Source organism: Schistocerca cancellata, chromosome 1, assembly GCF_023864275.1.
Source record: "Schistocerca cancellata isolate TAMUIC-IGC-003103 chromosome 1, iqSchCanc2.1, whole genome shotgun sequence".
NCBI classification, from domain to species: domain Eukaryota; kingdom Metazoa; phylum Arthropoda; class Insecta; order Orthoptera; family Acrididae; genus Schistocerca; species Schistocerca cancellata.
This window is the reverse complement of record NC_064626.1, coordinates 854824269-855112626: the sequence shown is the minus strand read 5'-3', so window position 1 is coordinate 855112626 and position 288358 is coordinate 854824269. Positions and strand designations below refer to the sequence as shown.

Sequence of the window (288358 nt, the reverse complement as noted above, 5' to 3'; positions counted from 1 at the left end):
AGCAAGTATATTTGCATATCGCTTTTAAATACATCAAGAAGTGCGGACTTACAATGCGTTTGTTCATGTATTTGTGGCGAAACGATCCATCAAATCGTATACAAAAGATCATTAATAGGATCATACAACTGTCCTACACAGAATGACCAAATTATGAAATCAATCGCAGAGAACCGTCCAAATTGTAACATTACTTTTCTTTATTACTTGATGACTGGTTTCGAGCCTGAGCTCGTTATCAAATCATCCTTCAAAAAGAAGAAATAAAATACACTACTGGCCATTAAAATTGCTACACCACGAAGATGACGCGAAATTTAACCGACAGGAAGAATATGCTGTCATACGCAAATGATTAACTTTTCAGAGCATTCACTCAAGGTTGGCGCCGGTGGCGACACCTACAACGTGCTCACATGAGGAAAGTTTCCAACCGATATCTCATACACAAACAGCAGTTGACCGACGTTTCCTCGTGAAACGTGGTTGTGATGCCTCGTGTAAGGAGGATAAATGCGTATCATCACGTTTCCGACTTTGATAAAGGTCGGATTGTAGCCTATCGCGATTGCTGTTTATCGTATCGCGACATTGCTGCTCGCGTTGGTCGAGATCCAATGACTATTAGCAGAATGTGGAATCGGTGGGTTCAGGTGGGTAATACAGAACGCCGTGCTGGATCCCAACGGTCTCGTATCACTAGCAGTCGAGATGACAGGCATCTTATCCACATGGCTGTAACGGATCGTGCAGCCACATCTCGATCCCTCAGTCAACAGATGGGGACGTTTGCAAGACAACAACCATCTGCACAAACAGTTCGACGACGCTTGCAGCAGCATGGACTATCAGCTCGGGGACCATGGCTGCGGTTACCCTTGACGCTGCATCACTGACAGGAGCGCCTGCGATGGTGTACTCAACGACGAACCTGGGTGCACGAATGGCAAAACGTGATTTTTTCGGATGAATCCTGGTTGTGTTTACAGCATCATGATGGTCGCATCCGTGTTTGGCGACATCGCGGTGAACGCACATTGGAAGAGTGTATTCGTCATCGCCATACTGGCGCATCACCCGTCGTGATGGTATGGCGTGCCATTGGTTACACGTCTCGGTCACCTCTTGTTCGCACTGAAGGTACTTTGAACATTGGATTTTACATTTCAGATGTGTTGCGACCCGTAGCTCTACCCTTCATTCGATCCCTGCGAAACCCTACATTTCAGCAGGTTAATGCACGACCGCATGTTGCAGGTCCTGTACGGGCCTTTCTGGATAGAGAAAATGTTCCACTGCTGCCCTGGACAGCTCATTATCCAGATCTCTCACCAATTGAAAACGTCTGGTCAATGGTGACCGAGCAACTGGCTCGTCACAATACGCCAGTCACTACTCTTGATAAACTGTGGTATCGCGTTGAAGCTGCATGGGCAGCTGTATCTGTACACGCCATCCAAGCTCTGTTTGACTCAATGCCCTGGCGTATCAAGGCCGTTAATACGGCCAGAGGTGGTTGTTCTGGGTACTGATTTCTCAGTATCTATGCACCCAAATGGCGTGAAAATGTAATCACATGTCAGTTCTAGGATAATAAATTTGTCCAATGAATACCCGTTTATCATCTGCATTTCTTCTTGGTGTAGCAATTTTAATGGCCAGTAGTGTAGTAAGTACTTTGTATAAGCACTTTGTACATTACAAAAACGGTGCCACAACACAAATTTAAATGATAACGATTGGCACGTAACACTAAGCTACGGAACAATACCAATCACGACAGCCACGTGCCTATACATTCCAGTTAAACACATCTTGTAAATTAGAGACACCGCAGTGTGGAAGGTACCAGGGAGGCCGGAATAGGGGTGCTTATCGGAAATGCGTCGTCTAGCTGCAACTTTATTTTACATTTTTTTTCTTCCCCTTTTTCGGTTTCTTATAAAGTAACCGCACATGCGATAACAACCATTACAGAAAACTTATTTCAAATAAAACAGTCTTTATAAGAAGATATTTAAGTAACAATATGTAACGGTAAAAAAGGTGTCTATACGTCATCATGCTAGCGCCACACTCAACAAGAAGAAGAAACAAATTTTGAAATCATCAACGAAGATAAGTTTTCAAAATACCAACTAATAGAGCGCAATTTATAAGTGAAATCTTGAGCCGAAATATGACCGAGGCTGTTTGTAGTTGTAATTTCGTTGTGTTTCAGATGGCTATTTATAGCTGAAACCTTTAGCTGAAATATTCCCAAGGCTGTTTGTAGTTGTAATTTCATTGTATTTGAGACTTCTGTTTAAGGCTCAAATTTGCACATGTAAGAGTAATAAATAACCAATGGGACTGTGACTGACTGCTGTGCACCTAAAAAAATGGTTCAAATGGCTCTGAGCACTATGGGACTTAACATCTTAGATCATCAGTCCCCTAGAACTTAGAACTACTTAAACCTAACTAACCTAAGGACATCACACACATCCATGCCCGAGGCAGGATTCGAACCTGCGACCGTAGAAGCCACGCGGTTCCGGACTGCAGTGCCTAGAACCGCTCGTCCACCGCGGCCGGCCTGTGCTCCTATCCTTCTTTATAACAGTCTAAGAGTCGCTGTGCACAGCAGTTCCTAATATAATCAAAGTCTGCTCGAAAGGGATTGTATGGCATTTTCTTCCCTGTTTCCTTTATTTTCCCAATTATTTTGGTGTGTGCCATTTAGTAATATCTGCCTAGATGATAAATTCTTCGAATAACTGCGCACAGATAAGGATTTATCTCCACAAGCCATGTCCTAACATTAGGGAAAACTGCAACAGTCTGAAAGAATAACCTGCATGAATATCATTTAAGTATTTCTTTCAGTGTGGTGAGGCTGGCGTATGTCCATCGCTTCCCAGCTGAAGAGTCATCACTGAATTTTCGAAGCGAGTTTCCACTTGTTTTTCGTGTTTCATATTTGTGTATATTGTGTATTAGTTAGGAAATTTAGACATTTCCAGTGTTAAGAGTAAGCCGGCCGGAGTGGCCGTGCGGTTCTAGGCGCTACAGTCTGGAACCGAACGACCGCTACGGTCGCAGTTTCGAATCCTGCCTCGGGCATGGATGTGTGTGATGTCCTTAGGTTAGTTAGGTTTAATTAGTTCTAAGTTGTAGGCGACTGATGATCGCAGAAGTTGAGTCGCATAGTGCTCAGAGCCATTTGTTAAGAGTAACTATGAAAACAGAGCACACAGATTCAACAGAGTTCAGGGGAAATACATGTGAAGCAGTAGTTGGTTTGTAGCATGTTCGCAGTACACAGTGCAATTTAGTGGGACGTAGTATACCATGCAACCTACAGTGTGTTCTATTTGCAAACGGTATGGACACTTAGCACTCTACCGTACAGCGTGTGTATGGTTAGCTCGTGAGTGGAGCTAATAAGCGACACTTTCAGCTGAAGAAACACTCATACGGATACAATCGGTAAATTTGAAAGAAGCATTAGGTCCAAAAAGTCACAAGATACAAGTAATAGTCATCACACAAGTACAAGATGGCAAAACTAACGAGTAATTTGGGAAACAGCAGAAGAAACATTTCGTTGTCCACATATTTAAATAGTTTTGCGACGTTAAATGGAGTTTTGGCCATCACGACAGAATGTTTTGTAGCTCTTGTTTTCAGTTACCCAGTTTACGACTATTATAATTACCTCATTCATTGTCGACTACTGAGCGAATCTCGAAACTTAGCTGATTTAGTTGTACTTCATGACTGAGAACGGGATCTTGTTATATTTGAGGAACAACGGAAGCGCATTTTTCAGACATCAGATTTTCTCAAGTTTAGATTATGCGACTGGGGAAACTGAAAAAACTATTAGGATGGTGCCCTTTAAGCAGCACTGCTTCAGATTACAAAAAATAAATTATCTAAATGTGCTGTAGTCGACGACACTTAGGAAGTTGAACAAAAAGAGGTCGTTCAACTGGATGAAATAAATGAAGAGAGAGAAGAAATCATAACGTTAAGCGGGCATAAAAGAGGTGCAAAATGAGGAGCAAAGTAACGAAAAAATTTTAGAACTTTGGAATCTGACAAAGTTAAATTGGAAACTATAGATGATGCAGTAGGATCTGAAGTGAAAAACAGTGGAGTTGAAGCGGAATTTGTATAAACATCGTAACTCTAATGAGCCACAGGATGTCATGTTACGGAAGGACAGGAAGATGAAAAGTGGACGGGATGAGATGCTAAATGAAAAAGATATTGTAGAAGCATGACCGTCGGATAAGGAAATATCGGAGCCTTACCGATAGCAGAAACAGCAGAGAGTTTAATCCATAAAGAACCGTTGCAGAATCACGCGAATTGTGAAACGAAACCACACGAACTTATGACAGTTGATCTGTCTGCACTTCCAGAGAAGAAAAGCGAGAAGATAGACGCAGAAGACCGTGCAGAGACTGCACAAGTAGGAGAGGGTTCTTAAACTATCGTACAAGGAAACGAAGCAAGAGATGACTAATATTCTTATACAGCGCCACAGCTTATGATAGTACGCGATTTACAAAGTGTTGGGGGTTGGGTTGTTTGGGGGAGGAGACCAGACAGCGATGTCATCGGCCTCATCGGATTAGGGAAGGACAGGGAAGAAAGTTGGCCGTGGCTTTTCAAAGGAACCATCCCCTCATTTGCCTGGAGCGATTTAGGGAAATAACGGAAAATCTGAATCAGGATGGCCGAACGCGGGATTGCACCTTCGTCCTCCCGAATGCGAGTCCAGTGTGCTAGCCACTGCGCCACCTCGCTCAGTTTACAAAGTGTCTTGATTGAAGAAGAAAAAATACTGAAGAAAAATGAGGAAATGTTAAGGAAGAGCGAAGAGAAAAATGATGCGCAGTTCGAAAACATGGGAGAACGATCTAGCGAAAAGGAAGACAAAATTGACTCACTGTTCGAGAAAAGGGAAAATTTATTCACGTAGGGGGAGAGAAAAAAATGATATTCAGTTCGAATAGCAGAAGGAATAATTCAAAAACTGTGGGAAAATTTTCAAGTAAACGTTAAGCAATGTATAGAAAGAATGGATGCACAATTGTGAAAAATCGAAGAGCAAATGGAGCCAATCAGTTAGGAAATCGAGGGAAAATTCAGATCACTTCAGGAAACAGATGATCAGGCTTAAGACTTTGAAGAAAGAATAGATGTGCTGGTGCAGGATATCAGAGTGGACACAGAATCATTGGAAGGAGAGATAAAAGCACAGGAAGAAGAGATAAGAGTGCAGAAAAAGAGATGAAAGTAGAGGAATGAATATAAAAGCACAGGAAGAAGAGACAAAGAAGTTGACAGAAAAAGTGATGCAGAAATCTGTGTAGGAAAGACTTGCCATTTCTATAACAAGAGAATAATGCCAGTAGAGAGACGAAGTATCTGAAATCGAAGGAGTATCACAAGAAATTAATCGTAAAAGTAGGGAGGCGTCGAAACAACCGCAACAGAAAAAATATAGGAATGATTTGAGCCACACTGAGGAGGCTAAACCAAGAAAACACTTAGTATCAGTCAAAGACTAGATACCTCTGCCTGATTCACTACACATGCTACATCCTAGGGATTGGGTTAGTCAGTCTGAGGATACATTTTTCTTATCATGGCCTAAAGAGTCTGTAATCCACTTCACGTACGGCAATTAGCGTGAAAAAACAGTGAGCGCCATGTACAGTGGTGCGAACGAATGTCGAGCCTTTGACGAATTTAAACAAGTATGTTTAGATTAGTATTGGTCGACGATGATGCAAGAGGAAGCAAAAACGGACATACGTACGTTGGAGCCCTACATTATATCGATATATCCGGACCCTGCATAGTACTTCTGAAAGTTTACACAGCGCAACCAACACCTAATTAACCCATACAAAGGGGTGCAAGGATTCAATTTTACATTGAAGAATTTGCATGCTCACCGGAAGCCACGCTACTGTCATCTACGATACGAGGAACATGGGAACTTCGAGATGAGAAGACGAATGTCGGACCACAAATGATGGTAAAGAATGTATACTTTGAGGAAAAGAAACAATAATTTTCAAGGGACGTATGAACACTGGTAGGATGAGAGATAGCAAAATAAAGCGATAAGGCTGTTCGTTGCGAATGTACAATAAATATAGTTTAGGTTATGTATAAGGAATAGACAAACTGACGTGTTAATGTTTCAAAGTGAAAAATGCAAAAAACTGAGCAGTGGATCTCTAAGCTTTTACAAAGAGATGATGTGTAAACGAGATTTTAACATTTTCAGTTAAGAAGTGACGAGAAAAGATTAGTGTCGCAGAAACGTCAGACTTGTAAATATTTTAGTGATAACGTTTGAGATCAGTTTTGTTAGGATTAACTAGGGTTGCATAAATAGTATAATATCAGGACCATGATTTATGTTTTCTATGTATAGCTATGTCTCCACATTTTGTACCTGAGAACAACTTCTTCTTGTTCTTTGTTAAGTAATTTTTTGTCATAAGGATCATGAGAAGCATATTAAATGTTGGGAAGTTAGGAAACGTTTGTTAAACACAGAGGAATAGATATGAGGCCATTTTATCAGACTGAAAGAATCTGGGAAGTTTAGACAGTTCGGTTAATGAGGAGCTGTCATAGAAATTCAGCGAATAAGGGTTTGAGATGTTTAAGAGAAAGAGGTGATCAGTACCATGAAGAGTCCGTGATAATTAAATGAAGATGTTCAAAGGAAAAACATAAGAGTCATGAGGTCGTAAGTGAGAGTTTTCACATGGAACAAGTCCAGTGTTCAGGTGTCAGGAAGGTGGTGTAGGAGGTACTGCGAAGAGAAGCACTAGGCAGATCGTTGGCTGTAATTGCCCTGATGAAGATGTGCGTATTGGTTGAGGTTTATTTATATTTTGTATAGGTTCGCCATGTGCGATGGAGCAGTGTGCAAGAAGCCATCTAGCTTGATAATGATTTATTGGCAGACTGGCACTGAAGGAACGTTGCACTGTTAGGTTTAGGCAAAGTGAAGGACTACTGCAATATATGGATGATTAATGAGAATACAATATGCCGATTTATATGACTATTCTGCGAGCTCATAAGAGTGTGATGTGATAATTTTACTTATCTGCATCTGCTGTTGACAGGATAGCTAGCTGAACTTTTGATAATAACCATGATGAAAGCGAAAGTAAAAGAAAAGATAAAAAAGAAGATGAAATTAAACACGATCTATGCTGAAGGACTGGATGAGTTATATTTCTGTACTACGCTAAAACTGAGACAGACAATGGTCCATGGTAAAAGTGGACAACGGTAAGAAGTAAGAGAAATGGTAAGGTAAGGAACCATTGAATCAAGTGAATTGTGTTGGTGTAAATTTCATGTATGAGTGGAGAGCCGAAGCGTGCTTGTAATTTACGATCATCAGTGTTAGAATACCCACAGTATAAGTAATAAAAAAACTTATGAGATGAAATGAAGATGGAAACATGGAATATTTAACTTCATAGGAGAAAAAAGTCTTAACTCTAAAGATCAGATTGCAAGGGAAAATTAAAACTGGTAAAGCACATAGTGTGACCACAGTAGTCTTGGGTGACTGGTAATGAACGGCAAATGCAGGGATCATTAAGCGACTGGTACTGAGTATTGGTAGACCTGTCGGAGATAATTTGCAGTGTATGCAATCAATGAATAACCACAAGGGAAGCTAAGGACTAAGGCAAACTTCACTTGAACTTCCAACCAAAAGAAATTTACAAAGACAGTGCTTTAGGAACTTCCTGTGAGAGAATTAATTCTTATGAAGTAAAGAAAATGTAAGGATGTTCACTGTACTGATTTTAGAGCTAATAAAAAGTGAAAGTCGATGCGAATCAAATATATAAAGATTAAGCGTCAAAGAGATATGAATCCATTAACTGCGATACTGATTTGCAAGTGAGTAACTCCATTGCAACTGACACTAATGGGCAATGTTTTAATAAAACAGAGTAATAATAAAAGTAGTTAAAAAAGAAAATTGTAATAGCAGAATGTAATTTATGTGACTTGTATTATTGATATATGTTTTGTAAATTATTCGAGGTCACACTGGCCACATGTTGGAAGGAGGTATGAGAGTGACACCAATGGCAGATGGCATGAGAGGGCTGAAACAAGTTCAAGGCACGATGGCCGAGCCACCACCAGACTCGCACAGGGCGTGTGAAACTTGGTCAGCCAGTTGTGCAGCTGAGGCATGTACCTGAGGCTGCTGCCCGCCCTCTGGGAGGGTCCTTCTGCAGGCATAATACGAATGAGCAAGAAACGTCATTCAGTGTGAATGTGTATCTGACTAAGAGCTGAATTGTAGTGTCAGTTTTGAAGCAGAGTGAATTGTTCTTAGATGATACATTAAATAAACCCATAATGATCGATAAATAAATTAATTTTATGCCCACAACGTAAAAGAGTGAATAGGTGATGGTTCTTTAGGTTAGTATATACACTCCTGGAAATGGAAAAAAGAACACATTGACACCGGTGTGTCAGACCCACCATACTTGCTCCGGACACTGCGAGAGGGCTGTACAAGCAATGATCACACGCACGGCACAGCGGACACACCAGGAACCGCGGTGTTGGCCGTCGAATGGCGCTAGCTGCGCAGCATTTGTGCACCGCCGCCGTCAGTGTCAGCCAGTTTGCCGTGGCATACGGAGCTCCATCGCAGTCTTTAACATTGGTAGCATGCCGCGACAGCGTGGACGTGAATCGTATGTGCAGTTGACGGACTTTGAGCGAGGGCGTATAGTGGGCATGCGGGAGGCCGGGTGGACGTACCGCCGAATTGCTCAACACGTGGGGCGTGAGGTCTCCACAGTACATCGATGTTGTCGCCAGTGGTCGGCGGAAGGTGCACGTGCCCGTCGACCTGGGACCGGACCGCAGCGACGCACGGATGCACGCCAAGACCGTAGGATCCTACGCAGTGCCGTAGGGGACCGCACCGCCACTTCCCAGCAAATTAGGAACACTGTTGCTCCTGGGGTATCGGCGAGGACCATTCGCAACCGTCTCCATGAAGCTGGGCTACGGTCCCGCACACCGTTAGGCCGTCTTCCGCTCACGCCCCAACATCGTGCAGCCCGCCTCCAGTGGTGTCGCGACAGGCGTGAATGGAGGGACGAATGGAGACGTGTCGTCTTCAGCGATGAGAGTCGCTTCGGCCTTGGTGCCAATGATGGTCGTATGCGTGTTTGGCACCGTGCAGGTGAGCGCCACAATCAGGACTGCATACGACCGAGGCAACAGGGCCAACACCCGGCATCATGGTGTGGGGAGCGATCTCCTACACTGGCCGTACACCACTGGTGATCGTCGAGGGGACACTGAATAGTGCACGGTACATCCAAACCGTCATCGAACCCATCGTTCTACCATTCCTAGACCGGCAAGGGAACTTGCTGTTCCAACAGGACAATGCACGTCCGCATGTATTCCGTGCCACCCAACGTGCTCTAGAAGGTGTAAGTCAACTACCCTGGCCAGCAAGATCTCCGGATCTGTCCTCCATTGAGCATGTTTGGGACTGGATGAAGCGTCGTCTCACGCGGTCTGCACGTCCAGCACGAACGCTGGTCCAACTGAGGCGCCAGGTGGAAATGGCATGGCAAGCCGTTCCACAGGACTACATCCAGCATCTCTACGATCGTCTCCATGGGAGAATAGCAGCCTGCATTGCTGCGAAAGGTGGATATACACTGTACTAGTGCCGACATTGTGCATGCTCTGTTGCCTGTGTCTATGTGCCTGTGGTTCTGTCAGTGTGATCATGTGATGTATCTGACCCCAGGAATGTGTCAATAAAGTTTCCCCTTCCTGGGACAATGAATTCACTGTGTTCTTATTTCAATTTCCAGGAGTGTAATACAATGAAATACTGATGTCTACCCTTGGCAAAATCCAAATCCCAGACAGTGTCTCAAATAAACACGTAATCACATTGCCAAGTAGGACAAATTTCTTTGATACAGTTACGCTTAAACAAGTTATGAGCACAACTGCATCCGCGTAAATTTAAAAACGATAGGAAGGGGTGGTCTTACACGACCATTTTCCCAAAAACTGTCTCGTAACTGATTGAAAACCAAAAAATGATCAATCAAATCAGAATTATTAATCCCAATTAATAAATTAAAATTGTATCAGTACCAGTGACAGTCAATATTTAATGTAGATTACTTTTTCGTACTGAATAAGAGGCTACTTTGAAGGCACATTGAGCTGAGCTGAGTTGAGATGCAACTTCACAGGCATGCAGCTGGTCTTGTATGCAAGCAGGGGAGGCTGCCCCTGGTGGAATCCGTGGAAAGACTCGCTGGCAGCGGTGAAAGTCAATGCCAGTTGGACAGCCACTCTTTGCTTCAAGGAGCAGCCCCAGGAACAGTTCGCCAGAAAGTCACAAATCAGATGCAATTTCCAGTAGTGTGGGGCCATCGATAGCGTCTGTTTTAACAACCTGAATGTTAAAGGAGGAGGAGAAGTGTTGTTTTTGGTTGGGCGAAGACGAACATTACTGTGAAGAGTGCATAGAAAACAGAGCTTCTTCGAAATACACTGCTCACAACAGGTAACATCAGAAAGTGGAGGGAGAACCAAGGAGTTAGGCTACATTTGAAGGCATGGATCGCCACCAAGCTTAGGCACCATTAAACCCAAATCTTTAATACAACACAGTGTAAGAGCAGCGAGGATTGGCTAACATAAATTATTTAGAAGTTTGAGATAGAAATGAGACTGTGCTGCCGAGGTCGCGCTTCATTGCTCATAGAAGAGAGCAGATCACCGTTTTTCAGCACCAAGTTTCAGGGAGCGTACTACAGGTTAACCACATGAAAAACGGCTCAGGGAAGAGAACCAGCTTGTTTTAAAGTATCTTTTTAGTGGATGGCACTTGGAATATCCATAGTTCAGCCAGTTTAATTATGTAACAAACGTAACATGCGATAACACAAGTCTCACTTTTAGGAAGCAGATGGTACACAATCGTTTCAGGACCAGGACCCTTCTCCATCAGTCTTCTCCAGCAGACATTTCTCCATACATCATCAGCTGAGCAGCCAGGTTCCTCTTAGAGCAGATGAGAAGGGGACTTAGAAAATTTTCCAGTTCAGCAGAACCTAGTCACAGATGGAACCAATGATTGATTTTGCAGTCACTTCAGCTTCCACCTGGAGACTAACATAGTCAGGTCTAGTCGTGACAGCGAGATGAGTTGTTGGGACAATCAAATCATTTTCACTGTGTTTCAATAATTTCAGGCTTAATATGGAAGGCTTGCTTGCAGATTTCTTGATTAATATGTTTTCAACTTCGGCCACAAATGCGTACGTATAACCTTCTCTAGCGCTACCTACTTATTAATACGAACATTATGGAAATTACGCTATGACTTCACGAATATAACTGTTTCATGCTCATACGCAATTCTCAGAATCAGATCCCAGGTCTTTTAATCAGACTTGCCAAGGTATTAATTTAACATAGTACATATATTGTCAAATGATGTATCATGCATTTCAGGCTAATAAACTGAATTACTTGTGATTGTTAAGTAATTCAATAGTCAATGATTTCCTTATTGATTATTTTTGAGGGCAATGACTAATTATATCAAATCAACAGGGTGACTTTGCATACATCTGGTCAACGTGATGGATAACAGAAATGACGAAAGTAATAGAAGAATTCGGCTGGTCCCGGCGGAGGTTCGAGTCCTACCGCGGGCATGCTTAGGATCATTTAGGTTAGGTAGTGTGTAAGCTTAGGGACTGATGACCTTAGCAGTTAAGTCCCATACGATTTTAAAAAAAATAGAGGAATTGAATGTGAAGAGATATCTGTACTGTCGAGATATTGCTGACCATTTGATAATACTAAAAAGTTAAAACAAATCTGACCATAAGAAAAAAATTATTACTAATATTATTTGGAAGAGAATGAAATAGCATTTTGAGAAAGTAATTTTTTCAAGAAGATAACCTAAAGTATGATTTCGTTTAATATGATCACAACAGCACTAATTTTTTAATCTATAGTTTTAATAATGTCTTGCCATTCATTTAAATGGTGGTAGAATTATTTAATTTATATAATCATATTTTAAAGATTTTTATAAATACTGGTCTTTATTACAGTTTTAATTGATCTGTTCATCTGCCAGTATGTCTTTGTCAGAAACAGCTCATATTAGTCTATTTCTCCCAGACATTAAGTCAGTTCTAGGTTTTTTGTAGGTGATATTACGCTCAAGTAAAATGTGTTCTAATAATCCATGATGTAGAAAGAAATTAGACTCATACAAAACATGCTCCCCAGATGTGTAAAGAACTGATACACTACAGTAGTAGTATAATCTGCTACTAAGAACATGGAAATGTATAAGTGAAGAGAAGACAGGATATGCTAATGTTTCTTCCTTTTTTCCAAAGTGACAACTATTCTTTTTCTTCAAGTCCCCCAATGACCATAAGCTGTGCATTCTTATCTGGTGTTAGAATCACTGATGAATTATGTAAATGTGTAATGAACCATACAAAGAACATTAAAAATTGAACAATTTGTATGAAACGTTCTTTATTTAATGTATCTGTATCCAGCAGAATTTACTTAGTTAACTGATCGTTTTCTTATGTCATTTACAAACATCTCTTTGTTTCATGTTGTTGTGTTCATAATAATACTTCGTCACAACAAAGTCTAAACTTGTCAGACACATTTGCTCTCAGAAAGTCAAATGTCTTTTATTTTTCACTTGTTAAAAACAACCTAGAGCATTTCCATTATGTTGCTCTCAGAAATTTGCTCGCATGTTCATGCTCACAAAATTCTTTGTGGGCTTTTGTAGTGAAACTGTTCAACACATCTAGTCTTTCGTAAAATATCAAAGTATCTGAGAACAATAATTTAAATCATGGGCCACAGGGATTGAAACCACATACTGTATAATTTACTATAACTGTGGGTTAATGTATGCTAGTTAATCATAATAGTAATGTATAATTGTAATAAACATAATCATTTTTGAATTTCTAATATACTTCATAGTTCTCTTCATTTATTCGTTAAGATTATTCAGATTCAGTACTATAATTATACTTATTGTTTTTCGTAAATTTTCAGAACGATAAAATTAAAATAAAAAAGATTTCGTCTTTGAAGTATTAACTAACTGTTTAAAAACATCGATTATATTGGCTTTACTATATATCTTTGCATGAAAAATTCGATATCTTTATATTTCTCAACAACACAGTGGTGTAGTAATAAATTGTAAGTTGTCAGGCTACAGAGTGAGCTGCTGTACTGTGAAATCGTTTATGTTTGGCTGCAAAAGATTTGTTTAATGTTTGTATTTCAATGGAAATTTAATTTGTGCAGTTTTGAGAAAAAATGTATGAAATGAAAAAAATAAATAAGTGACGATGAAACAAAATGAAGCAGTGTCCAAATTACATTATTCAGTCAGATCATGCCTGTTACACATAAGCATTGTAGTTTTCAGTGAGCCGCAATACTTTACAAGCTAGACAGTCATCAAAGAGCAGCTAGAAAAAAAGTAAAGAGTTCCTTTCCTTCTCACCTAATTATTATTTGCACAATCTTAGCGATGTAAGCTAAAAAAGTACACTTACTTTGAATTTCATCATTTTTATTATTTATTCGACGTAAGAGAGGAGAGTGGTCTTAGTAGCAACCGAAAAAATTTTCCCGTGAAGGTATTGTTCGTCATGTCTCACAATGGGATGAATGTAATTACAGTAATGGCGACTACTTTTGAAATACTAAACAGTTTAGTTACTTTTTTCCAGCTGCCACGTTGTCAAGTTTTCATTTGACTGTCCCTTATACTTTCTTTTTTTGGGGGGGTGGATGGGGAGGGGGGGAAATCATATAGCTGGACTCTACGGCCATTGTCTGTATTGAAAATATATTCCTTGTTAGATATCTCAGTTGCTTCCCTTCTATAACCTTTCTTTGAAAGCAAAGCAGCACTCCGTCTTCAGGCCACGAGTGGCCCACCGGGACCATCCGATCGCCGTGTCATCCTCAGTTGAGGATGCGGATAGGGGGGGCGTGTGGTCAGCACACCGCTCTCCCGGTCGTTATGATCGTTTTCTTTGACCGGAGCCGCTACTATTCGGTCGAGTAGCTCCTCAGTTGGCATCACGAGGCTGAGTGCACCCCAACCTTTCTTTGAACCCCACTAAAATGTATAACCTGTCTACAGTCTTCCTGGTATTCCGCCAGCATCATCTCACACTTTGTTTTAAATGTGTGTGACGTTCTTCTTATTTAATATTTGCTTCTGTTGCCCTGTCTGTTTCGGTAGTATACTCTATACCAGGACCACACTTCACATCATAGATTCCTGTAGCTTTGATAGCATCAACCTTAATTTTACAAAAAAAAATTGCGCATACTGGAAATTTTCGTTCTACCGATATAGGGATTGTGTCGCAGGTCCAGTGCTAGCTAGCCTTTCACAGATCTTGCTATTTTCGCAAGTATCCCATTACCTCTACCTAACTCCATCGCATACCAGATGTCGGATTCGACATCCCATTTCCATGTTGTATTACGCTAATATTTTTGAATGAATTGTTTTGTAAATAAAATGTGAAATCTCTCGCACCAATGCAGGTATGACATTTCCTTTACACGACGCAAAGCGTTTGACTGCTGTTGAGAATTTCGTTGACTACCGTTGCCGGAAAACTGCACCGTTCTTTTCAGCTTTGTGGCTGACTGGGTATTATAAGCGTTGCGCACACTTTTAGGGAGGGTTATTTTGAAATTGACGAGGTGAAATATGTTGAGTGTTTCTTCAAAAGTTAGTTAATCTCGTCCACCACGTAGTGCGGTAGCCATCCACTCGTATTGGGTCATTATCAGGATGTGTGTACTTAAATGCGTATTTTTTTAACTCCCTGAGTTTTCTCAGTACGATACATAGCAGCGCTGGGGTCAAAGCGTAAGAGCATGCGGAAGTAATTTATTACGATTTCTTAGAACCATATAGTGATCCCTATAATTTACTACAGCGTCAAAAAGACTGAACTACTTAAACAGAGCACACACATTAGCAGGAGAGAGAACGAAGTGTTCATGGGAGGTTCCCCTAAATAGAGGCAATAGTTGTGAGCGTTTCTATGCCTGGAAGAACGACTGTACATCCTGATACTGCTTAAATGGGAGTAATAGAAGGCATCTTCCATTTCTTATTCAACAGAATTCCAACTCCGAATATACGAGTCATAGTACAGTGCTGACCATTAAATTTCCTTCGATATGCATTCCCGAGCAGGTCGGTAGGAGTAAACATTACACAGTGCGTTCCCCATTCAGAAATTGCATTTGAATGTTGACTGGTTGCGACAATCCCGCGTTATGCTTCGTGTGAGAAGAAGAAGAATGTCTGGCAATACCTGTCGGAATTGGACAGCAGCAGGATAGTGGGCTGTCAAGATTGCGATTCATCGTTCCCCGATACTGTTGCTCATGCTGATTGGGATCTCGCGACTGTCATGCAAACATGGAATCTATAGGTTCAGGAGGGCCATACTTAACGCCACTCGGGATCTCAGCGGCTGTGCGACTGGTGCCCAAGAGGACAGACATTTTGTTTGCTCATCGCTGCTGGATTACCTTCAGTCAGGAAATGTGACTTTCTGCAGCAAGATAGGTACGCATACCAATAGAGCAACTACGTCTGGAGCTCTACGCGCTGCAACAATTCTATGGTTTCCCTTGATGTGGCAGCGGAGATAGATGGCGAACAATGGTGCGTCCAACGAAAGTACTACAAACAGGGTTGGTATAATGTTGTCTTTTCGGACGTATCTCGAGTACATGTTAAGAATTATGAAGGATGTATTCGTCTGTGGAGGATCGGAGGAAAACTTTTTTCAGATTATATTTTTAACTGTCGTAGGAGCTCAGCATCTAATGTTTTTGTATGGCGTATTGAAACACATGATCATCACTGTTCACATAGTAGGTAATTTAGACAGCAACCATTACGTTCCTGACTATTAAGACCAGTGGCTTTTCCCCACCTTTGAGGTCTTCGTGCCGGCCGCGGTGGCCGAGCGGTTCTAGGCGCTTTAGTACGGAACTGTGCGACTGCTACGGTCGCAGGTTCGAATCTTGCCTTGGGCATGGATGTGTATGATGTCCTTAGGTTAGTTAGGTTTGAGTAAGTTGTAGGGGACTGATGACCTCAGATGTTCAGCCCCATAGTGCTCAGAGCCATTTGAACCATTTTTTGAGGTCTTCGTGAGATTACCTTTCAGCAAGATAACGCAAGAACGCATGTTGCCTTGCTGTCATCACCTACATCGAGATAGATGGTGTTGGAGTGTTGCTGTGGTCTGCGCCTTCTCCGAATCTCTCACCCACTGACATGTGGTCACGGGTTGTTGAGGAACTCTATAATTAATGAACGCCATCTTGCAGTCCAAAGACCATGGAATGACGTACACCCATACTCAGTTCCATTTGATGCCCAGTTGGGTTAGAGCCTTCGCTGTTGCCGGAGTTGGCAGCTCTCTGTACTAAAATTCACACCCTGTACACCCTCAAACCACCTACAAATTTACTCGTGTGTTCTTCGTGCTATACTGCACACACACACAATGACTAAAGTTTCATCACTCCCTATTTTTCCCGGTGAGAGAATTTTAATGTCCAGCTGTGTAGTTCTAATGTATGAACCTCTGCCATGATTGCTGGGGGAAGAGGAACGACCGATAATCGCGGTCAGAGTCCCAGTTCAGCCGCACAGTAGGCGTTATTCAACCGTCGTCCCCCCCCCCTCCTCCCCCCGCAGCAGCGCAGTGCACAGCGGCTGCAGGTGTCGGAGCGGCGACGCGGCTCCGGCGTCCCTGGGGCCCGGCGCCAACTGATTACCGCGGGCGGAGATTGAGTGTTGCAGGCTGGCCCCGCTACTGTAGCAGCAGCGGCGGCGGCGACGGCGGATCGGGTTCAGACACTGCGGCCCGTGGCAGCACCAGATTTCCCAGAGGAGACAGCCGGCCACCTCGCCGCGCTGCGCCGCGCCACGCTGCGATCCAGTTGCGATTGTCCCCGCTGCTTGTTTGCTTCGTTCGCTTCTTACGCCGGCTGACATCTGGGACAACTGTCGCCGTCGCTGCTCCAGACGCGGAGAGCTGGTCGCGGAAAGATAAGCAGCCCGCGCCCTACCCGACGGTGGCAGAGTAGGGCACCCAAAACTGTGTCGTGACAGGGGACTCGTCGAATGTAATGTGGGGACTTAACAATTGTCTTCTTAGGTCGTACCGCAGTAATACGTCACTGGAATCCGTCACAACAGTAAAATATCCGATGATGATAATGACGTTTGGTTTGTGGGGCGCTCAACTGCGCTCATCAGCGCCCGTACAAATTCCCAACCCGTCCTCAGTCCAAGCTCGCCACTTTCATGAATTATGATGATGACCACACAAACACCCAGTCATCTCGGGGCGGGTCAAAATCCCTGACCCCGCCGGGAATCGAACCCGGGATCCCGTGCTCGAGAAGCACGACCGCAAGACCACGAGTTGCAGACCAAAATATCCGAACTAGTGTATTTCAAACTGAATGGTCACTCTAATAGACGCTAGTGCTTAAAGATTAGCCGGCCGGGGTGGCCGAGCGGTGCTAGGCGCTTCAGTCTGGAACCGCGCGACCGCTGCAGTCGCAGGTTCGAATCCTGCCTCGGGCATGGGTGTGTGTGATGTCCTTAGGTTAGTTAGGTTTAAGTAGTTCTAAGTTCTAGAGGACTGATGACCTCAGAAGTTAAGTCCCATAGTGCTCAGAGCCATTTGAACAATGTTTGTAAAGAAAAAAATGGTTCAAATGGCTCTGAGCACTATGGGACTCAACATCTGAGGTCATCAGTCCCTTAGACTTAGAACTACTTAAACCTAAGAACATCACACACATCCATGCCCGAGCAGGATTCGAACCTGCGACCGTAGCACCAGCGCGGTTCCGGACTAGAGCGCCTAGAACCGCTCGGCCACCGCGGCTGGCCGTTTGTAAACAAAATTGGGAAGGGTGTTACTCGTCTGGACTGACCCACAAATACATACTATATGACATCTGTGATAGTGCGGTGGTAATGCAATTTACCAGGTAAAAATTTTAACAATAAATAAATATAAAAGGAGAAAACCAGGGAAAACGTTAACACTAAATTCCAAAAACAGCGCTTTCATAACAGTTTACATTAAATAAGAAACCAGTAAAAGAAAATAAAACTGCTACTACTTTAAGAGGCATTACACATGGAAAACGATGCAGAAACCAAGTAAAAGAAAGAATTAAAAATTCTAACGTACTTCATTTATCAATCACTCTCCATGTGTAATACCTCTTGATGTAATCTTGATAATTACTAATTTTATTTTATATTATTGTGTTCGTTTATTTAACGTAAACTGTTATGTATAGGCACCGTTTTTAGTGTTTGGTGTTAACGTTTTTTTCTGGTTTGCTCTCTGTATATTTATTTATTGTTCAACTTTTTACGTTTCAAATTGCATTATCAATGCACGGAATTGATGGTGTCTTGAAGGGAGGATATAAGATGAACATCAACAAAAGCAAAACGAGGATAATGGAATGTAGTCGAATTAAGTCGGGTGATGCTGAGGGTATTAGATTAGGAAATGAGACACTTAAAGTAGTAAAGGAGTTTCGCTATTTGAGGAGCAAAATAACTGATGATGGTCGAAGTAGAGAGGATATAAAATGTAGACTGGCAATGGCAAGGAAAGCGTTTCAGAAGAAGAGAAATTTGTTAACATCGAGTATAGATTTAAGTGTCAGGAAGTCATTTCTGAAAGTATTTGTATGGAGCGTAGCCATGTATGGAAGTGAAACATGGACGGTAAATAGTTTGGACAAGAAGAGAATAGAAGCTTTTGAAATGTGGTGCTACAGAAGAATGCTGAGGATTAGATGGCTAGATCACATTACTAATGAGGAAGTATTGAATAGGATTGGGGAGAAGAGAAGTTTGTGGCACAACTTGACCAGAAGAAGGGATCGGTTGGTAGGACATGTTCTGAGGCATCAAGGGATCACCTAGTATTGGAAGGCAGCGTGGAGGGTAAAAATCGTAGGGGGAGACCAAGAGATGAATACACTAAGCAGATTCAGAGGGATGTAGGTTGCAGTAGGTACTGGGAGATGAAGAAGCTTGCACAGGATAGAGTAGCATGGAGAGCTGCATCAAACCAGTCTCAGGACTGAAGACAACAACAACAAACAACTGCACTGTCAAAGATCACATAAAGTGTGTGTTTGTTCCTCCGTCTAGACGAGTAACATCTTTTCCAACGCTGTTTACAGACACTGGAACTTATTTCGCGACGGTAGGCACTTACTGTCTGTTGATGGCATTGTCAGCTGTGATGTTACTTAAGATGTGATAAAAATTTTGCAAATTGAAAAAGAGCCATTCTACAAATTCGTAAAAAGAAGTACAAGTTTATCAGGGAAACATAAATGCAATTCCGTATAGCAAACTTGTAAGGTGTCAGGCAATCGGTTGCGAACCAACACTGGGGCGAAAACACAGAGCGTAGGACGTCGGAAGAAAACGCAATAGGACCCACCAATCTGGCAGAATTATTACAACAAATTACGGAAACCATGACAAGGCAAAATAAAGACATAGCGAACCAAATTCAAATTCAGAATGCAGAAACCACGAGACAAATGCGTGAGATTCAAGAACAAAACAAAAAAAATTCAGTTACACCTAAGTCGTATTGAAGACGAGGCAAAAGAATCTCGAGAAGTGATAGGAAACTTAATAACAGGTCACAATCAATTGAGAACAGACACTGACAAGGTACAAGCGGACGTACAAACATTGCATAATGACATTCAGGACGAGATCAAAACATTACGTAACAACACCCAGGGAGAAGTCAAGAAACTAGAGAAACAGATAAACGTAATTACTAGACAAGCAGCAGGTACAGCACGTGAAATTGTTGAAAACAGTGTGTTACACAAATGTATCACAAAAGCAGCACTGGAAAGATATGATAACCGCATAGTCAAAATAGAAGCGCAAACGAAGCGACAATTTCAGAAATTGCGAACAGTTGTTGCAAACCATTGAAGAGCGTACTGAACAGGATCGAACAAGCACTGAGTCTGCAACCACATCCGTATCTGTAACAGCACCGAAAAAACAAGCAATTAACGAAGATATTACGCATTTTCGATTCCAATCACAGGCGGAAAGTAACATACGTGAAATCAGACAGCCTGCACCGCGGGTACGCGAAAGTTACAGTGGACAATATCCAATGGATCTACCACAACCGGAAAGAACAACGGGAGAAATTATCAGAAACAAAAGTGGCGAAGAATCGCGAATTTCATATGGAACTATGACGAAGTACGACAACGATCATTTCCTCACAGTCAGAAAATTTCAACTCTTTCGAGAAGGAAACTCATTACATCCACGAAGTTTTATTGATCAATTCCGAGTACGATTACCAGAACACTGGACGCTAGCACACAAATTAGACTTTATATGTGCACACATGTCAGGAACAGTCGCAGAAACCATGCAGAATGTAGCAGCGACATGCCGATCGTACGAAGATTTCAGAGAGAAGTTTCTCTCACGATATTAGTTCAGCGAAGCACAGAATAGAGTGAAGTACGAATTATTACAGAACCCATATTTTGAAAATTCAGGAGAGAAGAGTCCCGTGAAATTTTTCGAATTAATGGCAAAGAAAAATCAATGCTTTGATGTACCATACAGTGACGGAGAGTTGATTAAATTATGCGCGATGAAGCTACCATTGAAATACCAGCAATCATTAGTAGGTCGCGGAGGCAATGACGTCGAAGCATTTAAAGGTATTCTAAGCGAACTAGAGTTCATATTTTCGGAAGATGACGCAAGAAAAAGACGAAGCGCACGTGAAAACGAAAGCAAAAAGCAGTGGAATCCACAAGACACAGTACGAAGAAACTACAATTACAAACCATGTGATAACTTCGCACCAAGAAACGACAATAGATTTCAACAAAGAACCGGTTATGAATTTAGAAGAGAATATGGCAAGGAACGGCAACAACTATTTCAGAGGGAATAACGACAACCGGAACGGGTACTGGAGAACCAATAGACCGACAAATTATCAACAAAGAAATCACTATCAACAAGCTGAACAAGAAAAGAGAATACAGATAGAAGAGGTGGAGGTAAGACCACCAAACCCCGATAAACGTTCGAATTGATAGCTAAGCGCTCATGCCAAAGAGAACGACGCACCGACCCAGGACAATTGCAGCACCTTGAAGAGAGAAGTAAAAATCTTATCACGAGAAGAGAAGAAGGAAGAAACAAATCCACAGGGACCAGATGGAAACGAAGACAAGAAAATAACAATATCGTGTTGGGACGAAATTAATTGGGAGAATACTGACGAGGAAGATGAATTACCAGAGGCATGCACAACGAATGTAGGAGGAAAGGACGAAGCAATGAGTATTGCAGAGCTATTTGAGATGGAAACCAGGGAAAGCGAATTCAATGAGAATAATGCGCAGTCGACAGAAGTTGAAAATAAGTTACGAGTGGGCACATAACCCAACGTACATATATAATGAAGGAAGTTATGAAGCGATAATTAGAGCATTTAGATGCGACTATGTGGAAGTAGCGACGAAGAAGGAGAAGGTAGACGAGGATGAGGAAAAAGTAGAGGATGTTGAAGAAAGTATAAATGAAGGAAGAAATAGAGAAGAGGAAATAAAAGAGAGAGAAGTAGCAGTCGAAGCTTATCCTACAGAAAGTTCGAACTCACAAGGGAAATTCCTAAAAAGACTCATGTATGATTCAGTGGAGGATTCGTTGATGCAAGAAGAAGAACAGAACCAACCCTTTCAAATTCAACCAATTGTGAAGGCCATGGTAAAGCATATCCCAGTCAATATTGTAATTGATAGCGGAAGTGAACTGACTGCGATCTCAGAAAATTTATTCATGCAGTGTAATGCCAATGAGGAATTGCCAGTTCTGAAAACACGTAACAATAAAGTAAGAGGTCCTATTAGAAACGCGGAAGTTACGAGACAAACAAGGTTAACTCTTTCGTGGCAAGGTCAAAACATCGAAACCAACTTCGTGATTATACCTAAACTAACTGTAGATATGATTATAGGTGCATATTTTTTAAATGAGAGACGAGCGATAATAGATATGGGGAAAGGTAGCGCAACATTCGGGAATGTCACACTTCTCTTTGAGCAAAAGCTAAAATTAAAAGAAATGCCAGTTATAAACAAACAATTAAGAATGACGCGAAATGAAGAGGATGAAGAATTAGAATGGTATGCACAAAAGGGGGAATCGCCTCAACTCATGTTAGAAGTCCATAAAGAAAACGACGAAAAACTGCAAGAAGTTCAAGGTATTTCAGAACACAGTAAAAGAGAATTAGAGGGTATTTTACGAGATAAAGCAGAGGTATTTTTAGCTAAGACTTGCAGTATTAAACACTTTCAGTACAAGTTTGAAGATTAATTTTATTACTGGTAAATAATCAGCACAATATTTCAAGATTATGTTGCAGATAAGATCGCCAGGAGAAAGAAGAATCGAGAGAGAGGAAGGTGGGAAAAAGAAGGTAGTTTCAATAAAAACAAAAACAAAAATAACACCAATAGTACCATAGATTAAGGTGAAGAGATAAAACGTAGATAGTCTAACAGCATGAAATACTAAAATGCTATACACCACGACACTACACAAAAATAAAAAACGAATTTGAGGATTCTTCTAGAAGTTAATACTCAAAATATCTTAGAATTGTAACATGGGAAGGGCGCCGAAATTTGTGAAGCTTTTAAGAAGGAGTAAAACAATGTAGATACTAGACATATGTTGGATGATTATAAGTAAAACTTTTTGTAAGAACCATTGTAAAAACTCCAGCAAGGACAAGATGCAACGACCCACTAGTTGCAACGAGAGAAGTATCAAGAAGGAAAAGGACGTAATTAGCAAGACACGATTCTTACAAGGCAGAAGCGTCGAGAGAAAGGAAAGGACAGCAAGATCAACAGAAGGCCCTTGTATCAGAAGTGGGCCATAAATCTGCCTGCTAGGTGGAACCCTGCAGAGACACGACAGGACACCGAACGCCAGAAGGGACCGGTGCAGGGACTGACAAGCAAACACAGGACTTTCACCGCTCATAAACCTCGGAATGTCCCAACTCAGCAGAGCGAGCAAAAAATGGCCCAACGAGAAGACTGCTTGGGCAAGCCACCACTGGCAAAAAAAAAAAAAAAAAAAAAAAAAAAACATGTGTAACAGGCACACTTCTGCTACTAAGCAGCACGCTGATGCACGAAACTGAAGAAAACTTCCACAAAGTAAAAATGACATGCCCAAACAATCTATCAAACTGTTACTAAGACGAGAACTTCAAAGCGACTAGTTATCAATAAAAATTTCCATATCCTGCCCAAAGAAGAACCAAGAAGCAAGTAAGAGACAGAGAAATAGCAGGAATAACAGAAGTTGAAGATTTGCAAGATTGAGACTAAGAAAGAAGATGGGTGAAGAATAGACGACATACATTCCCAAATCCCTATCCTATTGTAAACTAGTCTTCTGTGAAGTATTACAACGAAAAACGACCACTTTAACGATGACTTTCACGCATACAAAGCCAGTAAACCATGAGATTCTGCACTCACAGCTCCATTCTATTATGGGACCTCCACAACAGCAACACACACTTGCAAAGCCAACAAGGAACGACGAACGAAGCTGTACATCAAATACTTGTCCACATCCATCTCGCTCAAGTCCATCACCTTCGTGCATAAACATTCGCCAACCTCATGCTTAAACATTTATAGGATTGTGTGAATGTGTGAAATCAAATTATGTGATGTAGAAATTGTGCAAAAGAAACGTGTGAAAAACTAAATATGTTAAGCACACTAGACAGCTAATAAACTACAAAATAACAGTCATTGACTATGGACTCGAGTAAAAAAATAGACTATCGATAAAAATACGTCATTAGTTCTGAAATGGACAGTATATAAAGAACAAAAGTAAGGCATAATAAACACTAAAACTATATTCCACTTATTTTCTCCTCATAAAAATAAAAGAATAACTATATTTTACTTATTTTCTCCTTATAAAAACAAAGAATAAAAAATTATCTTGTTGGATGTTTTCCCTTTTTTTAACATTTGTACCATTTGTTAGGATAATATCTCAATACTTGTGTACGTATATCTCTTTGTCAAAGAAATTCTTGGAAATAATTCTTATTTGTTAGTGTAACTATGTTGAAATGAGTGTCTAGAAACAAAAACATTTTGCTTGTACATGATATTTAGAAAATGTGTTAGGAATAGATTTTACTTAATTACTACATTTATAAAAAAAATATATTTGTAAGAAAATCGATGTGAAAGACTCCTCACTTTCGATAACAAACTTCTTAAAAAACGAACTTCACACTTAAATAAAGAAGGAAAATAATTAAAAACTAATAATAGCATAAAAATATTCTTCTCTTGTCATTTTTGAGAATAATGAGGAAGAATATAAAAATATAAATTAGTAATACAAACTAGCATACAACCAGAATAATTTGGCTGAATAGTAGGCACCAAAATTTAGATAATGGAATAATTTTTTACTGACTTAGACAATGATTCAATCATTGCCTAAATTCAGTGCAAAAATTAAGTTCAAAGGGTGGTAATATGTAAGGTGTCAGGCAAATCCAACACCTTCCATGAAAACCCTGACATGATAAGCAAATCCAGTAGTATGTCACATAGCTCCGAATAAATCGTGACACAAGAATACCTAAATGCATGTCATACCTTCCCACCGTGAGACAGACACAGTTCCGAGGGGAGAAACGAGAACAGAAGCCGAGAGCAGAACCGTGTTAAGCTGGAAGGCCCTACGATAAGGGACGGACACCCACATCACCAGCTAACTGCTAGGACCACACCCCAACCGCAAGTTTTAGCGTGAGATTTTTTCGCGTCTCTGTTACGTCAGGACCACCCCCCAGCCCATGTTAAAAGCTGGAGCCCTCCAGAAGATCAGTGTACATCTTCCGATAACACAAAAAGGGCCACCCCAACCGCAAGTTTTAGCGTGAGACTTTTTCGCGTCTCTATTACGTTGCAAACTTTAAAAACATTGCCCTACCACGAAAAGTATAAAGTTTCTCATTGGATAGACAGAATTTTTGTAGGCGGAGCTTAAGGTTAACATTGAGACCCTGATTGGTCAGATTTAAACACAGCCAGATAGTTTTTTTTAAACCAACTTCAGTAAATTGTAGTAAGGAGAAGTTAAGAGTAGAGTTGCTTCCGAGATGGCGAGGTGAGTGGAGCTGTGCTGCCCGCCGCCCTCTGACGAACACCGACAAGGTAATGAACGCACGCGATGCCGCATAACAGCGCATAAAGCTTCACTCAGAACTGCAGAAGTCTCATCTGTTACACCCCCTTTTTGCGTAATACTAGTGTCGATCGTCAATTAAAGCTCATGGTGTTCACATTTGCCACTTGAAGTAAAAATCTGAAACGCGATGATTTTTCTGTTATATAGTTATTGAGAAGCCACATCAGCCACTGTAATTTACGACAAGTTAGATAAGTAATTAAAGATAATTGAGGGTCTCTGTAGACCATTTTGATAGTTTTCTCTCTTGTGAAACTTAATTTAAACCTAGATTATAGATGTGATACGGCATAGGTCATCCTTCGATCCATTGTAGAACTTGGAAACCCACTCAGGGAATATTCGTTCACATTTTTGTTGAACGCAGTTGGTTTTTATCGTCCTGTATTAAAACATTTCCTTTTATCAATAGTGCAATTTATAAACAATGTTTTGTGAGTAGAATAAAATTTCCAATGGTAAACTTAACTGCTTTTTCGACGTTATTTTACCAGATAACTAAAAATAGGAAAGCCTTGAACCCCTTCCACTAAATTTAGTTAGTATTAAGATTCTTTTACAGGGAGTGCAGTGGAGCTGGCACTGAAATCATTAAGTATTTGGTTATATCATTGCTAGTCTCACTAAACTCTTCTGAACTCTACATGTCATGTGTGGTCTGGCGTCTCCTTACCAGCAACAGGTCCCAGGTTCAAACAAGTCAATTCCCTAAAAAACACGCTTAGAGCGTCGTTGCGCGAAAGTGGTAGGGAGACACGATATAGAACAAACACACACCACGCAGAATGTTAGAAACTCATTATTATCATTAAAATTGTCAGAGCATCTTGACTGAAAAAAAAAGTGAAGTTTTACGAGCCTTTTTTGTCACCCTTTTTGAGGTGGGTTCTTGTCTTGTCCTAACTAAAAGAATGGGAGTGCCGCAAGCCTGTTGATTTCCACTCGTGTGAGGAGATGAAACTGTATTTTATCTAATCCCTACGTTAAACACACAACGCAAAACATACGTGTGTTTATGAATTAATTCATTATCAATTACTGCAATCAATGCTGGCTCTAAAGAAAGAAGGCCCAGCAACAGTAACGTCCGAACCGCCGCCATTAAGGCTAATTTTGCTTCTCTTGTAAGGAATATTGAATAATAAGACTTACAAGGAATAACCACAAGAATAAAAGGTAAAAATATGAGCTTTACAGTATTTACGGACATTGGACTTTGTGATTGCGTCAACGAACTAATACACGATCCAAAATAGCGCCTCATACTATTACATTGTTTATATATATAATATGTGTGTAACTTTTCTTCTTATAAAGTCGTCCACAAAATGCTGAAGCTCGGCTAACCTGAATAAATTGATCCTGTAGGGCATATGCAATATAGTGCTTTCCTTTTATTATTGTAATGATAATGGTGAGCAGTCAGTAAATTACCACGATTCTTTCCCTGTTACCAGGAAATAGGATGCATGTGCAGGACATAGCTTCGAAAGAGGTCTACTATTTTCGTTCAGAAACGCTACCTGGCTGTGAATATTTTTAATGAAACCCACTTACCTTGTCTCTTCATTGCTAGGGCGCCACCTACTTTGGCCGATGCCTATGAAGATGATCATGTGGATCTGACTGCACTGATACGCATGCAAATGAACGAGCAGAGGGAAGTGTAGGCAAAGGAAATATTAAGGAAGTATGCCAGAAATCGGACATTTCTGTACAAAGTGAATTTACTCAAGCCATTGCGTAATACATTATGTCAATAGCCACATGGTATAACACGCATCAGTGCATTCGATCATTATTTTTTTCCTACAGTTTACCATTAATAATCCGAATGAAACTGACACATTGTCCTGTAAAAATTAAAAGTTAGCTTGAGAAGAAAGTTCAAAACAACAGAAAACAAAGAGAAAGGGAAAGATTTGCCAGCCCTAACATTCGTCAGTGACGTTGCTGTGAAGACTGGAAGTAAGAAACACTACTTAACGGAGTGAAGGTGATATTTAGAACAAATATACGGTCTAAACAAAACAGAAAAAATTCCGAGTAGATAAACACGCCAAGAAAATAGGTAATTGTGGGGTGGCGGGTGGAATTTATTTGGTTTTTATCCTGTTATTTAAATGTAGAGTGTAATGTAGAAAAGATGCATTTCCCGGCCGATTCACCATATGTGGGGCGGCGGGTGGAATTATTGTTGTTAAATGTTCCTATTATTTATGCTGTGGTTTGCCGTTCTCAACACTGGCTCTCTAACTACAATATTGGCAACCAGAAAGTGATTAGCAAAACGTGAAGCCTGTAATTAGAATTCCTAGTGCCCACTTCATCTGAGAAATACACTTATAGCTACAGCTTATAGCTCTGAGGAATTAGGAGATTGTCTGGGATTCATAATCAAAAACGATTCTCTCTAAAATGTTCACTATAATCTGAAAGTCACAGACCAAAAAGAATCCACACAATCCAACTAACAGAGCTGTTCAGAGTCTAATGCGCTGATGCAACTATAACTGTTCAAATTAACTGTTTACGTGAATGCTCGCCATAATTTGATGATAATGTCCATCAAACGCCACGCTAAATAATGGTAGAATGTCTGTCCCGCGACGGCACGTGAAAATACGACATACGAAAACTGAAGATAGATCATTAAAGTCATCCCAGAATTAACACTTCTCTCGAAAACGATTTCATGGTTACGCGTATCCCGAGTAACTTATTACGGCATCCGAGGCTGTTTATAGCAATGATACCGACGCGACGCGACTCCCGGCACAGGTGGTGTGCTATTCAGCGTCTGGAGAGAACTGGGGCCTTTTTCTCTCGCACAACGTTCTTATATATAAAGCCGCGGTGCGGACGACTGAGGGAACGCCTGATCAAAATTACTGCATCAGGGCATCCTTCAGTGTCTGAAAGCAGACTGTCTGAAACCTGAGAAAGATAATGACGGAACAATTATATAACATTTCTTAGAGAAGAGTATCGAGAAGGAAAGTTAATAAAGAGACTAGGAAAACAACAAAGTCCGCGTGAATCTGGTAATAGGAGTGAGAAGCTGGAAGAAATTTCTAAGATAAAGATATGTGTTCACGTGGACAATGATGACGCAGCGTGAATTGATACCCTTTCTTAATATGTTGCACGAGGAGATTCAAATCACAACACAACTAAAAAGGAATTACCTACTTTTCCTCGATAATTTTGTTCAGTACAGACAGATCGGCATTCGTTAAAACACAAGATGTGGGAACCCAATGTACAAATATTCAGGTATAGAGCTGTCAGTGATAAGTGCAGTCCAACATCTGTGTACAAAGATCCTACTACATGTGATCGCAAAACATTCCGACAGATTCCCTATCCGCGGAAGTCGGTTACTAAAGAAAAATTTATTTTCGCAGTAATTTGTTTCAAATAAATTGTATGTGTAGTAAGTTGTAGCAAGCTAGAGGTATTTTTAGAAACTGCACTGCAAAGTATAGAAACGTCTCAGAACTGCCTCAGTTTAAATTGCGGACCTTGATTTATGAACAGGCATACATACGCTGGCCGTCCAAAATATTCCTAGACTCATTTTGTTCCTGGTATATAAGCGACATCAGCGCAGTAACAATGGTTGCTGCTTAACTAACAACTGTAAACAACAGAGGCGCATTTGACTGGTCAGTTGTGAGCAAGCCACATTACGTGATGGCCGTTCATCCTTAGGGTGCCAACGTTGTTGTTGTCGCATGGCGCAGCGGTGCGAAGTTTAAATCAAGGGTTCAAGATGTCTCCAGAATTCTGTAAAGAAAAGAAAAGAAAAGAAAAGAAAAGAAAAGCGTATACGAAGTTTGTCCCGCACATCTTGACTGCCGAACAAAAACAAAGGCGCTTGGACACCTGCCTCGACATGATCGAAATGCAAACTGCAGACAATTATTTTTCTGGCAAAAAATCTTCGCGGGTGACTAAACTTGTTGTTATAATACGAAGCTACCACAAAAGGACAAAATGCAGAAATCCACATGAAGGACCAAGCCATTGTGACGCTTGGATCGAACAACATCCCAAACAACGAGTTTTCTGACAGTTTTACATGGTTGTGCGAACGTTCTGTGTTCTTGTACACAAGTTGTGGCAGATTACGACGAACACCTGAAGTATTAAAACCATCGTATTGACTTTTCTCTATATTTTATTAATCCAGTCTCGAAATATTTGGACTGACGGAGTAAGTGATGTCGCGAGACCATTCGTTCTATCGAATATCATGCCACATACAGAAAAGTGTGGTTTTGATGTTGAAAAGTTCACGTTCTAACTAAAGATATCGCAGTAACCTGAAATATGTATAATGTCCGCTATCAGGTATTTCTATTGTAATTTTTACTTCGCATGAACTGGGGAAGACTAACGAAGCAAGAGGATATCATGGAGAAAGGCCGGCTCCGAGGAACTTTATGACACTTTCTCTTTGCGTTTACTCACTTACGATATGAATTATCATCTCATCTGTCGGCTTACTGACCGTCGGAAAATAAGTTCTTGCTACTCGAAGACTATAATAATATATATATAATTCAATAAATGTCTTGGAGTTCAAGTTTACCCATGCAGCTTTCACAACGCCAGTGGCGGTCTAGGCAAATACTACTTGTCTTTTTTCACTTCATTATGTACACATCCGCTGATTACTTTTGAAAATTTTCTTCTCAGTCAACCTCGGCATCTTCGAATCTCTGTGACATGTTAAGCAAGGAAATACTTTGTTAAGAAAGTGCTCTTGAGTAAAGTTCACGTCTGTCATTCCGAATAAAAGGACAGACATCGCTGTGGAAGCTCACTCGTTTCACAAAACTTCCGATCTGTCCGATGGAAGGAAATTCCCTCTTGCGTACATCCCGGTTGTGTGGCAAGATGCAGGATTGCTCGTCAGGTAGCCTACCGCGCGGAAAACATCACCTTCTTCAAGAAAGTGGGAAAACATATGAGTACACAGAAAAGAGCTCATTCCTTGAGAAACACGTATGTTGACGCACGTCCCCTTTCCGGAATTACTGTTTCACTTGGAATAACTGAAAACGTACAGTACAGACATAACAAATCTTTAACTTTTTAGCCAGTTACACATGGTGCCTCAAACTGAATGTTTCAGTGTTTTAGATTGTGTTGAGGTTGATTTTAAAGATGGCCATAGAGTGAAGCCATGACAATATAAATTGTAAAAGAGCATAAGACGTCCCTCACAAAATCTTGGAAACATCTGTTTCCTCTAACGTTACTTATTGCAACAGATATGCAGTTAACTGCTCATTTTCGTAAGAGGTCTTTCATTACCAAGATACTAGCAAACCGTATTTTATCTGCTTCAATGCCGAATTAGTGTAGATAAAAATATGATAATATGTGACTATACCATTAAAACCAGACTGATAAATTCTAACTGGCAGCTAAAGCAGAAATTGCGTTTGAGATGCATTCTGCAAACCGTTTTCAACATTTTCCACTCATAGATAGAGCGTAAACAGTTTCAAAATTTACATGCTAGTGATCAGCGTAAGTTTGAGCTGAAGTGTTTCTTCTTGAGAGATCACTGGCACGAGTAGACTCCTTTTATGTTCAGTTTTGACTAACGATCTATTACACGGATTTATCTCAGTTGAATCGATTCAAATTTCACGTTTTAGGATGCGTTTGCTCTACTTTTCTAGACTACAGGGACTACCAGGTGAATCATGCAGTTAAGGTTGGAAAGATAGTCACGTTGTCTTAATTTTAGACTATTGTAGACGACTCTTTTTGAGATTTAAAACTCGTACATCTCATTCTATTAATCGCCGCTTAAATTAGACCCATATTGCGTCTCCCGTGAAGACAGTTCGAAGAAAAGATGGATCTAACTGTTGCCGACCACGACTTCCGCTCCCATGCCAACCTCTCTCTTCATCCCAGAGAAATAGCTACATTTCTCGATTATTTCTCACATACATACTAATCTCTGACTTCCCCTACAGTATTTTGATGTCTATGGCTCAATGTAGTAAGATGGAACTTATTTCCTGAAGTCTTAACATATGCTCTGTCATCTTGTTCCTTCTTCTAGTTTTTTCCACAACTTTCTTTCCCCACCGATTCTGCGGACAATTTCGCATTTAATATCTTATCACACCACTAAGTTTTAGCAGCGTTTGGTAACAACACATCTCAAGCACTTCTGTAGTCTTCTTTACCCGATTCTACTGCTGTTCATAGTATATTTCCAGGACATATGTTTAGTACAAGTAGAATTCTTTTAGCGAGGAATGCTCGCTGGGCCCACACTAGTTTTCATCTAATATCCCCCTTGCTTCGTCCGTCATGTGTTACTTTGCTTCAAAAGTAGCAGTATGTCTGCATTTCATTTACCACTCGGTCAACAATTTTTAAGTTACGTTTATTTCATTTTCGGTACTCCTCAGAACTATCGTCTTTCTTATGTTTATCTTCCTTTGATATTCTGCTCATTCCATTAAAAACGTCCTATATCACTTCCTCACTTTCATTTTCACATCGTTTTTGGTTTTTCATTCTTATAGCTTGCTCTTGGTTTTCGTACATATTGTATATTATCCGTCTTTCTCTATAGCTTATATCTGTTTTTCCGAAAATTTTGAACACATTGAACTAGTTTACGTTTTCGTACCCTTTTTCTGTGTCGACGAAACCTGTGAACGTGTAACGGTTTTTCTTAAGTCTTGCCTTCATTATCAAGCGTGTCAGAACTGTCTCTCCAGTGTCTTTACCTCTCCCAAACCAAAACTAATCTCCATCTAAAGTATCCCCAATTTCGTTTTCTATTCATCTCTGTATTATTCTTGAAGTAACTTGGATGCACAAGTTGTTGAGATGTTTGTGCGATAGTTTTCGCATTCATCTGCCTTTTTTCTGTCTTTGGGTTTGTGTGGGAGATATTCTTTCGATGGCCTGATGGTACACCTCCAGTCTCATACGTACAACATACTAATACGAATAATGCCACATCTACCCATGATTTTAGAAATTCTGAGGTAATGTTATGTATTCCCTTTGCCTTGTTTGATCATTAGTCAGTCAAAATTCCTTCAAAATCTAATGTTAATACTGGATACTCTACGTCTTACAAATGAACACCAGCTTCTTCTTCTGTCACGTCAGCAGGCAGTTCCTTTCGCTTGCAGAAACCCTCAACGGATTCCTTTCACACAGCCAGTATGTCCTCGGCGTTATACACTGGAATTCATTTTGCTTGTAAATCGTCCAAACGTTATTTTGACTTATTTATGTGCTGAATCAGTTCTTCCAGTAATTACAACCTCTGACATTAAAGTTCGGTGAATGAAGTCAGAAAGGTCTATCGGGCAACACTGACGACTCACAACGCTGCACCTACGTAGCAGCCGGTGTTGACAACCTGCCCCCACCGTAGTTCAGTTGAGCATCGTGTGTGTTCCGTGTTAGACCTGTTGGACAAAGTGCTTGTTCAGTGCGTTGGTTCTGAACTGAGAACAGGACAGTGAACGACCAAAGGATCAATTTAAAGTTTTGTTTTAAGCTTGGCAAGACACCGAAAGAAACGCTTGCAATACTGGTACGTGTTTATAGGGATCAAGCACTGTCCATGAAGTGTGTGTAAGAGTGGTTCGCTAGTTTCGAAAACGGTCGGGAAAGTGTTTCTGACAATCCCCGTAGCGGAGGACCGGCGACATTGAGAATGTGAGGACATTAATCACGAACGACCGTCGATTAACTATGCGCGTGATAGTGGATGAACTGCGGATGAACCATGAATCCCTGCGACAAATCCTTACCAAGGAGTTAGGGAAGAGGAAAACGTGTTGCAGTCTTGTGCCACATCACTTGACTGACGATCAGAAGCAGGCATGTTTAGAGGCTTCACAGGATTTTGTCGAAACGGTGGATACGACACCCAATTTCTAGAACCGTATTGCCACTAAGGATGAAACCTGGTGTCTCCGGGCCGTCCGAAGTGGCCGAGCGGTTCTAGGCGCTACAGGCTGAAACCCCGCGACCGCTGCGGTCGCAGGTTCGAATCCTGCCTCGGGCATGGATGTGTGTGATGTCCTTAGGTTAGTTAGGTTTAAATAGTTCTAAGTTCTAGGGGACTGATGACCTCAGAAGTTAAGTTCCATAGTGCTCAGAGCCATTTTTTTTTGTGTGTCTCCGGTACGACCCTGAAACAAAACGGCACATCACCATCCCAAAGGAAGACTTCGTGCAAAGTTTCCAGGACTTTTATCGCAGAGCTCAGTGGTGCATCGTTATGGGAGGTGACTATTTCGAAGGACAAAAATGGCTCTGAGCACTATGGGACTCAACTGCTGTGGTCATAAGTCCCCCAGAACTTAGAACTACTTAAACCTAACTAACCTAAGGACAGCACACAACACCCAGCCATCACGAGGCAGAGAAAATCCCTGACCCCGCCGGGAATCGAACCCGGGAACCCGGGCATGGGAAGCGAGAACGCTACCGCACGACCACGAGATGCGGGCTTTCGAAGGCCAGTAAGGCAACTGTAGTTCATAGTTCATCTACGTTAATGTTACAGGACTATTCACCGAAGTTTATTGTCAGAGGTTGTATTTCCTTTTCGATTTTCACAGTTTTTTGCAGGCATTTTGCTATAGCTTCGCTGATACTGATTCCTTCCTAGGTGACTTACATTGCTAAATTCCGATCTTTTTCCTGAATGTTTCTGAACTTCTATCTTTCATCGATCAGTTAATCTCTTACCCATAAATTCTTTGTAGTTGCAAGTCTTACACCTATATTTGTCTCTTCAACTTCTGCGATTGCCCTTTTTAGATTTGTCAATAACTTCTCAACTGGACTACGTACTGTACTTTTCAGTATCACAGTATCTACAGCCTCTGAGAATTTCGAACCCACATAATCTTCCTCAGTACTTCATTATCGCACTTCGTTGTACATTGAGTCTTTCTGGTGATTCTCTTAAAAGTCAGTCTATTCCACAGTACTACATTGTGATCTGAGACTATAATGGCTCATCTGCTCCTCGGTATGTCTCATATCTAACTTTAGAATTTGTGTCTCACGACTATGTAATCCAGCTAACAATCTTCGTGTGTCTCCAGGTATTTTCCAAGCATAATTTCTACTCTTGCGATTCTTGAACAGTGTATTTCCTATTACTAGCTGAAAGTTTCTGCAGAACTCGAGAATCTCTTCTCTTTCGTCATTCCTATTGCCGAGCCCGTTTCTTCCGTAAATCTGCCTTCTTATTTATTGGCCTTTGGGTACAACAAAACAGTCAATCCAAGTTTGCCGAGCAGCTCAAAAAAATGGCTCTGAGCACTATGGGACATAACATCTGCGGTCATCAGTCCCCTAGTATTTAGAACTACTTAAACCTAACTAACCTAAGGACACCACACACATCCATGCCCGAGGCAGGATTCGAACCTGCGACCGTAACGGTTGCGCGTGTCCAGACTGAAGCACCTAGAACCGCTCGGCCACTCCGGTCGGCCATTGCCTAGCAGCCTATTATTTGAAGGCGTCAATGTATCGTTGCTACAACTCCTGAGAAATTTAAAACAAATGTCAGTGATATCGTGAATAACACATAAATAAATACAGTGGTCTATTACGTTAACAAACATATTTGTAGTCAACCTAAATAAATTTGTAGTCAACCTAAATAAATACATATATGTGTACGCTCACACACACACACACACACACACACACACACACACACACACACACACACAAGCTCAACGGTTACCATTTCATCCCAACTATTAAGACTAACTCCACAAGCCATTTCCAAATGTCTGCATTCATTGTAGTCAAGATTCTTAACGCATTCGAAGGAAGTTTTTGATTCATGTGGGCAAACTCCGTAAGTAGCCACTCTGACTCGTTTCTGTATCGAGAGCAGCCAAAGGAGATGTGGTTGACGTTCTAGATTTCCCCACAGGAGGTGCCAATAGCATGAAGTGGAGTCTGTACCGGGTGTCCGACGAGAAACAGTCAATATTAGGGAACTATTATTCGAGGCAAAAAGGTCTAGTAAACTTCGGGTCTAGAATGCATACTTTAAGAGCTATGAGCACTTCGTCATATTCTATGCTGTGAAACTTTGCAGCCCGTGTTTACAGTATATTTCTTTCCTTGTTTTTACTCATATTACCTCTCAAAATATGGGAAGCGAAGAGCTTGCAGTAGAAGAGATTTCTTTCACTGTATCGAAGATGAAGAAGTGCTCATAGTTCTTAATGTATGCATTTTACTGTTCACCAGACTATTTTGCTTCGAATGATCGATTGCTGTCATATAACTTAATATTGATCATTCCTCCTGGAAAAACCTGTGGAGGTGTTGACGGTTGTAGCCGTCATTGAATTTCAACCTGGCAGTGATCCTTACAGATTGTCTCTCGTTCTTTGTGCCAGATGAGTTTCATTTCGGAGCTCACTTTCAGCATACCATTGCGTCTCCGGTAAATGTGGAGGGATTTGTTTCTACCAGGTTCCCTTGTGCTGAACTTTGGTGCCCCACGCCTTGCTTCACTCACTTTTTGCTATGCGTATAACTACAACAAGAAGATCATCCGCTGGTTTGGTGATCCACATAAATGAGGCATCCGGTTCTGTGCAGCTCAGATACAGCACCAGCTGTTCGGTTTAGCAGATAACAACTCGCTTTGTCGTTACGAACGATGTCAGCGTTCGCACCGAGGAGAGGGAGTCTGTTATATTGCGATAGGTGTTGCTGCCGTAGTCATGACGTATCTTAATGCCTCTTCAATGTCTAGGAGTCCAGCGTTTTCAGGAGGCGAAATAATTCACTCTTTTTACTTTTAACATCCGCATAGGCGCTGCCGACAGATTGCTTGTATTTAGATCCGGCGTTGTACCCACACGCTGCACCTGGCCATTGTTCTAGCCTCCTGGGTTTTTGATCAGCAGTTATTGATTACTGTGTTCTCGGGTTAATACGTACGCCCACTACCTGGATGATATTGTTGTACGCTTTCTCAAAATGCGGTTGCAGTCATGTTCTTCGAATGATGTTCTGGTACTTCCTTAGTGCTGAAAATACATCCACAAGCAATGGCGGTGACTTATGGGATCAGTAACTATCAGTGTAGCGTAGCACTGTAAGGTCACAAATTTTCTCAGCCCGTTCACAGAACTTTGTAGGTGTTCCAGAATAAGCTTTCTTCTGAAGTGTTTTGTACATAGTGATAAGAGTGCTTTCGCTGGGTTAAGTAAAGCACAAGTAATTTTTTAATATTTATGATACATGACGTTCAAAACAAAGATATCAATTTCCTAAAGCAGTTGAGTAGTACTCTCAAAAATTCTCGAGAGAACAGACTATGAAGTTTCCCAAGTGTCTATAATAAATGACAAACCGAAAGTTCGACGAGCAATGCAGCTCTGTGGAACGATGCTAGCCTTCCATGTTGAGAGCAAGGGTTCGATCTCCTGGTGGATTGTATTTTTAAACATAGGTGCATAGTTGTACAAATTTTTAAAAATAGTCTCTCATGCTCTTTAAGCATTTCCGTGAAGCGTGAAATACATGAAGATTGAAAAAAAAGACAAAAGCTGCGCTCGAGACTGGTAATTGTTCCATAGCTGGTTCGAGTCTAGTTCCGGTCATTACTTTTCCAGTTTTTTTTTCGTTCAGTTCGAATACCTACATCATATAAATATATGCTAATTATCACATATTTAATTGTCATTTTTATGAAAAATGCACGTCTTCTTAATTCTAATTACGTATCACACAAAAAATCCAGTTTTCACTGCAGATATAAATACGTAAGGACCGATATAATGTTGTATAAAAAAATCTTTCAAATTAATTTTTTTCTATCTTCATATACCCTACGCTTCACGAAAATGCCCTTCGGATATGAACCATCTCTGTTTAACAAATTACCACAAATGGAAATTAAAGGCCACCCATGTGGCAGTTGGGTATCCTACCACAGAGCCACGTAGCCCATCAAAACACTCAACTTACTTTACGGAGTGAGTTAAACAACTTTGGGGAATTTTAATTTAGATTTTGCAGGAAATTTTTGAGAGTTGCATCAAACGACTTTAAGTAACTGATATTTAATTCTGAACTTTACGTACCATATATATAAAAAATTACAAAACTACGATTACCGTGTGGTCTCTTTCTCTGTTGGAGACTTATGGTAAAAAAAAGTCTGTTTCAATTCAAGACGTAAACTTGGTACGCCGTCAACTAAGAAACAAATAGGGTCTAAGAAGAGGAAAGTTACATAGGAGTTGAGAACATTTCAAGATAAGTGGACTGTAAACTATCTTTTTACGGAATATAAAACAAAACCCATACGCCTGACATGCAATGAATCCGTCTCCGTTCCAAAAGAATGTAACATCTGAAACGTCCCCTTTGAACAATTATACATGACTGTGCTTAAACTGACACACAATATTTTTAGCGCAACGGAATCTGACTTTCAATAATCCCTACAAAAGAATGGTCCTGACTAACATTAACCTATACCTTTCACAAATCACTTACCGCACAAAGATCTTCGTTACTCGAACTACTGCAATACAGCGAACGCCACTACTGCCAGCTAAATAAAAGATTCAAACTACTGAAGCCACTAACTACTGATAGGCATAGTTAGCAAATGAAAGATTTTGATAGAGAACAAACAATGTATTTACCTTAATAGTGTTCAAAAGTCATAATATATATAGCAGTTCATGACATCCATTCTTAGAAATGTATTGTCTCTGATGGACACACGTGCAGATAATCGGCTTTCAAATTTCCGCCATCTCTCTCCCCACATCCACCACTGCTGGCGGCTCACCTCCAACTACGCAACACTACGCGCTGTTAACATCCAGCTGCCCAACACTACAATGGCAGACAACAATGCAAACTAGCCTCAGACTGCACACAGCACAGCCAGTGATTTTCACACAGAGCGCTACGTGGCGTTACCAATAAGAAAACCTAAACAGCCTACTTACATAGCCCCCATGCTCCCCACAAAAAATTTTACGAATTGTTTTGGCACTGGCCAATACATATTTGTTAAAATTTTTTTCACAATTACAATAAGAAAGAAGTCATATGCACACACTTATTGATACAATGTTGGTCAATGGCTAAAATTTTCTCACAGTCCCATAAAGACAGTCCTGATCATTCAAAACAGTAAAATTACAGTGTTTTTCTCAAAGTCTGAGCAGTAAAAGAAAATGCACACGGAAGTAGTGGATTGCCATGCAGTCTTGAAGAAGTAGTGTTGTACTTCCAACGGAAAGACAGTGCTGACTCTTGACATGCAGACAGGTAATGGGCCACAACAGAGCAAACCCACAGCAGAGTCAGTCGAAGTTTTGAAGAACATTAGTAGGTAGGTCATCACAGAACAGACCACTGTAGTCTTGTTAGAGATTACGGTATTGGCGGGCCACCAGAGATGCAGACCCACTGCAGTCCTTGTAGAAATAATGGTGTTGGTGAGTCATCAAAGGTGTAGACCCACTGTAGTCTTTGTAGAGATGGCTAGCAGCCATCCGTTGCGACTGTGCAGGTGCACAATCACCATAGAAGAGTCTTGTGTACAATATAGCAAGTCCATGAACCACCACTTGTGCACTCACTAATTTTTTTTTGAAATGTCCTTAGAACCAGCAATGCTGTTATCCAGTCCCTTGCTGAATTATTAACACACGTGCAAACACTATCAATCCCTACCTCTCACATATTGTCCATATACTATGACCAACAGAAACGTGTGCAGTGAAATGTAACTTACAAGTTACTTAATTTGATGAACTGGTGTCAATTACAATTTTATAACATAAGAATACAATAACAAAGGTACAAAATACATCATTAAAGAACATAACAATACAGATAACATTTGTAGTAAAACAGGCTTTACAAAAGAATAGAAATAAACATGCACATCAGTGTTACAGGAATTATGACATAAGGAAATACACTCCTGGAAATTGAAATAAGAACACCGTGAATTCATTGTCCCAGGAAGGGGAAACTTTATTGACACATTCCTGGGGTCAGATACATCACATGATCACACTGACAGAACCACAGGCACATAAACACAGGCAACAGAGCATGCACAATGTCGGCACTAGTACAGTGTATATCCACCTTTCGCAGCAATGCAGGCTGCTATTCTCCCATGGAGACGATCGTAGAGATGCTGGATGTAGTCCTGTGGAACGGCATGCCATGCCATTTCCACCTGGCGCCTCAGTTGGACCAGCGTTCGTGCTGGACGTGCAGACCGCGTGAGACGACGCTTCATCCAGTCCCAAACATGCTCAATGGGGGACAGATTCGGAGATCTTGCTGGCCAGGGTAGGTGACTTACACCTTCTAGAGCACGTTGGGTGGCACGGGATACATGCGGACGTGCATTGTCCTGTTGGAACAGCAAGTTCCCTTGCCGGTCTAGGAATGGTAGAACGATGGGTTCGATGACGGTTTGGATGTACCGTGCACTATTCAGTGTCCCCTCGACGATCACCAGTGGTGTACGGCCAGTATAGGAGATCGCTCCCCACACCATGATGCCGGGTGTTGGCCCTGTGTGCCTCGGTCATATGCAGTCCTGATTGTGGCGCTCACCTGCACGGCGCCAAACACGCATACGACCATCTTTGGCACCAAGGCAGAAGCGACTCTCATCGCTGAAGACGACACGTCTCCATTCGGCCCTCCATTCACGCCTGTCGCGACACCACTGGAGGCGGGCTGCACGATGTTGGGGCGTGAGCGGAAGACGGCCTAACGGTGTGCGGGACCGTAGCCCAGCTTCATGGAGACGGTTGCGAATGGTCCTCGCCGATACCCCAGGAGCAACAGTGTCCCTAATTTGCTGGGAAGTGGCGGTGCGGTCCCCTACGGCACTGCGTAGGATCCTACGGTCTTGGCGTGCATCCGTGTGTCGCTGCGGTCCGGTCCCAGGTCGACGGGCACTTGCACCTTCCGCCGACCACTGGGACAACATCGATGTACTGTGGAGACCTCACGCCCCACGTGTTGAGCAATTCGGCGGTACGTCTATGAAACGTCCCCTTAGAACAATTTTGCATGTGAAACGTCCACTTAGAACAATTGTACACGACTGTGCTTAACCTGGCACACAATAATTTTAGCGCAACGCAATCTGACTACCAAAAGTCCTGCAAAAGAATGGCCCTGACAAACATTAAACTATACCTTTCACAAATCACTTACCTCACAAAAATCTTCGCTGCTCGAACTACTGCAATACAGCGAGTGCCACTACTGCCAGCTAAATAAAAGATTCAAACTACTGAAGGCACTAACTACTGATAGGGATAGTTAGCAAATGAAAGATTTTAATAGAGAACAAACACTGTATTTACCTTAATAGTCATCAATAGTCATAATATATACAGCAGCTCATGACATCAATTTTTACAAATTTCAAACTCCGCCATCTCTGTCCTCACATCCACCACTGCTGGCGGCTCACCTCCAACTGCGCAACGCTACGCGCTGTTAACATCCAGCTGCCCCTCTACAATGGCAGACAACAATGCAAACTAGCCACAGACTGAACACAGCACAGCCAGTGATTTTCATATAGAGCGCTACGTGGCATTACCCATATAAAAATCTAAACAGCCTACTTACATAGCCCCCATGCTCCCCACAAAAAATTTTACAAAATATTTTTGGGCAGTGGCCAATAAAGATTTGATAAAATTTTTCATAATTACAATAACAAAGATATCAAATGCACACACTTATTGATATAATGTTGGTCAACAGCTAAAATTTTTTCACAGTCAATAAAGACAGTCCTGATCATTCATCATAAGAGTAAACCTGCAGTTTGTTTGCTCAAAGTCTGAGCAGTAGAATACAATGCACACGGAAGTAGTGGATTTCCATGCAGTCTTGAAGATGTAGTATTGTCCTTCCAACGGTAAGACAGTGCTGACTCTTGACATGCTGACAGGTAATGGGCCACAACAGAGCAAACCCACAGCAGAGTCAGTCGACGTTTCGAAGAATATTGGTAGGTAGGTCATCACAGAGTAGACCCACTGTAGTCCTGGTAGAGATTGTGGTATTGGTGGGCCACCAGAGGTGCAGACCCACTGTTGTCCTTGTAGAAATTGTGGACAGGCCCACTGTAGTCCTGGTAGAGAGTATGGTATTGGTGGGCCACCAGAGGTGCAGACCCACTGTAGTCCTTGTAGAGATGGCCAGCAGCCATCTGTTGCGACTGTGCAGGTGCACAATCACCATTGAAGAGTCTTGTGGATAATAGAGCAAGTCCATAACCACCACTTGTGCACTCACAAAGTTTTTGGAATTGTCCTTAGAACCAGCAATGCTGTTATCCAGTCCCTTGCTGAGTTATTAACACACGTGCAAACACTAACAGTCCCTGAAAAGCTTCAATGTCGTCTTTGCAACGTCCTGCTAAAATAATATGTCGTAAATGTTCAGGCAGTTTGATTAAGCAAATGCGGATGAGTTCTGAGGGGCTGTATGGGTTTGACAGGTACTGATTCTTGTGCAACATGTCTTCAAAATATTTGACAAGACTGGAAAATTCAGATTGTTCAAAGTGTTTCATCATCATGATGCTATGTTTTACGCGATCTTGTGTAGCTTGTGACCAATATGCTGAGAGGAACGCATGGTAAAATTCTCCTTCACTGTGACAATCGTGAATGACAGATCGCATTCTTACAGCTGGTTCATTCTCCAGGTAGCCACACATAAATTCTAATCTGTGTTCTAATGACCAGTTGGGAGGAAAACAATGAGAGAATTGATGGAGCCACGCTTGTGGATGAATGTCATTGGCAGAATTCTTGAATGTTTTGAATTTACGTGTAGTAATGAACAGCTTATAGTCAAAGTCATCGTGTCGGCGAGTAGCATATCGGTCATTGTTACGTCGTGCCGGCGGTTCCATCTCAAAATTCGGTGTACCTTGCCAATTTCTTTCATAATTACCGAAATGCCCTGTGTTATTATTTTGTGGCTTTTCCGTATTTCTAAGTTCCTCTTCCCGTGTTGGAGCGCGAGTGTCCTCTGAAATATGTAATTCTTGTATCACCTGTGTCAACTGATCTTGTACTTCCCGGATTTCTCTTTTGTACTGTGTATTGATTTGATTTTGATTTTGTCTGAATTTTCTAATTTGTTCATACTCTTCTGTGTCAGTGAAGGCTACGGGTCTTGTGTCATTCAGATCATCATCTACCTTTGTAGATAAGTTAGTGACCTGATCCGAAAGTTCAGCTACTTTCTCCGATAGTGAACACATTTCCTCAGTGTGTTTTTCTGAACCAAGTTTCAGAGTGTCCATTTGTGTTGAAATCGAATCTACTGTGTTCTTTAAGTTTTCCTGAGTTTTTGCCAGTTGCGTAACCGAATCGGTAGATGCAACTGAGTCAATTTTAGACCACAAGGTCTCATGATTTTCATGAACAATGGTTTGCAGCTCTTTTATGGCTGCTTCGTGATTCTGTAATGCATTTTCATGCCGCGAAAAAATAGGCTGAAAATGCTCACAAATTTGTGTTTTTACGTCATTACAGACCTTTTGACATTTCGATTCAATGTTATGTAACTCAGCAGTTAAATCTTCACGTGTTTGTTCGAGAGTTTGTTCCAATGAGTCTAACTTTTGAAGATTTTGTTCCATCGTGTCTAACTTTTTAAGATTTTGTTCCACTGCGTCTAACTGTTGCTGTGTTTGTCTCTGGTGTTGTTCCATTGTGTCTAACTTCTGAAGCTTTTCTCCCATTTGTTGCATTAATTGTAATAACAATGCATTGGTGTCTGAAACATTTTCCTCAGTGCTTTTCGGCAGTGAATTTGCACCGGCAACATTCACATTTTGACAAGCTGAAAATGTGTCTTGACTTACTTGAGAAAACGGTGAGGACGCAAAACCTGAATCTACAGTATTTGCAAAATTGTGTCCTATCATTTCGGATTCCTGAGGCGAGCTGTTGCCGACCGATCGATCGATAATGCTTCCCTGTTCACTACCTGTTTCACTGCCTACGCCATTGTTTGACGCCCGCTCCATTTCCCTATGCACAGTTACCAAATTACTACTTTGAACATTAGTAAATTCATTACTCGGCGGCGCTGATAAGCTACGCTCGTCGTCACTATTATTTCTCAATTTAGCTTGGAGCCTAGTGTTACGTTTTTCACACGCCATTATTGTCACAATATTTCACACGATAACACAGAAAAGCACAATTTGAATAGCAAAAATAAGAGAACACATTAACATAGCACTGAAAATAATATCTAGTTAATTGCAAGCGTAGCTGCGAAATACTTGGTGCAAATCTATATGCATGCCACAACTGTTTTACTGTACAACAATGAAAGACTGCAACTACCAAGGAGATTCTCTCTACAATTACGCGCTAAAGCTACACTAAATACACAAACTACAAGAAAAAATCAGAAGATTCCAGTGAGGTATCCTAGGCTAAGGGTCGACATATGAAACGTCCCCTTAGAACAATTTTGCATGTGAAACGTCCACTTAGAACAATTGTACACGACTGTGCTTAACCTGGCACACAATAATTTTAGCGCAACGCAATCTGACTACCAAAAGTCCTGCAAAAGAATGGCCCTGACAAACATTAAACTATACCTTTCACAAATCACTTACCTCACAAAAATCTTCGCTGCTCGAACTACTGCAATACAGCGAGTGCCACTACTGCCAGCTAAATAAAAGATTCAAACTACTGAAGGCACTAACTACTGATAGGGATAGTTAGCAAATGAAAGATTTTAATAGAGAACAAACACTGTATTTACCTTAATAGTCATCAATAGTCATAATATATACAGCAGCTCATGACATCAATTTTTACAAATTTCAAACTCCGCCATCTCTGTCCTCACATCCACCACTGCTGGCGGCTCACCTCCAACTGCGCAACGCTACGCGCTGTTAACATCCAGCTGCCCCTCTACAATGGCAGACAACAATGCAAACTAGCCACAGACTGAACACAGCACAGCCAGTGATTTTCATATAGAGCGCTACGTGGCATTACCCATATAAAAATCTAAACAGCCTACTTACACGTCCACCCGGCCTCCCGCATGCCCATTATACGCCCTCGCTCAAAGTCCGTCAACTGCACATACGGTTCACATCCACGCTGTCGCGGCATGCTACCAGTGTTAAAGACTGCGATGGAGCTCCGTATGCCACGGCTAACTGGCTGACACTGACGGCGGCGGTGCACAAATGCTGCGCAGCTAGCGCCATTCGACGGCCAACACCGCGGTTCCTGGTGTGTCCGCAGTGCCGTGCGTGTGATCATTGCTTGTACAGCCCTCTCGCAGTGTCCGGAGCAAGTATGGTGGGTCTGACACACCGGTGTCAATGTGTTCTTTTTTCCATTTCCAGGAGTGTATATAAAAGATCAGAATAACTTTTGAAACATCAACTTCACACATGAGCATTAAAGCAAAACAGAATAAGTAATGTCTAAGCATATTTACAAAGTAAATAATATATTATCAGAAAAATTCTACAACATAAATCTTATTAGCTAAACACATACAGACAGGAAAAACAAAAATTCACATAGTGTAATAACACAAAAATACACGACAGGGTTTGTTTTCAGTGTGACATTTGGTACTGCAGTCCACCTCAAAACTTCATTCCATATATCTTTCCTCTTATTGCAACTTTTGTTTCCACCAAAAAAATTCTATCCAAGCATGCTTTCTGTATTTATATGTTCACACATTTCTTATCTCATTATTTATTTTCCATTATCTTACCTCATAATTTATTTCCAAGAAAATCCTACCTAAACCTGTTGTCCCTAAACCCTACTTTTTTGGTCATATCCTCTTTCAAAAGCATTTTCTTATAGCTTCTCAATGCATTTCTTCCAATTCATCATAGTTACTTTCTTATATAGTCTACCCTGTCTTAAGCTAACTTAAATCTACTGAGCTCAATATATATACCAAGGGACGAGGCAATGCAGCAGCACATAACAAATTAACACAAACAGCAATGACAAAAAATGGAAATTGGCAAAGCAAGCAGCGATAAATATAAATTAGCAAAGTAAATGCAACATTACAACTAATATGAGCCAATGTGCAGCAACAATAAAAATAAATCAGTAGTAAAACTAGCTTAATAGAGTAATACAAAGTGAAATTCAGTAGCACTATGCCTGGCAAACAGCAGCAGCAAATGCAATAACTTATATCTAATCATGACAAACCCACATGCAGAAAAAATAGTACACTAAAGACAACAATGCAGATAAGGGAAATGTATATTCACATCTTAATGTCTATGTAATTGAAGTGGTGCACCACTACTTATTCTATAAAATAAATTACCAAGTACTTGAAAAGAAAATTACATATGAAATTCCTGTGAAGGGAAATGTCTTTTTGTGCTCCCTCATTTTTTTGGAAGTATATCATAAAATTATTATTTACTGGATCTGTAGACAGAAAATAATTATATTAGTACATCTTTTATTTTTATTTTAACCAATGCTGCAGTGGAGCTAGAAACTAGATATTGAACAAAATGGGCAAAGCAAGGCGTGAAACGTTATTCACTAGCCATATGGCATTTCATAATGCAGTAAACAATCTTTCAACTAGCAAGACAATAGTTGTGAAATGTTTCTCATCATTTCATTTCAGTAAATATCATAAATTAAGAACTCTACTGTGTAATCATGTTTTCAAGCGTATCGTATTTGCGATGCTTTCTACAAAGAAATGTCAATAGCGAGGATAATGGCCTCTTTCTTCTCCACCTAATGGCTTTTTCTCATGGCGGCTGGCACACCTGGTCGCTCACAATGCATTACGTCATGGTCACTTACCTTTCTTACCGAAATATTTACAGCAGTTTCCCCTACAGTGACAGTCTTGTACAAAAATTTCAAAGGTCGAAAATCTGCGTTACAAATGTGTAGAAACAAAATCCTGTAAATATAACAGTGTCCAAAATATTTTCACCGGCATTGTGATACATTCACGCATTTACACACATTTCATAACTCTTAAAGTACGATTCTTGGTTTCCAACATCCTTTTCCACATGTCAGAGTCCCTAACCACTATTCATTACTCCTTACCTTATTACACATATATATATTCGTCGACACGTCAGTCTTACGACAACACTTCAATATTTCACCATAATAAATACATAGCATAATCAAATTCCTCATATAGCATCAGCTTATTGATCATAAACATACCTCAACAGCATAATACACATTGTCATCGTAATAATAACATCATAACACCTCAGTCAAATCTCAAAATCGTCGTAGCTTTCTGCAATAATTTCAAAGCCTAAAAAATATTCTCTGCTCATTTCAATAGTGTCATCTACCTCAAACGTACTTTAAAAATCATGACCCCATACCAAATGCGACATTCAAAGCTCTCATAATATCACCATGGTTCCAAAAAAAATATGAACAATTCACAAAGTACAGACAAAATACAATTTCATAAGTGTGAAATTATCCAACTGTGTAATTGCGTAAACATCTGTCACTGATGTAGTAAAAAAGATATGTTTGTCTCTCTCAGTTAAATGATCAGATAGCTGTGTAATTTATGTGTTAGAGAAATATGGAACCGATGTGTAAAGTTGTATAAGCAAATACCACATTAGCTAGGGCTCCTTGTGCTTGCCAAGCACATGGTACACAAAGTAAGCGTGTACCCCCTGAGAATTAATGTAATTATACCCTCAGGTGTTACAGATTACAGCAATGGAATGAAATGTATTATGGAAAACTTTCTTTTTAATTCAAAAATCTTTAAAAATAAATGTTTTAAGTACAAAATTAATCACTCAAATGCGTGTCCTGTAACGCTAAATTGTGTGTCTTGTTGTAACATAATCTCTGTCATTACTTAGGGTAAAAAATGTGCCAAATGTCGTAATTATCGTCGTCCGTAGGCAAAGTTCTGTGGAAGTCAATGCACTTACCTCGTAATAAACAAAAGCGAAATGCTATGCGTATAGATATCGAGGTTATTACATACATTACATGTGATCAAGATAGTACTACACTGTAACGCATTGTTGTGCTACAAAAAAAAAGGCTGTCTTATTGTAGCTATACCACAAAGTTACTACTAAAACATGTTTTACTTTCCAAAAGAATTCAGAAAAACTGTGCAGATATAAAGCAGATACAGCACAAAAGCAACATTGTAAATTGTGTCACACATTAGTAGCATCGTGATATAATTGTGTAGCTGTCAAAGAAACCAAGTGCTAAGTCATCTTTAATCCCACAGAAAGTACTTCAAATAAAGAATGACTTTTCAAGTAAACCAAAATGTTGCATGAAAATCTCATTAGCAGTGCCGGTATATGTTCTAAGTATGTGAGCCTTATAGTTGTTACGTGATCGTGCAACTAACAAGCAAGAATGTACAAATAACAACACTATGTCGTCTGTTCACTATAGCAATGCATTCGTAATTTCTGTTTAAATAAGTTCTCTTGGTTCTTGACTGGATATTTAACTTCAAACATTGCAGATTATCTTTCAATAAACGGTTTTACAGGTGAAATGCGGTGAACCCTTTCTAGTGTGCAGAGTTTCAGTTTCAATGCAATTATCATGTGGCTACATCGATAAGGAACACTGGAGTTTTTCTCAAGGTTAGCTTATGTTATTTTTCTCAAGCCCAGCCAGCGCACGTGACTGCCTGCTGGTGCGAGTCATTGTCTGTCTCTTTGTTGACGTGCGTCGTTATTGGGATTTGGAGATCTAATTTCTACAAATTCACCTTGTCGAGAGGGCCCTGCCCTGTTTGAATCCCAAAAGTTCTGATTAGCTCTGGTCTATTGTTAAGGTTATATCGTCTGTCGTCATGTCGGTAGTCGCTGTAATTTTGTTCTTGTCGGTCATGTGGTGGAGAATTTCTCCATGAGTTGTTACTGCGCAGTGGACCATTGCATCTGAAGTTATTCTGTCTCCTTTGCTAATACTTATTTTGGTTCCCATATTGTCTGTTTCTCTTATTGTCTCTGTGATAGTTATTACCGCTGAGAGGTGATCTTTTCCTGTAATTATTACTACTCTGCCAACGGTTGTCATACGGGTGGTGTCTGTTTTGGTCACGATTTGCGTTGTAAGAATAGCCTTGTCGTGTCCAGTTATTATTTCTGTCATCGCGGAATTGTGAAGGATGTAGCCTATAATTGTTGTGTTCCTGTTTTCGCGTCCCGCGATTGTCAGTGTCAATTTCCAATTCTTGTAACAGTCCCTGAAAAGATTCTATGTCGTCTTTGCAACGTCCTGCCAAACTAATATGTCGTAAATGTTCAGGTAATTTGATTAAGCAAATGCAGTTGAGTTCTGAGGGGCTGTATGGGTTTGACAGGTACTGATTCTTGTGCAACATGTATTCAAAATATTTCACAAGACTGGAAAATTCAGATTGTTCGAAATGTTTCATCATTATGATGCTATGTTTTACTCGGTCTTGTGTGGCTTTAGACCAATTTGCTGAGAGGAACGCATGGTAAAATTCTCCTTCACTGTGGCAATCGTGAATGACCGATCGCATTCTTACAGCTGGTTCATTCTCTAAGTAGCCACACATAAATTCTAATCTGTGCTCTAATGACCAGTTGGGAGGAAAACAATGAGAGAATTGATGGAGCCACGCTTGTGGATGAATGTCGTTGCCAGAATTCTTAAGTGTTTTGAATTTACGTGTAGTAATGAACAGCTTATAGTCAAAATCATCGTGTCGGCGAGTCGCATATCGGTCATTGTTACATCGTGTCGGCGGTTCCATCTCAAAATTCGGTGCACATTGCCAATTTCTTTCATAATTTCCGAAATGCCCTGTGTTATTATTTTGTGGCTTTTCCATATTTCTAAGTCCCTCTTCCCGTGTTGGAGTGCGAGTGTCCTCTGAAATTTTAAATTTTTGTATTGCTTGTGCCAACTGATCTTGTACTTCCCGGATTTCTCTTTTGTGTTGCGTATTAATTTGATTCTGATTTTGTTTGAATTTCTTAATTTGTTCATACTCTTCTGTGTCAGTGATGGCTACAGGTCTTGTGTCATTCAGATCATCATCTACCTTTGTAGATAAGTTAGTGAACTGATCCGAAAGTTCGGCTACTTTCTCCGATAGTGTACTTATTTCCTCAGTGTGTTTTTCTGAATCAAGTTTCAGACTGTCCATTTGTGTTGAAATCGTATCTACTGTGTCCTTTAACCGAATCGGTAGATGCAACTGAGTCAGTTTTAGCTTGCAAGATCTCATGATTTTCATGAACAATATTTTGCAGTTCTTTTATGGCTGTTTCTTGATTCTGTAATGTATTTTCATGCCGCGAAAAAATAGGTTGGAAATGCTCACAAATTTGTGTTTTTACGTCATTACAGACTTTTTGGCATTTCGATTCAATGTTATGTAACTCAGTAGTTAAATCTTCACGTGTTTGTTCAAGTGTGGTGTCTAACATTTGAAGCTTTTGCTGTGTTTGTCTCCGATTTTGTTCCATTGAGTCTAACTGTTGCTGTGTTTGTCTCTGCTTTTGTTCCATTGTGTCTAACTTTTGAAGATTTTGCTGTGTTTGTCTCTGATTTTGTTCCACTGTGTCTAACTTTTGAAGATTTTGTTCCATTGTGTCTAACTTTTGAAGATTTTGTTCCATTATGTCTAACTTTTGAAGCTTTTGTCCCATTAGTTGCATTAAATGTAATAAAAATGCACTGGTGTCTGAAACATGTTCCTCAGTGCTATTCGGCAATGCATTTGAACCGGCAATATTCGCATTTTGAAAAGCAGAAAATGTGTCTTGACTTATTTTGAGAAAACGGCGAGGACGCAAAACCTGAATCTACAGTATTTGTAAGATTTTGTCCTGTCATTTCGGATTCCTGAGGCAAGCTGTTGCCGACCGATCGATCGATAATGCTTCCCTGTTCACTAATTGTTTCGCTGCCTATTTGCAGCCCGCTCCATTTCTCTATGCACAATTACCAAATTACTACTTTGAACATTAGTTAATTCGTTACACGGTGGCGCTCACACACTGCTTTCGTCTTCACTGTCATTTCTCAGTTTACTTTGGAGCCCGATTTCCATATTGGTAACGCCACGTAGCGCTTTGTGTGAAAATCACTGGCTGTGCTGTGTGCAGTCTGTGGCTAGTTTGCATTGTTGCAGCGTGCAGCATTGCGCAGTTGGAGGTGAGCCACCAGCAGTGGTGGATGTGGGGAGAGAAATGGCGGAGTTTTGAAATTTGTAAGACTGAATGTCATGAACTGCTATATATATTATGACTTTTGAACACTATTAAGGTAAATACATTGTTTGTTGAAGAATGAGATTTTCACTCTGCAGCGGAGTGTGCGCTGATATGAAACTTCCTGGCAGATTAAAACTGTGTGCCCGACCGAGACTCGAACTCGGGACCTTTGCCTTTCGCGGGCAAGTGCTCTACCACTGAGCTACCGGAGCACGACGGAAGGTAGGAGACGAGGTACTGGCAGAAGTAAAGCTGTGAGTACCGGGCGTGAGTCGTGCTCCGGTAGCTCAGATGGTAGAGCACTTGCCCGCGAAAGGCAAAGGTCCCGAGTTCGAGTCTCGGTCGGGCACACAGTTTTAATCTGCCAGGAAGTTTCACATTGTTTGTTCTCTATCAAAATCTTTCATTTGCTAACTATGCCTATCAGTAGTTAGTGCCTTCAGTAGTTTGAATCTTTTATTTAGCTGGCAGTAGTGGCGTTCGCTGTATTGCAGTAGTTCGAGTAACGAAGATTTTTGTGAGGTAAGTGATTTGTGAAAGGTATAGGTTAATGTTAGTCAGGGCCATTCTTTTGTAGGGATTTTTGAAAGTCAGATTGCGTTGCGCTAAAAATATTGTGTGCAGTTTAAGCACAGTCATGTATAATTTTTCTAAGGGGACGTTACACATCAAGCGGCATTACAAGACTAAATATGCAGTGATGTTTGATAAGAACAAGGGACAGTTTCGACAAGACCAACTAAAAGACTTAAAAAAGAAACTTTCTGTTCAACAGCAGATATTTGCAAGGGCGAATTCAGAGTCAATATGCCATGTGGTAGCGAGTTATGCAATTGCTCTGGCAAAAAAAAAAAAAAAAAAAAAAAAAAAAAAAAAAAAAAAAATTCAAAGCCACATTTAGATGGCGAAATGGTATAGAAATGCTTAGAAACCGTCGTTGAAATCGTGTGTCCAGAAAAGAAAAAGGATTTCTCAAAAATAAACCTGTCTCGTCAAACTATTACTAGACGTGTGGACCACGAAGTCAAATTGAATATAAGTTAAAACATCGTGCACCTGAGTTTATATTTTATTCTCTAGCTTTGGATGAATGCACAGATATAGCGGATACCGCCCAAGCGGCGATTTATGTCGGAGTTGCTGACGCCCATTTTAATGAAAGAGAAGAATTAGCGGCATTGTATCCACTTTAGGATACCACGAAGTCACATGATTTGCTGGAAGCAGTTATATTACCATTAAGTGGCTTTTCGTTAAAACTTAACAACCTATCGGGGCTAAAACGGATGGTGCTCCAGCAATGGCTGGGAAACACGGAGGTTTAGTGCAGTTGACCGAAGACGAGGCCCGCAAAGTTGGCGGTGCGTCGATGCTCCACTCTCACTGCATTATCCATCAAGAGAATTTATGTGCCGAGTCCCTCAAAATGGACAATGTCACGTAGGTAGTTGTCAAAACAGTGAACTTTACTAAGTCGAAAGGATTGAATCGCTGTCAGTTCCAAGGATTTCTGAAGTCCTTGGATTCAGATCATGATAAGATATCGTTTTATACAGAAGTAGGGTGGCTAACCCGTGCGAAAATGTTGAAACGAGTGTTTGATTTGAAGCAGGAAATACAATCAATCTTTGAAAGCAAGTCAGACTCCCGGTGTTCGAAGGTAAAGAATATCTTTCCGATTCTGCGTTCTTAGTCGATATAACCAGCCACCAAAATAATGTTAATACTCGACTCAGCTGACCAGCTAATCAGCTGATTAATGTCATGCGCCGCGCGGGTAGCCAAGCGGTCTCAGGCGCCTTGTCACGGTTCGCACGGTTCCCCCCGTCGGAGATTCGAGTCCTCCCTCAGGTATGGGTGCGTGCGTTGTCCTTAGTGTAAGTTAGTTTAAGTTAGATTAAGTAGTGTGTAAGCTTAGGGACCGATGACCTCAGTAGTTTGGTCCCGTAAGACCTTACCACAAATTTCCAAATTTCCTAATGTCATACATGATGTTGTTTCCGCATTCCAAATTAAGCTTAGGCTTTGGAAACAACAGTTACGAACAACAAACTGCACAAATTTTTCTACACTGTCAAAGCAATCGGACGTCGCACAGGCAGCAGCGGTTAAATACGCTTCTTTGGTGTCTGACTTGAAAAACGAATTCGAAAACCGATTTTAAGATATTAAGAAACATCGTCTGCTTCTTTCTGTATTTTCTACGCCGTTCTCCGTAGAATTGTGTTCATTACCGGGACATTTACTAACGAAATTCAGCGAAAAGCAATGTGATGCACAGTTAAAAGATAAATATAATCAAGTTGGTTTGGAAAAGTTCTACAAATTTTTTAATGTATTCGCCATTGGGAATAGGGACAACCGCAACTGTAGAATGGAATAACGACAATGAAGATTTGGGCCGGACCGGGACTCGAACCCGGATTTTCCGCTTGTCGCGAGCGGTCGCCTTACCGTTTGGCTATCCGTGCACGATCCAACTTCCATATGTCGTCAACCATGTGTCTACGATCCATACTCCTACATCCATTATGAATATTCCCGTTCAGGTCAGACGTTGTACTCAAATCACTTACTCGGTATCGGAACATAAATAACGATAATGCACTGGCTGTGTTATTCCTGCATTCCATGCATATCCAAAGGAACAGGCTCTGTGGCGACTACAGCTATTATGAAATACATTTAATGTATTCGCAATTGCGAATAAGTACACTCCTGGAAATTGAAATAAGAACACCGTGAATTCATTGTCCCAGGAAGGGGAAAATTTATTGACACATTCCTGGGGTCAGATACATCACATGATCACACTGACAGAACCACAGGCACATAGACACAGGCAACAGAGCATGCACAATGTCGGCACTAGTACAGTGTATATCCACCTTTCGCAGCAATGCGGCTGCTATTCTCCCATGGAGACGATCGTAGAGATGCTGGATGTAGTCCTGTGGAACGGCTTGCCATGCCATTTCCACCTGGCGCCTCAGTTGGACCAGCGTTCGTGCTGGACGTGCAGACCGCGTGAGACGACGCTTCATCCAGTCCCAAACATGCTCAATGGGGGACAGATCCGGAGATCTTGCTGGCCAGGGTAGTTGACTTACACCTTCTAGAGCACGTTGGGTGGCACGGGATACATGCGGACGTGCATTGTCCTGTTGGAACAGCAAGTTCCCTTGCCGGTCTAGGAATGGTAGAACGATGGGTTCGATGACGGTTTGGATGTACCGTGCACTATTCAGTGTCCCCTCGACGATCACCAGTGGTGGACGGCCAGTGTAGGAGATCGCACCCCACACCATGATGCCGGGTGTTGGCCCTGTGTGCCTCGGTCGTATGCAGTCCTGATTGTGGCGCTCACCTGCACGGCGCCAAACACGCATACGACCATCATTGGCACCAAGGCAGAAGCGACTCTCATCGCTGAAGACGACACGTCTCCATTCGTCCCTCCATTCATGCCTGTCGCGACACCACTGGAGGCGGGCTGCACGATGTTGGGGCGTGAGCGGAAGACGGCCTAACGGTGTGCGGGACCGTAGCCCAGCTTCATGGAGACGGTTGCGAACGGTCCTCGCCGATACCCCAGGAGCAACAGTGTCCCTAATTTGCTGGGAAGTGGCGGTGCGGTACCCTACGGCACTGCGTAGGATCCTACGGTCTTGGCGTGCATCCGTGCGTCGCTGCGGTCCGGTCCCAGGTCGACGGGCACGTGCACCTTCCGCCGACCACTGGCGACAACATCGATGTACTGTGGAGACCTCACGCCTCACGTGTTGAGCAATTCGGCGGTACGTCCACTCGGCCTCCCGCATGCCCACTATACGCCCTCGCTCAAAGTCCGTCAACTGCACATACGGTTCACGTCCACGCTGTCACGGCATGCTACCAGTGTTAAAGACTGCGATGGAGTTCCGTATGCCACGGCAAACTGGCTGACACTGACGGCGGCGGTGCACAAATGCTGCGCAGCTAGCGCCATTCGACGGCCAACACCGCGGTTCCTGGTGTGTCCGCTGTGCCGTGCGTGTGATCATTGCTTGTACAGCCCTCTCGCAGTGTCCGGAGCAAGTATGGTGGGTCTGACACACGTGTGTCAATGTGTTCTTTTTTCCATTTCCAGGAGTGTATATTCCACTCCCTTCTACAGCTGATGGTTTTCCTTATTAGCAATTGCGAATACATTTAATGTATTTCATAACAGCTATAGTCTTCGCACCGCCTGTTCCTTTGCACATGCTTGCACGTCCAAAGAAACTTTGCATCGTAATGAGAATGACACAGGCACTGCAATATCTTAGTTCTATAAAACATATTTGCACAAGAAGCAGCATTTTGCAAACCTGCTTAAAACATGAGTTCATTAGTTGGAAACATTACATGGTAATTACATCAAATCACAAATGAGAACCCGAATTACTGATGTTCATCGGGAAAACTCTTTCCGAGTAACAATAACTTCAGTTGACATCAACATTGACGCAGTTCAGTTAAACTAAGCCAGACACCCCACTAGCACTGTACACTACTGGCCTTTAAAATTGTTATACCACGAAGGTGACGTGCTACAGACGCGAAATTTAACCGACAGGCAGAAGATGCTGTGATATGCAAATGATTAGCTTTTCAGAGCATTCACACAATGTTGGCACCGGTGGCGACACCTACAACGTGCTATCATGAGTAAAGTTTCCAACCGATTTCTCATACACAAACAGCAGGTGACCGCCGTTGCATAGTGAAACGTTGTAGTGATGCCTCGTGTAAGGAGGAGAAATGCGTACAATCACGTTTCCGACTTTGATAAAGGTCGGATTGTAGCCTATTGCGATTGCGGTTTATCGTATCGCGACATTGCTGCTCGCGTTGGTCGAGATCCAATGACTGTTAGCAGAATATGGAATCGATGGGTTCAGGAGTGTAATACGGAACGCCGTGCTGGATCCCAACGGCCTCGTATCACTAGCAGTCGAGATCACAGGCATCTTATCCGCATGGCTGTAACGGATAGTGACGCCACGTCTCGACCCCTGAGTCAACAGATGGGGACGTTTCCAAGACAACAACCATCTGCACGAACAGTTCGACGACGTTTACAGCAGCGTGGACTACCAGCTCGGAGACATCGCAGACAGGAGCGCCTGCGATAGTGTATTCAACGACGAACGTGGGTGCACGAATGGCAAAACGTCATTCTTTCGGATGAATCCGGGTTCTGTTTACAGTATCATGACGGTAGCATCCGTGTTTGGCGACATCGCGGTGAACGCACATTGGAAGCGTGTATTCGTCATCTCCATACTGGCGTATCACCCGACGTGATGGTGTGGGGTGCCATTGGTTACACGTCTCGGTCACCTCTTGTTCGCAAGACGGCACTTTGAACAGTGGACGTTACATTTCAGATGTGTTACGACCCGTGGCTCTACCCCTCATTCTATCCCTGCGAAACCCTACATTTCAGCAGGATAATTCACGACCGCATGTTGAGGTTCTCTACGGGCCTTTCTCGATACAGAAAATGTTCGACTGCTGCCCTGGCCAGCTCGTTCTCCAGATCTCTCACCAACTGAAAACGTCTGGTCAATGGTGGCCGAGCAACTGGCTCGTCACAACACGTCAGTCGCTACTCTTGATGAGCTGGTATCGTGTTGAAGCTGCATGGGCAGCTGTACCTGTACACGCCAACCAAGCTCTGTTTGACTCAATGTCCAGGCGTATCAAGGCCGTTATTACGGCCAGAGGTGGTCGTTCTGGGTACTGATTTCTCAGGATCTATGCGCCCAAACTGCGTGAAAATGTAATCACATGTCAGTTCTAGTATAATTTATTTGTCCAATGAATACCCGTTTATCATCTGCATTTCTTCTTAGTGTATCAATTTTAATGGGCAGTAGTGTATTTCATTAAAATGTAATAAATGTTCTTTTGTCAGATTTCTCTTATTTCCTTTAAAAAATAAATTAATATTTCTTTCTTGTTTTGGCTCCAAAACGGTAACTGGTAATGCGGCCTGCAGGGAAATTGGCCCGTCTACCGAAAAGTTTGGCCACCCTTGGTGTAGATGATAGCTTCTTGGTGGTGAAAGGCTGCTTTACTACTGACTTTTTCCGACTGCATTACGGAGTTGAGAATGGATGGAGTATGAGTTTCTACTAGCTACCTCACATGTGTTAATTTGTACATCATCATGTTGAGCTCTGAACTGTTTTGACTTTGTGAATATTTCGTATGTTGTACCACGAAGTGGACTTAGTTTCGGCACGTCCTGGACGACTATTTAGCTTGGGGATGCTGTTATCATTCTAGCAAGGCAACTTTACAGTGTTTAAGAAGGTTATTTTCTGTCTGTATTTTCATTGGGTACCGTAGGACCACTTTCCATTTAGTTGAGATATACTTCCAAGAATAAATGGAATTCAACATAATTATCTGGTGTGGTCTACGTCAACTACACACGTTAAAAGAGAATCATTTTTATTGATGATTCATTTATCGTTATTAATATGTCCGTTTATTTTATTAATTCGCAATTCAAGCCAGTACATAGACTGCAGGTTAGGAGCGAGTTCGCTACTGGGCATGAAAGGATACGTGCTGGATTGCTGGTTAGTCAGCAACTACTCAGGAGAAAAACCGTTAGGTGACGTTGCATTGATGACTGGGTGTTGTGTGATGTCCTTAGGTTAGTTAGGTTTAAGGGGCTCCGGAAAGGCTCAAAATCATGAAAAGTCCAATTTTTACTTTTTTGCGTTTTCTGAATCTGCAGACTATTACCTTTTAATAGATATGTAATTTATTCGATTCCGAAGACTACAACTATTTTTAAATTTTTTTTGAAATGTGTTCTACATGGGCGTGACCCACTGTGGCGCTGTTAAACTGCTGTCAAATGGTGTTATTATTAACGTCCGTGTTCATCAGGTACATTTTAGTGATGTGAGATAAAGTATGTGTTGTGGCTAAACCTATTTTCAGAGACTTAGCAGCACCTGAACTGTTGAAAAAGTGTATTCACGGAAAAACTCAAAACCCCAATGAAAGTGTAAATAGTGTTATATGGTCGAGAATCCCCAAGACTGTATTTGTCGGAATAGAAACACTTCACTTTGGTGTGTATGATGCTGTTGCGACTTTCAATGATGGCAACATTGTAAGGTGCAAGGTATTTAGAAATATGGGAATGAAGATAGGTTCTAACATGGTACAAGCGATGCTTGCTTTAGACAAGGAACGCCTTCGGGCTGCAGACAGGGCTGTAAAGAGTCTAGAAATACAAGCAAGAGTAAACAGGAGGAGGAACAAGAGAAAGCTGGAGGATCGATTCCCAAAACTTTTATTTTCTTATACTAATTACATGTTTTCTAAGGATCTTCCAAACATATTTGTTTCAAACTTTCAGTAAATGTTACACAGTACCTTCTGCATAATTTAACACAGCCTTTTTCCAAAAAACTGTATATTTTTGAATATATAAATAAAAAATTGCAAAAAAATGTTGTGAATTTTCATTACAATTGAAAAAAAATCATCTTTAATAACTGAACTAAAATTTTGTAAACTCCCTGTGTTAAGTTGTAGCCCATATTCCAATAAATAATCTGTAAAAAGTTCAACTTCCTACCGCAAATACTTTGTGAGGAAAGATGTAATTTATAAGCGTTATTTTAACATTGCAAGTATAGGGCGTTCCGGAGCCCCTTAAGTAGTTCTAAGTTCTAGGGGACTGATGACCATAGATGTTAAGTCCCATAGTGCTCAGAGCCATTTGAACCATTTGACGTTGCATTAGGCTTACAAGAAAGTCCTCTGTTACTTGCTGCCTCCACTCTGACGGAAGGAATGTGGGCCCGGCCTAGTCCGTGGTGATTGCGTTGTAGGTGCAGTTACAGTAGCACTTCCACAGCCCGGCAGCGCCACGGTCACCTGAGTCTCATGACGCTTCAGCGTGTGGAACTGGGCTGGAATAATATGCAGACTGCGGCGACGAGGCCGGCAGCAAGTAATAGGTTGCCTGTGAGAGGCTCCGATAAACCGCACTGCTGAGGCGGTAAGAAACGTCGGAAGCACAGAAAACCGGTGGAAGGGTAGCAGCACGATCTGCATACTAGCTACCAACTGTATTGTCATATTACACAGTATTACACTTCGTTCGCTTCGACTTAGAAAATGAAGTGCAGTTTTTGTTCCCGGCGAGATGGAAGCTACGGCAGTAGCCACATTGAACAAATCCCTAGAAATTGCATTCGGGTATTTCGTGCGGTCCGGCATATTTTACACATCGTTACTAGAAGTGGCCATATCTAAGGCATTCAGATCTATAGCACTCCGTGACATTCTCCACATAAAGATCTACAGTGTAATTTTTATTCGTAACGTAGATCGATTTGACCAGCGAAAGAAATTTTAAGTTACTGAGACGGGACATATTTTACATCTACGTCTACGTCTACATACATACTCCGCAAATCACCGTACGGTGCTTGGTGGAGTGTACTCTTTTAAGACTACTAGTCAGTTCCTTTTCTGTTGCCGGCCGCTGTGGCCTTCTTTGTGCCGGCCGGTGTGGCCGAGCAGTTCTAGGCACTTCAGTCCGGAACCGCGCTGCTGCTACGGTCGCAGGTTGGAATCCGGCCTCGGGCATGGCTGTATGTAATGTCCTTAGGTTAGTTAGGTTTAAGTAGTTCTAAGTCTAGGGGACTGATGACCTCAGATGTTAAGTCCCATAGTGCTCAGAGCCATTTGAGCCTTTTCTGTTCTACTCGCAAACAGAGCGAGGGAAAGACGACTGTCTATACGCCTCTGTACGAGCCCTAATTTCTCTTATCTTATATGCGTAGTCCTTACGTGAAATGTATGTTGGTGGCTAGAGAATCATCCGCCAGTCAGCTTCAAATTTCTGAATAGTGCTCCTCGAAAGAGAATGTCGCCTTCCCTCTAGCGATATCCATTTGAGTTCCCGAAGCTTCTCCGTAATACTTACGTGTTGTTCGAACCTACCGGTAACAAATCTAGCAGCCTGTCTCTGAATTGCTTCAATGTCTTCCCTCCAACCGACCTGGTGCGAATCCCAAACACTCGAGCATTATTCAAAAATGATTAGTGCGTCCCGTATACGGCCACCTTTACAAATGAACCACACTTTCCTAAAATTCTCCGAAAAAACACCTTCCCTATTGCAATTCTTACACGCTCGTTCTACTTCAAATCGCTTTGCAATGTTACACCTAGATATGTAATCGAGGTGAGCGCGTCAAGCAGCTGGCTAATAATGCTGTATTCGAACATCACTGGATTGTTTTTCCGACTCATCTGCATTAATTTACATTTTCCTACTTTCAGAGTTAGCCGGCATTCATCACACCAACCAGAAATTTTGTCTAAGTCATCTGATATCCACCTATAGTCACTCAACGACAGCACACTCCCGTACACCACAGCATCATCGGCAAACAGCCGCAGATCGCTGATCGCCCTGTCTGTGAGATCGTTTATGTATATAATGTGTAATAGCCGGCACGGTAGCTCAGCGTGTTCGGTCAGAGAGCCGGTTGGCCTCTGTAATAAAAAACTGAGTGGAAGGACCAACCACAGAACTTGAACAGGATGTCTTGCAACGTCCGCAACGACCAAACACAACGGTCAACAACGAACAAAATTTTAAAAAAAATAAAAATTTAAACAAAATAAAATACAAAAAATAAAAAAGTGGTCAGCGTGACTGATTGCCGTCCTACAGCCCCGGGTTCGATTCCTGACTGGGTCGGAGACTTTCTCCGCTTAGGGACTGGGTGTTGTGTTGTCTTCATCATCATTTCATCCTTATCCGGCGCGCAGGTCGCCCAATGTGGAGTCGAATATAATGAGACCTGCACCAAGGCAGCCGGACCTGCCCCGCAAGGGGCCTCCCGGCCAATGACGCCAAACGCTCATTTCATTTCATTGTTTAAGAAGTCTCCGAACCACTCACATATCAGGGAACCTACTCCATATGCTCGTACTTTCGTAAACAGTTTGCAGTGGGCCGCCGTGTCAAATGCTACACGGAAATCTAAAAATGTGAAATCTGCCTGTTGTTCTTCTTCGTGGATATCACATGAGAAAAGCTGAGTTTCGCACGAGAGGTACCTTCTAAAGGCGTGCTGATTCCTGGACAGACGTCTTTCTGTCTCAAGGAAATACAATATACGCGAATGAGAATTCGCAGTAAACTGGTGTTAAGGATATTGGTCTGTAGTTTTGTGGGTCCGGTCTTTTATCTTTCTTATATAAAGGAGCCACCTTCGCTTTGTTGCAGTCGCTTAGGACTTCGCTCTGGGCGAGAGACTGGCGATATGTGCAAGGTAAGTGAGAGGCAACTGATGTGCTCTCAACTCCTCCAATTGCTTCTCCGTACTGGGGACTGTGCGATGGTCAGACGATGGTGTATTTGTACGAGTCTCCTGGGTGAACGATTTCTTAAATGCCGAACTGAAAACTTTGGCACTCCTTTTGCTATCTTCTACTGTCAAGCCAAACCGATCATCGAATGACTGGATACAATCCTCAGACCCGCTTAGCGATTTTATGTAGCGTCAGAATTTTCTCACGTTCTCGGCAAGATCTTTTGTTAAGGTATGTCGGTAGTAGTAGTATGCTTTGTGCATCGATCTTTTTACTGCCTCACGGATTTGTACTAGCTTTTGCCTGTCGCCATTTGCGCATTCTCTTTTGAACCGAGAGTGCAACAGCCCTGTCTTTCTCAGCATTTCCGAACTTCGTTGTTAAACCACGGTTGGCCTTGTCTGCCCTTAACCCACTTATTCGGCGCATACTTCTCCAGCGCACGATTTACAATCTTTTAAACTTTGCCCATAATCCCTCTACCACCGACATATTGGAGTTAAATGATGTCATTTGACTAAGTATTACTAACAACTGCTTATCTGCTCTTTCGAGCAGAAATACTCTGGTGGCGTTCTTGACTGATTTATGACACTCGCTGTGATGGCGTCACGGCCACGAGTCCCTGTCTGTATAATGACGCCGTCGATACGGCCAGACCTGTTCGTAGCTACAAGGTCTGAAAATATTTCCATTGCGTGTGCGCTAACTAGCCGCTCAAGCCAGTTCTCGGAAAACGTGTTCTAAAGTACTTCACAAGACCTGGCTGCCTGCAACCCCGCAGACGTCCTGGTCTATATTCGTCTCCAACAAATGTTGCATTATCTGGGTGTTTCCGTGCTGCTGACCGTAGACTTTCTCTGAATGACTCTAAAACTGTCACAGCGGAATGGGTGGCTCGTTAAACATCCAACAACTAACTTGATTTCACCTGGACGTGCTATACGCGACCAGATACCTTCAATGTCACTCTCAAATTCGTTCTCAGTAGAGACAATATGTTTGTCATCTGCTATGGAAACTGCCGGCCGGAGTGGCCGAGCGGTTAAAGGCGCTACAGTCTGGAACCGCACGACCGCTACGGTCGCAGGTTCGAATCCTGCCTCGGGCATGGATGTGTGTGATGTCCTTAGGTTAGTTAGGTTTAAGTAGTTCTAAGTTCTAGGGGACTTATGACCACAGCAGTTGAGTCCCATAGCGCTGAGCCATTTGAACCATTTTTTTGCAATGGAAACTCCCCCTCCTGTGGCCTCTAACCTCTTTTTTAGATACATGTTCGATGAATCACTATCTCAGGGCTTTCTCCGTCGGGTTTCAACTATCTCTCGGTCCCGAGAATAATTTGAGCGCAAGAAATATCCTGCAGGGCAGTAAATTCTGCGACTTTGTTACGAATACTTCGATAATTTACTGATAAAATTTTCACAGACGAAGCAGTGAAACGCTGTCCGGTTTCGGTCTCTGCGTGTTGTCTGGCGAGTGTTCAGTAGAGTACTTCTAACTACCGCCTAACCTAAAAAAACACAAGCGCACTCCACAAGTACTCTACTATGCGAGTATTTTTTTTTTTTTTTATAGGATGGGGCCCCTCCACGCCCGCACCAACGTGGTGACCAAACCAAAAGTTCTACTGTCACCTCCGTAAGCATGTTAGTATTTGAATCAGGCGTCACAGGATGCAGGCTGTGATGTTATCCATGCGTCTGGGTAAGACTACTCATTAACATGGTCCATCGGAGATAGATAGTGGTCGAAAACGATCGAAGGGTAGCGGTTGTAAGAGCAGAGGAAAAAAAGTGCCAAGGCCAGCGCCAAGGGAAAAAAACCTCTGCGACAGTAGGACGGGTAGTAAGGGCAGTAGCGGCTTGCTAGCTGCGACAGAGCATGCAAGGTGAGGGAAGGTTAGCGTGAGGTATCGTGCAACGTTACCTATGTACTGCGTGGTCGTTAGCTGGGTCAGTCCGGTTGCTGCGGCTGGGCTCCCTTGTAGTCTCCTGGGCCGGCCGCAGTGGCTTCCTCCCTGTAACATAAAAGTTCGGCGCGGCAACGCATGCGTTGCTGTTAGGCCCTCTGCTGCGCCTTGTCGTCAGTGACTTGGTGCAGCTTCATCAGGCTGGTGCAGAACGGCGGCGATCGGCTACCGTTCAGCCTTCTCCTCTACTGCACGGCGCAGCCCTTCTGCTCTGCAGCTTCAAGACGCGCCGCTGTCTCAATGAGCTGCGCCGCGTCAGCGTCGGAGAGATGTACGCCGTTCGCTCTCGCTGTCGCGATGTAAGTCGCCGTCGCAGCAGTCGGCGTCGCCACCGGTTCCGCTGGGGCGGCGGTTGTCTTCTTTGCGCCTCTCACCTGCGGTGTTGCTGGGGCAACCGCTGGGATAGGCGCGCGAACGTCCTTCTGCGAGGTCGCAGGAGTGTTCGCAGGAACGACTGCACTGAGGCCTTGGGTGAAGACTGCTCGCAGTTGCCTCAAGGCCTCCTCCTTCTCTGCAGCCACGGCGGCTGCGAAGGCAGCCCTCTCCGCCGCCATGACGGCTTGGAGGGCTGCTGTGGCCTCCTTCACGGCGGCGCCGAGTTCGAGGTCACACTTCTTTACGGGAGGGCGAGCTGCGTCCTGGCTGCCCGTTTCCGAGCGGTCGTCCCTGCCCCTGGCAGGTGGATCTGCTACTGCGCCGTCCCTCAGCTGCGCCGGGCTGGTCTGCGCCCTACGCCGTTTCCGACGTCGTCTTCTCTTCTGCTGCTGCGTCGGTGCGGCCGCGGCCGCTTCGCCGCCCCCGGTTTGGGTGCGGCTTGAGAAAGCCGCACAACCGCGCCAGCTGGCGACGTGCGGGCCGCCACACCGGACACCAGTCGGCAGAGCGTTGCTGCCGCGGTCGCAGGCGCGGCTGTCGTGCTCGCCTGAGCACTTGACGCACCGCGCCGCGTTGCGGCAATACTTCGCAACATGGCCCTCGCCCTGGCACCTGAAGCACTGGGGCAGAGGGTCCATGGCGGTCGGGAGAGCCTCCGTCGTCACCGGGAAGCCCAGCAACTTCCGCAAGTCGAAGATGTCGCTCCCGCCGTCGACCGTTTGCACGGTCACGGCATAGAGCGGCGCCCTCTTCCTGTTGGTCCGGTTGTGCAACCTTGCGGTTGCGCAACCAAACCCGGCTCGCAGCAGCCCTTCCCGGACCGCTGCCTCGTCACAGCACCAAGGCAACCCCCTGAGGAGTGCCTTGGTCGTCTTCATCCTTCCGACGGAAGGTGCCTTATCACGCGCCGGCGGTGCGTCGACGACGTGGTCGGCCACTGCGACCTTGATCGCCCTGTGGTCGGCCACGTTTGCAGCTCGAACGCAGATCAGCGAGTCTGTGTCGACAGACTCGTAGACCACCTCGTTCCGAGCGCAATTCGTGATGGTGTCGAACAGCGCTGTCCACGCGCCTTTGCACTTGACGTACAAAGGGGAGCAGGCCGTGACTCGTCTTCACGGGAGTTCCTCGCATGGTCGGCAGACTCGGTGAGTTGCACAACCGAAGGACCCTTCGTAGCGGCAGGTTTCCTCTGCGCACCCTTCTTTCCCATGCTGCGAGGCGCGGAACACGACAATTTGCACGTGTTGTAAGAACAACACACGACAATCTGCTCTCCGCGGCGCCCACAGCACAGAAAACCTCTTCACGAGCTCTCAACGGCCGAGTAGGCTAAGCGCGCAACGGCAGCGATGCGCTCGCCTCGCCAGCTCAGGCCGCCTCCTCTATGCGAGTAGTTGCAAATGGTTCAAATGGCTCTGAGGACTATGGGACTCAACTGCTGTGGTCATTAGTCCCCTAGAACTTAGAACTAATTAAACCTAACTAACCTAAGGACATCACACACATCCATGCCCGAGGCAGGATTCGAACCTGCGACCGTAGCAGCAGCGCGGCTCCAGACTGGAGCGCCTAGAACCGCGCGACCACCGCGGCCGGCGCGAGTAGTTGCTTCCTTTGTATAGTGCACCTCTTAACTACCAAGGGGAGTTCTACACTTCCCCACCCGATAAGTTTTTACATCTCTATCTCTCGAATTTTTTGTTAAAATACGATGAACATCAAAAATTTTCAGTTCTGAAAAGAAAAAAAATTGGTCAAATGGCTCTGAGCACTATGGGACTTAACATCTCAAGTCATCAGTCCCCTACAACTTAGAATTTAAGTAATTTAATTTAAGTAATTAAGTAACCTAACTAACATAAGGACATCACACACACCCATGCCCGAGGCAGCATTCGAACCTGGGACCGTAGCGGTCGCGCGTTTCCAGACTGAAGCGATTAGAACCGCTCGGTCACACTGGCCGGCTCAGTTCTGAAGCCAGTTTCACAACACTGTCTTCGGCGCCAATTTCAATATACGCTGAGTCATGGGATAGCGACATGTACATTTACAGATGGCGGTAATGTCATACACACGAGGTATAAAAGGACAATGCATTCACTGAGCTGTCATTTGGACACAGGGGATTCATGTGAAAATGTTTCTAAAGTGTTTATGTACGTACGACGGGAATTAACGGACTTGGTTCGCCGAATGGTGGGTTGAAGTTTGACGCATGGGGCATTCGGTTTCGGAAATCGTTAGGAAATTCAATATACCAAGATCCACAGTGTCAAGAGTGTGCCGAGAACATCAGATTTCAGTGATTACCTTTCGTTACTGACCACGCAGTGGCCAACGGCCTTCACGTAACGATCGAAAGCAGTGGTGTTTGCATAGAGTGGTCAGTGCGATTAAATTTGACGTTAATGGGCTATAGCAGCAGACGACCGACGCGAGTGCCTTTGCTAACAGCACGGCGTGGCCTGCAGTGCCTCTACTGGGCTCGTGACCACTTCGGTGGGCCCCTAGACGACTGAGAAACCATGGCCTGGTGAGATGAGTCCCGGTTTCAGTTGGTAAGAGCTGATAGTAGGGCTCAAGCGTGGCGCACACACCACGAAGCCACGGGCCCAGGATGTCAACAAGGCACTGTGGAAGTTGCTGGTGGCTCCATAATCGTGTGGGCTGTGTTTACAGGGATTAGACTGATTAAAAAAAATTACTTTGAGCACTATGGGACTTAACTGCTGAGGTCATCAGTCCCCTTGAACATAGAACTACTTAAACCTAACTAACCTAAGGACACCACACACATCCATGCCCGAGGCAGGATTCGAAGCTGCGACCGTAGCGGTTGCGTGTTTCCAAACTGAAGCGCCTAGAACCTCTCGGCCATACCAGCCGGCCATGGATTACCCCAAGAACTAAAATCCCATCATAATTTAGCACGATTTCTTTTGTAAATTTGCAGTGACGAAGTTTACTCTGTTCCTCTAGTGACGCACCACTAAACAACAAACACAGAAACAGTAATAGTGAGCCAGAGTACTGCCTCTGCTACAGTGTTGACACGACGGAGGCTACGTATAGACTGAAAGCCAGTAATTGATGGACTGAGCTTTCTCTCCTTTTTCCTGCTGCAAAGTTCCAATCCACCATTATTGTTACATTTTCATTTCCATTTATATACTGAGTTACCAGTTCCATGCTCTCATTCTCATCTTCTGCTTGTGACGTCGGCATGTATACCTGCGCTATGGGGCGGCCAAGGTTTCCTTTCGGTTCTGATGAGAACAATCCCATCGCTGAACTGTTTATATTAACTAACTTTATATTCGTCTCACCATTATCTTCTTTCCATACTATTTCACTTATTCCTACAAATGTACTGACATCTTCTGTTTCCGTTTTCCGATTTTCTAGCTTCCCTACCATATTCGAACTTCTAAACGTTCCACGCTAAGACTCGTAGAATGTCATTGTTTCTGTAGTTTCCAATCTTTTTCTCATGATTGTCACCCCTCCCTCGCCCTCCTAGTAGTCTCAGTCCTAATGTGGGACAAATCCTGAAGCGTGTGAAGAGATCAAAAAATGGTTCAAATGGCTCTGAGCACTATGGGACTCAACATCTTAGGTCATAAGTCCCCTAGAACTTAGAACTACTTAAACCTAACTAACCTAAGGACACCACACACACCCATGCCCGAGGCAGGATTCGAACCTGCGACCGTAGCAGTCCCGCTGTTCCGGACTGCTGCGCCAGAACCGCTAGACCACCGCGGCCGGCGAAGAGATCAGTATGACACTTTTTTAATTACATGACATTTTTGCTTTGGGAACAGGATATGTTTCTTTAATTACCTTTTGTACCCTGATGTCATTGATCAGTGCTGATTCTTCCGTGCTTAGGGGCAGCTTACCGCACCAAAGACAAGAGGGTGCTCCAAAATCTATTCGCTTCTCCGACCTTTTTGACGTGGCTTTTGCCGGGATAAGTGTGACCACTTACACCGAAAATCTTCGGCCGCAATTCCTGACGATTTTTATAAAAGTCTAATTAGTGGGTGGGAAGGAACTTGGGGCCAATTATATTCTGATTAGTCACCTATTCGCCCGTGAATGTCTGTTACATCTCCAGCAGTTTCTGTCCGTATTGCCTTCTATAGAGAAAGTCATCAATTTTGTGCCAGTATCTGATGCATTTATTCTATGTTGGCTCGTGTTATAGTGTTACATTTCGTAACATGTAACCTGAATGGCGAATACCAACCAGTCTCCTATACTTCCTATAAACTTTGAAACCAGCCGGAAACAAGTTCCCTCCTTACGATTAAAATTCTGCACTTTTACATCAACTTCACAAACTTCCATCTCTTTTTGTCCTTCATATGTAGAAAGATTTGATGTTATACTTTCCCCCATCGTATTATAACTCGAGTCTTTTCATTACATTCGACCAGCCGTTACAAACGCGTGTGCCCCAGATTTTTACGAGATGTGGCGGTTCGCAGTCTGGACTTGTCCACCAATGAGTGGTTAAAAACTGCGTTCTCTTGTGAAGGTTCAGGTCAGTTGTTACATACGCGGCAGAACAGAACGAGAATGATGTTGAATGAACAAGTGCGTACTGCAAAGCAGACCACTGAAAGTCTTACGGAACCTTTGAGACAGAACACTATGAATACAATTAATGTTAATGGAATGTACAATACTCGACATTTTCTAGAAAATTCGTATCAAAGCACCTGTATAATGACAAAAAACAGAACTGTAAATTTCAAAGTAACGGCAGTTCAAGAAAGTAAACTTCTGGAGAAGTCGTACATCATTTATTGTAAGGCAGGCTTATAACGAATAAAAAAAGTGTTGGAAGGGAAGAAATGAGTGAAAATAACTCGTAACTTCAACGAAAAGTCACGTTCATTATCCGTTAATATTTTACGTCTTTGCGATGGTGAAGCGAATGCCCTGCCACCTAGCGTTGGGCACGAGAACTCGCAGCGTTCGTAACTTCTCAGGCGCCAGAGCTGCACAAAGCAGCCAGCCAGATTTTGATTGCCCTGGTTATCCACGCAGTCCGCATTAATCACCTGCTATGCAATCCAACACGTTTCTGCTCTTGCTTCAGCCTTTGCTGCAATAAAATAATAAACTAGTTTCTCCTGGGGGAAAAAAGTTAAACATCGTTAAACTTGAGTTTATTTTCGCTGTTCTGTAGAGGGTGAACATAAAACTCCGCCGACGTATTTGCTGAGTATTTTTGTGTTGTTTACCGGCAATAATGCAGTTGGGGCTCATTCGTTTTGTTTATCCAGTTACCATTGTTTCTCTTAAAATATTTTCATAATAGTGTGAAATCCCCTAATATCCTCTACCACAAAAACCCGCAGCGCAGAACACTCTAAAGTCTAGAGGACACCTATGTAGGGTTTTCATCCGTCCCGATATACCGGGACCGTCACCGTTATGGACCTTCTTGTCCCGACATCACGACAAGACTCAATTTTGTCCCGATTTTGCAAAATACTCTTACGAGCATGGTGAAAGTACTGAAGTAACGCGATCTGTTAGCGCCACATGTAAATCTAGCCTCATTTAGTTTTATACACATCAACAAGTTTATGTTGACAAGATCATCTCACAGATGGGGCTGCTTGTAGAGCATCCTACATCGACCATGCAAGCACCTGCTAGAGCTAACGCCATAATTCGAGAAAATACGGATTTCTCCAGTAGTACAGGGCTGGATCTATTTAAGCAGTACCGCACGGAAGAATCGCACAGTTTCCATTTGGGTAGCGATCTGATAAGACGATTCTTTCTAAACATAATACAGACAACGAGTGTAAGTTAGTAATTTTTGAAGTCTGCGCTATGGGTATATAGGGCATGAAGTATAAAGTGACGTGTACTCCCATGATAAATTGTTATTGTCAACAGTTTACCGTCTAATAAACTTATCATATCATTCGAAAATGCCTAAGGATGGAAAGACAAAGTGTCACTTTTCCAATGATTATACAAAAGAGTGGTCTTTTGTCAAGAAAGGACGTAAGGATCAGGAATCGTCGTGTGAGATTTGTAGCTGTTTCATCTCAGTAATTCACGAAGGTAAGGCAGATGTGAGGCATCACATTTCTATGAAATAAAATGTAAATGTCGTGTGACTAGGACCTTCCGTCGGGCAGACCGTTCGCTGGGTGTAAGTCTTCTGATTTGACGCCACTTCGGCGACTTGCACGTCGATGGGGATGAAATGGTGATGATTAGGACAACATAACACCCAGTCCCTGAGCGGAGAAAATATCTGACCCAGCTGGGTCAGATATTAGGATTGACATTCTGTCGCGCTAACCACTTTTCTTTTCTTTTTTTTACCGCCATGAACTGTGTTGTTGGACAAAAAGAAAACAATTATTATTCAATAATGTAACCAATTTGTTAAAGATAATGTAGGTTTGGGGAACTTTCTGAATAATTGGTGGATTTTTTTTTTTTTTTTTAGTGTTGTTGTGTAATTGATCAGAGGCCTTCTGCGCCCCGCTGCGAATATGTGGAGTCACGTCTTCTCGAAATTGATGTGTTCCGTTCAGTTGTTCAGAAATGTTCATTGGTTCAAACAGGAAACCTACTTCTCTCTTGGCTTAACACATTTCAGCTGCGAGGCGGGTCGTGGAAAGCACTCCCAAGGAAGTTCGAGAAAAATTGTCTGTATTTTGGGTGACGGACAACGACATAATGACGGTCATTGAGGTATGACCAAAAATCGAGTACAGAGTCTACAGTTTGTCCAAATAGGTAGTGAATGGCATGTCCGCAAATCCAATTCACAGCATTGGTCTTTGTCCGAGGAAAATAGTCACGTTCCGGAAATAATAATGAAAGGGGAGTAATCCGATTCGGAATGTCCCGCGTTAGAAAAGCCACAATACGACGAATCAAGTGCCAAACCTCCGCCGCTGGTCCGCAAACAAACCGATGTTCGTCATTGTCTGGCACTCCACACGTGGAACATAGAGGTGATTGGGCGAGGACAGTTAGGTGCCAGACAGATTGAACATTCGTGTCAAGGTAACAGGCGAACACTGAGTGCCATACATGACGCCAGTCAACCTGGGGAAACTTTTGTTCAATCGCGTTAGGTGGACGACCTAATTGGAGGACATTGTATACTGCCTTTGTCTTGAGTAAAAGCTGTCTTGGTAAGGTGAGGCGTAGATAATTGAGTTCAAGAAAGAAGTATCGTAAATAATGGAACTGGTCCGGAACATCCTAGATCATCACTGGGGCTGACAGTGAGACCGGCGTATACGCCGACAGGAGGAGACCAGTGAGGCTCGTTGGGCAACGTGTCCATACCGTCATCTGGGAGCTGACAAATAGGGCGCGAGCTCTATCCGGCACGTGAAACAGACCTATCCCACCTCGTTCACGGGGAAGAGTAAGGGTTGAGGCCGGCCGGAGTGGCTGTGCGGTTCTAGGCGCTACAGTCTGGAGCCGAGCGACCGCTACGGTCGCAGGTTCGAATCCTGCCTCGGGCATTGATGTGTGTGATGTCCTTAGGTTAGTTAGGTTTAAGTAGTTCTAAGTTCTAGGCGACTGATGACCTCAGAAGTTAAGTCCCATAGTGCTCAGAGCCATTTAAACCATTTTAGTAAGGGTTGCATAGTTAACTTTGAACAACAGCCCAGAGCTGACGAAAGATGCCATCGCTGCCAACATGCAACATGCCACAGTAAGCGGGAAAGGTAGGACTTGTGCTACATGGGAAACTCGGGATGCGATATATATATTGACATATCAAGCTCGTTGGAGAATATCTAGTGATCGAAGGCGATGGTCCATAAGACCTGCTCTGATCATTAAAAGGAGGCGTCGGCAGTTGATGGTGGCTGAACGCCGGAGATCAGATGAAAAATCTATTCCCAAACAGCGAATGGTATCAACGGTGGTGAGAGGTGTAACGCACTCCACGGGAAGTCCCGTGCCAATTAACATAACTTGTGACTTACGTACGTTTAAAGAGCTACCCGAAGCCTCACCATAAGTCGCTACCCACGTCAAAACAGCTCGAACCTCGTCGGTATGACGTAAACAGATGACTACATCGTCAGCATAGGCCGTGCAACAGAATCGGTAGCGATCTATGGACAAACATACCAAACGTTGTCTTAGTCCACATAGCAAGGATTCCAAGGAAAAGGCGTACAAAATCGCTGCTAGAGGGCAATCTGATTTCGAAACTTGAGGAAGAGACAATGGCTTTATATACCACAGCATTCAATTACTTAGAGAATGGGCTATTTCTTTTAATAAATCTCAAGTATATCATTAGATGACACTATGTGAAACCCGAGACTGAGAGATAATTGGAAACACTATTATGATTGGAAACACTATTATACACCTGACTAAAAATGGAGCGAAGATTTGCGGATATTATTTCAAGCAAAGTAGAGGGTGATCAGAGCACACTTGCACTATCTAGCTTTTTTCCGATCTCCTCCATGGGTCTGTCTTTTGTAAAGTGTGACTAATTAACAGCTAAGTACAAGAAATTAAATATCTACCAAGTTGCACTCTACTGGCTCAACACACATTTCGTCTGAATAAATCAGTTGTTCCACTTCTACATTTTCTGCTTGTTGAACCAGTTACCTAATTTTATCTGGTACACCTACACACCCCTCTACATTTTCTACTTGTTTAATCCGTTACCTAATTTTATCTGGTATACCTACATACCTTTGTAACAATTAACCTAATGATTTCCTGCCACGTGAGTTCATTTCTTTCTAGTTTTGTGTTTCTCTTCACTTTGGAGCTAACAAGGGGACCATACGAACTTTCCTTCAATGGCTTGATTCATATTGATGGGGTGTGTAGGACACAACTAGGACTTCAGCATCTGTAAACTGGAAGACGCAACTCTCAACCGTTTCCGAGAAAATCGAGTTTTCTAATAACAGGTAGACGTCGTAAGCGACGAAGTTGCGTTATCACTGAGAACTGATGACAAATGTAAACCAAGTTTGTTTTGTAACAGACACACTGGGAAACCCCTGCACATGCAAAAGTTCGACCTTCACTACATGTGCTTGACAGTGATGAACATCAACTGATGTGTGGATCTTCTGCGGAGGTGTGGGAGCTGATTCAGAAAATGTTTGCCTTTGTTCTAGGTACGGCTCTCCACGACATTGCACAGAAGACAGTTCTGTTCCCAGATGAGACTTATTTCCCACGTACGAAAACCAACGCGGTGAACTGGATAAAAGACCTATGGATCTCTTACTTGTTCCATGAAGGAGAGAAGAGTGTTCCTAATTTTTGGACATTCCTGAAAATGTACTTTACCTTTCTCACGCGCAGTCCGAAATAGCGTCAATACTGTGCTAACTTCTTCCGTAGCGCATTATTTGACGCCTCTGCAGCTGGGGTGTCCCGACTATGAGAATGTGATTTCAATGAGAGTATGTAATACCAGGACTCGGACGAGTGTACAGGCAAAATGGAATATTCTTCACCGAAACGTGTCCAGTACGTGTCTGATAGATTTGGGATTCTGAGTGCATCTACCCTCAAGTTGGCGGTACGTGGATGATGCTTTGTTTGTTTCAGCAGGAGTGCAATTTCAATCCCATTTTCGTTTTCTTTGTTATTGATGCTAATTGAACGTCATTATTTTCCCCCTGGAGGGCGTCCTATTTGATCTTCATTGTTTGTTATTTTGGTAATGAAGCTGTTGTATGCTTTCATCCAAACATTCTTTCTTGTAAAAAGATAAGGTGTGCGACCGCTGGCGAAAAAAAAATTAATTAAAAATGATTCGAATATCTTTAATTGCAGCTATTTTTTTTCTGTCGCGTAAAGTGGGAAAAAGCGTTTAAGACGACCGCTCGCGTGAAGTGGGATATCCGTGTTCGAGTCCCGATCCAGCGCAAATTTTCGTTATCGTCATTCCATTATATAGCTGATGGTTGCCCCTATTCGCAGCTGCGAATACATTTCATTCATAATAACTCTGTTTCTAGAATCAGGCGTAATGGAAAAAAGACGTACTACAATGCGTGTGTGTGAAATCTTATGGGACCTAATTGCTAAGGTCGTCAGTCGTCAGCCATTATCAAGTGTTTTAATGTTATACAGTGCCTAAGATGGTACACCGTCAAATCAAATGTGTGTGAAATCGTACGGGACTTAACTGCTAAGGTCATAATTCCCTAAGCTTAGTCCGCAGCTCGTGGTCGTGCGGTAGCGTTCTCGCTTCCCACGCCCGAGTTCCCGGGTTCGATTCCCGGCGGGGTTAGGGATTTTCTCTGCCTCGTGATGACTGGGTGTCGTGTGCTGTCGTTAGGTTAGTTAGGTTTAAGTAGCTCTAAGTTCTAGGGGACTGATGACCATCGATGTTAAGTCCCATAGTGCTCAGAGCCATTTGAACCATTTGAACCCTAAGCTTACACACTACTTAACCTAAATTATCCTAAGGACAAACACACACACCCATGCCCGAATGAGGACTCGAATCTCCGCCGGAACCAGCCGTACAGTCCATGACTGCAGCGCCTTAGACCGCTCGGCTAATCCAGCGCGGCAAAGACGTATTGGCGATAAGATTGTATACAGAGATCTCAGTCTTACAAATCTAAGCACTTACTCGCACTGCTGAGAACCCCTTGATTAATAGCCACCACACAAAGCATGTAAGCACAATTAAAATTTTTTGACCTCGATTTTCTCGAAAACGATAGGGAGTTGCATCTTACTGTTTGCATGTGTTGAAGTCCTAGTTGTGCCCTACATACTCTGTCAATGTTAATCAAATCCGTGAGCGGAAGTTCGTTCGGTCCCCTTGGTAGCAGATTATGATCACTGCAATCTCCATAATGGCTTATAACCATAGCATCCGGTACAACAATTTGCTTATTGTTTGATAACAGACAGGGAGACGCAACTCTCAACTGTTTACGTGAACTGGGAGGACTGTAACAGCGTGTATTCAGCCTCGTAATGACAGCCGAGGAGCTACTTGACCGAGCGTCAAGTTCCAAAAACAGATAACGGGCGGGACAGCGGTGTGCTGACCCTACGTCCTTCGTACCGGATCCAGTTATGCCACTGTCGGAGGGTGAAACGGCGTTCAGTCAGTACCGATTGGCCCGCCGTACCTGTGGACGGAGTTTACGTTTTACTTGCCGTGTCTGCTCTCTATTTAGCTTCTACTGAAGATATACACTGTTCAGCCAAAACATTATGACCACCGACCTACTATCGATATAGACCCGTCCAGGCGATAACATCGTCACCTGGCGAAGAATGACTGCTAGTCACACACATGCACGGTGCGTGTAGTATCAGTGAGAGCGCTGTCCGTGTGTAGAATGGGGTAAACGCGCGATGTACCTGAGTTTGACCGGGACAGATTGTGATGGCCCAGAGGCTCGACACGAGCATTTCGGAAACTGCACGTCTTGTCGGGTGTTCGAGGATAGCTGTGGTGAGTGTCTTCAACACGTGGCGAGCTCAAGGTGAAACCACGTCTAGACGACGTGGGGTTGAGCGGCCACCGCTCATTACAGATGTCGTAGGCTGGGCAAACTGGCAAAACAGGGCATGTGGCGAACTTTGGCGGAACTAGCACCAGACTTTAATGCTGAGCATAGCGCAAGAGTTCCGAACATAAAGTGCACCGAGCAATGAGCCTCCGCAGCCGACGACCCATGCATGCACCGATGTTAACCACCACCTACAACTGAAATGGGCATGTGATCATCGGCACTGGACGTTGACTTAGTGGCAGAACGTTGCATGGTCTGATAAATCACGATGCCTTCATCATGCCGATGGGGAGGCGCGAATCCGTCGATTTCGAGGAGAACAGCTCCTCAGCACCTGTATTGGGGGACATAGACAAGCTGGTGGCGTCCGTCTTATGCTCTGCTGAACATTCATGTGGGCATCCATGAGTCGAGTGGAGCTCGTGCAAGGTACCATGGCGGCCAAGGAATATCGTACACTGGTTGCACACTACGTACACATCTTCATGACGATCATGTTTCCCGACGGCAGTGGCATTTTTCAACAAAATAATGCGCCATGTCACAAGACCAGGGGTGTGATGGAATGGTTGGACGAGTTCCAGCTGACGCGCTGACCCTCCCAACTCGCCAGATCTGAACATCTGAACGCGATCGAACACATCTAGGATGTGATTGAATGGGCCGTCAGACTTCATTGCCTCCTACCGAGATTTTACGGGAAATAGGCGACTTGTGCGTACAGATGTGGAGCCCTTTCGATCCAGCGACCTACCAAGGCCTCATTGATTCCATGCCACGACGCATCGCCGCTGTTATCCGTGCGAGAGGTCGACATACCGGCTATTAGGTAGATGGTCATAATGTTCTGGCTATCATTGTCGTTTAAGACAAATATGTTGTTCCGCTCAACAAATCCCGGCAGTCTCATATGGAATACGATTCCCAAGATTTTCTGTGGAAGGAGTGTTTGTTAAATTCTGTTTCTATTTTGACATTAAAATGAGTTAAAGACAAATACGTTGTTCCTCTCAACAAATACCGGCAATGTCATATGGAATACGACTTCCAAAGTTTACCGTGGAAGGACTGTTTTTTAATTCTGTATCTATTTTGGCATTAAAATGCCCATTATCAACTTGTGGTTTTGTATAATTCTTTCTAGAAGTCTTTTACAGTTTCATCAGAGAGCTAATGATTTCCATGGAAAATCTTTTGTTTATTTTTTAAACAATTCTTCGTTTTGTGTCAGATTTTTTCTATATCTGTAATACTGTTCTTAATTTTCTTCTTTACAATAACGCCTACACCTGGAATTTCTCCTTACCTTATAACTGGAGCTTTTGAAAATCCTACCATGGCCAATTTGTTCTTTTTTAATTCCTTTTCAAATTCTACTGAGCTATCCTCGGGCTCTTCAATTTATTCATCCCGAATAAAATGTAGTGGAAGCAGTTCTGTTTCTACGGTCCACGATATCGTGTACGGAGCCAAATAACGTGACGCAAAGTTGTAGACACTAGTAGCAAGCCGTGTCTCATGACTTTAATCCGTCGCCTTTAGGGAAGCGGGGAAAGAATTTTATACTTCTTGGAATCGAGTACTGTCGACGGTAACACGGTGCCGTTGGCTCATGGACACTCAAGTCCACAAAGTGGTGTCCAAATGAGAGACTTGCGCCAGGCGGCTGTGCCACATGTCATCGTAACTATATTGATACCGATACTTTTTTACTCGATATTATTCATATCAGTATTTTATAGCAGATACCATATCCAGTGATTATAGTAAGGAACTATTACATTTTCAGTTTCAACAGTTCCAGTTACTGGATGCACGAGTACCAACAGGCAATCAGTTATACGAGCGTTGTTCGTGCTTGCGGCAGTGTAACGTGAAAACATTTGTGACACTTCGAAGAATTTGGCATCGTTTCGTTCCCCTGGAATCCACCTGTTTTCACGATTCGCCTAACTTGTTCTTTTCTGTCATGTCACATAAAACCGTTTAAATGAAAGAATTATTGTATCAACAGACAGTCTGGCGCCTACAAAAGTAAAACATGGAAGTAACTGATGATCTGGATAATAATGATGTGAAGTGCAAAATCCGTTTAAAAGATCTGAAGTCTTCGGGAAATACTTCAAACATGAAAAATTATTTAAGAAAACACCCCGTCGCAACAGCAAGGTACAATTATTTACTTATCGACAAACGGTGTATGACATTTGCAGCCATCATGAGACATTAAAAGGCAAAAAAAAAGAAAAAGTATGGAGCAGTCACCTCTTTCGAGCCTGCACAGGCTGATCAAAACGATGCAATTAGTCTTTATTTGGCAACACCAGTGCCACCACTGTGGACTAATTGCTTAGAGCAATAGGAAGACATTAGAATTTTAAGCTTCCAGTTGCATAAACCAGCCAATGAGTACAGGATGATTAAAGTGACGTCTGTGCTCACAGACTGTTTATTTCCAAAGGCAGGCAGGACGCCGCGGAAGTCATATAACAAACAGATCATTAGCGAAACGACAGGATAAATTATTCTTTTTGAGAGAAAGTGCGGAGGAAGAAGTTTACTTAAAATTTGATGTTTTGCTTTTGGGTATTATGTAGCCGTTTTTCTGATAATTTGCTTTGTAGTTTAATATTTCACATACCAAATTTTTAAGAGTTGCAATTTGTGAAGAAAATAAAAACATTGCTTGATTTAACGCTTGTATTCTTATATTTAAAACGTGTGCAAATCGGCTATATTTATATTATCGACGAATTTTAGAAACGGAGATGGACAAATTGGAGACGATAGAGAGCATCTAGTCTAATTATTTTATCAAAAAGAGATGTTGACACTTTATTTCGATATATTTATGATTACCATACTTTTCTGACGTATTACTGCGAGTACGGTACTAATATTTTTTTTCAATAATCGTGTCCCTCGTCGCATTGAGCTCCGTTAGAGTTCAAGTCCCAGTATTCTCATTCGGATTAGAATAATGGCATCCAAGGAACACGAGCTGTTTAGTAAAACACCCGGAAACTCTACTCATTGTACTTATTCATATCAACAGCAAATACCTGTTTAACGGTCTTTAAATGTCATACATCCAGCCTTGTTTGAAATAACGACTAATAACCATATAGCATATTGACTGAAATGCGATCTAACGCTGACCTCGAAACACGTTCATAATACGAGTATACTGCTCTGGTCAGCAAAGAGTGTCACAGAGTGATGTACTTCTCGCAAGTGAGAGACTGTTTGTTTTTGTTCCCTATTTAGGCTAGTGCACTGCAGTCGACCTCCTAGACGTATCAGTCCATCTTCTAGGAAAGGATTGTATCGTGCGATTTTTGACTCTCTTGGCAGTGGTAAGTTATTCTGAAGTGCATGTAATTCGTTGAGGAAGGAATCTCTCTGGCCCACTCGAATCCAATACATTTTGGCAGCTGATAATTCGGTGGCTGTAAGTTCTCCTGAAGATTTATTCTTCTGACGAATGTTGTGTAGGAAACGGAGAGTCCATGCTGTGATACGAATGAGCTTCCAGTAGGAGCTGAATTTAAGTAAGTTCAAAAGGCTGGTTGGCGTAGATATCGACAAAACTTGGCTCTGGGTTTTCTTCCTCTTTTCTTCGGGAGGAAGTCGTACCATCGTTGGAGTATCGTTATTTGGCCACCATTCAGGAGGGCGTGTAAGCCAAGGCGGCCCATGCCACCAAATATCCAGAGAATTCATTTGGTAGCCGAGGAGTCCACGTGAGAGGTGGTCAGCAGGATTGTCTGGTCCTGGGCAGTGTTTCCATTGCGTGGGAGTCGTGTGTGTTTGTATCTCAGTTACCCGATTACAAACAAAGGTCTTCCATCTGTTAGGATCACAGCGAATCCAACTTAGTGTTATTGTAGAATCCGTCCACAATATCGCATGGGCAATTTTAAAGTCTGTTGCACGGCAAAAGTAACACAATAGTCTGGTCCCAACTACTGCCGCTAAAAGTTCGAGTCGAGGCAATGTCACCTTCTTAATAGGAGCAAGTCTGTTCTTGCTACAGACTAAATGGGTTACGACGTCATCATCTAAGACAGTACGAATGTACAAAGCTGCTCCATATGCCTTTTCCGAGGCGTCACAGAATACGTGCAGCTGAGAGTCTCTTCCATGAGCTGTAGCATTCCATCTAGGGACACGTATATGTGACAATGAAGGTAAGCTAGATATCCAAGTGCGCCATCGTGCCCCTAAGTCCCAGGGCATAAGTTCATCCCAGCCAATTCCTCGGCACCATGTGTCCTGGAATAGCAATTTCCCAACAAGAGAAACTGGGGAAAACAGTCCGAGTGGGTCATAGAATTTAGCCGTACATTGTAAAAGGAGTCGTTTGGTGGCTGGCTCTTCTGACGACCTTCTGATGATTTCGCTAGGATCGATACAGAAGTAGTCACCTGCGGTGTTCCAGTCTACACCTAAAACTTGAGTCTGGGTGTGGAGTTCTCGCCCTTCTGCCCTCCAGATAGTGTGGAGTTGTTCACAGTTGGTAGCCCATTTTGATAAGGGGAGACTGATCAATTTCATTAGGGTTACAAGTTCATAGTATATAGTTATCCCCAAATTATCACCTTCTACTGAGATCACAAAATCGTCCATATATGCAGTCTTGTTTATAAGTGGCGCTACGGTGGGAAATGCTGTCATACACTTGTCGGCAAGTTCTCTTAGTGTTGCAGAAAGTAAAAATGGGCTGCAGGTCAGGCCGAATGGGAGTCTGTTAAAACGGTATTCTGTTAGTTCGTCCGTCGTTTGAAGATTTCCTGTTTGATCCTGGCTAATTTTGAACCAGAAAAATCTGGTCAAGTCTTTGTCCTTTTCGCTCAAGGTTAATTGAAGGAAAGCTTGTGTGATGTCCGCGACGATAGCCGTAGAATATAATCTGAAACGCAGTAAAATTTCCATAATCTCTGGTAATAGGTTCGGTCCTGCTTCTAATACCTCATTCAGAGAAGGTGCATTGTTTTCGTGAGATGAGGCGTCAAAGACTATTCTCCACTTAGTGGTTCCGTATTTCTCCTTCCTCACTGCATGATGAGGGAGATAAAATAGCTCCTTTCCTGAGAGTGGGGTGGGAGCGACCTCTACTTGCCCCTTCGTAATGTAGTCTAGCATAAGATCGAAATACATTTGCTTAAATGTCTCTTGACGTTGAAATCTTTCCCTGAGGTGCTTGAATCGTTTTTCCGCGATAGGTCTGTTACTCGAAAGCACTTTATGTTGCATTTTTGGAAGTGTAACTACTGCTCGATGATCCTTTATAGAGAAAGATGCTCTAAACTCTTCAAGAAGTCTCGTATCCTTGTTGTTCACAGGTAGATCCTGATCGGCAGTAATCCCTATAGTTTGGTGGGAAAGAATGGTGGGCACTATAAAGCGTTGCCTACGGAAGGTATTGGGACTCGCAAAGCTCACTGAGGAACAACTGAATACCACCTTGATCAGTATTGAAGCCGCGGTGAACTCCAGGCCCATCACACCAGGAGATGATTGTGATGCACTCACACCATCCCATTTTCTGACGGGAGAAAAACTTACGACTATTCCGACGGGACCAGAGCCTTCAGCGAGCACAAATTTAACAAAGGAATTCCGACTGAGACAGCAACTCTGTGACAGTTTTTGGAACCGTTGGGTTAAAGAATACCTATTGGAGCTCCGGAACTACCATGAAGTTAAACGCCCATCGGGACGAGTCATCCCCTTTCGCCCTGGCGACATCGTGCTGATCCAAGAGGACCTTCGTCCGCGACATATGTGGAAGAAGGCCAGGATAGAAAAGGTACTACCAGGAAGAGACGGCAGGGTAAGGACGATAATACTCCGGACACCAGAAGGTCACATCATTAGTCGTCCTGTGCAGCTGGCCGTACCTTTGGAGGTCGACCAGGGTGGGGAGGATGTCACAGAGTGATGTACTTCTCGCAAGTGAGAGACTGTTTGTTTACTCTTTGGACAATGTATCTTTGACTTGTTGTATTGTATGTTCTGTGACTATGTAATAAAGTGTTGTTGGACTGCTAATCGCTGCTCTATTGTGATTCACGACAAAGAGAGAACCCCCTCCCCCCCCCCCCCGCCCACCCCAAACACACATGCACGTGTGAGAAACATATAGGTATTCATGTTACACATGTGCACACAAAAAGAAGTCGAGGGATAGGGATGGAGCCTGAGTGAGGGTGGCTGTGATTAATACACCAGACACCAATATTTAGGCAGCAGGTTAATAAAAACTATTAAAAATGACGCTGAAGAGTTGGTGGCATTGCAAACTCTGGTGAGATCAAATAACATGTCTGCCAACAAAAATAAGGAGAAATAATACGGTAGGCGATCGCTATATGGCCAGGGAAAACACAGAAACATCGATAAGCACAGAAACAGCAGGAACAAACACGTGAAGTGAGCAGGACGTGCAAGACAGGCAAATGTTTGAGAAACGATATGAAGAGGAAATTTAAAACATATTGGACTCTTTGTTTGTTTATTTGTGTATTTAGTTCTCTCACAAACTTCCACTTGCAAAACATAACTTGCCTGGTTTTATCCCACGCTGTTCGGAAATGTACGGCGGCGCGCTGAAAAGTAATGCCTCTGAATATTTTATATGAAAACTCTTAAAGCTTTTTAAGTAAAAGAAACGTTATTACCATTCTACATCTTTATTCTTTATGTCTACATATTTATTTCTCAACATAGTCACACTGGCGACGAACGCATTTCTCCCAACGAGATACCGGTTCACCGTAGAATGTTTAACTTCGCTGTAGGAAGCACACCCTCACCTCTCCTTGCACCGTTTCATCACTATCAAATCGAAGTTCTCGACGATGTTTTTTAAGTTATGAAAACAGACAAAAATCGGGTGAGGGCAAGCCGAGAGTATTCCACCAGACCACTTGGCCTCGTGTAGCCGTTATCGGAAACGAGAGGTAACGTTAAACAAGTACAATACTGAACACGGAAAACGCATGGCACTGTGAAAGATTTCGAGACAGCTCTGCATTTACTATCAAGTGTTCTAGAGCGTTCTCCTAAAATAACACGATAAAAACTCACGATAAATCGACCGAACTCCCCTCACTCGCAGGTGTAATAATACAGTGGTCGACTAGTATAGAGGATAGTCAATGACTCTGAGCCCTAAGCGCAGGGTTATTGTAGATATCGCAACAATCGTGAGTGGTGCGAAATTGTCTTACACGTTTCAATTCAGCGTTCTCTATCGGTAGAGGGCTGCAAATATGTAGACCTGAAGAATAAAAATGTGCAACTTTCCTTTTATTTAATGAGCTCTAAGAGTTTGAACTTAAAAAGTTCACAGTCATTACTTTTCAAAACGCCCTCGTGTTTACCCACAGATAATGGTCCTATTTTGACCTAGACAAGTCTTCAGAAAAATTGTCGGATACACAGGATGAGACAGCTAAGACAGGCCATCCAAATACATACCCAGAAGAATAAATCTGTTGAGGTGCCGTTTTCGACGAGTTATAGCGGAAAATATGGTGAATTTCCGGACGTTAGAAAGTCATTTTTGTCGTATATAGTCGCCGAATTATGACACCAACTTTATTCTTTTTTCTTATTGGAACTATACACTTTGTCTCTTGAATTTGGAAGAAGCTCTCCAGAGAACGTCAACGACATAATATGCATGGGACTTAATCAAATTAGTATCAAGATAACAGCGCCGCAAACCACTGCCCCGCCGTCAGTAGAAGAGGTTTCACAAACGTCTGCCTTATTATACCAAATGTCAGGAAACGTGTAACTCACGTACTTGTGAATATCTTGGCGCTTGAAGTATATCAGCTTGTTTTCTGCTACTGTACCAATCAGGTAACTTGCTCGTACAACTACTGAGACATCTATAATGTACATGACAATCGAAAAAGTGAGTGTCGTTTATGGAGAATGCTCGATTGTATTAGAGCAGCGGGGGGGGGGGGGGGGGTTATGCTGAAGAGTTTGAAGATTGTGTCAAGCACTCACGATCTGTCTTTGCAAACATTATAAAAATGTTCTAGAAACTGGAAAGGTGGAGAATAAATTAAGCCAAGTCCGCGGCTCGTGGTATTGCGGTAGCGTTCTCGCTTCCCGGGTTCGATCCCCTTCGGGGTCATGGATTTTCTCTGCCTCGAGATGACTGGGTGTTGTTTGCCTTTCATCATCATTTCATCCTCATTCACTCCCAAGTCGCCGTAGTGGCGTTAAAGAACTTGTGGAGCGGCGGCCGAACAGCCCCGCGAGGGGTCTCCCGGCCACCAATGCCATACGCTCATTGTTATTAATTAAGCCAAGCAGAAAGAAGGACAACTGATGAAAGAAATGAACTAACATTTTAAGCAGAAGTAACACACAATGCAAATGTCACTAAGAGGCATCTCGGATGTACGAGACGGATCAATGAAACATTATATAGCGTTTCATCCTCTTCACATTTCGTTGCATCTACAGCTTCATGGTAATGTCTTCCAAAACTGGTCACAGTTTTCGGAACGTTATCTACGAAAAGTGCGAAGTAATGCGGCATGTCTATGTAAAATCTTTTCACGACTGCTACGGTCGCAGGTTCGAATCCTGCCTCGGGCATGGATGTGTGTGATGTCCTTAGGTTAGTTAGGTTTAAGTAGTTCTAAGTTCTAGGGGACTGATGACCACAGATGTTAAGTCCCATATTGCTCAGAACCTTTTTTTTTTTTTTTTTGTAAAATCTTTTTTAACGAAGAAGCATCGTTTACAAAAGATGTGCAGGTCAATCTTCTCAATATACACTAACCGTCGGTTGAAAATTCGCGCTGACTCAAAAAAGACGTGTATAAAAACAACGCTCTTGATCTGTCAACGTTTGGTACCCGTGTTTCAGCATCCGCATCACTGGACCATGTTCTATTGATAGGAATCTAAGTGTTGTCAAGCATCTCGAGTTCCTAAGATATGCTGCTGCCGTAGTTATTGGGAGACATTCCATCACACGTAAGTCAATCATTGTGGTACCAACACATGAAGGATGACCCTCTCATTCAGCACATACAACGTCTAATGACAACCCTCGTAAGAAAACATTTGGAGAGCATCGGAACGGTCGTTTAGGAAACGCAAAATCGTCTGCTCACTCATCAAAGTTAACGTTTCTATACTTTATCTGTGACGAAAATTGAAATAAGAGGTCTGTTAGGAAACACAGATGACTCCCAAATGCATGAAATGCCTTATACGACGATCCTGCGCTGCCGCTGACTCCAGATGAAATTCATTATGCAATATTGTTTCTTCAGAAGCATTTTATAACCTGCAGCAGTGCTCAGCGTCAACGTTTTGAGCACTTGGTATACGTGCTTGCTCTCTTTTGATTTAACCCTAATCAGGCGCAATTCTGGAACTCCCAGGTTCGGCCGTAATGAAGCTGACAGGCACAGATTTTGAAATCACCTATTATCTCATATTTTCAACTTTAGTGCCTCAAAACGTAGTGGCTTTATGGGAATGTGTAGAAACAAAGCATATGAAAATGGATTCTAAAATTCTTCTAAACACAAAAGAATTCGAAACTTTGAAACCAGCACCGAACAGCTACAGTTTTCAGTACATAATGTTTACTAAACAGTAAATTTATGCAAAGAAACTCCAATTTTAAGTCACTCTTTTGGTACTGGTGGCTTTCACAATCACTCAGAATTACCAGAAGAAGCACATTGGCAAACAGAGAAGCGAAATTGACAGACCATATTTGCAAGGAATAAGCAGATCGCATTGTGGAAATTTTTACATTCGTAGTTTGACGTTCTTCAGCAGTGCAGGTGGTGCATCTACGTCTTTTGGGGTGTGGGGAGGTGATGATTTCTCTCCGTCTTCCGTGGGGATAAATCTTTTGAGTCAGCTTTGAAAGAGGGAGGATGTAGGGAAGCAGCCTACTCACGCTGTATAAAATTCACATCAGTCTTTCCATTGTGTGCCAGCCTAGCTCTGACGTCATAAATGTTGCGCAATACTTTAAAAATCAAGTAAATAACCTGAAACGTTTCTAGCATGTCAAGAGTAATACTAAATCTATATGTCTTGAATGTCAGTTCGATAACTTTAACCGCAAACGAAATTTGGACGTTTTTCTGTAAAAATCATTGGCGAAACAGTAAAGAGCTAGAGACTTAAAAATTTATATTTAGATTCCTTTTTCATAATAATTTAATAGAAACAGTATTCTGGATTTCACAAATTAAGATTTTAGTTGAAATTCAATATTTTCTGGGTTTTTGTCTTAAAAATTAAGGAAGCAAGATAGATTAAGTAGGCGAATAAATAAGGCTAGGATGTTTAAATTTAAGTAGAATGGAGATCCGCTATAATCATAAAGATGTGAGAAGTTTCAATTGAATAACTATAAAACTATAGCGATAGCGTATCTCCAAAGGGCAAGTTCAGAGCTCGTCTACTGCGTGTAGTGTAATTAAATTAATTCTCTCGCCCAAAATATTTGACTTAGCCACATCAGACTTTTATTATGATTACTTACCTGTGTGCTGAATGCACATTTAAATTGAGAACTTCATCGTCCATCAGCAAAGGAAGCGATGATTTATTCAATAACTTAAAGTGGTGCATTACTAGCCCAGCGGCTAGTCGGGAGAGCCGATTTGATCAGGCGTTTCCTTAGCCGAACGCACCGCAGCTTTATATACACTCCTGGAAATTGAAATAAGAACACCGTGAATTCATTGTCCCAGGAAGGGGAAACTTTATTGACACATTCCTGGGGTCAGATACATCACATGATCACACTGACAGAACCACAGGCACATAGACACAGGCAACAGAGCATGCACAATGTCGGCACTAGTACAGTGTATATCCACCTTTCGCAGCAATGCAGGCTGCTATTCTCCCATGGAGACGATCGTAGAGATGCTGGATGTAGTCCTGTGGAACGGCTTGCCATGCCATTTCCACCTGGCGCCTCAGTTGGACCAGCGTTCGTGCTGGACGTGCAGACCGCGTGAGACGACGCTTCATCCAGTCCCAAACATGCTCAATGGGGGACAGATCCAGAGATCTTGCTGGCCAGGGTGGTTGACTTACACCTTCTAGAGCACGTTGGGTGGCACGGGATACATGCGGACGTGCATTGTCCTGTTGGAACAGCAAGTTCCCTTGCCGGTCTAGGAATGGTAGAACGATGGGTTCGATGACGGTTTGGATGTACAGTGCACTATTCAGTGTCCCCTCGACGATCACCAGTGGTGTACGGCCAGTGTAGGAGATCGCTCCCCACACCATGATGCCGGGTGTTGGCCCTGTGTGCCTCGGTCGTATGCAGTCCTGATTGTGGCGCTCACCTGCACGGCGCCAAACACGCATACGACCATCATTGGCACCAAGGCAGAAGCGACTCTCATCGCTGAAGACGACACGTCTCCATTCGTCCCTCCATTCACGCCTGTCGCGACACCACTGGAGGCGGGCTGCACGATGTTGGGGCGTGAGCGGAAGACGGCCTAACGGTGTGCGGGACCGTAGCCCAGCTTCATGGAGACGGTTGCGAATGGTCCTCGCCGATACCCCAGGAGCAGCAGTGTCCCTAATTTGCTTGGAAGTGGCGGTGCGGTCCCCTACGGCACTGCGTAGGATCCTACGGTCTTGGCGTGCATCCGTGCGTCGCTGCGGTCCGGTCCCAGGTCGACGGGCACGTGCACCTTCCGCCGACCACTGGCGACAACATCGATGTACTGTGGAGACCTCACGCCCCACGTGTTGAGCAATTCGGCGGTACGTCCACCCGGCCTCCCGCATGCCCACTATACGCCCTCGCTCAAAGTCCGTCAACTGCACATACGGTTCACGTCCACGCTGTCGCGGCATGCTACCAGTGTTAAAGACTGCGATGGAGCTCCGTATGCCACGGCAAACTGGCTGACACTGACGGCGGCGGTGCACAAATGCTGCGCAGCTAGCGCCATTCGACGGCCAACACCGCGGTTCCTGTTGTGTCCGCTGTGCCGTGCGTGTGATCATTGCTTGTACAGCCCTCTCGCAGTGTCCGGAGCAAGTATGGTGGGTCTGACACACCGGTGTCAATGTGTTCTTTTTTCCATTTCCTGGAGTGTATAAGAAAGCTGCGTGAGAGAGGATGGCCCCAGTTCTCTCCAGACGCTGACTAGCGCACCATCTGTGTCGGGAGTCGCGTCGCGTCGGTATCATTGCTATAAACAGCCTCGGATGCCGTAATAAGTTACTCGGGATACGTGTAACCATGAAATCATTTTCGAGTGAAGTGGTAATTCTGGGATGACTTTAGTGATCTATCTTCAGTTTGCGTATGTCGTATTTTCGCGTACTGCCGCGGGACAGACATTCTACCATTATTTAGCGTGGTGTTTGATGAACATTATCATCAAATTATGGCGAGCATTCACTTAAACATTTAATTTGGACAGTTATAGTTGCATCAGCGCATTAGACTCTGAACTGCTCTGGTAGTTGGATTGTGTGGATGCTTTTTTTTTATCTGTGACTTTCAGAATATAGCGAACGTTTTTACAGGATCGTTTTTGATTATTGAATCGCAGACAATCTCCTAATTCCTCAGAGCTATAAGCTGCAGCTATAAGTGTATTTCTCAGATGAAGTGAGCACTAGGAATTCTAATAACAGGCTTCACATTTTGCTAATCACTTTCTGGTTGCCAGTATTGTAGTTAGAGAGCCAGTGTTGAGAACGGCAAAAGACAGCATAAATAATAGGAACAGTTATATAACAATTAATTCCACCCGCCGTCCCATAATTGGTGTATCGGCCAGGAAAGAAACTGAGTAAAAGTGAAAGTGATTTTTAAATGTTCGGATTCAGGAGTGAAATGCGACACGCAACTGAGTAATAGAACAGTGATAGTGTTACATGTGCACGTGGACGACGCAATTGGATTAACAACGCATCTGAATTGACAGAGCTGGCACTGAGTTTAGCGGCGCTGCCGGCATCGCGAGAAGCCAGTTTCGCCTCACCGCTGTCATCCGCCGGAGCAACCGGAGCCGCGCCTGCAGTTGCGGGCCATGCAAACACTCAACAGCCGTCGGAGTGCCGTTTGCAGTTCAACGCGCTGCGTCGCATCAGTAATCCTGGTACGCCGCGCCGGCAACGTCGTGCAGAAGGAACTAAGTTAAGTGAAAAGCTGTTCAAAATTTTACTAACCTGCACTAAAAGACTTTTGGCGATGGAACCGCCAAAAGAAACTGAGATTAAACTTAAATCAGAACCTATGTCTGTTGAGGGAACTGTAAATCCAGACAATGGTTCAAGTGTAAATATGCATGAAAATAGTAATGTTAAGGTGAAATATGAAGTATTGTCTCCTGGCAGTAGTGTAAAAAGGGGCAATGATTCAATAATAGAGACCCCTGTAGTAAAGCAAAAATTAGAAATTGTTAATTTATTGGATGATAGTTTATCTGATGAGTTCAAAACGAAACAGTCATCAGAGGTGGTAGAGTTTAAGAAGGAGAAGTTAGATATGACTGATCAATCAGATGTTTCATTTAGTTTTGATGATTCTGGTGTTGGAGCTAGTTTTTCGTCATCTGAGTGCGATAAAAAGCCAGCTAGTGAGCAACCCAAAGATACTGGGGATATGGATTTAAATGTAATATTACAAGAAATAGCGCCCAGTAATGCTAGAATGACAGCTGAATTAAAATCTGATATAATTGAGGTAAATAACAGGATTGTGGCCAATCAAACCAATTTTAATAAACGGTTTGAGGCAATGGACAATAAATCGGAATCCAATAAAGCTGAATTAGAAACTTCCTTCAAGGCTAGTTGCAATAAGTTGAAAGAGGATCTGGATAGTTTGAATTATAAAATTGATTACAACCATGAGGATATTAAGAAAAAGGTTGCTCAACAATTTTCTGAAATGTATAAAACAGTAAAATCCAAAGTGGCTGAGGTTCGCAAAGACTTCCAAATGGAAGATGTGAAGCTGGAGCACAAGTTAACAGAAAAGATCGAGGCGGAATCTGAACTGTGCTCAGATAGGTTTAAAGATGTTAATATAAAAGTAAACATATGTCAAGCAGAAGTAAACGTAATCAAAACTGATACAGCTCATATTGTGCAAAGAGCAGATAATGTTGAAATGAGAGTAGAAAATATTAGTACTAACATTGCTAACATTGAGATTAAAGTAGCTTCAGTAACTTCTCGTAATGGTAGTATGCAACAAGTTGTAGCTGCAAACGCCGCTTTTATCGGGTGTCGGCAGTTCTTGCGGTTCGATCCAGATAAAAATATCCACCTGCTATATTTCTGGAACGATTTCGAAGAGGTGATTCCACCAACTTGGTCTGAACGAGAGAAAATCTCATTTATTATTAGCCATTACCAGGTGACGCCATGCGTTGGTCAGGTGATGTTATGTTGAAGTGTAAAACATTAGCGGAATTTAAAACAGCTTTCATTAATGAGTATTGGTCTAGTAACAAGCAAAATGAAGTGTTGAGAGAATTTTGGAGTGGAAAACGCTTCAAGGCAGGCAAGGAATCTATTAAAGAGTTTGCTAGGTCATGGATCTCACGTTTGTCACATTTGGACGAAAAGCTAAAACCTGAAATGATAATACTAGGTCTTGAAGCCAAACTGCCATGGTGTTGGCAAACTAGAATTATATCTGCCCCTAGAGACAGTCTGGATCGTTTCATTGAATATTTGGAACGTGTAGAACCTGTTGCTGCCAATGAGGAACAAGCACGTAATAACAGAAATGCTAATAACACTGGTAGTAATTTTAAGAATGAGCAGAATGGCAATGTAAACATCAGAACAATAGGTGTTCGCCATCCTAAGAGAGGTAGGAATTGGAGAAATAATTATCAGAATCAACAATGGCATCCAAATGATAGTAATTTTGTTCGGAACAAAATTATGCAGGTAAACAACAGTGCAGAAAGCAATGCTGTGCCAGTTAATTATAATGGAAATAAAGGAAACAATAGTAGGCCGAGGCAGGAAAACTAGTTCCCGTCTATGAGGACACTGGCGCTCACCAGGCGGTTACTTTTCCTAAGCCAGTAGTTACAGTAATTGGTAAGACAGATCAGAATACTCAGACTGAACATGGGGATGAGGGGTCGGTAGCATCTAAGGATACAGTAGAAATATTAGATCACTCACAGTATTTGATAGATACCGTGTTAGAGACGCTTTCTAAGTGGGAAGAGGAAGAGAAGGCGCAGCAGTGTAACGGTAGGGAAAGGCTACAAAATACTGAATTGTCAGGTGAAGAAGCAGAAGAAATTCATGCTTATATTTACGATGAGGATGATGTGCTATTATCTAAAGTGCCTGTGCAGGATGTTGATACTGTACTAATAGATTTAGGACAGGAGGTAAGTGAGAGTGTAGAGGATAGCCTGTTGGGGGTCGATGAACCCAGTAGCTGTGACCAGTTGTCACTTGAGAAGGAACCCGACGATAATAATGAAGTGGTTTAGCTGTAACTAGTGTTATGCCCGGTCTAGAGGCGCAGAATCGCTCAGACTACAGAATTTGGGTCATATTCAGCAAACTAAATGTAATGAACTCGTGAGGTGTTTCGATTTGAAATTAATAGACCGACTGGAAAAGGCAGCTGAAAATGTAATTCAGGAAACCCCTACACACTTTGACCTAAATGTAATGAAGACAGATGTCGATCATTTTAGTTGGAGACAAATCCAAAAGGAACTATTGGATGAGTTTGAGGAACCACCTGTACAAACTAGAATAAGCCACCCTATAATAATAGTGAATAAGTTGGGTATCAATGTACGTTGTCTCTTAGACAGTGGAAGTGAGGTGAGTGCGATATCTCAGTCCTTCTTTGATGCATTATCTGGTAAAAACAAGCTTACAGTAATGAGGGTATCAGGACTAAGAATAATTGGTGCTACCGGCAAGGTGTCAAAAACGGTAAAACAAGAAGCTTTGCTGCCGTTTAACATTAATGGTAATTTAATTGATCATCCATGCTTAATTGTAAGCAATCTCAGTATTGAGGTTTTAATTGGCATATATTTCTTGTCGAAATATCAGAGTGTTGTTGACTTTGAAAGAAGCCAGTTAAAATTGGTCTTGCCAATAACCAGAGTAATTATGGTACCTTTTATTGATAAACATGTAGTAGCTAATGATGAAACTTGGGAGCTGCCTATACGAGTTCCGAAAAATAGGAAATATTGGGACGAAGGTGTTAATTTTAGTAAAAGTAAGCTAAACACAGAAGAAACAAAGAAATTCATGTTCGTATACCAAGGACCTTTCAGGATCATAGGAAAACCACATGCCAATGCATATAGGCTAGAGTACCCTAAGAGTAAAAAGCTATTAGGTCTCAGGAACGTGATCGACCTAAAGAAGTTCATAGGTAGTGAATTCATTCTGTAGGGAGGAGGTTGTTCTGTAACCTCTACACAGTGTGGCAGCTGTGCAGTCCCAGCTGTGTGAGATCTTCTTTCCATTTCAGGTCTCATTCATTCTTCATCTTTCCTATCCACAAAAATTTCGACCCCTTCTTTCCAATACTAAAATTTTCTTAAACCAATGAACACTGTAGGGAGGAGATAGTTCTGTAACCTCTACACAGTGTGGCAGCTGTGCAGTCCCAGCTGTGTGAGATCTTCTTTCCCATTTCAGATTTCACTCTCTCTTCATCTTTTCTATCCACATAAAATTTCGACCTCTTCTTTCCAACACAAAAATTTTCCGTCATGGCTATCAAGCCATGAGTTCTGTAACCATTCTATCAACCGATTAGTGAAGAAAATACTTAATGTGACAAACTTAACAGTGACACAAACAACAGAGAAGTATGACGTAATTAAGATACAAATGTATTTGAGTAACAAGTATGTATAGAACCCTGGTAATATTGTAAGTAAAAAGTGTTGTTTTATTGGAAATAGTCCACCAACAGTAATTTAAAAAGATATACAAATTCGTGTACAAGCAGGATCTGAAGTGGCAGTGAAACCTAGTGTATGCATTAGAGCTAACTAATAAATAGTAAGAGAGAGTGCTTAGTGTTATGAAAATATGCAGATAAGTTGTAAAAATGAACTCACCTTGTGTAGCAAGGAATGGCAGTGTAGTAGAATTGAATAGTGTTTGTGGTTGAGACGTGAAGAACACGTCCCTGAAGTATTTATAAGGTTGGAGCTGGCCATTATTTTGGTGTAGTGTGTGACAGGACACACCTACACGTATTGAGGTTATAAGTTGGAGGCGTGAATGCGACCATAGGTACCCTTATGTTAGATGAGATAGAGCAGCTCATGGTGTCCTATAGGTTTAAGGAATTTAGCATTACGCTCGTCCATAATTACTTGATGCACTTTAGTGGTAGGTCGAGAGAGACAACCTGTGGTTTCAGCGTCCAATCGAGTGGAAATGAATTGCCACGTAAGCAAACTGATCAGCTGCAGTACACTATAGATATGAAATAAATGTGCTATCCTATGCTTTAAATGTTAATAGAGTGAGTGTTAAATAAGTACATACACTAGCAACATAATTGAGTAACATAATCACAGACGTGAAACATTATTTATAGCTCAGCATAAATACACTTCGATGAAGTAAGTACATAATTGCAAATATGGAACTGACACAGCAGCAGAGGACTAATAAGTGGATTTAGTAGTCAACTAAACGTATTGTGTTTTGAACACTCAGAACTGTACTATTACCACAAGCTAAACACAGTGCTGTATTATTTCTTCCCTTTTTGCACCAGTAAAATCTGATAGCAATTGTCTCTTACTTTATTGACAGTTCCAACATACGACGGTATTTTGTCTTCAAATAGTCGATGAGGTCAGAATCAAAAAGCCAGTTATCAGCAGTGATACTGCGACCAGATCCAAAGACAGGCTCAGCCATTCTCTTGAAAACAAAGAAGCTGAGAAGACAATTACTAATCAAAAATACTCATACTATCTCTAAGAATAAGGTAATCGAAGATGAGTCAGTTAAGTAAATAAAATACAGATTTGTCAGGAATGTACCGAGCATTGGTTCAGTGTTCCGGCCCAGAAACAATAAATTGAAATTAAATAGGATTTATGACTGTATGCCTTGAGCATAAATTTTCTCTAGTACGTGACTAACGGCCTTTTGAGCCATTTGTTTACCGATTTTATGACAGTTAAGTAAACGCAAGAGTAAAATTGAAAAAGTTCTGTTAACTTTGTTCCAGCAACATATTGAAAGATAAAATGTATACATCCCCATTTCATTGTGACCCACCCTTAGATAATAAGTGAACAGAGTCTGAGGCACTCTTTTTGTTTGTTCTACAGGACAAACCAGATAATGGCAGCCTGGTAGCTGCGTGAAAGCGTGGAGTGACTTGGACACAACTCACAGTGACATGTCCCCTTTCTCCATGTAATTTAGCCGGCCGCGGTGGTCTCGCGGTTCTAGGCGCGCAGTCTGGAACCGCGCGTCTGCTACGGTCGCAGGTTCGAATCCTGCCTCGAGCATGGATGTGTGTGATGTCCTTAGGTTAGTTAGGTTTAAGTAGTTCTAAGTTCTAGGGGACTGATGACCACAGCTGTTAAGTCCCATAGTGCTCAGAGCCATTTGATCCATTTGAACCATGTAATTTAGAGTGAACGTGAAGGACACACACCATAGCAACTTCCCCTCCTCCACCCTTGTGAATGGAAGTGTAGAACGCCAGCCAAAGCGGCTACAACCACGTCTGTAAAAATGAAATTGTCATGATTGTGAAATTTTCTTTCATGTTTAGAAAAGACTGCTAAGATATAATCATCTGTTTATGTATCATGAATAACTGTGTTATTTTCTTTGAATTTGTGTATGTAAAAATGGATTTAATGGATTTAAGATTGTCATAATTTTACATATTTTATGTGTTTGTTCGTTTAAGGCAATATGTATTCCAAAGTGTTTCATTGATTTTGCTTAAATTTTGAGGGATAATGTTGCTTAAGAGGCAGTGAACAAGCCAGCAATTTAAATAATTGAAGTAGGTAATCAGTTTTCTTTTAATATTTCTATATGTTTACATTTCAAGTTTAATTTTTCATAGGTAGTTAAGCTGTACTCTTGCTTCCCTTTTTGTAATTAAATTTTTTTCTTCATTCATTAACATTAAAAAAAGAAATTTAAGTAGAGGGTGATGTTGGGAAGGAGCATACTCACGCTGTATAAAATTCACATCAGTCTTTCCATTGTGTGCTAGCCTAGGTCTGATGTCATAAATGTTGCGCAATACTTTAAAAATCAAATAAATAACCTAAAACGTTTCTAGCATGTCAAGAGTAATACTAAATCTATATGTCTTGAATGTCAGTTCGATAACTTTAACCACAAACGAAATTTGGACGTTTTTCTGTAAAAATCATTGGCGAAACAGAAAAGAGCTAGAGACTTAAAAATTTATATTTAGATTCCTTTTTCATAATAATTTAATAGAAACAGTATTCTGGATCTCACAAATTAAGATTTTAGTTGAAATTCAATATTTTCTGGGTTTTTGTCTTAAAAATTAAGGAAGCAAGATAGATTAAGTAGGCGAATAAATAAGGCTAGGATGTTTAAATTTAAGTAGAATGGAGATCCGCTATAATCATAAAGATGTGAGAAGTTTCAATTGAATAACTATAAAACTATAGCGATAGCGTATCTCCAAAGGGCGAGTTCAGAGCTCGTCTACTGCGTGTAGTGTAATTAATTCTCTCGCCCAAAATATTTGACTTGGCCACATCAGACTTTTATTATGATTATTTACCTGTGTGCTGAATGCACATTTAAATTGAGAGCATCATCAGCCATCAGCAAAGGAAGCGATGATTTATTCAATAACTTAAAGTGGTGCATTACTAGCCCAGCGGCTAGTCGGGAGAGCCGATTTGATCAGGCGTTCCCTTAGCCGTCCGCACCGCGGCTTTATGTATAAGAACGCTGTGTCGCTCTTTCGCAGTAGGGAACTTAACCTGCATACCAAGCTCCGCATTTACCGAAGTTATCCTGCCTGCTCTCACGTATGGATCTGCTGCATGGGCCACGATTAGTGTCACCAGGATGCGGACATTGCAGTGCCTGCAGAACAAGGTGCTCAGGTGGAGCCTGCGCGCTCCGCCACTCACGAGGATTGTCACTCTCCACGAGGAAGCGGATACCGTCCCCCTAAAGACGACCATACGCAACAACGCGCGACGCCTCTATGAGAAAGTGGATGCCTTGCGGGACACTGTCCATGGGTTACGCCACGTTGGGACCACACTTCCACGCCGCTGGCATCGACATCCGGTTCCTCTAACCATCCTAGCGGAATCGGATTCCGACCATGGCTAACGATAGGTCTGGCACGCCCACCACGGACGCACCCTTTGGCGGGACTAGCACCCATTCTACGTCCAATACTTTGCAATGATACCTGCCCACGTTAGGCTAAATTTTTCTGCCTGACTCATTTAATACTGTCACCGTCAGAGGGTGGTACAGGACTACAAGTCCCACCGCCACACCTCCCAAGTGAATTGCAGTGACGCAGTCACTGCCCTGTGGATAAATTTACTGCCTCACCAACACAGTTAGACCGCAATAGACCGGTGATGCTGTATTGTAACATATCACAAAAAAAAAAAGAGAGAGAGGATGGCCCCAGTTCTCTCCAGACGCTGACTAGCGCACCATCTGTGTCGGGAGTCGCGTCGCGTCGGTATCATTGCTATAAACAGCCTCGGATGCCGTAATAAGTTACTCGGGATACGTGTAACCATGAAATCATTTTCGAGTGAAGTGGTAATTCTGGGATGACTTTAATGATCTATCTTCAGTTTGCGTATGTCGTATTTTCGCGTACCACCACGGGACAGACATTCTACCATTATTTAGCGTGGTGTTTGATGAACATTATCATCAAATTATGGCGAGCATTCACTTAAACATTTAATTTGGATAGTTATAGTTGCATCGTCGCATTAGACTCTGAACTGCTCTGGTAGTTGGATTGTGTGGATGCTTTTTTTTTTATCTGTGACTTTCAGAATATAGCGAACGTTTTTACAGGATCGTTTTTGATTATGAATCCCAGACAATCTCCTAATTCCTCAGAGCTATAAGCTGTAGCTATAAGTGTATTTCTCAGACGAAGTGGGCACTAGGAATTCTAATTACAGACTTCACGTTTTGCTAATCACTTTCTGGTTGCCAATACTGTAGTTAGAGAGCCAGTGTTGAGAACGGCAAAAGACAGCATAAATAATAGGAACATTTATATAACACTTAATTCCACCCACCGCCCCACTTACGGTTAAACGGCAGGGAAATGTATCTTTTCTATATTACAATTCTACATTATATATATAACAATTAAATCCACCCGCTGCTCCACAAGGGGATTCTAATCTTCTTCATACTTTTGCTGCGTAGCCCTCAATTAACAAGTTGATGTGCCAGCTGTTATAGGTACACCCTTCTACGCATTTTCTTCAGTTGATTTCCAAGGTAAATGACCTGGGAGCTGGTACCACTCACATTCAACATTGTAAAAAAAAAGATCATTGACTAGCGTTTTGCGTTTCAGCTCACACTGTAAGTAGCACAGATTTTATCTGCAGTATCAAAGCCACCTTTTATTGAATTGTAGAAATTGACTATCTCTGGTTTTTTTTTTCTCTACAGACTCGTGATCAGTGGTATTGTCATTACGAAGTGGAGATACAAGAATCACATTTCTGCTATGGTGTGGTGTGCAGGAAACCAAAACCTTCTCATCATTAAAGCTAAACACAGTGCTGTATTATTTCTTCCCTTTTTGCACCAGTAAAATCTGATAGCAATTGTCTCTTACTTTATTGACAGTTCCAACATACGACGGTATTTTGTCTTCAAACAGTCGATGAGGTCAGAATCAAAAAGCCAGTTATCAGCAGTGATACTGCGACCAGATCCAAAGACAGGCTCAGCCATTCTCTTGAAAACTGCAGTTTTTGTGTTGACTGTCTGTACCATTTTAGTATCAACAAGAGCAAAATGTTTTATTACATATTTGTTTTGTTTTGAGGGTACGTACTGCCGAAAAACACATCTGCCACGAAAACCTGGAAGCATGTCGTCTATTGTGACTTTATATCCGAAGCAATACTTCTTTTGACAATTTTTCACGAACTTTTCGAGAACTTCAAGGATAGGAGCTAGCCTGTCATAGTCATTTCGTTAGGCACTGGTAGTTTCGTCGTCGAAACAAAGGGAACGTGTCAGACTGTTAAATCATTTGAGATTCATCATGAGACCAAATTTTTCAACGCCATCTCCTTCAGTCCCCCGAAGTTCCTCCAGACTTGACGATTGCCTCTGTCTGCACCTGCTTGGTAAAACAAGCTGATAAAAGCTCGTAGTTCATTTACATCTGTGGAACTGATGTCTCTCTGTCTCTCTCTCTCTCTCTCTCTCTCTCTGGAGAAACGATCCTTGACAGTATCATTGTATTTGTTCGGTGTATTTGACGATTATTTCAAGAATGTCGTCAGTGACTAAATTATTTCAACATTCAACCCACTTTTACCATTCTTAACAGTTCCTATGACTCCGGGAAGATGCCGGCCGAAGTGGCCGTGCGGTTAAAGGCGCTGCAGTCTGGAACCGCAAGACCGCTACGGTCGCAGGTTCGAATCCTGCCTCGGGCATGGATGTTTGTGATGTCCTTAGGTTAGTTAGGTTTAACTAGTTCTAAGTTCTAGGGGACTAATGACCTCAGAAGTTGAGTCCCATAGTGCTCAGAGCCATTTGAACCAACTCCGGGAAGATGAGTGATGAAGTTGTGAGATCATATACGATATCTTTTCCCAGATAGGTTTGTGGCCCACACTATCTTTTTACCTCTTCCCGAATAAAAGTTTCTTGTTTTGTTGTTTCTTACTTCTGTATCTTCAGGAGTATCTTCACTACGTTCTTCCGTCACATAGTCGCCTTCACGTTCTTCCATCTAGTCTTGTGAACGATTATCACTCTCATCACCAAGATCTTTAGATACAATGTGGTCTTCCTCGTCATTGCAGATCTGCAAAGCCGTATTTCTTCGAGTTGACGTGGGTTAGACAAATCGTAATAATTCCAAGCCATCCATATCTGTGGAGAATGTGGAGTGTAAAAGAGAAGACAGCAGGCTAATTACGTATTCGGGCGCAGTGTGCCTGAAAGGGTAGCTCAGTATACTATACGTATTTTCGCAAAATATTCAGAAAATTCACACTACTCACCCATCAAGTGAGCAAAATAACAGCTTTGCTGAAAAAAAAACTAAGCATACACACCTCCGTAATTGAGACGCAGCCGTGCGAAATGACCTAGTGAGGCCACTAATGTCAAATCTGCTGCCCAAGAAGGCAGCGCGAAAACTAATGGAGGGGGTTGTGAGCACCTACTGAAAATAGGAAGGTACTAGTGGCGGGGAAATCCCACGCCATCTAATTGGAGAGAGGGCAACAAAAACGCGTCAGCTGTGTCTGTCAGGCTGATTGCGTCGGGTGGAGGGTTACCAGACCAGAAGCTTGTGGCACCTCTTCTCCTGGCGGAAAGACTGGTTTGCGACGCTGTTATATTCATACTATTTGATCAAGTCCCCAATATGTTATATCGTTGCTTTCAAATGACACTGAAAAAACTGTATAGTTCCATTAAAACCAAAAGTCGGCGACCAGAAACGACAAGAATTACTTGAGAACGTCAGAGAACTTTCCGCAGTGCCCACTACCAGTGCATAAACAATACCTCAGCATACTTGTTCATTCTCGATATGTTTGGGGTAGGCTGTCTTAGCTGCCTAACCCTGTGCAGAACTATGTTGATAACTGAAGGAATTTATTATGAGTGACGCAAGAGATCGAAGATGTATGATGAGATCGAAGAAATTATTCAGATAGTTAAGGGAGACGAAAATTCAATTATGACGAGGGACTGGAATTCGACAGGAGGAAAAGTGAGGGAAGGAAAAATAGGTGGTAAATATGGATTATGAGAAAGAAATGAAAGAGGAAGCCGCCTGGTAGAATTTTGCACAGAATATAACTTAATTGTAGCTAACGCGCAGGTCAAGAGTAATGAAAGAAGGTTGCATACGTGGAAGACACCGGAAGCTTTCCAATTCATTACATAATTGTAAGGCAGATATTTCGGAACCAGATTTTAAATTTTAAGACATTTTCAGGGCCAGTTGCGGACTCTGACCACAATTTATTGGTTATGCAGTGTATTTTATTACTGAAGAAAGGGCAAAAATGTACAAAATTAAGGAGATGGGACCCAGATAGGTTGAAAGAATCAGAGGTCGTTGAGAGTTTCAGAGGGAGCATTAGGCAACGATTAACTAGAACAAGTGAAAGCAATATGGTAGAAGAGGAATGGATAGCTTTGAGAGATGAAATCGTGAAGGCAGCAGAGAATCAAGTAGGTAAAAAGAGAAGGCCTAATAGAAATCCTTGGATAGTATAGGATATTCAGAATTCAACTGATGAAAGGAGAAAATATAAAAATGCGACAAGCAGGTGAAAGGGAATAAAGACGCTTAAAAATGAGACTGAGAAGTGAAAAATGGCTAAGCAGAAATGCCTAGATGACAAATGTAAGGATTTAGAATCATATTTCACTAGAGGAAAGATGTATATCACCTACAGGAAAGTTAAAGAGGCGTATGGAGAACAGAGAGGCGGCTGTATGTGTATGAAGAGCTCAGATGGAAAACCAGTTCTAAGCAAAGAAGCGAAAACTGAAAGGTGGAAGGAGTATGTAGAGACTCTATACAAGGTAGATGAACCAGAAAGCAATATTATAAACATGGAAAAGAACATAGAAGGAAGTGATATGGGAGATATGATACTGCATAAAGAATTTGACAGAGCACTGAAAGACCTAAGACGAAGCAAGGCTCTGGGGCTTGACGACATTCCACCAAAACCACTTATAACCTTGGGACAGCCAGCCATGACAAACTTTTCCATCTGGTGTGCAAGATGTTTCAGACAGGTGAAATAACTTCAGACTTAAAGAAGAATGTAATTATTCAAATTCCAAAGGAAGCAGGTGCTACCAGATGTGAATATTTGCGAACTACCAGTTTAATAAGTCATTGTTGCAAAATACTAACTCGAATCATTAACAGAAGAATGGAAAAATTGGAAGAAGACGACCTCAGAGAAGATCATTTTGGATTCCGGAGAAATGGAACACGTGTGGCAGTACTGACCCTATGTCTATCTCGGAAGATAGGTTAAGGAAAGACAAACCTACGTTTACACCATTTGTGAACTTTAAGAAAGCTTTTGACAATGGTGGCAAATACACTCTTCGAAATTGTGAAGGCAGTACGGATATAATACAGGGAGCGATAGGCTGTTTACAGCTTGTCCAGAAAACAGAACGGCTGTTATGAGAGTCGAGGGACATGAAAGAGAAGCAGTGGTTGAGAAGGGAGTGAGAGGAGATCGTAGCATATCGCCAATTTTAACCAATCTGTACACTGAGTAAGCAGTAAAGGAAACAAAAGAAAGATACGGAGTAGGAAGAAGTAAAACTTCGATGTTTGCCTATGACATTGTAATTCTGTCACAGACAACAAAGGACTTGGATGAGCAGTTGAACGGAATGGGCAGTAATTTGAAAGGAGGGTGTTAGATGATTATCAACAAAATCAAAACAAGAATGATGGGATGTAGTCGAATTAAATCAAGTGATGCTGAGAGAATCATATTTGGGAAGGAAGCACTGAAAGTAGTAGATGAGTTGTGTTATTTGGGGAGCATAATAACTGATGCTGGCCAAATAGAGACGATATACATTGCAGACTACCAATGGCAGGAAAATCGATTCTGAAGAAAAGAAGTTTGTTAACATTGAATCTAGATTTAAGTGTTAGGAAGTCTATTGTGAAAGTATTTGTATGAAGTGTAGCCATGTATGGAAGTCAAACAAGGACGATAAACCGTTTAGACAAGAATAGTGTAGAAACTTTTGAAATGTACTCTTGATAAGAATGGTGAAGGTTAGGTGGAGAGATCATGTAATTAATGAGGAAGTACTGAATAGAACTGGGAAGAAAGGGAATTTGTGGTACAACCTGATTAGAAAAGTGATCGGTTGATAAGACACATTCTGAGCCATCAAGGGATCACCATTTAGTGTGGAAGGGAAGTGGGGGGAGGGGGTTAAAATCATTGAGGGAGACCAAGAAATGAATAGTCACCAGGTTCAGAAGAATGTAGGTTACATTAGTTATTCAAAGATGAAGAGCCTTGCACAGGATAGAGTAGCACGGAGAGCTGTATTGAACCAGTTGTCAGACTGAAGGCCAAACAACAACAATGCAAGAAATGGCTACTCGTCTAGTAGGGTGGGTTAGATAGACTGTTGGTATCCAATAAATATGCACTGGCTAGAGATAATTTTAATCGACATTGGGCATCCAAAATAAAAGTTAAACTTCTAAAGGCCGAAAAACCATATCAGTTTTTTGCTTATTATGCTACTCAAAAACAACACATCCTACAGCAAATTCACAAAGCACCAAAATGAAAGAGCATAAAATTTTGCGTATAATGACAGACTTGGCGGAAAAGTTAGTTATTCCCGTGTTCCATCACCTGTAATTCAGAAAATGGCTTCTCCAAATGTAAAGTTCCATGCAGAAAATTCGTAGAGCGTTGAATTCTGCGTAAAAAAGAGCTCCTTAATTTTAAAATTCACTCACGCTTTTGCAAAGATGAAAACAAACACATGAAAATATTCATAGCACTCAGTAGTAGAGGGACAGAGTATGTTGTGGTGCATTTTGTTATGCAGGTTGCCTACATCAGGGGCAGGTATACACTCAGGGGCAAACCTATTGTTCTGTTAAGTGCTTTTCCATGTCAACCTATTGTTCTTCTTTGATTGACAGGTACTTAACCTATTGTTCTGCTAAGTGCTTTCCATGTCACTGCACTTAACCTATTGTCACCGACCCCCTCCCCCCTCAGGAAGGGAATGCTGACACATTTTGTTAGTGTGGGTTGCCTACATCAGGGGCAGGTATGCACTCAGAGGCAATCCTATTGTTCTCCTTTGATTGACAAGTACTTAACCTATTGTTCTGCTAAGTGTTTTCCATGTCACTGCACTTAACCTATTGTTCCACCACCCCTCCAACTCCTACCCCCTCCCTCCCACAACTCATTGCTACAGCTATGCTTTCAGGTCTGAGTTATTAGAATAGCCCCCACCTACTCTTATCTATTTGATTGACTACTTAATTAAGTAAGCCCCCACCCCCACTCCTCCCTCCCAGAAAATGGTAAAAAAAACACTCAGTTGATCGGTCATTTGGAGGGAAATCGTTTGCTGTGTATGGAATATTGTTTTAGACGATTCAAGGCAGTGTATGGAATATATGGAAAGGGTGTATTGTTTATTTATAAAAAATTCATTTTTTGGCAGTTGGATTTCTCTTGCTCATCATTCTGTGCTGTTTGGAAACATGTACGTCTTGCAAGAAGCAATTACATAGGGCAAACATGTTGCATAATCTAATGGCAGGCACTGTACTCTGGGTGTCTAAAGCTAATGTTCAGGTCTTTGTCGGCATTTAACCTATTGTTCTGTTAAGTGTTTTTCCATGTCACAGCACTTAAACTATTGTACCGCCTATGATACGAAATTAAGTAATCAGTTATGTCCTCCCACCATTTTCTGGTAGAGTTTCCTAATCATTTCTCCGCACTTAATCTGCTGTTCTGTTCCATGTCACCCACTCACACACACCACCCCCTTAACTATTGTTTCGCTAACACCACTTTGATGTAAAAAATTTATTCAAATTAGTTAAATCAATATTCATCATATGTAGTTGATAGTTTTTTTTTAATTCGCGGCATCCTATTTGTCTTAGAGTATAGTTCGTCTCATACAGACGTCCAAGTGCACCAGTTTTCTCCAGATCGGAAAGACATATTAGTGACCATAGGAGGGCTAGTGTTCATTTCAGTTGACAAAAATATTGCCTCTGTTAAGGTCGAAGTGGCGTGCGACAGTAAAGTCATCTGGTCACGTATAACAGGTGTAGGTGAAACCAAGTTAATTGCTTTATGTTTTTACCGGCCATCTGATTCCGCTGTGGCAGTTGTAGAGTGATTCAAAGAAAGTCTGCGGTCAGTAGGGAGTAAATACCCAGATCATGCAATACTACTTGGAGTCGAACCTAGCAAGTATAGACTACGATGTCTATGGATTCACTGCACGGGGTACAAACAGACAGTCGTCCGAAATACTATTGAACACGTTTTCTGAAAACTGTATTGAGCACCTAGCTCGGCAGCTCACACGCAGTGGAAATCTCTTAGACCTTGTAGCTACAAATAGGCCTCATCGTATCGACAATGTCAGTATAGAAACTGGGATTAGCCATCATAATGTCATTATAGCAAGAAAATAAATCAGTCAAGAAGTCTAGGAAAATGTCTGCTAGACAGAGAAGATAAGCAGTTGTTAGCATCTCACTTAGAGGGTGAAATGACGTTACTTAGTTCAGGTAACATGGACATAGAGGGATTATTAGCAAAGTTTAAGCAGACTGTAAATCGTGGTCTGGAGAGTTATGCGCGTGGTAAGAGGATAAAGGTTGGAAAAGACTCATTACCGTTAATAACTAAATTCGGAAGATGCTGAGGAAGTAGAGGCTGTTGCACTCTCGCTTCAAAAGAGAACACACAGATGACGACAAGCAAAGGCTAGCAGAGATTCGTGCTTCTGTGAAAAGATCTATGCGTGAAGCGTACAACTAACACTGTCATACTGAGCACTATGGGCTTAACATCTGAGGTCATCAGTCCCCTAGAACTTAGAACTACTAACTAACCTAAGGACATCGCACACATCCCTGCCCGAGGCAGGATTCGAACCTGCGACCGTAGCGGTCGCGCGGTTCCAGACTGAAGCTCCTAGAACCGCTCGGCCACACCATCCGGTTGTTCTCTGTATACATAAATGATTTATCGGACGGGGTGGGGTGCAATCTGCTGTTGTTTGCCGATGGTTCTGTCGCTTACGGTGTCGAAGTTGAGTGACTGTAGGAATATAGAAGGTGAGTTACTTGATAGACAAAATTTCTAGTTGGTATGATAAATGGCAGCTAGCTCTAAATGTGGAAAAATGTAAATTAATGCAGACAAGTAGGAAAAACAAACCTGTGATGTTCAGTTACAGCATTAGTAGTGTACTGCTTGACACAGTCACGTTGTTTGTATATCTGGGCATAACGTTGCAAAGCGATATGAAATGGAACGAGCATGTGAGGACTGTGGTGGGGATGGTGATTAGTCGATTTCGTTCTGTTGAGAGAGTTTCAGGAAAGTGTGGTTCACCTGTAAAGGAGACTGGTGCCATCTATTTCTGAGTACTGATTGAGCGTTTGTGATCCGTGCCAGGTCGTAGTAAAGGAAGTCTTTGAAGTAATTCAGAAGCGCGCTGCAAGTTTTGTTACCGGTAAGTTCGAACAACACGGAAGTGTTACGGAAATGCTTCAGGAACTCAAACGGGAATCCCTGGACGGAAGGAGACGTTCTTTTCGAGAAGTACTACTGAGAAAATTTAGAGAACCGGTTTTTGAAGATGACTGCCAAATGGTTCTACTGCCGCCAATATACACTGGCGCTTAAGGACCACGAAGATGAGATACCAGAAATTATGGTTCATACGGAGGCATATATCCAGTCGTTTTTCCCTCGCTCAATTTGCAAGTGGAAGAGGAAAGGAAAGGCGTAGTTGTAAAGGGTAGCCCCCCCAACCACCGACACACACACTGTACGACGGCTTGTATCTATGTAGATGTAGATGTAGAGATGTAGATATTTTGATACTCTTGTCAATAGATTCACTCAGCTGTTTAAGGTCAGAATTGAAAAATGACATTGCCACTTAGCGAATACATTTCAACTGAATTCTCTAACTTGAATTAGGAACTGAAACTATAAACTGAAAAACAGTTTAGCAACTACAAAGTACAGCTGGGTGAACATATGAATTTCAGATATAACTTTATTACCTCTAATTTCAATTCTAAACTTAGTAAGTGCGTAATCTTCGTGAAATGTACACGCAAGAGTCCAAGGTAAATGTGTGTAAAGTGTTACCTAGTATAAGTGCCAACATTACGCAAGGGCAGTGCACTATTTTTAACAACACTTGGTTCCAAGCGGAAAGAGCCGGAGTCATTTCGCAGTGTACTACTAAAAAATCTCGTGTGACTAGGGCCTCCCGTCGGGTAGACCGTTCGCCGGGTGCAAGTCTTCCGATTTGACGCCACTTCGGAGACTTGCGCGTCGATGGGGATGAAATGATGATAATTAGGACAACACAACACCCAGTCCCTGAGCGGACAAAATCTCCGACCCAGCCGGGAATCGAACCCGTGCCCTTAGGATTGACATTTTGCCGCGCTGACCACTCAGCTTCAGCTACAGGGGGCGGACCGTGTACTACTGACACAGAATACTTCTGTGAATGAGGAATAGTGTAAAACTGGCCATGAAAGTCAACATTTGTCATAACGAATTGTGCATCATCCGCCGGTTTCTTCAGCACTAGCTGAAGGATGTCTTAAGTTCAGTTACTTTGATCCGCAAGGCGCAGTGCTTCCAAAATTGTGTATGAAATACACTGACGCAGGCAGGAACATAGAAGTGATTGCTGCTGGTATAGAGAGAATGTGGACTTTTCCATTTGTGGAGGGTTAGTTGCTACACCCAGGCATAATTACGATGATTAAGATCCTTATAATGGGTAGAAGGTTTTCATGCACATCGTGGCGAAAGTAAGAACCCACAACGAATGCAAGGTGGCAGCGTGATAATTCACATATTTGACAGCCGAGGGAGGAGGCCAATCCCAGGTCGCACGCAATGTAATGGTAACCATTGTGTGACGTCGGATTATGAAAAAACTGGTCTGACAAATTAACAGCTAAATTAAATGCTGTCTAGATGCAAGATCGACTAGAGCCGCTGGATTATGAGGTCTCAACAATTGTTTTAAAAGTAAAAGATGAAGGAAAATGTTGTAAAGTAAACGAAAAGGAAAGGCGAAATGGCGAGGCCATAATCAGTTCTGCGTTTGAAGGCTCGCGCGAACAGACACTAGTACCCCATCATTTGAGCTGGGCAATTCCCTGTGTGGCAGTCCCAGCAACCATGACATTTTTGAAAAAATTGAACCGGATGATATATTCGATATTGCAGTAATATTTAATGAACAGAAAAAATCGTGGGAGGTCAAAACGTAAAAGGTAGAACATTTGATTGGAAAATATGGGACCTGTGGCCTCTGGAAACGTAGAATGAGATGCAGTCAAGAACGCGCCAATAGAACATAGATCGGAACTCAACAAGGTAGAACGGTTAAACACCCTGAAATTCCCGTTATCGAGAGAGAGGACATAATTATATAAGTTTGTATGCCATGGGAAATCCGATTGTGAAACACCGTTAAGTCTACAATCAATAAAATTGTTTTGGGCATGTAACCGCATTGTCAATGTGTAAAAGTCTCCGACGTTTCAGCCATCAGTGCAAATGGCCTTTTGACAGGTTAATTTTGCTAACTGCTACACGAGAAAAGTGGTTCAAATGGCTCTGAGCACTATGAGACTTAACTTCTAAGGTCATCAGTCCCCTAGAACTTAGAACTGCTTAAACCTAACTAACCTAAGGACATCACACACATCCATGCCCGAGGCAGGATTCGAACCTGCGACCGTAGCGGTCACGCGGTTCCAGACTGTAGCGCCGAGAACCGCTCGGCCACCCCGGCCGGCTACACAAGAAAAGTTTTGGTTCTTATATACTGGTGGAAGAGGCTGTTATCGTAATCTGACGGCGTGTTGAGGACGAGGAGTAAGTGCTTTAGACGTCCTTTGCTGATGTTCGCATTATTTCTTTTCATTCGTGGAAATAGACGTTCTCACTTGATGTTTGCTTAGTTTCTGGGAAACGGGCGGCGGTTGTGGCGTAGCGCTGTTCACTTGGTGCCTAGAGCCGGCTGAGGCGTTCGAGTGCTCTGTGTACCAGCGGTCGCTGTGGTCTGCCGCGCGCCCATGTGCGTTGCTTATCGTGAGCTGCCGATCAGTACTACTGTTACTGCTGGCAGCCAAGACGCCGGAAGTCTGTACCCATCCTCTCTGTTCATGTTGGGGGTTTCTTGGCAGTTTCTATTGCCTCTATAATCTTCCTCCGGAAAGTTATAGGCTGTTTCGCCAGTTCGCAGGCTTTCGAAATTTTATCTGTTTGCCACACTCATCCTGGTGTTCTGCCACTGCTGACTTGACGTGTTGTCTTAGTCAGGTACTGTCAGATGTCCGTGTGCTGATCGGTCGCCATGTCTTGCCTACATACACTAGTCCCACTTGCATCTGATTTCGTTTTCTTCTGCACTTCCCTTCTGACTCCAACTTTCGTTGCCATAGTTTTATCTATCATCTTCATCCCGTAACCATTGGCTCCTAAAACTAACTTGAGGTTTTGTAGGACAGAATTCAAAAGTTCTTCATTGCTAACACAGTGAGCCCTCTTGGTTAAAGTGTGCTAGGTGGATTCTGTGTTGGGTGATGGTGGGAGAAGGTACGTAGTTACCTGTATATTTTAGTGGCCTTTCTATATACTCTGTGGTTTAGTTTACCATCAGGCTTTCAGTAAACTTCCATGTCGATGAAACAATACCCCATTCTTTTCTGTTGCCTTAGTAAATTGGATTTTGCTGTGCTGCTGATTGAGGTATTGGTGAAAGTTATGTAATTCGACTTCTCCATGTGGCCAGATGAAGAAGGTGTCATCAGCACGTCGGAACCAGCAGTCTCAGCATAAATACCGCATCAGATTCGATAACAGCCTCTTCCACCAGTATGTGTTGTTGTGGCCTTCAGTCTGTAGACTGGTTTGATGCATCTATCCATGCTAATCTATCCTCTTCATCTGCAATGTACATTCTTCTGAATCTCCTTACTGTATTCATCTCTTGGCCTCCCTCCACGATTTTTACTGCCCACACTACCCTCCAATACTAAATGGGTGATTTCTTGATGTCTCGGTATCAATACCTCCTCGTTAGTTAAGTGATCTACCCACCTAATCTTCAGCATTTTTTTGTAGCACCACGCCTCAAAATCTTATTTATCGTCCATGATGCACTTCCATACATGGCTACACTCCATACAAATACTTTCACAAAAGTATTTGTATGGAGTGTAGCCATGTATGGAAGTGCATCATGGACGATAAATAAGATTTTGAGGCGTGGTGCTACAAAAAAATGCTGAAGATTAGGTGGGTAGATCACTTAACTAACGAGGAGGTATTGATACCGAGACATCAAGAAATGCTTTTCTTCACATTACCAGTCTACATTTAACATCCTCTCTATTTCAGCCATCATCAGTTATTTTGTTGCCCAAGTAACAAAAAAACATAACTCATCTACTGCATTAAGTTTCTCGTTACCTAATCTAATTCCCGCAGCATCCCATAATTAAATTCGACTACATTCCTTAATTCTTGTTTTCCATTCGATGATGTTCATCTTATATCATCCTTTCAAGACCATTCCGTTCAACTGCTCTTCCAAGCCCTTCGCTGTCTCTGACACAATTACAACATCGTCAGCAAACCTCAAAGTTTTTGTTTCCTCTCCCTGTGCTTTAATTCCTTCTTCAAAGTTTTTTTTTGTTTTTCTTTATTGCTTGCTCAAGGTACAAATTGAATAACATCGGGGAAAGTCTACGACGCTGTCTCACTCCCTTCTCAACCACTGCATCCCTTTCATACCGCTCGACTCTTATAACTGCCGTTCTTTTTTCCGTACTAATTCCCACTATATCTTACTTCAACCTATCCATTTTCTTTTTTAAATGTTCTAATCTACCTGCTCAAATAATGGGTCTAACATTCCATCCACCCTTCCACAGAATGTCACTGACTGAGTTCTGAATGGGGGACTATTTTACCTCCAGAACATTTTACACAAAAGGATGCCGTCGTTTAACCATACAGTAGAGCTGCATGCCTCCAGGAAAAATTATGGCTATAGTTTCCATTTTCTTTCAAGTGTTCACAGTACCAATTCAGCAAGGCCATTTGGTTGATGCAACAAGGCCACGTCAATCAATCATCCAGGCTATTGCCCCTGAAACACTTAGAAAGCTGTTGCCCCTCTTCATATTCCACACATGCGGGTGGCCTCTCAACAGATACCGCTCCATTGTGGTTGCACCTATGGTATGGCTATCTGAATCGCTGAGGCATGCAAACCACCCTGCCAACAGCAAGATCCATGGTTCATGGAAGGTCCAACAGTATATAAAGACCAAAGCTTTTCGCATTCAGCAGTTAGCATAAGTATCCTCAGGAAAGCTTTTTGTAATAGTGACCGAAACAACAGAGAATTTTACACATTGATAGTGTGATCACTGACTGTGAAAATGGGCTTGGAAGACTACGCTTACCGTTTAGCAAGACCACAATGCTACATTTTTCTTAAATATACGCGAAGTATGGCATATGGCCCATTGAACTGTGACCCGTCATTTCACAAGAGGCTGCCTAAGAAATTCCAGTGTTTATCTCTGACAGGAACATGAGACGCAATTACTCCTAGTAACAAAGATACGTTGAAACAAGATGATCTTTTGGTAGTTATAAGAAACATTAGTACTATTGTATGGAAAGGAGTCGGTTGTACTGTTTCTGAAATCTTAACAGGCAGTAATTTCGAGATCTCTTCTGTAGTGCAAGATTATTTTGATACTTTTCCAAGTAAGAAAAATGGCTACAATGCTGTGTTTCATTTGAAAATTTTAGGATTGACTGGAAAGCTTTCCAAACCTATTGATCATGAGATTCTACTGCCTTTGTAATTTAATTAAATTGAAGTAACACCAGTTCTTAATTACACTCCTGGAAATTGAAATAAGAACACCGTGAATTCATTGTCCCAGGAAGGGGAAACTTTATTGACACATTCCTGGGGTCAGATACATCACATGATCACACTGACAGAACCACAGGCACATAGACACAGGCAACAGAGCATGCACAATGTCGGCACTAGTACAGTGTATATCCACCTTTCGCAGCAATGCAGGCTGCTATTCTCCCATGGAGACGATCGTAGAGATGCTGGATGTAGTCCTGTGGAACGGCTTGCCATGCCATTTCCACCTGGCGCCTCAGTTGGACCAGCGTTCGTGCTGGACGTGCAGACCGCGTGAGACGACGCTTCATCCAGTCCCAAACATGCTCAATGGGGGACAGATCCGGAGATCTTGCTGGCCAGGGTAGTTGACTTACACCTTCTAGAGCACGTTGGGTGGCACGGGATACATGCGGACGTGCATTGTCCTGTTGGAACAGCAAGTTCCCTTGCCGGTCTAGGAATGGTAGAACGATGGGTTCGATGACGGTTTGGATGTACCGTGCACTATTCAGTGTCCCCTCGACGATCACCAGTGGTGTACGGCCAGTGTAGGAGATCGCTCCCCACACCATGATGCCGGATGTTGGCCCTGTGTGCCTCGGTCTTATGCAGTCCTGATTGTGGCGCTCACCTGCACGGCGCCAAACACGCATACGACCATCATTGGCACCAAGGCAGAAGCGACTCTCATCGCTGAAGACGACACGTCTCCATTCGTCCCTCCATTCACGCCTGTCGCGACACCACTGGAGGCGGGCTGCACGATGTTGCGGCGTGAGCGGAAGACGGCCTAACGGTGTGCGGGACCGTAGCCCAGCTTCATGGAGACGGTTGCGAATGGTCCTCGCCGATACCCCAGGAGCAACAGTGTCCCTAATTTGCTGGGAAGTGGCGGTGCGGTCCCCTACGGCACTGCGTAGGATCCTACGGTCTTGGCGTGCATCCGTGCGTCGCTGCGGTCCGGTCCCAGGTCGACGGGCACGTGCACCTTCCGCCGACCACTGGCGACAACATCGATGTACTGTGGAGACCTCACGCCCCACGTGTTGAGCAATTCGGCGGTACGTCCACCCGGCCTCCCGCATGCCCACCATACGCCCTCGCTCAAAGTCCGTCAACTGCATATACGGTTCACGTCCACGCTGTCGCGGCATGCTACCAGTGTTAAAGACTGCGATGGAGCTCCGTATGCCACGGCAAACTGGCTGACACTGACGGCGGCGGTGCACAAATGCTGCGCAGCTAGCGCCATTCGACGGCCAACACCGCGGTTCCTGGTGTGTCCGCTGTGCCGTGCGTGTGATCATTGCTTGTACAGCCCTCTCGCAGTGTCCGGAGCAAGTATGGTGGGAGTGTATTCCTCATCTTAATTTTAACATGACTGTGGGTCTCCACTTTCTGAATTATTATTCTTGCGAACTCGACTTTGATGCCTTACATCGTATATTAAATGTAGGTGAAACCCATTATGTTATACGATTTGTAAAAAGTGAAGACCAGAATTTGAGTAACTCAGAAGTTAATTATACTGTAAAACTTGACAAAGAAGAAGAGGGAATTTACTTGGGTGTCGAGCTGAAAGAAAAGCAATTAAATAAATACAAGTAGTCATATAGCTAACCACTGACCATTTTTAGTGGAGAGTTTCCCTCGCCCAAATGTATACTGATTAGTGTACCTTAAGTCAAATAAGCCTTTTGCAGTAAGAAAAGCAGTGGAATTGAAGACATGCCTTAATTAGGTGACGCAGAGGGCCTCCGTGTTTTGTCAGCTTCTCAGTTGCATAACTGCATGCACTAGAGCTGGATGGTACAATTATTCCTTTCTTGGTTATACTCTGTTTCTGGTTCTATTTACACTACTGGCCATTAAAATTGCTACACCAAGAAGAAATGCAGATGATAAACAGTTATTCATTGGATGAATGTATTATACTAGAACTGATGTGTGATTACATTTTCACACAATTTGGATGCATAGATCCTGAGAAATCAGTACCCAGAACAACCACCTCTGGTCGTAATAACGGCCTGGGCATTGAGTCAAACAGAGCTTGGATGGCGTATACAGGTACAGCTGCCCATGCAGCTTCAACACGATACCACAGTTCATCAGGTGTAGTGACTGGCGTATTGTGACGAGCCAGTTGCTCGGCCACCATTGACCAGACGTTTTCAATTGATGAGAGATCTGGAGAATGTGCTGACCAGGGCAGCAGTCGAACATTTTCTGTATCCAGAAAGGCCCATACAGGACCTGCAACATGCGGTCGTGCATTATCCTGCTGGAATGTAGGGTTTCACAGGGATCGAATGAAGGGTAGGCCCACGGGTCGAAACACACCTGAAATGTAACGTCCACCGTTCAAAGTGCCGTCAATGCGAACAAGAGGTGACCGAGACATGTAACCAGTGGCACCCCATACCATCACGCCGGGTGATACGCCAGTATGGCGATGACGAATACACGCTTCCAATGAGCGTTCACCGCGATGTCGCCAAACACGGATGAGACCATCATGATGCTGTAAACAGAACCTGGATTCATCTCGACTGCTAGTGATACGAATCCATTGGGATCCAGCATGGCGTTCCGTATTACCCTCCTGAATCCACCGATTCCATATTCTGCTAACAGTCATTGGATCTCGACCAACGCGAGCAGCAATGTCGCGATACGATATACCGCAACCACGATAGGCTACAATCCGACCTTTATCAAAGTCGGAAACGTAATGGTACGCGTTTCTCCTCCTTACACGAGGCATCAGAACAACGTTTCGCCTGGCAACGCCGGTCAACTGCTGTTTGTGTGTGAGAAATCGGGTGGAAACTTTCCTCACGTCAGCACGTTGTAGGTGTCGCCACCGGCGCCATCCTAGTGTGAATGCTCTGAAAAGCTTATCATTTGCATATCGCAGCATCTTCTTCCTGTCGGTTAAATTTCGTTTCTGTAGCACGTCATCTTCGTGGTATAGCAATTTTAATGGCCAGTAGTGTAGTTTGCCATGTTTCAAGTATGTGCACTTATGTCTATATGGTTTTGTTTCTCAACAATGCTTTAATAAATAATATTTTTAGGAATATTTCACTAAGTTGGGGGAATACGAAGGGAAAGATAATAAAGGTTAGTGCTGTCCTGTAAAATATGAAAATAAATGGTTGCGAATATAATAAGGTGAAATGAGAAAATGTAGCATTTAAACACCAATAATTAACGAAGGTAGAATGAGGCTTGATTGTGCTATATGAGATAAAGATTTTGCAAATGGAAATAGTGCCCAAGGTCAGCGTTGTGAGTTGCGCTTGTGGCTGCGAACTTGAAGAATTGTAAGTGAAAAATTATGAAAAATATGAACATACATGTGATTGCTTCACTATTCACATCCGAGACAGCACATCAAGTAACCCTTTTGTAAATGGCTGAAATTACAGGTAATGCGCAGCAACAGAATGAACGAACAATAATGTTACTATAGAAAGAACTGCACAAACTTAAGAATAACGATGTATGGAAGACTTAGCCCGTGGTATAAACATTTTCACAGCCCAGCAGTTTCAGGAATTTCCAACTGAAACTGTAACCTGGCCTGACAAGCTTAAATTTGGTGAATGAATGTTCTGAAGTGATATTACAGTGAATTAGGCACGTATGCCGACGTAAGGATAAATCTGTACATCTTGTGATACTATATTTATTGTACCGAGCAATTACTCGAATGGGATGGAAACTGGCAGATGTGATGTGCATGTATACGCAAACAAATGATCACAGTTTCAGAAAAATTGGATGCTTTATTCAAGAGAAAAAGCCTCACAACATGTGTCCACCGCTGGCTCTTATGCAAGCAGCTCTTCGGCCTGGCATTGGTTGTCAGAGTTGTTGGATGTCCCCCTGAGCCATAACGTGCCAACTTCAGTCCAATTGACGTGTCAGATCGTCAAAATTCCCAAGATGGTTGGAGGGTACTGCGCATAATGCTCCAGACATTCTCAACTGGGGAGAGATCCGGCGACCTTGCTGAACATATTCGGGTGTAACAAGAAAGAAAACGAGCAGTAGAAACTGTCGCCTTGTGCGGAGGGCCATTGTTTTGTTGATGTAAGCCATGAAGAGCAACAAAACAGGGCAACAGGGCGTAGAACATCAGAACGATGAATATTAAATATGCTGAAAACTTTATTTTTTATCCTCTTATACGTGAATGACAACGAAAAGACTTGACTTTATCTCACAACTGAATATTTATATGATCTGATTTAGCCCACGATTGAACACTTGTATGAAATGAGTAAGTTCTGAAGGTCCTGCAACAGATTTTGCTCTCGGGGTTTTCCAATTGGCCTTTGCCCGGATGAGGGGATAATAACCAGTTAAGCGCCTGAGTCTAATACACTGACCCAGGCATAACTGAAGAATTTTACGTTTGCAACTACAAGTTTTAATAAATCACATATCGCATTAAATATTCGTAATCCATGAACTGTTTAAATGTCAAAAGTATCTGCAGTCGATTTCGGCACGAAAATATGATCGTTTTGGTGCCTCAATCAAGAAGGCAGTGTACAGACAATTTCCTTCTGTGGCTTGATTTTAGGTGGACAGTTAAGATTTCCTTTTGTGATGAAAAAAGATCTTGCTTGTTATGTAAACTCAGAATGTTGCCAACTCTAGAAATATCTTTTCTTTTTGCGTTGCTTCAGTCTCATGTCACTTTGTGCGTTTCTGTCCTCGTCTTAGCTTCTTGCAGTAAAGGCGTGTGCAATTATGTACATTATCGCTTTGGAGAATTATAATAATAATTTTGATCATTTACACACATTGTATTGTGGCTATCTACTTCCTTGTTGCTAATTATATATTTGTATTTTAACAGCTCTTACAATGGAAGTGTCGGTGAGTTCGTTTCATGACCAGAATTACCCATCCTGGATGTCATCTGTTTAGCCGCCATTATGGCTATCTCATTGGGATTACTACCAACTGCAGTAATTATATATAAAACCTGCTTGTTTTTCTTTAATTATGAAGCCCGATGCAACAGTACGAACAAGATTGGCGCACTAAAATATTTGAAACTGATGATTGCAGAATAATTAATCAAACCAGCTACTTCTAAAACATACTATTTCGTGTTCTTCATTCAATACTTGAGCTAGGCCGTCAATGTAACAATTTACGTTATAAATCCCGTAGTTGCCACTCACCTGGCAGACGCCACCCACACAATCAACCGTCACTGACGCCGTGGCAGCACCTGCTGGTATAACTAAACACAAGTACGCGCCATTCAACTCTTCCATTCAGCACAGTGGTCTCATCTTTTGCCATACCAACAAAGGCGGCCTTCCTGCGATCAGAAAAGGCGAAGTCGGAAATAAAAAACAGACTTTTTGGGCCCAGCAGCTTCACGCTCAATGAATGGTTCCTATCTCGGCGCTCGGAACCTTGGCCGCTGATGTCTTCCATCAAGAACCCAGATGAATATGTTATTAATGTAGTATATCGGTGAAAGTTTTCAGTTTTCAAGTTTTACCAGTGTATTAAACCACTATAATAAAATCGTAAGGATAATTAGGAACAGTGGGCACAGGTCATACTATATTTCAAACAAATTTAAATTCTGGAATATGCTTCTAAGTGGAATACGTACAACTCAGTTGTACGTAAAAGCTCTCACGCAGCGAGACCAAGAAATAAAAATTCTGTGTGCTGGGTGTCTGTAGTCCGAATGAATGTGATTTTTTAACTATCGCTTAAAGCTAGCTACATTTCCACGTCAATGGTTAATTACAAATCAACGATTCATATGCACTGATTGGTGTAGTCGGTTAAATTGTTTGAACAATCTTACTAATTTATTTCTTAATATTTACATCATTTTACTTACCGTTTTTTGCATACTTTATTGGAGCGAGACTTTGCCTCTCTTCTACGACGCAAATACATGGTACAAGGAACTCTCTCCAGCAAAATAATTTTATTCTCTTAGTAAGGCGTGAACACACTGCTGTCTTTTTTGATGTCTTTTTAATTGCTTTTTCCTTTATTTATTCGTAAATTACGTGAGAGGTGTATGATTAAAGCTTATTTCGCTGGGAAAACCTAAGTAAATCTAGACCTAAATGAGAGACACATTTGAAAAGAATAAGACGAAAGGAAGTACTAAAGTGTCTTGTGAAATATCCACACATCATATTAGGAAATATATTTTCTTATTTGTAAAGCAAAAACTATTCACTTTACTAAATAAGTGCAATATCCAGTTTCTTTAAGGTTCCTCCTCCGCTGGCTTGTGTTACCTTTTACATTTTTTAAAAAAAGTTCATAGTTTCCAGGCACGGTGATATATCGAGCAAACTGATTAAATACTCCAAGCTTAAATGAAAATTCTAGGGGTTTTCAAGCATAGCTGATATAGCGATTGAATTGTTATCTACAATATTTTACGCTCATCAGGTTGTGTGAGCGAAGGACTAAGATGTTATCTCTTCCAAGACTCCAACCAATATGCGCATAGTTCTTTGCATCAGTCTGAAGTGTAGTGTAAGCTGTTACCCTATAACAAAAGGACAAAGTTGGAAAGCAACGATATATCTCAGGAGTCATAGTGTGCGTGCCCGTTAACCATCAGTAACAATCACTAACAGAAATTTAGGTTTCAAAGTGTATCGGCCATTTATATTTAACCTCTTAAATCTGATGTAGCCTTCTAACATTATTTTTCGGTACAAGGAACCGTACTACGTTACCTCCTGAAAGTTAATGTCATCAGATTACTGTCAAGATTGCACACTATGTTGAAACTATTCTGATGGCTATCGTGCGACATCTATGTGTCAACTACAAACTCTAAATCAGCTGGGAGACCAATCCTTCCAATTAAAGCGATATCACTGACTAATCAAAAAAATGAATTACGAATATTTCTACTTAGACACACCGTGCAGATTACCACAGTTCCGCGTGTAATACAGAGCAAATTCCACCTTATGGTTTCCCTCACCATTTGTTCCATAGTCCATTTTGTCTTCAACCTTGGAATTTTTATTTCCTATTTTCTTAAACTGTTAAAACTACTCTTATATTCTGAGAGATTCAAAAAATCATCAGAGCATAAATTCTCATTCTGCAGTTGTGAAGTGTTCGCTGAAACGAAAGTCACCGGATTATTAATAAAATAAACTATACAGAAAACAACATACGTAAGTTTTTTAGTTCACCGTCGACTCCATAAGTCGCCAGTTTACTAGCTGCCATAAGCAGTACAAGAACACGCACTACATTAAGACAGGTAGCAGGCAGCAATCCTCTACCATACACACTTACACTGATCTGCCGAAACATTATGACAACTGCCCACTGCGACGTTGGATGACGCCTGATGGCGTTGCGGGCACGTGATGCAGTAACCAAAGTATGTAAGCCGAGCGGACATGGACGCGAAGATATGGGCTGCAAATAAGAAAATCCATTCAGTGAATTTGACAAAAGTCAGAATATTATTTCCCACGAGCCTGTGAACGAGTATCTCGAAAACGGCGAAGCTGGTCGCATGTTCACCTGCTGTTGTCGTGAGCATCAATGCAAAGTGGTAGAAGGGTAGTGAAGCTATCACTAGGGATTGAACAGTAGATCAATGGAACGTGTCACCTGGGCGGATGAATCACGTTTCTGGCTATACCAGGTCGATGGTCGTCTCCACAAATGTCGTCATCCAGGCCAACGACGGCTCGAAGCGAGCACCGTGCACGGATGCAGACTGGTGGCAGCAGTATTAGGTTATACAGGTTGGTCCATTGATAGTGACCGATCCAAATTTCTCACGAAATAAGCATCAAACGAAAAAACTACAAAGAACGAAAATCGTCTAGCTTGAAGGGAGAAACCAGATGGCGCTATAGTTGACCCGCTAGATAGCGCTGCCATAGGTCAAACAGATATCAACTGCGTATTTTTAAAACAGGAAGCCCCATTTTTATTACATATTCGTGTAGTACGTAAAGAAATATGAATGTTTTAGTTGGGCCACTTTTGTCGCTTTGTGATAGATGGCGCTGTAATAGTCACAAACGTATAAGTACGTGGTACCACGTAACATTCCGCTAGTGCGGACGGTATTTGCTTCGTGATACATTACCCGTGTTAAAATGGACCGTTTACCAATTGCGGAAAAGTACGATATCGTGTTGATGTATGGCTATTGTGATCAAAATGCCCAACGGGCGTGTGCTATGTATGCTGCTCGGTATCCTGGACGATATCATCCAAGTGTCCGCACCGTTCGCCGGATAGTTACGTTATTTAAGGATACAGGAAGTGTTCAGCCACATGTGAAACGTCAACCACGACCTGCAACAAATGATGATGCCCAAGTAGGTGTTTTAGCTGCTGTCGCGGCTAATCCGCACATCAGTAGCAGACAAACTGCGCGAGAACCGGCAATCTCAAAAATGTCGGTGTTGAGAATGCTACAACATCGATTGCACCCGTACCATATCTATGCTTCAGGAACTGAATGGCGACGACTTTGAACGTGGTGTACAGTTCTGCCACTGGTCACAAGAGAAATTACGGGACGATGACAGATTTTTTGCACGTGTTCTATTTAGCGACGAAGCACCATTCACCAACAGCGGTAACGTAAACCGGCATAATATGCACTATTGGGCAACGGAAAATCCACGATGGCTGCGACAAGTGGAACATCAGCGACCTTGGTGGGTTAATGTATGGTGCGGAATTATGGGAGGAAGGATAATTGGCCCCCATTTCATCGATGGCAATCAAAATGGTGCAATGTATGCTGATTTCCTACGTAATGTTATATCGATTTTACTACAAGATGTTTCACTGCATGACAGAATGGCGATGTACTTCCAACATGATGGATGTCCGGCACATAGCTAGCGGGCGGTTGAAGCGGTATTGAATAGCATATTTCATGACAGGTGGATTGGTCGTCGAAGCACCGTACCATGGCCCGCACGTTCACCGGACCTGACGTCCCCGGCTTTCTTTCTGTGGGGAAAGTTGAAGGATATTTGCTATCGTGATCCTCCGACAACGCCTGACAACATGCGTCAGTGCATTGTCAAAGTATGTGCGAACATTACGGAAGGCGAACTAATCGCTGTTGAGAGGAATGTCGTTACACGTATTGCCAAATGCACTGAGGTTGACGGACATTATTTTGAGCATTTATTGCATTAGTGTGGTATTTACAGGTAATCACGCTATAACAGCATGCGTTCTCAGAAATGATAAGTTCACAAAGGTACATGTAACACATTGGAACAACCGAAATAAAATGTTCAAACGCACCTACGTTCTGTATTTTAATTTAAAAAAAAAACTACCTGTTACCAACTGTTCGTCTAAAATTGTGAGCCATATCCAGCATGAGATTTTTCACTCTGGAGCGGAGTGTGCGCTGATATGAAACTTCCTGGCAGATTAAAACTGTGTGCCCCACCGAGACTCGAACTCGGGACCTTTGCTTTGTGAGCCATATGCTTGTGACTATTACAGCGCCATCTATAACAAAGCGATAAAAGGGGTCCAAGTAAAACATTCATATTTCTTTACATACTACACGAATATGTAATAAAAATGGGGGTTCCTATTTTTAAAAAAGGCAGTTGATATCCGTTTGACCTATGGCAACGCCATCTAGTGGGCCAACCATAGCGCCATCTGGTTTCCCCCTCCAAGCTAGACAAGTTTCGTTCTTTGTAGTTTTTTTCGTTTGACGCTTATTTCGTGAGATATTTGGCCCGGTCACGAGCAATGGGCCACCCTGGTTCAAATGGCTCTGAGCACTATGGGACTTAACATCTATGGTCATAAGTCCCCTAGAACTTAGAACTACTTAAACCTAACTAACCTATGGACATCACACAACACCCAGTCATCACGAGGCAGAGAAAATCCCTGACCCCGCCGGGAATCGAACCCGGGAACCTGGGGACCACCCTGCATATACGCTCTCTTGCGTTTGCGTGGGAACGGTGGTAGTGATCGAAGACACGCTGACAGCTGCAAACCACCTGCATCACTTCATGCTTGAAGTCTTCCCCGACGCTGATGTCATCTTTCTGCATTATAATTGTCCGTATCTCGGAGTCTGCACTGTGTTTCTGTGATTTGAGGAACCTCATAGTGAACTCACATTGATGTCTCGGCAACCAAATTCGATTATTGTAAATCCTATGGAACTTATCTGGCTCCCTATCAGACTGTCGGATCTATGGTAATTGGCATACAACTAGTCCATCCTAAGAAAACATTCTGAGATGTACTGGCCAGTAAATTTATTTCTTTGTTTCGTGATCAATACAGATTAATAATGTATTTGTTTGTTTTGATGCATGTAGTTAGTTCCCAGTTAACCTCATTTCCCTAATTTACTCTGTTCCCAACTCGCAGCTCAGAAATGATTAAAATGGCTGATACGACAAAAGGGATTCCACATAAATGCTACCTAGCGCCCGATTGACCAAAAAAAATTTCTACTTAAAAGCCACCCAACTTGGGACAGCAAATCAAAACATTAGATATCTGGCACCCAGCATATTGATGTTGTAGCCTTCAGTAGAGGTCGGGTTTGATGCCGCTGTCCATGATATTATATCTTGTGCAAGCCACATCACCTTTGCATAACTACTGCAACCTACATACGTTTGGAAGTGCTGACGATACCTATGTGTCCCTCCACAATAATCCAACATAGGGTTGACAAAAGTAAACATAACAATGTGTACATATTTATTTGCATTAAGTTCTCAAAAAGATGGTAATAATAGATAAATTACAGCAAAAGTAATCGAATCTAAATCAATTATGAATAAAATTAATTCCTCCTCATAATCAGAAAAAATATGTAAAAGACAAAAGTAGATTTTATGGGATAATTATACGAAGTATAGAGACGTAGACAATGGTTCAGAGCAGTCGACACATAATCGCTTGGATTTTAATTTCATATACTAGATTGCACGAAAGTCCACTGGGAAAGTAAGATGAACGCCGGTACGAGAGAGACGCGATTCTATGTATTATAATCCTAAGAGATTATACAACTGCGCCATTCGCAGTATCACCCACTTGCCGACCCGTGTGAAGGGAAGCTTGAGACAGATCTGAAAGCAGACGGAGCAGTACTTTGTTTAGTGGGAGAGAGAAAAAATGGTTCAAATGTCTCTGAGCACTATGGGACTTAACATCTGAGGCCATCAGTCCCATAGACTTAGAACTACTTATACATAACAAACCTAAGGAGATCACACACATCCATGCCCGAGGCAGGATTCGAACCCGCGACCGTAGCAGCAGCGCGGTTCCGGACTGAAGCACCTAGAACCGTTCGGTCACAGCGGCCGGCTGGGAGAGAGAGGAGAAAAGCCGCAACAGCACAGTTAGTGGCGTGCATCTGCTTTCAAGTGATGCAGTATTCATCTCACAAATATGCAGAACAATAGCGCTTGCTTTTGGCTGGCGACATCCAAGGGTGCTTGTCGGCTGATGACAAGAGACCGGGAAGAACTACTTTTGTAGGAGAACTCAGCAGGACGTCAGACATGGGCTGTTGAGATAGAATCTCAGAAAATTTAACAGGAAAAGAAAGTTGGGGCTTTTTTTACTGACAAGGGAACCTCCCCATCGCACCCCCCTCAGATTTAGTTATAAGTTGGCACAGTGGATAGGCCTTGAAAAACTGAACACAGATCAATCGAGAAAACAGGAAGAAGTTGTGTGGAACTATGAAAACAATTAGTAAAATATACAAACTGAGTAGTCCATTCGAAGACAGGACAGTAGGAGTGAAGGAGCGACGTGGTCCCGTGGTTTGCGAGAGCAGTATCGGAACGAGAGGTCCTAGGTTCAAGTCTTCCCTCCAGTGAATGAGTTTAATTTTTTATTTTCAGTTTATGTGACAAACTCTTATGTTTTTATCACATCCACAAGAAAACCTAAATCGGGCAAGGTAGAAGAATCTTTTTACCCATTCGCTAAATGTACAAGTTAGGTGGGCCGACAACATATTCCTGTCATGTGACGCACATGCCGTCACCAGTGTCGTATAGAATATATCAAACGTGTTTTCCTGTGGAGGAATCGGTTGACCTATGACCTTGCGATCAAATGTTTTCGGTTCCCATTGGAGAGGCACGTCCTTTCGTCTACTAATCGCACTGTTTTGCGGTGCGGTCGCAAAACACAGACACTAAAATTATTACAGTGAACAGAGACGTCATGTACGAACGGACAAATCATAACTTTGCGAAAATAAAGAAAGTAAAATTTTCGGTCACGGGATGACTTGAACCAAGGTCCTTTCGTTCCGCAGCTACTCACGCTAACCACGAGACCACGACGTTCCTGAGCTTACTATCTCCTTGATGTTGCTTATGTTCGCATGGACTACTCAGTTTGTATATTTTATTAATTTTTTTCATAGTTCCACACAACTTCTTCCTGTTTTCTCGATTGATCTGTGTTCAGTTTTTCAAGGCCTATCCACTGTGCCAACTTATAACTAAATCTGAGGGGGGTGCGATGGGGAGGTTCCCTTGTGAGTGAGATGCCAAAACCCAACCGTGTGACGCAAAACTAAATAATAGTTTAAAGGAACATAAAGACAGCTCCTGTTGGTTCATATAAATAATCTAGGAGCGGTACAGGAGAGTGTCGAATGTGCTTACAGTTATATCACCGTATGGGCCACCGCACGAACATATGAAGAGAGAAAGAATAAAATATACACACTCTCAAAGTTTCAACAGTACCTAGTTTTTCAAGTGGTTCACCACCTGAAATTTGAGTAAGCAAGGAAGGCCAGCATCTTGCAAGATATCTTACTGTTTGGCACCCACAAGAATCTCTATTGCGCCTGTCTAAATCATCCAACGCAAAAACCATAGAGCTAAACATTTCCCTTGGAAGCGCTCTGCAGATAGCCACTTCTCTACTAGACTTAATTTCTAGACCCCACTTGTGCTTCGACGTCGCACGTTTAGGATGAGAGGTTCTCATCCAGCAGAGGTAGGACTTAAGCTTTGGCAGAGACGAGCTGTTGGTGCTGAGTCAGCGACTGTTTTTGCAGCCGCCTCTGCTACCACTTGCAGGTTCTAAATATGGTGAGGCACAGCCGCAACAGAGAAGCGAACTGTAGGGAGAAGCGAAGTTTACATAGTTTACATAAAGACGTTCAGTAATTCAAATTTTAATGTCGAGGAATTATTTGCAGTTAGAAAAAAATGTTCAGATGAGTGTGAAATATTATGGGTCTTAACTGCTAAGGTCGAGTGTGAAATCTTATGGGTCTTAACTGCTAAGGTCATCAGTCCCTAAGCTTACACACTACTTAACCTAAATTATCCTAAGGACAAACACACACCCATGCCCGAGTGAGGACTCGAACCTCCGCCGGGACCTGCAGTTAGAAGCTCAATAGGCTTTCATTTCCAGCAATACATGGACACGCAAATCCTTTTGTAGTATTTCCTATCCATCTCTGTACTAATCAACAGCAATGAGAGTCTGATCTCCGTGGAAGTAAATATTGTGTTCAGACAGGCGTTAAATTTGATTTCTGTTCCAAATCCGCTATCCACGTTTGCTAACTTATTACTTTTTGCTTTCAGTAATCATTAAATATGTTTTCTTCTGAGATGTCAATAGTTACAGGCAAAGAGATAAAGACCGTAATAAACTCAGTTTATAGTAATCATTGCTTGATTTCGTAGTCAGGTGCGTTTCGTAATCATTGATTTGATAACTGATAATTTACGTTTCTCAGATATTGCAGGGTCAAATTCATTTATTTAGTTAAAGTCTCAAATTAAAAACCCATACCTACTCCACAGGCAAGAAATCAAATTTAGAATCCTTGCAGTAGACCAAGACAGAAATAGACAAAACATGTCACGGAAGGAAGAGGAATCCAAGAAGGCATATGGCTAGACAGGTGTACTTGGAAAAGAGGATACGAGAAATGGTCTACAGGGCTATAAAAACCCGAAACAATGAGAGGTATGCGAGTAAACAGGAACAAGGAGCAAGGCGAAGTCAGAGCCAGTAGACATTGTTGTTTAGCATATGACTGGCAACGGACAGTGTGGCGGAGGTTCGAGTCCTCCCTCGGGCAATGGGTGTGTGTGTTTGTCCTTAGGATGATTTAGGTTAAGTAGTGTGTAAGCTTAGGGACTGATGACCTTAGCAGTTAAGTCCCATAAGACTTGACACACATTTGAACATATTTTTGACAGTGTGGCGACCTTATTTGCTGGTATTGTAGTCGCCAAGGAGTGTGGATGGATTGCTGAGATGCAAGTAGACACCCAGCATTGTAAATTTATTGGCACAACTACTGTTACTTCAATCACGTAGAGGCTAACGTGTTGCTGTATTAAAAAAAAAGAAACAAACTGTGAAGAAGGTTTCTCAAATAAGTTCGTTACGGTGACTGAGAAGTAAGGAATTTGGTTTTGCTCATTTAAGCACTATCTTTTTTCAGTGCGAAGTAGCTGACAAAGCTATTTAGTGTTTGCAGAAGAAAGATAAGACTGAACTGAATATTTTCGTCGGTAATAGTCAACACTGCTCTTTAGTTATTGGGAGCCAAAGTAAGTTAATGATGTAATTCGGACTTACCTTTGTATAGTGCACTCCAAATAGAACATTATTACTGCAGTATATCTATCGATGTCTTTCGAAGTATATTCAGCATAGCGTAACACATAAACCATGAACGAAATTACAGGACTCAGCACTTAGTATGAAGTACCGCTTTGCCCGAGATACAACTATTTTGAGACAACATTGACTTAGCTATTATAGTATGTTGTTAGTACACTGAAGTACACATGCATCAAGACTATTGCTTCTATTATATTTTGTCAGAATAATGAGAAATTTGCAGTTGAAGATCGAATCAAGCAAACATATTCCATTTAATCAAAACTACTCTCGGCAGCCTCAGAAGATGTTTCCAGACCCTTAAGCTAGGAAAATGATAATAAATCGTAACTGAACCACTTCCCTGTCTCTGATGATCGCACTGTTTGCGTCTAGCGCAAATGAACTTCACCAACTATTGAGGAACTTAATAGAGCTAGTTTGAAAATCAGTTAAAGCAAGATTAACATTATACACAAAGAACAGAAAGAAAATAGCACAAATTAACAATGAATCCATAGCAGATGTGGAGTTTTTATAGTTAGGGCACTTAAAAACAAAGAACGGATCGGCAGGAAAAAAACTTAACTCGGGAGTACAAATCTCTTTGAATTATTGTCGTTAAGCCGAATATACAGTATGTCCCAAAAACATGTGTACACCATTTAATTTCCCATAACTTCAAAATTTATTGACTGAAACGTCTCATTGTTGGTAGTTTATTATTTTTTGTTCTGGTAGTCGCCGCATAGGCTTTGTTTTGCTGTGTTACATGACAGTAGCCACATAAGAATTGTTTTGTTTTGTTTTCAGTTACATCCGTGTACACGGCTGGTGCAAGGCTGACAGCCGGTAAAAGAAAGTCAGTTTTCACGTGATCGATTATGTACGAAAATATTAATGAACCCCAACCCTAATGGCGAAATTCGTTTTAATCAGAAGCACCGGCACGTGGACTCTTTCGAGACAAATTTTATGTCGAAGGCTTCGTTATAGATGCACCTGCGCAACCTGTAAGAACAGCAAGTCTAGCGAACGTCCGTGCTATGTTAGAACAATTCGTTCGCTCAGCAAAGAAGTCTGTGAAATCAAGGCGAGTCGCTTAATTGGTCAGCACATTTTGAAGACTGCGAAGAGCCAGATACCTAGATGACTGCGAAGTTTAAGAGCTGAATACCTAGACATCTACACGAAATGAACGACGACGACCAAGATCGTACATCGGAGCAAAAAAATGATCGGGAAGCGTTGATGGCCGAGAAGCCCCATCCGAGGATTTCAGCCGCCGGGTGCAAGTCTTATTTCAGGAGATGCCACCTGGGGAGACTTGCGCGTCGGTGATGATACACACACGAGCGGAGAAAATCTCCAACCAGCCGGGAATCGAATCCGGTCCCGCCTCATGGTAAACATGTTACCACTCAGCTAAGCAGGCTGACACAGCATAGTAGTGTGCGTGCTTCAGTGACATGGTGGGTAACAACGAAGTGTTTGCAGAGATGATTGTGCACTCTGAAAAGGCGTAATTTAAACTCAGTGCTAGAGTAGACCTTGTCTGCAGGGTCGCTGCAGGTCCATACGTCATTGTGGACAAAGCGGTGAATTAACTGGAAGTGAATGTGTGGTGTGGGCTATCTTATCGGGGCTTGATTGGGCCATTCTTCTTTGTCAGCATAATTATAGGTGAGGTGTACCCAGAGAAGCTTGAGATACCCATTTTACCTGCTGTCGGTGAGTTATATGGAAACGGAAGGTTTTACTTTCAATAAGCTGGTGTCCCGCCCCCAATATCGTAATTGGTTCAGGGGGTTTATTATTGTTATTTTTGTTGTTGTTAGGGTGGTCTTCATTTTGAAGCCTAGTTTGATGCGGCTCTCCATGCTATTGCATTCTGTGCAAGCTTCTTGATCTCCATATAACTACTGCAGCGTACATCCATCTGACTCTGCTGACTGTATTCATCCCTTGGTTCCCTCTGCGGTTTTTAACCCCTACACTTCCCTCCAATACTAAATTGGAGACCCCTTGATGTCTCAGAATGTGTCATATCAACCGATCCCTTCCTTTGGTCAAGTGGTGCCACAAATTTCTTGTTTTCCCAATTCTATTCATTACCTCATCATTAGTTATGTGATCGACCCATCAATCTTCAACATTCTTCTGTACCACCACATTTGAAAAGCTTCTATTCTCTTCTTGCCTACACTGTTTATCATCCCTGTTTCACTTCCATACACGGCTACACTCCAGACAAATACTTTCAGAAAAGACTTCTTAACACTTAAATCTATATTCGCTGATAACAGATCCATCTTCTTCAGAAATGTTGCCCAAATAGCAAAACTCATCTACTACTTTAAGTGTCTCGTTTCCTAATCTAATTCCCTCAGCGTCACCTGATCTAATTCGACTGTATTTCATTATCCTTGTTTTGTTTTTGTTGATGTACAACTTATTTTCTCATTTCAAGACAATGTCCATTCCGTTCAGCTGCTCTTCCAAGTCCTTTCTTGTCTCTCAAAGAATTACAATGTCATCGGCAAACCTCAAAGCTTTTTTCCTCTGCACTTTTTCCGTCTACTTCAAATTTTCCTTTGGTTTCCTTTAATGCTTGCAGCGTGTGCAGATTGAATAACAGCAGGGATAGGCTACAACCCTGTCTCACTCCTTTTTCAACCACTGTCTCCTTTTCATGCCCTTCGACTCATAACTGCAGTCTGGTTTCAGTACAATTTGTAAATAGCCTCTCGCTCTTTGTGTTTTACCCTTCCTAGCTTCAGAATTTCAAAGACGGTATTTCAGTCAATACAGTCAAAGGCTTTCTCTAAGTCTACAAATGCTTTAAACACAGGTTTTTCTTCTCTTAACCTATCTTCTAAGATATGTCGTAGGCTCAGGCTTGTGTCTCGTTTTTCTACATTTCTCCGTAATCCAAACTGGTCTTCGTCATGTTTGGCTTTTACCAGTTTTTCCTTTCTTCTGTAAGGAATTCGAGTTAGTATTTTGCAACAATGACTTGTTAAGCTGATAGTTCAATAATATTCACATCTGGCAGCGCCTGTTTCTTTCGGAATTGGAATTATTACATTCTTCTTCAAGTTTGAAGTTATTTCGTCTGTCTCAAACATCTTGCACATCAGTTTTGTCATGGGTGTCACTCCCAAGGTAGTAACTAGTTCTGACGGAATGTCGTCAAGCCCCAGAGCCTTGCTTCGACTTAGATCTCTCAGCACTCCGTCTACAGCCACAAGTGGCCCATTGGGAGCTTCCGGCCGTTGTGTCATCCTCAGCTGAGGATGCTGACAGGAGGGTCGTGTGGTTAGCACACCGCTCTCTCGGTCGTTATGATGGTTTTCTGTGGCCGGAGCCGCTAGTATTCGATCGAGTAGCTCCTCAATTGCCATCACGAGGCTGAGTGCACCCCGAAAAATGGCAACAGCGCATGGCGGCCTGGATGGTGACCCATCCAATTACCGGCCACGCCCAACAGCGGTTAACTTCGGCGATCTGACGGTAACTGCTGTATCCACTGCGACAAGGCCATTGCCTAGATCTTTCAGAGTTCTGTCAAATTCTTCTCGTTGTATCATATCTCCCATCTCATCTCCATCTACGTTCTATTCCATGCCTATAATATTGCCTTCAAGTACATCTCCCTTGTGTAGATCTTCTATATACTCTTTTACCTTTCAGCTTTCTTTTCTAATACTTAGGACTGGTTTTCCACCTCAGCTCTTGGTATCCATACAAATGCTTCTCTTTTCTCAATAGGCCTTTTTAAATTTTCCAATACTCAGTATCTACCTTTCCCTCGGGAAATAGTCTTCTAAATCCTTACATTTGTCCTCTAGCCATTCCTACTTAGCTATTTGCACTTCCTGTCAATTTGATTTTTAAACTTTTTATTTCCTTTCGGCTGCTTCACTTGCTGCATTGTTATATTTTCTCCTTTCATCAATTAAATTCAATATCTCTCGTGTTATCGAAGGATCTCTATTACACCTTGTGTTTTACCTGCCTTCACTATTTCATCTCTTAAAGCTACACAGCTTTCTTTTATGATCTTTAAACCAAGTGTTAGCGATGATTAAATTATGCTCTGTGCAAAACTCTACCAGGCGGCTTCCTCTTTCATCCATTCTTCCAGTCCATATTATCCTACTGTTTTTCCTTCTCTTCCTCTTCCTACTATCGAAATCCAGTCCCCAATGACTATTAAATCTTCCTCTCCCTTAATTATTTGAATAACTTATTTTATCTCATCATACGTTTCTTCAATCACTTCCTCAACTGCAGAGCGAGTGGTTCAAATGGCTCTGAGCACCATGGGACTTAACATCTTAGGTCATCAGTGCCCTAGAACTTACAACTACTTAAACATAACTAACCTAAGGACATCACACACATCCAAACCGAGGCAGGATTCGAACCTGCGACCGTAGCAGCCCCGCGGTTCCGGACTGAAGCGCCTAGAAATGCACGGCCACCGCGGCCGGCATGCAGAGCGAGTTGGTGTATAAACTTGTTCTACTGCGGTCGGTGCGAGCTTCGTGTCTGTCTTGGCTACAGTAATGGGTTCACTATGCTGTTCATAGTAGTTTATGTGTGTTCCTATTTTTTATTCGTTATGAAACCTACCCTGCCTTACCCTATTTGATTCTGTGTTTACAGACCCATATCCACTTGACCAGAAGTCCTGTTCCTCCAGCCACTGAACTTCGCTAATTTCCACTGTATCTAAATTCACGCAATCCTTTTCCGTTTTTAAATTTTCTAACCTTCCTGCCATACTAAGGGACCTAACGTTAGACGCTCCAAACCGTAGAATGCCAGTTTTGTTTTTCCTGAAGACGACATCCACTTGAGTATTCCCCACCCGGATATGCATATAGGGGACTATTTTACCTCCGGAATGTTTTACCCAAAGGGATGCCATCATCATTTAACCACATGGTACGAGGGCAGATCAGTCAATCATCCAGACTGTTGCACCTCTATCTACTTGAGAAGGCTGCTGCTCCTCTTCAGGGACAACACGTTTGTCTGGCCTCTCAAAAGATACCCTTCCATTTCCCATTGTTTAAATGCCTCTGTGCGTGCTGTAATTAATTTAATCTTATTCACACGACCCCCATGTGAGCGATATGTAGGGGGTTGAAGTATATTCCTACAGTTATTATTTAGAGTCAGTTATTGGAACTTTGTTAGTAGACTTTCTTGGAATGGTTTCTGTCTATCTTCACGAGTCTGCCAGTTCAGTTCTTTCAACATATCAGTTACACTCTCCCACGGGTCAAACAAACCTGTGACTATTCGTGCTGCCCTTCTCTGTATACGTTCAATATCCCCTGCTAGTTCTGTTTGGTACACATTACACATATTTGAGTAATATTCTAGGATGTGTCGCACGAGTAATTTGTAAGCAATTACTTTTGTAGACGGAATGCATTCCACCCATAAACCGAAGGCTGCTACATGCTTTACACACGACTGGGCCTATATGAACCTTGCACTTCATGTCCCTACTAAGACTTACACAAGTATTTGTATGAGTTTACAGATTAGAACTCTGTCTCACTAATATATGCAAAGAGTACTATGTTTTTTCCGGTTTCTGAAGTGCACAGTTTTACGTTTTTGAACATTGAAGCAAGATGCCAATCATTGCACCACTTTGAAATCTTATCAAGGTCTGACTGAATATTTGTACAGTTTCGTTCATTGTGTAATTCGTTGCAGATAACTGCATCGTCTGCGTAAAGTCTAGGGTTACTAATAATATTGTCCGAAATATCATTAACAGACAAAATGAACAGCGACAGACCCAACACACTTCCCTGGGGTACACCTGAAGTTACCTCTACAGCTATCGATGCCTCTCCATCCAATATAACATGCTGCGTCCTTCCTACCAAGATGTCCTCAACTTAGTCACATATTTTATCTGATACCCCATATGATCGTACTTTTCAGACTGAGCGTAGTTGCGGTACTGAGTCAAATGTTTTGCGGAAATCATAAATATATCTGCTTGACTGCCTTGATCCATGGCTTTCAGAACGTCATGTGAGAAAAGTGCGAGTTGTGTTTCATATGACCTATGTTTTCGAAATCGGTGGTGGTTGGCATGGAGGAGATACCTCGTTGTGTTTGAGCTCACAGTATGTTCCAGTATTCTACAACAAATGGATGTCATGGACAATGGACGGTAGTTTTGTGGGTCACTTCTGCTACCCTTCTCGTATGCCGGTGTAATATGTGCTTCATTTCTGGGGCCTTATTCAATTTTAGCGATTTCAGTTCTTTCTCAATGCCACCGACACTAATATCTATTTCGCTCATCGTTTCAGTGATACGAGAATTAAGTTGGGGCAATACTCCTGGGTTTTCCTTTGTAAAGAAACGTTTGAAGACAGAGTTTAGCATTTCTGTTTTTATTTTGCTGCTTTCAGTATCAGTTCCAGTCTCGTCCATGAGTGAGTGGATACTAATTTTTGTGGCACTAAGAGCCCCTACATTTGACCATAAATTCTTTCGGTATTGTTAAAGATTATAGCTGACAACATTTTGCTACGGTGATCACTGTTTAGCGTCATTTCCTGTGTGAGGACGTTAAGAGTGACCACTTAGAATATCTACATTGTTTTCAATAACTTGGAATTTAAGCTACGCTTCCACCGACAATGAATCTTTTCCGTCTATTAATTTCGAAGTTACAGGCAGTTAAAGTGTATACATCTTTTTAGTACACTCTGTATATTTCATAATTCTATTTCTGACGTACTGAGTGCGGAAAGTTTGTGATCTGTGTGTTATCGGTCTTTGTTTATGACACAAGGGCTTTTGATGCAGCCCACCGAAAAACTGAGGGTTGCTCAGCTATCAGTAGAGAGATTCATGATGGGAATTACTGGGAAAGTGAGAACAGATTGGACTGAAAGATATAATTGTGACTATATAGAAAATTAAGTGGAGATGACCAGGGAATGTAGATAGATGAATGGATGGCAAGTTGTTTATGCGCTAAGAGTGTTACAACTGGCTGCTTTGAAGTTACGATAGCGTAACTGAACAAGTTTAAGGGCTGAAATAGGGAGTTCGATTTAGTACAAAAGTTTCTAGACTTTTACTGTGCTCTTAGTGAAGGGTACAAAACAACCGAGTTATGGTTGGAGAATGCTGTGGCGCGAAATTACGTACATTTGTGTCCATTTCGTTATTCAGGATAGCAGGTCAGATTTCATGTTGTGCGAAACCACCACACATAGTTGTATAGATGTTGTTGATGTGGTGGTCTTCGGTCCGAAGAGTGATTTGATGCAGCTGTCCACGACAGTTTATCCTGTGTAGGCCTCATCATCTCCTTCTGAATCTGCTAACTGTATGCGTCTCTTGGCCTCCATCTACAATTTTTACCCTCCAAACTTCCATCCAGTATTAGACTGGTGATATCTTGACGTCTCAAAACGTGTCCAATCAAACGAACCCGTGTCTTAGTCACCTTGTGCCATTGATTTGCTTTTTCCCTAGTAAGATTCAGTACTTTCTCATTAATTGCTATACCTACTCACCTAATCGTTAAGATTCTTCTGTAGCATCAATTTTCAAAAGTTTCTAATCTTCTTTTTTCCGAACTGTTTTTGTTGTGTATGTTCCACTTTCATACCTGATTACACTCCATGTAAATATTTTCAGAAAAGACTTCCTAAGAAATTTATATTAGATGTTAACAAATTCCTCTTTTCAGAAACATATTTCTTGTTATAACCAGCCTGCATTTTACACTGAGGGCACAAAATTCGTGGGATAACTCCTTTTGCGCAGCGTACTGCAGCAACTCGACTTGGTACGGACTCTACAAGTCATTGAAAGTCCCCTGCAGAAATAATGAGCCATGCCGCTTCTACAGCCGTCCATGACTGCGAAAGGGTTGTCGGTGCAGGATTTTGTGCACGCGCTGACTTAACGATTACATCCCATAAATGTTCGATGGAATTCATGCCGGGCGATCTGGGTGGCATAATAATTCGTTCGAATAGTCCGGAATGTTATTCAAACCAATCGTGAAAAATTCTGATATGGCGTATTGTTATCTATAAGAATTCCATTGTGGTTTGGGTACATGAAGTCCATGAATGGTCGCAGATGGTCTCCAAGTAGCCGAACATAACCATTTCCAGTCAATGATCGGTTCAGATGGACCAGAGGATCCAGCCCATTCCATGTAAATACACCATTATGGAGCCACAACCATCTTGCACAGTACGTCGTCGACAACATGGGTCTATAGTTTCATGAGGTCTGCGCCACACTCGAGCCATACCATCAGCTCTTGCTGATCAGGCCACGGTTTTTCAGTCGTCTAGGTACCAACCGATATTGTCACGAGCCCAGGAGGTACGTTGCAATTGGCTCAAATGGCTCTGAGCACTATGGGACTTAACATCTGTGGTCATCAGTCCCCCAGAACTTAGAGCTATTGAACCCTAACTAACCTAAGGACATCACACACATCCATGCCAGAGGCAGGATTCGAACCTGCGACTGTAGCGGTCACGCGGTTCCAGACTGAAGCGCCTAGAACCGCACGGCCACACCGGCCGGCGGGACGTTGCAGGCGATGTCGTGCTGATAACAAGGATACTCGCTTCGGTCGACTGCTGTTATACCCTATTAACGCCAAATTTCGCCAATTTCCTTAAGGCTACGTTCTTCGTACATCTCACGTATATTTCTGCGGTTATTTCACGCGGCGTTGCTTGTCTGTTAGCAACTTCAATTTTACGCAAAGGCCACTGATGTCGGTCGTTAAGTGAAGGGCGTCAGCCGCTGCGTTGTTCGTGGTGAGAGATAATGCCTGAAATTTGGTATTCTTGGCACACTCTTGACACTGTGGATCTCGGAATACTGAATTTCCTAACAAGTTCTGAAATGGAATGTCCTATGCGTCTAGATCCAACTGTCATTCCGCGTCCAAGGTCTGTTAATTCTCGTCGTGCAGCCATAATGACGTCTGAAGCCTTCTCACATGTATCATCTGAATATAAATGACAGCTCCGTGAATGCACTGCCATTTTATACCCTTGTGTACGCGATACTACCGCCATCTGTATGTGCACATATCGCTATCGCATGACTTTTGTCTCCTCAGTGTATATCCTGTCTATTTCGGCCATCGTCGGTAATTTTGCTTCCCAAATAGTAAAATTCGACTACTACTCAGATCCTGATCTAATTCCAGTGTGATTTAATTCGACTAAATTCCATTATAGCGTACTGGGACATAGAGCCAGATTTTTATTTTTCGCTCTCATGGGATTTGTTTGGATAACTCCGATGGCAAACTTCATTATGAACGAAAACAGACTGAGATTCGGGCAACCGATATCGTATACAGTTTCGCCTTCGCGAGGAACCCTGTATTGACTAAGTTGACCATTTTTGGACTGAAGGCAGCCAGTGCAGTCTTACAGAAGAGGCGTTACTACTCGCCAGCGAACTGCAGTGTGAGGCTGGTGCGCTTTATTTGCTTGAGCTGACAGAGCGTGACAGGCGCTACTCGGGCGCGGCCTCCTCGGCGGCCTCCCCCTCGCCCTCCGCCTCCGCCTCCGCCTCCTCCTCGGCCGCCGCCGGCTCCGCCTCCCCTTCGCTGTCGCTGCTGGACTCGGCCTCCACGGGCGGCTCCTCGCCCGAGCCGCTGGCGTACACGACGCGCACGGTGTTGGTGTGCCCCGAGCCCGACCGCCAGCCGCTCACCAGCACCATGGCGTCGGCGCGCCTCACCAGGCCGCGGCCCTTGGCGAAGCCGATGCCGAACTGGAAGCGCAGGTCCGTGTCCTGCAGCCAGTCTTCCAGCGGCGACGAGCAGTAGTGCAGCGGTATCACCGCGCGCCACATGTTGCTCTGCCTCGCCACCTGCCCGCACATCACCAGCACGCTCTACAACTTGCCTCGAGAATCGTGGCTGCAAACTACGTACGCGACATCAAAATGGAGGATAAAACGGTATGGCCCAACAGAATTACTACCTACTTATAGAACTTGAGAGTTCGTATAAAGATATAATATATCGTCCAGACGATGTCCAGTTGACCCCATACATATGTGGGTGGGAGGTGTGGAGGAGCCAGCCTCTTGGCACCTAAACCGCAAGGACCTGGCCTGACCACAAATAACATATTATCAAGAACACACTTTGGATTTCTGAAGGGTTCTGATATCGAGAAGGCTATTTACACCTACAGTGAAAATGTACTTAATTCATTAAATAACAAATTACAAGCAGCAGGTATTTTCTGTGATTTGTCAAAGGCATTTGACTGTGTGAACCACAACATCCTTTTAAATAAATTAGAATTCTATGGTGTCACGGGCAGTGCTGCAAAATGGTTCAAGTCATATCTCGCTAACAGGAAACAAAGGGTGTCAGTGCAACGGACTATTGAATTAGGTCATCATCAGAATGGGAATAAATTACATGTGGTGTCCCACAAGGATCCATCTTAGGGCCATTGCTTTTTCTTGTGTACATTAATGATCTCTCATCAGTTACACTGCCAGAAGCAGAGTTCATTTTGTTTGAAGATGACACAAGTATTGCAATAAATAGTATGTAGTTCTAGAAAGATCTGATAATGATATTTTCATGGATATTAATAAATGGTTTAAAGCCAACTCACTGACATTAAACTTCGAAAAGACGCACTATTTGCAATTCAGAACCTGTAAGAGGTTTCCACCCAGCATATGCATTAAGTATGAAGAAGAGCAGATAGAAGAGGTTGACAGTCTTAAATTCCTGAGATTACAACTTGATAATAAATTCAGTTGGGAGGAGCACACCACAGAACTACAGGAAAGCCTTAACAAATCTGTATTTGCAATTCGAGTGTTAGCTGACATAGGCGACATAAAACTGAAAAAGCTTGCATACTTTGCCTACTTTCATTCCATAATGTCATATGGTATAATATTTTGGGGTAACTCTTCAAGTCAAACAAAAGTTTTCATAGTCCAAAAGCGTGTAATACGTATTATTTGTGGAGCAAATTCACGGACGTCCTGTAGAAACCTCTTCAAAGAACTGAGTATACTAACTACTGCCTCTCAGTATATTTACTCCTTAGTGAAATTTGTCCTAAATGATATACCTCTTTTTCCAACAAACAGCTCAGTTCTTACTTACAATACCAGGAACAAAAATTATCTGCACAAGGACTTAAAAGCACTTACTTTTGTTCAAAAAGGGGTCCACTACTCAGGAACACTCATCTTCAATAATTTGCCAGAAAACATAAAAAATTTATTTACAAATAAAGATCAGTTTAAAAGGATCCTGAAAGACTTACTAGTGGCCAACTCCTTCTATTCCATTGACAATTTTTTTAATAGAAACAAATGATGTATTGTATATATTCATACTATTAGTATTGTTATTTCAGCTTAAAAAGAAAAATTGATGTGTTCCACATCCACGAGGATCTCCTCAGCACAGATCTATGGAATGAAAAACTAATCTAATCTAATCTGAACATGGAGCCACAGGCCCATAAAGACGCCTCTCCCCTCCTAGAACATTTACTGCATGTTATACGCCAGAGCAGTGACTGACTGGACATGGACCAAGCACATATTACTGGGGTACAGCAAAAGCAAACGTTATCCCCACAAGGTTCAATTTTGGGTCCACTCCCATCCCTTACCTATGTGAATGACATTGCAATAAGCAGAATTGATACTTTTTGCAGAAGATATTAGTGTTATAGTAAATGCAATTAGAGAGAAAGCCACAGAAGAGATTATTAATTACTTTTTCAAAGAATTAAGGGGCGCTTCTCTGAAAATGGACTTCCTCTAAGTTGAGAAAACACATTATTTTCAGTTCCACACGACAGCTAAAAGGTTATTATAAATGACTGAAGCGATTTCATACATTTGCTGTAGCTATATTATCTGACATCTTGTCATAGGGTTTTGCCCACACACAGAAAAACTGAAATTTTTTTTACACATTTCAAATGTTCCGTAAGATATACCTTACATATTCTGCAGATCTCAAGTCGATAATGAAGTTCTTCCCAAGTTCGGCTCTGCATGTCCGTACCAATCTACTCAAAATCACTGTTGATGCGAGCTCGCAGTTCTTGTAGGTTTCTTGATAGAGGAAGCACAAACACTGAATCTTTCATAGAACCCTACACAAAAAAATCGCATGGGGCTAGGTCTGGAGAGTGTGGAGACTATGTCATGAATAGCTGATCATCAAGCCCATCAAGACCGATACACCGGTTTCTCAATTTCCTGTTTAAGAATTCACGAAACGCGTGATGGAAGTGGGGAGGAGCACTGTCCTAGTGGTACATAAAGTCCACACTGTCGGTCTCCAGATGTGGCATGAGCCAATTTTCCAGCATGTCCAGATACACGTGTCCTGTAGTGGGGCCGTTGATTTCCCCTTGCAGAGGCAACCTGAAGCTTTAAACTGCGCGTACTATCGCCGAATGGAGTTGGCAGTTGGTGGATCATTGATGAACTTCGTTATAAAGTGTCGTTGCACTGTTATGATGTGAATGCATTTCAAGCGCAGTATACACTCTGTCAGCGCCTGTCGCCATCTTGCGTATCTGCTCACTGTTGCACTCTTGTGGCAGAAATTTGAAGTGCGAGTGCAACAACTTTTTGAGATTTTCTATATCAGCCTTGAGTTTCGTAACAATGTGTCAATTAACATAGTTCATGAATTCCTGAAATAGCTTCAATCACTTACAATGATCTTCTAGAGACATACCAACAGTCCATGTGGCAAAAAAGAGTGGTCAATAAACAGGTTAGAATGCTCCACATTGTTTGGTGTATATGCTTACGAAAATTGGAACTGTAGGAAGCATAATACTGAATAGCTCAAACAATTAAATTGAGCTACTTTCGCTCTTTGTATAGTAACTGATCTTGGAAATAAACGAGTTAATCTCCATACACACTTTGCTCATTCTTCCCTCCCCCACCCCTTCCGCCCACCCCCAATAATGTCTTACGGAGCAATTTTCTGATGTAACTGATCACTTAGAAACAAAGTACTGATTGTACAAAAACGAGAATTAAGAAGTATAAGTGGTGTTTATCCGCAGTCAGCTTGTAGATGCCTCTTAAATTAGATAGACATTTTAACTGCAGCTTCTCAATACATACATTCACTAATGAAATTCGTCATAAATAATCCATCAGTGTTTGAGAAGAATTGTTTTGGTCATACCTACAACACTAGAAGTAGACGCTACTTTCATACCCATCGTTAAGGCTCTCAATGCCTCAGAAAAGACTTAAATACACAGAAACAAACATTGTTCATCATTTGCCCAATATCACAAAAATCTGACAGGCAGCAAAGTAAGTCTAAAGTCTAATCAAAATTCATTTCTCCTAAACAAAATCTTTTCTATGGACGAATTTTTATTTAAAAACTGCTTACTTGTAAAAAACAAGTTCATTTACGTCAACACTAATTAGTAATCATGTATACATATGCTGTAAACTGACTCTTCCACATTATTTCGATAAAACAATCGTTCAGATGATCTATGGAACATGTGACTAATTAACTCAGTAAATAAATAAATAATAGGAGTAAACGCGATTTTTCGAAGTCCTAGCTGACAAAAAAACGTTAAGACTCGAGACGTGTGCAGCAATAGACAAAACGGCACTTGTCACAAAGAAAGAGGCCCTCTGAGAAAAAACTCCTTGGCGAGTACGTTGTCTTTGTAGCCTGGGAAACGAAAGGTATGCTCCACAGATGTGAAAGTTATTGCTAAATTATTTGATGTGCTAGAAGAACAACATGATTTGGGCAATCAGATGCATAGACATTCGCTGAAAACTATGCACAACATTAAGAGAGGAATTGTCTTAGTGTGGAACTTCACTGCTAGGCTTCAGAGTGATGCCGCCATCATGACATACACTTAACTACAGCTCGAAGCAATGACAGTCTATAGGAGACACTTCTAGTAACGCCAGAGGTCCGAGCTTCTCCAAGCCGCGAGACACGCACAGTGCATTGTCTGACGCAGATGTGCACGGCAATGCCAGCCAACTAAAGCACGCCGCCAGCCGTCCATAGACAGGCCGATCACGGCGTAATTAGTGACTCGCACTATAGAACTCCCATGAAATCCACCTGTCACCATCCCGTTTTGTCTCAAGGTAATAAAAACTAAAAATCGTGCTATCATCGTAAGAAAATTATATTAATACACAGGGTGTCCTAGGATGAATAGTCAGTATACATGTATATAACAGGAACGATCATTGGAAGCAAAAAAAGTCGAGTAAACAAGGGCTCTAAAACGCGTATCCTAAGAGCTATGAGCGCTTTTTTATCTTCGGTACTGTGAAACAAATCTCTTCTACTACTAACTCTTTGATTTTCATGTTATGGGAGGGGGTAGTAAGGACCAAAACAAGAAAAAAAATGTTCTGTGAACATGGACTCTAAGAGTGTGTACCGTAAGAGCTGTGAGCACTTGTTCAAGAGAAGAGATGTGTTTCACACTAGCGAATATGTACAAGTGCCCATGTGTCTTAAGGTATCCACTGTAGAGACCATGTTCACTCCACACTTTTTCCTTGTTTTGATGCATACTTCGACATCTCAAAATATGGAAAGCAAAGAACTTGCAGTAGAAGACATTTATTTCACATTATCGAAGATGAAGCAATGCTCATAGGTCTTAAGGTATGCTTTTTATGGATCGTTTTTGCTTCGAATTATCGTTGCTGTCATATCCATAAATGTTGATGATTCCTCCTGGGACGTCCAGTATATGGTACAAAACTATTTCAGTAGCAGTTATGAAAATATCTTGAGTGTCTTGTAATGGTGATTTGTAAAGGCAAACTGAAATTGTCAACGGTGATCCAAACACCATATAGTAAAAATAAATAAATGTAACATAATGTATTTACATTCCTAAAGCTGTTTCATCTAATCGCTTTATTTATGACCGATTATCAAATGCCACTCACGTGCGATGTGTTATAACTAGGAAATGTAACTTAATCTGAGGAAAAATCTATCAAAAGCTGAATTATAGATTTAAAGTAAATAATACTTTAGTGCTATACATGCACCCAAATGCATGTTATAGGTACAACCGGGGTGGAAACAGAGTTTATGCAACACGAAGAACCAGACGTAGCTTTAATCCTCTGATTCTGCTTCTCGCGAGTGCTTCGTTGTGACATTAAGCGTTGATTTTTCAGTTCGGGAAATTACGGTAACAACTAAATCGTCATTGCAGTTTTCATTATGAGTAACATCTACATTTACATCGTACTCCAAAAGCTACCTAATGCTGTGTGCCGCAGGATACTTGTGGTACCATTAACTGATCCCCCCATCCCTGTTGCACTCGTGAATGACGAGTGGAAAAACAATTGTCGATAACACTCTGTACTGGCTCCAATTTCTCGTATTTGCACGTCGTGGTCATCACGCATGTTGTGTATCGGAGGAAGTAACATGCTGTCCGACTCTTTCTGGAAAGTTCTCTATCGAAATTTCAATAGCAAACCTCTCCGTGATGCACAACGTCTCTCGTGGAACACCTAGGACTGGAGTTCGTACAGCATATCTGTAACGCTCTCGCGCCAACTAAACGATACCCTGGTGAAACGCAAGGCTCTTCGTTGGATATTCTCTATCTCTTCTGACAGTCCTAGCTGATATTGATGAACAATACTCCAGAATCGGTGGAAGAAGCGCCTTGTAAGCCGCTTCCTTCGTGGAAGAGTTACATTTCCTTAAGGTGCTTTCTATGAATCTCAGTCTGCCGTCTGCTTTTCTTACCATTTTTTTTATATGGTCATTCCACTTAAGATCACTCTAGATGGTTACTTCTGGAGACTGTTTCAAACAATTTGTCGTCAGTAGTACAGTAGTGCAATAGTGGCTTTCTTTTCCTATGTATGTACAATACACACACATCAAAAAAGTTTTGCATCACCACAGTTCCCAGAACTTCTGAAGATAGACGTTGACTGTGGATATTGTATCACAGACGCAGTCCCTCTGACTCTTCAGAGATGTCCCTAAACCCGCCCTTAGAAGTAAACAACCATGCATGAGTAGCGCCTATTAGACGGAGCGGGTCCGACAGCCGATCAGTTCCAGTCGTTCCACCAGGAAGGAAGGACACGGCTCATGTTGTCTGTAGTTATACCACCCCTAGACGGTCAATACCGCCGTTCGATCGCGTCCGCATTGTTACTTTGTACCAGGAAGGGCTCTAAATAAGGGAAGTGGCCAAGCGTCTTAGAAAGGATCCAAGCGATGTTGTTCGCACATGGAGGAGATACAGAGAGACAAGAACTGTCGATGAAATGCCTCGCTCAGGCCGCCGAAGGGCTACAACTGCAGTGCATGACCTCTATCTACGGTTTATATGGCTCTGAGGAACCCTGACAGCAACGCCTCCATATTGAGTACTGCTTTCCGTGCAGCCACAGGATGTCGTGTTACGCCTCAAACTGAGCGCAATAGGCTGCATGATGTGCAACTTCACTCCAGACGTCCATAGCGAGATCCATCTTTGCAACCAAGACACCATGCAGCGCGGTACAGATGGGCTCAACAACATGCCGAATGGACCGCTCAGGATTGGCATCACGTTCACTTCACCGATGAGTGTCGCATATGCCTTCAATCAGACAATGGTCGGAGACGTGTTTGGAATCAACCCGGTCAGGCTAAACGACTCAGACACACTGTCCAGCGAGTGCAGCAAGGTGGAGGTTCAAATAGCTCTGAGCACTATGGGACTTAACTTCTGAGGTTATCAGTCCCCTGTAACTTAGAACTACTTAAACCTAACTAACCTAAGGACATCACACACATCCATGCCCGAGGCAGGATTCGAACCTGCGACCGTAGCGGTCGCGCAGTTCCAGACTGTAGTGCCTAGAACTGCTCGGCCACCCGTGCCGGCGGTGGAGGTTCCCTGCTCTTTTGGGGTAGCATTATGTGGGACCAACGTACGCCGCCGGTGGTCATCGAAGGCGCCGTAATGGCTGTACGATAAGTAATTGCCATCCTCCAACCGATATCGCAAACGTATCGGCAGCATGGAATTCGTCTTCATGGATGACAATTCGTGCTCCTATCGCGCACATCTTCCCTATCGTGCACATCTTCTGAATGATTTTCTTCAGGATAACGACATCGCTCGGCTAGAGTGGCCAGCACTTTCTCCAGACACGAACCCTATCGAACATGCCTGGGATAGATTGAAAAGGACTGTTTATGGACAACGTGACCCACCAACCACTCTGAGGGATCTACGCCGAATCGCTGTTGACGAGTGGGACAATCTGGACCGACAGTGCCTTGATGAACTTGTGGATACTAGGCCACGACGAATACACGCACGTATCAGTGCAAGAGGACGTGCTACTGGATATTGGAGGTACCGGTGTGTACAGCAGTCTGGACCACCACCTCTGAAGTTCTCGCTGTATGGTGGTACAACATCCAATGTGTGGTTTTCATGAGCAATAAAAATGGCGGAAATGATGTTTATGTTGATCTGTATTCCAATTTTCTGTACAGGTCCCGAAACTCTCGGAACCGAGGTGATGCAAAACATTTTTTGATGTGTGTATTTATTTACGTTCAGTGTCAACTACTACAGCCTGCACCATTCATCACTCTTCTGCAAGACATCCTGTAAATCGATACTGACTTCTTGCGTTGATACTTTATTGTAGACAGTGGCATCATTTGCGAACGGTTTTCTGCTACATCATGTATAACAGTGACGGCCAAATCACACTTCCCTGGGTACCCCGAAAACTACCTTTACATCTGTTGATTTTGTTCCGTTAGGAGCGACGTGTTGAGCTCTGTGTGCGAAGAATCCAGTCGAAAATTTGGTCCACTACTCGGGGAGCTCGTATTTTTTTCCCACTAATTGGCAGTACGGGGCAGTGTCAAACGGCCTTCCTAAAATCTAGGAACACGGCATCAAGCTGAGCGCCGTTGTTTAGAGCGCTAAGGATCTCATCAAAGGATAGAGCGAGCTAACATTCGCAAGATCTCTGTTTGCGAAATCCACGTTGATTTTTGTAGAGGAAATGTCATTCTCCAAAAAGTGATAATTCCTGAGCATAAAAAATGTTCCATCTTTTAAAACAGATTGATGTCAACGATTGTTGTTGTTGTGGTCTTCAGTCCTGAGACTGGTTTGATGCAGCTCTCCATGCTATTCTATCCTGTGCAAGTTTCTTCATCTCCCAGTACCTACTGCAACATACATCCTTCTGAATATGCTTAGTGTATTCATCTCTTGGTCTCCCTCTACGATTTTTACCCTCCACGCTGCCCTCCAATACTAAATTGGTGATCCCTTGATGCCTCAGAACATGTACTACCAACCGATCCCTTCTTCTGGTCAAGTTGTGCCACAAACTTCTCTTCTCCCCAATCCTATTCAATACTTCCTCATTAGTTATGTGGTCTACCCATCTAATCTTCAGCATTCTTCTGTAGCACCACATTTCGAAAGCTTCTATTCTCTTCTTGTCCAAACTACTTATTGTCCATGTTTCACTTCCATACATGGCTACACTCCATACAAATACTTTCAGAAATGACTTCCTGACACTTAAATCTATACTCGATGTTAACAAATTTCTCTTCTTCAGAAACGCTTTCCTTGCCATTGCCACTCCACATTTTATATCCTCTCTACTTCGACCATCATCAGTTATTTTGCTCCCCAAATAGCAAAACTCCTTTACTACTTTAAGTGTCTCATTTCCTAATCTAATACCCTCAACATCACTCGACTTAATTCGACTACATTCCATTATCCTCGTTTTGCTTTTGTTGATGTTCATCTTATATCCTCCCTTCAAGACACCATACATTCCGTTCAACTGCTCTTCCAAGTCCTTTGCTGTCTCTGATAGAATTACAATGTCATCGGCGAACCTCAAAGTTTTTATTTCTTCTCCATGGATTTTAATACCTACTCCGAATTTTTCTTTTGTTTCCTTTACTGCTTGCTCAATATACAGATTGAATAATATCGGGGAGAGGCTACAACCCTGTCTTACTCCCTTCCCAACCACTGCTTCCCTTTCATGTCCCTCGACTCTTATAACTGCCATCTGGTTTCTGTACAAATTGTAAATAGCCCTTCGCTCCCTGTAATTTACCCCTGCCACCTTTAGAATTTGAAAGAGAGTATTCCAGTCAACTTTGTCAAAAGCTTTCTCTAAGTCTACAAATGCTAGAAACGTAGGTTTGCCTTTCCTTAATCTTTCTTCTAAGATAAGTCGTAAGGTCAGTATTGCCTCACGTGTTCCAGTATTTCTACGGAATCCAAACTGATCATCCCCGAGGTCAGCTTCTACAAGTTTTTCCATTCGTCTGTAAAGAATTCGCGTTAGTATTTTGCAGCTGTGGCTTATTAAACTGATTGTTCGGTAATTTTCACATCTGTCAACACCTGGTTTCTTTGGGATTGGAATTATTATATTGTTCTTGAAGTCTGAGGGTATTTCGCCTGTTTCATACATCTTGCTCACCAGATGGTAGAGTTTTGTCAGGACTGGCTCTCCCAAAGCCGTCAGTAGTTCCAATGGAATGTTGTCTACTCCAGGGGCCTTGTTTCGACTCAGGTCTTTCAGTGCTCTGTCAAACACTTCAAGCAGTATCGTATCTCCCATTTCATCTTCATCTACATCCTCTTCCATTTCCATAATATTATCCTCAAGTACATCACCCTTATATAGACCCTCTATATACTCCTTCCACCTTTCTGCTTTCCCTTCTTTGCTTAGAACTGGGTTTCCATCTGAGCTCTTGATGTTCATATAAGTGGTTCTCTTATCTCCAAAGGTCTCTTTAATTTTCCTGTACGCAGTATCTATCTTACCCCTAGTGAGATAAGCCTCTACATCCTTACATTTGTCCTCTAGCCATCCCTGCTTAGCCATTTTGCACTTCCTGTCGATCTCATTTTTGAGACGTTTGTATTCCTTTTTGCCTGCTTCATTTACTGCATTTTTATATTTTCTCCTTTCATCAATTAAATTCAATATTTCTTCTGTTACCCAAGGATTTCTACTAGCCCTCGTCTTTTTACCTACTTGATCCTCTGCTGCCTTCACTACTTCATCGCTCAAAGCTACCCATTCTTCTTCTACGGTATTTCTTTCCCCCGTTCCTGTCAATTGTTCCCTTATGCTCTCCCTGAAACTATGTACAATCTCTGGTTCTTTCAGTTTATCCAGGTCCCCTCTCCTTAAATTTCCACATTTTTGCAGTTTCTTCAGTTTTAATCTGCAGATCATAACCAAAAGATTGTGGTCAGAGTCCACATCTGCCCTTGGAAATGTCTTACAATTTAAAACCTGGTTCCTAAATCTCTGTCTTACCATTATATAATCTATCTGATATCTTTTAGTATGTCCAGGGTTCTTCCATATATACAACCTTCTATCATGATTCTTAAACCAAGTGTTAGCTATGATTAAGTTGTGCTCTGTGCAAAATTCTACCAGGCGGCTTCCTCTTTCATTTCTTAGCCCTACTCCATATTCACCTACTATGTTTCCTTCTCTCCCTTTTCCTACACTCGAATTCCAGTCACCCACCACTATTAAATTTTCGGCTTCCTTCACTATCTGAATAATTTCTTTTATTTCATCATACATTTCTTCAATTTCTTCGTCATCTGCAGAGCTAGTTGGCATATAAACTTGTACTACTGTAGTAGGTGTGGGCTTCGTATCTATCTTGGCCACAATAATGCGTTCACTATGCTGTTTGTAGTAGCTTACCCGCATTCCTATTTTCCTATTCATTATTAAACCTACTCCTGCATTACACCTATTTGACTTTGTGTTTATAACCCTGTAGTCACCTGACCAGAAGTCTTGTTCCTCCTGCCACCGAACTTCACTAATTCCCACTATATCTAACTTTAACCTATCCATTTCCCTTTTTAAATTTTCTAACCTACCTGCCCGATTAAGGGATCTGACATTCCACGCTCCGATCCGTAGAACGCCAGTTTTCTTTCTCCTGATAACGATATCCTCTTGAGTAGTCCCCGCCCGGAGATCCGAATGGGGGACTATTTTACCTCCGGAATATTTTACCCAAGAGGACGCCATCATCATTTAATCATACAGTAAAGCTGCATGCCCTCGGGAAAAATTACGGCCGTAGTTTCCCCTTGCTTTCAGCCGTTTGCAGCACCAGCACAGCAAGGCCGTTTCGGTTATTGTTACAAGGCCAGATCAGTCAATCATCCAGACTGTTGCCCTTGCAACTACTGAAAAGGCTGCTGCCCATCTTCAGGAACCACACGTTTGTCTGGCCTCTCAACAGATACCCCTCCGTTGTGGTTGTACCTACGGTACGGCTATCTGTATCGCTGAGGCACGAAAGCCTCCCCACCTACGGCAAGGTCCATGGTTCATGGGGGGGGGGGGGGGGATGTCAACGATATAGGCCTATAATTATGTGCATCTGTACTACGACGCATCTTGAGGACAGGAATCAGCTGCGCTTCTTTCCAGTCGCTAGGTACCTTTCGTTGCTCCAGCGATCTATGATAAACTGCTGCTAGAAGGTGTACAAGTTCTTTCGTACGTTTTTGTGGAATCTTAGGGGTATCTCGTCTGGTCCTGATGTCTTTTCACTACTACGCGATTTTAGTTGTTTTATATTCCGCTATAGGTTATTCCAATATCTGTCATTTCGGCGTTCATACGGTGATTGAAAGGAGGGACCGTGTTACGATCTCCTGCGGTGAAGCAATTTCGAGAGACTAAATTCAGTATTCCGGACTTCTCTGTGTTATCATCCTTTTCGGTGCCAGTATTGTCTTTGAGTAAATGAATAGATGATTTCGAACCGCTCACTGGTTTTATATAAGACCAAATGCTATTAGATTTTTTACTCAGGTCGGTTGACAGAATTTCACTTGCAAAGTCACTGAACGCTTCTCTTATTGCTCTCCTACGCTCATTTTCGCTTCATTCATCTTTCGTTTGGCAGTTAGGTTTTGACTTCTCATGTACCTTTGACGAAGCTCTCTTTGTTTACACAGCAGTTTTCTTACATGGCTATTACACTACGGTGGGTCTTTCCTATACCCTGAGAGCACTCCCGGCACACAAATAACACAAGACAAACGCAATAAAAATGACATGAAAATTGATAACGATTGCATTCCTATAATATCATTTTTACGAGAGAATACACATAGCGAGACAGTGTAAAAGTCAGAGACCGGCTGGAGAATGTGGAGTGCAACAAGGACGTGGAGAGGATGGCGAAGCCGTTTAGCATCCCCTGCCTCCCTCTGCAGAGCCACTAGCTGTTCACCACTATGAAAATAGAAGAGTGGGTGAGATGTACTCTGATTTTTCAGTCAATGTCAACAACGTTCCAAAACTGAATGTAAATCTTGGGAAGTGAAAATCTCATCTTCAGGTTCCATTCGCTATAGTATTGCTGTGCTGTATGGATAAGGCTGACGGAGGACATCGCAAAAGTTCCAAGAAGAGCAGCATGTTCTGTTTTATCGCGAAATAGGGGACAGAGTGTCACGAATACCGTAAGTGTTGGGATGGGAATCATTCAAACAAGACATTTTCAAGAAATTTCAATCACCAACTTTCTCCTCTAAATGTGAAAATATTTTGTTGTCACCGTCCTACATAAGGAGAAATGATCATTATAATAAAATAAGCAAAATCAGAGCTCTTACAGAAATATCTAAGTGTTAATTTTTCCCACGCGCTGCTAGAGAGTGGAACGGTAGAGAAACAGTCTGAGGTTGGTTCGAAGAACCCCCTGCCAGGCACTTAATTGTAAACTGTAGAGTAGTTATGTAGATGTAGAATAGTTTTTCGTCAGGAACGTGTTTTTTTTAATTTGTCCAATTTCTATTAAAGATGGTTCGTGAGTATGGTATGCCAGCATACAAGGTGTCCCACATAAAATCGGTGCGCCTCACGCCCGAGTTTCAAGTAACGAAGAACTAACTAAAAACGAATAGATAGTAGTAACGTTAGAAAACATTTAGTTACCTGTTTATAAGAGATGCAGTGTAGCCAACTTTCGAGACAGTGTTGCCACTTTACAAGCAGTTCGACCAGAAGTGATTAACCGATACTTGAGGCGTACCGGTTTCATGTGCGACAACCTATATTATGCCTCCGGTGCGATTTCATTCTTTTATTTCATTATATTGGAGGATAAAACTTGTAATGGATAGTAACTGATTTTGTGTGGTTGTGACAAAGCCTCTTGTGTCCGAAAATGTCGTTTTGGTGAGAAATGTGACTAGTCTCGTAACAGATTTAAATGCCGATAGTCTCTATGACCCCCCATGAACCATGGACCTTGCCGTTGGTGGGGAGGCTTGCGTGCCTCAGCGATGCAGATAGCCGTACCGTAGGTGCAACCACAACGGAGTCCGGGCGCTGATAACCACGCAGTTGAGCGCCCCACAAACCAAACATCATCATCATCAACCACAACGGAGGGGTATCTGTTGAGAGGCAAGACAAACGTGTGGTTCCTGAAGAGGGGCAGCAGCCTTTTCAGTAGTTGCAGGGGCAGCAGTCTGGATGATTGACTGACCTGGCCTTGTAACACTAACCAAAACGGCCTTGCTGTGCTGGTACTGCGAACGGCTGAAAGCAAGGGGAAACTACAGCGTAATTTTTCCAGAGGGCATGCAGCTTTACTGTATGGTTAGATGATGATGGCGTCCTCTTGGGTAAAATATTCCGGAGGTAAAATAGTCCCCCATTCGGATCTCCGGACGGGGACTACTCAAGAGGATGTTGTTACCAGGAGAAAGAAAACTGGCGTTCTACGGATCGGAGCGTGGAATGTCAAATCCCTTAATCGGGCAGGTAGGTTAGAAAATTTAAAAAGGGAAATGGATAGGTTAAAGTTAGATATAGTGGGAATTAGCGAAATACGGTGGCAGGAGGAACAAGACTTCTGGTCAGGTGACTACAGGGTTATAAACACAAAATCAAATAGGGGTAATGCAGGAGTAGGTTTAATAATGAATAGGAAAATAGGAATGCCAGGTAAGCTACTACAAACAGCATAGTGAACGCATTATTGTGGCCAAGACAGATACGAAACCCACGCCTACCACAGTAGTACAAGTTTATATGCCAACTAGCTCTGCAGATGACGAAGAAATTGGAGAAATGTATGATGAAATAAAAGAAATTATTCAGGTAGTGAAGGGGGACGAAAATTTAATAGTCATGGGTGACTGGAATTCGTCAGTAGGAAAAGGGAGAGAAGGAAATGTAGAAGGTGAATATGGATTGGGGGTAAGAAACGAAAGAGGAAACCGCCTGGTAGAATTTTGCACAGAGCACAACTTAATCATAGCTAACACTTGGTTCAAGAATCATAAAAGAAGACTGTATACATGAAAGAAGCCTGGAGATACTGACAGGTTTCAGATAGATTATATAATCGTAAGACAGAGATTTAGGAACCAGGTTTTAAATTGTAAGACATTTCCAGGGGCAGATGTGGACTCAGACCACAATCTATTGGTTATGAAATGTAGATTAAAACTGAAGAAACTGCAAAAAGGTGGGAATTTAAGGAGATGGGATCTGGATAAACTGAAAGAACCAGAGGTTGTAGAGAGTTTTAGGGAGAGCATAAGGGAACAATTGACAAGAATGGAGGAAAGAAATACAGTAGAAGAAGAATGGGTAGCTTTGAGGGATGAAGTAGTGAAGGCAGCAGAGGATCAAGTAGGAAAAAAGACGAGGGCTAGTAGAAATCCTTGGGTAACAGAAGAGATACTGAATTTAATTGATGAAAGGAGAAAATACAAAAATTCAGTAAGTGAAGCAGGAAAAAAGGAATATAAAAGTCTCAAAAATGAGATCGACAGGAAGTGCTAAATGGCTAAGCGGGGATGGCTAGAGGACAAATGTAAGGATGTAGAGGCTTATCTCACGAAGGATAAGATAGATACTGCCTACAGGAAAATTAAGAGACCTTTGGAGAAAAGAGAACCACTTGTATGAATATCAAGAGCTCTGATGGAAACCCAGTTCTAAGCAAAGAAGGGAAAGCAGGAAGTAGATACTCAGTGCGAATTGGTATGGGTGGAGGTTATACTTAACAGCCAAATTAAGTTAATAATTGGCTCCTTCTACCGACCCCCAGACTCCGATGATATAGTTGCTGAACAGTTCAGAGAAAATTTGAGTCTCGTAACAAATAAATACCCCACTCATACGGTTATAGTTGGTGGGGACTTCAACCTTCCCTCGACATGTTGGCAAAAATACTTGTTCAAAACCGGTGGTAGGCAGAAAACATCTTCCGAGATTGTCCTAAATGCTTTCTCCGAAAATTATTTCGAGCAGTTAGTCCACGAACCCACGCGAATTGTAAATGGTTGCGAAAACACACTTGACCTCTTAGCCACAAACAATCCAGAGCTGATAGAGAGCATCATGACTGATACAGGGATTAGTGATCACAAGGTCGTTGTAGCTAGGCTCAATACCTTTTCTTCCAAATCCTGATACAATAGCTCCCTACTTAGCAATCATATACAACAGCTCGCTCACCGATAGATCTGTACCTACAGATTGGAAAATTGCGCAGGTCGCACCAGTGTTTAAGAAGGGTAGTAGGAGTAATTCATCGAACTACAGACCTATATCACTGACGTCGGTTTGCAGTAGAGTTTTGGAGCACATACTGTATTCAGACATTATGAATCACCTCGAAGGGAACGATCTGTTGATACGTAATCAGCATGGTTTCAGAAAACATAGTTCTTGTGCAACGCGGCTAGCTCTTTATTCGCACGAAGTAATGGCCGCTATCGACAGGGATCTCAAGTTGACTCCGTATTTCTAGATTTCCGGAAAGCTTTCGACACCGTTCCTCACAAGCGACTTCTAATCAAGCTGCGGGTCTATGGGTTATCGTCGCAGTTGTGCGACTGGATTCGTGATTTCCTGTCAGGAAGGCCGCAGTTCGTAGTAATAGACGGAAAATCATCGAGTAAAACTGACGTGGTATCAGGTGTTCCCCAGGGAAGCGTCCTGGGACCCCCGCTGTTCCTGATCTATATAAACGACCTGGGTGACAATCTGAGCAGTTCTCTTAGGTTGTTCGCAGATGATGCTGTAATTTACCGTCTAGTAAGGTCATCCGAAGACCAGTATCAGTTGCAAAGCGATTTAGAAAAGATTGCTGTATGGTGTGGCAGGTGGCAGTTGACGCTAAATAACGAAAAGTGTGAGGTGATCCACATGAGTTCCAAAAGAAACCCGTTGGAATTCGATTACTCGATAAATAGTACAATGCTCAAGGCTGTCAATTCAACTAAGTACCTGGGTGTTAAAATTACGAACAACTTCAGTTGGAAAGACCATGTAGATAATATTGTGGGGAAGGCGAGCCAAAGGTTGCGTTTCATTGGCAGGACACTTAGAAGATGCAACAAGTCCACTAAAGAGACAGCTTAAACTACACTCGTTCGTCCTCTGTTAGAATATTGCTGCGCGGTGTGGGATCCTTACCAGGTGGGGTTGACGGAGGACATCGAAAGGGTGCAAAAAAGGGCAGCTCGTTTTGTACTATCACGTAATAGGGGAGAGAGTGTGGCAGATATGATACGCGAGTTGGGATGGAAGTCATTAAAGCAAAGACGTTTTTCGTCGCGGCGAGATCTATTTACGAAATTTCAGTCACCAACTTTCTCTTCCGAATGCGAAAATATTTTGTTGAGTCCAACCTACATAGGTAGGAATGATCATCAAAATAAAATAAGAGAAATCAGAGCTCGAACAGAAAGGTTTAGGTGTTCGCCGTTTTTCCCGCGCGCTGTTCGGGAGTGGAATGGTAGAGAGATAGTATGATTGTGGTTCAATGAACCCTCTGCCAAGCACTTCAATGTGAATTGCAGAGTAGTGATGTAGATGTAAAGGTGGAAGGAGTATATAGAGGGTCTATACAAGGGCGATGTACTTGAGGACAATATTATGGAAATGGAAGAGGATGTAGATGAAGATGAAATGGGAGATACGATACTGCGTGAAGAGTTTGACAGAGCACTGAAAGACCTGAGTCGAAACAAGGCCCTCGGAGTAGACAACACTCCATTGGAACTACTGACGGCCTTGGGAGAGCCAGTCCTGACAAAACTCTACCATCTGGTGAGCAAGATGTATGAAACAGGCGAAATACCCTCAGACTTCAAGAAGAATATAATAATTCCAATCCCAAAGAAACCAGGTGTTGACAGATGTGAAAATTACCGAACAATCAGTTTAATAAGCCTTAGCTGCAAAATACTAACACGAATTCTTTATAGACGAATGGAAAAACTAGTAGAAGCTGACCTCGGCAAAGATCAGTTTGGATTCCGTAGAAATACTGTAACACGTGAGGCAATACTGACCTTACGACTTATCTTAGAAGAAAGATTAAGGAAAGGCAAACCTACGATTCTAGCATTTGTAGACTTACAGAAAGCTTTTGACAATGTTGACTGGAATACTCTCTTTCAAATTCTAAAGGTGGCAGGGGTATACTACAGGGAGTGAAAGGCTATTTACAATTAGTACAGAAACCAGATGGCAGTTATAAGAGTCGAGGGGCATGAAAGGGAAGCAGTGGTTGGGAAGGGAGTAAGACAGGGTTGTAGCCTCTCCCCGATGTTATTCAATCTGTATATTGAGCAAGCAGTAAAGGAAACAAAAGAAAAATTCGGAGTAGGTATTAAAATTCATGGAGAAGAAGTAAAAACTTTGAGGTTCGCCGATGACATTGTAATCCTGTCAGACACAGCAAAGGACTTGGAAGAGCAGTTGAATGGAATGGACAGTGTCTTGAAAGGAGGATAAAAGATGAACATCAACAAAAGCAAAACGAGGATAATGGAATGCAGTCGAACTAAGTCGGGTGATACTGAGGGAATTAGGAAATGAGACACTTAGTGAAGTAAAGGAGTTTTGCTATTTGGGGAGCAAAATAACTGATGATGGTCGAAGTAGAGAGGATATAAAATGTAGACTGGCAATGGCAAGGAAAGCGTTTCTGAAGAAGAGAAATTTGTTAATATCGAGTATAGATTTAAGTGTCAGGAAGTCATTTCTGAAAGTATTTGTATGGAGTGTAGTCATGTATGGATGTTTTCATGGACGATAAATAGTTTGGACAAGAAGAGAATAGAAGCTTTCGAAATGTGGTGCTACAGAAGAATGCTGAAGATTAGATTGGTAGATCACATAACTAATGAGGAGTATTGAATAGGATTGGGGAGAAGAGAAGTTTGTGGCACAACTTGACCAGAAGAAGGGATCGGTTGGTAGGACATGTTCTGAGGCATCAAGGGATCACCAATTTAGTATTGGAGGGCAGCGTGGAGGGTAAAAATCGTAAAGGGAGACCAAGAGATGAATACACTAAGCAGATTCAGAAGGATGTAGGTTGCAGTAGGTACTGGGAGATGAAAAAGCTTGCACAGGATAGAGTAGCATGGAGAGCTGCATCAAACCAGTCTCAGGACTGAAGACCACAACAACAACAACAACAATCTGGTAGTCACCCAACAGGATTTGGGGACGGAGGAGGGGGGGGGATTGTGGGGGGGGGATACAATGTATCGAATAAATGTAGCCAGGTGCCTATGGCATTAAGTCAGGAATAATGGAAACGCGAAGTCTCCGTGTTATGAAACTTCTCTGCTAAACAGTTCTACATGCTAATCCATAGTTACACACCGATATTTATCGACATATGCCACAAATAATATCACATATGGTTAGTACCTTCTTACTTCAAAATTATTAGTTCAGCAATATAAGGCAGGCTGTTTTCAAGAGACTTCGCGGCTGTGAGAGCACTAGCATATCGTGTGAAGATTTAAAAACACAACCGTCTGAAGACTTTGTTTCCTATATATCATGCTATTTTCTCTGATGTATTTTTTTTCTTAATGTTCCAACACAGTATATGTTCCGAAATCTTAAGAACATCACTCTAGTCCTCATAAAAATGGAGGTAACGATGATACAGTCATATTCTCCCTACAGCTTAACCCGTTTCCGCATATTCAAGCGGATGGGAGCGCATTATAACACTTTGTATAATACTTATGGCGAAGTCTGTGTTACCGATTTCCACGCTTGCTATGTTACTCTTTCAGATCCAACGAACTGCAATTGTTATGGACACAAACTGTATTCTCGGTCGCATGCAAGCATCAAACACAACTGCTCCATATGTCATATTGCTGCAACAAAATTGGAGTACATCGACATACATTATAGTGATTGCATGCTAGGGTAATTTCTGGCGTTAACGATTTGCTCTGGTAGTTCTACGACATTTCCTGGGTGGAACTTAGTGTTCGCTTGGAGGTAGCATCCCGAATATAAAGAGACGCCTAGGATTATAATTTAATATTACATGTCAACTAAGCAGCACACATTTTTGCTGTCCCCATATACACACATATCAGTTCAAGCCATAACTTACTGTCGACAGACGTACCATCTACTGTCATGTGTAAACCATCAGCTAGTCATACTGATCATGTTTCTGGACGGATAAAATTTATGTTTCAGTTAAAACCATAAATTATGTTAATTGTGCTTGCAGCCCTAGTTAAATGGTGTCATAACCATGTACATATAATTTAACTGCTAGTATACCCACCCCTATAGGCGAATTGTGTATGTGGCTGAGAGGCTATCCTACTTAAAAAGCACACATGTGCTGGTAGTCCACTAAAACTGTCAGAGTTTAACATACTTAATGGTGTGCGAGAGACTCGCCCAAACAGTATTCTGGACTTGTAATTTACTCTCCCAATATGGAGAGCTGGGTAATTCCATCATCTTATCGTTATTAAGGCACGTTTTGTGTGTTCATTGTCAGAAACAAGAGAAATAGTTCCAGCCATCCCATCTGTAATCTATGTTTTATGCCCGCCCGTGCTAGTTGAGTGGTCAGAGCGACGGAATGTCGTACCTAACGACCTGGGTTCGATCTCCAGCTGAGTCTCCGCTCAGGGACTGGGTGTTGTGTTGTCCTTATCATCATCATTTCATCCCTATCGACGCGCAAGTCACCGAAGCGGCGTCAACTCGAAAGACTTGCACCAGGCGACCGGTCTACCTGACGGGAGGCCCTAGCCACACGGCATTTCCATTTCCATTTATGTTTTATGATTCATGAAATAACTGTAAACACGCAGTCCATGTGCAGATGCTAAGACAAAGATCACTTCCTCTAATATCCCTGAAAGAACAAATGAGTTTCACAAAATATACCTAATGTAGAAAAAGTTCAAATGTGTGTGAATTTCTAAGGGACCAAACTGCTGAGGTCATTGGTCCGTAGAAAAAGTGTCAGCATCATCTGTCGATACCGTACACAGTAATGAGAACACAGCACAAAGTATCACTAGTGCCTCTGGCCCACCAACACTTAATACACATATTGATGTTGGCCCACGTTGCTATGCAATTATGGAGTGATATTTTGTAAGCATCAGTAGTCATACAGCTGTATTTAATATATGTGTATAAACAACCATCAGTGTGATTTTTTTAGTGCATGTATAAGTGTTGGCTTTGGTAGTTAGCATTTTGTCGGGTTAACATTTGGAAGAAGTACTGTTTGTTGATACTCTGCATGGATGGATGGTAAAAATATTAACACTTTCCACCAATTACAGCACACACATTTGCATAAAAGCACAGTATACATTAGCATGTGTAGCAATGGGGAGTATATGTGCTAATAGAAAATACCATGACGTCTTTTATTTTACAGTACTTCAGTATCCCATTCCACTTGCAAATGAGGCTGCGAGAAATACGACTGGTTGTACACCTCCATACTCGACGTACAGGAAATGTCATGGTGAATCAACATCCGCAGATCGGCTGTGTGCTGAAAGCGTTCTTTACATGCATCCGGAGATGCAGCCATGCGTGCTTACTACTGAGAAAAAGTCTTGTGGAGCACAGTGTTGCAAATGCCGCCAAGCAGCAGTTTGTGGTAAAGCAATGTAAATTCCTCAGTATGTTGCAAGTGTTCTGTGAGTGCATTATGCTGGAGCTAAGTGAATTCGAATGTGGGGAGCTGTCGAAGGCTTTCCAATTCAATTAGTATAGTTTGTATAGTTCTCATGTTTAGCATTTTTATGGGTGAGGCGATCACGGAATCGAAAACGTGCGTCCTATGCATATGTTGGGGGTGTCATGTGACATGGGGAATAACGTTGTATACATGGAACTTTTTTGCTGTAGGTATCGCTTTACTATGTGAGGCTATAAAAGACTGGCAGTGGCCTTGCTTTGTAGTGCTTACAGACAATGAATTGACTAATTGGAGGGTGGTAAAAGTTCGTCTTTCTTTTCGGAACACGTTACAGTGGAGGCAGTGCCTCTAATCGTATTAAAGGCAGCCATGCAATTACCCAAAAGAAGATGTGTTGTCTTAATGACAGACAGCTTATTCTATCAATTTTTTACACTTGCATTTTCATCTATTTATTCTACCATATTTTATGGCTGGTCACACATGACAAGGGCAAAATGTGGACACGCCAACGTCTATTTTGGTGCGCCTGCAGTGCTGTAGTAGAATATCGTCTTAGTATGTGTAGTTACAATTCGAAGTTTAACCCACAAAATGAATCAACCATATGCTGAAGATATGAATCAACCATATGCTGAAGATATGATTGTACCTTCTATACAGTACTGTCTCGAGTTCCTCATTAAATAATTAAAACTATACACAAGTAGATAATAGTAATAATTAGAAACACGAGTTGTTTTCCTTAAGACCCATGAAATAACATTGCCTGTAAGACTCAAACATAATTGGATAGTATCCGATGGCATTGTGGCGAATAATATTTTTCTCTTGGTGCTTAAATTTAACAACTGCACAATGGCACCAAATGTAACAAATGCCTGAGCAGTGATCTAGTATTGAGAGCACTGTGCTGGAAAGCATTGCGAGCCCCATCACTCTCAAAGCGCAGACAGCAAATGATGTGCTCATACAATCAACCTATAAAAATTAAAACTCCTCAAAGGGTGGGGGGCTGAACTTGCACCCATTGGTGGCCTGGAGCCTCACAGCAATGGCAGACAGCACGATGGTGTCCACGCTCCCATGAGGTGTGGAGGCGTAAGCAGTGCAGTGGGTGGGGTGCAGGAGTGGGGGAGGGAGGCAGGGGGCGCAGGTTGGGCGGACCTTCACAGGGTAGTGACATACTGATGTCATGGGCGTGATGCAAGAGTTTAGGTATGATGGTGTCAGAATTCCGGGATTGTGGGAGCTGATGTCAACAACTTTTGAGTCAGATCTTAAAGTGATGCTCTGCTATGAGGAAGCCTTTCGAAACATACGACCTGAGATGCTCGACAAGGTATCAAGGAGGACACAATGGAGATGGTGTATATTTGGATCTGCTGGATACATACGCTATTGGACATTAAAATTGCTGCACCACGAAGATGACGTGCTACAGACGCGAAATTTAACTGTCAGGAAGAAGATGCTGTGATATGCAAATGATTAGCTTTTCAGAGCATTTACACAAGGTTGGTGCCGGTGGCAACACCTACAACGTGCTGACATGAGAAAGTTTCCAACCGATTTCTCATACACAAACAGCAGTTGATCGGCGTTGCCTGGTGAAACGCTGTTGTGATGCCTCGTGTAAGGAGGAGTAATGCGTACCATCACGTTTCCGACTTTCATAAAGGTCGGATTGTAGTCTATCGCAATCGCGGTTTATCATATCGCGACATTGCTGCTCGCGTTGGGCGAGATCCAATGACTGTTAGCATAATATGGAATCGGTGGGTTCAGGATGGGAATACGGAACGCCGTGCTGGATCCCAACTGCCTCCTATCACTAGCAGTCGAGATGACAGGCATCTTACCCGCATGGCTGTAACGGATCGTGCAGCCACGTCTCGATCCCTGAGTCAACAGACGGGGACGTTTGCAAGACAACAACCATCTGCACGAACAATTCGACGACGTTTGCAGCATCATCGACTATCAGCTCGGAGACCGTTGCTGCGGTTACCCTTGACGCTGCATCACAGACAGGAGCACCTGCGACGGTGTACTCAACGACGAACCTAGCTGCACGAATGGCAAAACGTCATTTTTTCGGATGAATCCATGTTCTGTTTACAGCATCGCGATGGTCGCATCCGTGTTTGGCGACATCGCGGTGAACGCACATTGGAAGCGTGTATTCGTCATTGCCATACTGGCGTATCATCCAGGGTGATGGTGTGGGGTGCCATTGGTTACACGTCTCGGTTACCTCTTGTTCGCATTGACGGCACTCTGAACAGTGGACGTTACATTTCAGATGTGTTACGACCCGTGGCTCTACCCTTCATTCGATCCCTGCGAAACCCTACATTTCAGCAGGATAATGCACGATCGCATGTTGCAGGTCCTGTACGGGCCTTTCTGGATACGGAAAATGTTCGACTGCTGCCCTGGCCAGCACATTCTCTAGATCTCTCACCAATTGAAAACGTCTGGTCAATGGTGGCCGAGCAACTGGCTCGTCACAATACGCCAGTCACTACTCTTGATGAACTGTGGTATCGTGTTGAAGCTGCATGGGCAGCTGTAGCTGTACACGCCATCTAAACTCTGTCTGACTCAATGCCCAGGCCGTTATTACGGCCAGAGGTGGTTGTTCTAGGTACTGATTTCTCGGGATCTATGCACCCAAATTGTGTGAAAATGTAATCAAAAAATGGTTCAAATGGCTCTGAGCACTATGGTACTTAACATCGGAGGTCATCAGTCCCCTAGAACTTATAAGTACTTAAATCTAACTAACCTAAGGACAGCACACTCATCCATGCCCGAGGCAGTATTCGAACTTGCGACCGTAGCCGTCGCGCGGTTCCGGACTGAAGAGCCTTGAACCGCTCGGCCACCGCGGCCGGCAAAATGTAATCACATGTCAGTTCTAGTATAATATATTTGTCCAATGAATACCCGTTTATCATCTGCATTTCTTCTTGGCGTAGCAATTTTAATGGCCAGTAGTGTAGTTTTTTCGTGTAAGTATTCCAGTGCACATTAGACATTACACTGTTTTGACCTAAGGGTAAGGGGACTTCTCCGAACTCACCGTGGAAGTACATCTGAGAAATCAAAGCTGACCAGCTAAGGAAACAGGCAAGTATATAACACAAAGTAAATAAAATCTTTTGCTTCGAATATCGCGGACAGGGGCCGGTGTACCTGTGCGTCCCGCGTGATGGCGAGTATGGGGCAGCGCGGCCGGTACTTGGCGATGAGCCTGGCGGCCTTGCCGCTGTCGGTGAGCACGAGGATGGCGGCGGCGCGGCTGTGCAGCGAGACGCGCACGGCGGCGGCGGCCGTGGCCTCCGTGTTGTCGACGGGCGGGCGCGCCAGCCAGCTCATCTCGGCGAACAGCTGGCGCGTCCAGACGGCCGCCTCCGCCTCGCGGCACAGCTCGGCCATGGCGCGCACGCACAGCACGGGGAACTTGCCCTTGGCCGTCTCGCCCGACAGCATCACGCAGTCGGCGCCGTCCAGCACGGCGTTCGCCACGTCCGACGACTCGGCGCGCGTCGCCCGCGGCAGCCCCACCATCGACTCCAGCATCTGCGTGGCGACCACCACCGGCTTGCCCAGCCGGTTGCACTTGGCCAGGATAGACTTCTGCGCCACGAACACCTGCACCATACGTTTCTCCGACAGTGACCCAGATTAACACTGTATCTGTATGCTGTAGTGACCGATCGCAAGCCACCAGCCTGGCGGAAATTTTTTAGCGCAATCTCTATTCGTAACTGACTCCACAACCGTCGTGTTCTCGTTCTCGTTCACATCTGCACTCCCACTATTTCTGTTCGCTCTCCAACAAACTTTGAGAAAACTCTATCGCTTATCAAAATACTTCTCAAAGTAGACCGCTTATTCAACCCCAAGTTTCTGACCGAAGACCAAACTTCTTAAATGAAGCTTTCACACACAGTATTCAATACCGTGTTAACATTTAGTTAACTAGCGACTCAGAAGAATATTAAGCCTAGGCAACCTGTCATTTACGCCATATTTTCAAGCGTTACTGGGACGTATTTAAATGACGCATCTTCAAGACTAGTACATACCAAAAAAGGGCCTAGCTTCAAGATTCGTTTTTCATATATAAATTAGCTCTTTGATACACCACAAATTTTAAAATGATGACGTCACAAAGTATAATTATCGTCCCTAGAAAAGAGGGAGAGGTGAATTTTTGAGTAATTTCTTCTTCTTGAACTTCGAAAATTTCTTGCTCACTCAACAAACGTGACGCATTTGCAGCAGAATTGTACCAAACTGCGAAACTTAACGAGTACATACATTAAATTACGTCAATAAGATCATATTGGCTCAGCCATTCACGACAATAGAAGTAAAATTCCCTAAGGGTTCTTTCGAAATAAATCCAGAAACTGACAACAGTAGGCAGCACCAACCAAGGAGCAGGTGGCGAGACGTCCGTACATTTCCAGAATGAAATTTTCACTCTGCAGCGGAGTGTGCGCTGATATGAAACTTCATGGCAGATTAAAAGTGTGTGCCCGACCGTGACTCGAACTCGGGACCTTTGCCTTTCGCGGGCAAGTGCGAAGTTTCATATCAGCGCACACTCCGCTGCAGAGTGAAAATTTCATTCTGGAAACATCCTCTAGGCTGTGGCTAAGCTATGTCTCCGAAATAACCTTTCTTACATGAGTGCTAGTTCTGCAAGGTATGCAGGGGAGCTTCTACGAAGTTTGGAAGGTAGGAGACGAGGTACTGGAGGAATTAAAGCTGTGAGGACGGGGCGTGGGTCGTGCTTGGGTACCTCAGTTGATAGAGCACTTGCCCGCGAAAGGCAAAGGTCCCGAGTTCGAGTCTCGGTCCGGCACACACTTTTAGTCTGCCAGGAAGTTTCGTCCGTACATCATTTTCATACGAAATGAGCCCAGTTTTCGAGCGACAGGTGATTTGCGCGTCATGAAAATCGCCGCCCGACCTATACTCGGGCGTGGAGTTTTTAACAGAAAGTTGCAGCCCTATCTGTGTCCGAGCTTGGTCTCCAAAGCGTTAAAGAAACTGGCGTTCATGGGATTCATAAAAATATGCTGACCTCCAGACTGTCCTGTCCAGTATCCCAAAAAGACCTTGCTTTTTGAAGGTATAACCGTTCAAACAAAGAAAGACTTGTATGGCATTGTTGGGTGGGAAACATCGATGGGTAGGTTCAGCAGCCGAATGCTAAAAGTAGTTAATTTTAATAGTCTTCATTGCAATCGAAGCCAATAGTAACTGCATGTTAAGCATTTTCGGTTGACTAATAACCATCTGAATTCATACACTGAAAGTTACTGTACAGTGCGTGGCGTGGAGTACCCTCTACCACTACTAGTTACATCCTTTCCTGTTCCAGTTGTAAACATAACGGTGGAAAAACGACTGCCTATATGCCTACGTATGAGTCCTAATTTCTCTTATCTCCGAGCTGCTTACGCGAAATGTATGTTGGTGACAGTAGTACCGTTCTACAGTTAACTTCAAAGCGTGGTTCCCTAAATTTTCTCCACAATGGTCCACGAAAAGAATGTCGCCTTTCCTCCAGGGATTTCCATTGGGGTTTCAGAAGCATTTCCATAACACTTGCATGTTATTCGAACCTACTCATAACAAATCCAGCAGCCCGGATCTGAATTGTTTCGATGTCTTCCTCTAATGCAGTCTGGTGTGGATCCCGAACACTCGAGCTGTACTCAATAACGGGTTTCACTAGTGTCTTCTCCTCCTTTACAGATGAACCACACTTACCTAAAGTTCTTTCAACAAACCAAAGTCGACCATTCACTTTTCCCACTACAATGCTTACATGCTCGTTCCGTTCCAAATCGCTTTGCAACGTTACGCTCAGATATTTAAACGACATGACTGTTTCAAGCAGCATACTACTAATGCTGTATTCGAGCACTAGGGTTTGTTTCTCCTACTCTTTTCCATTAACTTACATGTTCCTCCATTTAGAGCAAGCTTCGGTTCATCATACCAACTAGGAATTTTGTCTCGTACCTACCCAAATCACTAAAAGACGACACATTTCTGTACACCACAGCATCATCAGCAAACAGCCGTAGATTGCTGCTCAACCTGTCTGCTGGATCATTTAGGAATATAGAAAATAATAGCGGTTCTATCACAGTTCCCTGAGGCACTCCTGACGAGACCCTTGACTCTGACGAACACTAGCCGTCGAGGACAACGTACTGGGTCCTATTACGTAAGAAGTATTCGAGCCATCCACCTATCTGGGAACCTCTCAGTCTGCAGTTTGGCACCGTGTCAAATGCTTTCCGGAAATCCATGGTGCAAGAACTCTTCCAGGTGCTGGTATTTATCCTAACAACCTAGTGTTACTATAAACCAATAATTTCCTGTACTCTATTTCAGCAAAGATGCAGAAATCGTCCGGGAATTGTATTCACACAGTGTATATTTGAAAATGGTAGAAAATTTTGTGGACAACAATTTCTACATCAATAGGTAAACAATCTTAATTGTGTTGCGCATTATCCGTGCTGCACATTCAACCCCAATGATTTCACGATTCAGTGTCATATTAAACCTGTGAAAAATATTTCTTGTACCTTTCCTGGCTGCCCCGACAAAGTCGCTATCAGTATTACCACTTAAGAACGCCATTATTTTGCTATTTATGTTGTTTTTTGCAAGCACGTCAATCAGGTAATTGGTGACTATATCTACTGTCTCGTCGAGACATTCATCAACTTTCAAAATATTAACACGGACACCGTGTAGCGGTGAAGAGCACCTAATCATAACAGGAAGAATCTTTTTCTCCCCGTGAGATGAAGCATCTGTAAACACTGTGACGTAACTGACTTCCTGCAACTATTTTTGTAACGTTTCTCAAGAATGCGGAGCAAATACGTTCACAAACAATGGCTCAGTCTTCGTGCGACAGCAAGAGAATTTCTGTTCAAACAAGTTTATTGCTAGTTTCGAAGCACAGTCATTTGAGCGGAAGCTATGATTTTCTTCAATCACATGGTAATCCCAGACTCCTTCAATAGCAGCCAAGTGTAGTTCACGGTCCGTTACTGAATTTAGCCAGAAAAATGAAGTTACCCTTCTGACTGGGTGTTGTGTAATGTCCTTACGTTAGTTAGGTTTAAGTAGTTCTAAGTTCTAGGGGACTGATGACCATAGATGTTGAATCCCATAGTGCTCAGAGCCATTTGAACCATTTGAACCCTTCTGAATGACGCAGCTACAATTCCTTATGTTTACTTGATTTCATATGTTGCTCTGTGTCGCTTTCCCTTCATGACACATGCAAAACTCCGTTCTACAAATGGTGCAATGAGCATCGGAGTCGGACTGCGTTTTCTTTATAAATGTGTGTCTACAACAGAAGATAAAGTATATTATGTAAACAAGACTTAGTATATGCTGAATTATGCACAACTATGGCGAGCAGCAGCGACCACCACTGCCTTCCCCACTACCTATAAAGACGTTGGCAACGGTCAGAGCATACAGTAGACCTGAGAGTTTCAGAGAGAGCATTAGGGAACGATTGGCAAATACAGCAGAAAGAAATACAATAGTCGAAGAATGGGTAGCTTCGAGGGATGAAATAGTGAAGGCACAAGAGGATCAAATACGTAAAAAGACGAGGGCTAGTAGAAATCCTTGGCCAGCAGAAGAGATACTGAATTTAATTGATGAAAGGAGAAAATATAAAAATGCAGTTAACGAAGCAGGCGAAGGAATACAAATGTCTCAAAAATGAGGTCGACAGGAAGTACAAAATGGTTAAGCAAGGGTGGCTAGAGGACAAATGCAAGGATGTAGAGGCATATATCACAAGGGGTAAGATAGATACTGCCTACAGGAAAATTAAAGAGACCTTTGGAGAAAATAGAACCATCTGTATGAACATCAAGAGCTGAAATGGAAAACCAGTTCTAAGCAAAGAAGGGAAAGAAGAAAGATGGAAGGAGTATATAGAGGGTCTATACAGGGGCGATGTTCTTGAGGACAATATTATGGAAATGGAAGAGGAGGTAGATGAAGATGAAATGGGAGATATGATACTGCGTGAAGAGTTTGACACAGCACTGAAAGATCTAAGTCGAAACAAGGCCCCAGGAGTAGACAACATTCCATTAGAACTACTGACATCCTTGGGAGAGCCAGTCCTGACAAAACTCCACCATCCAGTGAGCAAGATGTATGAGACAAGCTAAGTACCCTCAGACTTCAAGAAGAATATAATAATTCCAATCCCAAAGAAAGCAGATGATGACGGGTGTAAAAAGTATCGAACTGTCAGTTTAATAAGTCACGGCTGCAAAGTACTAACACGAATTCCTTACAGACGAATGGGAAAACTGTTAGAAATTGACCTCAGGAAAGATCAATTTGGATTCCATAGAAATGTTGGAACACGTGAGGCAATACTGACCCTAAGACGTATCTTAGAAGATATATTACGGAAAGGCAAACCTATGTTTCTAGTATTTGTAGACTTAGAACAAGCTCTTGACAGTGTTGTTGACTGGAATACTCTCTTTCAAATTCTGAAGGTGGCGGGGGTCAAATACAGGGAGCGAAAGGCTATTTACGATTTGTATAGAAACCAGATGGCAGTTATAAGAGTCGAGGGACATGGAGGGGAAGCAGTGGTCCTAAAGGGAGTAAGACAGGGTTGCAGCCTATCCCCGATGTTATTCAATCTATGTATTAAGCAAGCAGTAAAGGAAACAAAAGAAAAATTCGGAGTCAGAACTAAAATCCATCGAGAAGAAATAAAAACTTCGAGATTTTGTCAATGAAATTGTAATTCTGTCAGAGACAGCAAAGGACCTGGAAGAGCAGTTGAACGGAATGGACAGTGTCTTGAAAGCAGGATATAAGATGAACATCAACAAAAGCAAAACGAGGATAATGGAATGTAGTCGAACTAAGTCGGGTGATCCTGAGGGAATTAGATTAGGAAATGATACACTTAAAGTAGTAGATGAGTTTTGCTATTTGGGGAGCAAAATAACCGATGATGGCCGAAGTAGAGAGGATATAAAATGTTGACTGGCAATGGCAAGGAAAGCGTTTCTGAAGAAGAGAAATTTGTTAACATCGAGTATAGATTTAATATCAGGAAGTCTTTTCTGAAAGTATTTGTATGAAGTGTAGCCATGAATCGATGTGAAACACGGATGATAAATAGTTTCGACAAGAAGAGAGTAGAAGCTTTCGAAATGTGGTGCTACAGAATAATGCTGAAGATTAGATGAGTAGATCACGTAACTAATGAGTAAGTACTGAGTAGAAGAGGAATTTGTGGCACAACTTCACTAGATGAAGGAATCGGTTGGTAGAACATGAACAAGGGGTTCTGGACATGGGGTCACCAGTTTACAGCGTGGAGGGTAAAAATCGTAGACAGAGACCAAGAGATGAATACTCTAAGCAGATTCAGAATGATGCAGTAGGTACTTGGAGATGAAGAAGCTTGCACAGGATAGAGTAGCATGAAGGGCTGCATCAGACCAGTCTTTGAACTGAAGACCACAACAACAAAAACAACAACACGTAGACTTTATCTAGCTTCATCAATGGAGCACCCCAAAAAGCTAAACGAATTAACTAGGAAGCAAAATTAAATAACTTATTTTTTTCCTAAACGAGAAAAAAGTGAGAAAGGTGACGAAAATTTAAAAAGGTAACAAAAGATGACAAATTTTTATAAAAAGTGACTAAGGATAAGAAAGTTGACTGACTCCTTATCCGGCGAATAGAGGTACTCATGAATAATCCTGTACAAAATGTGCAAGAACCAAGCGGGAAAGATAGGATTGGAAGAGCGGATAAGAAATGGTCTAAGGCAGGGATGTAGTCTTTTACCCCTACTGTTCAACCTATATCTTATTTATTTATTTATTTTAGACTTATTCCCTGTACTTATATATCAGGTCATGTTTTAACATTTTTTTACTTTTTTGCATGTTTTAATTGATTAGAAATTTGTATCTCAGCATAGTAAAAATAAAAGTAATTATAATAATAATACGAGGGTTGGAACTTAAATAGTGGCAACTATTTATTCACAACCGATACAAAAGAGTTACATGTTTGCACCTGTTACTGTCATTCAAAGTAGTCACCAGCGTTGTGTAGAACCCGTTACCAGCAATGTGGAAGGCGTAGTGTATCGTTAGCAGAGCCTATTCTGTTGATGTTGCGAATGGAAAGGGCTACTGCCTGTTCTATCTCTGGAACAGTTCTGAAGCGAGTGCGACGAAGTGGTTCCTTCATCTTCGGAACCAAATCAAAGTCACAAGGACTTAGGTTCGGGGAGTGTGGTGGATGGTACAGTACTTCCCAATCCCATCGACCGAACAGAGCAGCCACAGCTTGCGCTGTACGCGCCCGCGCATTGTCGTGCAAAATGATTGGTGGGTTGCGCAAAAAGTGTCGCCGCTTCTTTCGCAAAGTTGGTCGCAGGTGATGCGCCAAAAACGAACAGTAATACAGTGCACTGACGGTCTGCCGTGCAGGAACGTAATGCGTTAGGATAACACCACCACAATCGTACACGAGAATCACCATATCTTTAGACTGCTCCGTTAGCACCATCAACAGAACAGGCTCTGCTAACGGTATACTACGCGTTACACATCTCTGGCAACAGGTTCTACACAACGCTGGTGACTACTTTGAAGGACAGTATCAGATGCAAACATGTAACTCTTTTGTATCGGTTGTGAATAAATAGTTGTCACTATTTAAGTTCCAACCCTTGTAATAACAATAATAGTGGTTAAGTAATGGTAAAAAAAGATATATGTAATGTATCCCTAACAGATATATACATAAAAGAAGCAATGATGGAAATAAACAAAAGTGCTTGAAGTTGAATTAAAATTCAGATGGAAGGATATCAATGGTAAGATTCGATTTGCTGAAGATATTGCCTTCATCAGTGAAGATGAGGAAGAATTGCGGTACTTATTGAAGGGATCAGTCTAATAAGCACACACTATGGATTGAGGGAAACGAAGTAAAGCGAAAGTAAGCATCTGAAATGAAATTAATGAAAAATTTAACATTGGAACTGGGGACGGAACTGCAGTTGTGTGAGCTCGACTTCGGTCAAAAAATGATGATGATGATGATGGTTTAAGGGGTGCTCAAGATCGTGGTCATCAACGCCCGTACAAGTTCCCCATTTTTCCATTTCCAGTCTCGCTCCGTCCCAAATGATGATAAGATGATGATGAGGACAACACAGACACCCAGACCCCAGGAGGAGAAACTCTCCGACCCTCGGTCAAAGAACTCTGCTACATTCGAATCATGACGGATGGAGCAGGAAGGACATAAAAAGCAAACTAACACTGGCAAAAAGGGCATTCCTGCCAAGAGAGGTCTACTAGTATTAAACACGGGGCTTATTTTTGAGAAAGAAACCTCTGAGAGTGTACGTTTGGAGCACAGCACTGTTTGGAAGTGAATCATGGACTGTGGGAAACCCGGAAAGGAAGAGAAGAATCGAAGCTTTTGAGATGTGGTGCTACAGAAGAATACTGAAAATTTGGTGGACTGATAAAGTAAGTAACATGGAAGTTCTTTGCAGTATCGGCGAGGAAAGGGATACACGGAAAAATTGGTAAGTAGGAGAGACAGGTGCTGTGGTGTGGGAAGGCATAATGTTGCAATGGCGTACTGACCGCCAGTATAAAAGGAGACGGCGAACATTGTACTGTCAGCAGAGAAGCAATAACTGCAGAATCGGTCGACCACAAGAACTCATTAACTTCGAACGTGGACCAGCCATTTGAAGTCACAGATCCACCAGGGACATTTCAACCCTTCTACAGCTACAAAAGTCAACTGTTGGTGATGTGACGGTGAAATTAAAATGTGAAGGAACAGTCACAGCTAGACCATGACCAGGCAGGTCTCATGTACTGACGGACAACGGTCGTCGATCATTACGGATGGTGGTTGTAAAAAATCGCTTGAAATCAGCGGAAGGAATCACTCGTGAGTCATGAAGCACTACCAGCAGTTCAGATAGCACAATGACTGTTCGTAGAGCGTTAATAAGATTAAAGTACAATAGTCGAGCAACTTGTCACGCACACAAATGTGCAACCAGCGCTAACTGACGCTTGAGATTGTGTAAAGTTCCTTCCCACTGGACAGTGGATGCCTAGAATCGAAAGATATGGTGTGATAAGTCACGCTATACCCCATGGCAATCCGATGGAAGCGCTTGGGTTTGGCGAATGCCTAGAGAACGTTACCTGCCTTCATCTGTAATGGCAACAATGAAGTATAGAGGAGATGGTGTTGCGTTATGGGGTGTTTTTCGAGATTTAGTGTTTTGTCACCTTAGAGCACTTAAGAGCACTAAATGTGGAAAGATTTAAACACATATCACAGCACCGTGTACACTAGAGGAACAGTTCGAAGACGATGACTGTATCGGCATGACAACGCTCCCCGTCATAAAGCAGTATTTGTGAGGCAATACTTTGTGGACAATGACATTCCTGAAATGGACTGGCCTGCCCAGAGTCTCGACCTGAACCAACTGGAACAGCTTTTGGATAATCTAGTACGTCGACTTCGCTCCAGACCCCAGTGTCCTTAATTAACTCCTTCTCTGGTTTCAGCAATGACAGACACCTCATTGAAAGTGTCCCCAGCAGAGTTCAAGCAGTCACAAGGGAGAAGGATCCACACACTCCATATTAGAGTCCACCAATAGGAGTCCCAATACTTTTGATTAGATAGTGCACATACATAATATTAGCGACACTAAAAGCCAATGATTACTGTGACATGTGTCCAGGAAACGGTAAGACAATATCGACTTGTTGGATTGTAGAAAGTTCTACCGTTAGCTACTTCGGCAGAGCGATACAAGAAAAAACAGTATTGCAGTGATTACATTCCTCACCTTCTGTGGGGGTATTTCGATGCCCATGTCTCCTCGTGCGATCATGATGCCGTCGGATTCTTCAATTATTTCGTCAACGTTGTCGATACCTTGTTGATTTTCTATCTTCGATATTATCATAATACGAGCTCCATCTTCACCAAGGACCTGATCAGAAACCAAAAATGTGAACAGAAATGTAAATGCTGCAAAACACAAAGTTCTCAGTGAAGTATATACAGTGAAACATTGATACATCAAAAGAAGACATATTTACGCCGTATTAGCATCGAACAGCAATTTTAGCAATAAACCCCTTTAGTTCGGCGGAAATGGTATGCAAGACTAAATACGTAAAAAGCATTTAGTTATGACTGTAATCTGCTTTTATCCTACTTAGAAATTACCGGTATTAGTTACGCAGTTAAAGCAGAGTAATATCACGACAGGTAGTTATTATCTAACAACCAGAGTAACCGCTGTAGGAGGCAGAGACAACAGCTAGATGTAGATGGTAATGACTCAATAACCTGTTGACATTTTGTTATAGATTCATGCCGCCAGCACTACATCTCGTAACTACTGATCGCTGCATGGCTGAAACTTCATTACCGTAAACGCTGATGGACTCACAGACTCCCTGCTGCGTCCCAAACTTAGATACCACTGGAATGACGTGTCGCGTTGTTCTGTTGAATAATTTCATCCATACCGATGAAGTATTTCAGCTGAGATGAATAGTTTTTCAGAGAGCTTCCTTGCGGACAAGTAATCCCAGAGGTATACACGGCTGTAAATTGTATAAACCAATCGCTATCAGTCTATGATCGACCAGCCACTATGATACAATATTAGTTAGCAATGCCTCATCTACTCCGGCAACATAAGTCCGTTCACTATAGCCAATGAATGCGAATATAGTTCCCTTACTCCTGTGTAACTGAAATACGTTTTAGATTAAGCAAAGAATAGGAATATTGATTTTAAGCTGGCTTTGAACTAATAAGCTAATCTCACTTCAGTGACTTTTTAGTGTCAAATTTGGTTCATTACGACAGCGATCTGGTCCAAACCAAGGTATAGATCAGCCTTTCGGCACTACACTACCAGGTTTGGGCTGCTCGGATCAATAGATCGCTTTACGTTATTCGGTGATCTGATTTACAGATATACTTATCAGTCTCCACAATGGAGTGAACGCCGGGAGGAGCTGCGTATTGAATGATGCAGCTCCTCATTTTCTAAATCATTAAGGGGCAATTAAAGGAAACATATCGTCAACTACATCTACATCAATTCTCCGCATACACTGACGCCGTGTGGTGGACGATGCTTGTGGTACCACTATATGATCCCTTCTTTCATGTTCCATTCACGAAAGAAGTGTGGGAAGAATTATTGTCGGTAAATTTCTGTATTAGCTCTAATTTCTAGAATTTTCTCGTTGGGGTCATTAGTCAGCTCCGTCTTCAGTCGAGTGTTGTGTGCGATTTTGACAGTGATACATTAAACAATCTTTTAACTAGTGTATTTGGTAATAGTTTACGCGAAAGTCTTAGAAAATACACTGTATGTCGATTGCACCTCGCTTACTTTCGGTTTCGCGAGTGTACTGGTCATCATAACCCAATCTACTCCTCTTCTTCTGTGCTGGATAACTTTTCTGCATAAAAGTGTTTCCAGAGGTGAGTGAGAACAGGCAGGTATAACTCATAATTGTGGTGACTTCTTTGAGATTTCCTGTAGAGTTACTGAAGGCTACAATTGGCCGTGATTTTGTTCGCGCCAAAAGGTAGTTCATCGAACGAACTTCAATCGTGTTACAGCGAACGTACTTTTACCGTGGTACAGAGAACGTACTTTCATCGTAGTACAGAGAACGAACAAGAATCACGACATAACCTTTAGTAGTGCACAGATCGAATATTGTTTGTGGTATAAACATCGAATTTTGATCGTGGTACATAAACTTAGATCGCGCCGTAACACTGCAGCTTTAGCCAATAAACATACTGTGGACTAGCGTGGCCGTTGTCAGGCATTTAAGTCTGCAAGGGCTCCTGTTGCTTCCATTAACGAAGTAAATGGGATGCCAATGCATGATCTTTGGCTTTGTACCGTTCCACTCTCGTGCCCACGTGTGAGACCTGGAGCAACAAACGCAGCCCCAGCCGACAGCTGCATCTTAGCAGATCAAGCAGCAGCTCGTCGGTGGCAGAAAATATCAGCAACACACTCACTTGTGACAATAACAAGAGGAACACGCTCTGTATTGCAGAAAGGTGCTCAGAAAATGGAAGAGCAGCAGCTTCTGAGCACTGAATTTGGTACAACAGAAGTGAAACTATCTGCCATAGATGAAATAGTTGGTGAAGTTTCCCAGGAATTGGGGGCTTAGAAATTGCCACTGGCATGTGTACAAAAATTGAAACTCAGGCTAATCATATTTAGTCTCGCCCAGTCACAACTGGAAGGGTAAGTTCAGGCACTAAATAATGAGAACACCTGACTGCGTGCAAGTTTAGAGGTGCAGAGTGGGGCCATAGCACAACAAGAGGTTGAGTCCTCGGATGCATTAAGACGAGCACGTCTAGAGGGACAGATTGACATCCTAAAAAGGGAGGATAACAAACTCAAGGACCAGACCACAGTTCTAGAGGTTAATAACATCCCCAACGCGAGGGAAAAGTTACAGAAGCTGCAAGAAGAGGACATTAGGTTGAGGTTAGAAAATGAACATCTCAAAAAGGTAGTGAATAAACTGTCACCACTGACTTACGGTGCAGTAGCGGTCGTTCCAGCAGGAAAGGCAAGTTTTAACACTAACGTAGAAGAGGCCAAGGCAAAACAGAATACAACTCTCTTCATTAACCAAAGACACAAATGAAATGTTAAACAAAATTACGACATGTATATATCCAAAAAAAGAAACCCTAAGGATAAGATCAATCAGGAAAACACAACCCATTGTCATTGTGGAAACACGGACACAAGAAGACTGTAAAATTTTTAGAGAAAAGTCGTAACATTTCAGAAATTGTGAGACCATAAAAAAGAGAAGACCTCTTGTGGCAATCTATCAGGTGCCAACAACTTACAAAGATGATGAAAGGTTGATTAGTTTCTGAACGAACTATGTGAGTTAAATTTATAAGAGCATATATCAAGAGAGAAGTTTACAGATGAAGTGAAACTGAGATTTAAAACCGAACCACGAGATATATGTTTTGTAAAAAACATAAGCCCAAGAGTAAGAAACCAGTTATTGAGCCAAAACAAAGTATTTGTAAGTTTCCATCCTCTAGGGGTCAAAGATTACAATGTTGTTGCAAAATGTTTTAAGTGTTACGATCTGGGCCACGCTGTGAAGGGTTACAGAGACCCTCAAATTATTTGTGGAATATGTCGTGAAGAAGGATATAAAAAAGCATAATGTCCACGACCGGAGAATAAAATAGAATGCATCCCCTGTAAGAAACGAGGCTAGACCTGCACCAAAGGAGGAACGACTGAGTGTGTAACTTACAAACTCTTGTAAAACAGACAAATTGAGAAGACTGACTGTGACCTCTCACTGTAATACGAATTCCAGCCATCCCATGCAGTACGTTCTAAACACAGAATCAGACATTTTTATAACGAGGATGAAAAAACGATCTGTATGCACAAGAAGTGCAAGCTAGTACCGCGCCGTAGAAAGGCGACGGTAGTATGGTTTATTGCAGCGGGACAAATTAACCAGTAAAAATGAAATAACGTAGTTAATATACACGCAGGCCATATCTTGATAATATAAATTATCTGGACCAGAACTGTAACGTCGATAAGGTAGATCCATAGTTGCACTACGCTAAAACGTGAACTCATGCTATGGACTAGATTCAGACTGCACTAATTTATAGAGCAGAAGAATAGGAAATAATTGAGAGACAAACTCAAAGTATCTCACATACACCGGCCGTTCACTCACAAAATAGATAGTGTCAAAAGTCATTTCGCAACAACATCTACGAGACGCAACAAAGCACAAAACAATCAATTATATCTCAGACATATCCCGAATGTGCAGACAGGTATGACACCAAAAAAAGTAAATAATACATCAAACCTGTTAAGTTTATCTCAGGACGATATTGCGACCCACGGGAAACCAGTTCTACCATCAATGAGAGGTCATCGCATCCACCCATAGTAATGACCATGAAACAGAGCAACACCAACATTGTATCGTGTAAAGAAAGTAAAAACGATGTAGCGAGTTATTGTGTAGGGATACTACCATTAATCTCAAATAATGTGGCGTGTGAAGAAGGTGGGAAACCTCCACCAATCCCCAAAAAAGTGGCAACTGATGGAGTAGGATAACCACCACCAGTTCCCAAGGATGTGCCGAGTGATGAAATAAAAACAACCCTAATACTCCCCATTGATATGCCGTGTGATGAAGTGGTGACAATCGCATCAATCACTAAAAATGAAGACATAAATAAGGAGAAAAAGGGCAAAGCCGCTGTAAGCAGTGACAACACCAGCAAGGTACGCAAGTTAATAACAAAATGTAAAGCCATAAAACAAAGTGGGGAAGAAAAGTTCATTCTTATAACAATGAATGTAAAAAAGATAGGTGGAGGTGTAGTAACAAGCGGTGAACGACATAAAGGACGAACAATTATGTAGTCATAAGATGAAAGTAACTAATTACATTAAGTCTGAACCGAAAAACACACTGGATGAACAAGTACATAATCATACTCAAGAACCAGCAAACTGCAGAACGTTTGAACTGCGCTTCAAGCTCAGCAGCTTCGAGCAAAGGGATATACTGCAAGCTGCACAAACGTTAGTTATGCGACTAACACATGAGAAGGGTTATTCCATTTGCTTCATACAACCGAGCAGATGGATAGGATAATCCTTCGCAAGGAAAACTTACCCACTGATGGGAATGAGCTTGTTAATCTCTGAGACAGTTCTATAGGCGGCGTTCAAAAGATCACAACATTAAGAAAACGTATGAAGACCTTGTCAGGAATCACGAGAGTGTGTACTTTGACCCAGAGGAACCGGGTGTGAAGTGCTACGTGTATACAAGGCAGCCGTCAAAATCTTGCAGCTCAGTGCTATGAGGAGTAGAATTGTAAGTGTGGAACTCCGCAGGATGGCCCAAGACTTTAACGTCTTAATATGTTTGCCCCCCCCCCCCCCCCCCGAACAGCTCAGATAATATGAGATGTAGAGGCTATCGCTGCTATAGTGCTAATGGACCGCAAGTCCCAGGCTAAAAAAAAATAACACAATTGTGCAACCAACATATTGTAATATATTATAATCAAGGGTACAGACAAATTGGTAATGGCGTCATTACATGCCCAGAACTCCCTCATAATTCAGCCATACACAGACACGATTCAGATGATAGCACTTTACTCGAGAGTGAAGAAGGTGATCATTACAGCCGACATCAATGCTAGATCCACCTCGTGGCATTGTGATCGGGTAGATGACCAAAATCAGTTCATCAGCGACGTCCTAAGTGCGATCAACCTGTACATTATCAACAAAGAAGGACAACCACGTACATATATAGTTCATGCTGGTGGCAGTAACAGTATAGACATACACCATGTGACCGAAAGTATCCGGACACCCCAAAAAACATACGTTTTTCATATGAGGTGCATTGTGCTGCCACTTACTGCCAGGTACTCCATATCAGCGACCTCAGTAGTCATTAGACATCGTGAGAGAGCAGAATGGGGCGCTCTGCGGAACTCATGGACTTCGAACGTGGTCAGGTGATTGGGTGTCACTTGTGTAATACGTCTGTACACGAGATTTCCACACTCCTAAACATCACTAGGTCTACTGTTTCCGTTGTGATAGTGAAGTGGAAAAGTGAAGGGACACGTACAGCGCAAAAGCGTACGGGCCGACCTCGTCTGTTTACAGACAGAGACTGCCGACAGTTGAAGAGGGCCGTAAAGTGTAATAGGCAGACATCTATTCAGACCATCACACAGAAATTCCAAACTGCATCAGGATCCACTATAAGTACTATGACAGTTAGGTGGGAAGTGAGAAAACTTGGATTTCATGGTCGAGCGGCTTCTCATAAGCCACACATCACGCCAGTATATGCCAAACGACGCCTCGCTTGGTATAAGGAGTGTAAACATTGGACGACTGAACAGAGGAAAAACGTTGTGTGGAGTAACGAATCACGGTACACAATGTGGCGATCCGATGGTAGGATGTGGGTATAGCGAATGCCCGGTGAACGTCATCTGCCAGCGTGTGTAATGCCAACACTAAAATTCGGAAGCAGTGGTGTTACGGTGTGGTGGTGTTTTTCATGGAGGGGGCTTGCACCCCTTGTTGTTGTTGTTTTGCGTGGCACTATCACAGAAAAGGCCTACATTGATGTTTTAAGAACCTTCTTGAAGAGCAATTCGGGAACTGCGATTTCATCTTTCAACACGATCAAGCACTTGTTCATAATGCGCGGCCTGTGGCGGAGTGGTTACACGACAATAAGATACCTGTAATGGAGTGGCCTGCACAGAGTCCTGAGCTGAATCGTATGGAACACCTTTGAGATGTTTTGGAACGCCGACTTCGTGCCAAGCCTCACCAACCGACATCGATACCTCTCCTCAGTGCAGCACTCCGTGAAGAATGGGCTGCCACTGCCCAAGAAACCTTCCAGCACCTGATTGAACGTATGCCTGCGAGAGTGGAATCTGTCATCAAGGCTAATGGTGGGCCAACATCATATTGAATTCCAGCATTACCGATGGAGGGTGCCACGAACTTGTAAGTCATTTTCAGCCAGGTGTCCGGATACTTTTGATCACATAGTCTAACTATAGTTAACCATACAGCTATAAATATAGAAATAAAGATTTGCGTGTGTATCTGAATGTGGCGACAAGTGAACATAGTACACTCATCATTGACACAAAGACCACAGCAAATCATACAGCATCATCAAATAAATATATGTTGCAGGCCAATTGGGTGGGGATTCAAACTTAGAGGAAAGTGTAGACCTACGGACATATAGACTTCAGCAAATATTACAAACTGTCCAACGAAAACACATACCGGTTTTCGCTAACCGGCGTAAGAAAGATGCTCCCTAGAGCTGTCTAGAGTAAGATCGGATATCAGCCGCAAGAGAAGGCTCTACCACAAGGCAACCACCACACGAAACAGACAGATTCGACTACAAGAATACAAGGACGCAAAGACTACATTCAAAACGGTATTAATCACCATCAGACAAGACCGTTAGGAGCACTACAACACATCTACAACAGAACACATGGGGAATATCATACAAACTTTCAACTGAGAAAATGAAGTACCTTCTTGTACTGGCTACACTAAGGCAAGATGACGGAATTATGACACGGGAAGGGAGACAAACAGCATAATATCTGCTCGACAAACGTCTCCCCAATGACGATCCACGAACAGATACAGAAGCACACAGATAGACCTTAGGGAGACAATGTATAGGGATAACACTACCAAACGTCACCGGCCCGTTGGCGCGAGAGGAGGTCACGTTAGCAATTCCTGGCTTGAAAAACAAGAAAACACCAGAACCAGACCATATACAATCCATATACAATCAGAAACATTGCGCCCGGTCTCTCCGCAGATAACCTCATATTTAAAAAATCTAATAAGTGATACCCTGAAGCTGGGACGGATGCTTCTAGTCTAGCAAACAGCCAACACAGTAATTATAAAAAAAGTCGCAGATAGGGATCGAACAGAACCAAAATCGTACCGTCCAATTTGCTTGTTAAATACGTTGGCTTAGGTCCATGAGAGGCTTCCATGTAACTGCCTCCAAGCTCACAGGGAACTACATCGCCTTAGTCAGCACCAGTTTGGCTTTAGACCGGGAAAATCTATTGACGACACGATTAATCGGCCTTTTCAAATTGTAGAACAGACATTTCAAAAGTACGCAGCTGCGATGCTTACTGATCTTGCTGGTGCCTTTGATAGTCTTTGGTGGCCAGCAATGATTGAACGATTTCGAGAACTACAGGTACGCGGACCCCTGCACAATAGTCTTCGAGACTGTTGTCGGAATAAAGCGGCTGGGTGGCAAGAGGGCAACCGTGAGGTTGTAAAAAGGATTAACAAAGGATGTCCACAAGGCTCTATCTGCGGACCCATCTTCTGGGACATCACAATTGAACGCTCTGGAATTTAATCGATGGAGATGAACGTTCACACGGGATCGTTGCGTATGCTGACTGCCTGTTAGTTGTGATATCACCCAAAACATTGGCAGTGTCGGAAAACAAGCCAGTAGGTATGCTACACGCAATACAACAACAGTGCAACCAAAGCAAGTTATCCATAGCAGCACAAAAAACAGCGTACCCAATACTTAAAATATTACTACAAAGATACCCGGCAATTAAAATTAACAACACAAACATAAAATTAGATATCTTTGGGTACACATTGACGAAGGACATAGCTTCAGCGAACATATGCGACTAATCACAAAAAAAGCCGAAGGCATACTTCGCAAACTAACGAAACTAAATTCTACACGATACAGACTACCGCTCACACACATAAGAATGTACCACTGTGCACTTTTCGAGCCCGTATTGAGCTTTGCATCTAGTACGTGGGCACATAAACTCGCTCTCGTCATGAACATTATCACTGTTAGGTGGGGGCAGCGGAGTGTGCTCCTTAGACTATCAGGGACGTTCGGTATCACAAGTCGATTCGTTGTATGTGATACTTGAAATACACCCGATCGATATAACCGTTTGATATCGGTCTGCAATATATTGGCTGAAGATGGATGAACCTGAAAGAGTATTGCAGATCAGTGTGTGTGTGGTTTGGGAACTTATGGGCGCCCAACGGCGAGGTTATCAGCGCCCTGACATCGATGAAAACAAACGAATGTGGATAATAACGAAAACTGTCATACACGCATGCACACGAAACGACCACACAATGACTATCGCACAGGCACTCTCACATGCATTAAAACCAATGAGGAGGCAAGATAGCTAATCAAGAAAGTAAAAGAGGGAAAACAAACCTCAAAAGAGCTAAAAGAACAGCACAGGGAAATGAGACTGACTGACCACTTACGAAAAAATTTGGGTGAGCCAGTAACGCCGTTGACACATTAAAAATATCTCCCCAAAATCTTATTAAAAATGTGGGATAATTCACAGAACTTCAAAACCCGAACCACATTCGTTTGAGTATTGCATAAAATAGACTGCAGATCCGCCGAGCAAATTCGCTGCAGTCCGCAAAATGCAGTCCAATAAAATGTGGTGCACCGTGATCTGCACGCCACAAGCACCACACATCGGAGGGTCCTCTCGCCGGAGTAAAAATCTATGCGTCATAGGGCTGTGGCCGATGCGAAGACGAGTAAGGATGACCTTGTCCCGTCGACGTGGCTGGAAGGAAGTACGCCACGGCCGAGTTGTGGGCTTGATCATACGGAGCTTGTTGTCGGTCACTTCTAGCCATTCATGTTCCCAACGACGCAGGAATTTATACCTCAACAGCGAGATGAGGGCATGCAGTGGGATAGCACACTGAAAGACCTGACGGTCACGACACGCCTCCTTGGCTGCTCGATCAGCCCTCTCATTCCACAGAATTCCCGCGTGTCCTGGCACGCAGCAGAAAGACATCTGCTTCCCCAGTCGCTGTAGTTGGAGGAGAGCGTTGTGGATAGTCTGGGTTCCTTTATCTGCTGGATACAAACGCTGGAGAGAGTAAAGGGCGCTCAAAGAATCTGAACAGTCGAGAAATCTAACACTGAGAGAAAGTCTCATCTGCTCCAGTGCCCGCAAGATGGTATATAATTCTGCGTCAAAGATGGTAAATTCGGGAGGCAGTCTGACCTTGAGGACACGATCCGCAAAGACGACAGAACAACCAACAGAGCCGTCCTGCTTAGACCCATCCGTAAAAACAGCTACATGGTCGTGGTGCTCAGATAATACGGCAGAAAAGACCCGATTAAAAACGGAAGCAGGAGTGCTATCTCTCCTGTACCGCACCAAATCTAAAAGCACACCGGGCCTTTCCAGTAGCGAGGGTGGCAGGTGGTTAAAACCCTGGATTTGGGGTCGTACAGACTCCACACCGAGCGACTCTAGCACACGTTGCACACGGATCCGCCGGCCGCGGTGGTCTCGCGGTTCTAGGCGCGCAGTCCGGAACCGCGCGACTGCTACGGTCGCAGGTTCGAATCCTGCTTCGGGCATGGATGTGTGTGATGTCCTTAGGTTAGTTAGATTTAAGTAGTTCTAAGTTCTAGGGGACTGATGACCACAGCTGTTAAGTCCCATAGTGCTCAGAGCCATTTGAACCACACGGATCCCAAACGGCAACGTAGCCAGGGGACGGTGAGAAAAAAGGCGGTCCAGAGGCGGATAAGCAACAATACGGTATTGCAGATCACGGGGCAGCACACAGAAGACAGGCGCCAACTAAAAAATTTGCGGGTGGACACTTGGCAGAAAGTGTGGGACGACATTGATTAGGGTCGTCGAGTCTATTCATTTTACGGTTGCGCCATGTCAACCTCGGACGAGGCATGGTTCATTTTGTGACTGGACATGGCCCTTATCCCACGCAATTGCGGCGCATGTCGGTTTCAGAAACCAATCGTTGCACATGCGGGGGAAATTGATTCCCCAGAACACTTTCTTTTGAAATGCATTAGATACAGGCAGTTACGTAATAACGTAGAACATATAACGGAAACAACACTATATGATGCGCTGAGGAACCCATATACTTAGACATAGTTGAGCGCAATCGCCAACAACATCTGAAAAGCAGAACATGACCTATACAAGCAGAATCATCAATACAGAAGACGCAGAAGACAAGGACAAACCGACACAGATAGCACGAGTCGCTCCAGTACTGACTATGATACGAGTGACAGTAACAACAATGACATAACGTAGACACACAAAATATACGTAACATAAAACAAGAGAAACGTGCACGACTACACACTTAAACGTTAATGAAAGATTGCAATTTATATCTGATTATGAATGAATCTAATTAAATGTGGGAGTAATTAGAATAGTCCGTGGGTAGATATTGTTTTAGAACCAAGGTTAAACCTGTAACCAACACTGTTAACTCGTTACATAAATAAATACGTCATTGTAAATGTGATAATATGAATGTAATACAAATTTAATATAAAGTAAGCAAGCAAATTCAAAGAGTGTAAATACACAACAGAAACATATCATGCATTTTACGCAGTTATACAAAATTAATTGGTTCACTGCTCAAAAAGGCTAGTTTTATTCTACAAAACTCTGTTTACAAGATTAATAATAGGTTAGTAGTGGCTTGTTATATCTTCTACATCTACGTAGGAACAGTGTATATTTAATTAGGTTACACTGACCCAGGATATTTTTCAAAGCCAAGCAGAATTTGTTTACTGACTTACTTAGTGGTAGTAGTTGTTATGTAACCTAACAAACACCAGTTCACACAGCAGTCTAAGAAACAACACTAATACAGATTAGATCCGCATGGACTGAACAAATCGATTTTTCCCGAAGAGGAATGTTCATGCTAACAATACTAAAATGGGGAGTACCACATGTGGACGCTGGACTTGAAGTTCAATACCAAGACCCAGGCGGTGCTGGTAAAGGGATATCTATATCTACTCTTTCTTGTCTTCTTTTATTCTCTTCTTAAATTATAATATAAATTTATAATTTTCTACTTCCAAATTTCTGTATTTTTCTTTAAAAAATAAGTGTAATTGCTGCAAGTAAATAAAGGATAACAGCAAAGTGCAGACAAAAGAACGCCACACAGCCCCAGTTCCACATGGTGCTGCATGGGGCAATAGTGCCCGTGGCCTCAACTGGGTAGCACAATTTTGCTGCGTGGTGGTGGCCATGGATACTGGCTATGACGTCTGTGTGGAGCACTACGGCCTGCATAAAGTAATAAGATGGCAGGCCCCAGTAGTCATAATGCAGCTTAAAAAGATGCAGTCACGAAGAACAAGTTCTCTCTCCGCTCTCTCAAGTTGACGCTACAATGGAATAACCAACCTAAGAGCTCGGAAGACACCTTCCTTCCCACCACAAAGAAGTAGCGACGGAGACCAGCACACCCTCTCCCGTGTACTCCACCTAGGCCATAAAACTAGCCAATACACACTCTCCTCTCGTCTGCCGGGTGTTGATCGTTCGTGAAGATTGGCGCAGAAGTCTGCGGCCATCTTAGCTTGTGTATAGGATGCTCTGACCTCCACTACCTTGGTGTCAGACGTGCAGAGTTTAATAGTGGTAGCAATTCGATCACGTCGCGATAAGATGTAGTCGACTGCTGCTGCGAGACAACTGTAAACAGCACTCCGAGGCAATTCTGGTAAGCTTACCGCACACACCGGCTTTGCAACGAGTCTTGATTACACTCATGGCCATCCAGTTTCTCCCTCTTTTTCTTTTGTCCTGTTAGGATTTTCGGTGTATTAGAACGGACTTGTTCAGTAATTACCTGTGTTCTTCTTTGTATAAACTCTTTCTCCCTTGGAGAAGAGGCTATCGTCACTGATAATCCGATATTGTGCGTTGGTTGTTTTTCTGCACTGTACATGCTGCCTTACATTTCTTTTTTCTGATTGAGTCAATATACTTTCTGTAACCTTCCCCCTCCCCATAATTCTTCACTCTTCAAACACTCCCCATCTAACACGCCTGCTATAGGGTCCGATCTCCGAAGCTGTCACGGCCAACGAGACCAGAACTTCTTTCGAAGTAAACAAATACTTATCTGACGACAGAGGCAGGAAGAAACGGTTATAACAGGAAGTACGACAATCATCTTCATTCATACACCACTAACTTGGTTACACCACTTCTTTTAACATAATTTTCACTTAAGGTTACTGAGTCGATCATACCTCCTTTTGATTTATTAACGGTCACAAGAGCTACAGATCTGGTGACGATTCGAAAAACAACTTACAGCACTATAGATCAAAAATTCCACAATGACAGGAAGAAATGCCGGAAGATTGTGTCGGCCACGTAGGAAATAACAGTGGAAGAATAATGAGTCAACTTCGTAACAGATTAAAACTGTGAACCGGATGAGAACGTGAGCCTTCCGGCGTGACTCATTACTTGCACTCATAGATTTATTTCCGTCAGTACCACTGTCCTACGTAGCTTACCCAACATCACAAAAGCTCTCATGCATGCCTTGCGCAACTAGCACTGCCGGAAGAAAGGCTGTTGTAGAAAACTGGCTTAGCCCAGGGGTCGGCAACCTTCTGAAAGTAAGGATCGTATAGTGGCAAAATGAAATAAAGGCGGGCCACACTTCTTAAAAATGTTGTGTACCTATAGCTGTACGATGATATTAAAAATTCAAAAGCACATACATTTATTTTTACATTTTATTTATCATCATTTAATTAATAAGTAGGAACAATGACAAAAAGAAAATGAGACAAAAAAGTTAAGTGAGAGCTTCAAAATAATTACAAATGCGAGTCGAATCAAACTTTAAAGTGATTTCTGAGACTATATTTGACTGGCTGTTTGCCGGATGTTTGCGTTCGTTTCTGTCGCAGAAATTCGTAATAGCACTCAAATTCTAATCTATGGAACGAGGACAATATTTATTTTTTCTGTTATTGAGAATTAAACAATTTGCTCAGTAAGCAAGTGCTGCTTGTAATTATTTCCTGAGCAGACCATCTCAGTTCTTCCAAATAGATGGTCAACTACCATAAAATTTTCCAAGATATTGATTTCATGGAAAGATTTTTTTAGAGTGTCATTAGACTGAAGGTCAGTCACACTGATTTTTAAATTACTCGGTACATCATCAATATCACATGCAAAAGGGTTTGCAAAAATCTGCAGTTAACCAGAAACTTTCTGGAAGCCACAATGTTTCTCGTTGAAATCTCTTGTTAAAATCCATTTCATTTTGTTATTTTGTCGATGAAAATTTATTCCGACTTCCTCGACAGTTTCTTTTGCAGTTTGGAAATGATCCATCATTTTCTCGCCAGTATGTTTTATTAAAGGAATGTTTCTCATTTCGTCTTACCTTACGCCTGTGTGAATATAAAACATTAATTTATTTTTTCTTGTAGCTTCATATTCAGAATATTTAACTCAGTACTTAAATCTGTCAAAAATCCAAGGTCCATTAACCATTAAAGATCTGTAAGCTCTGGAACACATTTACCTTTAATATCATAAATATGCTGATTTCTTTCCTCAGGTCAAAATCTTTTCAGTATTGGTCCTTTACTTAACCATCTCACTTCAGAATAATACAGGACATCTCAATGATCCGCTTCCATATCTGACAAACTTTTGAAATTTGAAATGTATAAGGCATTTTTTTCTGATGAAGTTTACAGGTGATACCACGATGTCTATTACTTCTTTCCATGAAAGAACTTTGTAGCATAATGCTTCTTGGTGGACAAGACAGTGGAAAAATAATGGAATATCCCGATCTATTCCTGTCAGTTTAGGTTAATTCTACTAACTAAACCCTTGTTTTGTCCAGTCATGTTTCTCCCTGCATCAGTTGTAACGCTTACCAATTTTAGCCATGATAAATGCACTGATACTATTACAGAAAAAATACCACTCTGTACCCTAATTAATGACCCATTTAATGCAATAAGACGATTAAATTAAAGCTAATCACAAGTAATGCTCCGCACAGGGTAGCCGCGCGGTCTAGGCGCCTTGTCACGGCCCGCGTGACTCTCCCCATCGGAGGTTCGAGCCCTCCCTCGGGCATGGGTGTGTGTGTGTTGTCCTTAGCGTAAGTTAGTCCAAGTTAGATTATGTAGTGCGTAAGCTTAGGGACTGATGACCTGAGCAGTTTGGTCCCATAAGACCTTACCACAAATTTCCAATTTTCTACCACAAGTAATGCATGAGGGTATGTAGATAAGTAAAATAAATACCAGTGGGTGCAAAAATAACTAGTACTTCTTATTTCATTTCTTTCTATGGTGAAGGGAGCTCTGTCATTTTTCTGGAAATTGGAGTTCGCTTGCTGACGATGAAAACACGAAGGGGCACAGGGGAACAATGGCAAGTACGTCATTGTCATAAAAGCATTAGTGCTGAAAGCCGAGGTCCCATGGCAGGAATGTTCTGGGCTGCACTCCTTACGCTCCACGCCACAGTGATGCAGACAATGGGAGATCAGGGAGACAAACTCTGTGGGCTGTAGAATTGCATTCAGAAAAGTAGTCGAAGGGATGTTTCAAGATGGCCTCAAAGTCCACTGATTCGAGTTAGGTTTTGATATTCTAAATTCGTCCTTGCACTCAGCGAGTTCAATTCAACAGGCAGTTAGGCAAGGGAAACGATGGATGTATGTTCTTTTATGGATCTGATCCTTCATTCTTATGGTTAACTCAGCAATCACTGATGGTTTACGTGGATATAGTTAATTTCACTCCTTATCATCACTTTCATTCCAAGTTTAGCCACCTACGTCAAGGTATTATTGTATATGTTGATATAGATCATTTGTAATCTGATGGACCTAATAGTACTTGTTTTCCCATTCTATGTTCAGAAGCGAGATCTATGGATTTTAGTAATAGACAGGACTTCGTTGTGACCTCTTGTTTCTTTCCAGAGTTAGATGAAACCCTACTCAGTAAACTTTGTGAGGTATGCTTCCCACATTTCGTGTATGACTCGACCACTCCTGTTTAACTTCAGATGTCTCATATAATTATCCATAGTGGAACTTCTATTTAAGATGCACATGATTTTATGGGAGCTATCTGTTCTGCACAAAGGCAACTGGATTCAGGTCTTATATCATTATAGGGGTACGGTTAAAGCTCATCCGTGACCTCACAATATTAAAGCGTGTTCTAAGTGGCGAAATAATTTTATTTCTTTCAAGCTGCACAACTGGAAAACTCCCTAAATAATTTAAGTTGTGATCAGTTCCACCAACAAATACTAGTAGCTGCACCAAAGCTGGAAATGTCATCATTTCCCTCTACAGATAAAAAGAACCAATCAAAAATCGCACCGTTTTCTGAAGCTTCTAGCATAAATTATTGTCCCGATCTTCAGAACTAGGTGAGCACGTTCTGGCTGACTCGTTACTTCGAATCTGAATCTTAAAAACATTTTGTTGGTTCTTTTCTGACGATCGGAGTGCGTTATCTTACATTTCCATACACCACCCACAAGACATTCAAAACTGCCTTATGCTCGTTCCATAATGGCGTTTTAGATTATGATCTTTTTGAACAGCAAAAGTTTTTTGACATGTTAATCATAGGGGTTTTCCTTCACAGTCAGTAAGGAAGTGTAAATCTACCCTTGTATCGTTAAACACACTATTTTCTTCCAGTAACTTTCTCTTTTTTTAAGCCACCATTGAAAATCATTAAGTCCACAACACGAGTAAATCCTGAAATAACAGACGTATTATTGCGTTGCATAAACGTTATTTAGCTTTGTGAACTCAAGTGTGTGAAACAGAAAACGGTCACTCTTAGCAAAATTCAAAACAAATTAGTTGTCAGTTTCGTACAGCGCCGTGGACCCACAATAACTCGTTTCGCTCGATCGGCCGGCACTGGTGCCGAGCGGCAGTAATTGTCGTCAGTTCGTTCGGCCGTCACTGTCACTCGGATTTCAGTTTTGGAGCGAAATTAAAATATTTCCAAATGATAAGATGTTTATTTATAAAATAGTTGCGGGTTGCATGGAGAAGGCACGCAGGGGCGCATGCGGCTCGCGGCGTGTCGACCGCTGGCTGACAAGGGCACTGTACGAACTTCCCTTCATATTGACAGGGTGTGTAGGGAACGACTAGTTCTCCAACATATGTTAACAGCAAGACGCAGCTCTGAACCATTTTCGAGAAAATCGAGTTCGAAAAATTATAGGCCTGTTTGTGTGATTTTTACGATCACTAGCTTTCAATGAGTCCACGCTTGGGGAAGGCGCGGCTTCCCCCGTCGGAGGTTCGAGTCCTCCCTCGGGCATGGGTGTGTGTGTTATCAAAAAAAAAAAAAATGGTTCAAATGGCTCTGAGTACTATGGGACTCAACTTATCGGGTCATTAGTCCCCTAGAACTTAGAACTAGTTAAACCTAACTAACCTAAGGACATCAAACACATCCATGCCCGAAGCAGGATTCGAACCTGCGATCGTAGCGGTCTCGCGGTTCCAGACTGCAGCGCCTAAAACCGCACGGCCACTTCGGCCGGCTGTGTGTTATCTTTAGCGTAAGTTAGTTTAAGTTAGATTAAGTGGTGTGTAAGCTTAGGGACCGATGACCTCAGCAGTTTCGTCCCATAAGACCTTAAAACAAATTTCAATTTTACTTGAGGAAGTAAGCGATTAGTTTCACAAGCGCAAGATACCTTCATCGAATCTAGCTATCGATACCTTATCAAAAATAATAAAACAATAAAATACCCTATTAAAATAATAAAAAAACAACTCCACTGGTGCAGCCTTGCGACGTTTATTTTTACACACAGGCGAAGAATCTTATACAGCGGCTACAAAATTGCCTGTACTTCATCCAACAGAATAGAAAGATAGCTTCTAGAGAGGGCTGCATAAAAATTCGATAAATCGCACACGATCAGTCGTCTGTAAGAATATTCGGTGATGTGCTTCGATATGCATCATTTAATTGTGTGATGACCGAGAACCATATATGAATGTAAACCAAGTGTGTTTTGCAATAGACATAATGAGAAATCATGCCTACGCAAAAATTTCGCGTTCATCACACGTTTATTGTTTTCCACATTTCTACGATGAGTATCAGTCGTGCAGCGCTCAATAGGTTATATATTATACTTGTGACAAACGTATATACAGTAATATAAGCCGGCCGAGCGGTTCTAGGCGCTACAGTCTGGAACCGCTCGACCGCTACGCTCGCAGGTTCGAATCCTGCATCGGGCATGGATGTGTGTGATGCTCTTAGGTTAGTTCGGTTTAAGTAGTTCTCAGTTCTAGGGGACTGATCACCTCAGAAGTTAAGTCCCATGGTGCTCAGAGCCATTTTAACCATTTGAACAGTAATACAAATGTAAGGATTGTACTAATTTGACTGAAAGTTCTTATGTATCATGTTGTAATTTTCAATTTCATTACATAGAAGTATTTTCCATTTTTCAGGATAAATATTACATAAATAATAAATGAATAGTTGAATATTGACAATTTCCACTGTCATAACAAATCTGCTGGCAGAATAATGCAGGGATAAAATAAAGTACCAATAGCCAGATTCGATCTAGGGAGCACGCACTTGTGAAGCTACGACCTTACTCACTCGGCTGCGGACTGCTTAAATACTTGCGACTATACAAACTATATAAGCATGTCAAAAAAAATTTTAACTCGATCTTCTCGAGAACGGTTGAGAATTGCGCCTTCCTGTTCACATACGTTGAATTCCTAGTCGTGCCCTACAAATCCTGTCATTGTGAATCAGATTGGTGAGGGGAAGTTTGTACTGTCCGCTCGTCAGCCACAGTCAGTGCATGTTCAGTGTGAACCTCTCTCCTACTTCCCAAATTTCACAGAAACTCTCCTTCACACTTGGTTGTTCTGTAGAAGGAGAACTTTATCGAAAAATGGCTTATCCCTGCCTACGAGATCTTTTGCAAAATGAGTCTTGCACTTCACAGATTCCGTGGACTTTGTGTGAATAGCGCAGTGGGTAAGAGCACTGTCCGCATAAGACAGAGTTCGGGGTGCGAATCTTGGCCGATGCACAGTTCAAATTTTGCAGGGCATTTCAAAACAGGACAGACACAGCTGTAGAGTGGGAGATTCAGTTTGGACGAGTATAGGAAACGTGTAAAAGTCAAAGTTTTGGGTGCGAATCGTGGCCGATGCACAGTTCAAATCTTGCAGGGCATTTCAAAACAGGACAGACACAGCTGTAGAGTTGGAGACTCAGTTTGGACGAGTATAGGAAACGTGTAAAAGTCAAAGTTCTGGATGCGAATCTTGACCGACGCACAGTTCAAATCTTGCAGGGCATTTCAAAACAGGACAGACACAGCTGTAGAGTGGGAGATTCAGTTTGGACGAGGATGGGAAAAGTGTACATGGTGTGCTAGGAGCGATGTTAAGAAAAGATGCCCGCTCACTCACGTCGCGCACGTCGCGGACGGTTTGCGCGTTGCGGATGAAGGAGGCGAAGATCATGTCGACGCCCTGCTCGACGCCGAAGCGCAGGTCGCCGGCGTCCTTCTCGGAGACGCCGGGCAGGTCGACGGGCACGCCCGGCAGGTTGACGCCCTTGCGGCTGCCCAGCTTCCCGCCGTTCTCCACCTCGCACTGCACCGCGTCCTCGGACACGTTGCGCACCATCAGCGAGATGAGCCCGTCGTCCACGAAGACGCGGTCCCCCACCGTCACCACGTTCGTGATGTTCCCGTAGTCCACGTACAGGTGCTCCGCCGTGCTCGACCCCGCGTACTGCAACACGACACCAACTTCGATGCTCGTCTGGGTCTCTGCCATACCTGTCTCGTCAGGGACCGATGACCTCAGCAGTTTGGTCCCATAATACCTTACCACAAATTACAAACAAAAAAAAATCCTGTCTCCTCATAAAAATCGGCGCACTTCCAAGTATCTGCCAGTATTCTCGCTAATTCCAGCAAGTTTTCGGATGTAACCACTCCCACCTACGAGAGCTCTGCCTTATCACTGTATGCAAAGATAAAATAATTTGTAATGTTTATTCTTTATAAGTTTATGTTCATTAAACTAAGTCCTCAGGAGACGGAAACTGAACTCGGCCCATCTTCCTCCTCAGTATGCTCCCAACGGTACCTGAAATCGGGGACACATACCTCAATGTTCGTGCCAGGTACATGAGGTAAGTCAGTGAATCGCAAACTTTCCCGGAATTTTCAGAATTGTACTTTTAAAAAGGAGTTATTTCACTGCTATTTTCTAAATTCACAGTACTATTTGGAAGCAAACTGTTACAGCGGAAACACAGTTGTGCTGCTAAGCTCGTTGCCATGAACCCTATTCCTTTTTAAGAGGTTGACCACGCATGTATGTTCCAGTTCAATAGCTGTGGTGACGTATTTTAATGTGTTATGTTTTCTGGCACGGTGCCAAAACTCGCGTAACGATTACGTTCTTTTAATTTTACTTATGGACTTCAGAATTGTGGCAGTTGTACCCATACCTATCGTGATTATGGCATATCTTAGAAACCCTATCACACGTTTACAGCATTGTACAAAAATATAACATAAATGTATTAGGTTTCCTGCGTTCCGGCGTTGCTGTATCACTATCGCTGGTTCCGTAAGTAAGCAGATATTAGCTGATCCAACACTACTGATCGAAAGCGATCGTTCCATTCCTGCCAGTGTCAATAATCACTTAGTGTAGTCATGTCGAATGCAAGCAACGAGTTTAAGACAAAGAATTTTTATACTGTAAGCAGGCTGTTTAGGTTTTTATGTTGGTAACGCCACGTAGCGATCTGTATGGAAATCACTGGCTGTGCTGTGTGCAGTCGCCCTGGTTGGCATTGTTGGAATATTCGCTATTGTGGTGTTGGGCAGTTGGATGTGAACAGCGCGTAGCGTTGCGCATTTAGAGGTGAGCCGCCAGCAGTGGCGGATGTGGGGAGAGAGACGGCGGAGTTTTGAGAGCGGATGATCTGGACGTGTGTCCATCAGAGACCGTAAAGTAAATCACTCATGAAAAGTATAGGTTATTGTTAGTCAGGGTCATTCTTTTGTAGGGATTAATGAAAGCCAGAATGCGTTGCGCTAAAAATATTGTGTGTCAGTTTAGTGTTGATCAGGATAAGTAAAGAGAGAAATGTCTGAGTACGTTCAGTTCTGCTCAGCTGTTTGAAAATCAAATATCGTAAGGGGTATCCAAGCACAGTAATTCATTAATTTTTCTGAGGGGATGTTTTATATGTCGACCCTTAGCCGAGGATACCTCACTGGATTTTTCTGATTTTCTCCTTGTAGTTTGAGTAATTAGTGTAGTAATTGTTTATTGCTAGCGCGTAATTGTAGAGAGAATTTCCTTTGTAGTTGTTGTTTTTCATTGTTGTACAGTAAAACAGTTGTGGCATGCATGTACATTTGGACCAAGTATTTCGCAGCTGCGCTTGCAATTAAATGGTATTATTTTCAGTGCTATGTTAATGTGTTTTCTTATTTTTGCTCTTCAAATTGTGCTTTTCTTGTTATCGTGTGAAATACGTGATAATTATGGCGTGTGAAAAACGTAACACTAGGCTCCAAAGTAAATTGAGAAATGATAGTGACGACGAGCGTAGTTTATCAGCACCACCGTGTAATGAATTAACAGACATTCAAAGTAGCAATTTGGTAATTGTGCATAGGGAAATGGAACGGGCGGCAAATAATGGTGTAGACAGTGAAACAGCTAGTGAAGTGGGTAGTACTGTCGATCGGTCGCCACAGGGATCCGAAATGACAGGACACTATTTTGCAAATATCGTAGATTCAGGTTTTGCGTCATTACCCGTTTATCAGTCAAGTCAAGACACATTTTATGCTTTTCAAAATGCGAATGTTGTCGGTGCATATGCACTTCCGAGAAGTACAGAGGAACATGTTGTTGTTGTTGTTTTTTGGGGAAGGAGAACAGACAGAGAGGTCATCGGTCTCGTCGGATTACGGAAGGATGGGGAAGGAAGTCGGCCGTGCCCTTTGAAAGGAACCATCCCGGCATTTGCCTGGAGCGATTTAGGGAAATAACGGAAAACCCAAATCAGGATGGCCGGACGTGGGATTGAACCGTCGTCCTCCCGAATGCGAGTCCAGTGTCCAACCACTGCGCCACCTCCCTCGGTAGAGGAACATGTATGAGACACCAGTGCATTGTTATTACAATTAATGCAACAAATGGGACAACAGTTTCAAAAGTTAGACACAATGAAACAAACACAATGGGGACCAACACAGAAACAAATGGAACAAAATCAGAAACAAATTAAAGAAACACTTCAATAAACACGTGAAGATTTAACTACTGAGTTACATAACATCGAATCGAAATGTCAAAAAGTCTGTAATGACGTAAAAACACAAATTTGTGAGAATTTTCAACCCATTTTTTCGCGGCATGAAAATGCATTACAGAACCACGAAGCAGCCATAAGAGAACTGCAAACTATTGTTCATGAAAATCAAGAGACCTTGCGGGCTAAAATTGACTCAGTTGCATCTACCGATTCGGTTACGCAACTTGCAAAAATTCAGGAAAACTTAAAGGACACAGTAGATACTCTGAAAATTGGTTCAGAAAGACACATGGAGGAAATTAGTTCATTATCAGAGAAAGTAGTCGAACTTTCGGATCACCTAAAAAATTTATCTACGAAGGTAGATGATAATCTGAATGACACAAGACCGGTAGTCTTTAATGGCACAGAAGAGTACGAACAAGTTAGGAAATCCAAACAAAATCAGAATCAAATTAATACGCAACACAAAAGAGAAATCCGGGAAGTACAAGATCAGTTGGCACACGTAATACAAGAATTACATATTTCAGAGGAGACTCGCGCCCCAACAAGGGAAGAGGGCATTAGAAATACGGAAAAGTCACAAAATAACAACACAGGGCATTTCGGAAATTATGAAAAAAATTGGCAAGGTGCACCGAATTTTGAGATGGAACCGCTGACACGACGTAACAGTGACCGATATGCGACTCACCGACACGATGACTTTGACTATAAGCTGTTCATTACTACACGTAAATTCAAAACATTTAAGAATTCCAGCAACGACATTCATCCACAAGCATGGCTTCATCAATTCTCTCATTGTTTTCCTCCCAACTGGTCACTAGAGCGCAGATTAGAATTTATGTGTGGCTGCTTAGAGAATGAACCAGCTGTAAGATTGCGATCGGTCATTCACGATTGTCACAGTGAAGGAGAATTGTATCATGTCTTCCTCTCAGCATATTGGTCTCTAGCTACTCAAGACCGAGTAAAGCATAGCATCATAATGATAAAACATTTCGAAGAATCTGAATTTTCCAGTCTTGTCAAATATTTTGAAGAGATGTTGCATAAGAATCAGTATCTTTCAAACCCATACAGCCCCTCAGAACTCATCCGCATTTTCTTAATCAAATTGCCTGAACATTTACGACATATTATTTTGGCAGGACGTTACAAAGAAGACATTGAATCTTTTCAGGGACTGTTACAAGAATTGGAAATTGACACTGACAATCGTGGGACGCGAAAACAGGAACATAACAATTATAGGCTACATCCTTCACAATTCCGCAATGACAGAAATAATAACTGGACACAACAAGGCTATTCTTACAACGCAAATCGTGACCAAAACAGACACCACCCGTATGACAACCGTTGGCAGAGTAGTAATAATTACAGGAAAAGATCACCTCTCCGCAGTAATGACTATCACAGAGACAATCAGAGAAACAGACAATATGGGAAGCAAAATAAGTATTATCAAAGGAGACAGAATAACTTCAGACGCAATGGTCCACCGCGCAGTTACAACTCATGGAGAAATTCTTCACCATGTGACCGACAAGAACAAAATTACAGCGACTACCGACATGACGACAGACGATATAACCTTAACAATAGACCAGAGCTAATCAGAACTGGCGGGATTAAAACAGGGCAGGGCCCTCTCGACAAGGTGAATCTGTAGAAGTTAGATCTCCAAATCCCAATAACGAAGCGCGTCAACAAAGAGACAGACAATGACTCGCACCGCAGACAGCCACGTGCGCCGGCTGGCTCAGAGAAAAATACCATACACGCCAACCTTGAGAAAAATTTTAGCATTGTTTACTGACATATAACGCATGATAATTGCGTTCAAGTTTATATGCTGCGTACTGAAGAAAGGTAATGGATTGCACCACATTTCACATGTAAAACCGTTTATTGAGAGATAATCTGCTTTTTAACTTAGTCTTTGCAATAAAATTTTTCACTTCACGTTACTAGTACGCTTTGTCACACTTAGAAACTGTTAACATGCAACAATGTTCTGAAGTTAACTATCGAGTCTAGAACCTAGGGAACATATGTAGACAGTAATTATGAATGCATTGTTATAGCCAACAGACGACAGTGTTATTGTGTGTGTAAATTCTTGCTTGTTAGTTGCACGATTACATAACGACTATAAGGTCTACATACTTAGAACATATACCAGTACTGCTAATGAGATTTTAATGCAATATTTTGGTTTACTTGAAAATACATTATGGATTTAAAGTGCTTTCTGAGAGATACCAGATGACACAGTGGTTAGTTTATTTGACAGCTACACGATTATATCACGACGATACTAATGAGGGACACAATTTATAATATTGCTTTTGTGGTGTATCTGTTTCATACCTTCACAGTTTTTCTGAATTCTTCTGGAAAGTAAAACATGTTTTAGTAGTAACTTTTGTGGTATAGCTACAATGAGACAGCCTTTTTTCTAGCACAAGAATACATTACAACATAGTACTTTCTTGATCACGGTAACGTACGTAATAACTACGATACCTATACGCATAGCATTTCGCTTTTGTTTATTATGAGGTAAGTACAGTGACTTCTACAGAACTTTGCTTACGGACGACAATAATTACAACACTTGGCACATTTTTTACCCTTAAGTAATGACAGAGATTAACTTACAACAAGACGCATAGTTTAGCGCTACAGTACACGTATTTGAGTGATTAATTTTGTACTTAAAACATTTATTTTTAAAGATTTTTGAATTACGATGATACAAAGGTTTTCCGTGATACATTTCATTCAATTGCTGTAATCCGTAACACCTGAGGGTATAATTACATTAATCCTCAGGAGGTACACGCCTACTTTGTGTACCATGTGTTTGGCGAGCGCTAGGAGCCCTAGCTAATATGGTATTTCCTTATACAACTTTACACATCGGCACCATATTTCTCTAACACAAAATTGCAAAGCTATCTGATCATTTAACTGAGAGAGACAAACATTTTTTTTACTACATCAGTGACAGATGTTTATATAATTACACAGTTGGATAACTTCACACTTATGAAATTGTATTTTTCATGTACTTTGTGAACTGTTCATGAGTAGTGGTTAGGGACTCTGATTTGAGGAAAAGGATGTTGGAAACCAGGAATTGTAATTTAAGAGTTATGAAATGTGTGTACATGCATGAATGTATCACAATGCTGGCGAAAATTTTTTGGACACTGTTATGTTTATAGGATTTAGTTTCTACACATTTGTAACGCAAATTCTCGACCTATGAAATTTTTTTATATGAGACTGTTACTGAAGCACAAACTGCTGTCGTAAATATTTCGGTACGAAAGCTAAGTGACCTTGATGTAATGCGATATGGGCGCCCAGCTGTGCCAGTCGCCAGAGAAAAAGGCATTAGAAAAAAAAAAGAGGCCATTAACCTCGCTATTGACATTTCTTTATAGAAAGCACTTCAAATAAGACACGCTCATACTTGAAATATATGATTGCAGTTTTGAGCTCAGACTTTCTGATACTTACTGAAATGCTTATGAATTGATGGGAAATATTCTTACATCTGCACACCTGATTATGACAAGTGTCTTTCTATGAGAGTTGAGAGAATTTCCACTGACGTATGAAATGCCACGTGGCTATTGAATTAAGGTTTTATGATTTGCTTTGTACATAGTTACTTATTTCATTTGATATCTGGTTTCCAGCTGTGTTGCAGAATTGGTTTTATAAAATGAAATTAAATGCATTTGCTAATGTGAACACTTTCTGTCAACAGATCTATTAAGTAATAATTTTATGATCCACATTCTTCGAAAAAGGAGCATTTGGAAAGGAAAGAACAATAAGAAGGGACTAATAACAGTAACTGCATACTTCATTTTCTTTTCAAGTACATGGTAATTTTTTTTTTTTTTTTTTTTTGTAGAATAAGTTGTTGTGGTGCACCACTTTAATGACATAGACATTAGGATATGAATAGAAATTTCCCTTATCTGCATTGTTGTCTTTAGTGTACATTTTTTTCTGCTTGAGCTATGTCATATTTAGGTATAAGTTATTGCATTTGCTGCTGCTGTTTGCCAGGCATAGTGCTACTGAATTTCATTTTGTATTACTCTGTTAAGCCAGTTTTACTATTGATTTATTTTTCTTGTTGCTGCACATTGGCTCATATTAGTTGTAATGTTGCATTCGCTTTGCTAATTTATATTTATTGCTTCTAGCTTTGCCAATTTGCATTTTTTTGTCATTGCTGTTTGTGTTAATTGTTTTGTGAAGCTGCATTGCCTTGTCCCTTAGTTTATACATCTGAGCTCAGTAGATTTAAGTTAGCTTAAGAGGAGGTAGGCTATATAAGAGAATGAGTTGCGATGATTAGAAGAAATGCATTGAGAAGTTATACGAAAAAAGCTTTTTTTAAAAAAAACAGGGTACTGTAAAATGAAGAATAATTATTTTGGAAGAGGATATGAATAGATTACAGAAAGCAGGTATAGATAGGACTTTTTGGGAATAATTATGAACGAAGGGAGATCTCCAAGAAGTAAAGAAAGTTTTGTTTGCAAAATACTGCAGTAAAACAAACCCTGTCCTTTCCTTTTGTGTTATTCCGCTATGTGTTTGTGTACCCTTGTATATTTGTGTTCTTCCTGTCTTTATGTGCTTACCTGATAAGAGTTATGTTGTAGAATTTTTCTAATAATGTGTTATTTACTTTGTAAAGATGTTAAGACATTATTTACTCTGCTCTGTTCTAATGCTCATGTGTGAAATTAATTTTCGGAAACTATTCTCATTATTTTATTTATTTATGTATGTCATAATTCCTGTAACACCGACGTACATGTTTATTTCTATTCTATTGTGAATCTTGTATTACTACAAATGTTATCTGTATAATTCAGAAAGGGACTGGTTAACAGCATTCCTGGTTCTAAGGCCAATTCGAAAAATTTTGTGAGTGCACAAGTGGTGGTTCATGGACTTGCTATATTGTCCGTGAGACACTTCGATGGTGACTGTGCAGCTGCACAGTCGCAACAGATGGCTGCTGGCCATGTCTACAAGGACTGCAGTGGGTCTGTACCTTTGATGACCCACCAATACCGTACTCTCTACCAGGACTACAGTGGGTCTGCTCTGTGATGACCCACCTACCAACATTCTTCAAAACTTCGACTGACTCTGCTGTGGGTTTGCTCTGTTGTGGCCCATTACCCTGTGTGGCCCATTACCTGTCTACATGTCAAGAGTCAGCATTGTCTTTCCGTTGGAAGGACAACACTACTTCTTCAAGACTGCATGGAAATCCATTACTTTCGTGTGCATTTTCTTTTTCTGATCAGACTTTGTGCAATATCACAATTGTGATAAATGATCAGGACTGTCTTTATGAGAACAATTTTTGATTTTCACCAACAGTGCATTAATAAGTGTGTGCATTTGATATCTTTGTTATTATAATTATGAAAAATTTTATGAAATCATTATTGGCTACTGCCCAAAACAATTTTTTGTTGGGAGCATGGGGGCTATGTAAGTAGGATGTTCAGGTTTTTATGTTGGTGACGCCACGTAGCGCTCTGTATGAAAATTACTGGCTGTGCTGTGTGCAGTCTGTGGCTGGTTGGCATTGTTGGAATATTCGCTATTGTAGTGTTGGGCAGTTGGATGTGAACAGCGTGTAGTGTTGCGCAGTTGGAGGTGAGGTGTCAGCAGTGGTGGATGTGGGGAGAGAGATGGCGGAGTTTTGATAGCGGATGATCTGGACGTGTGTCCACCAGAGACAGTAAATTTGTAAGACTGGATGTCATGAACTGATATATATATATATATATATATATATATATATATATATATATATATATATATATATATATATATATATACTCCTGGAAATTGAAATAAGAATAAGAACACCGTGAATTCATTGTCCCAGGAAGGGGAAACTTTATTGACACATTCCTGGGGTCAGATACATCACTTGATCACACTGACAGAACCACAGGCACATAGACAAAGGCAACAGAGCATGCACAATGTCGGCACTAGTACAGTGTATATCCACCTTTCGCAGCAATGCAGGCTGCTGTTCTCCCATGGAGACGATCGTAGATATGCTGGATGTAGTCCTGTGGAACGGCTTGCCATGCCATTTCCACCTGGCGCCTCAGTTGGATCAGCGTTCGTGCTGGACGTGCAGACCGCGTGAGACGACGCTTCATCCAGTCCCAAACATGCTCAATGGGGGACAGATCCGGAGATCTTGCTGGCCAGGGTAGTTGACTTACACCTTCTAGAGCACGTTGGGTGGCACGGGATACATGCGGACGTGCATTGTCCTGTTGGAACAGCAAGTTCCCTTGCCGGTCTAGGAATGGTAGAACGATGGGTTCGATGACGGTTTGGATGTACCGTGCACTATTCAGTGTCCCCTCGACGATCACCAGTGGTGTACGGCCAGTGTAGGAGATCGCTCCCCACACCATGATGCCGGGTGTTGGCCCTGTGTGCCTCGGTCGTATGCAGTCCTGATTGTGGCACTCACCTGCACGGCGCCAAACACGCATACGACCATCATTGGCACCAAGGCAGAAGCGACTCTCATCGCTGAAGACGACACGTCTCCATTCGCCCCTCCATTCACGCCTGTCGCGACACCACTGGAGGCGGGCTGCACGATGTTGGGGCGTGAGCGGAAGACGGCCTAACGGTGTGCGGGACCGTAGCCCAGCTTCATGGAGACGGTTGCGAATGGTCCTCGCCGATAGCCCAGGAGCAACAGTGTCCCTAATTTGCTGGGAAGTGGCGGTGCGGTCCCCTACGGCACTGCGTAGGATCCTACGGTCTTGGCGTGCATCCGTGCGTCGCTGCGGTCTGGTCCCAGGTCGACGGGCACGTGCACCTTCCGCCGACCACTGGCGACAACATCGATGTACTGTGGAGACCTCACGCCCCACGTGTTGAGCAATTCGGCGGTACGTCCACCCGGCCTCCCGCATGCCCACTATACGCCCTCGCTCAAAGTCCGTCAGCTGCACATACGGTTCACGTCCACGCTGTCGCGGCATGCTACCAGTGTTAAAGACTGCGATGGAGCCCCGTATGCCACGGCAAACTGGCTGACACTGACGGCGGCGGTGCACAAATGCTGCGCAGCTAGCGCCATTCGACGGCCAACACCGCGGTTCCTGGTGTGTCCACTAGAGAGCGGCCTGAGCTGGCGAGGCGAGCGCATCGCTGCCGTTGCGCGCTTAGCCTACTCGGCCGTTGAGAGCTCGTGAAGAGGTTTTCTGTGCTGTGGGCGCCGTGGAGAGCAGATTGTCGTGCGTTGTTATTACAACGCGTGCAAATTGTCGTGTTCCGCGCCTCGCAGCATGGGAAAGAAGGGTGCGCAGAGGAAACCTGCCGCTACGAAGGGTCCTTCGGTTGTGCGACTCACCGAGTCTGCCGACCATGCGAGGAACTCCCGTGAAGACGAGTCGCGGCCTGCTCCCCCTTTGTACGTCAAGTGCAAAGGCGCGTGGACAGCGCTGTTCGACACCATCACGAATTGCGCTCGGAACGAGGTGGTCTACGAGTCTGTCGATACAGACTCGCTGATCTGCGTCCGAGCTGCAAACGTGGCCGACCACAGGGCGATCAAGGTCGCAGTGGCCGACCACGTCGTCGACGCACCGCCGGCGCGTGATAAGGCACCTTCCGTCGGAAGGATGAAGACGACCAAGGCACTCCTCAGGGGGTTGCCTTGGTGCTGCGACGAGGCAGCGGTCCGGGAAGGGCTGCTGCGAGCCGGGTTTGGTTGTGCAACCGCAAGGCTGCACAACCGAACCAACAGGAAGAGGGCGCCGCTCTATGCCGTGACCGTGCAAACGGTCGACGGCGGGAGCGACATCTTCGACTTGCGGAAGTTGCTGGGCTTCCCGGTGACGACAGAGGCTCTCCCAACCGCCATGGACCCTCTGCCCCAGTGCTTCAGGTGCCAGGGCGAGGGCCATGTAGCGAAGTATTGCCGCAACGCGGCGCGGTGCGTCAAGTGCTCAGGCGAGCACGACAGCCGCGCCTGCGACCGCGGCAGCAACGCTCTGCCGACTTGTGTCCGGTGTGGCGGCCCGCACGTCGCCAGCTGGCGCGGTTGTGCGGCTTTCTCAAGCCGCACCCAAACCGGGGGCGGCGAAGCGGCCGCGGCCGCACCGACGCAGCAGCAGAAGAGAAGACGACGTCGGAAACGGCGTAGGGCGCAGACCAGCCCGGCGCAGCTGAGGGACGGCGCAGTAGCAGATCCACCTGCCAGGGGCAGGGACGGCCGCTCGGAAACGGGCAGCCAGGACGCAGCTCGCCCTCCCGTGAAGAAGTGTGACCTCGAACTCGGCGCCGCCGTGAAGGAGGCCACAGCAGCCCTCCAAGCCGTCATGGCGGCGGAGAGGGCTGCCTTCGCAGCCGCCGTGGCTGCAGAGAAGGAAGAGGCCCTGAGGCAACTGCGAGCAGTCTTCGCCCAAGGCCTCAGTGCAGTCGCACCTGCGAACACTCCTGCGACCTCGCAGAAGGACGTTCGCGCGCCTATCCCAGCGGTTGTCCCAGCAACACCGCAGGTGAGAGGCGCAAAGAAGACAACCGCCGCCCCAGCGGAACCGGTGGCGACGGCGACCACTGCGACGGCGACCTTCATCGCGACAGCGAGAGCGAACGGCGTACATTTCTCCGACGCAACAGTGGCGCAGCTCACTGAGACAGCGGCGCGCCTTGAAGCTGCGGCGCGTCCTGAAGCTGCAGAGCAGAAGGGCTGCGCCGTGCAGTAGAGGAGGACGCTGTACGGTAGCCGATCGCCGCCGCTCTGCACCAGCCTGATGAAGCTGCACCAAGTCACTGACGACAAGGCGCAGCAGAGGGCCTAACAGCAGCGCATGCGTTGCCGCGCCGAGCTTCTATGTTACAGGGAGGAAGCCACCGCGGCCGGCCCAGGAGACTACAAGCGAGCCCAGCCGCAGCAACCGGACTCCCCCAGCTAACGACCACGCAGTACATAGGTAACGTTGCACGATACCTCACGCTAACCTTCCCTCACCTTGCATGCTCTGTCGCAGCTAGCAAGCCGCTACTGCCCTTACTACCCGTCCTACTGTCGCAGAGGTTTTTTTCCCTTGGCGCTGGCCTTGGCACTTTTTTTCCTCTGCTCTTACAACCGCTACCCTTCGATCGTTTTCGACCACTATCTATCTCCGATGGACCATGTTAATGAGTAGTCTTACCCAGACGCATGGATAACATCACAGCCTGCATCCTGTGACGCCTGATTCAAATACTAACATGCTTACGGAGGTGACAGTAGAACTTTTGGTTTGGTCACCACGTTGGTGCGGGCGTGGAGGGGCCCCATCCTTATTTGGTGTGTCCACTGTGCCGTGCGCGTGATCATTGCTTGTACAGCCCTCTCGCAGTGTGCGGAGCAAGTATGGTGGGTCTGACACACCGGTGTCAATTTGTTCTTTTTTCCATTTCCAGGAGTGTATATATATATATATATATATATATATATATATATATATATATATATATATAATGACTTTTGAACACTATTGAGGTAAATACATTGTTTGTTCTCTATCTAAATCTTTCATTTGCTAAGTATTCCTATCAGTAGCGAGAATCTTTTATTTAGCTGGCAGTATTGGCGCTCGCTGTATTGCAGTAGTTCGAGTAACGAAGATTTTTGTGACGTAAGTGAATCCTGAAAGGTATAGGTTTTTGTTAGTCAGGGCCATTCTTCTGTAGGGATTATTAAAAGTCAGACTGTGTTGCGTTAAAAATATTGTGTGTCAGTTTAGTGTTGATCAGGATAAGTAAAGAGCGAAATGTCTGCGTACGTTCAATTCTGCTTAGCTGTTTGAAAATCAAATATGGTAAGGGGTATCCAAGCACATTAATTCATAAATTTTTTATAAGTGGATGTTTCAATACGAGTGATATAACAAGGTTCTGCCAGCATAAAAGTGAAATTTTTCTATATTTTTATGCCCAGGTGTCATATTCTGGGCAAATAAAAGTGGTCCGGACATTTCTACATCTACATGGTTACTCTGCAATTCACACTTAAGTGCCTGGCAGAAGGTTCATCGGACCATTTTCATACTACTTTTCTACCATTCCACTCTCGAGTGGCGCGTTGGAAAAAGGGAAAAAGGAACACCTATAAATCTTTCCGTTCAAGCTCTGAGTTCTCTATTTTATTATTATGATCATTTCTCCCTACGTTGGTGGGTATCAACAAAATTTTTGCGCATTCGGAAGAGAAAGTTGGTGGTTGAAATTTTGTAAATAGATCTCGCCGCAAAGAAAACCGCCTTTGTTTCAGTGACTGCCACCCCAACTTGCGTATCATATGAGTGACATTCTCACCCCTAATGCGCGATAACACGATACGGGCTGCCCTTCTTTCCACTTTTTCGATATCATCCGTCAATCCTACCTGGTAAGGATCCCACACAGCGCAGCAGTATTCCAGGAGAGGACGGACAAGTGCAATGTAGGCTGTCTCTTTAGTGGGTTTGTCGCACTTTCTAAGTGTTCTGCCAACAAAGCGCAGTCTTTGTTTCGCCTTCCCCACAATATTATCTATATGGTCTTTCCAATTTTAGTTGCTCGTAATTGTAATTCCTAGGTATTTAGTCGAATTGACATGCCTTAGATTTGTGTGATTTATCGTATATCCAAAATTTATCGGATTTCTTTTAGTACCCATGTGGATGACGTCGCACTTTTCTTTGTTTAGTGCCAATTGCCACTTTTCGCACCGTACAGAAATTCTCTCTAGATCATTTTGTAATTGGAATTGATCGTCTGATGATTTTGCTAGACGGTAAATTACAGCATCATCTGCAAACAATTTAAGGGGTCTGCTCAGATTGTCACCTAGATCATTTATGTCAATCAGGAACAGCAGAGGACCTATGACACTACCTTGCGGAACGCCAGATATCACTTCTGTTATACTCGATGATTTATCGTTTATCACTACGAACTGTGGTCTCCCTGAGAGGAAATCACGAATACAGCCACACAACTGAGACGATACTCCACATGCACGCAATTTGATTAACTTGTGAGGAACGGTATCAAAAGCCTTCTGGAAGCCAAGGAATATGGAATCGATCTGAGATCCCTTGTCGACAGCACTCATTACTTCATGGAAATAAAGAGCTAGCTGTGTTTGCACAAGAACGATATGTTCTGAATCCGCGTTGGTTATGTATCAATAAGTCATTTTCTTCAAGGCGATTCATACTGTTTGAGTACAGTATATGCTCCAAAATCCTACTGCATATTGAGGTCAGTGATATGGGTCTGTAACTCAATGGGTTACTCTTATTTCCTTTCTTGAATATCGGTGTGACCTGTGTTACTTTCCAGTATTTAGCAACAGACCTTTCGTCAAGTAAGCGGTTGTATATGACTGCTAAAAAAATGCGCTATTGTGTCTGCATACTCTGAAAGTAACCTGATTGGTATACCATCTGGACTGGAAGACTTGCCTTTCTTAAGTGATTTGAGTTGTTTCGAAACACCAAAAATATCTAGTTTTATGTCACTCATGGTTCAAAAATGGCTCTGAGCACTATGGGACTTAACATCTATGGTCATCAGTCCCCTAGAACTTAGAACTACTTAAACCTAACTAACCTAAGAACATCACAAAACACCCAGTCATCACGAGGCAGAAAAAATCACTCATGCTAACAGCTAATTCTGTGATATTTACTTCATCTTCTTTCGTGAAGGAATTGCGGAAATTCCATCGCTATCGCGCAGTGACAGTATTGACTGTTTTTTTGCCACTGGTGTACTTTACATACGAACAGAATCTCTTTGGGTTTTCTATCATATTTTAAGACAATGTATCATTGTGGAAGCATCTCGAATTGACGTCCGCACTAAATTTCGAGCTTCCGTGAAACTTAGTCAGTCTTGGGGATTTTGCTTTCTTATGAATTTTGCATACTTTTATCGTTGCTTGTGCAACAGTGTTCTGACGTGTTTTGTGTACCATGGTGGATCAGTCCCGTCTCCTATTAACTTATGAGGTATTAATCTATCTATTGCTGTCGATACTGTATCTTTGAATTTGAGCCATATCTGGTCTACACTTACATAATTAGCTTGGAAGGAATGGAGACTCTCTCTTACGAAGGCATCAAGCGAATTTTTATCCGCCGTTTTAAATAGATATATTTTACGTTTATTTTTAGTGGTTTTGGTTGATATGGTTTTCAGCCTCACTACAATGACCTTGTGTTCACTAATCCCTGTATCCGTCATGACGCTCCCTATTAGAACAGGATTATTTGTGGCTAAGAGGTCAAGTGTGTTTTCGCAACCATTTATAATTCCAAACGGTTTGTGTCAGCATTATCGGAGGAGGAGAACACCTACAGTTACTTCCAACATAATGAAGCAACTGCCCATACAGCCAGCCGAACCCTGTAGTATATTTACACAATCTTCACGCTTGACGGAGTTGTTAGCAGAGGTCAGTCTGGTCGCGGCCCTAACTGGCCACCCAGGTCATCTGATCTGTCAGTGTGCGCTTACTCTATTCTCCAGGCCATTTTTATTTGCTCCACCTGGGGCGAAAAGAGTCAGGGGTTAGCAGTTTGCACATACACTGAGGTGACAACATGGGATGGCAATAAGAGACTCTGAACACAGAATGGTAGTTGGACCTAGACGCGTGACATTCCGTTCCGGAATTCGTTAGGGAATTCAATATTCCGAGATCCACATTGTCAAGAATATGCCGAGAATACCAAATTTCAGGCATTACCTCTCACCTCGAACAACGCAGTGGCGACGGTCTTCACGTAACGACTGAGAGCAGTGACGTTTGCTTAAGAGTTCTCAGTGCTAACAGACCAGCAACCCTGAGTGAAATAACCGCAGAAATCAATGGGGGACGTTCGGTGAATATATCTGATAGGACAGTGTGGCGAAATTTGGTGTTAATGGGCTATAGCAGCAAATGACCGACGCCAGTACCTTTGCTAACAGCACAACATCGCCTACAGTACCTCTCCCGGACTCGTGACCATATCGGTTGGATCCCAGACCACTGGAATACCGTGTAGTGGTCAGATGAGTCCCCCATTTCAGATGGTAAGAACTGATAGTAGGGTTCGATTATGGTACAGACTCCACGAAGCCATAGATCCTAGTTGTCAACAAGGCACTGGGCAAGCTGGTGGTGGCTCCCTAATGGTGTGGGGTGTGTTTATACTGAATGGACCGGGTCCTCTAGACCACAAGAACCCATCATTGACTGGGAATGTTTATTTTCAGTTACTTGAAGACCATTTTCAGCCATTCGTGGACTTCATGTTCCCAAACAACCATGGAATTTTTGTGGCTGACAATGCGCCATGACATAGCATCACAACTGTTCACGATTTGTTTGAAGAACTATCCTGACATTTCGATCGACTAATGTGGCTACGCGCGTCGCCCGACATGAATCCTATCGAGCATTTATGGCACATAATAGAGAGGTCAGTTCGTGCACAAAATCTTGCACCGGCAACACTTTCACAATTACCGACAGCTATGGAGCCAACATGGCGCAGTATCTCTGCAAAGGACTTAAATGACTTGTTGAGTCCATGCCACGTCGAGCTGCTGCTTCGAAAAAAGATGTCCAACACAATATTAGGAGGTATCCCATGACTTTTGTCACTTCATTGTATGTATGAATGTACACTCCTCGAAATGGAAAAAAGAACACATTGATACCGGTGTGTCAGACCCACCATACTTGCTCCGGACACTGCGAGAGGGCTGTACAAGCAATGATCACACGCACGGCACAGTGGACACACCAGGAACCGCGGTGTTGGCCGTCGAATGGCGCTAGCTGCGCAGCATTTGTGCACCGCCGCCGTCAGTGTCAGCCAGTTTGCCGTGGCATACGGAGCTCCATCGCAGTCTTTAACACGGGTAGCATGCCGCGACAGCGTGGACGTGAACCGTATGTGCAGTTGACGGACTTTGAGCGAGGGCGTATAGTGGGCATGTGGGAGGCCGGGTGGACGTACCGCCGAATTGCTCAACACGTGGGGCGTGAGGTCTCCACAGTACATCGATGTTGTCGCCAGTGGTCGGCGGAAGGTGCACGTGCCCGTCGACCTGGGACCGGACCGCAGCGACGCACGGATGCACGCCAAGACCGTAGGATCCTACGCAGTGCCGTAGGGGACCGCACCGCCACTTCCCAGCAAATTAGGGACACTGTTGCTCCTGGGCTATCGGCGAGGACCATTCGCAACCGTCTCCATGAAGCTGGGCTACGGTCCCGCACACCGTTAGGCCGTCTTCCGCTCACGCCCCAACATCGTGCAGCCCGCCTCCAGTGGTGTCGCGACAGGCGTGAATGGAGGGACGAATGGAGACGTGTTGTCTTCAGCGATGAGAGTCGCTTCTGCCTTGGTGCCAATGATGGTCGTATGCGTGTTTGGCGCCGTGCAGGTGAGCGCCACAATCAGGACTGCATACGACCGAGGCACACAGGGCCAACACCCGGCATCATGGTGTGGGGAGCGATCTCCTACACTGGCCGTACACCACTGGTGATCGTCGAGGGGACACTGAATAGTGCACGGTACATCCAAACCGTCATCGAACCCATCGTTCTACCATTCCTAGACCGGCAAGGGAACTTGCTGTTCCAACAGGACAATGCACGTCCGCATGTATCCCGTGCCACCCAACGTGCTCTAGAAGGTGTAAGTCAACTACCCTGGCCAGCAAGATCTCCGGATCTGTCCCCCATTGAGCATGTTTGGGACTGGATGAAGCGTCGTCTCACGCGGTCTGCACGTCCAGCACGAACGCTGGTCCAACTGAGGCGCCAGGGGAAATGGCATGGCAAGCCGTTCCACAGGACTACATCCAGCATCTCTACGATCGTCTCCATGGGAGAATAGCAGCCTGCATTGCTGCGAAAGGTGGATATACACTGTACTAGTGCCGACATTGTGCATGCTCTGTTGCCTGTGTCTATGTGCCTGTGGTTCTGTCAGTGTGATCATGTGATGTATCTGACCCCAGGAATGTGTCAATAAAGTTTCCCCTTCCTGGGACAATGAATTCACGGTGTTCTTATTTCAATTTCCAGGAGTGTATTTTGTGTATGTTATGAATGTGTGCGTGTGTATAGGTCGACTGAAAATGGTGATGTGATTGAAACTGCCTTCGAGAAATAAAGTGGAGAGTGCAGTTGCTTTTGGCGGAATACAATGACTTTTTTAGATATATTTTGCATACTGATCAAGCACAATATTTTATTAGCGACGATATCATATTTTTATTTCCCCCGCACTGAATTGTGGAATATAACTTGCTGTAACCATAACAGTTTTTCTTGTGAATTTTTCTTGTGATATAGGGCAGCTTGATGACCCCGCCCCCCTCCCCCACGCCCAGGCTTCAAAACCATCTAACTGCTGAGGAATGTAAAAAAGTATGTGTTTCAAAATAAATGAATCATCTACGCAGTAAAATGACGCGTTTTTGCACCGTGGATTTGAGTCAAAGCTAAACTGTAGGTGTCCACACAATTGGTTTGATTTTGAGGATACAGTTAGAAAACTAAGTACATTTTATTTAAAACCAGCCATGTCATATGGATGTACAGCAGTGTGACACATACGTAAACTGCTACAGCAAAAGTGTTCTTCATTACACATATTCAAACAGTTCGTTAATTGATATAAGTGAATATGTTTTTCTCTTTATTCAAGCGGCGGAAAACTGAAGATACAAGTTATAGCATGTTGAACAACTCTATCAAATACTGTTACACATACTTCGCAGCTTTGCTGAAACAGCCGTATTACGATTCAAAAAGCATAAGACACTTTACGACTTATTAAACTGAAACTATTGACTGTCGTATTAAATAGTCGTTAATTATCATAATCTATCTACTAACAGTTGCTTCCTTCATCAATTCATATAATTAAACTGCACCTATAGATCTGACCTAAATATTCATTTGTAACAGCTAAATATACCATGAAGATGGCTAAACTATAATGCTTCCGGACACTTGAGGAAGTGAGACATTGCGTTGGTTGTGTATGTAAAGTTCCGAATGAATGTCGGAGTAAACCTCCCATTACGTCGTCTGCTTCCTGCGAGTCTGCGTCATTTCGGCCTCACTACCGTGAATCATAGAGAGACGCGAGCAAGGAAGGCTCACCGGACTTTTCTTCAGAGCCTATCTGCTGCACGTTTGGTGGAAACTGCGGTTGCAAAACCGTCAGCGACCGCAAGATAGGAAGAGCTGCGCAATCGGCTGCGCGCAGGCCCCCCTTATCGGCGTGCACCGGCCGCCTCCTGCCGCTTCCGGCCGCCGCACATACGCTGCAGTGGCCGGACACGTCCCTGTAGCTGGGGCTCCACCATCCGCGTGGGTATGCGAAACTGTGGAAACGTCTCGATGGTTCTTCATTCTCCGTATCACTGCCCACAAGACACTCAAGCGGGCAGGAAACAATCGCTGTTACAGCAAAAAATACCTAAACGACATTTCTCATACACTGCAAGTATGAAGCATGCCTTTGCCTTTCGCGGGGCACTGATCTATGGATTTATCATCCGAGTACACCTAATGATCCAACCAAAAATTTCAGTCTGCAGACCGCATATTCAGCTCATCCAAACAATGAAATGGCACAACGAGAAAATTCGAGAGACTAGAGCTAATACGGAGGCTTGCCAGCTTGCATTCTCCCCACGCGCCGTCAGCGAATGAAACAGTAATAGGGGATCCGTTAGTGGTACCAGAAGAGGTACCGGAAGTACCCTCCGCCTCACACCTTTACGTGGCTTGCGGAGTATGATTCGTCTTATAACATAAACTGTTACGTTTCATAGATACATCAGAACGTCAGTTCTTCATAGTAAAATACGAGATGCGATCAAAAAGCTTCCGTTTGAGGGTGTTGCTGCAGCACATATGCATTACAGCGCGACTCCGACGCGGGTATATAAGCACCGACACATAGGCAAGTGATTAGCGCAGCATTAATGTCCGTACGACTTGCGTACGGGTAAGGAGAACTATGGTCACGTTATTACCAAATGGCTCCAAGAAGAACCACGGTGTTGCTATTCATTTCTTAGCTGCCAAACGGCAAACAACGGTAGACATCCATCGGAGAGTGAAGAATGTTATAACAAATCATTTAAGTGTACGACGCCTTCTGTAGGGTGATGTTTAAAATTATGAGATTCGTCCTAACAAAGTCTAAAAGATCCCAAATGAGAAACAAAACCAAATATGAAAATTTTAACCTTTAATTATATAGAATATACACTACTGGCCATTAAAATTGCTACACCAAGAAGAAAGGCAGATAATAAACGGGTATTCATTGGGCAAATACATTATACTAGAACTGACATGTGATTACATTATCACGCAATTTGGGTGCATAAGTCCGGAGAAGTCAGTACCCAGAACAACCACCTCTGGCCTTAATAACGGCCTTGATACGCCTGGGCATTGAGTGCAACAGAGCTTGGATGGCGTGTACAGGTACAGCTGCCCATGCAGCTTAAACATTATACCACAGTTCATCAAGACTAGTGCCTGTCGTATTGTGACGAGCCACTTGCTCGGCCACCAATGACCAGACGTTTTCAATTCGTGAGAGATCTGGAGAATATGCTGGCGAGGGCAGCAGTCGAACATTTTCTGTATCCAGAAAGGCCCGTACAGGACTTGCAACATGCGGTCGTGCATTATCTGCTGAAATGTAGGGTTTCGCAGGGATCGAATGGGAGGTAGAGCCACGGGTCGTAACACATCTGAAATGTAACGTCCACTGTTCAAAGCGCCGTCAATGTGAACAAGAGGTGACCGATATATGTAACCAATGGCACCCCATACCATCACGCCGGGTGATACGCCAGTATAGCGATGACGGATACACGCTTCCAATGTGCGTTCACCACGACGTCGCCAAACACGGATGCGACCATCATGATGATGTAAACAGAACCTGGATTCATCCGAAAAAATGACGTTTTGCCATTCGTGCACCCATGTTTGTCGTTGAGTACACCATCGCAGGCGCTCCTGTCTGTGATGCAGCGTCAAGAGTAACCGCAGCCATGGTCTCCGAGCTGATAGTACATGCTGCTGCAAACGTCGTCGAACTGTTCGTGCAGATGGTTGTTGTCTTGCAAACGTTCCCATCTGGATCGTGACGTTGCTGCACGATCCGTTACAGCCATGCGGATAAGATGCATGTCATCTCGACCGCTAGCGATACGAAGCCGTTGGGATCCAGCACAGCGTTCCGTATTACCCTCCTGAACCCACCGATTCCATATTCTGCTAACAGTCATTGGATCTCGACCAAGGCGAGCAGCAATGTCGCGATACGATAAATCGCAATCGCGATAGGCTACAATCCGACGTTTATCAAAGTCGGAAACGTGATGGTACGCATTTCTCCTCCTTACACGAGGCATCACAAAAACGTTTCACCAGGCAGCGCCGGTCAACTGCTGTTTGTGTATGAGAAATCGGTTGGAAACGTTCCTCATGTCAGCACGTTGTAGCTGTCGCCACCGGCGCCAACCTTGTGTGAATGCTCTGAAAAGCTAATCATTTGCATATCACAGCACCTTCTTCCTGTCGGTTAAATTTCGCGTCTATAGCACGTCATCTTCGTGGTGTAGCAATTTTAATGGCCAGTAGTGTATTATACAAGGATTGTGGAGGAAGAACGATGGGATTATTTTGTGATGGTAAGTGGTGCAGTGGTGAGAAGGATGCGTGTTGTAGCCGGGGCTGTGGTGGCGGCACCTGCTGGTCGGTGGTGAGAGTGACGCTCTGCCCCTCGACGAGCAGCAGCTCCGCCGTGGCGCCGCCCTGCAGGAGCCCCGTGCGGATCTCCGGGCCGCGCGTGTCCAGCGCGATGGCCACCGGCCAGTCTGCGCCGATCGCGTGGCTGTAGCGGTCCACCGCCTCGCGCACCAACCGCACCTGTGCAGCGGATGCCAGCGCTGCACTCGATCTGCGCACTCTTACAGCTTATGTCTGTGTCTGAAATGACAATATGAAGGTGGACCCAGCAGCGGAAACAAATATCAACCGTTTACACAAATAAATTAACATAAACACAACAGAAACAGTACCAATACAGTGGTATTAACAGTTGAGTAATTTGTTAACGGTTTCTTCATTTTTTATTCTAGTTTTTTTAGTGGTAGAGAATAATAAAGTAGTAGCATTTTTGTAGAATTACAATTATTTTCTAAATATTTATAAGTACCATGTTGTTGTTATTGTGGTCTTCAGTCAAGAGACTGGTTTGATGCAGCTCTCCATGCTACTCTATTCTGTGCAAGCTTCTTCATCTCCCTGTACCTACTGCAACCTACATCCTTCTGAATCTGTTTAGCGTATTCATCTCTTGGTCTCCCTCTACGAGTTTTACCCTCCACGCTGCCCTCCAACACTAAATTGGTGATCCCTTGATGCCTCAGAACATGTCCTACCAACCGGTCCCTTCTTCTAGTCAAGTTGTGCCACAAACTCCTCTTCTCCCCAATTCTATTCAATAACTCCTCATTAGTTATGTGATCTACCCACCTAATCTTCAGCACTCTTCTGTAGCACCACATTTCGAAAGCTTCTGTTCTCTTCTTGTGTAAAGTATTTATCATCCACGGTCGCAGGTTCGAATCCTGCCTCGGGCATGGATGTTTGTGATGTCCTTAGGTTAGTTAGGTTTAAGTAGTTCTAAGTTCTAGGGGACTGATGACCTTAGAAGTTAAGTCCCATAGTGCTCAGAGCCATTTGAACCATTTTTTTTATCATCCACGTTTCACTTCCATACATGGCTACACTCCATACAAATACTTTCAGAAACGACTTCCTGACAAATCTATACTCGATGTTAACAAATTTCTCTTCTTCAGAAAAGCTTTCCTTGCCATTGCCAGTCTACATTTTATATCCTCTCTACTTCGACCATCGTCAGTTATTTTGCTCCCCAGATAGCAAAACTCGTATACTACTTTAAGCGTCTCATTTCCTAATCTAACTACCGCAGCATCACCCGACTTAATTCGACTACATCCCATTATCCTCGTTTTGCTTTTGTTGATGCTCATCTTAAATCTTCCTTACAATACACTGTCCATTCCGTTCAGCTGTTCTTACAGGTCCTTTGCTGTCTCTGACTGAATTACGATGTCATCGGCGAACATCAAAGTTTTTATTTCTTCTCCACGGATTTTAATTCCAACACCAAATTTTTCTTTTGTTTCCTTTACTGCTTGCTCAATATACAGATTGAATAACATCGGGGATAGGCTGCAACGCTGTCTCACTCCCTTCCCAACCACTGTTTCCCTTACATGCCCCTCGACACTTATAACTGCCATCTGGTTTCTGTGCAATTTGTAAATTGCCTTTCGCTCCCTGTATTTTACCCCTGCTACCTTTAGAATTTGAAAGAGAGTATTCCAGTCAACATTGTCAAAAGCTTTTTGTAAGTCTACAAATGCTAGAAACGTAAGTTTGCCTTTCCTTGACCTATTTTCTAAGATAAGTCGTAGGGTCAGTATTGCCTCACGTGTTCCAACATATCTACGGAATCCAAACAGATCTTCTCCGAGGTCAGCTTCTACCAGTTTTTCCATTCGTCTGTAAAGAATTCGTGTTAGTATGTTGCAGCCGTGGCTTATTAAACTGGTAGTTCGATAGTTTTCACATCTGTCAACACCTGCTTCCTTTGGGATTGGAATTATTATGTTCTTCTTGAAGTCTGGGGGTACCATAAACATACCATAAAAAAATAAATAATACTTATATCGGGTGTCTCTCCTGAGGATCATGAGGTCATTTTCTCTTGTGTTTGGCAGATTTTTGGAATTTCTTTTTTGCAGCGTGTAGATGTAGTCAGCCCAAACAAATCTGAACATCAGGTCCTTCATCCGATGCCCAGCGTCGGTGGAAAGTGTAGGTTTTGTTTCCCGCTATAAAGATAAAGTTTTTTAGAGTGGAAGTATACGTGCGCATCCGATAGAGCGGCCCCAAAGTAGTCTAGTGCCTTAGTGAAATGTATACATTTGATTGTTGTCTGTACTGTCGGAATGTCCGACAGAACAGACATCAGTTAAACACATAAATTTCAGTAGTAGGGTGAATGCTCCTTAACGTTTGTTTCATTGCGGATGCGCTACTATCAAAATGGCTCTGAGCACTATGGGAATTCACTTCTAAGGTCATCAGTCCCCTAGAACTTAGAACTACTTAAACCTAACCAACCTAAGGACATCACACACATCCATGCCCGAGGCAGGATTGCGCTACTATCGTCCGAACTCGTAAGAGAATTAATAATTTGTGAGTAGGGGGTTAATGGACGAGGGACGCTGCATTGCAGCATGGGGTAAGATAATGAGCTGATTACGAGACCGTGTCCAGATGACCGAAGCGGTTGTGGCAACGACTCATGAGAGGCGGACAATACGGTTTCGAGTCCCGGTCCGGCACGAATTTTCAATTTTTGCGTTGTATTACCACAGTGCCCTGTGTGGCTGGAAGTCCCGAAATCCCACCCATCCCTTCCCTTTCTTATACCATCTCTATTTCATAAAAAATAGCTCGTTAGTTGTTTTATCAACATGTATTAACACGAACAATAAACTTCGTAGAATAATCAATACTGCAGTAGCGAATGAGCAGTGCTTCTGCGTGGCGTGGAGCAGAGCGGTGCTGTCCTGCTCGATTACTGGTTATTCTTCGTGTTTTACTTTTCCTATTAATGTAAATCCACTAGACTAATTTGGGACAGCTCTGTCAAGTGGGCACGTAAAATTACGCTTTAACAATTATTTTGTTTGTAACGCAAAACAAATGATGCTTTCTGTCGGCGCTGGGCGTCGCATGAAAGACCCGATGAGTACTATTTGTTTGGGCTGAGAACTATTACTGTTGCAAAAAAGAAATCGCTAATATCTGCCAAACACCAGAGAAAACACGCCTGACGACTCTTACGAGAGACACCCTGTATTTATTATTATCGATAAAAATTTGACTCTATGGCCTACGTTACCTTTCTAGGTAACAGGCTGCAATATGAAAAACAAATAAATAAAAAAAATATTGCTCACTTTAAGCGTTGGAGAAAGATTAACGTTAAATATACACAGATGTCAAATACAAACATGCCTCATAGCAACACGTCGCCATAAGGACACTGTGCATCATCATATTAACCAGTATGAATAACGTTGTTCAATTATTCGACAAAACTAATTTTCAGATGCTGGATATAAGCTTCAGTTATTGAATTTTTCCTCCAATCTGGTTAACACAAACTTTAATTGAAAAATGAAAAACGAAAAATTTTCGCGTGTATATTTATGTGCACTCTTTCTTGTTCTCATGTGAGGTATCTGTCCCGCAAAGTTTCTTCAACTGTTGCCATTACACCTTTTAAATACAAAGCACATATTCACTCAGAAAATATTTTCGTTTTTAAAAATTGGTGGACACATTCTTCAGTATACCGAGATATCAGAATAAGGTCCGTCAAAAATAAAATCAACAAGTTAGTAACTAAATAAATAGGGGAGAATAATGTGCATTGTTAATAGGTAATGGTGATAAAATCCCAGGGAAGTCTTACCGTATATAGAGTCGTAGACATAAAATGAATGTATATCTTTAAAGCGTGATTTCATTAATTCTAGGTAATTTGGAAGCCGTGGATCAAATCTTTACAAAACCGAAGTATACCAGACAATTAGGCACTAAGTTCAGCAATCTCTAAATATAGAAGTAAAACCAGACAGATGAAGTGTTATTGACAAAATTGTCCTTGGAACCAGTAACTCCCACAAACCCAAAGTTTCAGTAACATTTGGAAAATGTATAATCAAATCACGGTGGTCAATCGCATGTGTTAGTGGACACTACAATTGAAAAGAGAACCAAAACACGTTTCTGTAAAGAAAGCATAAATAATTGTTTAAATAATATTTAACGGCAGTCTGTTGTCATTCATCATGAGCACGCGTGTACGAGAATGCTGGTTCATTTATTTATGAACCAACTATTGCTTATATTTCATTAAATGAGCTGAGTGTAACAGAATGTTTATCACATTTCTTTATTTAAATGTTGTTGTAACGTATTAGTGTAGTCCAGGAACTGGTCATGTTGAGTCAGATGAAGTCTGTAGCATTCAGAAATTTATCTGGGGAACTATAAATAAAAGTAATTCATTTTAAACAAAATGTCAACTTTTCTAAAATATTCTTAAATGACGTTTGCAACAAAAATTTAAATCCAGACACATATGGTAACCGTAATAACAGCATTGACACTTATTTACTCTTTATAGCAATAAAATGTGATTTATGCGGCAAAAAAAATTAGTGCCCATACATGTGAATTAACATACTATGCACGTGCAACACCTGTTTTCATGTTTGAATTCAGTTAAGTGTGCCTCACTCAGGAACATAGACTACTTAATTCACTAATTAAAAATGGCATTCAGCTTGTATCGATGTCATATGAGTATACGGTTTTTAATGTTTCGTAGCCTTTATTACATTCAGCTTACAATTATAAATAGCACATCAGATGAAAGAGCAACTCAGAAAGTTTCGTTTGTACAGCTCTGAGCAAAGGGAACGGTATGGAGCGACCAAGAGTGACTAAAGAACGTGTTAAAGGAGTGAGAATCTTTCACGCGTAGCCCCAAGAAATCAGTTCACAAGGCTAGTCGTGAGTTAGCAGTTCCAGTGACCTCTGTGTAGAGACTTTCAAGGAGACGCTTACCACTACGTCCTTATCGTTTGCAGCTGTTACAAGTTCTAAAGCCTGCAGACTACGCTTTACGTGCCAACTTTGCAAACGAAGTGTTGCTGCAAGACGATAAATATTTTCTGGATCGTGTCGTTTTCAGTGATGAATAGACATTTCACCGAAGCTGAAATGTGGGCGCACATAATGTGAACTGAATGTTTCGTGTGCCATATCCCGGCGAAAAGTTTATGGACCTTTCCTTTCCAGCGAAGTGACTGTAACTGGTGTTTCTTACCTCCTCAACTGGAAGAAGCTGAACAAGAGAAACTTTTTTGGCCGTAAGATGGTGCGCCACCTCACTGGCATAACTCAGTGCGCGATTGGTTATACGACGCTGTACCCGACCATTGGATTGGCCTTTCACAGACGGTCTGACGCGATGCAATTTTTACCTTCTGGGTTCATAAAGGATCGTGCGCATGTGTCTCCTCTACCAGCTAATCTACACAACTGCAGAAACAGCATTGTTCTAACAATTACTCCAGACACACTGATCAAGGTTGGGAAGGAACTCGCGTATCAGCTCGATATTTGACGAATGTACTCACGATGAACACTTCAAGAAAAACTGTTTGAGTTGGTTTTTCATTTGCCGTATTATTTAAAACTGTTAATTGGATGTAATAAGTGCTACAAGGCGTTAAAACCCGTATATTCATTTTGAAACACCCTGTATTAAACGTATTATTTTCTACCCTTCAGAGACGAACGCTCAGAGGTATTCACGCAGTTCGATTTGGATTTTAATCAGGTCATCAATATTACGTTGCCTTGAGTTTGGCGCGTTATTCATCTGTGATATTTGTGAGCAAAGGAAAAGCCAACGTTTTCGGGGCATAGGGGTTAGGGTTGTTCACATCCACCTCTATCCAGGAATTAGCCCTCCAAAATCCGCATGAATTTCGCTTTAAGGCAGATTCATGATACCTGCTCCATCTTGTGGTTGGCAACAATTAGACTCGTTTAGCGAATACGTCAGGTATTCTCCCAGTTGCATGAAGTTAAATGTAACGCGGTAGTATTTTGCCCCCATGCATGTAACATTATACCACTTCGTTTGCGTATTTTATTCGATATGAGACCGCGATTGGCAGTGGGTGGTCAGATAACTGATCCTTCTTTTGGTTGATACTGTATAGCATCACGCACTAATATTTTTCTGTAGTGTTACACACCTGAAATTAATTTGAGCTGAACTTTGACTGTTGGGAATGGTGACGGCTACCCGTTCCTGAGAAGGATGCGATCAGCAGCACAAAGGCCGTTTGGAAATGTAGACGTGTCATCTTCGACCGAGAGATATGTGTTACTGCTCTATAGAAAACAGTGTGGAGGCAGCGGCTTATAGCCCTACGGGCGACCCCTGTGGCGGGACCAGTGAATTGAGGCTAAACGCACTCTTGCAGCTAAAAAAAAACAGCCAGAGTCCAACGGTGTTGGAGTGTGATAACACCTTTAATACGGAGGAATGCCTAACGGCGAGCGATGTTTCCCGCCAAAAAGCAGAGAAGTGAATTTGATTGGTGGAGTCTTTAATCGTAGGGGGAGCTTTTGAATATTGTAGAACAGTGACCCATACGGAGTATGAGCTGCTGACTATTGGCTGGCAGCTTCACGGCCGGTGTAGTGGGAGACACTGCTCTTGTAACGGTTGTAAGGATTCGTTGCAGGGAGACCACATGTGGACGCAGCGAGCCTCGCTGGAAAGAGTGTAAGAGACTCTTAAAAATGATTCAAATGGCTCTGAGCACTATGGGACTTAACATCTGAGGTCATCAGTCCCCTAGAACTTAGAACTACTTAAACCTAACTAACCTAAGGACATCACGCACATCCATGCCCGAGGCAGGATTCGAACCTGCGACCGTAGCAGTGGCGCGGTTCCGGACTGAAGCGCCTAGAATCACTTGGTCACCGCGGCCGGCGTAAGAGCCTCTCCTGCGGCTGTCGAAAGAGAACACATCGTGTGTGAGCGACTTAGAGGCTTTTCTGACAAGACCGTCAATGAAGATTCTCACCGTAAGAATTTTCAAAGTGTCAATTTCACCACAAGAAACGAGTTAGTCGCTTCTCGTTAATAAGAGTGACGATTTCTTGTTTCTCTGAGGAGTGTGAGAGATACTGAAGTGTCTTTTTTTATGATCGAATACTTGAGTTGCGTTTCTGTTCCTGGCTTATGAGCAAGCAGAAATCGCGACTTGTGTTCTGTGTCATACTAAAGCGGTCCCCGCTCTAGGAGTTTGTGGACAGTGTATTACGTCCTCTATGTACACAGAATTTTAGCTACGCACCGTACCCCCCTGCCCAGCGACCAACGGCAGCGGGCAGATCGACACTGCAGTACCACGTCTACCATCACTGAAATGGATGATATACGGACCGCGGCTTGGCAGGCAGGGAAACAATCACAACAATGTGTTGGTTCCGTCTGCTAGTTCTCTGAGCTCTTTACTGTCAATGTCAGTCAGGGTGCAGGTATTTGGTTTTAGAGGGCTAATCAATCTCAAACAGCCGCGCGGAGTGGCCGCGCGGTTTGAGGCGTCATTTCACGGACTGCGTGGCCCCTCTCGTCGGAGGTTCGAGTCCTCCCTCGGGCATGGGTGTGTGTGTTGTTCTTAGCATAAGTTAAAGTAACGAGTAAGTCCAGGGACTGATGACGTAAGCAGTTTGGTCCCATAGCAAATCGCACACATTTGAACATTTTTCTGAATATCAACCTACTTAGTGTATCAGCTAGATTAAAATTAGCGTTTAACATTGTTGGTTGATTTGATACATTTATTTCATTTCTCCAAAAATAAATAATTCTACCGTATCTAGGTGTATACATACTAGGAGGATATCTGTTCAACGTTATTGATTTCCTAATTAAGCTAGTGTCGAGAGGTATGAAATGGAAGCAGTGGTTAAGAAGGGATTGAGACAGCGTTGTAGCCCATCCCCGATGTTATTCAATCTGTATATTGAGCAAGCAGTAAAAGAAACAAAAGAAAAATTTGTAGTGGGAATTAATATCCATGCAGAAGAAATAAAATCTTTTTGCCGACGACACCGTAATTCTTTCAGAGGCAGCAAGAGTCCTGGAAGAGCAGTTGAACGGAATGGGCAGTGTCTTGAGAGGAGGATATAAGACGAAAATCAACAAAAGCAAAACGAGAATAATGCAATGTACTCGTGTTAAATTAGGCGATGCTGAGGGAATTAGATTAGGAAATGAGACACTTAAAGTAGTAGATGAGTTTTGCTTTTTGGGGAGCAAAATAACTGATGGTCGAAGATTAGATGGGCAGATCACGCAGCTTATGAGGAGGTACTGAATAGAACTGGAGAGAAGAGAAATTCTTGGCACAGCTTGACTAGAAGAAAGGATCGGTTGGTAGGACACATTATGAGGCATCAAGGAATCACCAATTTAGTATTGGAGGGAAGCGTGGAGGGTAAAAATCGTAGAGGGAGACCAAGAGATGAATACACTAAACAGATTCAGAAGAATGTATTTTGCAGTAGTTACTCGGAGCTGAAGAGGTTTGCACAGGATAGAGTATCGTGGAGAGCTGTATCAAACCAGTCTCTGGACTGAAGGCCACAACAACAACAACAACATTACGCATATTTAGGCGAGCTAATCGGCCACTAGAATTAGTACAAGGTAAGGTGAATTTGTTTGCGAATTTGTGCGGCCCCAGGGTCGATAGTACGACGTGGCAGGGTGGGCCGCAATGGCTCTAATCACTATGGGACTTAACATCTGAAGTCATCAGTCCCGTAGACTTAGAACTACTTAGATCTCACTAACCTAAGGAAATCACACACATCCATGCCCGAGGCAGAATTCGAACCTGCGACCGTAGCAGCAGCGCGGTTCCGCACTGAAGCGTCTAGAACCGTCCGGTCACAGCGGCTGGCTAATGGCGGCTGCAGTCGAGCATGTGCGGCAGCAAAAGATCGGATGTGGAGAAAATCCCGAAGCTTGGAATTTGGACGGCTGTTACTCATGTGTCCTTTGTGCAGGAGATGCCCCAAGACATGACGGAGTATCAGACAATCTTAAAGATGGCTAAGTTACAGCTCTTTTGAGTAACTCACAGTCAGATATTAGCGCAAATCTAAATAAATCTGCGATCTCAGAAAAATGAGGCACATGCAATGACACAACAATTCCTCAATAACTTTACAATTGCAGAAGTTAATATTTCACAGTGAATAAACTTTACACAATGAATCTATGAATTAACAACTTTTAAGCTCTTCATGCGATCTCAAGAAATGGTATCTTGGATGATACCATTGCTCTATAGATATCATCTGCATCTATTTTATTATTGATTTAAGGCGTCTGTTTGCCAGAACATCATATTCTCCACATTTACACAGGAAATTAATACCACATCAGTATCTCATATTTTGTCATTCTTGTGTATTTATTTACTGAAACTTTCGGTATTTTGTCAGTCACTTATCTTAAATGTTGATCGCAAGTGCTGTTAAGAAACTGTGCTATTTTAAAACTGGTCAATCGCATATTGTTTAGCGGCCATCACAATTGAAAAGAGAAACAGGAAATAGTTCTGTTAAGAAGGCATAAATAACTGTTTAAATAATACTTAGCGATAATCTGTAGTCATTTGACGTGAGCGCACTTGCACAAAAATACTGGCATATTTATTTGTGGACAAACCTTTATTATAATTATTGTAAATTATTCGAGTGTGACAGAATGTTTATAACAGTTATTTATTTTTAAGACCTGTCTACAGTAACGTGCACAATTCAGTCGTATGGCGGATAACGGCCGCTACAATCGTCTAACTTTTGAAGGGACTTTATAATTCAAGAGGTCTAAATGTGCTCCAGAGCAGGACTAACGTTATCCCCTTGATTTATAGAACTGAAATAGACAGAATATAACTTACTGTTCTTTGCAACGCGTGTGTTAAATTGTAAATGATCATGTTGAACTCTGAACCCTTCTGAGGTGGTGAATATTTCGTGTATTTTGAGCTTGTAATGGGCAGCTCTCGCGTATCTTTGATGACTGCATAGTTTGGAGATTTTTCTACCATTCTCGCAAAGCCTTGAACGTAACTTTACTGCATTTGACAATGGCATTTTCCGTCTGTATTTTGATTGACGATCGTAGGACCACATCCCGTTTATTTTAAATGTCCTTCCTAGAACAAACTTTATTCAGTTACAGATGTTAGAATAGAACCTTTTTATTGAATTATTCATTTAACTTTACTTTGTATATCTATGTATTTTATTAACTCGCAGTTCTAGTGAATGCATAGACTATTTTGATTGCAGGATCAGAACTACCGGTTATTATTTGCAGTGAATTAGCTGCAGTGCATGAAAGCAGACGTTCACGGCTCGACCCTATGACTACATCGAGCCACTCTTTTAAATAGAACTGCGCATAGCTCAGGTACCTAAAGCACGAGCAAAAACGTAAGAGGTTTGCTCGTATGGGATGCTGCTTAGGAAGAGCAACTACTCAATCAGTAACCGTTAGCTACTGTAGCACAATGGAGGGGCTGTCTTCAATTCATTTGTAGGCAGGATATTTCCTTTGCAGACACAACGTTGCTAACCACTCATACACACACCGTATGTGCAGAATAACACTGGGGGATTACATAGAAATAACAGAAGTTCTGTCAAGAGGCAGCACTTGCCAGAGAAGTGAACGTTACAGAAAGGTGCTGGTGAATGTGTAAGTCTGCATTTGAGTCAACAGCCGATTATCTTGCAAAGGAGTAGGTTAGAACTCATGAAATTAGTGAGGCGACTGGCAGCTCTCGTGTTTCTGGAGTCGAAAGTTGGTGATCTACAGTGACGGACACAGTTATTCTTCCAAATAAAAAGTTATCAAGAATTAGCAAGCGCCCTACCGTGCGCTGTAGTTGTATACTAATGAGTTTATATGTGTGAAGATGGTATCTGTTCTTTCGGACATGTCCGAAGAGTTCGGTCAATGTGAGTGCATCCGCACTGAAGAAGATCATTGGCCGGTAAGCCTTACCTATATGAAGACATATCCGAATTCTTACGGGAATCGGTAGATTGACTGCCGCGAGTAATGAGTATAGTGGACAGGGGCACTACAAATGTAGGGTGTGGACAGTAAGTTGAAAATGTGGGTATCAAGGGGAGCATGCCAGAGATAAGTCTCTGCAGTCGCACTGTCCTCTGTGTCCTTGGTGGCTCAGGCGGATAGAGCTTCGGCCATGTAAGCAGGAGCTCCCGGTCGGAGCACGCATTTTCAACTATCCCGTTGATATTTATCAACACCTGTAAGCAGCTAAAGGTCTGGATTTCGTTGTAATTTCACTAATGAGTTTGGGCGGTTTCTGCAGGAGAGTGTTGCAGTTTAGTGTCTCCATACGCGATGAGTCGGAAGAGGCCCTGTATGAGGGATAATTTTGTTTTCAGGGTCTGCTCGGTCGCGAAATTAAAAGCACTGTGAAAATCCTATGAAGCTTTGTAAAGATGTGTTGCACAGTGTCTCTAGTATGCCCGACGAAGGCGTTACGTCGCACTTTTCAGTTCTGAGAGCACAGTGAGAACATAGAGATGCCTAGAAAAATAGTCTTCCGCCAAGCGTGAAATACGTTATGTCATTTGATTTCGTAATGCTGAGGGATGGGCTGCGGACGAGATATCGATATTTAAATGATGTCGATATGTATCAGTGTGCTTTTTCTCCTCCGACATATCGATATCGAAATGGCAATAACGAGTATCCACATTTTTATTTTGTATTATATTTTTTCGCAATTTTCGATAAATATCTGAAGTTGTTCTTCTGAAATTGTAATACAACAAAATTTTACTTTCACTGTGTGAAGGAGTCTTACTACTTTTTGAACTTTCACCACATCCAATCTTTCTCTGTGACTGTGTGAAGCAAGTTTAGATGGCACAAAGAACAAATCTGGTTACACTGGGGAGGGGTGATGTGAATGAAATAACAAGATATCCGATGTAAAGAAATAGCACACCAGTTGCGTTTAAAAAACAATTTTTAACGCAAATCTAAATGGCAAGACTGGTCTTTGCGGTGGGCGGGTACGTGTGAGGAGAAAAGCTGAGGTAATCGGCACTCGGCGCTACCAACAGAAACAGCAGCGTTTAACTTCACCACGCAATTTTGAAGTGTCAAAATTGCTTCGTAGCTGGCGTTTGCAAAAATGAAAAAACAGGGAAGCTGACATGAAGTGTTCCAGGCCAATCCGATATGTGAGGAAATGGAACGACGGGCCCATAGGACACCTTTTATTGTGCCACTTACCTGCAGTTCCCTTTGTTAGCAAAGTGGTCATCGCCAAGCGTGAACGGGCATCCTTTCCGTTTCAATTCTTGCTCTGAGGGGGATAAGCAGGCTGCTAGCTTGTCTATGTACAGAATACGTAACAAAAATTAATACTGAAATATATTGCTGTAAAAGTGGCAGTCAATATCTTTATGGCTGGTACGTCGATATTTTTTCCGATATATCGACATATCAATAATTTTTATCGGTACATTGAAGGCTGATGAAGATACTTTTTACGTATCAATAAATCGTATTCCAAATATTTTTAAAAATATCAACAGTCCTAGCTGAGGGGTTCCATCTGACTTCATACACCCCACATAACGTAACTATTATGCATAACACCAAAATGCGTGAGGTGCAGGAACTTTGAAGCAGGACGTACATACTTAAAGGATGCAGGCGGTCAGGGAAGGAAGCGAGTATTAACCAATGATCTTGTAAAGCGAGAAAATCTTCTACGGAGGACAATTCAGAACAATCTAAACGGAATGATATCACCAGACAACTTCCTTCTTCATGACAATGCAGAGCCGCACACTGCAGCTGCAACGAAGACACTCTAGCACAATGGTTTCCCAGCTTTCTTAGACCATTACCCCTGGGTGCAATTAGACATTGCCTAGTGCCCCAGCCCTCCCCCTCCACCACATTATCACCAACTTTAACACCTAACTAAACTGTAGAATGAAAGACTTTTCTTGGAACATCTTTATTTTTAAAATGATGAAAGAAGAATGATATTTAGTTTGTATGGGTGTGTGTGTGTGTGTGTGTGTGTGTGTGTGTGTGTGTGTGTGTGCGCGCGTGTGTGTGTTAGAATGAATGACGAAGGAATTCGTGGTACATCGCAAGTGCTACCCACAATTCCTTCTTAGATAACAAAGCTAACTATCCACAATGAGGGTAGACATTTGTTACAAAAAATTCGTCCCCTGCATTACTCCTCTCAAATGTGGCACATGCTTCATCTGTACACTGCGACCCATTTAAAATCAAACAGATTCCGAAGTGTGCACTATACTTACTGTTTGTAAATCACTTAGCCGCTACGGTCGCAGTTTCGAATCCTGCCTCGGGCATGGATGTGTGTGATGTCCTTAGGTTAGTTAGGCTTAAGTAGTTCTAAGTTCTAGGGGACTGATGACCTCAGATGTTAAGTCCCATAGTGCTCAGAGCCATTTTTTGTAAATCACTTGATTCCTGCACTTCTCACATCTGAACTTACAGAAATTGGACGACTTCAGGCAGTTAATGTTTTGTGTCTAATCACTCTAATAATAACACTGTGTACAGCCATTACTGCAGTGTGGTGCTGTCAAGTAGTTCATTTATCTGTTTCGAAGCGTGTAAAGATGCAATTTCTGGACTACTGCAGTTACTGTCTACAACCCGGAGGAGGCATTTTCTTGAGATATTTGTTACGTATATGTCTCACTTGTCAACAGGGATGTACGGGCGAAGCACAATATATGTATGTAATGGATTGACTATATGAGGAATCTGTAACCTCCACCGCATTGATGCTGCTAACTGAGATAAAGTATTTATTGATAACTTACATATTAGAGTCTTACAAAATTGTGCTAATAGTAATGAACTTCTGAAAATAATTTAGTTTCGTGACTGAAATAGAATCGAATCGTTTCGTTTTCACCTCTCTGAAAATTTAATTTTACATCTCAGGGGGTAATTACCTCCAGGTTCGGAATCATTGACTAGCAGCTTTTTCCATGGGAAGTGTTTGATAATACACCCATCTCTTCGCTCACATCACCCGCTGGCTATGAGGATAGCATTTTCGCCCAGACAACGAGCTGCAAACCAGCTAGAACAGATGGAATCCACAGGTGGTTGCCTTCTATGTTGAGGGTCTTCGAAAGTTGGAACCACACTACGCCACAGAGGATGACAGACTAAAGGCCGAAATACTAAATGTCTTTTTCCAAAGTTGTTTCACAGAGGAAGATTGCACTGTAGTTACTTCTCTAGATTGTCGCACAGATGACAAAATGGTAGATATCGAAATAGACGACAGAGGGATAGAGAAACAATTAAAATCGCTCAAAAGAGGAAAGGCCTCTGGACCTGATGGGATACCAGTTCAACAGAGTACGCGAAGGAACCTGCCCCCCTTCTTGCAGCGGTGTACCGTAGGTCTCTAGAAGAGCGTAGCGTTCCAAAGGATTGGAAAAGGGCACAGGTCATCCCCGTTTTCAAGAAGGGACGTCGAACAGATGTGCAGAACTATAGACCTATATCTCTAACGTCGATCAGTTGTAGGATTTTGGAACACGTATTGTGTTCGAGTATAATGACTTTTCTGGAGACTAGAAATCTACTCTGTAGGAATCAGCATGGGTTTCGAAAAAGACGGTCATGTGAAACCCAGCTCGCGCTATTCGTCCACGAGACTCAGAGGGCCATTGACACGGGTTCACAGTTAGATGCCGTGTTTCTTGACTTCCGCAAGGCGTTCGATACAGTTCCCCACAGTCGTTTAATGAACAAAGTAAGAGTATATGGACTATCAGACCAATTGTGTGATTGGATTGAGGAGTTCCTAGATAACAGGACGCAGCATGTCATTCTCAATGGAGAGAACTCTTCCGAAGTAAGAGTGATTTCAGGTGTGCAGCAGGGGAGTGTCATAGGAGCGTTGCTATTCACAATATACATAAATGACCTTGTGGATGACATCGGAAGTTCACTGAGGATTTTTGTAGATGATGCTGTGGTGTATCGAGAGGTTGTAACAATGGAAAATTGTACTGAAATGCAGGAGGATCTGCAGCGAATTGACGCATAGTTCAGGGAATGGCAATTGAATCTCAATGTAGACAAGTGTAATGTGCTGCGAATACACAGAAAGATAGATCCTTTATCATTTAGCTACAAAATAGCAGGTCAGCAACTGGAAGCAGTTAATACCATAAATTATCTGGGAGTACGCATTAGGAGTGATTTAAAACGGAATGATCATATAATGTTGATCGTCGGTAAAGCAGATGCCAGACTGAGATTCATTGGAAGAATCCTAAGGAAATGCAATCCGAAAACAAAGGAAGTAGGTTACAGTACGCTTGTTCGCCCACTGCTTGAATACTGCTCAGCAGTGTGGTATCCGCACCAGATAGGGTTGATAGAAGATATAGAGAAGATCCAACGGAGAGCAGCGCGCTTCGTTACAGGATCATTTAGTAATCGCGAAAGCGTTACGGAGATGATAGATAAACTCCAGTGGAAGACTCTGCAGGAGAGACGCTCAGTAGCTCGGTACGGGCTTTTGTCAAAGTTTCGAGAACATACCTTCACCGAAGAGTCAAGCAGTATATTGCTCCCTCCTACGTATATCTCGCGAAGAGACCATGAGGATAAAATCAGAGAGATTAGAGCCCACACAGAGGCATACCGACAATCCTTCTTTCCACGAACAATACGAGACTGGAATAGAAGGGAGAACCGATAGAGGTACTCAAGGTACCCTCCGCCACACACCGTCAGGTGGCTTGCGGAGTATGGATGTAGATGTAGATGTAGATGTAGATATGTCTGAGTCAGAGCGGCAACTATGTGGAGAGGTAGCTGCATGTGCAGGGTGAATGTTGCTTTTCATTTTCGTCGTGGTTTCCACTACTGGACTGATTGAACCTTGAAAAAATAGCTCTCATATTAGCATAAAGAACTCTTAGGTTGACGGAACAGTGGGCTTAGCTAGATGCCAGTTGGTTATAAGTAAAGAGCAGCTACTCATGGAGATCCAGTGGGGGCTGTTATTATCGTATGGCAGCGAATCTGGTACATACGCTAATGCATTAATGCAGAATCGATTTATGGTGGAAAAAATTAATTCCAATTTTGGTCACCAGGTGCAAATCTGGCGCTGTACAGTATCTCGTCGACTTCTCCGGTGCTAGTACTAAACAAATTGTGTAAGCAGCAGTTGATAATAAAATCAACATTATGCCTTTTTCACTTGTTTGACCTTTTCTGCCCACGTCTCGCTCCTGATCCATTAGACATGGAAACATTTCTTTATATCTTTCCTGGGTTCACAGCGACAGATTTGCACTTGGTGGACAAAAATGGAACTATTTTTTGCAGCGTAAATGGATTCCCCATTAACGCGTTAGAATATCTACCAAGTTTCGCTGTCATCCAGTAATTACAGCCCACATTGGACCTCAGTGAATAGCTGCACTTTAATTATTACCACCAGCTATTTGTTTCCATGAAAATTTGACATGTTTTGCTAAGAGTGGCTCTTGGCCATTGTAGCTTTCCAGTACTTTCCCGATTTGGCTACTTCTGTGGAATTTGGATGGCATGAGTTGGAGGTGTTTTGTTGACTGTTAGTGATGTACGTTTGCCAGTCTAGTAATTGGACGTAGGAATCTTTTCGAGAGTGGTGAGATTGGAATGGGGCATTTATTATTTGTTTCAGTGTAGTCTCAACGATCAAAGTGAGGATGTCAGCCCTCATCAAGTATGTACACTACTGGCCATTAAAATTGTTACACCGAGAAGAAATGCAGATGATAAACGGGTATTCATTGGACAAATATATTATACTAGAACTGACATGTGATTACATTTTCACGCAATTTGGGTGCATAGATCCTGAGAAATCAGTACCCAAAACAACCACCTCTGGCCATAATAACGGCCTTAATACGCTTGGGCTTTGAGTCAAACAGAGCTTCGATGGCGTGTACAGGTACAGCTGCCCATGCAGCTTCAACATCATACCACAGTTCATCAAGAGAAGTGACTGGCGTATTGTGACGAGCCAGTTGCTCGGCCACCATTGACCAGACATTTTCAGTTGGTGAGAAATCTGAGAATGTGCTGGCTAGGGCAGCAGTCGAACATTTCCTGTATCCAGAAAGGCCCGTACAGGACCTGCAACATGCGGTCGTGCGTTATCCTGCTGAAATGTAGGGTTTCCTAAGGATCGAATGAAGGGTAGAGCCACGGGTCGTAACACATCTGAAATGTAACGTTCACTGTTCAAAGTGCCGTCACGAACAAGAGGTGAGCAGGACGTGTAACCAATGGCACCCCATACCATCACGCCGGGTGATACGCCAGTATAGCGATGACGGATACACGCTTCCAATGTGCGTTCACCACGAAGTCGCCAAACACGGATGCGACCATCATGATGCTGTAAACAGAACCAGGATTCATCCGAAAAAATGACATTTTGCCATTCGTTCACCCAGTTTCGTCGTTGGGTACACCATCGCAAGCGCTCCGGTCTGTGATGCAGCGTCAAGGGTAACCACAGCCATGGTCTCAGAGCTGATAGTCGACGCTGCTGCAAGCGTCGTAGAACTGTTCGTGCAGATGGTTGTTGTCTTGCAAATGTCCCCATCTGTTGCCTCAGGGATCGAGACTTGGCTGCACGATCCGTTAGAGCCATGTGAGTAAGATGCCTGTCATCTCGACTGCTAGTGACACGAAGCCGTTGGGACCCAGCACGGCGTTCCATATGACCCCCCTGAACCCACCGATTGCATATCCTGCTAACAGTCATTGGATCTCGACCAACGCGAGCGGCAGTGTCGCGATACGAAAAACCGCAATCGCGATAGCCTGCATTCAGACCTTTATCAAAGTCGGAAACGTGATGGTGCGCATTTCTCGTCCTACACGAGGCATCACAACAACGTTTCACCAGGCAACGCCGGTCAATTGCTGTTTGTGTATGAGAAATCGGTTGGAAACTTTCCTCATGTCAGCACGTTGTAGGTGTCGCCACCGGCGCCAACCTTATGTGAATGCTCTGAAAAGCTAATCATTTGCATATCACAGCATCTTCTTCCTGTCTGTTAAATTTCGCGTCTGTAGCACGTCATCTTCGTGGTGTAGCAATTTTTATGCCCAGTAGTGTAGTAACAATGTAACAAAGCCCGGCTCTAGTCTGGGACTCCCGATAAAAGTCTGCGCGGTGATCGGTGGCGTAATACGTCACACGATGTGGCTCACGCTCCGCACAACACTAGAAACGCTCACATGTCGGTTTCGGATATCTGATGAAGATGAAGTCGAGGAACGTTTTAAACATTAGAAAAGATCAGAAGGTAGGAAAAGATGGAGACGTATGCGGGGTACTGACAGTCTCGGCGTGGTACTCGAAGGAGCCGTGCGAGAAGTTGAGGCGGGCGACGTTCATGCCGGCGGCGAGCAGCTCGTCGAGCACCTCGGGCTTGGCGGAGGCGGGCCCCAGCGTGCAGATGATGGCGGTGAGCCTGGCGGCGGCGGCGGCGGAGCGCACGCTCAGCTCGGTGAGGTGCTTGAGCCGCGAGTGCGCCCAGGCCGCGCGGCCCTGCCCCGCGTTCGTCGCCACCAGCTGCGCCGCCAGCGCCCACGGCTGCTCCGGCGCCGCCTCCGCGCCCGCCGCCGGCTCCGCCTGCACCTCCCCGCCGCCCTCCCCTGAGTCGCCCATCTCCGGCGCCCTGCACACACCGGCGCAGCTCGAAGTCGCCTCCTCACAACATTGCGTGCTTCATTCACTGGCAACTCTACAGTAAGAAGAACTTTTTTTTGAGACAACCAATTACAAATACACTAAGAAAATCCAAATGGGACGCAAATCAGTAACAGCTATGTACATGTATAGGGAAACAAATTATTACAATTTCATAAAAACTGCATTATTTATTTAAGAGAAAAAGATTCAAAAATTGAGCAAATCAATAACGCGTTGGTCCGTCTCTGGCCATTATGCAAGCAGTTGCTCGGCTACACATTCGTTGACAGAGGATACCGTTCCACATTCTGTCCAATTGGCTCGCTAGATCGTCGCAATACCGAGCTGGTTAGATGACCGCGCCCCCAATGCACCAAACGTTCTCAACTGGGGAGCCATACGGCAACCTTGCTGGCGAAGGTAAGCGGTAGAACCTCTGGCCGTTTGCGGGTGGTCATTATCTTGCTGAAATGTAGGCCCATGATGGTTTTCCATCAAGGGTAACAACACGCCCGGGCTGAAGCGCCTAGAACCGCTCGGCCACAGTAGCCGGCACTGAAGTTGATGTCCCACTGCTGTCCGGGGCATCTCCAGATACGTTTTCACTCGCTATCGGAGCTCAGTTCGAGGGGGGACTCATCACTGAGGACAGTTCTATTCCAGTCAATAAGATTCCAGGACCAACACGTGTCTGGAGACCCCTTGACAGCTGTGAGGTGCCATCCTAAATATCACCCGTCATACGGTTCGACAGCCAGAAGTAATGGCCTGGGTTACCATTTCATTGCATAGTAGGACGCCTTTGATTGTCGTCCACGGCATCCTTACGGGATAGCAGTAAGTCGAAGATATTTCAAGTCCCGTTTTGTTGCCCTTCATGGGCCGGCCGGTGTGGCCGAGCGGTTCTAGGCACTTCAGTCCGGAACCATGCGGCTGCTACAGTCGCAGGTTCGAATCCTACCTCGGGCATGGATGAGTGTGATGTCCTTAGGTTGGTTAGGATTACGTAGTTCTAAGTCTAGGGGACTGATGACCCTAGATGTTAAGTCCCATAGTGGTTAGAGCCATTTGCCCTTCATGGCAAACCATCCTGGGTCTATATTTTAGCAAGATAATGCCCGCTCGCAAACGGCAAGAGTTTCTACTGCGCACCGAGCACATTGTAACCCGTTCTCATCTGCGTCTACTATCCGAAAACAAGCAATAGGACCCCTGTAACATTCCAGTAACACCAAGACACAGACAGCTGCGCCTGAAGTGCTGCTATGACCCGGAGACATGTACTGATAATGAATTAATGAATGGCGTCGCAATGTATTCAGCAATGGATCCCAGTTTTTGCACTACCCTGGATTACCACAGTCGTTGAGTATGGTGTCGACCTGAGGAGAGGTCCCATTTTTCCTACCTATTGAAGAGTCATAGCGATGGTCCTTCCGGCGTCATGCGTTGAAAAGCCATCAGGTGTGACTTCAGGTCACGGCTGATAGCGAGTGAGGGAACTGCGACGGTACAATGGCACATCATGGACATCCTGCGTCCTCATGTGTTTCCTCTGATGTGACAGTATTGTGGTGCCGTTTTTCAACGGGTAAATGCTCGTACACGGTACCTGTTACTATGAACTGTCTGCTTGGTGTTGAGGTACTCACATGGCCCATAAAGTCACCATATCATGTGAGTGACCATCTCGGTCGTCAACTCCGTCCAATTGCCAGTATCCAGACTATCAAGGATCAGTTACAACAGTTGAGAACCAGCTTGCCTTATGAGAGGCTACCAGGTCTCTATTACACGCTTCTCAACCGAATCCGTGCTTGTGTCCAAGCCAGAGCGATCGCAACGTCATGCCGAGAAGTGGGATTACGTAGTCATAGATTCAGATACACTCCTGGAAATGGAAAACAGAACACATTGACACCGGTGTGTCAGACCCACCATACTTGCTCCGGACACTGCGAGAGGGCTGTACAAGCAATGATCACACGCACGGCACAGCGGACACACCAGGAACCGCGGTGTTGGCCGTCGAATGGCGCTAGCTGCGCAGCATTTGTGCACCGCCGCCGTCAGTGTCAGCCAGTTTGCCGTGGCATACGGAGCTCCATCGCAGTCTTTAACACTGGTAGCATGCCGCGACAGCGTGGACGTGAACCGTATGTGCAGTTGACGGACTTTGAGCGAGGGCGTATAGTGGGCATGCAGGAGGCCGGGTGGACGTACCGCCGAATTGCTCAACACGTGGGGCGTGAGGTCTCCACAGTACATCGATGTGGTCGCCAGTGGTCGGCGGAAGGTGCACGTGCCCGTCGACCTGGGACCGGACCGCAGCGACGCACGGATGCACGCCAAGACCGTAGGATCCTACGCAGTGCCGTAGGGGACCGCACCGCCACTTCCCAGCAAATTAGGGACACTGTTGCTCCTGGGCTATCGGCGAGGACCATTCGCAACCGTCTCCATGAAGCTGGGCTACGGTCCCGCACACCGTTAGGCCGTCTTCCGCTCACGCCCCAACATCGTGCAGCCCGCCTCCAGTGGTGTCGCGACAGGCGTGAATGGAGGGACGAATGGAGACGTGTCGTCTTCAGCGATGAGAGTCGCTTCTGCCTTGGTGCCAATGATGGTCGTATGCGTGTTTGGCGCCGTGCAGGTGAGCGCCACAATCAGGACTGCATACGACCGAGGCACACAGGGCCAACACCCGGCATCGTGGTGTGGGGAGCGATCTCCTACACTGGCCGTACACCACTTGTGATCGTCGAGGGGACACTGAATAGTGCACGGTACATCCAAACCGTCATCGAACCCATCGTTCTACCATTCCTAGACCGGCAAGGGAACTTGCTGTTCCAACAGGACAATGCACGTCCGCATGTATCCCGTGCCACCCAACGTGCTCTAGAAGGTGTAAGTCAACTACCCTGGCCAGCAAGATCTCCGGATCTGTCCCCCATTGAGCATGTTTGGGACTGGATGAAGCGTCGTCTCACGCGGTCTGCACGTCCAGCATGAACGCTGGTCCAACTGAGGCGCCAGGTGGAAATGGCATGGCAAGCCGTTCCACAGGACTACATCCAGCATCTCTACGATCGTCTCCATGGGAGAATAGCAGCCTGCATTGCTGCGAAAGGTGGATATACACTGTACTAGTGCCGACATTGTGCATGCTCTGTTGCCTGTGTCTATGTGCCTGTGGTTCTGTCAGTGTGATCATGTGATGTATCTGACCCCAGGAATGTGTCAATAAAGTTTCCCCTTCCTGGGACAATGAATTCACGGTGTTCTTATTTCAATTTCCAGGAGTGTAGTTTGTCTAAAATGCTCGTCCACCTAAACATTTTGTTCAGGAGTACTGGACTTCAACCTAGCAAGTTAACAAGGTACTATCAGTTAAAACCAAAATCCAGGAAGTGAATAAAGAGGAGAACACACCGGCAAAATTCTCCATCTCTTCTTCACATTGCTGAAAAGATTTCGTTCATGATGACGAGAATCGTCCAGAAATTTCAAGTTAAAGTGGTTTTCCCCTCCCACTGTCTGAGACTGCAGACCTTCTGGGATCAGTGAAGGAAGATGTGTTGTTGCAGATGGCGGCAATTTACAAAATACTTCGTCAATGTGACATGATTTCTATGGAACAAACACGCCAACCATGAAGGAACTGTCCACTCTCGCCTTTTGTAAACGAACACGTCTGCTGTAACTAAACTGAAGTATGATACAATAATAATTCTGACCACAAAAGCGTCTTTTTGGGACTCGATTATTAAAGTACCCGTAGAAATACGTGTGGTGGAAATCCTGCTGAAGTATGATTGCGGCCGCCAGTTAGATAACGCGTGGAATACCATTATTTCCACCATTTGCTCTAAACGAAGAAGAGAGATTACGCGGATGGTCATCGAAAGTGGCAATCCTGTGAACAGATCAGCTTCGCAGTTCCACCAGCGAGGGCGCTGCCTGCCGGGTAGTGTGATAGGTCCGCCAGTTATGCAAAACACTGTTTTCTCATTACCCAAACACGTTTCGGCATCACTGTGCCATCATCAGTGGGTTATCGTTTTATTTATTCTGCAATGTGAACGTTTTTGTTAAGTGATTATAAAATTATGTGCATTTTTAGTTTGGGTACTGAGAAAAACCGTGTTTTGTATAACTGGCGGACCTCACATCCAACAATTTTAACTGCAAACATGGCCAATACAAGGAGCTGCAAATTGAACTGATGGATATTTCGTCGCCCAGCCAGGCATTCCCCAGCAAGCTCTACAACAAATACAGGAACTAAGGGAGCTTCAGAAGACAACTCTCAATATACAATTTAATAAAAATTGCCTAGCTAATAGTGTAATTCCAGATTATATCAAAAACTTTGTGAATAGCATGTCATCTGCACCAAAGAAAGTGAAAAAGAAAGTGGAGATTTTGTGGCTAAAGCAGACATTAGGGAATTATATGCTTAAAAGCAGTCGCTCAACACTAAACTTTACGAAACACATTTACATTTGGCCAACAAATTTACAATACCAGCTCACTTTGAGGAAATAATAGAAAGATAACGCATATATTCAGAAAGTAATGCAAAAAAACTGAGAGAAACAAAACAGAAAACTCATCAAAATAATCAACAGCACAAACACACCCACTTAAAACAATCTCAACCAACAATATAAGTTCCATGACAATAGTTAACCTAACTGACATAAATCTTACCAAACAAGAAAAGAGCCTACTAGAAAAAGGGCCAAAACACAAAATTAACACAAACATATCACACAAAACAACAGAAAACCTTATAACAGAATCAGAACACATTATACAGGAGCACATCAAATTTTAATGCAAACTTGTCAAGAGAATTATTAGCTGCAGAAATAACACAGATAATCAGAACACATGAATCCACCGTTATTTCTAATCATAAAACATCAGAGGAAATCACAGCCAGCGAACTTAAAGATTAAAACAGAACAATGCCATAGTACAAGAGCAGACGAAGGGAATATTACTGTAATTATGGATGAAAAAGAATACAAAGAGGAAACACTAGATTTTCTCAAACACAACGACGTCAGAAAACTGATCAGAGACCCAACAGCAAGATATCAGAAAAACATTCAACAGACACTGAAAAACATCAATAATACATTCTCAAAAGCACCCACCCTAAATTCCCTACCAAAGGTTCACAAGGATAATATCCCACTAAGACCCGCCATTAACTTCCCAAATGCTACATCCTACCACCTAGTCCAACAAACACACACACGACTGAAAACAGGAATCTGGAAAACTTAAAGGAGTTAATAGACAGAATCAAGAACATACACTTACCAGACACAGCAACCCTTATATCATTCGATGTCACGTCAATGTACACTTGCATTCCAATAAATGAAACAATCAACATAATCGCACAAAGATTAAAACAACAAGGAAACATACCAGATACACACACATCAATGAAATAACAACCATACTCAAGACCATAACATCACAAAATTATTTTGTATTCAACAAAGAATTTTATTCTCAACACGAAGGACTGCCAATGGGATCACCAATCAGTGGCCTCCTAGCTAACATATTCATGAACAACCTGGAAAACATGATCTTCAGACACACAACAAAACCAAATAACTACAAAGTTATATACTGGTACGGTTACGTAGATGACATAATATGCCTGACTGATGGACCACATACACACATAGAACAGCTACACAATGAAATAAACAACTTACACTCAAAAATTAACTACACATTCGAAACAGAAACTAACAACACACTACACTTTCTAGCTCTCACCATACAAAAAACAAACAACACACACAACGTCACAATATTCAGGAAACCGACAACCACAAGCATCACCATTCACAACCTATCAAACCACCCATTGACACATAAGCATGCAAACTTCAGATTCATGCTCCACAGATTAAACAGAACACCCATGAACAAACAGAACTACATGCAAGAACTAAACACAATAAAACAAATTGCAGTAAGAAAATGGTTATACTACCCATATGGTAGACAAGTTAAATCAAAAAGTATGCAAACAGTACAAAAATGAACACACTACACAGACACAAATCCTCACCCAGCTCAGAACAACACCAAACACAAAACAATGACCACACACAAGACACAACAGAGCAACAACACACACACAAAACGAAATGGCACATACTCACATACAATAACAAGTTTGTTCACAGAATAGGCAACATATTAAAGAAACAGGGACTCCAAATAGGATACAGGACAGACAACACAACACAGAAAAAGATCAGAGCACAAGAAACACCCATGGATAAATTTAACAGAACAGGAATATATGAACTCACATGCAACACTTTCCAGTCAGTGTACATAGGACAAACATGCAGAAAGTTCAAAACAAGATATTCAGAACATCTCAGAGCTTTAAAAAGCAGCAGAGCAGCTCTCATAGCACATTTGCTGACCACCTTGTAGCCAACAATCACCACCCAACCGCAATAGAAACGGACTTACGAATACTAAAACCCAGCCACAGCCTATACAGCAAACTGACTATTGAGGAAAACTTCCGTATACAGAAGGCAATAGTAGAAGGAAAACAGGTCTTAAATGAATACACTACACTCTGCAATGGCACACTATTTAACACATTAAAGGAACTTTACAAATAAAAACAGCACAAACAGATAAAGTCTACACACACACACACACACACACACACACACACGGAAAATAGATACACTAAAATCTGCAAAGACACACCATTTACACACAACAGGAATACCATATAAAAGACAACACACACAGCTAAGAAGCGCACAGAAAACACACACACACAATAAAATGCAAACAAAATTCAAATTTGGCTATGAACTCTCTGGTGAACAAATGAACACTGACTGGGCTGGGACACACAAAAAAAAACCACAATCACGCTGTGTTCTGGTGAAGTTAAAAGTGTTTTATTACGTTATTTGTGGAAAATACTTATTATAGTTACGTGTCCATCACAACACCTCAGCATGACGCAGAGAACAGAAGTGCTTGCCACACGGAAGCGTAAGTAAAAACGAATATAGGCCCGAAAATATCACGACAAACTAAATTTCATTCTATAAGATAGGTTAACTCCCAGCAAAAAACTGTCTCATCAACATCGTTTGGTTGCAGATGACAAGCTACCTGTAGTAAGTAACATACAAGTGATCCAGAAAATTCATGCACACCAAATGTAAAGGTATTTAAAAAAGAAACGATGTGTTGTTTGAACTAAAAATGCACATAATTTTATAATCATTTTAAAAAAATGTTCACATTGCCGAGTAAATAAAAACGAAAACCCACTGATGATAGCACAGTGATGCCGAAACATTTTTGGGTACTGAGAAAAACGGTGTTTTGCATAACTGGCAGACCTCACATGCAACAATTGTATCAGTGTAATAAACACGGACCCGGTTTTGACCCATTCCCAAAGATAGATTAAAATTAGCATCTAACATTGTTTGTTGACTTGATACGTTTATTTCATTTCTCCAAAAATAAATAATTTTACAGTTCTAGGCGCTACAGTCTGGAACCGAGCGACCGCTACGGTCGCATGTTCGAATCCTGCCTCGGGCATATATGTGTGTGATGTCCTTAGGTTGGTTAGGTTTAAGTAGTTCTAAGTTCTAGAGGTCTGATGACCTTAGAAGTTAAGTCCCATAGTGCTCAGAGCCATCTGAACTATTTGATATACTACAGGCGTCCCACCTTATGCCGTGCACCTCTTAATAAGGTCGACAGATTCACAGCAATGACCGCACAGCGCTTTCGATTGCAGCAGGATTCTGTTTCTTAACGTGAAACGAATCACCCGTTCTCGTAGTCAGATTATCTCTTCTGGTGGCTGGAGTAATGTACAGCACTCTCTTGATGTTCATTCAACAAAAAACTAAATGGATTGTTAAGCCAAACCAACCCTTTCACCGTGTAGTAATTCCTGCTCGACATAATATCCATTTCTCGACAGTTGGTTGCGTTCATTTATCAACACTGACCACTCTCTCTTCCTCGGTGACGTCGATTACAGGGTGCAGCGAAGATATCAAGGAGTGAATATCTTTTGTTAGGGAGCCAATTCTCATAGCTGCCCAAAAATTTTTATGTAGTAATAATGTAGTTACATCTACATCTACGTGATTACTCTGCTATTCACGATAAAGTGCCTGGCAGAGGGTTCAATGAACCACCTTCAAGCTGTCTCTCTACCGTTCCACTCTAGAACGGCGCGCGGTAAAAACGAGCACTTAAATTTTTCTGTGCGAGAACTGATTTCTCGTACTTTATCGTGATGATTATTTCTCCCTATGTAGGTGGGTGCCAACAGAATGTTTTCACAATCGGAGGAGAAAACTGGTGATTGAAATTTCATGAGAAGATCCCGTCGCAACGAAAAATGCCTTTGTTTTATTGATTGCCACTCCAGTTCACATATCATGTCTGTGGCACTATCTTCTCTATTTCATGATAATACAAAACGAGCTGCCCTTCTTTGTACTTTTTCGATGTCATCCGTCAGTCCCACCTGATGAGGACAGCAATACATCAGAATAGGGCGGACAAGAGTGGTGTAAGCAGTCTCCTTATAAGACCTGTTGCACCTTCAATTGTTCTGCCAATGAATCGCAGAATTTGGATTGCTCTACCCATAACATTACCTATGTGATCGTTCCAATTTAGGTTATTTGTAATTGTAACCCCTAAGTATTTAGTTGAATTTACAGCCTTCAGATTTGTGTGACTTATCGCGCAATCGAAATTTAGCGGATTTCTTTTAGTACTCATTTGAATAACTTCACACTTTTCTTTATTCAGAGTCAATTGGCACTTTTCGCACCATACAGATATCTTGTCTAAATCATTTTGCAAGTCGTTTTGATCATGTGATGACTTTACAAGTTGGTAAATGACAGCATCATCTGTAAACAATCTACTCAGATTATCTTTTATGTCGTTAATATAGATCAGGAACAATGGAGGGCCTATAACAGTACCTTCCGGGACGCCGGATATTACTTCTGTTTTACTCAATGACTTTCCGTCTATTTCTACAAATTGTGACCTTTCTGACAGGAAATCACGAAACCAGTCGCACAACTGAGGCGATATTCCATAGGCAGGCAGTTTGGTTAGAAGACGCTTGTAAGAAGTACCGAGTACACAATGCCACTACAAAGGTGAAAGTTGTCCCTTAGCGTGTACAGTATTGGTCTTTAATGGCCAAACGCCTGCAGCGCCGAGTGGCCGCGCGGTTAGAGGCGCCATGTCACTAATCGTGAGGCCCCTCACGCCTGTGGTTCGAGTCCTCCCTCGGGCATGGGTGTGAGTGTTGTTCTTAGCGTTAAGTTAGTTTTAAGTCGTGTGTAAGTCTAGGGACCGATGACCTCAGAAGTTTGCTCCCTTAGGAATCTACACACATTTTTGACGAACGCCTGACATAATGCTACACTACCATGGACGATTCTGACCACCTCCAATGTTTATTCGATTCGGTGATACCAAAAACATAGGTTCCTCGCCCATTTGCTGTCGATTTCACCAAATTCTGATTCTGACCACATATGTTAATTAAAACCCTTCTTCATAGTGTAATAAGTTTTATATGGACTCAGTTTCAGTTAAGTATACACTGATAAGCCAAAACATTATGACCACCGGCCACCGCGACGTTGGATGCCGCCTGGTCGTGTTGCGGGCGCGCGACGCTACAACATAAGAATGTAAACCGAGAAACAAGGACGGGCAAGCGCCCTAGCGAAGATATGCCAGATACGTCACAGTTTTCCCTGTCACAGCGGTCACAGTTATTAGTAAAGCACTGAAAGTCATCGTATAAAACAAGTCATTTCTGGCGTTCCCCAAGGTAGCCGTCAGGTTGTTTGCAGATGATACTGTCATTTATCGTCTATTAAAGTCATCAGAAGATCAAAACAAATTGCAAAACGGTTTAGAAAGAAAATTGTCAATTGGTCCTAAATAACGAAAATCGAGAGGTCATCCACATGAGTCCTAAAAGGAATCCGTTAAACTTCGGTTACTCGTACATCAGTCGAATCTAAATGCCGTAAATTAGACTAAATACCTAGGAATTACAATTACGAACAACTTAAATTGGAAAGAACATGTAGAAAATGTAGTGGAGAAGGCTAACCAAAGAGTGCGTTTTATTGGCAGGACACTTAGAAAATGTAACAGATCTACTAAAGAGACTGCCTACACTACGCCTGTCCGTCCTTTTCGGACTACTGCTGCGCGGTCTGGGAACCTTACAAGGTAGGATTAATGGAGTACATCGAGAAAGTTCAAAGAAGAGCAGCACGTTCCGTATTATTGCAAAATAGGGGAGAGAGTGTCAATGGAATGATACAGGATCTGGGGTGGATATCATTAAAAGGAAGGCGTTTTTCGTTGCGGCGGAATCTTCTCACGAAATTTCAATCACCAGCTTTCTGCTCCGAATGTGAAAATATTTTATTGACTCCTACCTACATAGGGAGAAACGATTATCATAGTAAAAACATTGGAAATCACAGCTCGAACGGAAAGGTATAGGTGTTCGTTTTTTTCCTCATAGTTTTCGAGAATGGAATAATAAAGAACTATTAAGAAGGTGGTTCGATGAACCCTCTGCCAGGCACTTAGTGTGACTTGAAGAGTATCCATGTAGATGTAGATGTAGATAGAGACTGTGAACGAGCATCTCGAAAACGATGAAGCTGGTCGATTGTTCACATGCTACTGTCGTGAGGATCTACGGAAAGAGGTAGAAGGACAGTGAAACTACCACTATGCGCTAAATGGCTGGACGTTCACGGCTCTTCACGGAACTTGGAGTTCGGAGGCTTGTCTGCTCTGTAAAGTACGATAGATGGTGACCTGTGACGTCTCTGCCTAAAGAGCACTGCTGGTGCACGCACAAGTGTTTCGGAACACACAGCTCATTGTTCATTGTTGAACACTGAGCTCCGCAGCAGACCTCCCCTACATTAGGTCGATGGTCGTCTCCGCAATCGCCGTCATCGAGATGACCGGCTGTTCGAAACGTGCAACGCACCATGGACGCAGGCTGGTGAGAGCAGTATTATGCTATGGGAGACATTCTGCTTTGTTTGTGTGGTACCTGTGGTAGCAATGAAAGACACGCTGACACCTGCGAACCACCAGCACGATTTTCTGCTTGATGTCTTCCCCGACGGCGGTGGCATCTTCCAGCAGTATAATTGTCTCTATCTCGGAGCCAGAAACCCACTACAGTGGTTGAACAGCGTTTCAGTAAACTCACGTTGATGTCTCGGCGACCAAATTCGCCCGATGTAAATCCTATGGAACCCATCTAGGTCGCTACCGGGCGCCATCACCGCGTATGCAAATCAGCGACCCGTTATTTACGTGAATTACATGACCTGTGCGCAAAGATCTAATGCCACATACTTCCACAAGTCTAGGTACCAACAGACTATCGGGTCCATGATGTGCAGGATCAGTAATGTATTTCGTTCCGAAGACGAATAAACAAGGTATTAAACAGGTGGTCATAACGTCTCGGCTCATCAGTGTATCTGACGATTTATTTTCAGTGACGCAATTTTCGTAAAAATATTTTGTACAAAGCAAATGAGCTTTCGACTCAGAATTCCATCGACAGTACAAACGTACTTCGTTTGCCCGATAAGAATATTCGACGAAGTCGATTCTTGTGTTTTATCGCTACAACCTCTTGTTGGAAATCCTTACTTCGTGAGAAAGCGTGTGTTATGCGCGGAAGTCAGCAACCGAACGTCAGATTTCTTTCGAAAATATGATAAAGTTATCAGGCGCTCCCAGACTTTCAAGTTGCGGTTTCCTGCAAAGCGCTACATATTTGCACTGCTACGGATGATACCGGCGGACTGCCACACTGCTTTCCTGGAAACTGATAGACCTCTCCGGTGACTAGACTTCGTCCAGCGATCCAAAGCAGCTGTTGCGCCAGCGATTGTTAAATTTGTTCCATATTAGAATGTACGTTTTTAACTTTTCTCACTGGCACATACAGCCAAAACAAATATATTCGGGGACGATAGACACACAGATATGTTACAATACGACGACTGTGTCCTCCTCTGCACAAAGGAGACCTCCGTGTAACACAGGCAGAAGGCGACCACCAGTGGCAGACAATGGCTGGCACTTGTAAACGTAAATAACCTCCCACCCCCGACCCCCCCCCCCCCTCCAAAAAAAACGGTTCCGACAGAATTGATATTTCAGACTTTTACTAAGTATTCCTTCTAATGCACAGTGAATTATACGCTTTTGTTCGAAATAATGACTGCTATCGACAGGGGACCTCAAACTGATTCCATATTTCTAGATTTCGAGAATACAGTCCGTACTAACGGAGGGAAAGCCATCGAGTAAAACAGAAATGATATCTGCCTTTCCTCAAGGAATTGTTATAGGCCATCTGCTGTTCCTAATCTACATAGAGACAACCTGGGCAGCCCTCTTAGATTTCTTTTGCTGGTGGTGTCGTTTATCGTCTAGTAAATTCAACAGTAGATCGAAACCAACTGCAAAATGATTTAGGCAAGTTCGGTGCGGAAAGTGGCCGTTGACTATACATAATGAAACATGTGGCTTATCCACATGACTCCCAAAAGGAATCCATTAAATTTCGGTTACACGATAAAGCACACAAATCTGAGCGCTGCCAGTCCAGCTAAATTCCTAGCTATTACAGTTACGACCAACTTAAATTGGAACGATTGGATAGAAATAGTTGTGCATAAGGCGAACTAAAGACTGTCAGAAGGCGAACTAAAGACTGTGTTTTACTGGCAGAACACTTAGATATAACGGTCTACTGAGGTTATCCGTCCTCTAGAATATTTCTGCGTGGTATGTTATCCGTACCAGATGAGATTGATGGAGCACATCGAAAAAGTTCGAAGAACGGCGGTTATAGCGAAATAGGGGAGAGAGTGTCACAGACATAACACTCGAGTTCAAGTGGCAATTATTAAAGCCAAAGCGTTTCTCGTTACGGAGAGATCTTTTCACGTAATTTCGGTCACCAACTTTCCTTTCTGAATTCAAAAATACAGGACTGCTACAAGTGATTCATTCGTTTTCAAAGTTGTATAATTTCGTAGGTATTACATGTACAAATGTAACTGATGGACAAAGAGAACCGTAAACTCACCAAATTTTCATTTTGCACTCTACAGACGTTCTCTGAGTGCTGTTGTAGTTACAGGACACTCGTCCAAGCGATAGTAGAATTCGTTCCAAACCTCATGTAGCAACATCCTGTCCATGGTCACCACAGTAGCACTGATGCGTTCTGAGAGCTGTTCCAGTGTTCTTGGCAGTGGGGTACGTAAACATGACCTTCAGTTTAACCGCAAAGAAAAAGGTCAGGCGACCATGGGGGCCTAGGGAACAGAGCCACATTAATGTTCATCACTACGCCCAATCCAGTGATGCGGAAGTTCGTCGCTTAGGTAGCGACGAACATCGATGCTTGAATGAGTGCGAGATCGGTCCTGTTGGAAGGTGAAATTCTCAGAATCAGCAGTCAACTGTGGAAACAACGACAAATGTGAGGTATCCGTTACAGTCTTCTCACGGAAGAAAAACGGCCCATACAGCTTTGGCACTGCACACGAAACACCAGCTGGTGTACACAATGAAAAGTCGGTGAGTTTACGGTTCTAAATCATGCTTCGGAAAATATAGAATACCGAAAATGGTTCAAATGGCTCTGAGCACTATGGGACTTAACTTCTGAGGTCATCAGTCCCCTAGAACTTAGAACTACTTAAACCTAACTAACCTAAGGACATCACACACATCCATGCCCGAGGCAGGATTCGAACCTGGGACCGTAGCGGTCGCGCGGTTCCAGACTGTAGCGCCTAGAACTGGTCGGCCACCCCGGCCGGCCAATCATTTAGACTAGTCATGTATTTTGTCGACGCCAACCAGTATAGTAAGAAATTATCATCATAAGAAATCAGGTAAGTGACCGCAACGTATTTCATTACAAACGTGTATTTCCGACAGCACCGTGAGTCTGAAACAAAACAGCAGGAAAGGAAGCAGCATCCGCAGTATTCTAGAGTGGAAAGTCTGCTAGAAAGATGATTTGCATTTAGAAGTGACAACAAATGAATATCGATTCTTGATTACCTCTGCTCTAAATGTAAGGGGCGGTAAAAATTTGAAATGTGAGCGATTCGCTCTAAAGGCGAACTGTTTCTGTACCTCCGCAATTTTGACACTATGGAGATGTTACGAATTCTCTCAGTAAAATACGGGACATACATCGAACACTGTTCCCCTATTTTCTTCCTTATAACGTTAAAAAATTTCTAAGATGTGTTTGATCAAGTGGTGTAATCGTAGAAGCACCAACAGATCAGTGAGCAGACCTCTGATTTTCTCTTGTACAGGTGAAACGATGCTTCAGGAAAGCTGCATTAAGTATTTCACATTCGTGGTATGTAGCCTGGGATGTGAATGAATGTAGCGGAGTGTACGCTGTTGGGAAACTCCCGATAGATAAAAACAGTATGCTCGTCTGAGATGAGCTCAAATCCTTGCCAATATTGAGGTATCCGCACGTGTGCCACAGCCCTACCTATTGTTTCAGACTGTCAGTGGCAATGTCCATAAGCGCACAGCAGCGGCAAGTGCTTGTACATGTTAATGGAGAGAGGTGTCACATCTACAGAAGGTAAACGATAATTGTTTACAACGTATCACAGAGGTGTAGGAAAGTCGAAACGAGCAATTTGATACAGGGCACTTGTGGTCTATCAAACCGGGAAACAAACTCAAACTAGCCTATAAAAGCCACATAACCTACCGTGCAAGCGCGCGGGGCTAGATTTTTAATATCTTATTGCTTTCTTACGCTACCGGATGAGCTCAGTCATATTTTTGAAAATTTTCATTTCGTCAACATTAATAATCTAAACTTTCCCGTGAGGTTCTTCTTCTTAAGTTGCCAATCCTAAGATTGATTTGCAGCAGCTCTCCATTCAGTGCGATTGTCGGCCAGCCTCTTCAATTCCGTGAAACTTCCGCATCCTAGGTCCTGCATTATCTGGCTTATGTACTTTCTTCTAGGTCTGCCTCTTGCCCTTTTGCCCTCCACAAGGCCCTCCGTTATAGTGTGGAGAAGACTTTCATGTCTCAGAATGTGTCCCATCCATATATCTCTCCTCTTCTTGACCGTCTTCCAAAGAACTGGAACTTCCTCCGCTCTCTGCAGGACTTCTTCATTTGTCATCCTGGCCGTCCATGGAATTTTTAACATCCTTCGCAGACACCACATTTCGAATCCTTCAATCCTTCTTCTTTCGTCCTCTCCAAGTGTCCAGGTTTCGCTGCCGTAGAGAAGCACACTCCCAACAAAGGTCTTTATTAACCGCTTCCTTAACGACAGACTTATCATATTTGATGTGAGGAGTCCTTTCCTTTTATAGAATGCAATCTTTTCCTGATTTATTCTACTTATTACATCTTTCCTACTACGACCATCTGATGTTATTCTGCTTCCCAAGTAGACAAAGTCTTGTATTTCTTTCAGCTTCTCTCCATTCAGCCTTATATTCGTAATTGCTTGATTATTTTGTTTGCTTGCAACTAAGATTTTTGTTTTTGACTTATTAATTTTCATGTTGTACCGTGTAGCAAGAGTGTTTTCCATTTCCTCCAACACTACTTGTAATTCTTCCTCATTTTCCGCTAGGACAGCAATGTCATCCGCAAAACGCAGCATATCAACTATTTTTCCCTGGATCCTGATTCCATTAGCTTGTCCTAACTTTTCTCTGACCTCGTCCATTGCTTTCTGTATGTACATATTAAAGAGGACAGGGGAGAGTTACCGTGAGGTTAATGAAAGAAAAAAGAGATTTGTAAGTGTTATGCAAAAACTAGTTAAGCTTAGAATTCGATCTAAACTTTGAAACGTCCCCTTTGAACAATTATACAAGACTGTGCTTAAACTGACACACAATATTTTTAGCGCAACGCAATCTGACTTTCAAAAATCCCTACTAAAGAATGGCCCTGACTAACATTAACCTATACGTTTCACAAATCACTAACCTCACAAAAATCTTCGTTACTCGAACTACTGCAATACAGCGAGCGCCACTACTGCCAACTAAATAAAAGATTCAAACTACTGAAGGCACTAACTACTGATAGGCACAGTTAGCAAAAGAAAGATTTTGATATCATCATCATCATCATCATCATCCTCATTTAAGACTGATTATGCCTTTCAGCGTTCAGTCTGGAGCATAGCCCCCCTTATACAGTTCCTCCATGATCCCCTATTCAGTGCTAACTTTGGTGCCCCTTCTGATGTTAAACCTATTACTTCAAAATCATTCTTAACCGAATCCAGGTACCTTCTCCTCGGTATGCCCCGACTCCTCCTACCCTCTACTGCTGAATCCATGAGTCTCTTGGGTAACCTTGCTTCTCCCATGCGTGTAACATGACCCCACCATCTAAGTCTGTTCGCCCTGACTGCTACATCTGTAGAGTTCATTCCCAGTTTTCCTTTGATTTCTTCATTGTGGACACCCTCCTGCCATTGTTCCCATCTACTAGTACCTGCAATCATCCTAGCTACTTTCATATCCGTAACCTCAACCTTGTTGATAAGGTAGCCTGAATCCACCCAGCTTTCGCTCCCATACAACAAAGTTGGTCGAAAGATTGAACGGTGCACAGATAACTTAGTCTTGGTACTGACTTCCTTCTTGCAGAAGAGAGTAGACTGTAGCTGAGCGCTCATTGCATTAGCTTTGCTACACCTTGCTTCCAGTTCCTTCACTATGTTGCCATCCTGTGAGAATATGCATCCTAAGTACTTGAAACCGTCCACCTGTTCTAACTTTGTTCCTCCTATTTGGCACTCCATCCGTTTATATTTCTTTCCCACTGACATTACTTTCGTTTTGGAGATGCTAATCTTCATACCATAGTCCTTACATTTCTGATCTAGCTCTGAAATATTACTTTGCAAACTTTCAATCGAATCTGCCATCACAACTAAGTCATCCGCATATGCAAGACTGCTTATTTTGTGTTCACATATCTTAATCTCACCCCGCCAGTCTATTGTTTTCAACATATGATCCATAAATAATATGAACAACAGTGGAGACAGGTTGCAGCCTTGTCTTACCCCTGAAACTACTCTGAACCATGAACTCAATTTACCGTCAACTCTAACTGCCGCCTGACTATCCATGTAAAGACCTTTAATTGCTTGCAAAAGTTTGCCTCCTATTCCATAATCTTGTAGAACAGACAATAACTTCCTCCTAGGAACCCGGTCATATGCCTTTTCTAGATCTACAAAGCATAGATACAATTCCCTGTTCCACTCATAACACTTCTCCATTATTTGCCGTAAGCTAAAGATGTGGTCCTGACAACCTCTAAGAGGCCTAAACCCACACTGATTTTCATCCAATTGGTCCTCAACTAATACTCGCACTTTCCTTTCAACAATACCTGAGAAGATTTTACCCACAACGCTGATTAAAGAGATACCTCTGTAGTTTGATAGAGAACAAAAAATGAATTTACCTTAATATTGTTCAAGAGTCATAGTATATATATCAGTTCATGACATCCAGTCTTACAAATTTACTCTTTCTCAATGAGACACGTCCAGATCGTCCGCTCTCAAAATTCCGCCATCTCTCTCCCCACATCCACCACTGCTGGCGGCTCACCTCCAACTGCGCAACGCTACGCGCTGTTAACAGCCAACAGCCCAACACTACAATAGCCAACAACAATGCAAACCAGCCACAGACTGCACACAGCACAGCCAGTGATTTTCATACAGAGCGCTACGTGACGTTACCAATAAAAAAAAAACTAAACAGCCTACTTACAAAAAATGGTTCAAATGGCTCTGAGCACTATGGGACTCAACTGCTGAGGTCATAAGTCCCCTAAAACTTAGAACTACTTAAACCTAACTAACCTAAGGACGTCACACACATCCATGCCCGAGGCAGGATTCGAACCTGCGACAGTAGTGGTCGCGCGGTTCCAGACTGTAGCGCCTAGAACCGCTCGGCCACTCCGGCCGGCCAGCCTACTTAACAACTTAACCTGTAGCAGCACAGTAGTCTCGTAGTAAAACGCCCAGAGAAATGAGACGATATATTTATTGACTCATAATATTTTGAGGTAAAACTTACACAAAAGTCAATTTTACAATTTTTAAGGCCAAGAACAAATCGTGATTAAAATTCAAGTGCGATTTTTGTGAGGATAAAACGACAGAGAACGACAAAACCGGTAACCTAAGAGGACGAGAGGATATTAAACTCCCGCGGAGCGCGCATGCGCTGTAGGTTAGATAGCTTTTGTAGATTCATTCCGAAACTTCGGCTCAGCGTTACTATCAGTATTATTTGTTCTACAAACTGCTGCCTAAGATAGTCATTGACACTCCAGTTCTTCGATAAGTTTCCGCATTTGATAGTGGAAACTGCATCACAAAGAAGGAATACATGTCCGAAGGAACCTCGCACCGTAATGCGGAACAATACAGCCACTGCACTATCGTATTTATCTGTCGACACCAGGCAAGCGACTTTCAAGTAAAATGTCTCCCCTGTACGAGAATATACATAACGGATGCAACAGTACAGGTTGTACACACACGGTTGAAAACATATGGAAGTTTGGGTCGCGGCCCCGAATTGCGCTCCGTTAGCGAAATCGTAAGGTGACCGCTCGCGAGAAGCGGGAAATCGGGGTTCAAGCCCCGATCCGGCACATATTTTCATTGTCGTCATTCCATTATACAGCTGACGGTTGTCCATATTCGCAACTGCGAGTACATATCTTTTATATCCCAGACATGTTCGATGGATGATATGTCACGCGAATGTGCAGGCCAGAGGTTATCGATTAACTTTAAAACGTTACTGAAAAAAATATTATATCCAATTGTTTACTCAAAGTTGACATATGTCCACCTACAACGTCAGTACATGTACTGATGAAGACAATAATGCCGAAATAAGTTTATATACTGAAATAAAATGTCAAGCAAGATGCCGTCTTCCCGTACTCTGCGTAATGTCCTATTGTGACATAGTACGTGCTGCGTGTCCCACAATAAAGAAACTTATGGCTTGCACATTCTGCTGAAATGTGGCATGTGGACTTGCACGCATAAGGGGCAGTGTCTCGAGCTATAAAATCAACGTGATGTAACAGTCGCTGTTCAGATTGCCCTCAGCAAAGAAGGAGGCAATATCACATGTTATAATTAATGATGATTCATACAGTCAAACTTGAGGTTTGTTAGTTATGCTGTTCAGCAATGCAGTTTTTCCGACGGCGTTCACCATGGTAGCGACTAACATGTACGTAGCCATCACTGCAGGACAAGTTGAAGCAAGACTCGTCCAAGTACACTACATTTCGCCACTCAACTCGTCAGTGACAGCGTTCACGTACCCGTTGCAGTCAGAGGCGTTGGCGGTTTCTGGCCCCTGGCTACGCAAGGGTATGCGTGCCACTAGTCAAGTTCTTAGTAGACGGCGTCGAACTGTCGGGAAAGACATACCCAAACCAGTTGCAGTCATCCAATGTCGAGCCAACACTGTGGACGAGTGGACAAGATGGCGGTCATACCCACTGTGATCACATAGTTTGATCCAATATCATGCTGATAACATCGCCATTGAGCGCACGTAAACCAAATACATAACATACATTCGTGTACCTGATCTTCGCTGTGCACGACTCTCTTCTACCACTGGTTCCACACACGCATCACTTACGCTGAAGCTTGCCCTGTACGAGCCGCATTTACTATGTTTACATGAGGCTCCCAAAAACGGATTTCGGAAACTGTTTTCCCAATACTACTTCTGGCTGGTCACGTAAACACTCCTGTACCAATTTCGGCATTGCGGTTCTAGTACCGATTTCCACTTCCACAATTGATTTTCGGTCTCATATAAACGAAAAACCGATTTTGAAATGTGCTTGGGCTGTCGGGTTACACCTTGTTTTTAAAAATTTTCGGCGAGTCTGGAAGTGTGACTTTTTGTGCAGTGAAGGAGAAATATTAAACTAGCATGAAGTTACCTACTTCTAATATTTAATTAAGGACAAACAGCCATTGTGCTGACCAAATCACAAAATGGAACGGCTGATTTCCAAAGTCCATTTGTCTAAAATAACTCCGAGAGGTTCTAGGCGCTACAGTCTGGAACCGCGCACCCGTTACGGTCGCTGTTTCGAATCCTGCCTTGGGCATGGATGTGTGTGATGTCCATAGGTTAGTTAGGTTTAAGTAGTTCTAAGTTCTAGGGGACTGATGACCTCAGAAGTTAAGTCCCATAGTGCTCAGAGCCATTTGAACCATTTGTAAAATAACTGAGGATAGAAAGTCTGCTTCAGGCCTTAAGGTGCGAACCTGACAGCGAAAATCATTTTCCGAAATTCGATTTTCTCATTCCGGAATTTGTGTCGCATGTAAATGTAGTGAATGTCACTGTACGACACACTCCTTTCCCATAGATCAATCATTCTGCCACGTTCGAATTCACTCTCATGCTGATATTGGACCCTTTGATGTCGACGCGATATACCGACACTTTCTTGCACGTTTCCACTTCGTTTGACGGCTCTTCATCGACTGAACATGGTGTAACATTGACCTGCCCTGTCACTCAAAAGATGGCGTTGCTGGGCCCACTTGCATGCCGTGTTAACTACTTCTTATTGTTTCATAGTTCTACACAACCTAGGAATTGATAGTGATTCAGACCATTTGTTCTGGGTGTTACAATTTTCACAGTGTACATTCCAGCGGTCGTGACACAACATTCTGCCCTTAACCACATTCAGTCAAATGTGCATTCACTCCACACCAAGTTGACTAGGTAATTTCTCTGTGAATTGCATGTATCATTACTACGGTAAAACAGCGGCAGTTTCAAAATTCGTACAAGATACACCAGCAACGTTCACTATTTATAAAAGAAGCAAGTATCATTACTATAATAGCCTCTGTTAACGATACGTTTCATATTTACTATCATCAGCTGTGGAATGAAAAGGTACTGGAACTCACCGAACACTTTCCAATGAAAGTGGACACATGTTTCTAATGATACTAGATTAAAAGAACTTCGGATACTCAGCGAACCAGCAGGAGTTCTATAGGATCGACCTGTGGTCTAGGAGTAGTGCCGAAAATTCGACAAGTAATCTGCAAGGAGAATCAGAGTTCCTGCTGGCAGTTAGGATAGGAAGAACAGAGTCAAAACTGTAAGTATTCTTCGTCTGTCATTCTTACACATGTTTCGTATCTATGCATTCAATGTTACAAAATCTGTCGTCCTCCTGATCGAGCAACGGAGAATCTACGGTCTGGTATTCCCATCCTCCTGACCTAACGGCTCGGAAAAAATGTGCAATAAAAAGCAGCAGCGGAGAATCTGCAGAAGAAGGTGACCACGTGAACTTTGCGGAGACACGATTCAAATAAAGAGTGAGCCATCTATGAACCAGTGACAATAGTGTAGATTGGGCTTTTAAAAATCTAATATGTATTGGCATAACAGCCAATCACGAACCAAAACAGTTTATTGTTGCATGTTCCCGGTTTTCACCTACAGACTGCGGGAGCTGAATCGATCAGCTAAGATAAACGTCTCACTACTCTGTAAGATTAGGGAAGTGTGCATGAACACCAAGAACACATCTCTGTGCCCTCTGATGACATCAGTGAATGGTATGGAAACAATTCGCAGAATGACTTTAAAGAAACTGGAAACTTTCCCACTTCACAGTTCGGGATGGGCATTAAAAGAAATCATAAATACAAATAATGGATTTCGTCTTTGAGTACACAGAAAACAACCAAAAGTAAATGCAAACAAAAAAACTGTGTTAAATGTTGATTCAAACAACAATGATTATTGCTTCAAATGGTCGACCATAGCTGGTTTGTATCCATCAAATAACAACGCGAAACTTGTGTCTAGTTACCGTAAATATTTGCATGTATTAAACTTTGCGAATATTTCATTTCCTACTGAACTTAATTATGTGGGAATACCTTAACAACATCTATAACATCGCACGTGCCAGTAAAAAGAAAGCTGGTTTAATGAAAGGTGAATTATCAGGAGGTATAAGTGCTGATATCATAGTCCTGAAAGAAAAAATATATGCTCTGGAAACCGAGATACAGTGTGCAATGGAGCGAAACGCCCATTAGCGAAAAAACTTGCTATTGATGGTTATTAGGAATGTTTCTTAAATGCTACTGAAAAATCGATTGTGCAGAACATAATTCAGTCGCAGCAGCATGTTGTTTCTACTGTGGCTCACTGCTATCAGAAAATACACATAGTAACTGACCTATAGCTGTAATCATGGGTATTAAAAATCGACTTGACTTAGGCGCTGCATTATGTGTAGGATATAGATCTTTTACTAGTGATCCCAAAAAGGAACAATTAGTAACTCGATAATTTAATTCGCAACAACTATTTACAGTCTCCGAAATTACACCACGTGTCCATAATGTTTAACACAAAGTGCAGAGACTCACCGGATCATTAATACAGCCGTCTGATAGATGAAACAGTCGTTTGAAAGCTGTCGGACTGATTTTCTGTGAGATTAATCACAACACGTTCCGACGTGTCCACACCGCAAAAAATACTGCCTCAAATTGTATTAACGGACCCTCAAGTCTATAGACACCCTCAACAAGCCTAAATGACTTTGAAAGAGCACTTTTAACCACATTTCGTGCTATAATGGTAATATCAACTATCAAAAAAACACAACGCTGTTTATTATGACACTGGTTCGCAAACAGTTTTTTCTTCCATATCCGATTACTCATTGAAGAACTGGACACTATGATGAGATACCTGATTTACTCGGCATCACTCGTGTCAGTACAGTCACTCGCGAATTCGTATGATACACATCTACAATACAAAGTATGTACATCGCTTGAAAAACTAACAGCTCTTTTGGCACGTTTGTACAGTGCGGCTGTCAACCAAAGACCACTTTTAATTCATTTATTAATTTAGATGATGCCGTTCCAAAAATTATAACAAGAATAGCCGCATTACTGTAACACCTTTGGGATCAGACTGATACATAATAAAAGAGTAGATATATCGTAAATGAAGCTAACTGTTGCTATTTCCGCTAACAGTTGAAATATATTTAGTTGAAGTTATTCATCCAGCATAAATTTAGGAACGGGGTACTCACATTGGGGCGATAAAGCAGCATAATACATGCTTTAATCTTAACTTATTATTCAAATAATGTGACTATAGGTGAGCAGAATAGTACAGTTCTAATATTTCCAGTCTTGTATACACCATATCAATCCAGAGATCTCATGCATCGATGCTGTCTCGTTTCTGTTTATTGTGAATGCAACAGACTGTTGCAATAGTCGCAGATCTTGCTTAACCCACGTCCTCAGCCTTTAGCGGGCGTTAAGTGCTTGCTCATCACTCGCTCGCATGTCGTCTCCAACGCTTGTTCACCTGGAGTCGTGCTGTGCACTGTGCATTTCACATGACAGACTTGGTGATTACTAGTCAAGTACACCCAACCCCGCCCGTTTCTTCCCTGACAGTGTCCTCCTTTAAACTAAATAATGTCCTATCTGAGCACCCACGCTAATTTTCACTTAACAAGTTTTTTTCGTACCACAACATTGCTTTTACTGATTTTTAAATTATTTGAAACATGTTGATTCATTAGTTATATCATCCAAAATGTGTAATTTATAATTTTAGTCATAAAATATTGTACTGCAGCAAATAGTTAAAATAGTTCCCTACAGATGACAGTACCTGCTGGGCGCGCCAGCACAAAGAATAAGGTGAAAGACGAGATAGATGTACCATAACCGCCTTCGGACATCGATAAAATTTTGCAAGTTGTTGAAGCAGATAAGATGTGCTCACTGCCAACAAAGTAATCAACACGCACGTTATGCTAGGTGACACGTAGCAGTCAGTAGCAAGTCAGTATGACTTGGTTCCTTCTATTCCAGAATTAATTATCTGAATACGAAAAATTCGTTTACTTTACTGGACTAAAAGACACTAAACATCGGTAACATCATTCACTAATGAAAGTATTAAGTGCAAATATTTGTGAAAATACTGCAATATTTTGTATACATCCATATAAATTAAGAAATTCCTCATCCTGTAGAAATTGTAATGGCACTGGAACGAAAAAACGGGAGACCCATTTTGAAAGGAAGTAGTGATTAAAGCTCTGTACGCAGTAAAGTGCCTTTCCTGAGTGTCCTTTAATTCTTATTATTCCGGTGTGCAGTACCTTAATGCACCGTGTCAATAAACTGCTTTCAAGGAAAGTGCTGCATTAGCAACTGTAGTCACGCTAAGACGGTGAAGCGTACACTTGAATTTTCTTTTCTTCAAGCAAGATTGGGGATAACAAGGACGTGAAACTTCGCACTGATTACTGTATCAAAAGGCCAAGTAAATTTCTTCTATATACATGTGAGCACTCATTTACGGTTCTACTTCCTAATTGCTGGTAACTGTTAAATAAATGGAAAAACTATTTATAATTTTTTGTTGCAGCCAAGGAGCAGCGACATAGCTGTTCAGTCATTAACAACAGGCTCTAAAGCAAATTTCTGATTATACGGTGGCTATAGACAGTATTTAAATATTTCTCGTTCCGCGAAGTAACGACATTCTATTGAGAAACAATGTTTTGCATATTTTCTTACTGCAATCTAAATTATGGTACTGTAAAATAAAAGTATTCAACACTCAAAATATTTTAGCACACGTTTAAACCATGTTCAGTGGTCAAGCCCACTTACCTTTAAGTGTTAGTTGTTACGGAATAATAGAAGTAGACGATGATTTTGATCCCATAAACGCGTGAGTAATATGTCGCACAGCACGCTACTCCCGAACATACAGCTAGTCAAAGAATACTTATGACACCAATGTTTACAATCAGAGATAACGTAAGACTCGTTCCTCAGTGTACCCATAGTCAATTAACGATCAGAATATTATTGTTGCTATCGCCGCACAACACGTCTGACCCGCAGCGTTCATAGTAACTTCATTATTATTGCTGTACGTGAAACAGCGGAGTAAGAAGAATAGAAATCGTGTCAGCTTTGTCCAGTCACATGGCCGCAGTTATTGATAAGTGTACACTTCCCAGATTTTTTTCACTAAAGTTGTTGTTAATTCTGGTATACATTTCATCTTCTCATTCCTACATTTTCGCATGTTCCAGAGGCTTTCTGTACAAATAAGTCTGCGACCTGAAATAAAACTACATGGTCACGCTTCTAAGCGTGTCCTTTACATGAGAAGTAATAAGTGGTTTATTATGTCCTATGCCCTGAGAAAGATGGTGATTTCACAACGAAGTACTTATACAATGCAACATTGCAGATCGGTACACCAGTAGTCTAATCGGCTTCACAACATATGATGAAAGTCGCTTCCATTTAGTTTTCACATATCGTGTCTTGGACTACATCACCCGTTCGCATAACCTACCCTTTGTCTAAAAAGCACCAGGAGCTGCATCGGTACGTTGCTCATGTGGCTTTATATTGAGAACAGGCTCGGCAAATAGATTTTCTCGCAGTAAAAGTTAAGGGAATTAAAGTCCCATGATCGAATTAGCCACGCAGTAGGATCTCCTGGATCTGCCCAAACTATTGGGTAAGATGCCAGCGAGTCATTAGTGACATATAACACGGAAATGGACTTTCAAACTAATGTGTTCTACAGAAATTTCTGGAAGGACAAATAGTAGAATTAAATTGTCGCAGTTATAACTCCACAAACATTATTAATCGTTTTGATACCATGATTTAGCTGTGATATGTATATTCGTTGTAGTCCACAGCTGTCATTTATGTAAGAAGAGGATGCCGTTTCTGTCAAATATTACTTTTTAATAATGAGACTTGATGACATAAAGATAAAAATATTATGACTTATTGCCAAAGCGGTTAATAAAATCTTTCTCGTTGTCATCGTGCTTTTAAAGTGATAGAGCAGTAGTTTCCGCTCATTTAACGCAACACAGGTTGACAGGCAAATTGCGTGAAGTTTTTAGCTGAGGTGTGCTAAATGTCTAGGAGATTATGAGCTTGCAGTTTCGGTATAGCAATGACGTGTATATCGTCAGATTTCAAAGCTGCTAACGTAGGACTTATTTCTCACCAATTCCCAAAACTCACTACACTAGTTTTTATTCCAGTAGTATCTCACACATGGAGAGGGTGATGAAGTCAGGTAGACCTTCTTGGTTAATATATGCTGTTCCTGACCGAATTCATTCGTTTGGCGTACTTGAATACAGTTTTAGTTTAAATATTGAAAATTTTCAGCTTCGCTTACTAGCGTACCATTCTGTAAGAGACTCCACACCGAGTAAGAGAATAACAATTTTTCAGCTTCAACAACAATAATCACAACAGTTTATCATTGTTTTCATCATTATTTCTTTGTTTCCGTGAGTCATCATATTTTTATCTTTATGTCATCAAGTCTCATTATTAAAAAGTAATATTTGACAGAAACGGCATCCTCTTCTTACATAAATGACAGCTGTGGACTACAACGAATATACATATCACAGCTAAATCATGGTATCAAAACGATTAATAATGTTTGTGGAGCTATAACTGCGACAATTTAATTCTACTATTTGTCCTTCCAGAAATTTCTGTAGAACACATTAGTTTGAAAGTCCATTTCCGTGTTATATGTTCTTATGGATCTCTACAAGTTTTTTGTTGAGCACCTGTAGTTCGCGTTCGTGCACTTAACGCCATCTTTTATCTCCTATTTCGAGGTCGTCGAAGACTTGCTTTCCCAGACATGTTTTCCTATGGTCACCTCAGCCAAAGTTTGATGCAGTAAGCCATTCTCTTTACAAGATTATATTACTATTATTATTTCCGTTCCAGGGATTCGTGCTGATACGTTTCATGTCCTAGCTAACTGGTTTGTTATTATATTTGTTCGTGTTCTTTGTACATAAGAAAGGGGAAATTCCTTTCTACTGGCTGAAGATGGCTCTTACCAGATCTAGCAAGTTTTGTCACCTCTAATCCACATGTTTGTACAGACATATTTTATTCAAGCTGATCTTTGGAGTTTTATTCCAAAGTATCTGACCTGCTGCGTGGTAGAGTTGGAAGCATTTCTATTGTCCTTCTTTTCATGTTTCGTATTGTTAGGGAAAGCAATATTAAGTTCGGTAAATTACACGTTATTCTTACCTATTCTGATGACTCTGTTCTGGCAAAAACTCAGATGCAACAGTATTTAATAACAAAGGTTTGGATGTTACTTATTGTTATTCGTAATAAGAGCGATCTCAGCGAGAGGGTGGCTGGACGTTAGTGGAACCGAGAGAATGTAAGTTGTGGAAGAGGACACATATTTTCTGCTGTGAATGCCAGCTAGACTTTCTGTTCTAGGAGCTTCTGGCGGAGAGGTTCTGTTGGAGATTTCTGTTATGAACCTTGTAACTCCAACCCTCCTGCGCCGCATGGTCGCTCTTGCCGACTGCTCTATGGGAACCACGCTGGAAGCTATGGACAGCTTGACCACCGACATTCTCAAGGGACGTAACGAAGTCAGAAGGAATTTACGTTTCCAGGAAAAGCAGCGTTGGAAACTTATTCCAAAAAGAAACATTTAATTAAATGTCTGTGGAAGAGTGTGAGATGATACGGTGGAAATATGGTAAGATCAATAATTTAAAACAATGAAAGTATCAAGAAAACTAAATAAAAATTTATCCATGTTAACGGTGACTGAGCTCCGTGTACTGGATTACATTACTTGTGGAAACACAGCAACAAACTATCTTGTGTACAAATACGGTTTTGTAACGGGTTGCCACAGCCATTGAAATTCACGGTAAACTGAACTTGAACAAAACTGCAAAGAGCCGTCAAGTGGTGATTTAATCACTTTCTCTGCGTTAAAGCAGCATCTTCAGATGGTTCTACATGGAGAGGAAAGCATCACAGTGATGCATATATTTAAAAAAACTAATTAAGGACAGTCAAAAAAAGTAAACCTAAATAACAGCACATATAGCAGTGTCACACATGTTAGTATTGTAAGTTGGCTGTTTATGTTTTCTTATTGGCAACGTTACGTAGCGCTCTATATGAAAATCACTGGCTGTGCTGTGTGCAGTCTGTGGCTAGTTTGCATTGTTGTCTGCCATTGTAGTGTTAGGCAGTAAGTAGGCTGTTTACGTTTTCTTATTGGCAACGTTACGTAGCGCTCTATATGAAAATCACTGGCTGTGCTGTGTGCAGTCTGTGGCTAGTTTGCATTGTTGTCTGCCATTGTAGTGTTAGGCAGCGGCAGCTGGATGTGAACAGCGCGTAGCGTTGCGCAGTTGGAGGTGAGCCGCCAGCAGTGGTGGATGTGAGGAGAGAGATGGCGGAGTTTTGTAATTTGTCATGAACTGCTATATATATATTATGACTATTAAGGTAAATACATTGTTTGTTCTCTATTAATATCTTTCATTTGCTAACTATTCCTATCAGTAGTTAGTGCCTTCTGTAGTTTGAATCTTTTATTTAACTGGCAATAGTGGCGCTCGCTGTATTGCAGTAGTTCGAGTAACGAAGATTTTTGTGAGGTAAGTGATTTGTGAAAGGTATAGGTTAAAGTTACTCAGGGCCATTCTTTTGCAGGGATCTTTGATAGTCAGATTGCGTTGCGCTAAAAACATTGTGTGTCAGTTTAAGCACAGTCTTGTATAATTTGTTCTAAGGGGACGTTTCAGTATACAGGGACGTCCCGGGCGTTCGTAGTCACAGAATCCAACCCAATGAAGAGGGGAGGTCGTCAACAAATAATAACCGACAGAACATTGGGGCGAATGATGTAGGCGATGAAGCACCTGTAATTGGTTGCCGCCATGATAATGCACTGGAGAGGGTCAGCTGTAAACTAAACTAGCGGGCATCGACATACGATCGGAAGCGCTAGTGTACGATAGATGACCACAGCTCATGACAGGCGTGGCGGAATTTTGTACGGCTTTAGTCATGCCAAGCAACATTTTGCGGCTTTTACCCATCCTCAACTGACGTATACATTCACCTTTTCGTCAGAATAATATTTTTATTTACTTCATTTTGAATACTTGAGATGCTTGTTGCTCCTTTTTCCACCTTTAAATTCGTGAATAAAAGCTTTTTAGTTCATGTATGTGGCGCAAAATTCGCTAAGAAAAACGGAAAAACGAGTTTAAAATTACAGAACAAAAGACAGCTGCACCGTTCAGAATGCAGTCGATAAAAACGTTGTTCTGACGAAGAGATAAATGTACATCATTATACCAGTTGAGGGCGAATGAAAGTCATAAACGAGTCTTGGCGTAAGCAAAACTGTGAAAAGAAGTGGCTGGTTGCTGTATTTATTCTAATAATAAAACCTTATGGTGGATAGACGCTTCATTTCATCAGGTAAAACGGTGCATTGATTACCAACAGAAAGAACGTAATACCAGTAATCCGAGGTTTCTTTGCGTTGCTGCGCCGCAGCTAATTTACTTTGGAGGCTGAATAAAGACACCGACACTGTTAATGCAACAGCCCGATGCAAGTGGATCATACAGGAGCCGGCCAGGCGCATAACATCAGGAGCGACCTGCTGGTACAGCACGTGCTGTCGCCACGGCGTCGAGCAGTTACCAAATAGCCCAGCCCATCAGAGAGGCCAGAATCGTAATATCGTCGACGCAATGGATAGGCAGAGCCGCTGAGGTGCGGATGAACTGATTGCTTCACGTCTGATACTTAGAAAAACAAGAACGGGCCAAATAGGTATAAAAACTACTCATTTCTAGGCAGACGTACGCAGTCTGACAGTCGCCAGGTTCGAATGGAGACGCGCGCCCCTCGCCGAGTTGACGCGAGTTTGCAAGCTGCCACCACATCACAAGTTTCTGCCGCTGTCGGCTGCGGCCCTACTGTTCACGCTGAGTCTAATGTTGCTGACGTGGCACCCTGCAGTCAATGGGCCACATGCTGGACTATTTCATCCACTGGCGGCCTCCTACCCGGGTGATCTACAGTTCGAATCTAGGGCCGTGCAACTGTTCCGCCGCTATCACTTGCGCAGGCAAACTCCTGCCCGTCCATCCACGCAACAGTATGTTGGTTGACGAAATGACACAATTTCGGAGACTTTACTGATCTCCTACAGATATGATTTCATACATATAGACTATAGACTGAATGGGCGGTTGAAAATTTGTACCAAGACCTGGAATCAAACCCGGGACTCCTGTTTACTAGGCAGATGCGTTAGCCACTAAGCCAACTAGGCACAGCAGTTCAGACAACTGCGCGGATTATCTTGGCATGCCTTCCTCTTCGATCCAAATTCTCCCTGCCGCCCCAGTCTACTTTACACACGAACAGAATTTCCGAAGCTCTGTATGTTCTGGAGTAGCACCTCAGTATTGAACATAAATGAAGTATCCAGCCCGAAAACCTGGTGCACGTACTTATACAAATGAAATGTCACAGTCTCAGAGAATTTACTGGTCTCATACAGACATGATTTTATGTACTTATATAGGCTGAAGCGGCAGTGACAATTTGGATCGAGGAAGTAGGCGTGGCAGGTTGATCCGTGCAGTTGTCTGAACCGCTGTGCAAAGGTGCGTTAGTGGTAAACGTACCTGCTTAGCAAGCGGGTGACCCAGGTTCGCTTCCCGGCCTTGGTGCAAATTTTCACTCACCTCTTCAGTCTATAAACATAAAAATATGTCGGTTTAGTTCATGAAATGAATCATAAATACAGATTATTAGTAATGAAAATAACGAAATCCCAGAAGTAATTCCAGACGAGATGAACAAAGACTTTCGAGGTTTGGTGAAAGTGAAGGCACTAGGAAATGATGGCGTTACAGTAGAAATTATTGAACCTGGAAGAAAATTTACATAAATGCACTTAGGAAACTATTTACTGAATGTTTGCGAAAAAATAAAATTCTCAGAAAAGTGAAAAAGCTGTAATTATTCAACTACATAAAAAAGAGGACTAATGAGGTGTTACTGTGCAATATATACACGAAAATAATCAGCAATCATGCAGGAAAAACATTTGACGCAAGAGAACAAGCCGACTGGGGAAGCAGACTCAGTTCAGTTTACTGATTGCCAAGTGGTGAGCGAATGTATAAGGAGGAAATGAGTGGGTATGCATTGCCGAATTGTCTCAAATGAGTGATTTTCTGGAGAGTTTTCGAATCAGGTTCAACAAAATCTATTCTGACAGCTCTTGAGAAGCAAGGCATCGATTTACTGTATATTGGTGCACTGAAGAATATACAGTTTTTGCTACAGTTTGCTTTTGGTTTCATCAGGACCGTAATAAAGACAAAATTAAAAGGGAAGACACAGAATGGGATTCTGCATCACCAAAATTATTCTCAGCAGCCCTAGATAAAGTTTTCGCATCCTCAAACTGAGGAACCGAATAAGGAATCCGTGTTAATAGAATGTATCTGTACGATTTTCATTTATCTGAAGACATTTTTCCAATTTACAGATAAACTTTAATAACTGACTAAAGTACAAGGTTATTATAAATAATTGAAGAGATTTCCTAAATTCATTGTAGCGACAGTAATTAATATAGTGTCACAAAACTCAGCGCTCATACGGAAAAACTCAAAAGGTTTTGTATTGTTGCAGCCGCACTTCAGATTTCTGCCATGAGAGAGCAGCAGTGAACAGTTAAGCAGTATGGTGACAGGGCCAAGAAAGTGTATATTGTGCTTGGAATGCTCCCGACCTAACGCAATGCGATTTCTTTTGTTTGTTTGGAGTTACATGAAAGATTCAGTCTTCACGTCTCCCCTTCCAACAAACCTACCAGAACTGCGAGCTCGCATCAACAATACTTTTGAACAGACTGACAGGGTCGTGCAGTGCCAAATGTGGTAAAAACATGATTATCGCCTTGAAATCTTCCGAACCAGAAGGGACCACATATGTAGCAAATGTATGTCAAAAAATATTTTTGTGTTTTTCTGTGTGTGTGCAAACCCCTGTGACTATATGTCAAATAATATAGGGACAGAAAATCTGTGAAATAGCTTCAGTCATTTATAATAAGCCTGCACTTAACAAAGGAAATTGAAAGTAAGACTGATATTCAAATAATTAAGATTATAGCAACACATACCCAACATACTGAAATGAAAATAGTACAAATTAATAATGAACTCATGCCAGTTAAAGACATTTACCGGTTGAACAGGAAAAGAAACATACAGGGGCGTAAAAAATTGCCTGGAGAACTTTTGCCAAATTACATAGAGTTTCCAAAACTAAGCTTCCTGTGTATCTGTAAGCGAAGGCTAACAACGAGCAGCGACTACATATTTCGATCGACGGTAGTAAGGCACGGGAAGGCATGGGCTTTTAATGCGAAAATCTTTCAAAACTGAGAGTTTCTCCACTAACAACTGGGAGATGCTTGTTGGGAAGTACTAGTAAACGGGGAAACAAACAAGCTGATCAGTGAACAAACTGGAGAGGAAAATGTAATTACGGCTAGATTTAAAAATTTGGTGAAGGTAGGCGGGACATGCAGGAAAGTGAATGGGTGACGGATGGACCAACGATGTTCTTCGCTCAATTACTATTGACAGAAACAGACCAGATGCAACCCCAATGGAAGGCAGGCAGATGTCGTCGGGAAAGATGTAAGATCAACATAACTACATACACCTGTAGATCATGTGCATTTTTGACTGGAATCGCCAAGTGCAAGTATACTGCTCCATTTTATTGTACTAAGAGAAATGAAATGCAACCTTAATATTATTTCTGTTTAACTTTGACCTCGCTCTAAATAAGGTAATTAATCTTGGCGCACTGTCTGTTGTTATGCTTGAGTGGTGATGCTAGCTGCCATGTAGCCATGGACTTTGATACTTGCCCTGGAGAAATGAAGTGAGGTAACAAGTAGTTAATGTGAATTCCGTCTCACTCTTCTCCACCGTGAGTGCGGTGAAGACTGTTTGGGACGATTTGCAGACTTTGTCAAGACTCTGATATTTTATTGCAGGACGGTTAGGTCCCCATGATACCGCTCGATTACACGGAGACGTAATGCGTATCGTATAAACACTCATTATGCGTGAAAATCTGATTAAATGTAATTCTGATACGGAATAGACTTGATTTCTTTATTTTTTTTGCGAGTACAATTATAGGATGCGGGAATGTCTGGCAAGGGTCCACATTTGGAAAGCAACTCTGATTAAGACTGCCAATTTATTACAGTTATCAATGACTCACACAAAGCACATGACGGAATCAAACCAATGGGAAAACTACGTAGTTCCTTGTCTCCATGACAACCGCGCTGAAACGAAATTACAGGGGGAAACCAATGTGAAACACTACAGAGGTAAGAACACGAAAGTTGGCAGTCTATGCAAAGAGGAGAACAATCCTAAATTGGCATAGAACAGACACACAAAACATAGTAACAAAAAGGAACAGCCCTTTCTCCATCACTATTGCACCAGGAAGGAGCAAGAGACTGTGGTACAGAGTGACTTGAATCAATGTTAAAGCCTCCCCACTAAAATTAATGAATTTCGTAACTACCATTATGTTTGACAACCATGATACGAGTACAAACTGGAGTTCATTCTGCGTAGAATCATTTATGTTACTAATTAGGAAAACCGGCGCATGCGATATTTTTCTTTGTGCACATGTGGCGGTCGGACAGCCCAAAGGTTCCTACGCCAGAAGAAGAGAAACAACTTCTAATCCCGCGATCAGATTCACGTAAAACACATCTAGAGTACGTGTTAATCAGTGAAGGCGGTAACTTTGACCGAGCGGTTGCAAACTTCACCTTATTTCAACATGACGTTCATCACACGAAATCATCAATCTGCTTATTCCAAGAAATCAATTTATACCAGCGTTACTTTCGCCAGTTGAGGAAAGAACTGCTTTTAAATAATTGCAAACATGTTCTCAGGCAAAGGGACACCAGTGCTGACGGCACGTGGTCGATACCGATATGAACAAACGGAAAACTCAAATTCAAACATCACTCGATAGAATTAATAGCAAAGCTCCACGATTCGAGATAACAAAAACTCCCGAGAATTTAGTCAAATTAATGAAGCGATATTCTAACACAAGGCAATCATCTGCCCCCTTTAACCGAAACAGAAAATGGATGAAAGCGAGATCCAAGGAACATTCACGCTTAGCACCTCGGGCGCCCAGCCTAGAGCGTCGTTCGAAATCGTTATCCAGTGGCTGACGCGGCGAGGACCCCTGTCTTTAAGGGAGTGGGAATCTATCTCATTGCCAGCAGTTCAGAGAGAAACGCTTTGCTTCGCGAATAAGCCCTTTGCCAGACCTCACTGGAGGAGTTTAGCAAGGGTGGAACTGCACTACCAGTGAGCGCGAGAAAGACTCTTTCCCTTGAAAGTTTGACATTCACATTTTTTGGGAAGTTGGCTACTGATTCTGCTGTTGCGTGCATACACAAACTTTGAGTCTGAGATCTTATTATCGCAAGTGGTATCCAGCAAACAGTTGTTGGGAGTAGACGGACGCTGACTGTTGTGGAGAGAAGCGGCACGTTAGGAGAGGTCCCTGCCTGCCCTAACTGTGCTAGTAACGCCAGAGGAAACTTCGGTATTAATTTGGTAATTTTTTTCTTTTTGCTCCACGTAGTTGTTGCTTGCTTGAGCACTGGAGGGATTTTGTCAGATTTGTGTATGCATACATGGAGAATAACTAATTTCTGTTTTTGTTCTCTATCAGAATCGTGGCATGTCCGATAATAGGAGATTCCAGAATATTTTGAATATTGACACGTCGGAATAAGAGTCTTTAAAATACAAGTTGTACGACTACATATCAGATTTTATGATAATGATAATAGGGTTTCATTGGATTGCCTTGCAATTTTCAAAGAAAAGTATAGATAACGATAATATTGCCAGAAATGGAGCTTTGAGCATTTCTGTATATTTTTCACGATTCCCAATAATAATTACAGTTTTGATTAGATTTAAACTTTCACTCTAACCTACATATTTGAATACACACAGATTGACATTCCTTCTCGTAGAGACTATATTTGGATATAGAGTGGATGAGGAGAGGATTTTGGTTGTTATACAAAATAAATATTGTCGCACCATGCATAACTCTTCCCAACGGGCTACAACACGCATAAAAACCGATACATAACGACATTACCTGGCGATATTATACAAGAAAATGAAAGTGGACTGAGACAGCTCCTTTTCACTTTATGAGTGGAAAAGTCTAATCCAGCAGTGGATGTTAAATGGCTGATGAATCAAATGTCAGATCATTTTAAATTCAGTTACATTTTCTGGAACATTAATAAATGTTGCGTACTCACAGGGTAGGTGGGGGAAAAGCCCTGTAATTTTCAGTTTTCCGAATATTGTGATCAATGAGAAGTAGATTTTCCCGTTATTTTAAGTTGAAGTCATAGATTAGGTTGTTATCTATGATCCATTGAAATTCCAGTTATGTCTGATTATTAATTAGAGAGAAATATACAATGTAATATAAAAAATAATTGCGTGTTTTTACCCCACAAAATGGGATAACCCCCGCAGTGCTGGTCTTTGCTGCATTTCAGATAAACGTGAATCAGAATGGATCATTACGTAATGAAAGCACTAGAAGTAGCCCTTCGTAATATTGTTATATTGTGGCCAAAGTGACCAACACAATGCTGAACTTAAATCTATTGAAAATTTGAACATAATACTTACAAATACTTGGACGAAAGTGATACTGCGTTAGGTCCTTTGAAAAAAGTTATTGCTTTATGCATCTGTGCTGTGTTCATCCCTGTGGGTTTCAACAGTTTCATTATCACCCTCGTTGCCAATGAATGACTCTTCCTGTGTCTCAGTAAGTTTGTAGGCTTCTGGAATTTTTTTTAAACACACCTTCATAGCCTTCTTCTTCGTACATTAAAATTACCTTGGTCAGAAACAGCAGGAATGAATTTTTAGTTTTTCCCTGCACTTTAGTATAGCGGAGTTATTGAGTGATAGGGAGTTCTGACCCATCCTTGAAGTCCCAGGCTCTTGTTCCTTTTCTTCTTCGGATACTTCTTCGCCTGATACTAAGTCTATATCTACATCTGAACGAATGTCACGGTGTGAGAAGTCTCAATCTCACTCTTAACAATAATCAGCTGGCTGTTTTACCTGTTTTCTTCCTTTTCTACCATCGATGTAATGAAATCTAGCTTACTCGGTTTTTTTATATAGCACAATCTTTTCTTTATTAGGCACATCTTTCTCGCTCAGTAGCAAGCTTTTCTTTGCACATGCAGTCTTCTTCCGCTCTTTCTTTATTGAGTGTCGATGTTAGAAACACAGATTTCAAAGCTTTGCTTGAATGATTCTCCTAAATCTATATTTTACACAGCGGAATTATATCTTCCAGTGATGCAATGTGTGTTAAATTTCATCTCATGCAATGGATATCATTGAAGAACTATCGTCACCTTGTTGGGACTGCTGGTATTTACCACAAAACTCCTGCGAGGACTTGCCCCATTTTGTCATTCATTTTGGTGACCAAATTATTTCGAAGCAAAAGTGAAGTTTAAATGCAGTAGTGCCAACTATTAATTCGTTGATTCTTCTTTTCAAAACCTACATTATAGAATGTTCAAGTAAAACACTATGAAAGTTAGATGTACACTAAGTGATCAAAATATCCGGACGCCTGGCTGAAGATGACTTACATGGCGCCTTCCATCGGTAATGCTGGAATTCAGTATGGTATTGGCCCACCCTAAACCTTGATGACAGCTTCCACTCTCACAGGCATACGTTCAATCAGGTGCTGTAAGGTTTCTTGGGGAATGGCAGACCATTCTTCACGGAGTGCTGCACTGAGGAAGGATCGATGTCGGTCGGTGAGGCCTGGCACGAAGTCGGCGTTCCAAAACATCCCAAAGGTGTTCCATAGGATTCAGGTCAGGACTCTGTGCAGGCCAGTCGGCTACAGCGATGTTATTGTCTGAAACCACTCCGTCACAGGCCGTGCATTGTGAACAGGTGCTCGATCGTGTTGAAAGATGCAGTCGCCATCCTCAAATTGCTCTTCAACAGTGAGAAGCAAGAAGGTGCTTAAAACATCAGTTCAGGCCTGGGCTGTGATAGTGCCACGCAAAACAACAAGGGGTGCAAACCCCCTCCATGAAAAGCACGACCACACCACAACACAACCACCTCCGAATTTTAGTGTTGGCACTACACACGCAGGCAGATATCGTTGATTGGGTTTTGCCCACACCCACACCCTGCATCGGATCGCCACATTGTGTACCGTGATTCGTCACTCCACGCAACGTTTTTCCACTGTTCAGTCGTCCAATGTTTACGCCCCTTACACCAAGCGAGGCGTCGTTTGGCATTTGCCAGCGAGATGTGTGCTTATGAGCGGCCGCTCGACCACGAAATCCAAGTTTTCTCACATCCCGGCTAACTTTAATAGTACTTGCAGTGGGTCCTGATGCAGTTTGGAATTCCTTTGTGATGGTCTGGATAGATGTCTGCCTATAACATATTACGACCCTCTTCAGCTGTCGGCGGTCTCTGTCAGTCAACAGACGAGGTCGGCCTGTACGCTTTTGTGCTGTACGTGAACCCTTCACGTTTCCACATCACTATCACATCGGAAACAGTGGATCTAGGGATGTTTAGGAGTGTGGAAATCTCGCGTACAGATCCAGTCACCTGCCCACGTTTGAAGTCCGTAAGTTCCGCGGAGCGCCCCATTCTGCTCTCTCACGATGTCTAATGACTACTGAGGTCGTTGATATGGAGTACCTGGCACTAGGAGGCAGCACCATGCATCTAATAGGAAAAACGTATGTTTTTGAGGGTGTCCGGATACTTTTGATCAGATATTGTAAGTAGTAAGAAACAGCCCTACCTCATTTTCTCACCTCTGGAGTGACCCGCTGGGGGGAACTTTCATGGAACAGTAAGTTACAATGAAACAAATCTGCCACCTGGTGGTCAGCTCCTGATTCGATGGTAATCAGTTCAAAAACTCAGTGTGAGTTTTTTCCCAGGCGGGGCTTTACACCTGCCTACCCATGAGATGCAGAAGACCTATTTAACTTTCAGTTAAATCTGATGATCGCAATACAATAAGCATGCATTGAAGTCTGGTCAAATTTATCTGCTGTTGCTGCATTTAGGTGCTGAGCCCAATTAAGACACTTCGTTAAGGATAGTGCTTAACATACATCTGCGTTGCTGTGAGTGTCCTACATTCTTCATCATCAGTTCTTAAATGAACTGTTGACGAAGATTTGCTCATCGCTCAATAAGTTCGACCCTCTTATGCCAAACCCACGATTCCCCAAAGATATATTTTTTTTTACTTATGTGCATCGTTGAGTTTCGCTTTTGGTATTCTTTGCTACGACAGAAACTGGAATTTGTTGACCGAGCGAATTGAGGCAATGAAGATACTGTACTAGCATTCGAGAGACCGATGGCTCAGGCTCCCGTCCAGCCACCTGATTTACGTTTTTCGCGATTGCCTATATTGTTTGAGGCAAATGCCGAGTAGTTGCTTTGAACAGGACACGTTCGATTTCCTTCCTTAAGTCGACCTTCTGTTCCGTCTATAAGGACATCCTTGTCAACCGGATGTTAACGGCTGATCTTCCTTCCTTGCCTCTTTCGAAGACCTTTGATATTGCAGGAAAAAACGCAATATTCGTGATTTCAATGCTTTAAGAGAAGCATATTACTTTGTAATGCCTCTACAACGAATATGGTAAATTCATTATGTTGGTAAGTTGATTGTGAAACGTCAGAAGAGTGAATGTACCACATTCGTATTTTTGGAGTTCCGTTGAATACCTTGAATCGTTGTGCAAGAGTAGGTGTGTACTGATTAGATGTCCTGACAGATTTTCATATGGGCAGCTACAGTCATACATTTCGCCGTTATTTGCGCCACTTCACGCATGTTAACCCACAAACGGCGCTGTGACTTCTTTGTATCCTAAGTGGCGTTGTGGGGTCGAAAAGGATGCCGCTTTTGTTTTTTTTCCATAAAAAGTAATTTATTTTACTTTCATCATAAGCATTTTCTCATAAATTTCATATTTGCACACATTAGAACAGAAAACATCAGTCTAACAGATAAAACTCAAAATAAATCACAAAAGGAAAACAAACTTATGTAACCCTGCATAACAACGGATTGAAATGAAACATAAAAATTCAAACAAGTTTATTGTGTTGGAAATAACATGCAACAGTAATAGATGGCTGTAGATGAGCATATATGGTGTCTAAAATTAATAGTATACAATGAGCTTCATAAATGAATTGATACAAAATTTTTCACTCACGTTCAATATTCAAATCCACCTCTCCATAATCTCTACACATTACTGCAGCTTCTCTCTGTATTCACTTCGCTCTCCATTGTCTGAGTCATAGCTTTGTTCTGAAGCAGTTTTATGTTTACAGCTGTAAGAAGGGTCATTGTTATCTTCTAGATCATTTTCCCATCGCTATCTTCATCTTCTTCTTGCGTTTACCTCACAAATTTTAAAAGATTTGCATCAAGCACTGACATACGTGAATGAGAGTCCGAAGCCATAGGAATCCTGAAAATAAAAGAAAACACTAATTAAGAGGAAAAAAATAAAATGATATTTAGTTGACAAGTAACTTTCAACTACATAGGAAACACGAACTCTTACGGTATCGTGGGGTCAAAACCATTCAAATTTTACAGCTGTGCCCTGAAAAAGCAGAAGACTCGTCAGTGCTTCTAGTTTGTCTGCAGGTCGGTTATCAACTGCCGACAAGGTATGTGGACCTCCATCAATAGAATGACCAACAGAGCAAATGCCAGGGGTGTACACTTTCTCTGGTATCGAAAAGGAGCCCAGAACTCCGCCTGAGCGTTCATGTAACTGATGTCATTTCATATGTTAATTTTTGTGCTCATAATAAGTTTGTTACGAACAGCATTATTGTTAGACAGTAATGTAATCAACAGTAGAGAAGGGGATAATGCTGAGAATTACTTACTAAGCTGTCTAGGTAGTGGTACCACTGCACAGTGTGAGTGAAAGAGTTGTAAGTAGGCTGTTTATGTTTTCTTATTGGCAACGTTACGTAGCGCTCTGTACGAAAATCACTGGCTGTGCTATGTGCAGTCTGCGGCTAGTTTGCATTGTTGTCTGCCATTGTAGTGTTGGGCAGCGGCAGCTGGATGTGAACAGCGCGTAGCGTTGCGCAGTTAGAGGTGAGCCGCCAGCAGTGGTGAATGTGTGGAAGGAAATGGCGGAGTTTTGAAATTACATATATTATTACTTTTGATGATATTAAGGTAAATACATTATGACTATTAAGGTAAATACATTGTTTGTTCTCTATTAATATCTTTCATTTGCTAACTATCCCTATCAGTAGTTAGTGCCTTCCGTAGTTTGAATCTTTTATTTAGCTGGCAGTAGTGGCGCTCGCTGTATTGCAGTAGTTCGAGTAACGAAGATTTTCGTGAGGTAAGTGATTTGTGATGTGTATAGGTTAATGTTAGTCAGGGCCATTCTTTTGTAGGGATTTTTTAAAGTCAGATTGCGTTACGCTAAAAATATTGTGTGTCAGTTTAAGCACAGTCTTGTATAAATTGTTCTAAGGGGACGTTTCAGAGTGAAATGAATTCCCAATATGGCTCGGGAGTTGTACGAGTAAGAATAACAACGATCCCAACTTCTTACGAATGAGGAGCGTCATATACCAAATTTGTAGTATCATCACAAGACAAATTTGGTATGTTTTAATTGATCTTCACCTTCCTAGAGATATAACGAGCAAATCTTCAGCGACAGAGTACGCCAGTATACTCACAATGAGACCAAACTGCAATCAAATTTTTCTGTTTTTATATGTTTATGGTACGTGAAGTTGGGAACTCAAATATCAGTCAACCAAAACTGTTGATGCAAATTTCAAAAATTCTCGAGAAAATAGACTTTGAAATTATCCGGCTACCTTTAATACAGTTAAGTATGCCCACTTTTTCGACAAACAATGTAGTTTTGTGGTAGAGTGCTTGCCTGCCAGATGGAGGGCCTGGATTCGATTTGTGGCGGATTCAAGTTTTAAAAAAAGGTGCATGTTATATGAGCATTTCCTTGAAGCATAAAATTCATAAAGACGGAAATAAATCGGTAGCGATTGATACGGGTGATCGCTGGATAGAACTTATTTTTGGTCATAAGTTGTATCGTTTATTTCGTGCAGTTCGAAAACCTGCGTCATTTAAAAATAAAATCCATCAAATATACGCTAATTTTTACATATGTAATTGTCATTTTTATGCAAAACACACATATTCTTATTTCTAATTACACATCGTACCCGAAAACCAGTTTTCACGTAAATATAAGTTATTAATTACCGAACTTTTATAAAACATTAAAAAATAAAATGTTACAATTTTTTCCATCATGATGTATTCTACTCTTCTTGGAAACGCTCGTGTAACTTGAATCCACCAGGAATTTAACCCAGGTGCTCCCCGCATCAGACGAGCGCTATACCACATAACTGCACCGCTTGTTGAACGAGAATTTTTGAGAGTGACATCGAACTGCATTGCGTGATTGATAGTTGATTTCTGAACTAAATACGCCAGAAATATAAGAAGAAACAAAATTCGGACTGCCCTGTAGTCTCCTTATCAATCAAGCTGTTTTGTTCCTTAATATAAATATAGAAGTGCGAACATGTATGGCGTTCTACACCTACGTCCACACTTTGCAAACAATTGTGAATGCCAATAGTGAAGGTGCTTGCCATTCTATCAGTTATTAGGCCTACTTTCCGTTGCATGCCTGCATGGAGCGCAGAAACCTCTGTGTGCTCTGTAATTAGTTTAATCTTGTCTTCGTGATCTGGCTGGTTCAAATGGCTCTGAGCACTATGGGACTTAACATCTATGGTCATCAGTCCCCTAGAACTTAGAACTACTTAAACCTAACTAACCTAAGGACAGCACACAACACCCAGCCATCACGAGGCAGAGAAAATCCCTGACCCCGCCGGGAATCGAACCCGGGAACCCGGGCGTGGGAAGCGAGAACGCTACCGCACGACCACGAGATGCGGGCTTCGTGATCTCTTTGGAAGCGATGCATAAGGGACTCTAGCATATTCCTATATTCATCACATACAGTTGGTTCTAGAAACCTTCTAAGTAGACTTTCACGGGATAGTTTACGTCTATGGTAAGGAGTTTGTCAGTTTAGTTTACTACGGTGCCAGTATGGTCAGAGAGTTGTTGACATCGTAAAATGTTGGGTAATCGTCTTAGGGTGGTTCACTGGACAGTAGGAGAGAAGAGCCAGTTTCTTTGGCTGCCATGGGACCATAAGAGCTGTGGTATCAACAAAATCTAGTGGGCAGTCAAATTAAAACGAGAGAGGTTTAAAAAGTAACTAAAATGTTTATTATTTAAAAAGTAATTTACATAATTGATAATACACGTATCCACTGTGAGACAAAACGGTCAGCCCCTTGTGGAAAACTCTCTACGGTTGCTCTCGGAAGCACGATTGTACCCAGGCATGCACTTCGTCCGAAGCAAATGGACGATGGAGGATGCGTACGGGTTTCCCAGCGAAAATTCTGCAGCATTGTCGAAACAACGTCTTCCGCCTGTGGACGGGTATTATATTGGAACACATTCACACCGTCCGTTTGACATTCCTGGGCTTTTGGAATTGATAGCGCGCTTGAATTTTTGAAGTGTCTATGTACCGTTGTGCGTTAATTGTGACGTCCTGTTCCAGAAAGTCAATGATCAGCTGGGCCTTACAGTCAAAGGAAAAGGTCACCATGAATTTTCCAGAGTTGGCGTGCCTGTTGTTTCGAAAGCACTTACGCATACTTCATAGAGTCTCAATGTCTCACCATGCGATATACATATATTTGGAGCCCTGAGGTAAGGCATTGGTGGACGTCAATTTGCTTCGTACGCCGAGGTATATTCCTCCTGTAGGCAAGGGTAAACATTTTTTCCACGAAGGCACTGACCGCACTGTGTGATAAATGTATTAATAGTAGCGGCGATTACTACTGAAATATACTGGTGTCCAAAATTAAGCAACGAAACGCTGTTTCCACGTCCTGTGTCTAATTCACGATATAACGATACAAACTGTCAACCAGATGTCGGTACGATCGTGTTCTGCACGAAAGATAGCATTCCGGTCAACTGACAACCATGCCCACGATGAAGTCAGGGCACCTATGAAACGAGGTAATGTTTTCCAGGTATCCCCACATCCACGATCCTGAGCTCTGAGTGAGCGCGTAAAGATGTTATAGAAAATAGTGTCTCCCGCCAAGTACGACGGCCTGGTGAGAATTTTCCCCTGAAGCTATACAACCAACATTACATAACTGTCGTGCGGTTTCTTCTTCAAGACAATTCTCAGCCTCATTCTGCAGGGGCAATGAAGATGTTCCGGCATCGTTTCAATTGGAAATGTTTGGTTACCCACAATACAGCCCGTAATTGTCTCCCACTGAGTTTCATCTCTGCTCAAACGAACCGCTGGCTATGAAGACAACATTTTGGCACAGGCAACGAGCTTTAGGCCAGCGTAGAGAATTGGCGGAAAGCACTGGCGGCTACCTTCTATGATGAGGGTATTGGAAAGTTGGTACAACGCTACGACGAATGTCTGAGTCAGAACGGCGACTACGTAGAGAAGTAGCTGAAAGGTGTAGCTAACTGTTACAAATGAAACATTTCTGATTTTCACTGTGATTTTCATTTCGCGATCAATCGTAACTTACTTTCTGGACAGCCCTCGTAAAACACTATACGGGAGCTGAGTTCCGCACCTGCCTCATTCACCTCATTTTGCGCCCTCAGATTTTCACCTTTTCTGCTCTCGATCGAACAATCTCCAAGGAACTTCCTTTCCGAGTGAAAATGCGCTCCAGACATAGCTCGCCGAGTTCTTCACCTCAAAACTACGTGAATTCTGTTGTGGAATCGAAAACTTACATCAGCGTTGGCAGACTGTCGTAAATAGAGATGGAGAATATATTATTGATCACTAAAGTCTCTGTTACGTGTACCTGTTTATGTTTATTAAACGTACGGGAAAATGCTACGAACTTATGCACCAACTTAATATTTGCGAAAAGCCGCCGCTTCAGCGTATATAGTGAGGCCAAGGCAGCGCAGCACGAGGTAACCCAGCGCTCCACTGCCCCCAGCTGGTGACTTGCGCCGTCTCACCTCAGCTGCGCTGCGGCCCCGCCAGTGGAATTTCGAAAGCAGCGTGCTCACTCGCCAAGCTGCAGATTGTGAGACCTGCCAGGGAAGGTGCTGGTGCTGGCGTAACACGTTTTTTCAGTGTCTCTGTGATGCTTTCCCACCGGTCAAACAAATCTATAACTAATTGTGTTGTCCTTCTTTGTAGAACGGCTGGGGTGACCGAGCGGTTCTAGGCGCTACTGTCTGGAACCGCGCGACCGCTACGATGGCAGGTTTGAATCCTGCCTCGGGCATGGATGTGTGTGAAGTCCTTAGGTTAGTTAGGTTTAAGTAGTTCTAAGTTCTAGGGGACTGATGGCCTCAGATGTTATGTCCCATAGTGCTCAGCGCCATTTGAACCATTTGAACCTTCTTTGTATACGTTCAGTATCCCCTGGTACAGGACCTACACACTAGGCCAATGTTCTAGAATATGTCGCACTGGCGTTTTATAAGCAAACTCCTTTGTAGACTGATTGTACTTCCCTAGAAATCTGCCAATGAACCTACACAAATCCCTACAAATTGTTCTACCTAGGTATTTGTTCTGGCTGACCGATTCTAATTGTCGTTGACTGATATTGTAGTCATAGAATACTATGGTACTTTTTTCGTTTTGTAAAGTACACAGTTTTACATTTCTGAACATTTAAAGCGAGTAGCGAGTCTATACACCACTCTGAAATCTTTTCAAAATCGACGAAATATTTATGCACTTTTTTTCAAGCTGCACTTCATTGTAGATAACTACGAAGTTGCAAAAGTATGAGGTAATTAATTGATAGTTTGTACAAGATCGTTAATATACAACATAAACTGTAAAGGACCGAACATTCTACACCGGTGCACAACTGAAGTTACTTCTACATCTGTGATGACTATCCATCCAAGATATCATGCTGTATCTTCGCTACCAAGAAACACTCAATCCAGTCACATATTTCGCTTGATGCCCCTTGCGATCGTACTTTTAATAATAAGCGTAGGAATGGTACTGACTCAAATGCTTTTCGGGAATCAGGTAACACTGCACCTACCTAAGTGCCTTGATCCGTGGCTTTCAGAATCTCGTATCAGAAGAAAGACAAAAGTAATGAGAAGTACCAGAAATGAGAACAGTGAGAAACTTAACATCAGGATTGATGGTCACGAAGTAGATGAAGTTAAGGAATTCTGGTACATGGGCAGCAAAATAACCTGTGTCAGACGGAGCAGGCAGGACGTCAAAAGCAGACCACCACTGGCAAAAAGGCCATTCCTGTCCAAGAGGAGGCCACTAGTATCAAACTCAGATCTTAATTTGAGGAAGAAGTTTCTGAGAATGGACGTTTGGAGTACAGGATTGTGCGGTATTGAAACGTGGACTATGGGAAAACCGGAATGGAATAGAATCGAAGAATTTTAGATGTGATGCTACAGGTAAAGAATGAGGAGATTCTCCGCAGACTCGAAGAGGTAAAGAATACATGAAAAACACTGAAAACACTGGCAAAAAGAAGGGACACGATGATAGGACGTCTGTTAAGACATCAGGGAATAACTTTCATGGTACTGTAGGAAGCTGCAGAGGGTAGAAATTTTAGAGGAAAATAGAGAGTGGAATACATCAAGCAAATAGTTGAGGACGTATGTTGCAAGTGCTACTCGAGATGCAGAGGTTTGCACATGACAGGAATTCGTGGCGGGCGACGTCAAACCGGTCAGAAGACAGATGACTCAAAAAGAAAAAAATTGAGAAAAGCGCGAGTTAGGTTTCACATGTTCGACGTTTTCGGAATCCATTCTCATTAGCATGGAGGAGGTCACTGTGTTCGACATATTGCATATGACCTCATTACATGTTCTAAGATTCTCCTACAAATCGATGTCAGGTACATCGGGAGGTGATTTTGTGGATCACTTCTACTATCCTTGTTGTAGGCGGTGTGACCTGTGCTTTCATACAACCACTGCGCACGATTTTTTTGTTCGAAGGATCTAAGGTTTCAGTCATATTTGCCAGAGTTAAATTGGAGCAGTAATCCTAGATTTCACTTTGTAAAGAAACATTTGAAAACAGAGTTGAGAATGTCTTCTTTTGCTTTGCTATCCTCAGTTTCAGTTCCTGTCTCGTACCTGTATGTCTGGGCACTAACTTTGGTATCACTAAGAACTTTTACATATGACCAAAATTTCTTGCTTCTTTTAAGAGATCCTTCGATAATATTCGGCTGTGGTAATCGCTCAAGGCTTCACGCACTAACCACCTACATTCCTACATCAGAACGCGTTTCATTCAGCATCTGCCTACCTACAGTCCTATGCTCTTACAGTTATTACAGAGTAGTCTCTGTTTTTTAAGAAGTTTCTTTACACTGACTGTATACCATGGAAGACCATGCTACGGGCGCCATATAGTTGTTTCTGCGGCTACTAGATGGCGCCCCTAGCAACACCATGTTTACTTGCCCACACTTTCTAACGTGGGCACCTCAGTCTTGTTGCAACCCTTGTTCACTCAAGTACGAGCAGCCGTTAGCGGCTCGCCATCTTATTTACAACTGTTCATGACGTCGCCTTTCCGGCTTAGATTTTTTTTTTAAATGTGACTTGTAAGTACTGCATCTCTTTCCAGTCAGTACAAACTTTAATTTTATTAATGTATTATATACCTAATATGTTTTAGAACAGTTAGTTTAATTCTGAAGACGACGCTCATAGTAGCGTCGAAACCTGGTCAATTTTGACTTAATATTTGTGACCGAGGGCTTATTTGTTCTAATATATCCCATTTGATTGTTGGATGATTAGAGACTCCTTCGATGATGACATTAAGATTAAGTAACTTATGCACTAGCGAACTGAGATGTTCTCTGAAATTGTAGTTCGGTGGTTAGTTTGCTTGTCGATAATAAGAGGCAATTATATATTTATCCCCAGCCTTGAAACTGCGTCTTGCCCGAACAATTTTTCATGCGAGATTCCATTTCTATCTCGTCTATGTCAGCAGATAAGAAACCCAAATGCATCATCTCCATTTTCTATTAGTGTGTCTTTTCGATACAGGCTTAAATTTTCTCCAAAAGTCTCACTGCTACCTACGTCGAATTTTAATCAGTATTCTGTACCTAGTAATATGTATGCTATACTGTTTTTTGTAGTTTGAGAAGACGATGATTTACGGCTTGTAAAAAAATTGTTGAAAAATCATAGTAGCACACAATTGTATTAATCTTTTTATTACACAATCAATTTCAGTGGTAAACACATGATCTTCAGGTGTGCTCTGACATCTTAATCGTATGTATGACAACCCATAACTACTATTAGCCATTATGTTACTAACCTACATCTCCAACCATAAATCAGGAGACATATAGCATACAGCAAATCTGTGACGAAGCACATGTCAATATCCTGGCACTTTGTTGTGAATGCTTCCGCAATTAACCCATGAGATTTTTACACTCTTGCCTGTGGAAGGGTATTTCTTTGTATCTTTCACAGGGCCATGATCAGTTCTGACGACACTGTTGCAAATTGTGAGCTCCGTTGAAACTCCATGAGCAAGTATGTTCTTCTCAGTATTCTCTGCCAGTCGCTGGATGACCCAAGTATGACCTCACAGCCCATATGAGAGGCATCATATCAGGCGCACCACAACCCGCAGTTAGTTGCACCATGTTCTCTCAATGGCTACTGGAACACCTTTTCAACATGTTGAATGAGGTCCCCAGATATACTCGCTGAGCGCACGTGGCATTCCTACCTAGCTGTTGCTGCCGTTTCCCTACGGAGTACTGTAAAAAATGTACATTTCGTGTGACTAGGACCTCCCGTCGGGTAGACATTCGTGTATATTTGAATTGCTGATAATTAATATACCCCATCTCTTTTGCGTTTACCTCCACTTTACACAACACACAGCACATTTGTCAAAAAGTGAAGTGAGTCTCACTGGCTCAGTTTAGTTATGGAGACTGGTGTAAACCCCGCGTCCTCCTAGTCCCTGTCTGACCTGTACACGGTGTTTAGACCTTTCATTGAAACACGACTTAGTCAAGTGGACGAGTACTAATACACACCATATTTCCTGTAGAGTAGGCAGTATCCACAGGAGAGGGTAGTACTTGAGCTATCTTTGGTATCACTGTTAAATGACTCTCAGTAGCCCCCCCCCCCCCTCCCCAAACATTTGGTTGCTCTGCAACTGCAAGCAGTTTCTGCCTCCACGTTCATACAATGCCTGTACTGCTGGGACCATATGTCTACAACAACAGCTGAGTCAGCAACTGAAACGACATTTTTGGGTGCAGGGAACTCTTATGTCTGCGGTTCCTGGAGATCTATCTCCACTGACTGGAGATACCATTTTTTTTAATTCTTTGGATCCATTCGAATTATAACAACCTTCCTTCATTCAACTGTCCTTGTATTTCTTTGATTGGCACAGAATGACACAAAAACTGGAACTTTCGAAAAGTGCCACGCAAGCATTCAACAAAAATGTTTGTATAGTTATTGGACCATAAATACTTGGCTGTTAAGAGACACTGATTACCAGATTTTGGAAATTAAGTCCGCCGATTGAAGGTTTCTCTATACATGCATTTGTCCATTTCACCATTTAGATATCTAATCGCTCACTGGAGCACTGCAGCTATGATATCATGTATTCTACATCCGGAAGATATATAACATGGATGAAAAATAGCCACCGCCAATTGTATTTATCAACGGGAGCAGTTCAACAATCTGATTGTATTTCGTATCATCCTGTCTTTCATAAGAGCAGCTTTGCGTCGCAAGAGGAAACAGTGATTTTAAATTTTTCTAAACAACGGACAGAAGAGATTACGTAAAACGTTGATATGGGCGATTTTGGCCAATGAGAGAAAAATATGAAACACTTTTTTCATTATTGTACATATACAGGGTGTTTCAAAAATGACCGGTATATTTGAAACGGCAATAAAAACTAAACGAGCAGCTATAGAAATACACCGTTTGTTGCAATATGCTTGGGACAACAGTACATTTTCAGGCGGACAAACTTTCGAAATTACAGTAGTTACAATTTTCAACAACAGATGGCGCTGCGGTCTGGGAAACTCTATAGTACGATATTTTCCACATATCCACCATGCGTAGCAATAATATGGCGTAGTCTCTGAATGAAATTACCCGAAACCTTTGACAACGTGTCTGGCGGAATGGCTTCACATGCAGATGAGATGTACTGCTTCAGCTGTTCAATTGTTTCTGGATTGTGGCGGTACACCTGGTCTTTCAAGTGTCCCCACAGAAAGAAGTCACAGGGGTTCATGGCTGGCGAATAGGGAGGCCAATCCACGCCGCCTCCTGTATGTTTCGAATAGCCCAAAGCAATCACACGATCATCGAAATATTCATTCAGGAAATTAAAGACGTCGGCCGTGCGATGTGGCCGGGCACCATCTTGCATAAACCACGGGGTGTTCGCAGTGTCGTCTAAGGCAGTTTGTACCGCCACAAATTCACGAAGAATGTCCAGATAGCGTGATGCAGTAATCGTTTCGGATCTGAAAAATGGGCCAATGATTCCTTTGGAAGAAATGGCGGCCCAAACCAGTACTTTTTGAGGATGCAGGGACGATGGGACTGCAACATGGGGCTTTTCGGTTCCCCATATGCGCCAGTTCTGTTTATTGACGAAGCCGTCCAGGTAAAAATAAGCTTCGTCAGTAAACCAAATGCTGCCCACATGCATATCGCCGTCATCAATCCTGTGCACTATATCGTTAGCGAATGTCTCTCGTGCAGCAATGGTAGCGGCGCTGAGGTGTTGCCGCGTTTGAATTTTGTATGGATAGAGGTGTAAACTCTGGCGCATGAGACGATACGTGGACGTTGGCGTCATTTGGACCGCAGCTGCAACACGGCGAACGGAAACCCGAGGCCGCTGTTGGATCACCTGCTGCACTAGCTGCGCGTTGCTCTCTGTGGTTGCCGTACGCGGTCGCCCCACCTTTCCAGCACGTTCATCCGTCACGTTCCCAGTCCGTTGAAATTTTTCAAACAGATCGTTTATTGTATCGCTTTTCGGTCCTTTGGTTACATTAAACCTCCGTTGAAAACTTCGTCTTGTTGCAACAACACTGTGTTCTAGGCGGTGGAATTCCAACACCAGAAAAATCCTCTGTTTTAAGGAATAAACCATGTTGTCTACAGCACACTTGCACGTTGTGAACAGCACACGCTTACAGCAGAAAGACGACGTACAGAATGGCGCACCCACAGACTGCGTTGTCTTCTATATCTTTCACATCACTTGCAGCGCCATCTGTTGTTGAAAATTGTAACTACTGTAATTTCGAAAGTTTGTCCGCCTGAAAATGTACTGTTGTCCCAAGCATATTGCAACAAACGGTGTATTTCTATCGCTGCTCGTTTAGTTTTTATTGCCGTTTCAAATATACCGGTCATTTTTGAAACACCCTGTAGATCGGAAGATGGCGTAATTTGGCCGAAACTGGACACATCACTAAATTACGTGTCCTGGACTGTGCTTTTTATAGAAATACCTTACCCTTCAGTAGTAGCAGAAGCTATCTGTCGTTTCTGCTAGAGGAGGATACAACTTTGACAGTCAAAACTAAGCCAGTGTATTGCCGCACCACCTCATAATTATAACAACTTCACACCCGTCGTTTCTTCTCGCTGCTGGTTAAGTTTTGGTTATCCAACTTTTCACCACTCGTAAGGATTTCAACTGGGTAATTCCGATAGCACTAAAGTGCGATGTAGTGTCGTCGGTTATTGTGTCAGCAAACATATTATGGACAATAATTTGCGTACATGTTCGGGAGTGGGCCGAGACAGCTGCGGAACCAAGAAAGAGGAGACGGGAGGGAAGAAGGGTTTGTGAGCGTACGCCTCCCTTGCGCCGAAAAAGTTTTGCTAAATGCGTTTGTATTTTTACATATACCAATTTCCATATTTCTCAGATAACTTTTGGAGAAAAAAGTTGCGTTAAAACTAAGAGTGTCGAAAATGCCGATCATTCTAGGAAATTTCAAGCTTTGTTTCACACAGGATATTTTACAGGTGAGCATGCGAGGTTGAGGGTACGGCCTGATCGCCAGCAGAAAAAACACTCCAGCCAGGGAAAGGCGCATATGCACAGGCTGAAGACGCCTGCTTCCAACGAGAAATCCGACACGGTTCGTTGAGTCCAGAAGCAGAAGTGGCAAATCATAGGAAGATGAGTACGGTTAGACAGAAAAGGGAAAATCCTCTGCTAATAAAAAATTAACACTAATTTTAACGAATGAGGGCGAAAACCGCTGAAATAAACAACATGCCAACTATTTACACGCTGTGCAGATCAGTGTCGGAAATTGTAGTGCTACGTGTAGCCGGCCGGGGTGGCCGAGCGGTTCTAGGCGCTACACTCTAGAACCGCGCGACCGCTACGGTCGCAGGTTCGAATCCTGCCTCGGGCATGGATGTGTGTGATGTCCTTAGGTTAGTTAGGTTTAAGTAGTTATAAGTTCTAGGGGACTGATGACATCAGAAGTCCCATAGTGCTCAGTCATTTGAACCATTTGCTACGTGTAATATTGATAATTGGGAGTGGCCAGTGGCAATTTCCGTTGTTAATTACCCTAACGACCAGAAGGGAACACAGTTCAGTGTCAACAGGCAAAAAGTCGCTCAAAAAAATTCACTCTCAATTTTAGAGAGAAAAGAGTGAAATTTATTTCCCAGCATTACCAAGAGGCCGAGTTCGTCTCGTTCAGTAAACCCGCGCTACCCACCTAGCTACTGGCTCCATGTTTCATCTGATGTCTTAACTGATCGTAAAAGTCCACACTTGCTACTCCTCAACACTCAATCCCCCAGGGGCTCAGCATTTATTTGCTGAGTACGGGCTTGGCGACCCCGGGGTCCTGAGCTGGGGACTGGTCAGCGCCGCCAGTCTCCTGTCACCGTAACCTCCGGACATGCTTCAGCGACCACCATATGGCGCGGCGGTGGAATGTTGTGTGCTGCGGGGAATGGTAATCTTGGCTTGACCGCCTGGATTGCGAGGAAGGACAACCTCTACAAAAAACCCTCAATCTTCCGGTGTGCTCCGCGCCTATGAGATGCATGGCTGTTGGGGTGGAACAGTCGCAAGCGGGCAACCTCTGGGGCACCTGCCGCACCCCAGTTGTATAAGGCTTCCTCAGACACGCGGGGCTCTGTCTGAGCGGACCTTTAGTTCCCTAGCTGCTCGTGGGACCGCAATGGACCCTTCGACCTCTACATTTCCCCCTACCAGTGGCTTGGGTGGGCCGCTGGTAGGAAAACACACCCACTCGAAGAAGAGACTTCGTGCTGCGAGTCCTCCAGCGCCTGGTGTTGATCGAGATTTATCAGACTGTCGTAACAGAGCACATGCTGATAATCAGAATGTGTTTTAGATTATTAAACGGAAGGAGGGTAGCTTTGAGAGGGTTTCTTCCTTTTACATCCACAAGGGTCTTGAGGGGATTGCAGGAACACTTAAATCTGTGAAGCGACTTCGCAATGGGACTCTGTTAGTTGAGACTTCTAGTTCCCGTCAAATCGCTTCTCTTCGGAAAACAACCTGTCTCGGAGAGTACGCTATCGAGACCGAGCTCCACTCCACTCTGAACTATAGTAAGGGTGTTGTGACATGTAGGGACTTGGTGGATATCCCCACAGATGAGTTAAAATCTGAATGGGCTGATGACGGTATTGTTGACGTGCAGCATATTATGAAACGAGTTGATGGGGACCTAGTCAAATCAGACTCGTTTATTCTCACGTTCAGTTGCCCGAGACTCCCAGAGCATGTTAAAGCGGGGTTCTTACGTTTGCCAGTACGGCCATATTTCCCCAACCCAATGCGCTGTTTTAAATGTCAGCGCTTTGGGCATACTACGTTGGGGTGCAATGGGATAGCCACTTGTGGTAAATGTGGTCAGCCTGCCCATGAAGGAGCCGATTGTTCATCGCCTGTGAAGTGCGTGAATTGCTCTGGGAGTCACCCTGTCTGGAGCCGGGTCTGCCCCATCTATCTCGACGAACGGAAGATACAGGAGATTAAAACATCTAAGCGCATCCCCTATGGTGAGGCCAAGAAGCTCTTTAAAGTCATGCAACCTCCTGTGTTTACAACATCTTTCGCTTCCGCTCTGAAGAAACCGGTACAAATGGCCACTGTTGCTACGCAAACGGAGGTTGCTAGTGTTAGCACTAATACCTGCGTTTGCCAGTGCATTTGTGCTGCTGCGGTTATTTTGCAACCTGCGGCTCTCCCTGCAACGTCGGACAAGGCTGTGGTTGCTGACATTGGGGTACTTCCTGCCTCTCCCCCTATGGCGCCTTCTGCCCAGGCGAGTAAAGCTCCACCTGTTGACAAGGCTCTGCATTCTAAGCCCTCCAAGACAAAGACGCCGAAGGTGAAGGTTTTGCCACCTGAGGAGACTAGTCAGGGTCGGTCTGATGACGAGGCCATCGTACTGTCTGACGTCTCCCGTGGGTCGTCATCAGAGCTGATGGACATTGATGTCGACCGGGGGCGATCTTCTCGCCCCAGGAATAAATCTCCGGCGGGTACGGGCTCTCCTCCGAAGCACAGAGGAAGGGTGAAAGTTCAGCCACCCTAATCACTGGCTCCCATATTACAGTGAAACCTGAATGGGTTCAGGACGCATGTGGCCGAATTACAACTCCTTGTACGAGAGTGCCCTTTGTGCTTATGTCTCCAAGAGACACATTTTCGGGCCACTGATGCTCCTTCTTTACAGGGCTATACCGTCTATCGGAAAGATGATCTGATGGGGCAAAGGGCAAAGGGTGGTGTTGCGGTTTTTGTCCGTGACATGCACCCCTCATCTGAGCTCCCTCTCGTTACAGACTTGCAAGCAGTTGCAGTTGACCTTCTTGTGGGTCGGAGGCTCACAGTCTGCTCAGTTTACTTACCACCTCAGGATGTGATAGACTCTGAGGCTCTCACAGACCTTATTAGCCAATTCCCCCGCCCATTTCTTCTTTTGAGGGACTTCAATGCTCATAATGTCTTATGGGGCTCTCAGACTACTTGCCCCAGGGGTCGCATTCTGGAACGCCTCATGATGTCTGAAGAACTGTGCATCCTCAACTCTGGTGCTCCCACTCATTTCTGTACTGCTTCCGGGTCGTCATCGGCTATTGTCCTTTCTTTTTGCTCTCCAGCACTCGCGGATTCTGCTCTGTGGGAGGTTGTTGCTGACCTCCATTCTAGTGACCACTTCCCCCTTTGGATTCGCCTCCTGGATGAGGCTGTGGCATTATCAGTGCCGCCTCAGTGGCACCTCTGCAGAGCTGACTGGACACTTTGAAACGTCCCTTAGAACAATTTATACACGACTGTGCTTAAACTGACACACAATATTTTTAGCGCAACGCAATCTGACTATCAAAGATCCCTGCAAAAGAATGGCCCTGACTAACATTAACCTATACCTTTCACAAATCACTTACCTCACGAAAATCTTCGTTACTGGAACTACTGCAATACAGCGAGCGCCACTACTGCCAGCTAAATAAAAGATTCAAACTACTGAAGGCACTAACTACTAATAGGGATAGTTAGCAAATGAAAGATTTTAATAGAGAACAAACACTGTATTTACCTTAATATCATCAAAAGTCATAATGCATGTAATTTCAAAACTCCACCACTGCTGGCGGCTCACCTCTAACTGCGCAACGCTACGCGCTGTTCACATCCAGCTGCCGCTGCCCAACACTACAATGGCAGACAACAATGCAAACTAGACAGACTGCACACAGCACAGCCAGTGATTTTCATACAGAGAGCGCTACGTGGCGGCGGCGTTACCAATATAAGAACCTAAACAGCCTACTTACATAAAGAAAACATAAACAGCCTACTTACAACTTTTCAGCCAACTGGCTGTTTTGGAACACCGTGCCAGCGTCCACGAATGGGTAGACCATGTTACAGCCGTGATCTCCCACGCTGCTGAATTGTCCATTCCACGGTCATCCGGTAATCCCAAGAGGCGTCCTGTCCCTTGGTGGACCACAGAGTGCCGCTCCGCCATCCGAGCCCGCCGTGCAGCTCTGCGCTGCTTCAAGTGCCGTCCCTCAGCTGACAATCTTGCGGCCTTTCGGATGGCAAGGGCCAAAGCACGGCGAGTGATTAAAGAGAGCAAACGACGGTCATGACAATTGTTCTTGAACACCATCTCCCGCTCCACTAATTCTACGAAAGTATGGGAAGCCATCAGGAGGATTTCCGGGAAAGGCAGCCAACTAACTGTCACGGCATTACTGCATCAGGGATGTCTCCTCACGGCGCCGAGAGACATTGCCCAGACACTGGCCATGCATTTTGCGGAATGTGCCGCCACTATTAACTGTAATCCAGATTTCTGCCGCTACCGAACTGCCATCGAGAGGGGTCACTTGGACTTCCGGTCTCCAAATTCTGAACCCTACAACTGCCCCTTCACAATGTGGGAACTGGATTCGGCGCTGTCTGTGGCTCATGATACTGCGCCTGGTCCTGATCAAATCCGGTACAGCATGCTGCAGCACTTGTTGCTGCCATCCAAGGAAGTTCTCCTGAATTATTTTAATATGATATGGGTATCCAGCACATACTCTGACTCGTGGAGGGAGGCAATTTTGATTCCTCTCCTCAAACCGGGGAAGGACCGAACGCATCCCAGCAGTTATCGAAGTATTGCTTTGACGAGCTGTATCGGGAAGACGTTGGAACGCATGGTCAACCGTCGCCTGGTTTGGCTGCTCGAGACCCGGCAGCTCCTTAGCCACTCTCAGTGTGGCTTTCGGAGATGTCGTTCAACTATAGACAACTTGACCCTGCTTGAGGCGGCCATCCAGCAGGCCTTCCTAAGTAACCAGCATTGTCTAGGTGTCTTCTTTGACATTCGTAAGGCGTATGACACTACTTGGCGCCGCCATATCCTCAATCAACTCCATGAGTGGGGCTTTCGTGGCCGTCTCCCCATCTTCATTCGGTCCCTTCTTTCCCACCGCCTCTTTCGTTATAGGGTTGGTAATGTGCTATCTGATTTGTATGTGCAGGAGAATGGTGTTCCTCAGGGAAGCGTTTTAAGTGTCACCCTCTTTGCCGTCGCCATTAACAGTATCACGTCCACTATCCGGAGTCCTGTCCAATGCTCCTTGTTTGTGGACGATTTTGCTGTTTTCTGTTCTTCCTCCAGTCTTGTCACTGCTAGTCGGCAGTTGCAGCTTACGATACAGCGATTAGAGGCATGGACTGCGCAGACGGGTTTTACCTTTTCTGCAGACAAATGTGTCTGTGTTCATTTTAATCGTTCTCGACGTCTTTTTACCTCCCCTGAATTGCGTCTGAGGGACACCATTCTTCCTTTTAGCGACACTGTGCGGTTCCTGGGCCTCACTTTTGATTCCAAGTTGTCGTGGTTGCCTCACCTTAAAGACCTCAAGGTGCGGGCCCTGAAGGCAGTGAATATTTTGAAGTCTCTCAGCCATCGGTCCTGGGGAGCAGATCGGGCGAGTCTGCTGCAGTTCTATAGGGCTTTCGTCCGATCGCGTCTTGACTATTGTTGCACCGTGTATGGGTCAGCAAGGCCCTCGTATCTGAAGATTCTTGATGCAGTACACCATGAGGGTATCAGGCTGGCCACTGGTGCCTTCCGTACCAGTCCCATCCCCAGCCTGTGTGCTGAGGCAGGGGAACCGCCGCTCGCCATCCGGCGGAAACTCCTCATGGTGCGACGGGTGTGTCAATTCCTTGCCTGTCCTACCTCCCCTGCGTACCCTACCGTTGCCCGACCGCCTATGGAACGTCTCTTTTCCAGTCGTCCCAGGGCAACGAGACCATTTGGGATTCGTGCCAAGCATTTGCTTGAGTCCCTTGGTGTGGAGCGTGTGGCCCCCCAACGACAAGGTTTTACTCGCCTGCCTCCCTGGCTGCTCCAGAGGCCCAGCGTCCTTTTAGACTTGTCGGAGTACCGGAGGAGCTGCACTCCTACGTTTGTTTTTATCTCCTTATTTTATGATATTTTAAACTAGCATCCCGACTATGTACCAGTATTTACGGATGGCTCTAAACAGGGGAACTCTGTTGGTTGTGCTGTTGTTTTCCCTGATCGAGTCGTCAAGTTACGGCTTCCTGCGGCGTTTACCATCTTTGATGCCGAATTGTTTGCGATCTTGCGGGCATTGGAGCAGATGAGGTGTGTTCCCAGTCTTGAGTTCCTCATCTGTTCTGACTCCCTGAGTGCCCTTCAGACCATGCAACACTTGTACCCAGCGGATACGGTCGTCCAGAACATCCATGATGCCCTCCTCCACCTGCAACGGCAGGGGAAGAAGGTGTCCTTCTGCTGGGTGCCGGGGCACGTGGGTATTAGGGGAAACGAACTGGCGGATGTGGCTGCCAAAGATGCATGTTCCCTCCCTCACGTTGTTGAATGTGCCGTCCCCCTCCATGCTGTTACCTCCCTCCTGCGTTTTCGTGTTATGCGTCAGTGGGAAGAGGAGTGGCTGGCAGTCGGTGACAATAAGCTGCGTCTGGTCAAGGCTACCACGCGGCCATGGCGTACGTCCTACCAGTCATGCAGGCGGGATGAGGTTCTCCTCACTCGCCTCCGCATCGGGCACAGTCCCTTAACGCATGGTTTTTTACTCCGGCGGGTGGACCCCCCAATCTGCAGTTCTTGTGGCGTCCAGATTACTGTCCGCCACATTTTACTTGACTGTCTTTTATTCTCTGACCAGAGGGCGGTGGTTTCTTTGCCACCGGATTTGCCCTCTATTTTACAAGATGACGCGACGACTGTAGTTAAGGTCTTACGGTGTTGTGTCCTGTCCAATTTGTTGCCTCGGATTTTAGGGAGAGGGTTTTTATGTGCTGCTGGGTGACTGGCTCACCCAGGTTTTAGGTAAGAGGTCAGCCAGTCACGATTACCTCCTTGTTTCCCTTCGGTTTCTCTTTTCCTTGTGTTTCCTTTCCTTTTTAGTGTGTCCCTTCTCCTCTTGTTTTGCCTCTGTGTGTGAGGATTTGGAACTGCGTCAGGTCTGTGTCTTTTAGCCGTTCTCCTTGTTCGCTGTTTGTCTTAGTCCCTTCACTGCATGAAGTAGAAGTGGATAGTTCTTGTGAATTATTATGGGTGGAGGTTACACTCAACAACCGAGCTAGGTTAATAATTGGCTCCTTTTACCGACCTCCAGACTCAGCAGCATTAGTGGCAGAACAGCTGAGAGAAAATTTGGAATACATTTCACATAAATTTTCTCAGCATGTTATAGTCTTAGGTGGAGATTTCAATTTACCAGATATAGACTGGGACACTCAGATGTTTAGGACGGGTGGTAGGGACAGAGCATCGAGTGACATTATACTGAGTGCACTATCCGAAAATTACCTCGAGCAATTAAACAGAGAACCGACTCGTGGAGATAACATCTTGGCCTACTGATAACAAACAGACCCGAACTTTTCGACTCTGTAAGCGTAGAACAGGGAACCAGTGATCATAAGGCCGTTGCAGCATCCCTGAATATGGAAGTTAATAGGAATATAAAAAAAAGGGAGGAAGGTTTATCTGTTTAGCAAGAGTAATAGAAGGCAGATTTCAGGCTACCTAACAGATCAAAACGAAAATTTCTGTTCCGACACTGACAATGTTGAGTGTTTATGGAAAAAGTTCAAGGCAATCGTAAAATGCGTTTTAGACAGGTACGTGCCGAGTAAAACTGTGAGGGACGGGAAAAACCCACCGTGGTACAACAACAAAGTTAGGAAATTACTGCGAAAGCAAAGAGAGCTTCACTCCAAATTTAAACGCAGCCAAAACCTCTCAGACAAACAGAAGCTAAACGATGTCAAAGTTAGCGTAAGGAGGGCTATGCGTGAAGCGTTTAGTGAATTCGAAAGTAAAATACTAGGTACCGACTTGACAGCAAATCCTAGGAAGTTCTGGTCTTACGTTAAATCAGTAAGTGGCTCGAAACAGCATGTCCAGAC

General features: G+C 42.8%; 1 protein-coding gene and 1 non-coding gene across 2 annotated transcripts; both read right to left on the bottom strand.

Annotated features, from left to right (window-relative positions):
- Positions 1–51060: 51060 nt before the first annotated feature.
- Trnas-cga (transfer RNA serine (anticodon CGA)) lies at positions 51061–51134 on the bottom strand. The gene has a single exon. It is a non-coding gene; the product is annotated as a tRNA-Ser (tRNA).
- A 47092-nt stretch (positions 51135–98226) lies between these two features.
- On the bottom strand, positions 98227–228776 carry LOC126107449 (pyruvate kinase-like). The gene is made up of 7 exons (XM_049913340.1): positions 228447–228776; positions 209983–210162; positions 188219–188545; positions 169022–169168; positions 159250–159708; positions 134535–134819; positions 98227–98301 (listed from the first exon to the last, which is right to left on the bottom strand). Exons 1-7 carry the CDS (start codon positions 228774–228776, stop codon positions 98227–98229), a joined length of 1803 nt encoding a protein of 600 aa, XP_049769297.1.
- Between the last annotated feature and the right edge of the window lie 59582 nt (positions 228777–288358).

What these genes read in the sequence shown, in the direction of transcription:
- LOC126107449 (XM_049913340.1), bottom strand. Translation starts at nt 228,776, where the DNA reads ATGGGCGACTCAGGGGAGGGCGGCGGGGAGGTGCAGGCGGAGCCGGCG. An exon ending in CTCTCACCACCGACCAGCAG is followed by an intron (nt 188,546 to 209,982) that starts GTGCCGCCACCA and finishes GTCGTGTTGCAG; the next exon opens with TACGCGGGGTCGAGCACGGC. An exon ending in TCGAAATACCCCCACAGAAG is followed by an intron (nt 159,709 to 169,021) that starts GTGAGGAATGTA and finishes CGTATGGTGCAG; the next exon opens with GTGTTCGTGGCGCAGAAGTC.